The sequence below is a fragment of the Ranitomeya imitator genome, chromosome 4, assembly GCF_032444005.1.
Source record: "Ranitomeya imitator isolate aRanImi1 chromosome 4, aRanImi1.pri, whole genome shotgun sequence".
NCBI lineage: Eukaryota > Metazoa > Chordata > Amphibia > Anura > Dendrobatidae > Ranitomeya > Ranitomeya imitator.
This window is the reverse complement of record NC_091285.1, coordinates 194,117,663-194,406,020: the sequence shown is the minus strand read 5'-3', so window position 1 is coordinate 194,406,020 and position 288,358 is coordinate 194,117,663. Positions and strand designations below refer to the sequence as shown.

General features: G+C 44.8%; 1 long non-coding RNA gene across 1 annotated transcript; it reads right to left on the bottom strand.

Annotated features, from left to right (window-relative positions):
• Nucleotides 1-101,307: 101,307 nt before the first annotated feature.
• Nucleotides 101,308-237,560, bottom strand: LOC138674025 (uncharacterized). The gene is made up of 3 exons (XR_011320435.1): nucleotides 237,172-237,560; nucleotides 228,444-228,491; nucleotides 101,308-101,403 (listed from the first exon to the last, which is right to left on the bottom strand). It is a non-coding gene; the product is annotated as an uncharacterized lncRNA (long non-coding RNA).
• Nucleotides 237,561-288,358: the final 50,798 nt, after the last annotated feature.

The following is a 288,358-nucleotide window of genomic DNA, read 5'->3' as shown; positions in this document are numbered from 1 at the left end:
GGGGCCATCTTACAGTGTGGGGATTACAGTGAAGGGGCCATCATACAGTGCTGGAGCCATCAAACAGTTTGGAGGCTACTAAGGGGTCAGTATACTGTGTGGGGGTGCATTACAGTGAGGAGGCATCATGGTATGTATAAGAGAGCATCATACTGTGTACAGGGGAGCTGTACAGGGGGGGAGACTCAGGACTTTATTAAATGTAAAGTGAGCACTTATTGTTATAGGGGAACTCAGGTTACTGTGACTATTTAAAGGGGCACACTAAGGGCATTATTACTTTCTAGGGGGCAAAATGTGGGCACTGTTTTCTAGGGCATGTGAAGAGCAGAACAAAAATGATCACCTCAATGAACAAAAATAAAAAAAAAGAATTTGTGATAAATATTGACCTGTCCATTCAAGGACATTTTAGCTATAGTATGAAATCCTGTTTTTCTTGTCTGTGGAATTGCATTTGTACTGTTTGTTGTGAAACTGCCGCCCACGAAACTGTTTTCTTTTCTTTTCTTTCTTTCCTGTTTTGTCTCTTTGTTTAAACATGCAAAACTTGTATAACCACTAAAACCTACTGAAACAACTATATAAAGAAGGGATAGCACCTTGGAGGCAGGCGTGCTTCAGAGACTTCCCAGTGATACACTATACAAGACGTGTCTTGTGTATTATTTCTGGTGATTCCCCACTTCCAAAGGCTGCTCCGACTGAGTGTGACCCCGACATTTCCTGGCGCCTGAACAGGGACCCGAGGTCTGTGTATTCCTTCAAGAACACCGGCAGAATACGAACGAAAAGAGAATCTGGGATAATGGACGGCAGATGAACAAAAACCTGGCCAGGTAAGAGACACTGTTAGATCTCTTATATCTGCCCTGCACTGTCCGTAAGATTTTCTGTGTCGTGTTCTTTAGCGGGTAGTTCTAGTAGAGGAGGATACCTATAGCTCGGGTTCTTGAACTATTTAGGAATTGATCACCTCACGGAGTACGGCATTGAATGAGAGTGAATGTGAATAGAAGGTGTGTGGAAGTTGGGAATAGCCCTATAAGCCGCCCAGGGGGTTGAAACAGAAGAAGTGACTGTCCCACTGGGCAACGTGGTTGCGTCCTTTCGGGGAGACCTCCGCGCCTATGTTCAATCTCTGATCCTGTCTTTGACAAAAACCTGGTGACGGATAAGTGTATGATAGTATGAGCCCAGGACAGATAAATTAGCCTGGGACAAGATACGTTGTATGTTCTTTTTCTTTTTCTGTCTGGTTGCATTTGTGTTGTTTGCTATAGGTGTAGGAATCAGGATTTTCTTACATCAACACAGTTTAAACATCCTAGCTCCTTAGGAAGAAGGTAACGAGGTATTCTCATACCCAAACGCCACCTAGGGCAAGAAAAAGACATCCTAGCTCCTTAGGAAGAAGGTAACGAGGTATTCTCATACCCAAACGCCACCTAGGGCAAGAAAGCTCAGGATAAGAAAATGGGGAATAAGCAAACAAAGTCGGAACCAGAAGAATTAGATATCTATACTATCATAAAGGAGAGAAGTGGTGAAGATGCCACTAAGGGGCTGAAAAAGATTTTTAGTAAGTTTGGAGTTACTAGGGCAGAAGCTTTTAGTAGAAAACTATGGGAAGGAATTCAGGAAAGGAAAAAAGGCATAATCAGAGACAAGAAATGGATAGATCAGATCCAAGCATTGATTGATGTCTCTAGGGTAGCAGAAAATGAGGGATGGACATATAATCAACAGAGTAAAAAGTGGTGTATTAGACCCACAGGCTGTGGAGAAAAACAAAATGTGGAATCTAAAAATACCCCACCCCCATACCTTAACCCACATGCCCCATCTTTTCTCCAAACACCACCTCAAAGTTTAGCCGGACCAGGAGGATGGGTATGTCCGCACTGTGGACAACAAAATCCAGACTGGAGAAATGATTGCCTAGCCTGTGGTACACCTAGACATGGCGCTGTACTTGCCCCTGTTAGGGTAGTACCAAGACCCTTTAGGGAACCTGGTGCTGACGGAGTAATGGGAACTAGATATCACCAAACTCGACAATATTTCCCTTGGTCCCCCGCTGAAGGCATGTCTCTCTTGCATAACGCACCAGATCCCACCCAGTGTCCAGTTAGATTTGCACAATATATACAGCAAATTATGCAGACTCACGCTGGAGTTTGGGCAGATGGAGAAGAATTATGTAGAATGAAAATGACTCCTGGACTCTTCCAGGAGCTATTAGCAAATCTACAGGTACATAGGCCCCAAGCAGGAGATGGTGCCTTACAAACGATAGAATCAGGTACCCAATTTGTAGATCACTTAATGGTTTTCATGAGGGAGAGACAGAGGCAGAGAGGAACAACGGGAGTGGTGGCTCAGAAATCTGGACAATCAGTAGACGAATATTATCTAAGTGTAGAAAATAATTTCAGAGATGAAGGCATGGATCTAACCGCTCCAGGAATGATGAGGTTAGTTACAAAAACCTTTATAGATGGATTGTCTCCAAAAGTGAAGGAAAAGCTTAAGGCCGCAACCCCTGATTGGAGAACCTTGGAAGACCCACACCTGGCTAGACAGAAAGCTGTAGGGATAGAAATGGACTTAAGAGAAAATTCTAAGCCAGTAAGAATTGCACAGGCTAATACTGGCTCTGCTAATCAAAAGTTTGCTTGTCATTACTGTAAGAAGCCAGGACATTTCCAAAGGGAATGTAGGAAGAGAAAAGCAGATATAGATTCAGGAACCTTTGTACCCAAAAATAGGATAAATAACCCAGTGCCTGATCAAACAGACAGCTCAGAATGACTGAAAGTTATGCAGGTCTCTCTTCCTTCTAGAAGACCAATAATACAAGTTGAAGTTGAGGGTAAAAATGTACCTTTTCTGATAGATACGGGAGCAACATCCTCCATTTTAAATCAGGACTTTTTACCATATCCTGACAATATATCCTCAAAGGTTACATATGCAGAAGGGTATGATGGTAAAATTCAGGCGTTGCCCTTTACAAAACCTTTAAATGTGAGCTTTGGCCCTAAAACTTTTGTATCCAAATTTTTATTTGCTAAAGGTGCACCTACCTGCTTGTTGGGTACTGATGTCTTAAGTAAAATGCATGCAAACATCCATTTTAGAGAAGATGGCACAGTTATGCTGACCATCCCTGAAGATGTAGAAACTCTGGAACCATATGTTAGAATACAGGCAATGGAGGATTTTCCCGAAATTTACACTCAACAAGCAAAAATTGACTTGTCTCGGGTTCCTGACAGCCTATGGGCAAAAGGAGACACTGATGTAGGATTTTTATCAGTAGCTCCTATACTGTTAGAAACTGCCCCGGGAACCATATTACCTCAGCTTAGGCAATACCCCATCAGCGCCCAGCAAGAACAGGCGATTTCTCAACAAATTCAGGATTATGTGTTACAAGGTGTTTTGGTAGAAATCAGGTCACCCGCCAATACACCCTTATATCCTGTTAAAAAGAAAGTGTCCTCCAAAGAAACTATGGTGAAATATCGCATGGTGCACGACTTACGGGAAATCAATAAGGTTTTGGCACCGGTCACCCCTGTGGTACCGAATCCTCATACCTTACTGTCTCAAATTCCCAGCACTGCTGCATATTTTACGGTAATTGACTTATCAAACGCATTTTTTTCTGTGCCACTACATAAGAACTGTTGGCATTTGTTTGCTTTTACATTCAAGGGTAAACAATTAGCATGGACAAGATTGCCACAAGGTATGGTACACTCACCAACTTTGTACTCTGAAGCAATGCAGACCGTGCTAAAAAATTTCATCCCAGAACCAGGAGTAGTCATTCTACAGTATGTAGATGACTTACTTATTTGTTGCCCTGATGAGCAGACGGCAGTTACCTCAACTGTTAATTTCTTAATTTTCCTAGCGCAAGAAGGCTGTAAAGTAAATAGACAGAAACTCCAGGCTTGTCAACAAACAGTCGTGTTTTTAGGTCACTGCATATCACAGGGCATCAGACACCTCACACCTCAACGTACGGAAGCCATACGTAACATGCTTGAACCCAGGAATCACAAACAGCTGCGTGCTTTCCTAGGTATTGTTTCACACTGTAGACAGTGGATCATACATGCAAGTCAACTCATGCAGCCTTTATATGACTGTATTGCCAACACACCATATTCACTCAGTGAAGAGGCTAAACAGTCATTTTCCTCTTTGAAAACAGCACTGGTATCAGCTCCGGCTTTGGGACTCCCAGACTACACTAAACCTTTTCAATTGATGGCAGCTGAGATATCCTCACATGCTACAGGGGTGCTCACACAAAAACATGGAAACAAACAGAGACCTGTGGCATACATATCAGCTCATCTGGACCCTGTAGCTAGAGCCGCACCTTCTTGTGTAAGAGTAGTAGCCGCAATTTCACTGTTATTAGATAAAGCTTCTGAGATTGTTCTTGATCACCCACTCCTAGTTCAGACCACTCATGATGTACATGGCATTCTTAACCAGGTCCAACCTAAACATATTTCAATGGCCAGACACCTCCGTCTCCAATGTTCCCTACTACTGCCGCCCAACATTTCCATTGCCAGGATTCAGACTCTTAATCTCGCGTCTTTGCTCCCTTTAGAGTCTGAGGGGGGTACCATACCTGAGGAAACTGCACTCTCCAACTCCTTTGACCCATCAAAGTCAATGCATGATTGTGTACAATTAATGGAACAAGAGACTCAGGGCTTATGTAATGTACGTGACAAGCCACTCTGTAATGCTACATTTGAACTTTTCATAGATGGCAGTAGATATGCAGATATGAATGGACAATTTCATACAGGTTATGCGGTAGTAACTCAGCATGAAGTGCTGAAAGCAGAACCTCTCCCTGCTAATCAGTCTGCACAAGAAGCAGAACTTAGGGCATTAGTTGAAGCTCTAAAAATAGCCAAAGATCAGACAGCAAACATATACACTGATTCTAGATATGCACATGGCATTATTTTCGATTTTGGCGTAATATGGAGAGCCAGAGGTTATATGACTGCTTCAGGCCAACCTGTTAAACATGCCTCCCTCATTAGACAGATTCTGGAGGCAGCACAAGAAACTAAAGAAATAGCGGTGATAAAGGTAGCTGCACATGTGAGACTCGACACCGAGGAAGCCAGGGGTAACGATAAAGCCGATAAGGCAGCAAAACAGGCAGCACGTAAACCCTTACATCATGCCCACACACTAGATAGCTCTGAAGATGATGAGGAAAGATTGAAGGAAGCTCAGAAACAGGTAGACGACGAAGAACGAGGGCAGTGGCAGAAAAAAGGGGCAGAAGATCAGCAAGGATTATGGAAAAAAGGAACTTTGTTGTGTTTACCCAGAGCCTGGTACCCCGCAGTGGCAAGTGACCTCCACCTACCCACGCATGTGTCGGCAAATGGTATGACGCTCAAGGTAAAAGAAAGGTGGTTGGCTCCAGGCTTTGGTAATTTTGCTCGGAACATGTGTGCTGCATGCGCTATATGCCTGGCACACAATCCAGGTCAGGCCATTAAAACCCCAACCAAGCATCATGTAAGACCACTGTATCCCTTTCAAAGACTCCAGATCGACTACATCCAACTTCCTAGGTACAATGGATACGAATATGTGCTTGTGTGTGTGGACATGTTCTCAGGGTGGCCAGAGGCTTATCCAGTTCGTAAAGCCTCAGCAAAAACTACTACCATTAAAATAGCACATGAACTGATACCCCGTTACGGCATGCCTGAGGTGATCGAGTCAGATAGAGGTACCCATTTTACTGGGGAAATATTCCAGAATGTTATGAAAATGTTGGGAGTAGAAAACCAGTTTCACACTCCATATCATCCACAGAGTTCAGGTAAAGTGGAAAGATTAAATGGGACAATAAAATTAAAAATCCAGAAGGCCATGGCAGAAACAGGAAAGCCTTGGACCGAGTGTCTACCACTTGCCCTGTATTCCATCCGAAACACCCCAAGGGGGAAGGCTAAGCTGTCACCACATGAGATTCTTTTTGGTAGAGCAGCAAATTTGGGTTGTTATTTTCCACAACAACTGATGTTGAATACTGAGACTTTAACTGCTTATGTACAAGAATTACAAAAACGTTTAACTAAAGTGCATTCGCAAGTTTTTGCTTCCCTTCCAGATCCAGAAAATCTCGAAGGAGGCTACAAGTTGGAACCTGGTGATCAAGTCTACGTGAAAAGACACACCAGAAAGACTCTGGAACCGAGATTTGACGGACCTTTCCAAGTCCTGTTAACAACTCCAACAGCAGTCAAGCTTGAAGGAAAGGCATCATGGATACATGCAAGCCATTGCAAAAAAGCAGTATAAGACTCATGATATTGATGTTAATAATGTTAACCTCAACGGAGGCATGGGAAAGACTGAATTCTCTAGCCCCTTTGAACAATAGATTCGTACAACATCATAGAAAATTAGTGCATGACTTGTTAAATAATACGCAACCCCTGGCAGATTGTTGGATCTGTACCCATTCACCAGTATCAGCCACAAGTATACCTTTTCTAGCAGTTCCCGTGTCAGCTGAAAAAATATTCGCTTGGCCTAATTGTTCAGACAACCTGGCCAACAACCAACCTGGCAATACTAGACTATGGAATACTACAATCGCCATACCAATTGTGGGATGGGTAGAATTTCCTTGGTGGCAGGGCAATCTTACAGGAAAAATAGACAACTTACAATATTTAGCATTCAAGGGAGGAAAATGGGTACCTAGGAATAAGACTGGATTAACTGATTTAGGACAGGTCCCCACTGAAAATCTACAGCTCAGTATCAGTACAACCACCCCTTCCTCTGATGCTTTCAAACCTACAGTATTGGAAAGATACATACATAATAGAAAATGGGAACATTCTGAGTTGTTCCCCCAAGGTGATGCAAACAGTTGTACAAGTAAGCCGGGGAACCTGGTTTGTAATGAATCCAATGAGTATGTCAACGGAATGCATGTATGTGGGAATCCCGCAGCCGGGTACTGTAGCCCCTTGGGACAAAAACCCTCTTGGTGTATGCTTCAGAATGTATCTAGTTTTGTGGATTTGGCTCACAGATTGGTATTGCAGCACTCAGCTTTGTGGGATCTGCCTGAGGGTACATTTTGGATATGCGGAGAAGGAGCATATATCGTAAATGGCTTCCCGTAGGTATAAAGGGTACTTGTACATTAGGACGCCTAACCCCGGCTACTTTCATAATTTCAAATAAACAAGTGAATATGCAAGCCGTGCCCAAGCACACACTGTATAAAAGAGCTGCAGATAACTTACCACGTCCCTCGGGGAGGCCGCATATAGTACAAATGGGAATTCCCAACAAAATTGCTAGTACCATTTTTATTTATCCTATGTTAACACAGATGTGGGATAAATTAGTTAGAGCCACGGATTATCTAGATGATCAGATTTGGGATATATTGGACATATTAAATACTAGTATAGCTGTACAGAATCAGCTTATAATAGTCACTAACCAACATACCCTGGTATTGGATTACCTAACTGCCTCACAAGGGGGTATGTGTCAAATCATCGGACCCACCTGCTGTCATTATATAGACCCGAATAGTACTATGAGTATGAGATTTAAATTAAAAGACGTACAACGACTCAGGGATCAGTATGACAAAGACAATGACCAAAATAAGGATAGCTGGTGGTCAGATACCTTTTCTTTTCTTAACCCGGCCAATTGGTTCAGAGGGATCGGTGGGTGGGTTACCGGGATTATGCAAAGCCTAATACATACAGTTATGGTTATTGTAATTATATATGTATTATTCAAGGTTGTACTCAAGGGTATCTCGGTATGCACAAATAAATTTTGTGTAATGGATGCGAGAATATAAAGTTTTTTTTTGTAATATCACAAAAAGAATGACTAAAATGATCGACAAGGTTTTGAATGGAATATGTCAAAGGGGGGATTGTGAAGAGCAGAACAAAAATGATTACCTCAATGAACAAAAATAAAAAAAAAGAATTTGTGATAAATATTGACCTGTCCATTCAAGGACATTTTAGCTATAGTATGAAATCCTGTTTTTCTTGTCTGTGGAATTGCCTTTGTACTGTTTGTTGTGAAACTGCCGCCCACGAAACTGTTTTCTTTTCTTTTCTTTCTTTCCTGTTTTGTCTCTTTGTTTAAACATGCAAAACTTGTATAACCACTAAAACCTACTGAAACAACTATATAAAGAAGGGATAGCACCTTGGAGGCAGGCGTGCTTCAGAGACTTCCCAGTGATACACTATACAAGACGTGTCTTGTGTATTATTTCTGGTGATTCCCCACTTCCAAAGGCTGCTCCGACTGACTGTGACCCCGACAGGCACTTGCACCCGGCATCACTACTGTATATTATATAGGAGTGCTTTCAAATTGAGAGGGCACAGAGAATCACATAGCAGGTGCAGTATTAGGGACAAATACGGCAGCAGCGGCTCAGTATTGGGGTATCAGGTGCAGTAATAGGGACACATACGGCAGCAGCGGCTCAGTATTGGGGTATCAGGGGCAGTAATAGGGACACATATGGCAGCAGCGGCTCAGTGTTGGGGTATCAGGGGCAGTAATAGGGACAAATACAGCAGCAGCGGCTCAGTATTGGGGTATCAGGTGCAGTAATAGGGACACATACAGCAGCGGCTCAGTATTAGGGTATCGGCAGGATGAGGAGTTTGTGCAGGTTGGGAATAGATGGTGATGGAGCTGGAATGTGAGAAGTGAAATGTGTATTTGTTCTATTCTCTGCAGCCAAGTCCTGGCTGGAAGAAGTTGTCATGTCGGTCTGGGCCAGATGGAAAAGACGGGAAAAGTGAACGATTCCATCAGAATGGACGTAAACGGTAAGTCATTATCTGTAACTGTGCTGTGATCTCTTATATGTTCTGTAGGGCTGGTATCTACAACTGACCATATGGCGGTAATATCTATATTGGTCTTTATATAGAGATTATCTTCAGTAACAGCACGGTCATCTGCTGAGGTTCTCCTCCACTATTAGTGCGCATCACCGAGCTGTAATCAAGGTTACCTGGTTAGTGGCCCTCTCAGAAGTTTTGCCCCCCCTGAACCAAAACCCTAGCTACGTCTCTGCTCAGAAGGGAATGAGCACTATATTGTAGTTCAGATTTTACTTTAATTATGGGAGGGTGCCATGTCACATTGAAAGAGCTCCTGAGGTCCCAGAACAGCAGAACCCCCTATAAGTTACCCCATTTTACAAACTACACCTCTCAATGAATTCATCTTGGGGTGCATTGGTCATATTAACACCACATGTGTGTCAAATAAATTTATGCATTTGGGCAGTGAAAACAAAATAGTTACATTTTTGCCTCAAATATTTTGTTTTATCCCCAGATTTTACATTTTTATATGGTGAAATTAGTAAATTTGGCATCATTTCTTCTGAATGTGGCAATACCCCATATGTGACTGTGCAATACTGCTTAGCCACACAGAGAGACTCGGAATGGAAAAGGTGCTATTTGACTTTTGGAGAACAAATTATCGTATAATAGTTTGCGGACTCCATATAAAGATCCCCTAAGTGTAAGAAGAGCAGACTACCCTCCTCAAGTGACCCTATTTTGGAAATTATACCCCTTTGGGAATTCATCTACAGGTATAGTGATGATTTTGACTTCATGTGTGTTTTCCAGAAACAAGCCGCAGAGAATGTTGCTTATTGAAAATTACGAATCAGCCACTGTACTGCCCTTACTTTTGAAGAGCGGGTCCCTGTAAATTAAACGGGCCCTCATCACTATAGAGATGCCAAACACATGGGCGCAAAATTTTCTGAATTTCTATTGGAGACTGAGAAACTATAGCGCTTTTTCAGAGCTTTTGTGCTACCACTAGCATGGAAACCCTTTATACTCCCATGGACGGATGTTGTACCTGAGTGGCCACTTGCTTTTCTTCTGGAATAAGTTGAAGCTTTTATTGGGAACATTTTACATAACCGTTTGGATCACATTTATCCTGTGCTCTACGCTGAGCACTTACATTGGGCTTTCCATCTAAATCTCCAAATGACGTGATTCAGATGAAATCCCCGAGGTATTAATTCGCTATAATAAGGCAGCAGCTTTACTATGGAGTCCTTCTGGCGGAAGCATATGTTACTCAAAAAAACAAAAAATATTTATTAATTACCGTATATACTCGAGTATAAGCCGAGATTTTCAGCCCATTTTTTTGGGCTGAAAGTCCCCCTCTTGGCTTATACTCAAGTCATATACCCGGGTGTCAGCAGGGGAGGGAGAGCGGGGGCCGTGTAATCATACTTACCTGCTGCGGCGCGGTCCCTGCAGTCCCTGGCTTCTCCGGCGCTGCAGATTCTTCCTGTACTGAGCGGTCACATGGCACCGCTCATTACAGAAATGAATAGGCGGCTCCACCCCCATAGGGGAGGAGCCGCATATTCATTGCTGTAAATGATCGGTGCCATGTGACCGCTCAATTACAGGAAGAAGCTGCAGCGAGGGAGAAGCCAGGGACTGCAGGGACCGCGCCGCAGCAGGTAAGGGGAGCGCAGCGCTATAATTACCTGCTCCTCGCTCCGGTACGGCTCCGTCTGCAGCGTCCTCTAGCAGTGACGCTCAGGTTAGAGGGCGCGGTGACGTAGTCAGTGCGCGCCCTCTGCTGAGCGTCAGTGCTGGAGACGGAGCCGCACGAGGAGCAGGTAATTATTGAAAGCGCCGGCGTCCTGAGAAGAGAGGTGAGTATGTGATTTTTTTTTTTTTTTATGGCAGCACCAGCAGCATTCTAAGGAGCACCTATGGGGCCATAATGAAAGGTGCAGAGCATATATGGGGCAGCATTCTAAGGAGCACCTATGGGGCCATAATCAAAGGTGCAGAGCATATATGGGGCACAGCATTATAAGGAGCACCTATGGGGCCATAAAGGTGCAGAGCATATATGGGGCACAGCATTCTAAGGAGCACCTATGGGGCCATAATCAAAGGTGCAGAGCATATATAGCACAGCATTCTAAGGAGCACCTATGGGGCCATAAAGGTGCAGAGCATATATGGCACAGCATTATAAGGAGCATCTATGGGGCCATAAAGGTGCAGAGCATATATGGCACAGCATTCTAAGGAGCACCTATGAGGCCATAATCAAAGGTGCAGAGCATATATGGCACAGCATTATAAGGGGCACCTATGGGGCCATAATCAAAGGTGCAGAGCATATATGGCACAGCATTCTAAGGAGCACCTATGGGGCCATAATCAAAGGTGCAGAGCATATATGGCACAGCATTATAAGGAACACCTATGGGGCCATAAAGGTGCAGAGCATATATGGCACAGCATTCTAAGGAGCACCTATGAGGCCATAATCAAAGGTGCAGAGCATATATGGCACAGCATTATAAGGGGCACCTATGGGGCCATAATCAAAGGTGCAGAGCATATATGGCACAGCATTATAAGGGGCACCTATGGGGCCATAATCAAAGGTGCAGAGCATAGATGGCACAGCATTATAAGGAGCACCTATGGGGCCATAATCAAAGGTGCAGAGCATATATGGCACAACATTCTAAGGAGCACCTATGGGGCCATAATCAAAGGTGCAGAGCATATATGGGGCACAGCATTCTAAGGAGCATTTATGGGGCCATAATCAAAGGTGCAGAGCATATATGGCACAACATTATAAGGAGCATCTATGGGGCCATAATCAAAGGTGCACAGCATTATATATGGCACAGCATTATAAGGAGCATCTATGGGGCCATAATGAACGGTGCAGAGCATTCTATATAGCACAGTTGTATATGGAGCATCTATGGGGCAATAATGAACGGTATGGAGCATCTATTTTTATTTTTGAAATTCACCGGTAGCTGCTGCATTTTCTACCCTAGGCTTATACTCGAGTCAATAAGTTTTCCCAGTTTTTTGTGGCAAAATTAGGGGGGTCGGCTTATACTTGGGTCGGCTTATACTCGAGTATATACGGTATATCTAAAAAACCACCAACCTGTGGCTGCACCAAACACCAACGCAAAAACTGTGAACAAACTAGTGAGGGGAACTAGGAATACCCTGAACTGATATCTATATTGTGGTCTGCCTATCAGTGGGGGTTGGCGCCCTATGGGATAGCGTTATGGCGCCCCCGCTCCACGTCGGCTTTCCCTGGGGTCCCTATCAAACCCTAGACAGCCGTTGGGCCCCTCTACCCACACAATAGTGAACTAAAGGTCCCCTCTGGACTAAACATAGACCACTCCTCATCTAAGGAATCCTATACCCCACACAGTGTTTAAAAACAAATAGAGAACATGAGGACACAGGCGTGTGGCAGAAATAACCCAAATATTTAGCAAGATATTCTAGCTTATAATTCCTTCTGGCCTCTGTTCAGCACTGTCCTTCTTTACAGAGATGCACAAAACTGTGGTTGACCGTAGTTTTATGCACCATTAAAGAGACGGACATCGCTGAATCATAGGCTAGATGACATCCATAGTGTGTCCATATGCCTGATTAGACAAATTTATGCGTTAGGTCTCTGCGATTACAGAGATACCAGATTTATATAGTTTTATTTTTATATTTGGCTGGTATCACACACTAAAAATACTTTTTTTTGCAAAAGCACAGTTTTTACAATTCCATATTTTGAGAGCCATAATTTTTCTATATTTCTGTCACAGATTCATGTGAGGGCTTGTTTTTTGCGGGATGAGTTAAACGCTTTATTTTTACCATTTTTGGTCACAACATTTTTTGATCGCTTTCTATTCCAATTTTTGAGGGGCAGAATGAACAAAAAACAGCAATTCAGGAATTGTTTTTTGGGGAGTTTATTTATGTTCACCAAGTGTTAAAAGTGATGACATCTTTATTCATTGGATCAGTATGATTACAATGATACCACATTTATATATTTTTTTTAATACTTTTTTTAATATTTTTTAATGTTTTGCCACTTTTATACATTTTTTTTCCATTAATGAAGCTGTGTTTTTTTTTAATTATTTAACTTTTTCATCACATTTTACTCCACTTTTTGTTTGGCGGTATTATGAAAAAGCATATTTTTTGCCTTGTTTATAATTTTTTTATATCGTTCACTGAAGGGGTTAAATAGTGTACCAGAAGGCTGGTATCACACTATCTTCAGAGGCCTCCTCGCTCCCACAGAGAAAAACCAGGCCTGTAAGGGAGTGGAGGAACCCTCCCAGAACAAGAAGCCAAAACACTCAGGTCACTTGACTTGCATAACCCAGGATTTGGCATCTTCAAAAGGTTATATGTAACTTTGGGTTTTGTTGTGGGGCCAGTTGTTGGTCCTGCCCTGCTCTGAAACTAGGTCATCTACCTAGCAGTTAACGCTCGGTCCATTTACAGTTGAACTATCTACTATTACGTTAGCAAGTACCCTTTTCCCCACCCCCCTTTCTTCATTATTCCCCCCCTTATCACCCCTCCCCCCCTTTTTTTTTTTTTTTTATTCTCTCTCTTTTCCTTTTCTCATCTCTCTATTTCTCCCTCCCTCTCTTTCCTCTTCCCCATATTGTAAGGTCAACCTTATATGACTCAAGGGTTGGGGTCCTCGGGGTTGCAACATGCTGCCCAACCTCGGCGAATTTTGGTGTCCTTCTTAATATGGGACCCCAGATCGCCGCATCTTGTGGGCTCAATGCCCTTTGGAAAACTTATGTTATGTTCTATGTCGACGTCTCCCCCCTGTTTGTCTCTTTCCTTTCGTTTCCACATAGAGATTATTGCTGTGATGGTGAATTTGTGGGTCAAGGTTGGGTGGAGGGCGATGGTTCGCCTCTTATTAGCAGTGTCCACTTAACTAAACATGTGTAGAGTGCTCTCCCATAATGTGCGGGGCTTCAACTCACCTCTAAAACGTAAAAAGGCCTTCCTCGATTATCAGAAGCACAACCCAGACGTAATCTGCCTTCAGGAAACCCATTTCTCCAATTCTTCCCACCCCAAATTCCTGGATGCACATTATACGAAATTCTTCCTTTCAACCTGGGACCGCAAAACGAGGGGCGTGGCTATACTAATTAATAACAACCTTCCATTCCAACCCACTAACACGTATTCAGACCCTGAGGGCAGGTTCATTATCCTGATGGGAACCTTGCAGGGTCTGAATATATGCATTGTTAATAGCTACCTGCCAACTGCCACTCAGACTCGAGTCATACGTCTAATCCTATCAAAATTAGCTTCACTCTCATATCACCATCTTATATGGTGTGGTGACTTCAATCTCACTCTGAGCCCGTCACTTGACAGCAGCTCACTGAATCGAGCAGACATATCAAAAACAGATAGGAAAAAAATCCTACAAATGCTGAAAGTAAATTGTTTGGCAGATATCTGGCGAGAGCTAAACGGCCCTCAGAGAGGATATACATATTTTTCCCCCGCACAAAAGTCCTATTCCAGAATTGACTTACATCTCACCTCTTCCAAAACACTCCCCTCGGTTCTATACTCCCGACATATAGTATCATCTTGGTCAGACCATGATGCCGTCCTTTCTGCATTTAACCTTAACATTACCACTTCTAGGCTGTTCAGGTGGAGACTGAACGAGTCCCTACTAACAGACCCAACGGTCTTATCTACAGTAAAGGACGAGCTGAACCTATATTTCCAAACTAACAATACCACTGACGTGTCCCCGGGAACTGTGTGGATGGCACACAAAAAATTTATAACAGGGACCCTGATCAAAATTGCCTCTAACAAGAAAAAGCAAAGGTCTGAGCTACAATTGCAATTAGAAAATAAACTCTCAAAATTAGAACAGGCAAACCAAAACCTCCCTTCACTTTATCTAATCAAGAAAATTCGGGATATTAAATTACAACTCAATACCATTTTAACAAATAGATCAGAAAAGGCCCTGACATGGACTAAATCTACTTTTCACAAATATGCTAACAAACCAAGCAGCATGTTGGCCCGTAAACTTAGGAGTAGAGAGCTCCTGAATAATATTGCCTCTATTAAAGATCCTACAGGTCGTATTACTGCCCACCCAGATGTAATATATGAAATGTTTCAGCAATATTATCAAAACCTATACTCCCTCCCGCAGCCCCCTTCCCCGATCCGCATTCAGAACTTCCTCAAAGATCTGACACTACCTAAAGTCCCAGACACAGACACAGCTTATCTCCAAGCACCAATCAACTCTGACGAAATAAAAGCAACGATAAAAAATTTGAAAAAAAACAAGGCTCCTGGGCCTGATGGACTCACAGCACAGTACTACAAAAAATTTGACAGCTTACTCATACCTCACATACAGAGCTTCTGTAATGCTCTACTAAACGGAACTCAAATGCCACCTGAATTTTATATTGCCCACGTAACTGTAATTCCAAAACCGAAGAAAGATCACCTTTACCCCAAGAACTATAGGCCTATTTCATTGCTAAACATAGATTTAAAAATTTTTACATCCATAATCACGGCCAGAATCAATAAAATACTACCCATCCTGGTTCATCGAGATCAGGTAGGGTTCATCCCCAAGAGACAGGGCCCTGACAATATTAGGAGGAACCTTAACTTAATACATTCAGCTAATCACTCCAAGCAATCCTTACTCTTGTTAGCACTCGATATAGAGAAGGCCTTTGACTCGGTATCATGGTCATACTTATTCGAAGTCCTCACTAAGTTTGGCTTCCCAAGAGGTATTACCTCTTGCCTTAAACTGCTATATGATCGCCCCACGGCCTATCTGAAATTACCTTCAAACCAGCCTACCCCTATTAACATACAACGTGGTACCAGGCAGGGATGTCCGCTTTCTCCGGCCTTATTCGCATTAGCCATGGAACCCCTAGCGGAAGCTATCAGAGCCAACCCCAACATTAATGGACCTATAATTAGAGACGATCAATACAAGGCTAGCCTTTTTGCAGATGATCTACTATTATCCATAGTCAACCCCGCTATTACACTCCCAAATCTCTTTGTCGCTCTCCATGAGTTTGAACTGGTTTCTGGTCTCAAAATTAACGTTGACAAGTCTGAAGCCCTATTTATTAACACCCCCAGAGACATACAAAACAACATAACAACACAATTTAAGTTTACCAGAAATGAGCAGTACTTAACCTATCTCGGCATCAATCTAACGCCCCATAGGTCGACTTTATTTAAATGGAACTATGCCCCCTTAATTAAAAATCTCAAATCGGATCTTACCAGATGGTCATCTATGTCCTTATCCTGGTTAGGTAGGCTACACGCCATTAAGATGGTTTCCTTACCACGATTTCTGTATGTTTTCCGATCTTTGCCCATCCCTGTCCCTGCCAAAACGTTACTAGATATTCATAGCACGATCTCAAAATTTTTATGGCAGGGAAAAAGACCTAGGATAAGACTTAAAACCATGTTTATTAGTAGAAGACGAGGAGGTATGTCTCTGCCCAACTTCACTTTATACCATAGAGCGGCCCAACTAGCCCAGCTAATAAGTGCTAATGCGGACAACCATAGCGCACCCAGATGGGTGAATGTCGAATCTCACTTCCTGACCCCATTCACTCTACCAGGCCTCATGTGGTCGTTGCAAAGACTTCCAAAAGGGATCCATGTATCAGCTCCATTCACAGCACATTCCCTGATGTTATGGAGGAAGGAAAGATTTAAACACTCCCTACAATCCAAAACTTCCTTAATGACGCATATTTTTCATAATCCAGCTTTTCCACCAGGGTTGGAGCCCCGCCCTTTCCATTGGTGGGTGTCTAGAGGTTTAAATACCCTTAAACATCTTACTTCGCCATTTAATATTCTACTCACCAAACAAGAGTTCATCCAAAAGTACTCTCCACCTAGCTCTGAAATATTGCGTATCATTCAAATTTTTCGCTTTGCTGAACAGATCCTGGGACATGGTGTCACCCACCGCCCATCGGGTTACGAGCAAATATGTTTAAATGACCCACTGGGCAGGGGAGCCATCTCTTTGATTTACTCAAACCTAAACGCAATATCAGAGGATGTAAAACTCACATATATGATACATTGGGAAAGAGACCTTAATAAGATAATGTCCCCATTGGAGTGGCAAAAGTGCTGCTGCACCCTCTCTAAGGGAAGTCTTCAAACCTCTTTAGTTGAAACATCCATCAAGCTCCTACATAGGACATATTTAGTTCCGAGCAAATTACATGCCATCTACCCAAATCTATCAGATCGGTGTTTCAGGGGGTGTGGAGCTCTGGGAGATCTAAAGCATACGTGGTGGGATTGTCCGGTCGTTTCCACACTCTGGTCAAAGATCAAATCTATTGTAGAGGAGCTTTATGGTGGAACGATTCAGTTAGACGCAACGGTGTTCCTGCTGGGAGCTAGATACCCGGGCTTCTCCAACAAACTCCATATTCTAGTCAATCAGCTGTTCCTCGCCGCTAAGCTACACATTGCAACAAAATGGAAAACAACTACCCTATCTCTTTCCTCAGTAATTGACAAGATGAACACTATCATGTTATGTGAACGAATACAAGCTACAAGAGAGGACTCATGGGAGCCTTACTATCAAATATGGAGACCGTGGATTGAAAGGAACTCTAGCAGTAATCTTGACCAAGTCCTAACACTATCTCTATGAGGCCAATCTGGTGTTAAATTGCCTTCCTTTGATTGGGTCCTTATACCCGACCATTGATAGTACTCTGACGCAGTAATGGATCTCTTACCCCCTTCCCCCCCCCCCCCTTGTCTTTTTCAACCACCTGTCTTTGTCTCCGTGTTTAACTGTATTGTTTAATTACCATCAAGGTTAATTTAGAATTTGATAATATTCATATATACTCCCCTGCGAGGGATTTTGTTGTGAAACTTTCTTGGTTTTTTGTTGAAAAATAAAAACTTGTTGAAACTAAATAGTGTACCAGGTTTTATAGGTTGGTTCATTCCAGACGCAATGATACCAAATATCTGTACTTTATTTCTTTATTTTTACTTAAAAATATGTACCGTATTTATTTAATATTTTTTCTTTTTTTGCGTTAATTATGAGATTTGTTTTCAAAATATTTTTACAATTTAATGTTTTAAAATTTAAAAAAAAACTTTTTTACCTTGTCCCAGTATGTTACATCAACTTTTCCTGCTCTCATCACTGATTTAATATTAAATTAGTATCAGTATATCGTAGACAGGAGGCGTGTCAGCTCCTGCTCTGAGCAAGAACTTACAGGCTACCATACCTGGGTGACCTCGCAGCCATCTTTCGGCACAGGGCCACCATACAGATAATCGGTACATCGTTAAGACAATCGCTTTGTACCAATCAGAACAGAGAAGGAGCTCTCTCCCTCTGCAACCCAATCGACATTGCTGTCACTAATGATAGCGGAATCCAAGAAGTTAATCGCCCGCGAAAAGCATTATCACCGATCGTGGGCATTATTGAAGTGTTTTAGCTCTCATAGACCACTGACATATGCTTTGTATCATGACGACACTCAAAGTGAGCCAGCACGATCGCTATACATGTACAATGGTTTGCGGGAACGCACCTCAATCAGTGCCTTCACAGCGGATGTCGTGAAGGGGTTAAGATAGATCCAAGCAGTCCTTGAACTTTTTTAGTGAATCGACTATTAAAATTTCATGTTGCAGAGAGTTCCATGGCTTCAGTGATTGTCCAGTAAAGAATCACTATCTGTGATAATGATTACATCTGATATAATCTATAGGGATGAGTGGAACCGTGGATGTCTGGGTTAGCAGGACTTTTTTTAAAGCCTGGTTCAGGACCCAGACTTGAGCCAAACTTGACCTTGAAACCATGATTGGTTCATTTTAATGAAGGTTAGATCATCAACATTCTGGGTAGCCAGACGTGTCCTTTTTTCAGTCAGTATTGAACCAGCAGCACTGAAATCTCTTTCTGATAGCACACTAGAAGCAGGGCAAGCGAGCTCCTGTAATGCATATTCTGCCAATTCAGGCCTGGTGTCTATTTTAGATGCCCAGTAATCAAAGGGGATTGACCTGTGAGGGAGAACATCGATAAGGGAGGAAAAGTAGTTTGTAACCATACTGGACAAATGCTGTCTCCCGTCACTTTGAATCGATGCAGCACTACCGGTCGTGTCTGAGGTCATTGCGAAATCACTCCACAACCTGGTCATAAAACCCCTCTGTCCAACGCCACTTTGGATTTGTGCACCTCTAACACCTCTGCCATGTTGCCCCCTACGGCTCGTGCGAGAACCATCACCGCCGCTGTGTGCTGGGAATGCCTGAACCAAACGGTCTACAAGAGTTGCTTGTTTGGTAGCCAATATTTGCTCAAAGTTCTCATGTGGCATGATATTTTGTAATTTTACTTTATATCGTGGATTCAGGAGGCAGGCCAACCAGTAATCGTCATCAGTCATCATTTTGATAATGCGGGGGTCCCTTTTTAGGATACGCAAGGCATACTCAGCCATGTGGGCCAATGCTCCAGGTGTCAATTCACTGCTTGTGCTGGGTTGAGGAGCACTTTCTTGAAAATCAACATCACTTGTGTCCCGCAAAGACCCTGTACCTGACCTTGCAATGCCACCAGTTTCTATTGCCCCCTGTGAAGCATTATCCTCCCATAAATATTCATCCCCATCATCCTCCTCCTCCTCTTCATCCGCCACCTTGTCCAGGAGAGTTCCTTGAGCAGACAATGGCTGACTGTCATCAAGGCTTCCCTCCTCCTCGGCTGCAGACACCAGCTCCTTAATGTGTGTCAAAGTTTGCATCAGCAGACGCATTAGTGGGATGCTCATGCTTATGATGGCGTCTGCACTTACCAGCTGTGTGCATTCCTCAAAACACTGAAGGACTTGACAGAGGTCTTGGAGCTTCGACCACTGCACACCAGACAACTCCATGTCTGCCATCCAACTGCCTGCCCGTGTATGTGTATCCTCCCACAAATCAATTACAGCACGCCTCTGTTCGCACAGCCTCTGAACCATGTGCAGTGTGGAGTTCCACCTTGTTGCAACGTCGATTATTAGGCGGTGCTGGGGAAGATTCAGCGATCGCTGATGGTTCTGCATATGGCTGGAGTGTACGGGCGACTGGTGGATGTGTGAGCAAAGTCTTCGCACCTTCAGGAGCAGGGCTGGTAACTCCGGAAAATTTTTGAGGAAGCACTGCACCACCAGGTTCAAAGTGTGAGCCAGGCAAGGTATGTGTTTAAGTTCTGAAAGGGCTATGGCAGCCATAAAATTCCTTCCGTTATCACTGACTACCTTGCCTGCCTCAAGATGTACACTGCCCAGCCATGACGGAGTTTGTTACTGCAAGTACTCGGCCAGTACTTCTGCGGTGTGTCTGTTGTTGCCTAAACACTTCATTTCTAACACAGCCTGCTGACGCTTACCACTAGCTGTTCGATAATGGGACACCTCGTGTGCAACACTGGCAGCTGCGGATGGAGTGGTCGTGCGACTGCGCTCTGTGGACGAGCTTTCGCTTCTGGAGGAGGAGGGGTGGCGAACGCCTACAGCCAACTGTTTCCTAGACCGTGGGCTAGGCAGAACTGTTCCACTATGGCTGTCCCCTGTGGACCCTGCATCCACCACATTAACCCAGTGTGCTGTGATGGACACGTAACGTCCCTGGCCATGCCTACTGGTCCATGCATCTGTTGTGAGGTGCACCTTTCTACTGACTGATTGCCTCAGTGCATGGACAATGCGGTCTTTGACATGCCGGTGGAGGGCTGGGATGGCTTTTCTCACAAAAAAGTGTTGACTGGGTAGGTCATAGAGTGGTACTGTGTAGGTCATCAAGGCTTTGAAAGCTTTGCTTTCAACCAACCGGTAGGGCATCATCTCTAACAAGATTAGTCTAGCAATGTGGGCGTTGAAACCCTGTGTACACGGATGAGAGGATGAGTACTTTCTTTTCCTAATGAGAGTCTCTTGTAGGGTGAGCTGGACTGGAGAGGTGCATATGGTGGAACTAGCGGTGGTGGTTGTGGTGGACATGGCGGATTGAGAGGGGGTTGGTGATGGTATTCTCTATGTTGGCCTACATACAGTGTTTCCTACCAATAACCTTGTGATTCCCTGACTGCTTTGGCCTTGCGACGATACCTCCACATTTGCTGCTGGTGGTGTCCTAACCGGTGGGCTTACAGTGTGGCAAGCAATGTAGCGTTGCTGACTACCTTCATTCTGAGCAGGTGCACCAACGGTACGGGACGTTTGGTAGTTAGTCCAGGCTTGCAAGTGCATGCTCGTTAAATGTCTAAGCATGCACGTTATATTTAAATTTTGAAGATTCTTCCCTCTGCTAAAGGTCTTTAAGCATTTCTTACAGATAACTTTTGACTGATTATTCTGATCTTGGTTAAAAATTGCCACACTACACTCTTCCTACTATGGAATACCTTTTCAGGCATTGCACGCTGTGCTACTTTCACCGGATGGCCACGCTGTCCTAAAACTGTTTTTGTTTTTGACAAACGTTTTTGGCCTGATACGGGCCTGCCAGATGACAGCTGTTGCAATGTATATGGCTGCTGAGGAACATCCTCTTCCGCTTCTGAGCTACTGGCAGCGGCACCCTCTTCCTCCAATGGCTGTTAATCTGGGTCAACAACTGGGTCATCTATCACCTCCTCTTCAATGTCATGTGCACCTTCCTCTGTGTCATCGTGTATGGTGCTATAGCGTTCGGGACGGGGCACCATAGTCTCATCAGGGTCAGATTCTGGCTCAGTACACTGCAAGGGCAATGCCTCCAGGTGCTATTGTGCTTTTGCCACTACGACCAGATGCACCACCACCACCATCAGTACCAGCTCGCAAGCACCACCCACGGCCTCTTCCACCTGACTTCCTCACTTTTTGGAAAATCTAACCAAAATAACAACCGTGATATGGTACTGTAAAACAAGGTAGAAGGTGTATATAAACGTGTTGAGATTTTAAATCTCCCTTTTTTTTTGGGAGACTGAACAAAAAATCAGGCCCTGTGCAAAAAACAACACAATGTAAGTGGCTGAAAGTGGCTGGCTGATATACGACAAACTAACAGGACAGAAGTATATCCACTTTGTGAGAATTTGAATCTCCCTCTTTTTTTGGTGAGACTGAACCACAGCTTAGGCCCAGTGTACAGGTCCTTCTCAAAAAATTAGCATATAGTGTTAAATTTCATTATTTACCATAATGTAATGATTACAAGTAAACTTTCATATATTATAGATTCATTATCCACCAACTGAAATTTGTCAGGTCTTTTATTGTTTTAATACTGATGATTTTGGCATACAACTCCTGATAACCCAAAAAACCTGTCTCAATAAATTAGCATATTTCACCCATCCAATCAAATAAAAGTGTTTTTTAATAACAAACAAAAAAACCAACAAATAATAATGTTCAGTTATGCACTCAATACTTGGTCGGGAATCCTTTGGCAGAAATGACTGCTTCAATGCGGCGTGGCATGGAGGCAATCAGCATGTGACACTGCTGAGATGTTATGGAGGCCCAGGATGCTTCAATAGCGGCCTTAAGCTCATCCAGAGTGTTGGGTCTTGCGTCTCTCAACTTTCTCTTCACAATATCCCACAGATTCTCTATGGGGTTCAGGTCAGGAGAGTTGGCAGGCCAATTGAGCACAGTAATACCATGGTCAGTAAACCATTTACCAGTGGTTTTGGCACTGTGAGCAGGTGCCAGGTCGTGCTGAAAAATGAAATCTTCATCTCCATAAAGCATTTCAGCCGATGGAAGCATGAAGTGCTCCAAAATCTCCTGATAGCTAGCTGCATTGACCCTGCCCTTGATGAAACACAGTGGACCAACACCAGCAGCTGACATGGCACCCCACACCATCACAGACTGTGGGTACTTGACACTGGACTTCAGGCATTTTGGCATTTCCTTCTCCCCAGTCTTCCTCCAGACTCTGGCACCTTGATTTCCGAATGACATGCAAAATTTGCTTTCATCAGAAAAAAGTACTTGGGACCACTTAGCAACAGTCCAGTGCTGCTTCTCTGTAGCCCAGGTCAGGCGCCTCTGCTGCTGTTTATGGTTCAAAAGTGGCTTTACCTGTGCACGGTGGCTCTGGATGTTTCCACACCAGACTCAGTCCACTGCTTCCTCAGGTTCCCCAAGGTCTGGAATCGGTCCTTCTCCACAATCTTCCTCAGGGTCCGGTCTCCTCTTCTCGTTGTACAGCGTTTTCTGCCACATTGTTTCCTTCCAACAGACTTACCATTGAGGTGCCTTGATACAGCACTCTGGGAACAGCCTATTTGTTGAGAAATTTCTTTCTGGGTCTTACCCTCTTGCTTGAGGGTGTCAATGATGGCCTTCTTGACATCTGTCAGGTTGCTAGTCTTACCCATGATGGGGGTTTTGAGTAATGAACCAGGCAGGGAGTTTATAAAAGCCTCAGGTATCTTTTGCATGTGTTTAGAGTTAATTAGTTGATTCAGAAGATTAGGGTAATAGGTCGTTTAGAGAACCTTTTCTTGATATGCTAATTTATTGAGACAGGTTTTTTGGGTTATCAGGAGTTGTATGCCAAAATCATCAGTATTAAAACAATAAAAGACCTGACAAATTTCAGTTGGTGGATAATGAATCTATAATATATGAAAGTTTAATTGTAATCATTACATTATGGTAAATAATGAAATTTAACACTATATGCTAATTTTTGAGAAGGACCTGTATATGGCAACGTAATCTAAGTGGCAGAAAGTGGCTGGCTGATATACAACAAATTAACAGGACAGAAGTATATCCACTTTAGGAGAATTTGAATCTCCCCTTTTTGGGGGGGAGACTGAACCACAACTTAAGTAAATAAGGCAGCACACTGCAGCACTAGAACATGCAAACTTGAAATACGAAATTTGAACTGCATTACTACACTAGAAATATGAAAAATGAGAGCGTTTAGCGCATAAAAATGGCCAATTTTATGTGTACCTGGTAGCCCCTTTACGGCATCTCTCTTATACCAGGTCCTACACTTGCCTTACCTCGCTGAGAATAAACGTCTCCATCTGAATGGGTACATGTGAAACCTCTTCCTAGACTAAAATTCTCTCTCTCTGTGGAGGGGTATTGGACCTGCTGTAATAAAACATCTGTGGCTAGGAGGTGGAGTGCACGATCAGAAGGCTAAAGTGCAGTAATGCAGTTCAAATTTCGTATTTCAAGTTTGCATGTTCTAGCGCTGCAGTGTGCTGCCTTATTTACTTAACTATATACGAGTTGGCGACTCTAGGTTCAGCACCTGTTCACACTTAGTCTATGTTTGGATGTGCCGGTCAGGTTTTTTAAATGAACCACAACTTAGGCCCAGTGTATATAACAACACAATGTAAGTGGCAGAAAGTGGCTGGCTGATATACCACAAACTAACAGGACTGAAATATATCCACTTTGTGATAATTTGAATCTCACTTATTTTTTGGGGGGAGACTAAACCAAAACTCAGGCCCTGTGCATAAAACACAATGTAAGTGGCAGAAAGTGGCTGGCTGATATACCACAAACTAACAGGACTGAAATATATCCACTTTGTGATAATTTGAATCTCACCTTTTTGGGGGGGAGACTAAACCAAACCTCAGGCCCTGTGCATAAAACAACACAATGTAAGAGGCAGAAAGTGGCTGGCTGATATACCACAAACTAACAGGACTGAAATATATCCACTTTGTGATACTTTGAATCTCACTTTTTTTTGGGGGGGAGACTAAACCAAACCTCAGGCCCTGTGCATAAAACAACACAATGTAAGTGGCAGAAAGTGGCTGGAAGATATATGAAAAAATACAAGGACTGTAGTACAATTTCAATCTCCCTACAATGATCTCAGGACAAGTATGGCAGCAATAAAAAGGACTGCTGCACACAAAAGTGTGGACAAATAAACAAGATAACTGTGCAGAAAGGAGCAACAGGATTTTTGCTTTTAAAAAAGCAGTTGGTTTGCACAGCGGCGTGCAAACAGCAATGCAGCTATCAGGGAGCCTTACAGGGCAGCCTAATAAGCTACAGAGCTGGGGCACAAAAATATAGCCTCCTCTGTCCCTGCAAACAAATGGTGGTGTTGGACAGTGAAAATCGCTACAGCACAAGCAGTTTCGGGGCTTAATCTTCCCTTTCTAACTATGTCCCTTCTTCTGATGAAGCTGCGGCAACCTCTCCCTATGCTACGATAGGCAGAAGTAAGATGGCGGTCGGCATGCACACCCCTTTATAGCCCCTGTGACGCCGCAGAAAGCAAGCTAATCACTGTCATGCCCTTCTCTAAGATGGTGTGAACCGAGACCTATGTCATCACGCTGCCCACACTCTGCGTCCTCCTTCATTAGCGGAAAAATGGCGCTGAAAGCGTCATACGAAACGTGACTTTGGCGTGAAGATCGCCGACCTCATGGCCGATCCCACACTAGGATCGGGTCGGGTTTCATGAAACCCAACTTTGCCGAAAGTCGGCGATTTTTGAATTTGTCCGATCCGTTTTGCTCAACCCTATTTTTAACTATTCACATAAACAGTAGAAAGAATTACAATAAATTTAGAATAACCAAAAAAGTCTTTCACTATTTAGTGTTAATATTCTTTTCACAAAGGGTGGTGCATCCAGTCATGGGAGTCACCACGTAAGTTTTTTCTGAAGCTCTGGCCCTAACTGGGGTCATTGGGTTTTCCCCCAAGTTTCTTTCTGATGTAGTCTATCAAAGCCGGTTGAGCCTCCCACACACCAACAGGCCCCCTCCCAACTTGTAATCCTCATCTCAGCTGACTCCTGTACCATACACCATGTTACAAATTATTATGAAAATGATTTTTTTCTCGGATTTTCCTAAATGGTCGGTGCAAATGACAGTCAGTCTAATAAAAGTCATCACCCGTTAGAGTATACATCGAATTTTGTTGAAGAAACCTCCCAATGATAACAGTATTATCTACAACATGAATAAAAACTCAAAATCCACTGTTCTAAATTATTAGGCACAGTACAATTTCTAAACATTTGATATGTTTTAAAGAACTAAAAATGCTCATTTGTGGAATTTGCAGCATTAGGGGGTCACATTCACTGAACAACAAAGCTATTTAACTCCAAAACATCCTAACAGGCCAAGTTACATGTTAACATAGGACCCCTTCTTTGATATCATCTTCACAATTCTTGCATCCATTGAACTTGTGAGTTTTTGGAGAGTATTGTATTTCTTTGCATGAAGTAAAAATTGCCTCCCAGAGCTGCAGTTATGACCCACTCTCATAGATCTTTTGCTTAATGATACTCCAAAGGTTTTCTATAGGGTTGAGGTCAGGGGAAGATGGTGGTCACACCTTTTATGCCCATAGCAGCCAATGACTCAGAGGTATTCTTTGCAGCATGAGATGGTGCATTGTCATGCATGAAGATGATTTTGCTCCTGAAGGCACGTTTCTGCATTTTATACCATGGAAGAAAGTTGTCAGTCAGAAACTCTATATACTTTTCATAGGTCATTTTCACACCTTCATGAACCTTAAAGGGCCCTACCAGCTGTTTCCCCATGATTCCGACCCAAAACATGACTCCTCGACCTCCTTGCTGATGTCGCAGCCTAGGTTGGGACATGGTGGCCATCCACCAACCATCCACTACTCCATCCATCTGGACCATCCAGGGTTGCTCGACAATCATCAGTAAACAAGACTGTTTGAAAATTAGTATGTCTGGGCCCACTGCAACCATTTCTGCTTGTGAACACTCTTTAGGGATGGCCGAATAGTAGGTTTATGAACCAAAGCAAGCCTTTGAAGGATCCTACACCTTGAGGTTCAAGGGACTCCAGAGGCACCAGCAGCTTCAAATATCTGTTTGCTGCTTTGCAATGGTTTTTTAGCAGCTGCTCTCTTAATCCGATGAACTTGCCTGGCAGAAACCTTCCTCATTATGCCTTTATCAGCACGAGCACATCTGTGCTCAGATTCAGCCACAATTTTTTTAACAGGACGATGATCACGCTTAAGTTTTTGGGAAATATCTAATGTTTTCATCCCTTGACCAAGGCATTGCACTATTTGATGCTTTTCAGCAGCAGAGAGATCCTTTTTATTTCCCATATTGCTTGAAACCTGTGGCCTGCTTAATGATGTGGAGCATCATTTTTAAGTAGTTTTCCTTTAATTAGAATCACCTGGAAAACTAATTATCACATGTGTTTAAGATTGATTTCAGTGATCCATTGAGCCCTGAGGCACAATACCATCCATGAGTTTATTTGAAAAACAAAACAATTAAATCTTTATGACGCTTAAATCCAATTTGCATAATAATTTGGAACACGGTGTAGATGATAGCTGGAAGTGATGGCCCTGTTCACTCGCTCTGTTTCTTTGTAATTGCCAGTGGGCTTTGCCTGTTACAGCCTCCTCATGGATCGTCTCTACGTGACCGTTGGTGGAAGTCTGATATGCTCGGGGCAGAGACTACTAGGCCTCGAGTCTTGACAGGTGACATCATGCCTCAGTGGCTTGACCAGCGCAGGGTGCAGATCCTGGCCCTGACTAGCATAGGTCTCCTGCGGGGAATCCGGATGTTATAAACTTAGTGCTAAGTGCAGTGGAGATCAGTATCATGGGTCAGAAAAGAGGCCGAGAGACAACAGGTTAAGAGTTCAATAATATTTATGATGGTATGCAGGTAAACAGCTATGACACAGCAAGTTAGTAGCAGACAGAGCTGGATAAGCAGTAAGCACGTGTACAGACCGTGGAAGTCCAAGTATGTGAGATCCAGAGACCTGGAGACCAGGCCAGCCTCCTAGCAGGGAACAGTCCAGCAGCAGAGATGAGTGCAGAGCAGATCCAGGGAAACAAGTCTTATGATGAAGAGATGTAGATCCGGAGACAGATGGGGTATCCCAAGGTAATGAAGAAACCAGCAAGATAGCAGTTCTTCCAGCTTGATCACAAGTCCAGGAACAAGATACTCAAGCAATGAGTAATATACAGAGCTCCCTTATATACACCACAGACAGGAACAAGGAAAGTCTGACAGGAAGCAAGATGGCCCCCGTGAGGCCAGTGACTCCATCTTAGGTAAGGGCAAAAGTAACCGAACTGAGGGCAACAGCAGACAGGAACAGATGTACAGTCCAAATCCTTACATTACTCCCTTCTTAAAAGACGTCCTCTGGACGATCTTAAGTCTGGCTTATTGGGGTATCTGCTGTGAAACAGTCTGATCAGATGGGGAGCATGGATGTTCTCCAGAGGTTCCCAGGAATTTTCTTCAACAGAGTATCCCTGCCATTTCACCAGATACTGAAGACGTCCCCTATGAATCCGTGAATCCAAGATTTTCTCCACGACGAATTCTTCTTGCCCATCAATGAGGACTGGATCAGGAGGAGCAGAGGTGCGTCCGGGAAAAGAATTAGGCACTGCTGGTTTAAGCAGGGAAACATGGAAAACAGGATGAATTTTTAAAGAGTTAGGCAACTTGAGTCGACAGGCTACAGGACTCACAATACCGCTGATCTTATATGGGCCAACATATTTTTGCCCCAGCTTGGAAGTTGGAATTCTGAGTTTTAAGTTTTTTGTTGAGAGCCAGACCATGTCTCCTACCTTGTACGTTGGTGCTGGCTTACGGAATCTGTCTGCTGCCTTCTTGAATCTTTCCTGTGCTGAAACTAAGGTGTTTCTTAAAACGTCCAAATTTTGCTGTAAAGATGCAATGCGGTCAGCAACCGCAGGCACAGACATGTCTATGGGGAGTCGAGGGAGAATACTGGGATGATATCCCTTGTTAGCAAAGAACGGAGATAATTTGGTGGAAGCATTCTGAGAGTTGTTATACGTGAACTCAGCCAACGGCAGTAGACTCACCCAATCGTCTTGTAGATGACACACGTAGCAACGCAGATACTGCTCCAAGGTTTGATTGGTTCGCTCTGTTTGGCCGTTAGACTGTGGATGAAAAGCAGATGATAATTTAACTTTGATGTCCAGAGCAGCACAGAAGCTTTGCCAGAACCGTGAGGTGAATTGAACTCCACGATCAGATATGACTTCATCCGGAGCTCCGTGTAAACGAAAAACATTTTGCACAACAAGATCCGCTGTTTGCTTAGCTGTTGGGACACCAGCACAGGGAATAAAATGAGCAGCTTTAGTCAACCGGTCAACTACTACAAGAATCGTGGTTTTTCCCTGTGACAAAGGCAACTCCACAATAAAATCCATTGAAATTGACCCCCAGGGACGAGATGGAACAGGCAGAGGTTGCAACAGTCCTGTAGGTGAAGAACGAGGGACTTTTGACCTGGCACATACCTCACACGATGACACGTACCGAAGAACATCTTTCCGAAAAGTCGGCCACCAGAAAAAACGAGACAGAAATTCCTGAGTCTTCTGAACTCCCCTATGACCGGCAAACTTGGAGTCATGCATTAATTTCAACACACTCAGTTTTACTGTTTCTGGGATATACAGACGCTGTCCTTGAAACCAAAGTCCATTCTTGAAAGTCAGATTTACCCGAGTGGGTGGTTGACTCAAAAGTGAATCCGCAGCATATGCCTCCTTAATCTCAGTTAGAAGATCCTGATTATGCAAGACGCTTACAAAGTTTTTCTCAGATAGAATGGTCTTTGAAGATGAAGCCGAAGTTGCTTCATCTGAATGAATCCTGGATAGTGCATCAGCCTTCTTATTACGAGAGCCCGGCCTATAGGAAATGACAAAATCAAATTGATTAAGAAAAAGATTCCATCGAGCCTGTCTAGGTTTCAGACATCTTGCCGACCTCATAAATTCGAGATTCCGATGATCTGTGAGTATAACAATCTGTTGGGATGCTCCTTGTAACAGATGTCTCCATTCCTTAAATGCGGTTATGATGGCTAACAGTTCCTTGTTGCCAACGTCGTAATTCCTTTCTGCGGGTGACAATTTTTGCGAGAGAAAGGCACATAGATGCAAGAGATCTTTCTCACCTGTTCTTTGTGAGAGTATGGCCCCTACAGCACAGTCCGAGGCATCCACTTCCACTATGAAGGCTTTGTCTGGATCAGGGTGGATAAGAATGGGAGCTGTCGTAAATTTAGATTTCAATGTAGAAAATGCTGTTTGAGCTTGGGGAGACCAGACAAATGGCGTCTTCTTCTGGGTTAACTGAGTGATGGGTGCAACGATCGCTGAAAAATTTTTAATAAAGCGTCTGTAAAAATTGGCTAATCCGATGAATCGCTGTACTTCCTTTACTGACTTGGGAGTCGGCCAGTCCTGAATGGCTTGTGTCTTGCTTGCGTCCATGCTGAGACCCTGGGGAGAAATAACATATCCCAAGAATTGAATTTCTGTTTTGTGAAACTCACATTTCTCCAGTTTGATGTATAAATGATTCTGCCGTAGACGATCCAAAACTAATTTCACGTGTCGCTGATGGTCCTCGATGTTGCTGGAAAAAAATCAAGATGTCATCCAAATAAATCACAACAAAAATATCGAGTATATCCCGGAAAACATCATTCGCCAAGTGCTGGAATGTAGCTGGTGCGTTACGGAGACCGAAAGACATAACGAGGTACTCGAAATGTCCATAACGTGACCGAAAAGCCGTTTTCCACTCATCGCCAGGACGAATCCGTACTAAATTGTACGCTCCACGAAGATCCAATTTTGTGAAGATTTTGGCGTGTCGCACTCTCTCAAGTAATTCGGGAATTAGCGGGAGTGGATAAGAGTTCCTGATTGTGACTTTGTTGAGCTCCCGGTAGTCAATGCATGGTCGGAGTGAGCCATCTTTTTTTTTGACAAAGAAGATTGGAGCACCTGCTGGGGAGGAAGATGGTCGTATAAACCCCTTAGCTAGGTTTTCATCTATGTACTCCTTGAGAGCTTTTAATTCTGGCCCAGACAATGGATAAATACTCCCGAAAGGAATCGCGGCACCAGGCAATAATTCCACGGGACAGTCATATGGCCGATGTGGCGGTAATTTATCCGCATTTTTTTTTGTCACACACATCACTGAAGTCCCGATACTCTACCGGCAATGTCGAGTCGACCGTGACTGCTGTCTTCACTGGAGCCAGCTCTCCGGACAACGCTGATTCATTTGGAAACTGTAATTCCTTCGTTGTCCAATTGATAGTCGGATTTCGCAGCCGCAACCAGGGCAAACCTAAAATAATAGGAAAATTAGGAGAAGAAATCAACAAAAAGGACATATTTTCAGAATGATCCGCGCCCATACGGATCTTTAATGGGACTGTTTCGAGTTTCACAGGCCCAGATATTAGTGGAGACCCGTCCACGGTCTCCATAAACACCGGAGAGTCTCTTTTTCGTGAGCGTATGCCATGTTTTTCAGCAAAGGAGATATCCATGAGATTGCTGCAAGCTCCAGAGTCTATCATGGCGGAGCAGGTGATCCAGCAGGAACACACCCAAATTTTGATGGAAACGCAGCAGAGCGAATCCCTCCTCGCCGTGGTAGAACTTACGGAAAGTAAGGCTATGTCCACAGGTGATGATGTTAATGATGAATCATCAGGAAAATCAAAGTTATCAGCGGATATTTCCTGTCTGTGCGGAAGAGAACACACTGAAGATACATCCGAAAAGTCAAGTCCAGTTACTGCAGCTGCGGACTTGCGATTTTTTCCAGGGCACTCTGAAATATAGTGACCCGATTTACCGCAGTAAAAACATAGATTCTCCTTGAAACGATATTCCTTACGTGCATCGATGGGTTTCCTCCGTACTGCGTCAACCTGCATAGGTTCCAGCTCTGTCTGAGATAAAGTCTTAGTCAGCGCCTCCTTGGTGGGGGATGGAAAAGGCATAAAGTTATTACGATTAGCATCAGCCCATTTTTCTTGACGACGTTCGGTGAGACGAATATCAATCCGAATACAATGATGTATAAAGTCAGCCAAATTAGTAGGTGATTCACCTCGAGCTAGTTCATCTTTGATGGAAGCAGATAAACCTCTCCTGAACACTGCATATTTCGCTGAATCGCACCAAGTAGTATCCAGCACCCATTTCCGAAACTCCATTGCGTATTCCACAACAGGACGCTTCCCCTGACGTAGTGTCAGTAATGCAGTTTCAGCTGTGATACTCCGATTAGGGTCATCAAACATTTGACACATTGCTGCAGTAAAGTCTTTCAGGGAATTCAAGCACACATCATTAGTCTCAATCAGAGGATTAGCCCAGGCTAACGCTTTGTTTGTTAGCAACATGATTATAGTCAACACTTTATCCCGATCAGTTGCAAACTGGGCCGCACGTGCAGAGAAATACAGCTGACATTGATTCAAAAACCCCCGAAATTTCTCTCTTTCACCACCAAACCTGAATGGTGGGAGTTTAGGAAAAGCCAGACCAGGAGCCGGGATTGGAGCAGATACCATGTTTGCAGCTGTAATCTCCACATTTGAAAGTTGAGATGCTAAGGCCTGAATAGACGTATCGGCCACATTCGCATTATGATTAGTTTGCGATTCTAATGTCCCCAGTTTTGTTTTTATAGCCTGCAGCTCCCCATGAAGTCCAGAGACAAAAGAGCAAAGTTTTTTCATTCGCACCTCCATAGAATCTGACCCAGAGATCTCCATTTTTTTGGGCTTGAGTATTCTGTTATAAACTTAGTGCTAAGTGCAGTGGAGATCAGTATCATGGGTCAGAAAAGAGGCCGAGAGACAACAGGTTAAGAGTTCAATAATATTTATGATGGTATGCAGGTAAACAGCTATGACACAGCAAGTTAGTAGCAGACAGAGCTGGATAAGCAGTAAGCACGTGTACAGACCGTGGAAGTCCAAGTATGTGAGATCCAGAGACCTGGAGACCAGGCCAGCCTCCTAGCAGGGAACAGTCCAGCAGCAGAGATGAGTGCAGAGCAGATCCAGGGAAACAAGTCTTATGATGAAGAGATGTAGATCCGGAGACAGATGGGGTATCCCAAGGTAATGAAGAAACCAGCAAGATAGCAGTTCTTCCAGCTTGATCACAAGTCCAGGAACAAGATACTCAAGCAATGAGTAATATACAGAGCTCCCTTATATACACCACAGACAGGAACAAGGAAAGTCTGACAGGAAGCAAGATGGCCCCCGTGAGGCCAGTGACTCCATCTTAGGTAAGGGCAAAAGTAACCGAACTGAGGGCAACAGCAGACAGGAACAGATGTACAGTCCAAATCCTTACACCGGACTTTGCCAGGCGGATACTGGTACCTGGGTGTCACAGACTCCCTGCCGAGGCCACGTCTGCTCTGCTCTCTTTCCTGGCACAAAATCTCCTCGGGGTTTGGAAAGCAAAGTTTGAACATTGCAAATTGTTCAAAATTTTCTCCAAATTTCCATTTTTTTTTTAACCATTCAATTTTTATTGAGAAAACAGAGTACAATTAAAATGCAACATGGGAAGGAAAAAGGGTGAGGAAGGGGGAGGGGAAGAGGCAGACATAAATGTAAATATCCACGATCAAGAATGAAACAAAAAAAAATTACAATACATGGGCGCATACATAGCTATGATATCAAACAATTGAGTCAGCTGGCAGAAGAAGGGGGATGGTGGTCAGGCGAGGAAATAAAGGGTGAGGAGACCCAAGGGTCCCACCACGTAAGGACCTTATTCTTTTTTGCAAGACAGTCCGCAGTAATCGACTCATAACTAAAGTGCAGATTAATTTTGGATATCAATTCAGGTCTGGAGGGAATATTAGAAGATTTCCAATGCTTTGCAATACATTGTCGGGCCGCCACAAGAATATTAGAAATAATGGGTTGAAGGGAAGATGGGAAGTCCAAGAGAGATATACCCAATATTGCCAAAGGGCCAGTTAGGTTGATAGGAAGATGGGTCACCTCTGAAAGAATCCCTTCAACCTGACGCCAAAATATTTGCACACTAGGGCAACTCCACCATACATGAGCCAGCGAACCAGAAACACCACAATTTTTCCAGCATAATGGGGAAGAGGAGGGATAAAATTTAGTTAATTTAACAGGAGTGAAGTACCATAGGAGCTGAATTTTTTTGCTTTGTTCGAGGTGACCAAGACACGAAGAGAATTTGGAAGGATGCAGCATAGCCATGCTCCAATCCTCCGGGGAAGCCTCGAATGCAAGGGCACAACTCCTAGGTGGACATAAATGGGAGTCTCTCAGAGAAATCATGGGAGAGGAGGGATTTATAAATGATGGAAATGCCATGATCAATCCACGTGTTTGGTCTGAAAAATCTGTGGATTGGGGTCTCCATACCCAGGGGGGACACAGCCACACCGAAGGAGTTACAATGTTTAAGGAGGCTACGAATTTGGAAATACTGAAAAAAAGCCCTAGGAGGCAAGTTATAGCGAGCAGTGAGGTCCGCAAATGATCTCAGGCCCGACTCATTATAGAGATCATTCACTCGGTGTATTCCGCAGTCCCCCCAGGCAGAGAGAGACAAACCATCTATTGCGTATTCTAATGCTTGAATAGAGACGTAGTCAAATATAAAAGGGAGGTAAGTAGGGCAGAGACCTGTCCAGACCTTAGTGGCGGAGCAAATTGTTTTAAGAGGGGAGCTCCGACTGGGCGGCTGGAGCAAACAGATCTCCAGCAAAAGTTTGAGGGAACCCCTAGGGGCAAAGCACGACTCAATATGGAACCACTGGAGGGAGGAGTTCCCCTCCCACCAAATCTTAAGGGGGTCTAGGAGAGCAGCTTTGTGGTAAAGGTGGATATTAGGGGCACCAAGACCTCCCCTGGCATATGGGAGAGACATTAGAGAGCGTTTTATTCTATGTGGCTTGTTATTCCAAATAAAACGGTCAATAATTGCTTGAAAAGCAGAGAGGTACTTAGAGGGGATAGCGAAGGGGAGGCATCTAAAAAGATATATAAGTTTAGGGAGAATTAACATCTTAGACGTTTGTATCCTAGCCATCCAGGATAGATGAGAGCAGGCAAGCTGGTCAATTTCTTTTTTAATTTCGTGGAGGGTTGAATCACAGTTAAGGCGAACAATGTTTTTAATATGGGTAATTTGAATACCTAGATAAGTGAATCCGAGCGGAGACCATATAAAAGGGTAAATATTTTGGATTTGAAGTTGGAGAGAGGAAGAGATAAATAGGGGAAAAATTGTGGACTTGGACAGATTTAGCTTATAATTGGAGGCTTCAGCAAATTGGGTAAGAATGGAAGACACTGCAGATAGTGACTGTAGAGGAGCAGAGCAAGACAACACCACATCGTCGGCGTAGAGGCCAATTTTGTGTTCCTGACTTCCCACCACTACCCCCCTAATGTCAGGGCATTGCCTCACCGCAGCCGCCAGGGGCTCCATGACTAAAGCAAAGATGATGGGGGAGAGGGGGCAACCCTGCCGGGTCCCATTTGAAATAGAAAATATACGGGATTTAAAGCCGGCTGAGCGAACTGAGGCACAAGGATTGGAATACAAAGCCATAATAGCTGAAAAAATCTGGCCAGTAAGACCAAATTTGTGCAATGTAGATGCTATATAGCCCCAGTGCACCCGATCGAACGCCTTTTCCGCGTCGAGAGATAGGAACACACTGGGGAGGCTCCGCCTCTCCACCACATCCAGCAGGTCGATCAAGCGTCTCGTACCATCTCTAGTTTGCCTACCCGGGACAAACCCAACCTGGTCCGAATGAACCAAGGATGGGAGCACCGACAATAACCTATTGGCCCAGACCTTAGCATATATTTTTACATCGCAATTTAAAAGGGCGATGGGACGAAAATTGCCAGGAGAGGTCATAGGTTTCCCAGGTTTAGGAAGTGTCGAAATACAAGCCTCCAGACCCTCTCTCTCAATAGTACCCATAGAGCGCCAGTAGTTAAATAAACGAATGAGAAAAGGAGAGAGGATAGTGAGAAAATGAGAGTAGTATGAGAAGGAAAAGCCATCTGGACCCGGGGCAGAGCGTTTTTTGGCCTCTTTGATTATTTGGGAGATTTCAATTGCTTCTATAGGGCCGTTAAGGAGCGACAACTGCTCCGGATTAACAGTGGGGAGATTCGCTTTATTCAAAAAAGCGTTAATTGAGTCCTGAGAAGGTTGAGGAGTATTTACGTCAGAATCTAGGTTATATAATGAGGAGTAGTATGAGGCAAATTCTTCAGCAATATGGATTGGGTTGTAAATCCGAGAACCATCTGACTTAAGAAGATAAGCAATTTTGGTTTGGGCTTCTTTTTTTTTAACGCGTTTAGCTAGTAAGGCGCCTGCCCTGTCACCCATGGAGGAGAATTTGGCTTTCGATTTCCTGAGCGAATTTTCTGCTCTATGGAGGAGGAGCTGGCGAAGGCGCAGGCGTGCATCAGAAAGATTGGAAAATAATTGAGGGGAGGGGCAGGCTTTGTGGCAAGACTCCAGCCGGGCCACTTCAGCCAAGGCAGATTGAAGATTTAAGTTATACTTGCGTTTAGCTGTCGCAGCCATCTTAATGAAAAGGCCACGAGCCACTGCCTTGTGAGCGAACCAGAGGGAGTCCTCACGCACATCCGCCGAGTCATTAAACGCAAAGAATTCCTGCAAAGAGTTTTCAATTAGTGTAAAGGTCGCTTGCTCAGAGAGAAGGTGGTCATTAAGGCGCCAGTGTGAAGGGGGTCTGATTGCAAGAGGGTCTTCTAGGGAGACTGACACAGGAGCATGATCAGACCAAGTGATATTACCTATATTTGCAGACATGCAGTGGGGGAGAGCGACATCATCTACTAAAATATAATCAATTCTACTGTAAGAACCGTGACGAGGGGACCAAAATGTGTAGTCTCTCTCATTACAATGGAGATATCTCCAGATATCATGTAAATTGTAGGAGCTAATCAGCTGGGCCGCATCACCCCTGGCCACGGCCGACGATGAACAGTCCAGATTCTTGGATACTGGAATGTTGAAGTCTCCGGCAACTAATTTATGACCATGCTGATAATTACCTAAGATTTGAAATAAATTATTTAGAAATTTAACCTGACCAAAATTTGGGCCATACACAGAGGCAATGGTGTAAGGGGTATTGTTGATTAAACATAAAATTATAATGTATCTGCCCGCAGGGTCGGCTGTAGAACTAATTAGCTGGAAAGAGTTAGCCTTGCTAAAAAAAATTGCCACCCCAGCCTTTTTGGTCTTCCCATTCGCAAAAAATTGGTGGGGGTATAGATTCGAATACATTCTTATATTGTCCCGTTCTAGTAAATGAGTCTCCTGTAAGCATATAATATCGTGTTTGGATTTAGCGAGCTGACGCCAGACAATCGATCTCTTACCAGGGGAGTTGAGGCCGTTAACATTAATAGAATATAAAGAAACACTCATTGTAATATGTTACACAATTTGCTGAAGGAGATATGCAAACCCATTACCCACAAAAAAAGCATAAACATGTCGTGGGATACCTCGCAAACTCCATCTGCGACGAGGGGGGGGGAAGAGGGAAAGGAGGGGGGAGAGGGAGGGAAGGGGGAGAAGGGAAAAACAAACATACAAAATCCAAACATTTAAACAAGGGAACATCCAGGGAAATCCTGAGTCCGAGGTGAAAATAGAAAACAGTTCACCAATGGGGCAATATGCTGAGCGGAGTCCTGCCAGGAACCAGCCTCAGCAAAAAACTCAGCAAGCAAAAAGAAGAGAAAAAAAAAAAAAAAGAGAACTAGAACTGAGTGGGAAAAAGGAAAAAATAAATTCTTCCAGCCAGGAAATGGTTAAAATAGACACTTCAGGCGACCTTCCAGTCAGGGGTAATACGGCGTCTCCGGGGACCAGATCCTCCAGGTTTGGTGGAAGCAGAGGCAGGAGTGGGCGCAGGAGGGTCAAAACCCCATTGGGACAGGGTCTTGGCTGCTTGCGACGGGGATAGGCACGTGGTAAATGAACCGTCTTTATGAATGCAAAGTTTGGTGGGGAAACCCCAGCGGTATAATATACCCTTTTCCCTCAGGATTGAGGTGTATGGTGCAAAAGCCCTGCGGAGGGCTAGAGTTCCTGGAGACAGATCAGGGAAAACTGCAATGGTAGCAAATCGTTCAGGTAGCGACGGCTTCGATCTTAGTGCTTGCAGAAATTCCTCCTTCATAACAAAAAAAATGGATGCGAGCTAGTACATCTCTGGGTACCGCAGGGTCAAGGCCTGAGGGTTTAGGGATCCGATGAATACGGTCGATCACAACGTCATCTTTGGAATAAAGTGGGAGAACAGATATGACAAAGTCTTGTAGAAAGGCTCTGAGATCATCAGCCCCAATTGATTCAGCAATGCCTCTTAGTTTCACATTATTTCTCCTGGATCTGTCTTCCAAATCCAGGGTTTTAGCATGAGTTTTGGTAACAAGCAGCTGCAGGTTATCATGAGCTTCCCACAAATCATTGTGAGAAGCTATCAGTTCGGACATTTTATTTTCAAGATGATCCGTGCGGCCTCCCAGCTCCTCCACCTCCCCCCTGAGCTCTGCCATCATGGAACGCATATCCTCCTGCAGGGAGGTACGGAGGTCACCAAGCATGTCTCTGAGCAGCGTTGCTGTAACTGGAGCCTCTGAGAGATCAGCCGCTGCTGTGCTTGAGGCAGAAGACTGAGAGCCTCGGCGTGCAGCTCTGGAGGATCTAGGAGAAAGCGGCGCCATCTTGGGCCTCTGAGGCTGCTGAGGGGTGGCTGCAAAGAAGTCCACAATGCGCCTGGAAGGGTCCCCTGCGCCGGCTTTAGATTTCCCCATACACTCACCGAACGGTAAGGAGCAGGAGTGGGGAGTTCTGGAGGAGAAAGCACCGTCTGTGCACTGCTGTGTGCCGCTTTATGAGTCCTGGGAATGGAGCTCCCACACTATGCAACCTGCACCATCAGAAGTCAGGCCACGCCCCCCAAATTTCCATTTTTTTTCACAAATAAATGCACATCATATCAAAGAAATGTTACCACTATCATAAAGTATATATGTCACAAGAAAACATTCTCAGAATTACCAGGATCCGTTGAAGCGTTCCAGAGTTATGACCTCATAAAGTGACAGTGGTCAGAATTGTAAAAATTGGCCTGGTCAGGAAGGTGAAAACAGGCTTCAGGGTTAAGATGTGTACTCTATTCCACCTCATCCATGAATTTGAGATGTGGGATCATGCAGGTGGTTCTCTGTTTGAGAATATGTACACCTCGCTTGAGGCTCTGATGGCACAGCGAGCAAAACAACCTGCCGCTTGTCTTCACTACATTGGGTGAAGAAATCCCAAGCCAGGGAGCTCTTTTTGAGCTGGCTAATAGGAGTTCATTCCTTCAGTGCGGGGGGCAGTAGCAGACGACATACTGCCTATGGACCAGCCGCTGTGCTTTTTCACCCTGCTCCCTCTTTTGCTGTGCTGATCGGGAAACATAACCACCTTCTCTTCCTCCGAACTGCATACGTCAATATGAGGTCCTTCAATCCAATGTGGGGTTGAGAACCTCATTATCCCTCGCATCATCTTCTACCCAGTCCTGACCCCTGCCTTCTTGATGGTCATCACACTGCAGAAAACCATAACAGTTGACAACTGTGTTTCCTCATCCACAGAAAGTTGCTGCAGTGTAGGTTCACATTGCGTTAACGGGCTAACGCTAGCGGACTCCGTTACATTGTGAAATTGTCGCAATTAACGCCATGCAACAGATCCGTTAGCGCACCCATTTACGGCAATGTGCTAACGGATCTCTAGCGCATCGCTAGCGCATGCCATTTTCGACACGCACTAGTGATGTCCCGTTAGTTTCGGACGGACCGCGGACGCTGCTTGCAGCATCCAAGGTCCGTTCCTCGCTAGCGCAGATCGGGTATCTGCGCTAGCGGGATCGGCAAATGCGATCCCTTTTGGGACATTGCGTTAGCGCAGTCCATAGCACTATACGCTAAACGGACTGCCCTAACACAATGTGAACCTAGCCTAAGGCTAACTGTGTGCACTGGCTTTCTCATGCACTTATCCACCGACAGAACATAACATAGTAACATAGTAACATAGTTAGTAAGGCCGAAAAAAGACATTTGTCCATCCAGTTCAGCCTATATTCCATCATAATAAATCCCCAGATCTACGTCCTTCTACAGAACCTAATTGTATGATACAATATTGTTCTGCTCCAGGAAGACATCCAGGCTTCTCTTGAACCCCTCGACTGAGTTCACCATCACCACCTCCTCAGGCAAGCAATTCCAGATTCTCACTGCCCTAACAGTAAAGAATCCTCTTCTATATTGGTGGAAAAACCTTCTCTCCTCCAGACGCAAAGAATGCCCCCTTGTGCCCGTCACCTTCCTTGGTATAAACAGATCCTCAGCGAAATATTTGTATTGTCCCCTTATATACTTATACATGGTTATTAGATCGCCCCTCAGTCATCTTTTTTCTAGACTAAATAATCCTAATTTCGCTAATCTATCTGGGTATTGTAGTTCTCCCATCCCCTTTATTAATTTTGTTGCCCTCCTTTGTACTTTCTCTAGTTCCATTATATCCTTCCTGAGCACCGGTGCCCAAAACTGGACACAGTACTCCATGTGCGGTCTAACTAGGGATTTGTACAGAGGCAGTATAATGCTCTCATCATGTGTATCCAGACCTCTTTTAATGCACCCCATGATCCTGTTTGCCTTGGCAGCTGCTGCCTGGCACTGGCTGCTCCAGGTAAGTTTATCATTAACTAGGATCCCCAAGTCCTTCTCCCTGTCAGATTTACCCAGTGGTTTCCCGTTCAGTGTGTAATGGTGATATTGATTCCTTCTTCCCATGTGTATAACCTTACATTTATCATTGTTAAACCTCATCTGCCACCTTTCAGCCCAAGTTTCCAACTTATCCAGATCCATCTGTAGCAGAATACTACCTTCTCTTGTATTAACTGCTTTACATAGTTTTGTATCATCTGCAAATATCGATATTTTACTGTGTAAACCTTCTACCAGATCATTAATGAATATGTTGAAGAGAGCAGGTCCCAATACTGACCCCTGCGGTACCCCACTGGTCACAGCGACCCAGTTAGAGACTATACCATTTATAACCACCCTCTGCTTTCTATCACTAAGCCAGTTACTAACCCATTTACACACATTTTCCCCAGAACGAGTGGTTAGGCATCAGTGCACTCAGTCTCTTCAATTTCTGGGGCAAGGCCAGGTGGATGGGAAATGAAACCACAACCAGCAGACTAATCAAACAGAAGAAGAGTTTGCTGCATGACTTGAGGCACAGACTGCTTGGATGATTTGCAAGGGAGTGAGGTGGAGGAACAGTGACTAAGATCCTCAAGTGAACACTTTCTGTAGGGGAGTAGGTGGAAGAAAACATGAAGGAACTGGAGGGTTCTCAGCCATCCAATCTAACACAACCTCCATATGTTGTGGGCTCACCATTCGTTCTGTGGTATTGGGGCCTACTAAATAATGCCAAAAGTCATGTTGCCTGCATGCACCTGAGGAAATTGTTGCACTTGGAGTCATAACATGCTGTCCCCATGTTTTCCCCCTTAAAAAACATTCATTGAAGGCAAGAGGCTGGTATTGGGCACTTTATTCAAGGCTATAATGCTACAGAGCAACATGCTTTTATGGCACAAAGTACAAGTTTTTATTCCAAAGAGTACAAACTTTTCATGCAACAGAGCAATAGGATTTTTTTGCCACACAGAACAAGGATTATATGGCACAGAGCAATAGGATTTTTGCTTCAGAGTACAAAGTTTATATGGCAGAAAGCAATAGAATTTTTGCCTTAGAGTGCAAGGTTTATATGGCACAGATCAATAGGCTATTTTGCCACAGAGTACAAGTTTTATATGGCACAGAGCAATAAGATTGTTTGCCAGAGAGAACAAGGTTTAAATGACACAGCGCAATAGGATTCTTTGCCACCGAGAACAAAGTCTTTATGCAAAAGAGCCATATCATTATTTGACGGAGAACAAGGTTTATATGGCACAGAGCAACATGATTTTTGCCACAGAACATCAGACTTTTATGGCACACAGCAACAGGATGTTAGGGCAATCTATACAATGCTGGCAGAGCACACAGGAACAGGCTTTTATGGCACAGAGCAATAAGCTGTTAGCGCAGTCTACGCAACGCTGGTATGTCACACAGGAAGATGCTTTTAGGCAACAGAGCATGAGGCTGATATGGCACAGAGAAGTAAGAACCAAACTGACAGCGCATGAGTAACAGAATGGCAAGTCACACGGTAGGCCAGCCAATCACAGCCACGTCAGTACTTGGCTTGGCTGTAAAGGCAGCCGAAAAGCTTCTTGATTTGCTGCGTAGAAGCCTTTCAACAAGCTTTGTTCCATGGTGAACCGGAACATTATGATGGACTTCCAGGATAAAGTCCATGTTAAGGGTCCATGCATAGACTCTAGAAGTCCGATGCAGACCTGGAACTTTACCATTCAGTTTTGCTCATCACTAATTGGTATTTTTCAAAAGGTTGAAGAGAGAACAAGAGTATCTGCCATTTTGGACCTAATTCTTACTAACAGGGTGGAAATGGTTGAGGAAGTAAAGTTGGCTGGGAATTTAGGAGGCAGCGATCATGCTTTCCTCAAATTTTGGATTGCAAGTGGAGGAAGACCTGGGAGAACTCAGACCTTAAGGTTGGACTTCAGAAAAACAGATTTTAATGGACACAGAAAGAGGGTAGGAAATGTCCAATGGCTGGATGTTCTAAAGAACAGAAATGTCCAAGAATGATAGGCGTTTTTGTAAATTAAATTCCCACTGCACAATCAGAAACAATACTGAAAGGAAGAATTATAAGAATTTGAAAAGGCCAGGATGGTGTCTCGACTGTGTCTCGTCCTGATTTTACCCCTGGATTTTCTGGGTTCAGAAGGTCACAACGCTTTATTGATCAAAGGTCCTCCTTGGAGTCCATTTTATCATTGCCTTGAATGGGTGTGGATTTACTGGCTTTTGGTAGTAAAGGGGTTAAGACCCTTTCTCTTCTAGCTGTGAACTTTTAGCTTTAGAACTGAGCTGCAGCACCTTGTGACCACTTCCTTCCACTATATAAACCCACTTGTATCGCTATTAGTGTTGAGCGATACCGAACGATACTTGAAAGTATCGGTATCGGATAGTATCGGCCGATACCCGAAAAATATCGGATATCGCCGATACTGATATCCGATACCAATACAAGTCAATGGGACATCAAATATCGGAAGGTATTCTCATGGTTCCCAGGGTCTGAAGGAGAGGAAACTCTCCTTCAGGCCCTGGGATCCATAGGGATGTGTAAAATAAAGAATTAAAATAAAAAATATTGATATGCTCACCTCTCCGGCGGCCCCTGGACATCACGCTGCTAACCGGGAGGCTTCATTGTTTAAAATGCGCGCCTTTAGGACCTGCGAATGACGTCCCGGCTTCTGATTGGTCGCGTGCCGCCCATGTGACCGGCACGCGACCAATCAGAAGCCGTGACGTCATTCGCAGGTCCTCAATTCCTAGAATTAGGAGTTTTTATGAATGAGAATGACGTCGCGGCTTCTGATTGGTCGCGTGCCGGTCACATGGGCGGCACGCGACCAATCAGAAGCCGCGACGTCATTCTCATTCACTAAACTCCTAATTCTAGGAATTGAGGACCTGCGAATGACGTCACGGCTTCTGATTGGTCGCGTGCCGGTCACATGGGCGGCACGCGACCAATCAGAAGCCGGGACGTCATTCGCAGGTCCTAAAGGCGCGCATTTTAAACAAAGAAGCCTCCCGGTTAGCAGCGTGATGTCCAGGGGCCGCCGGAGAGGTGAGCATATCGATATTTTTTATTTTAATTCTTTATTTTACACATCCCTATTGATCCGATACCGATACCCGATATCACAAAAGTATCGGATCTCGGTATCGGAATTCCGATACCGCAAGTATCGGCCGATACCCGATACTTGCGGTATCGGAATGCTCAACACTAATCGCTATTCCTTGCCGGTTATAGATCTTGTATACTGACCACTTTGAAGGAGCCAGTCTCTGGATAAGATGAGGTGCTTTTTCCTATTGCAGCATCAAAGTTTCCCATTGGAGAAGCTAAGGAGTGCTATTTGTTGTTTCTTTTCCCAGCTGTTTGTCATACGTTGCTTGTGCTATCGCATTGTAGTAGTGGGACTAGTGTCTCACATTATTCAGAGTGAGTTCAGGGCCAGTGAGGGCCTAGGCATGTGATCATGCATGGGGGGAAGGACCCATCTAGGCACAATATGGAGTGCAGGGATCTGACTCAGGTGTATGTTAGGATGTGACTCCTGTCCTCTCTTTCTTTCACCAGGGCCTTGCTAGTACTGTTGTGAATTCTGTGGCCAAGCTCCCTCCTGTGGTCAAGAGTGGTACTTCGGCTGGTTCTGTCTATGAGCTTCCTTTGGTGGAAGAGAGTGGTACTGCGGCTTCTGAGTTTCCTTCCTCAGGTGATGAGGTTAAGTCGTTAGGTGCTGCTCTATTTAACTCCACCTGGTGCTTTGATCCTGGCCTCCAGTCAATGTTCTAGTATTGGTCCTGCTTCCTCCTGGATCGTTCCTGTGGCCTGTCTATCCTGCATAAGCTAAGTTTTGCTTGTGTTATTTTTGCTTGCTATTTTTTCTGTCCAGCTTGCTTTATTGATTTTTCTTGCTTGCTGGAAGCTCTGAGACGCAGAGGGAGCACCTCCGTACCGTTAGTCGGTGCGGAGGGTCTTTTTGCCCCTCTGCGTGGTTGTTTGTAGGTTTTTGTGTTGACCGCAAAGCTATCTTTCCTATCCTCGGTCTATTCAGTAAGTCGGGCCTCACTTTGCTAAATCTATTTCATCTCTGTGTTTGTATTTTCATCTTACTCACAGTCATTATATGTGGGGGGCTGCCTTTTCCTTTGGGGAATTTCTCTGAGGCAAGGTAGGCTTATTTTTCTATCTTCAGGGCTAGTTAGTTTCTCAGGCTGTGCCGAGTTGCATAGGGAGCGTTAGGCGCAATCCACGGCTACCTCTAGTGTGGTGTGTTAGGATTAGGGATTGCGGTCAGCAGAGTTCCCACGTCTCAGAGCTCGTCCTTTGTTTTTGGTTATTGTCAGGTCACTTTGTGTGCTCTGAACTTCAATGTCCATTGTGGTTCTGAATTACCTGTTCATTACAGTACTGGAGGCCCAAAGTACTAATGCTTCTCAATAGAGGGAAAAGAGAAGTTCTGAGACCATTTTTTTTTCTTTGCACTGTGTTCTGTCTTTCTTTTCCCCTTTACATCAGGGTGGTTCAGAACACAGGTGTGGACATGGACATTCAAGGTCTGTTCTCTTTGATGGATAATCTCGCTATAAATGTACAGAATATTCAAGATTTAGTGGTTCAGAATCCTATGTTAGAACCTAAAATTCCTATTCCTGAGTTATTTTCTGGAGATAGAGCAAAGTTTTTGAATTTTAAAAATAATTGTAAACTATTTCTGGCTTTGAAACCCCGCTCCTCTGGTGACCCAGTACAACAAGTTAAGATCATTATTTCTTTATTACGTGGCGACCCTCAAGACTGGGCATTTTCCCTTGCACCAGGAGATCCTGCATTATGTAATATTGATGCGTTTTTTCTGGCGCTCGGATTGCTGTACGACGAACCTAATTCAGTGGATCAGGCAGAGAAAAATTTGCTGGCTCTGTGTCAGGGTCAGGATGAGATAGAGATTTATTGTCAGAAGTTTAGAAAGTGGTCCGTGCTCACTCAATGGAATGAATGTGCGCTGGCAGCTATTTTCAGAAAGGGTCTCTCTGAAGCCCTTAAGGATGTCATGGTGGGATTTCCTATGCCTGCTGATCTGAATGAGTCTATGTCTTTGGCCATTCAGATCGGTCGACGCTTGCGCGAGCGTAAATCTGTGCACCATTTGGCGGTATTATCTGAGCATGAACCTGAGCCTATGCAGTGCAATAGGACTTTGACCAGAGCTGAAAGGCAAGAACACAGACGTCAGAATGGGCTGTGTTTCTACTGTGGTTATTCCACTCATGCTATCTCCGATTGTCCTAAGCGCACTAAGCGGTTCGCTAGGTCTGCCACCATTGGTACGGTACAGTCGAAATTTATTTTGTCCGTTACTTTGATCTGCTCTTTGTCTTCCTATTCTGTCATGGCATTTGTGGATTCAGGCGCTGCCCTGAATTTGATGGACTTGGAGTTTGCTAGGCGCTGTGGGTTTGTCTTGGAGCCCTTGCAGTGTCCTATTCCATTGAGAGGAATTGATGCTACGCCTTTGGCCAAGAATAAGCCTCAGTATTGGACCCAGCTGACCATGTGCATGGCTCCTGCGCACCAGGAGGATATTCGCTTTCTGGTGTTGCATAATCTGCATGATGTGGTCGTGTTGGGGTTGCCATGGCTACAAGTCCATAACCCAGTATTAGATTGGAAATCAATGTCTGTGTCCAGCTGGGGTTGTCAGGGGGTACATGGTGATGTTCCATCTCTGTCTATCTCATCATCCACCCCTTCTGAGGTCCCAGAGTTCTTGTCTGATTACCGGGATGTATTCGATGAGCCCAAGTCCAATGCCCTACCTCCGCATAGGGATTGTGATTGTGCTATCGATTTGATTCCTGGTAGTAAGTTTCCTAAGGGTCGACTGTTTAATTTATCTGTACCTGAGCACGCCGCTATGCGGAGTTACGTAAAGGAGTCCTTTGAGAAGGGTCATATTCGCCCGTCATCGTCGCCATTGGGAGCAGGGTTCTTTTTTGTGGCCAAGAAGGATGGTTCGCTGAGACCTTGTATTGATTACCGCCTTCTAAATAAAATTACGGTCAAATTTCAGTACCCCTTGCCGCTGCTGTCTGATTTGTTTGCTCGGATTAAGGGGGCTAGTTGGTTCACCAAGATAGATCTTCGTGGTGCGTATAATCTTGTGCGTATTAAACGGGGCGATGAATGGAAAACAGCATTTAATACGCCCGAAGTCCATTTTGAGTACCTGGTTTTGCCATTCGGACTTTCTAATGCTCCATCAGTGTTTCAGTCCTTTATGCATGACATCTTCCGAGAGTACCTGGATAAATTCCTGATTGTATACTTGGATGATATTTTGGTCTTCTCGGATGATTGGGAGTCTCATGTGAAGCAGGTCAGAATGGTGTTCCAGGTCCTGCGTGTAATTCTTTGTTTGTGAAGGGGTGAAAGTGTCTCTTTGGTGTTCAGAAGATTTCATTTTTGGGGTTCATTTTTTCTCCTTCTACTATCGAGATGGACCCTGGTAAAGTTCAGGCCATTTATGATTGGACTCAGCCAACATCTCTGAAGAGTCTGCAGAAGTTCCTGGGCTTTGCTAATTTTTATCGTCACTTCATCGCTAATTTTTCTAGCATTGCTAAACCGTTGACTGATTTAACCAAGAAGGGTGCTGATGTGGTCAATTGGTCTTCTGCTGCTGTGGAAGCTTTTCAGGAGTTGAAGCGTCGTTTTTCTTCTGCCCCTGTGTTGTGCCAACCAGATGTTTCGCTTCCGTTCCAGGTCGAGGTTGATGCTTCCGATATTGGAGCAGGGGCTGTTTTGTCGCAGAGAAGTTCTGAATGCTCGGTGATGAAACCATGCGCCTTCTTTTCCAGGAAATTTTCGCCTGCTGAGCGAAATTATGATGTTGGCAATCGAGAGTTGCTAGCCATGAAGTGGGCATTCGAGGAGTGGCGTCATTGGCTTGAAGGAGCTAAGCATCGCGTGGTGGTCTTGACTGATCACAAAAACTTGACTTATCTCGAGTCTGCCAAACGGTTGAATCCTAGACAGGCTCGTTGGTCGCTGTTTTTCTCCCGTTTTGACTTTGTGGTTTCGTACCTTCCGGGCTCTAAGAATGTGAAGGCTGATGCCCTGTCAAGGAGTTTTGTGCCTGACTCTCTGGGTGTTCCTGAGCCAGCGGGTATTCTCAAAGAGGGGGTAATTTTGTCTGCCATCTCCCCTGATTTGCGGCGCGTGCTGCAGAAGTTTCAGGCTGATAGACCTGACCGTTGTCCAGCGGAGAAACTGTTTGTCCCTGATAGATGGACTAGTAGAGTTATCTCTGAGGTTCATTGTTCGGTGTTAGCGGGTCATCCGGGAATCTTTGGTACCAGAGATTTGGTGGCTAGATCCTTTTGGTGGCCTTCTTTGTCACGGGATGTGCGTTCTTTTGTGCAGTCCTGTGGGACTTGTGTCCGGGCTAAGCCCTGCTGTTCTCGTGCCAGTGGGTTGCTTTTGCCCTTGCCGGTCCCGAACAGGTCTTGGACACATATCTCTATGGATTTTATTTCGGATCTCCCCGTCTCTCAAAGAATGTCGGTCATTTGGGTGGTTTGTGATCGCTTCTCTAAGATGGTCCATTTGGTGCCCTTGTCTAAATTGCCTTCCTCCTCTGATTTGGTGCCGTTGTTTTTCCAGCATGTGGTTCGTTTGCATGGCATTCCAGAGAATATCGTTTCTGACAGAGGTTCCCAGTTTGTTTCGAGGTTTTGGCGAGCCTTTTGTGCTAGGATGGGCATTGATTTGTCTTTTTCCTCGGCTTTCCATCCTCAGACAAATGGCCAGACTGAACGAACCAATCAGACCTTGGAAACATATCTGAGATGTTTTGTTTCTGCTGATCAGGATGATTGGGTGTCCTTTTTGCTTTTGTCTGAGTTCGCCCTTAATAATCGGGCCAGCTCGGCTACTTTGGTTTCGCCATTTTTCTGCAATTCTGGGTTCCACCCTCGTTTCTCTTCAGGGCAGGTTGAGTCTTCGGACTGTCCTGGTGTGGATACTGTGGTGGATAGGTTGCAGCAGATTTGGACTCATGTAGTGGACAATCTGACTTTGTCCCAGGAGAAGGCTCAACGTTTCGCTAACCGCAGGCGCTTTGTGGGTCCCCGACTTCGTGTTGGGGATTTGGTTTGGTTGTCATCTCGTTATATTCCTATGAAGGTTTCCTCTCCTAAATTTAAGCCTCGTTTCATTGGTCCATATAGGATTTCTGAGGTTCTTAATCCTGTGTCTTTTCATTTGACTCTTCCAGCTTCTTTTTCCATCCATAACGTCTTCCATAGGTCATTGTTGCGGAGATACGTGGCACCTGTGGTTCCATCTATTGATCCTCCTGCTCCGGTTTTGGTTGAAGGGGAATTGGAGTATATAGTGGAGAAGATTTTGGATTCTTGTGTTTCGAGACGGAAACTCCAGTATCTGGTTAAGTGGAAAGGTTATGGTCAGGAAGATAATTCCTGGGTCTTTGCCTCTGATGTCCATGCTGCCGATCTTGTTCGTGCCTTTCATGTGGCTCATCCTGGTCGGCCTGGGGGCTCTGGTGAGGGTTCGGTGACCCCTCCTCAAGGGGGGGTACTGTTGTGAATTCTGTGGCCAAGCTCCCTCCTGTGGTCGAGAGTGGTACTTCGGCTGGTTCTGTCTATGAGCTTCCTTTGGTGGATGAGAGTGGTACTGCGGCTTCTGAGTTTCCTTCCTCAGGTGATGAGGTTAAGTCGTTAGGTGCTGCTCTATTTAACTCCACCTGGTGCTTTGATCCTGGCCTCCAGTCAATGTTCTAGTATTGGTCTTGCTTCCTCCTGGATCGTTCCTGTGGCCTGTCTATCCTGCATAAGCTAAGTTTTGCTTGTGTTATTTTTGCTTGCTATTTTTTCTGTCCAGCTTGCTTTATTGGTTTTTCTTGCTTGCTGGAAGCTCTGAGACGCTGTTATGCTGTGCTATCAGGCAACACAGTGTGCAGTAATCAGCGCACATACAGTGATATGGCAATAACCCAAAAACAATAGAACAAGCTCTGAGACGTGGAATCTCTGCAGACTGCAATACCTGAACCTATCCTCACACAACTAAAAGCAGCAGTGGATTGCGCCTAACACTACCTATGCAACTCGGCACTGCCTGAGGAGCTGACTAGCCTGAAGATAGAAATACAAGCCTGACTTGCCTCAGAGAAATACCCCAAAGGAATAGGCAGCCCCCCACATATAATGACTGTTAGCAAGATGAAAAGACAAAACGTAGGAATGAAATAGATTCAGCAAAGTGAGGCCCGATATTCTAGACAGAGCGAGGATAGCAAAGAGAACTATGCAGTCTACAAAAAACCCTAAAGCAGAACCACGCAAAGGGGGGCAAAAAGACCCACCGTGCCGAACTAACGGCACGGCGGTGCACCCTTTGCGTCTCAGAGCTTCCAGCAAAAGAGAATAGCACAGCTGGACAGAAAAAACGGAAACAAAAACAAAGTAACACTTATCTAGCAGAGCAGCAGGCCACAGGAAAGATGCAGTAGCTCAGATCCAACACTGGAACATTGACAAGGAGCAAGGAAGACAGACTCAGGTGGAGTTAAATAGCAAGGCAGCCAACGAGCTCACCAAAACACCTGAGGGAGGAAGCCCAGAGGCTGCAATACCACTTGTGACCACAGGAGTGAATTCAGCCACAGAATTCACAACAGACGCAGAGGGAGCACCTCCGTACCGTTAGTCGGTGCGGAGGGTCTTTTTGCCCCTCTGCATGGTTGTTTGTAGGTTTTTGTGTTGACTGCAAAGCTATCTTTCCTATCCTCGGTCAATTCAGTAAGTCGGGCCTCACTTTGCTAAATCTATTTCATCTCTGTGTTTGTATTTTCATCTTACTCACAGTCATTATATGTGGGGGGCTGCCTTTTCCTTTGGGGAATTTCTCTGAGGCAAGGTAGGCTTATTTTTCTATCTTCAGGGCTAGTTAGTTTCTCAGGCTGTGCCGAGTTGCATAGGGAGCGTTAGGCGCAATCCACGGCTACCTCTAGTGTGGTGTGTTAGGATTAGGGATTGCGGTCAGCAGAGTTCCCACGTCTCAGAGCTCGTTTGGTAATTGTCAGGTTACTTTGTGTGCTCTGAACTTCAATGTCCATTGTGGTTCTGAATTACCTGTTCATTACATAGTACATTTCCAGGGTGTTCCCTTCATATTGCGCCGCACGTTGGGCATCCTTTAACTGTCCTTGCTTAACAGGAAAAAGAAATGTATATTAAATGGAAAGGGCATATCTATAAAAGAATATATTGCTGTCTGCAGGGAATGCAAGGCAAGCGTTAGAAGCTCTAAAGCTATTAATGAAGTGAAGCTTGCAAAGGAGACCAAAAGCAATAAAAAAGGATTTTGGGGGTATGTCCAAAGCAAAAGAAAATGTCAAAGATGCTATAGGATTATTACAGGATGAAAATGAGGAAGTGGTAAAAAATGCTATTGAGAAGGCCGAACTTTTAAATTCCTATTTTGCATCTTTGTTCTCTAAGAAAGCAAATATAACATCAACTGATCTTCAGTGTGCTATCAAACGAATAAAAGAATCCATGCTATATATAAATAGAGAGATGGTGAGGGAAGATTTAGCTAATTTATATGAAGTTAAATCTCCTGATCCAGATGAATTACATCCTAGGGTACGAAAAAAGATAGCAGAGGAAATTGCAGAGCCACTAGCCAGAATAATTGAAAATTCTTAGAGACAAGAGAAGTCTCAGAAGATTAGAAAGGAAAAATATTGTCATGCTCTTCAAAAAAGGAAAGAAGATGAAGCCAGGAAATTACAGGCCAGTGCACCTTATTTCTATACCAGGAAAAATCTTTGAATGAGCTATGAAACAGCATGTATGTAAGTAGCAAACAAGTAATGCCAGAGTAATCTAATTTCCTTCTATGATGAAATCACTGACTGGGTGAATTAGGGAAATGCGGTAGATATAGCATATTTCGACTTCGGTAAAGCATTTGATAAAGTATCTCCTACTATCCCTATTAAAAAAATGCACAATTTTCCTCCCCTTGATAAAGCAAGAACGCGAAACGCGCGTCGGGGCTTCCCTTGAGAGTAAGGACAGCGGACTTTATGGGTATGTGATGATTACTATTTCTCTATGCATTTGCACTTTTTGATGGTGGCTAGCAACAGGCTAATTATTTATATTGGCTACCACGGAGACTGTGGATTTCTAGCTCACTCCCATAACCTGTTTTACTTTTTTCCTTATTCTCTGATTTTTTGTGCACTCTACTCGGGTATTATCCTTCCTCATATTACTTTTTTGTTTATTGTTATTGTTACCTTTTTAAGATGTTTATATTCTCAATAAAATTTGTTACTTTTTTATGTATTTTTCTTGAGTGGTGTGTTCTGATACTTCTGTATCTTTTGGGTTAGTGCTAGTTTTCCACACCCTATATATGCCTTCTGTGGGATTTCCTGCCCTAGTGGAGGGACCCTTTGAGCAGTATTAATATGTTTTTGGAAATTTTTGTTTATTAAAAAAATGACCATGTATACGACTGACAAGGCTACGTTTAGGTGGATTCATAACTGGCTCAGTGATTGCACTCAAAGAGGGGGTAATAAATGGTTGCACATCCAATTAGAAGAGTGTTTCAAGAAAGGTACCACAAGGCTCTGTTTTGGCCCCAGTGTTGTTCAACATTTTTATAAGTTATCTAGATAAGGGAACATAAGGTAAACTAGTCACATTTGTAAACAATAAAAAGCTAGGAGGGATAGCTAAGGGTACCGTCTCACAGTGGCACTTTGGTCGCTACGACGGCACGATCCGTGACGTTCCAGCGATATCCTTACGATCTCGCTGTGTCTGACACGCTACTGCGATCAGGGACCCCGCTGAGAATCGTACGTCGTAGCAGATCGTTTGAAACTTTCTTTCGTCGTCAAGTGTCCCGCTGTGGCGGCATGATCGCATCGTGTAACAAAGGTGTGCACGATATTGTATACGATGTGCGCATAGTAACCAACAGCTTCTACATCGCAAACACGTCATGAAATTATCGCTCCAGCATCGTGCATTGCGAAGTGTGACCGCAGTCTACGACGCTGGAGTGATGCTGGAGCGTCACGGATCGTGCCGTCGTAGCGACCAAAGTGCCACTGTGAGACGGTACCTTTACTCTAGTGAAGACAGAAAGGATTCAGAAGGATTTAGATAAGCTTGAATAATGGGCAGCAACTAAAGGTACAGTCACATTTAGCGACGCTGCAGCGATCTAGACAACGATGCCGATCGCTGCAGCGTCACTGTGTGGTCGCTGGAGAGCTGTCACACAGACGGCTCTCCAGCGACCAACGATCCCGAAGTCCCCGGGTATCCAGGGTAAATATCGGGTTACTAAGCGCAGGGCCGCGCTTAGTAACCCGATGTTTACCCAGGTTACCATTGTAAATGTAAAGAAAAACAAACACTACATACTTACATTCCTGTGTCTGTCGCGTCCCTCGCCTTCAGCTTCCCGCACTGACTGAGCGCCGGCCGTAAAGCACAGCGGTGACGACACCGCTGTGCTCTGCTTTACGGCGGCCGGCACTCACAGTCAGTGCGGGAAGCTGAAGGCGAGGGACGTGACCAGACACCGGAATGTAAGTATGTAGTGTGTTATGATCTAGTGGTTAATTAGCAACATGGAATGAGCTCTGAAGGAAGTGGTATCTGTACTGACCGCAGTCCCTAAGCTCAACACAACACTAGAAGTAGCCGTGGAATGCTCCTAACTCTCCCTAGGCATCTCGTCACAGCCTAAGAGCTAACTACCCCTAAAAATAGAAGCAGGAAAACTATCTTGCCTCAGAGAAAATCCCCAAAGGATAGATTAGCCCCCCACAAATAATGACTGTGAGTGGAGAGGGAAAAGACATACACAGAATGAAACCAGGATGAGCACAGGAGGCCAGTCTAGCTAGATAAATAGGACAGGATGGAATAATGTGCGGTCAGTATAAAACACTACAAAAATCCACGCAGAGATTACAAAAATCTTCACACCTGACTAAAGGTGTGGAGGGTAAATCTGCTTCCCAGAGCTTCCAGCAACACAGAGATAATTCATACAGATAAGCTGGACAAACATAGAAAGCACAGAACGGATAAGTCCACAATCTGTGGACAGAAAAGAGCAAGCAAGAACTTAGCTTTGCTGAACTGGTCAGGATAACAGGGAAATCCAAAGAGATGTGAATCCAACCAGGAACCATTTACAAGTGGCACTGGCTGAAGGAAAGAGCCAGGCATAAATAGCCAAGCAGAAAAGACAATCAGTAGAAGCAGCTGCTGACAGCTAAATCCAAGGAGCAGCCATACCACTTGAAACCACAAGAGGGAGCCCAAGAGCAGAACTCACAAAAGTGCCACTTACAACCACAGGAGGGAGCCCAAGAGCGGAATTCACAACAGTACCCCCCCCCCCTTGAGGAGGGGTCACCGAACCCTCACCAGAGCCCCCAGGCCGATCAGGACGAGCCAAGTGAAAAGCACGAACCAAATCGGTGGCATGGACATCGGAGGCAACAACCCAAGAATTATCCTCCTGGCCATAACCCTTCCACTTGACAAGATACTGAAGCCTCCGCCTCGAAAAACGAGAATCCAAAATCTTCTCAACCTCATATTCCAACTCTCCCTCAACCAACACCTGGGCAGGAGGGTCAACCGAGGGAACAACGGGCACCACATATCTCCGCAACAAAGATCTATGGAAAACATTATGAATGGCAAAAGAGGCTGGAAGAGCCAAACGAAAAGACACCGGATTAATAATTTCAGAAATTTTATAAGGACCAATAAACCGAGGCTTAAACTTAGGGTAAGAAACCTTCATAGGAACATGACGAAAAGACAACCAAACCAAATCCCCCACACGAAGCTGGGGGCCAACACACCGACGGCGGTTAGCAAAACGTTGAGCCCTTTCCTGAGACAACGTCAAATTGTCCACCACATGAGTCCAAATCTGCTGCAGCCTGTCCACCACAGAATCAACACCAGGACAATCAGAAGGCTCAACCTGCCCAGAAGAAAAACGAGGATGAATTCCAAAATTACAAAAAAAAGGCGAAACCAAAGTAGCCGAACTAGCCCGATTATTAAGGGCAAACTCGGCCAACGGCAAGAAAGACACCCAATCATCCTGATCAGCAGACACAAAGCATCTCAAATAGGTCTCCAAGGTCTGATTAGTTCGCTCAGTTTGGCCATTAGTCTGAGGATGAAACGCCGAAGAAAAAGACAAATCAATGCCCATCCTAGCACAAAAGGCCCGCCAAAACCTTGAGACAAACTGAGAACCTCTGTCAAACACAATATTCTCCGGAATGCCATGCAAACGAACCACATGCTGAAAAAACAATGGAACCAGATCTGAGGAGGAAGGCAATTTAGGCAAAGGTACCAGATGGACCATTTTAGAGAACCGGTCACAAACAACCCAGATTACAGACATCTTCTGGGAAACAGGAAGATCCGAAATAAAATCCATGGAAATATGCGTCCAGGACCTCTCAGGGACCGGCAAAGGCAAAAGCAACCCACTAGCGCGGGAACAGCAAGGATTGGCTCGGGCGCAAGTCCCACAGGACTTCACAAAAGCACGGACATCGCGCGACAAGGAAGGCCACCAAAAGGACCTAGCAACCAAATCTCTGGTACCAAAAATCCCAGGATGACCAGCCAACACTGAACAATGAACCTCAGAAATCACCTTACTTGTCCATCCATCAGGAACAAACAGCTTCCCCACAGGACAGCGATCAGGCCTATCAGCCTGAAATTCTTGAAGCACCCGCCGCAAAACAGGGGAGATGGCAGAAAGAATCACCCCTTCCTTAAGAATGCCAACCGGCTCAAGGACTCCAGGAGAATCAGGCGAAAAACTCCTAGAGAGGGCATCAGCCTTAACATTCTTAGATCCCGGAAGATACGAGACCACAAAATCAAAACGGGAGAAAAACAGGGACCATCGAGCCTGTCTAGGATTCAGCCGCTTGGCCGACTCGAGGTAAATCAGATTCTTATGATCAGTCAGGACCACAACGCTGTGCTTAGCTCCCTCAAGCCAATGTCGCCACTCCTCAAACGCCCACTTCATAGCCAACAATTCCTGATTGCCGACATCATAATTGCGTTCCGCAGGCGAAAACTTTCTGGAAAAAAAAGCACACGGTTTCATCAAAGAACCGTCAGATTCCCTCTGAGACAAAACGGCCCCTGCCCCAATCTCAGAAGCGTCGACCTCCACCTGAAAAGGAAGAGAAACATCCGGCTGACGCAACACAAGGGCAGAAGTAAATCAGCGTTTAAGCTCCTGAAAGGCCTCAACAGCCGCAGAGGACCAATTCGTCACATCAGCGCCTTTCTTCGTCAAATCAGTAATGGGCTTAACCACACTGGAAAAGTTGGCAATGAAACGGCGATAGAAATTAGCAAAGCCCAAAAATTTTTGAAGGCCCTTCACAGATGTGGGTTGAATCCAGTCATGAATAGCTTGGACCTTAACAGGATCCATTTCTATAGACGAGGGAGAAAAAAATAAAACCCAAAAAAGAGACCTTCTGAACTCCGAATAGGCACTTAGACCCCTTCACAAACAAAGCATTATCACGAAGGCTCTGGAACACCATCCTGACCTGCTTCACATGAGACTCCCAATCATCGGAAAAAATCAAAATATCATCCAAATATGCAACCATGAATTTATCAAGATAATTGCGGAAAATATCATGCATGAAAGACTGGAACACAGATGGAGCATTAGAGAGCCCAAATGGCATCACAAGGTATTCAAAATGGCCTTTGGGCATATTAAATGCAGTTTTCCATTCGTCACCCTGTTTAATACGAACAAGATTATATGCCCCTCGGAGGTCAATCTTAGTAAACCAACTAGCCCCCTTAATCTGAGCAAACAAATCAGTAAGCAAAGGCAAGGGGTATTGGAATTTGACCGTGATCTTATTAAGAAGACGATAATCTATACAGGGTCTCAAGGAGCCATCCTTCTTAGCAACAAAAAAGAAACCCGCTCCCAATGGTGACGAAGATGGACGAATATGCCCTTTCTCCAAAGATTCCTTAACATAACTCCGCATGGCGGCATGCTCTGGCACAGACAGATTGAAAAGTCGGCCTTTAGGGAACTTACAACCTGGAATCAAGTTAATAGCACAATCACAGTCCCTATGTGGAGGAAGGGAACTGGACTTGGGCTCATCAAATACATCCTGGAAATCCGACAAAAACTCAGGGACCTCAGAAGAGGGGGAAGAGGAAATTGACATCAAAGGAACATCACTATGTACCCCTTGACAACCCCAACTAGTCACAGACATAGTTTTCCAATCCAGCACCGGATTATGTTCCTGTAACCATGGAAAACCCAGTACAACAACATCATGCAGGTTATGCAACACCAGAAAACGGCAATTTTCCTGATGTGCAGGAGCCATGTACATGGTCATCTGCATCCAGTACTGAGGTTTATCCTTGGCCAATGGAGTAGCATCAATATGCCCCTCAAAGGAATAGGGCTCTGTAAAGGCTGCAAGGAAAAACCACAGCGCCTGGCGAATTCTAAGTCCATTAGGTTCAGGGCAGCGCCTGAATCCACAAATGCCATGACAGAAAAGGACGACAATGAGCAAATCAGGGTCACAGATAAAAGAAATTTAGGCTGTACAGTACTAATGGTAACAGACCTAGCAACCCTCCTAGTACGTTTAGGGCAATCAGAAATAACATGAGCAGAATCACCACAGTAAAAACACAGCCTATTCTGACGTCTGAATTCCTGCCATCCTGTTTTAGTCAAAATCCTATCACATTGCATAGATTCAGGACTCTGCTCAGAGGACACTGCCATATGGTGCACAGCTTTGCGCTCGCGCAAACGCCGATCAATCTGAATGGCTAGAGACATAGACTCGCTCAAACCAGTAGGCGTAGGGAAGCCCACCATAACATCTTTAAGGGCTTCAGAAAGACCTTTTCTGAAAATAGCAGCCAGAGCATCCTCATTCCATTTAGTGAGCACAGACCATTTCCTAAATTTCTGGCAGTATAATTCTGCCGCTTCCTGACCTTGACACAAGGCCAACAGGGTTTTTTCTGCATTATCCACAGAATTAGGTTCGTCATACAATAATCCGAGCGCTTGAAAAAATGCGTCTACATTCAGCAATGCCGGATCCCCTGATTCAAGGGAGAATGCCCAGTCCTGAGGGTCACCACGCAGCAAGGATATGATGATTTTTACATGCTGAATGGGATCGCCAGAAGAACGGGGTTTCAAAGCAAAAAACAATTTGCAGTTATTTTTAAAGTTCAAAAACTTGGATCTGTCTCCAAAAAACAAATCAGGAGTAGGAATTTTAGGCTCCAAAGCCGGAGTCTGGACAACATAATCTTGGATAGTCTGTACTCTTGCAGCAAGTTGATCCACACGAGAAAAGAAACCCTGAACATCCATGCCAGAGCACAAATCCTGCACCACCCAAAGGTCGAGAGGAAAAAAAAAAGACAAAAAGAGAGCACAGAAAAAAAAATGGCTCAGAATTTTTTCCTTCTTTTTGAGATGCATTTAATTCATTTATGGCCACTTGTACTGTTATGATCTGGTGGTTAAGGAGCAACATGGAACAAGCTCTGAAGGAAGTGGTATCTGTACTGACCGCAGTCCCTAAGCTCAACACAACACTAGAAGTAGCCGTGGAATGCTCCTAACTCTCCCTAGGCATCTCGTCACAGCCTAAGAGCTAACTACCCCTAAAGATAGAAGCAGGAAAACTATCTTGCCTCAGAGAAAATCCCCAAAGGATAGATTAGCCCCCCACAAATAATGACTGTGAGTGGAGAGGGAAAAGACATACACAGAATGAAACCAGGATGAGCACAGGAGGCCAGTCTAGCTAGATAAATAGGACAGGATGGAATAATGTGCGGTCAGTATAAAACACTACAAAAATCCACGCAGAGATTACAAAAATCTCCACACCTGACTAAAGGTGTGGAGGGTAAATCTGCTTCCCAGAGCTTCCAGCAACACAGAGATAATTCATACAGATAAGCTGGACAAACATAGAAAGCACAGAACGGATAAGTCCACAATCTGTGGACAGAAAAGAGCAAGCAAGAACTTAGCTTTGCTGAACTGGTCAGGATAACAGGGAAATCCAAACAGATGTGAATCCAACCAGGAACCATTTACAAGTGGCACTGGCAGAATGAAAGAGCCAGGCATAAATAGCCGAGCAGAAAAGACAATCAGTAGAAGCAGCTGCTGACAGGTAAATCCAAGGAGCAGCCATACCACTTGAAACCACAAGAGGGAGCCCAAGAGCAGAACTCACAAAAGTGCCACTTACAACCACCGGAGGGAGCCCAAGAGCGGAATTCACAACAGTAGTGTTTGTTTATTTTTACATTTACAATGGTAACCAGGGTAAACATCAGGTTACTAAGTGCGGCCCTGTGCTTAGTATCCCGATGTTTACCCTGGTTACCAGTGAAGACATCGCTGGATCGGCGTCACACATGCCGATTCAGCGATGTCAGCGGGTGATCCAGCGACGAAATAAAGTCCTGGACTTTCCCCAGCAACCAACGATCTCCCAGCAGGGGCCTGATCGTTGGTCGCTGTCACACATAACGATTTCGTTAACGATATCGTTGCTACGTCGCAAAAAGCAACGATATCGTTAACGATATCGTTATGTGTGACGGTACCTTAATAGAATGGTATTTAACAGGGAGAAATGCAAGATTCCATATCTGGACAAGAAAAATGAAAATTACATTACCAAAAGTAATCGCACATGTGAAAAAAACTTTGGAATACTAATAGATCACAGCCTGCACTTGAGTCAACAGTACGATGCAGCAGCAAAAAAGACAAACACAGTTCTGGGATGTGAGAAGCAGAAAGTCTAGATCACTTGAAGTAATTTTCCCTCTCTACTCCTCCTTGGCCAGATCTCATCTGGAATTTTGTGTAACATTCTGGGCACCACATTTTGAAAAAGACATTGAAAAGCTGGAAAAAGTTCAGAAAAAGCAACTAGGATAGTGAGCGGACTTCAAAGTATGTCCTACGAGGAGCAATTAAAGGATCTAGGAATGTTTATCTTGCAAAGAAGAAAGTTAAGAGGAAACTTAATAGCAGTCTTCAAGTATCTTAACCCCTTCATGACCCAGCCTATTTTGACCTTAAAGACCTTGCCGTTTTTTGCAATTCTGACCAGTGTCCTTTTATGAGGTAATAACTCAGGAATGCTTCAACGGATCCTAGCGGTTCTGAGACTGTTTTTTCGTGACATATTGGGCTTCATGTTAGTGGTAAATTTAGGTCAATAAATTCTGCGTTTATTTGTGATAAAAACGGAAATTTGACGAAAATTTTGAAAATTTCGCAATTTTCACATTTTGAATTTTTATTCTGTTAAACCAGAGAGATATGTGACACAAAATAGTTAATAAATAACATTTCCCACATGTTTACTTTATATCAGCACAATTTTGGAAACAAATTTTTTTTTTGTTAGGAAGTTATAAGGGTTAAAATTTGACCAGCGATTTGTCATTTTTACAACGAAATTTACAAAACCATTTTTTTTAGGGACCACCTCACATTTGAAGTCAGTTTGAGGGGTCTATATGGCTGAAAATACCCAAAAGTGACACCATTCTAAAAACTGCACCCCTCAAGGAACTCAAAACCACATTCAAAAAGTTTATTAACCCTTCAGGTGCTTCACAGCAGCAGAAGCAACATGGAAGGAAAAAATGAACATTTAACTTTTTAGTCACAAAAATTATCTTTTAGCAACAATTTTTTTATTTTCCCAATGGTAAAAGGAGAAACTGAACCACGAAAGTTGTTGTACAATTTGTCCTGAGTACGCTGATACCTCATATGTGGGGGTAAACCACTGTTTGGGCGCACGGCAGGGCTTGGAAGGGAAGGAGCGCCATTTGACTTTTTGAATCAAAAATTGGCTCCACTCTTTAGCGGACACCATGTCACATTTGGAGAGCCTCCGTGTGCCTAAAAATTGGAGCTCCCCCACAAGTGACCCCATTTTGGAAACTAGACGCCCCAAGGAACTTATCTAGATGCATAGTGAGCACTTTGAACCCCCAGGTGCTTCACAAATTGATCCGTAAAAATGAAAAAGTACTTTTTTTTCACAAAAAAAATTTTTTAGCCTCAATTTTTTCATTTTCACATGGGCAACAGGATAAAATGGATCCTAAAATGTGTTGGGCAATTTCTCCTGAGTACGCCGATACCTCATATGTGGGGGTAAACCACTGTTTGGGCACATGGTAAGGCTCGGAAGGGAAGGAGCGCCATTTGACTTTTTGAATGAAAAATTATTTCCATAGTTAGCGGACACCATGTCGCGTTTGGAGAGCTCCTGTGTGCCTAAACATTGGCGCTCCCCCACAAGTGACCCCATTTTGGAAACTAGACCCCCCAAGGAACTTATTTAGATGCCTAGTGGGCACTTTAAACCCTCAGGCGCTTCACAAATTGATCTGTAAAAATGAAAAAGTACTTTTTTTTCACAAAAAAATTGTTTTCGCCTCCATTTTTTCATTTTCACATGGGCAGTAGGATAAAATGGATCATAAAATTTGTTGGGCAATTTCTCTCGAGTACGCCGATACCTCATATGTGGGGGTAAACCACTGTTTGGGCACACGGCAGGGCTCGGAAGGGAAGGCGCGCCATTTGACTTTTTGAATGGAAAATTAGCTCCAATTGTTAGCGGACACCATGTCGCGTTTGGAAAGCCCCTGTGTGCCTATGCATTGGAGCTCCCCCACAAGTGACCCCATTTTGGAAACTAGACCCCCCAAGGAACTTATCTAGATGCATATTGAGCACTTTAAACCCCCAGGTGCTTCACAGAAGTTTATAACGCAGAGCCATGAAAATAAAAAATAATTTTTCTTTCCTCAAAAATGATTTTTTAGCCTGGAATTTCCTATTTTGCCAAGGATAATAGGAGAAATTGGACCCCAAATATTGTTGTCCAGTTTGTCCTGAGTACGCTGATACCCCATATGTTGGGGTAAACCACTGTTTGGGCGCACGGCAGGGCTCGGAAGGGATGGCACGCCATTTGGCTTTTTAAATGGAAAATTAGCTCCAATCATTAGCGGACACCATGTCACATTTGGAGAGCCCCTGTGTGCCTAAACATTGGAGATCCCCCAGAAATGACCCCATTTTGGAAACTAGACCCCCAAAGGAACTAATCTAGATGTGTGGTGAGGACTTTGAACCCCCAAGTGCTTCACAGAAGTTTATAACGCAGAGCCATGAAAATAAAAAAAAAAAATTATTTTCTCAAAAATGATATTTTAGCCTGCAATTTTTTATTTTACAAAGGGTAACAGGAGAAATTTGACCCCAAAAGTTGTTGTCCAGTTTCTCCTGAGTACGCTGATACCCCATATGTGGGGGTAAATCACTGTTTGGGCACATGCCGGGGCTCGGAAGTGAAGTAGTGACATTTTGAAATGCAGACTTTGATGGAATGCTCTGTGGGCGTCACGTTGCGTTTGCAGAGCCCCTGATATGGCTTAACAGTAGAAACCCCCCACAAGTGACCCCATTTTGGAAACTAGACCCCGAAAGGAACTTATCTAGATGTGTGGTGAGCACTTTGAACCCCCAAGTGCTTCATAGAAGTTTATAATGCAGAGCCGTGAAAATAATAAATACGTTTTCTTTCCTCAAAAATAATTATTTAGCCCAGAATTTTTTATTTTCCCAAGGGTAACAGGAGAAATTGGATCCCAAAAGTTGTTGTCCAGTTTCTCCTGAGTACGCTGATACCCCATATGTGGGGGTAAACCACTGTTTGGGCACATGCCGAGGCTCGGAAGTGAAGTAGTGACGTTTTGAAATGCAGACTTTGATGGAATGCTCTGTGGGCGTCACGTTGCGTTTGCAGAGCCACTGATGTGGCTTAACAGTAGAAACCCCCCACAAGTGACCCCATTTTGGAAACTAGACCCCGAAAGGAACTTATCTAGATGTGTGGTGAGCACTTTGAACCCCCAAGTGCTTCACAGAAGTTTATAATGCAGAGCCGTGAAAATAATAAATACGTTTTCTTTCCTCAAAAATAATTATTTAGCCCAGAATTTTTTTAATTTTCCCAAGGGTAACAGGAGAAATTTGACCCCAATATTTGTTGTCCAGTTTCTCCTGAGTACGGTGATACCCCATATGTGGGGGTAAACTACTGTTTTGGCACATGCCGGGGCTCGGAATTGAAGTAGTGACGTTTTGAAATGCAGACTTTGATGGAATGCTCTGCGGGCGTCACGTTGCGTTTGCAGAGCCCCTGTGTGCCTAAACAGTAGAAATCCCCCACAAGTGACCCCATTTTGGAAACTAGACCCCGAAAGGAACTTATCTAGATGTGTGGTGAGCACTTTGAACCCCCAAGTGCTTCATAGAAGTTTATAATGCAGAGCCGTGAAAATAATAAATACGTTTTCTTTCCTCAAAAATAATTATTTAGCCCAGAATTTTTTATTTTCCCAAGGGTTACAGGAGAAATTGGACCCCAAAAGTTGTTGTCCAGTTTCTCCTGAGAACGCTGATACCCCATGTGTGGGGGTAAACCACTGTTTGGGCACACGTCGGGGCTCAGAAGGGAAGTAGTGACTTTTGAAATGCAGACTTTGATGGAATGGTCTGCGGGCGTCACATTGCGTTTGCAGAGCCCCTGGTGTGCCTAAACAGTAGAAACCCCCCACAAGTGACCCCATTGTAGAAACTAGACCCCCCAAGGAACTTATCTAGATATGTGGTGAGCACTTTGAACCCCCAAGTGCTTCCCAGACGTTTACAACGCAGAGCCGTGAAAATAAAAAATCATTTTTCTTTCCTCAAAAATGATGTTTTAGCAAGCATTTCTTTATTTTCACAAGGGTAACAGGAGAAATTGGACCCCAGTAATTGTTGCGCAGTTTGTCCTGAGTATGCTGGTACCCCATATGTGGGGGTAAACCACTGTTTGGGTGCACGTCGGGGCTCGGAAGTGAGGGAGCACCATTTGACTTTTTGAATACAAGATTGGCTGGAATCAATGGTGGCGCCATGTTGCGTTTGGAGACCCCCTGATGTGCCTAAACAGTGGAAACCCCTCAATTCTAACTCCAACACACCCCTAACCCTTATCCCAACTGTAGCCGTAACCCTAATCACAACCCTAACCCCAACACACCCGTAACCCCAACACACCCCTAACCCTAACCACAACCCTAATTCCAACCCAACCCTAGCCCTAAGGCTATGTGCCAACGTTGTGGATTCGTATGAGATTTTTCAGCACCATTTTTGAAAAATCCGCGGGTAAAAGGCACTGCGTTTTACCTGCGGATTTACCGCGGATTTCCAGTGTTTTTTGTCCGGATTTCACCTGCGGATTCCTATTGAGGAACAGGTGTAAAACGCTGCGGAATCCGCACAAAGAATTGACATGCTGCGGAAAATACAACGCAGCGTTCCCGCGCGGTATTTTCCGCACCATGGGCACAGCGGATTTGGCTTTCCATATGTTTACATGGTACTGTAAACCTGATGGAACTCTGCTGCGGATCCGCAGCGGCCAATCCGCACCGTGTGCACATAGCCTAATTCTAAAGGTATGTGCACACGCTGCGGAAAACGCTGCGGATCCGCAGCAGTTTCCCATGAGTTTACAGTTCAATGCAAACCTATGGAAAACAAAAATCGCTGTACACATGCTGCAGAAAAACTGCACGGAAACGCAGCGGTTTACATTCCGCAGCATGTCACTTCTTTCTGCGGATTCCGCAGCGGTTTTACAACTGCTCAAATAGAAAATCGCTGTTGTAAAACCGCATTGAAATGCGCAGAAAAAACATGGTAAATCCGCCATAAATCCGCAGCGGTTTAGCACTGCGGATTTATCAAATCCGCAGCGGAAAAATCCGCAGAGGACCAGAATACGTGTGCACATACCGAAACCCTAACCCTACCCCTAACCCTAACCCTACCCCTAACCCTAACCCTACCCCTAACCCTAACCCTAACCCTAACCCTACCCCTAACCCTAACCCTAACCCTACCCCTAACCCTACCACTAACCCTACCCCTAACCCTAACCCTAACCCTACCCCTAACCCTACCCCTAACCCTACCCCTAACCCTAAGCCTAACCCTACCCCTAACCCTAAAATTTTTTATTTTTTTTATTGTCCCTACCTATGGGGGTGACAAAGGGGGGGGGGTCATTTACTTTTTTTTTTATTTTGATCACTGAGATATAATCTATCTCAGTGATCAAAATTCACTCTGGAACGAATCTGCCGGCCGGCAGATTCGGCGGGCGCACTGCACATGCGCCCGCCATTTTGGAAGATGGCGGCGCCCAGGAAAGAAGACGGACAGTCCCCGGGAGGCCAGGTAAGTATAAGGGGGGGGAGATCAGGGCACGGGGGGGGCGTCGGAGCATGGGGGGGTGGATCGGAACACGGGGGGGTGGATTGGAGCACGGAGTGGGGGATCGCTGTGCGGGCGGGTGGATCGGAGCACGGGGGCGGAATCGCTGTGCGGGGGGGGATCGCTGTGCGGGGGGGTTTGATTGGAGCACGGGGGGTGTGATTGGAGCACGGGGGGAGCGGGCAGGAGGACGGGGGAGCGGAGCACAGGACCGAGGGGAGCAGACCACAGATCGGGGGGCTGGGGGGGCGATCGGAGGAGTGGGGTGGGTGCACATTAGTGTGTCCAGCCATGGCCGATGATATTGCAGCATCGGCCATGGCTGGATTGTAATATTTCACCATTTTTTTAGGTGAAATATTACAAATCGCTCTGATTGGCAGTTTCACTTTCAACAGCCAATCAGAGCGATCGTAGCCACGAGGGGGTGAAGCCACCCCCCCTGGGCTAAACTACCACTCCCCCTGTCCCTGCAGATCGGGTGAAATGGGAGTTAACCCTTTCACCCGATCTGCAGGGACGCGATCTTTCCATGACGCATATGCTGCGTCATGGGTCGGAATGGCACCGACTTTCATGACGCAGCGTATGCGTCAAAGGTCGGGAAGGGGTTAAGGGATGTCAAAGTGTAGAGGGATCATCTTTATTCTCATTTCCACATGGAAACACGAGAAACAATGAAATAAAACTGAAAGAGAGAAGATACAGATTAGATATTATACAAAAAAAAACCATTTTGACAGTGAGGGTGATCAATGAGTGGAACAGGCTGCCACGAGAGGTGGTGAGTTCTCCTTCAATGGAAGTCTTCAAACAAAGGCTAGACAGGCATCTGTTTGAGATGGTTTAGTGAATCCTGGATTGAGCAGGGGGTTGAATACAATAACCCTGGAGGTCGCTTCCAACTATAAAATTCTATGTTTCCTTGATTCTAGGATTCAATTTTTTAGTGGAAAAGTTAACATTTGTAGTGGAATCAGTCACCAGAGCTTGTTATCTTCCTTATATGGGAGAGTGAGAGAGGTGAATGCATTAGAGGTCTTGTTACTTTACTCTTTAACTCATTCCTTTGCTGGTATGACGCCATTGACCTCATCTGCCTATTTCACAAAATATCTTGTCTCGACCCTGTGTGAGCAAAACTTTATATGTGTTAAAAACTTACATAAGGTTCAGGGAAGTGTACAAACTAAAGACATAGACAATGGGGCACAATCTGAAATAAGTTGGGTAGGTAAAGGAAACAAAATGCCACAAAATATTATTTTTCTGAAAGAATAGAAGATATTTGGAATGAACTTCCAGCAGAAATGATTAGATAATCCTCAGTAAATTAATGTAATCATGACCGGGATAAACATACAAACATCCTAATATAAAAATAAATAGCAGATAATATAAGGGCAGACTAGATAAATCATGTAACCTTTTATGATGCCAATTTTCTGTTTACCAATTCCAATTACCCTAAAGGTGCAATGAAAACTCATTTTGTACCTCAGATAAGGTTAATTGTTAGGACTCCGCAATAAGAAACTGGTTGGACAAGAATGACCCTATCAAAAGTGAAAGGAGAAATATCTGCTAAGATTCTTTACTTCTCATATTCATATTTACATTTTGTGACTAATCCAAAACACAAAAAGAAGTTGTCATAGAAAACATTAAAATCCATACACATCTCCAGGGAGGGGACATTCACCCTTCTACTGTCTCACACAGAATCTCTCAAGGAGACATAGCTTGCAATCTAAGAGCCTCCTTGAAGTAGAACCACAAGGTTTACATAAGAATGTAAGGAAACTACATATGGCTGGAAAGTGACAAAACTAATTAAAACTCCTTTTGCCCAGACTCCATGGTGTGGACAGGTAATTAAGGCTGCTTTCACACATCAGTTTTTTGCCATCAGTTACAATCTGGCGAATTTTGAAAAAAACGGATCCGGCAAAAGTTGCAGCCGGATCCGTTTTTTTCTCATAGACTTGTATTAGTGCAGCGCCCCAGAGTCCTGGTCACTGCAGTAATGTCGTTCTTCCACCAGGGGGAGCGATGTTATGTCTGATGACACCAAAGGAGTTCACCCTGCCAGGTATCACAGCCACACACACACTTCACACGCTGGCCACCAGGGGGAGCAAAAGGTTCTATCTATTAGGCCACTCCTCACACTTGGGTAAAACTGGTGGGTTGGTTAGGAAGTGAGACAGTAGGAGTTGGAGCCAGGAGGAGAAGAGGAGAGGAGCAGACTGGGAAACGGAAAGAAGGACAGGGAGCTGCGCCTGCAACCCATGCGGCAGCCTCCTAAGAAAGGACAAGAAAGGAAGTGTGCTGTAGTGAGTGAGCACAGAAGTCGTAGCAACAGGAGTAAAACACCAGTGGGAGACCAGCTAGAAGCAGGCTGCCTCCCACTGAGCGCAGATCCGGTGGCCGGAACACCGAGGGAGTAATAGACTCAACGCTTTACTTCAGAGACCGACAGGGCAGTCGATTCCAAGTTGGCTGTCCAACCTAAGAACCTAAGCAGACAAGGTGGCAACGTGGAGGAGGGGCGACGCTAGGGTCCCTAAAAAAAATAGCCTCAGGCCACCACCGTCATACGGGTTTGTCCTATCCATCTGGGGGACAGAGAGAGAGGAGTAACAAGAGTGAGGACCTTATGGTAGCTAATGCAAGTAAGGACCTACTACGTTACTGTGCGCAAGGGGAAGGCTACTGATTTCCACCTGGATAAGGGGACTCTGGAATTGCCATCAGACCGGCCGCACTCTGCCTACCCTGTCATCCAAATAAGCGAGAAAACAGCCGCACTCTCTCGGGTTATAGCTTGCAAAGTGGTGTATTTATTCACATGTGTTTGACATTCAAATATATGTACACATACAGCAGGATAAGAAAAAAGTGACGTTTCGACCCAATTCCGGGTCTTTCTCAAACTGAGTAGCTGATACTGTTTGAAAATTTGAAATTAGAGGTAGTATAGGTCTGCAACTCTTACATCCACAACTCCTGAGAAACCAGCAGTCTTTTTTAGGGCTAATTCGTGGGTCCCGATATTGCAGCGCTAGATAGCCAGGGCACAACATATCCACATCAGTGAAAAAAAAAGGCCACATATTTGCCAGTGTGGTATTTCCGTTACAGCCGTCATATATCTGCGTGGTCCAAGTTTGGTCATTGTTGGCCGGGGTACCTCTTATTTGGCTGTCTGATACTGTAATTCTATACAGCACTATTTAGCATATAAAAAAACAGCCACATATTTGCCAGTGTGGTATTTCCGTTATAGCTGTCATATATCTGCATGATCCAAGTTTGGTCATTGTAGGCCGGTGTACCTCTTATTTTGCTGTCTGATACTCAAATTCTATACATCACTATTTTACGTATAAAAAAAAAAAGGCCACATATTTGCCAGTGTGGTATTTCCGTGACAGCCCTCATATATCTGCGTGCTCCAAGTTTGCTCATTGTATGCCGGTGTACCCCTTTTCTTGCTGTCTGATACTTTAATTCTATACAGCACTATTTAGCTTCCAAAATAAAAAAAGGCTACATATATGCCAGTGTGGTCTTTCCGTGACAGCCCTCATATATCTGCGTGCTCCAAGTTTGCTCATTGTATGCCGGTGTACCCCTGTTCTTGCTGTCTGATACTCTAATTCTATACAGCACTATTTAGCTTCCAAAATTAAAAAAGGCCACATATTTGCCAGTGTGGTATTTCCGTTATAGCTGTCATATATCTGCATGCTCCAAGTTTGCTCATTATAGGCCTGTGTAATCCTTTTTTGCTGTCTGATACTCTAATGCTATACAGAACTATTTTGCATATAAAAAAAAGGCCACATATTTGCTAGTGTGGTATTTCCGTGACAGCCCTCATATATCTGCGTGCTCCAAGTTTGCTCATTGTAGGCCAGTGTACCTCTTTCTTTTACTGTCTGAAACTGTAATTCTATACAGCACTATTTAGCATAAATTTACTTCACAAAAAAGCTGAGGCTTGACTGGCATTTGGGTTGGAAAAATCGTAGATTTGCAGCCATACTGATCAGATATTATTTTGCTACTAATAACTATATTTGTGCTGAGGATTTGAAATAGTGCAGTAGTCCATTTAAAATGGGTAAGGCAAGGGGCAAGAGATGTGGAAGTGGACGTGATGATGCTGGTGCATGCAGAGGACGAGGCCGTGGCCAAGGTGAAAGTGGGCAACAACAAAGACCCACATCTTCTCGCTCGACCTTCCTGTCCCGGTTTCTAGGGGACCACAGCACACCACTATCGAAGCCAGACCAGTGTGAAACGATTGTTGGTTGGATAGTGGATAATGCTTCCAGTCACTTAGCCACCACCAACACCATGTCTTCCACACGGTCAAGTCTGAGTAGCCGTGAGTGTGGCCCAGATATTCCTCACACTGATCCTCCTTCCTCCCACCATGCCAAGTGCCCTGAGACAACTGATCCCACACTTGGACACCCTGAAGAGCTGTTCTGTTTTCTATTTCAAGATTGCAGACTCTCTGCCAGTCAACTTATAGTGGGGACAGATGATATCACATATAGAGCTGCCCAAAGCTTTGACCAGCCCCGGTCAAACTAAGGCAATGGTGGGAAAGTGTCACAAGAGGTGGACGATGATGAGACACAATTGCCAGAAAGTCAGGAGGAGGAGCACGGTGCGGATGTGGAAGACGAGATGTTGGATGACATAGTGAGTGACCCAACCTGGCAGGAGGACATGCATAGCGAAGACAGCAGCACACAGGGGGAAGGAGGCATATCTCCCCAATAGGCAGGAAGAAGCAGTGTGGTGGCCACAGACAGAAGGGGTGCATCCGTTCCCCGTTACACCAACATGAGTGAAGTTGCCATTCCACCTGTGAGATCTTTCCGAGTCTGGTTATTTTTTAAAGACTCTGCCAATAACCCCAAACAGGCCATTTGCAGCACCTGCCATGCGCGCATCAGCAGGGGTAGCAAAACAACCAGCCTGACCACCACCAGCATGATCAGGCACATGGCAGCAAAGCAAACCCAAGGCTCCAGGACCACTGCCTGCAGGTCACACCACTGCTTCTTCCACTGTTTTGCGGAGAAGCCAATCCCCAGTACACCGTGCATGTGAATATGCCTCTACCCCTGCACCTGTTGTGGCCCACAGTCAAGCAACAGAATCATCAAGCCCGTCCACGTCCTTGTCCCAGCACAGCCTTCAATTGTCTGTAACCCAGTCTTTGGAACGCAAGCGGAAATACCCCGCTAACGCCCACAGGCCACAGTCCTAAATTCTAATATTTGTCTTCTGCTTGCGCTAGAAATGCTGCCTTTTAGGTTTGTTGAGACTGAAGCTTTCCACAACCTGATGGCGGCGGCCATCCCAAGGCACTCCGTCCCCAGTCTCCACTATTTCTCCCAGTGTGCCATACCGGCATTACAGCAGCAAGTGTCCCACAACATTACCCATGCCCTCAACAATGCTGTTACAGGAAAAATTCACCTAACCACAGACACGTGGACAAGTGCTTGTGGGCAGGGATGGTACATCTCACTGATGATATACTGGGTTAACATAGTGGAAGTCGGGACCCAGTCAGACCTTGGGATGGAACACATCCTCCCCACGCCGAGGATTGCTGGCCCTACGTCAATCAGGGTTACCCCCACAGTCTGCAGCTCCTGCACCTCCTCCTCCTCTTCATCCTCCATCTCTGAAATCAACACATCAGTCCAAAGCTGGAAGCACTGCAGCACTGCCTCAGCCAAGTGACAACAGGCTGTGCTGAAGCTAATCTGCATAGGTGACAAACCCCACAATGCAGAAGAGTTGTGGACAGCGCTGAAAGAGCAGTCAGATGTTTGAATGACACCGCTGAACCTACAGCCAGGCATGGTCGTGTGTGACAATGGCCGTAACCTGGTGGCTCTGAGGCAAGGTGAGCTCACACACGTACCTTGCTTGGCCCATGTGCTTAACCTCATGGTTCAACGTTTTCTGAAAAGCTACCCGGAGCTGCCGGATCTGCTTGTGAAAGTACGCCATCTGTCTGCCAATTTTAGAAAGTCAGCTACAGCTTCAGCCACCCTTGTCGTGCTTCAGCAGAGCTTGCAGCTTCCAGCTCTCCGGCTGGTGTGTGATGTCCCCACGTGCTGGAACTTTATGGTGCTTATGTTGGAAAGGCTTTGTGAGCAGGAGAGGGCAGTCGTTGACTACCAACATCAACAAGACCGTCGATATTCAGTTCAGACTCCACACATAAGACCTCAGGAGTGGACATGGATGTCCGACATATGTACCACCCTCCAAAACTTTGAGGACTGCTGTTATGAAAGGCAATTCAGAATCACAATGGACATGGAGGTCAGAGCACATACAGTGATCTGACAATAACCCAAAATAATAGAACGAGCTCTGAGACGTAGGAACTCTGCAGACCGCAATCCCTACTCCTATCAAACCACACTAAAGGTAGCCGTGGAGCACTCCTGACCAGAACCTAGGCGCCTCGTCACAGCCTGAGAAACTAGCTAGTCCTGAAGATAGAAAAATAAGCCTACCTTGCCTCAGAGAAATTCCCCAAAGGAAAAGGCAGCCCCCCACATATAATGACTGTGAGTAAGATGAAAACACAAACATAGAGATGAAACAGATTTAGCAAAGTGAGGCCCGACTAGCTGAACAGAACGAGGATAGGGAAGATAACTTTGCGGTCAGCACAAAAACCTATAAATAACCACGCAGAGGGGACAAAAAGACCCTCCGCACCGACTAACTGTACGGAGGTGGTCCCTCTGCGTCTCAGAGCTTCCAGCAGGCGAGAAAAACCAATAAAGCAAGCTGGACTGAAAAATAGCAACAAAATAACATAAGCAAAACTTAGCTTTGCAGAGCAGCAGGCCACAGGAATGATCCAGGGAAAAAGCAAGTCCTACACTGGAACATTGACAGGAAGCATAGATCAAAGCATCAGGTGGAGTTAAGTAGAGAAGAAGCTAACGGGCTCACCAGATCACCTGAGGGAGGAAACTCAGAAGCTGCAGTACCACTTTCCTCCACAAACGGAAGATCCCAGAGAGAATCAGCCGAAGTACCACTTGTGACCACAGGAGTGAACTCTGCCACAGAATTCACAACAGTACCCCCCCCTTGAGGAGGGGTCACCGAACCCTCACCAGAGCCCCCAGGCCGACCAGGATGAGCCACATGAAAGGCACGAACAAGATCGGGAGCATGGACATCAGAGGCAAAAACCCAGGAATTATCTTCCTGAGCATAACCCTTCCATTTAACCAGATACTGGAGTTTCCGTCTTGAAACACTAGAATCCAAAATCTTCTCCACAATATACTCCAATTCCCCCTCCACCAAAACCGGGGCAGGAGGCTCAACAGATGGAACCATAGGTGCCACGTATCTCCGCAACAATGACCTATGGAATACGTTATGTATGGAAAAAGAATCTGGAAGGGTCAGACGAAAAGATACAGGATTAAGAACCTCAGAAATCCTATACGGACCAATAAAACGAGGTTTAAACTTAGGAGAGGAAACCTTCATAGGAATATGACGAGAAGATAACCAAACCAGATCCCCAACACGAAGTCGGGGACCCACACGGCGTCTGCGATTAGCGAAAAGTTGAGCCTTCTCCTGGGACAAGGTCAAATTGTCCACTACCTGAGTCCAAATCTGCTGCAACCTGTCCACCACAGTATCCACACCAGGACAGTCCGAAGACTCAACCTGTCCAGAAGAGAAACGAGGATGGAACCCAGAATTGCAGAAAAACGGTGAAACCAAGGTAGCCGAGCTGGCCCGATTATTAAGGGCGAACTCAGCCAAAGGCAAAAAGGACACCCAGTCATCCTGATCAGCAGAAACAAAGCACCTCAGATATGTTTCCAAGGTCTGATTGGTTCGCTCGGTCTGGCCATTAGTCTGAGGATGGAAAGCCGAGGAAAAAGACAAGTCAATTCCCATCCTACCACAAAAGGCTCGCCAAAACCTCGAAACAAACTGGGAACCTCTGTCAGAAACAATATTCTCTGGAATGCCATGCAAACGAACCACATGCTGGAAGAACAAAGGCACCAAATCAGAGGAGGAAGGCAATTTAGACAAGGGTACCAGATGGACCATCTTAGAAAAGCGATCACAGACCACCCAAATGACTGACATCTTTTGAGAAACGGGAAGGTCAGAAATAAAATCCATAGAGATATGTGTCCAAGGCCTCTTCGGGACCGGCAAGGGCAAAAGCAACCCACTGGCACGAGAACAGCAGGGCTTAGCCCGAGCACCAATCCCACAGGACTGCACAAAAGAACGCACATCCCGCGACAGAGAGGGCCACCAAAAGGATCTAGCCACTAACTCTCTGGTACCAAAGATTCCAGGATGACCAGCCAACACCGAACAATGAAGTTCAGAGATAACTCTATTCGTCCACCTATCAGGGACAAACAGTTTCTCCGCTGGGCAACGATCAGGTTTATTAGCCTGAAATTTTTTCAGCACCCGCCGCAAATCAGGGGAGATGGCAGACACAATTACTCCCTCCTTGAGGATACCCGCCGGCTCAGACAAACCCGGAGAGTCGGGTACAAAACTCCTAGACAGAGCATCCGCCTTCACATTTTTAGAGCCCGGAAGGTACGAAATCACAAAGTCAAAACGGGCAAAAAACAACGACCAATGAGCTTGTCTAGGATTCAAGCGCTTGGCAGACTCGAGATAAGTCAAGTTCTTATGATCAGTCAATACCACCACGCGATGCTTAGCTCCTTCAAGCCAATGACGCCACTCCTCGAATGCCCACTTCATGGCCAGCAACTCTCGGTTGCCCACATCATAATTTCGCTCAGCAGGCGAAAACTTCCTGGAAAAGAAAGCGCATGGTTTCATCACTGAGCAACCAGAACCTCTCTGTGACAAAACAGCCCCTGCTCCAATCTCAGAAGCATCAACCTCGACCTGGAACGGAAGAGAAACATCTGGTTGACACAACACAGGGGCAGAAGAAAAACGACGCTTCAACTCTTGAAAAGCTTCCACAGCAGCAGAAGACCAATTGACCACATCAGCACCCTTCTTGGTCAAATCGGTCAATGGTTTAGCAATACTAGAAAAATTGCAGATGAAGCGACGATAAAAATTAGCAAAGCCCAGGAACTTTTGCAGACTTTTCAGAGATGTCGGCTGAGTCCAATCATGGATGGCTTGGACCTTAACAGGATCCATCTCGATAGTAGAAGGGGAAAAGATGAACCCCAAAAATGAAACCTTCTGCACACCAAAGAGACACTTTGATCCCTTCACAAACAAAGAATTAGCACGCAGGACCTGAAAAACCGTTCTGACCTGCTTCACATGAGACTCCCAATCATCCGAGAAGATCAAAATGTCATCCAAGTACACAATCAGGAATTTATCCAGGTACTCTCGGAAGATGTCATGCATAAAGGACTGAAACACTGATGGAGCATTGGCAAGTCCGAACGGCATCACGAGATACTCAAAATGACCCTCGGGCGTATTAAATGCAGTTTTCCATTCATCGCCTTGCTTAATTCGCACCAGATTATACGCACCACAAGATCTATCTTTGTGAACCAACTAGCCCCCTTAATCCGAGCAAACAGATCAGATAACAATGGCAAGGGGTACTGAAATTTAACCGTGATCTTATTAAGAAGGCGGTAATCTATACAAGGTCTCAGCGAACCATCCTTCTTGGCTACAAAAAAGAACCCTGCTCCTAATGGCGACGATGACGGGCGAATATGCCCCTTCTCCAGGGATTCCTTCACATAACTGCGCATAGCGGTGTGCTCAGGCACGGACAAATTAAACAATCGACCTTTTGGGAATTTACTACCAGGAATCAAATTGATAGCACAATCACAATCCCTATGCGGAGGTAGGGTATTGGACTTGGGCTCATCAAATACATCCCGGTAATCAGACAAGAACTCTGGGACCTCAGAAGGGGTGGATGACGAAATTGACAGGAATGGAACATCACCATGTACCCCCTGACAACCCCAGCTGGACACCGACATGGATTTCCAATCTAATACTGGATTATGGGCTTGTTGCCATGGCAACCCCAACACGACTACATCATGCAGATTATGCAACACCAGAAAGCGAATAACCTCCTGATGTGCAGGAGCCATGCACATGGTCAGCTGGGTCCAGTATTGAGGCTTATTCTTGGCCAAAGGCGTAGCATCAATTCCTCTCAATGGAATAGGACACTGCAAGGGCTCCAAGAAAAACCCACAACGCTTAGCATATTCCAAGTCCATCAAATTCAGGGCAGCGCCTGAATCCACAAATGCCATGACAGAATACGATGACAAAGAGCAGATCAAGGTAACGGACAGAAGAAATTTTGACTGTACAGTACCAATGGTGGCAGACCTAGCGAACCGCTTAGTGCGCTTAGGACAATCAGAGATAGCATGAGTGGAATCACCACAGTAGAAACACAGACCATTCAGACGTCTATGTTCTTGCCGTTCAACTCTGGTCAAGGTCCTATCACACTGCATAGGCTCAGGTTTAAGCTCAGGTAATACCGCCAAATGGTGCACAGATTTATGCTCACGCAAGCGTCGACCGATCTGAATGGCCAAAGACATAGACTCATTCAAACCAGCAGGCATAGGAAATCCCACCATGACATCCTTAAGGGCTTCAGAGAGACCCTTTCTGAATATTGCTGCCAGCGCAGATTCATTCCATTGAGTGAGCACTGACCACTTTCTAAATTTCTGACAATATACCTCTATCTCATCCTGAGCCTGACAAAGAGCCAGCAATTTTTTTTCTGCCTGATCCACTGAATTAGGCTCATCGTACAGCAACCCAAGCGCCAGGAAAAACGCATCGATATTACTCAATGCAGGATCTCCTGGCGCAAGAGAAAACACCCAGTCCTGAGGGTCGCCGCGCAAAAAAGAAATGACGATCCTAACCTGTTGAATTGGGTCACCAGAAGAGCGAGGTTTCAAAGCCAGAAATAGTTTACAATTATTTTTGAAACTCAGAAATTTAGTTCTATCTCCAAAAAACAAATCTGGAATAGGAATTCTCGGTTCTAGCAAAGAATTCTGAACCACAAAATCTTGTATATTTTGAACTCTTGCCAAGAGCTGATCCACACATGAAGACAGACCTTTAATGTCCATTGCTACACCTGTGTCCTGAACCACCCAAATGTCTAGGGGAAAAAAAAGACAAAACACAGTGCAAAGAAAAAAAAATGGTCTCAGAACTTCTTTTTTCCCTCTATTGAGAATCATTAGCACTTTTGGCTTCCTGTACTGTTATGAAAGGCAATTCAGAATCACAATGGACATGAAGGTCAGAGCACATACAGTGATCTGACAATAACCCAAAATAATAGAACGAGCTCTGAGACGTGGGAACTCTGCAGACCGCAATCCCTACTCCTATCAAACCACACTAAAGGTAGCCGTGGAGCGCTCCTGACCAGAACCTAGGCGCCTCGTCACAGCCTGAGAAACTAGCTAGTCCTGAAGATAGAAAAATAAGCCTACCTTGCCTCAGAGAAATTCCCCAAAGGAAAAGGCAGCCCCCCACATATAATGACTGTGAGTAAGATGAAAACACAAACATAGAGATGAAACAGATTTAGCAAAGTGAGGCCCGACTAGCTGAACAGAACGAGGATAGGGAAGATAACTTTGCGGTCAGCACAAAAACCTATAAATAACCACGCAGAGGGGACAAAAAGACCCTCCGCACCGACTAACTGTACGGAGGTGGTCCCTCTGCGTCTCAGAGCTTCCAGCAGGCGAGAAAAACCAATAAAGCAAGCTGGACTGAAAAATAGCAACAAAATAACATAAGCAAAACTTAGCTTTGCAGAGCAGCAGGCCACAGGAATGATCCAGGGAAAAAGCAAGTCCTACACTGGAACATTGACAGGAAGCATAGATCAAAGCATCAGGTGGAGTTAAGTAGAGAAGAAGCTAACGAGCTCACCAGATCACCTGAGGGAGGAAACTCAGAAGCTGCAGTACCACTTTCCTCCACAAACGGAAGATCCCAGAGAGAATCAGCCGAAGTACCACTTGTGACCACAGGAGTGAACTCTGCCACAGAATTCACAACAGACTGTACCAAGATGGTGAGCAGCGATGACGCCATAATTAGTGTCACCATCCCGCTTCTCAGAATTCTGAAAACCTCTCTGCTTACAATTAAAGAGGATGCATTGCAGGCAGAATACGAGGACATGGAGCAAGGAAACATACAGGGGGATTACACTCAGCTGTTGTGAATTCTGTTATCGAACTTCCTCCTGTGGTCGTGAATGGTACTTCGGCGAGTTCTGTCCATGGACTCCCTCTGGTGGCTGTGAGTGGAGCTGCTGCTTCTGAGGTTCCTTCCACAGGTGACGAAGTTTATTCTTTGGCTGGCTGCTCTATTTAACTCCACTCAGTTCGTTACTCCATGCCAGCTGTCAATGTTCTTGTACTGGTTCAGTTCGCTCTTGGATCTTTCTGGTGACCTGTCTACTCCAGCAGAAGCTAAGTCCCTGCTAGTTAATTATTTGTTCTTTGTTTTCTTGTCCAGTTTGCTATCATGATTTTGCCTTGCTAGCTGGAAGCTCTGGGATGCAGAGTGGCACCTCCGCACCGTGAGTCGGTGCGGAGGTCTTTTTGCACACTCTGCGTGGTCTTTTTGTAGTTTTTTGTGCTGACCGCAAAGATACCTTTCCTATCCTCAGTCTGTTTAGTAAGTCTGGCCTCCCTTTGCTGAAACCTGTTTCATTTCTGTGTTTGTAACTTCATCTTAACTCACAGTCAATATATGTGGGGGGCTGCCTTTTCCTTTGGGGAATTTCTCTGAGGCAAGGTAGTTCCCACTTCCCAGAGCTTGTCCTGTGTGAGTTTAACCATCAGGTCGTTCCGGGTGCTCCTAACCACCAGGTCCATAACAGTACAGCTGGCCCAAAGTATTAATGCATCTCAATAGAGGGATAAGAGAAGTTCTGAGACCATTTTTTTTTCTCTGCAGTGTGTTTTGTCTTTCTTTTCCCCTTAACCTCTGGGTGGTTCAGGACACAGGTGTAGATATGGACATTCAAGGTCTGTCCTCTTGTGTGGATCATCTCACTGCAAGGCTACAAAACATTCAAGATTTTGTGGTTCAGAATCCGATGTTAGAGCCTAGAATTCCAATTCCTGATTTGTTTTCTGGGGATAGATCTAATAATCCTATAAAGAGGGCACCAGAGATAAATGCTCCGCCATCATAAATACAATAGAAACCCAAAAGAAAAATGGACATCTGAGCTAAAATAACATGTTTTATTGAAGAACTATATAAAATACATAAACAATGCAGAATAAGAACCAAGATAAGACGATGCAATGACATAAACAAAAAGGCGACACTAGTGCCACACACAGACGGGATATTAAATCAAAGGAGCAAATAAGATGTATACCATGCCACAGAGATACATATATGTATATCAGTAAAGTATATCATAATATAAAGTGATGCATAGTGCATATAAGCGATATATATACAGATATAGTATAGTTAATTAACCGGGCAAATGGTACCCAAAAGTCAGTGAACTAGTAATAAAAAATGCTCACAAATACAATGTAGGTACAGGGAGATACTAGGTGAGATATGCCTTATATTGCAGCCAATGTGGTAAAAAAAGTATCAATAAAGTGCAAAGTGCAAGCTTAATATGGTAAGAAATACAGTACCACTATTATTGCTAATGCGGGAACACCAAGAATCACTAAGGGAAATATCAAATAATCAGTATACAGGTTATGAGCCTAATAGTGGCCTGCATGGGGCTGACAAAGGGCATGTACCGAGAGTACCAACCTGTGGCTGTGTGTGGAAGGAGAGGCCACGGGGGCTTTCCTTCCACACACAGCCACAGGTTGGTACTCTCGGTACATGCCCTTTGTCAGCCCCATGCAGGCCACTATTAGGCTCATAACCTGTATACTGATTATTTGATATTTCCCTTAGTGATTCTTGGTGTTCCCGCATTAGCAATAATAGTGGTACTGTATTTCTTACCATATTAAGCTTGCACTTTGCACTTTATTGATACTTTTTTTACCACATTGGCTGCAATATAAGGCATATCTCACCTAGTATCTCCCTGTACCTACATTGTATTTGTGAGCATTTTTTATTACTAGTTCACTGACTTTTGGGTACAATTTGCCCGGTTAATTAACTATACTATATCTGTATATATATCGCTCAGGGGCGGACATACCGCCGGTTCAGCCTGTGCAGCTGCACAGGGGCCCCGAAGGAGAGGGGGCCCGATCAGCTGCTGAAATGTCTTGTTCTGTCATAGAGGCAGCGGCAGCATCTCCAGTAAGTGGAGAGGAAGGGGGACGGTACCTGAGTCATTTGCGTTAGAAAGGGCCCTGCAATCTGCAGCAGACGCTGTAGGGGGCGCTTCCTCTCCTCTTAATGCTGCTGCTGGCTCTATGATGCAGGTCAGGAGAATCGCAGCATTGCATTCAGTTCCACTTGCAGGCGGTGGCCCGTGGCCCTGCAAGGGATGCTATGGAAGTTTGCAATCAAACTATTTAGTATAGTTTGATTACAAAATTCCATAGCGTTCCTTGTGCACACACGCTGAGCTGGTCCGTGAAGCTCCTCCTCTGGGCCCTCTCTGCTTGTTGTCACATGCCTGCTGCTCCAGCATCCATCCTGTGCAGTGCTGTCTCCTGCAGCTGCTACAGACCTCAAGGCCTCATCTCTTGGAGCACAAGGTGAGGGATGGCTGGGAGTTATCACTGCTGCTGGTTAGTATCTGCAGAGCAGCAGTGTGCCCATGACAGCAGTGACTTAGTGACTGTGTGCTCGGTGCTTCCTGGTCGGTGCTGTGAGTGGCTGAGAAACCTGATCCTGCACCGATCAGATAGCAGGGAGCTGCAGCACAGGCACTAATTCACTGCTTGTATTTGTAATCACTGACCCCAGATGCCTCCTGCCATTACTGATGCAATATCTCCAGGCTCAGAGTGGCCCCTGACCCCAGCCTTCCTCCTGTTCTGTATTTTGTATTGCTGCACTTAATATATACAGTATATATTCTGTATAATATGCGCACACAAACAGTATAGTACACAGATGTGTATTTTATGAATATATTCCACTTGTGCAAAATCATAAAGAAATCCTCAATATATATAAAACCAATTTTTTATTAATTAAAAGCAAGGCAACGGACCCCACCAATAGTGACAAATAACAACAAAAACCCAAACCAAAAAGACAAAAAAGTGCTACTAAAACACCGTAAAACTGATGGGGAATAACTATACCACCCTAGTTGAGGCACCTATATCCGCCCCTACCTGGCTGGGGAGGTAGACACCCTAGGGGGGAACATTGTGGCGCCCCCGCTCCACGATGACTGTCCCTAGGGGCCCTAATATGCCCTGCAGCAGCTAATGAGAGTCTCTACCCAGAAGCTACAGGGTCCTCTAGCACTATACATAGACCAACTGTGCTAGGGAAGACCTAGATCCCCAAAAGAACAAAGTTTTACATAGACACATATGGCGGTAACTGGTGAATGTACTGGATGATAATAGCTCCCCAGTGGACTATTAGAAGTATCTCACATTCATATGGATACACTACTACCGGACATACTTCATTATTTACACAGGCAGGAGCACCAGTGCTGTGTTCCCCTGTTGCATCACCAGTCTAGATGATAAGCTCCAACAGCATAAATAGTTTCCTATGTATCGATATATATGGAAGCCATCAGTACTCATCTGTCAGTAAGTCCACTGTGCCTTTGAGGCGTTCACTTTAGATGGCGGTGTGGTGGAGCACAGTGGACTTACCGACAGATGAGTACTGATGGCTTCGATATATATCAGTACTCATCCTTAATTGCATAATTTCCTCTTTACTAATGTATAACACCGTCCCTTATTACGTAGCATCCTTTTTAGTTATGTATGTTGCTGTCCTTTATTATGTAGTGTCCCCTGTTGTTAATTTTTTTTCTGTTGGAGAAGGCTATCATGCTCCATCAGCAATCATTTCAGCTTATATCTAACAAAAGAGGACGGTATGAAATAAAGACCAGGGCACTGTAAATAACAGTACTGTATATAACGGAGAAGGCACTGTGTAATAAGAGATGGTGTTGCACATAACAAGAGAGGGCACTGTGTAATAAGGGACTGGTGCTCTTTATAACAAGAGAAGGCACTGTAATAAGGGACTGTGCGTTATATAACAAGAGAGGGCACTGTGTAATAAGGGGCGGCAATATACATGAGAGGATACTATGTAATATATGTATACTGTATATCTGTACATTGGTAGCCATAAAAGGAGGGGGGCCCAAACACATTTCTTGCACAGGGGCCCCAAATCTTCTGTGTCCGCCCCTGATATCGCTTATATGCACTATGCATCACTTTATATTATGATATACTTTACTGATATACATATACAGTTAGGTCCATATATATTTGGACAGAGACAACATTTTTCTAATTTTGGTTATAGACATTACCACAATGGATTTTAACCCCTTAGCGACCGCCGATACGCCTTTTAACGGCGGCCGCTAAGGGTACTTAAACCACAGCGCCGTTACTTAACAGCGCTGTGGAAAAAGTCAATAGCGCCCCCCAGAGGCCGATTTTCTCCGGGGTCTCGGCTGCCGGGGGTAGCCGAGACCCCAGAGAACATGATTCGGGGGGTTTTTAACCCACCCCGCATTTGCAATCGCCGGTAATTAACCGTTTACCGGCGATCGCAAAAAAAAAAAAAAAACGCGATCTCTTTTTAATTTCTCTGTCCTCCGATGTGATCGAACATCGGAGGACAGAGAAAAGGGGTCCCAGGTGGCCCCCCAATACTCACTTAGCTCCCCCGATGCTCCTCGTGTCTCCCGGTGGGCGCCGCCATCTTCAAAATGGCGGGCGCATGCGCAGTGCGCCCGCCGGCCGGCACCGGGAGAATCTTTGGGGCTTCGGCTGCCGGGGGTAGCCGAGACCCCAAAGAGCATGATCGGGGTCGGTATTACCGACCCCTGTTTTGCGATCGCCGGTAATTAACTGTTTACTGGCGACCGCAAAAAAAAAAAAAAGTAAAGTGTAATTCTCTGTCCTCTGATGTGATCGCACATCAGAGGACAGAGAAATAGGGGGATTCGGGGACCCTAGCATACTCACCTAGGTCCCTGGATCCTCTTGCTGCTCCTCCTGGCCGCCGGCAGAAGAAAATGGCAGGCTCATGCCCAGTGCGCCTGCCATCTGTCTCCATCTGCCGGCCGGCAGGAGAACAGCAGTTGGGGCTAAAATTAGGGTTAGGGGTAGGGTTAGGGTTAGGGGTAGGGTTAGGGGTAGGGGTAGGGGTAGGGTTAGGGTTAGGGTTAGGGGTAGGGTTAGGGGTAGGGTTAGGGTTAGGGTTAGGGGTAGGGTTAGGGTTAGGGGTAGGGTTAGGGTTAGGGGTAGGGTTAGGGGTAGGGTTAGGGGTAGGGTTAGGGGTAGGGTTAGGGCTAGGGTTAGGGCTAGGGTTGGGGCTAAATTTAGGGTTAGGGTTGGGGCTAAATTTAGGGTTAGGCTTCTTTCACACTTACGTCGGTACGGGGCCGTCGCAATGCGTCGGCCCGACATACCGACGCACGTTGTGAAAATTGTGCACAATGTGGGCAGCAGCTGTAGTTTTTCAAAGCATCCGCTGCCCAATCTATGTCCTGGGGAGGAGGGGGTGGAGTTACGGCCACGCATGCGCGGTCAGAAATGGCGGATGCGACGTACAAAAAAACGTTTCATTGAACGTTTTTTTGTGCCGACGCTCCGCCAAAACACAACTGATCCAGTGCACGACGGACGCGACGTGTGGCCATCCGTCACGATCCGTCGGCAATACAAGTCTATGGGCAAAAAACGCATCCTGCGGGCACATTTGCAGGATCCGTTTCTTGTCCAAAACGACGGATTGCGACGGAATGCCAAACGACGCAAGTGTGAAAGTAGCCTTAGGGCTAGGGTTAGGGTTGGGGCTAAAGTTAGGGTTAGAGCTGGGATTAGGGTTAGGGTTTGGATTAGGGTTGGTATTAGGGTTAGGGTTGGCATTAGGGTTACGCTTGGGATTAGGGTTAGGTTTGGGATTAGGGTTAAGGTTAGGGTTGTGATTAGGGGTGTATTGGGATTAGGGTTAGGTTTGAGGTTAGGGTTGAGATTAGGATTAGGGGTGTGTTGGATTTAGGGTTTTGATTAGGGTTATGGTTAGGGTTGACATTAGGGTTGTTTTGGGGTAAGGGTTGTGATTATGGTTAGGGTTAGTGATTAGGATTATGGATCAGGTTGGGATTAGGGTTAAGGGTGTGTTGGGGTTAGGGTTGGAGCTAGAATTGGGGGGTTTCCACTGTTTAGTTACATCAGGGGGTCTCCAAACACAACAGCCAATTTTGCGCTCAAAAAGTCAAATGGTGCTCCCTCCCTTCTGAGCTCTGCCGTGCGCCCAAACAGTGGGTTACCCCCACATATGGGGCATCAGCGTACTCGGGATAAATTGGACAACTTCTGGGGTCCAATTTCTCCTGTTACCCTTGTGAAAATAAAAACTTGGGGGCTACAATATCTTTTTTGTGGAAAAAAAATATATTTTTTTATTTTCACGACTCTGCATTCTAAACTTCTGTGAAGCACTTGGGCATTCAAAGTTCTCACCACACATCTAGATAAGTTCCTTGGGGGGTCTAGTTTCCAAAATGGGGTCAGTTGTGGAGGGTTTCTACTGGTTAGGTACATCAGGGGCTCTGCAAACGCAACATAATACCCGCAGACCATCCTATCAAAGTCTGCATTCCAAAACGGCGCTCCTTCCTTCCGAGCTCTGCCGTGCGCCCAAACAGTGGTTTACCCCCACATATGGGGTACCAGCATACTCAGGACAAATTGGACAACAACTTTTGGGGTCCAATTTCTCTTGTTACCCTTGTGAAAATAAAAACTTGGGGGCTAAAAAATCTTTTTTGTTGAAAAAAAAAATATTTTTTATTTTCACGGCTCTGCATTATAAACTTCTGTGAAGCACTTGGGCATTCAAGGTTCTCACCACACATCTAGATAAGTTCCATGGGGGGTCTAGTTTCCAAAATGGGGTCACTTGTGGGGGATTTCTACTGTTTAGGCACATCAGGGGCTCTCCAAACGCGACATGGCGTCCGATCTCAATTCCAGCCAATTCTACATTGAAAAAGTAAAACGGCACTCTTTCTCTTCCAAGCTCTACGGTGCGCCCAAACAGTGGTTTACCCCCACATATTGGGTATCGACGTACTCATGAGAAATTGCACAACAACTTTAGTGGTCTAATTTCTCCTGTTACCCTTGTGAAAATAAAAGTTTGTGGGCAAAAAGATCATTTTTGTAGAAAAAATGCAATTTTTTTTTTCACGGCTCTACGTTATAAACTTCTGTGAAGCACATGGGGGTTCAAAGTGCTCGCCACACATCTAGATAAGTTCCTTAAGGGGTCTAGTTTCCAAAATGGTGTCACTTGTGGGGGGTTTCCACTGTTTAGGCACATCAGGGGCTCTCCAAACGCGACATGGCGTCCAATCTCAATTCCAGCCAATTATACATTGAAAAAGTAAAACGGTGCTCCTTCACTTCCAAGCTCTGCGGTGTGCCCAAACAGTGGTTTACCCTCACATATGGGGTATCGACGTATTCAGGAGAAATCGCACAACAACTTTTGTGGACTAATTTCTCCTGTTACCCTTGCGAAAATAAGAATTTGTGGGCGAAAAGATCATTTTTGTGTAAACAAAAGCGATTTTTTATTTTCACGGCTCTACGTTATAAACTTCTGTGAAGCACTTGGGGGTTCAAAGTTCTCACCACACATCTAGATAAGTTCCTTAAGGGGTCTAGTTTCCAAAATGGTGTCACTTGTGGGGAGTTTCCACTGTTTAGGCACATCAGGGGTTCTCTAAACGTGACATGGCGTCCGATCTCAATTCCAGCCAATTCTGCATTGAAAAAGTCAATCGGCACTCCTTCACTTCCAAGCTCTGCGGTGCGCCCAAACAGTGGTTTACCCCCACATATGGGGTATTGGCGTATTCAGGAGAAATTGCATAACAAAATTTATGGTTACATTTCTGTTTTTACACTTGTGAAAATAAAAAAAATGGTTCTGAATTAAGATGTTTGCAAAAAAAAGTTAAATGTTCATTTTTTCCTTCCACATTGTTTCAGTTCCTGTGAAGCACGTAAAGGGTTAATAAACTTCTTGAATGTGGTTTTGAGAACCTTGCGGGGTGCAGCTTTTAGAATGGTGTCACACTTCATTATTTTCTATCATATAGACCCCTCAAAATGACTTCAAATGTGATGTGGTCCCTAAAAAAAATGGTGTTGTAAAAATGAGAAATTGCTGGTCAACTTTTAACCCTTATAACTCCCTAACAAAAAAAAATTTTGTTTCCAAAATTGTGCTGATGTAAAGTAGACATGTGGGAAATGTTATTTATTAACTATTTTTCATGACATATCTCTCTGATTTAAGGGCATACAAATACAAAGTTTGAAAATTGCAAAATTTTAAAAATTTCGCCATATTTCCGTTTTTTTCATAAATAATCGCAAGTAATATCGAAGAAATGTTACCACTAACATGAAGTACAATATGTCACAAAAAAACAATCTCAGAATCAGCGGGATCCGTTGAAGCATTCCAGAGTTAAGGTACCTTCACACATAACGATATCGTTAACGATATCGTTGCTATTTGTGACGTAGCAACGATATCGTTAATGAAATCGTTATGTGTGACAGCGACCAACGATCAGGCCCCTGCTGGGAGATCGTTGGTCGCTGAATAAAGTCCAGAACTTTATTTCGTCGCTGGACTCCTGCTGACATCACTGGATCGGCGTGTGTGACACCGATCCAGCGATGTCTTCACTGGTAACCAGGGTAAACATCGGGTAACTAAGCGCAGGGCCGCGCTTAGTAACCCGATGTTTACCCTGGTTACCATGCTAAAAGTAAAAAAAAACAAACACTACATACTTACCTACCGCTGTCTGTCCTCCAGCGCTGTGCTCTGCTGTCCTCCTGTACTGTCTCTGAGCCGGAAAGCAGAGCGGTGACGTCACCGCTCTGCTTTCCGGCTCCCAGACAGTACAGGAGGAGAGCAGAGAAGCAGAGCGCAGCGCTGGAGGACAGACGGCTGTAGGTAAGTATGTAGTGTTTGTTTTTTTTTACTTTTAGCATGGTAACCAGGGTAAACATCGGGTTACTAAGCGCGGCCCTGCGCTTAGTTACCCGATGTTTACCCTGGTCACCGGCATCGTTGGTCGCTGGAGAGCGGTCTGTGTGACAGCTCTCCAGCGACCAAACAGCGACGCTGCAGCGATCCGGATCGTTGTCAGTATCGCTGCAGCGTCGCTTAATGTGAAGGGGCCTTTATAACCTCATAACGTGACAGTGGTCAGAATTGCAAAAATTGGCCTGGTCATTAAGTACCAAATTGGCTCTGTCACTAAGGGGTTAAACAAAACAATTCAGATGGAGTTGAAGTTAAGACTTTCAGCTTTCATGTGAGGGTATCCACATTAAAATTGGATGAAGGTTTTAGGAGTTTCAGCTCCTTAACATGTGCCACCCTGTTTTTAAAGGGACCAAAAGTAATTGGACAATTGACTCAAAGGCTATTTCATGGAGAGGTGTGGGTGATCCCTTTGTTACGTCATTCGCAATTAAGCAGATAAAAGGCCTGGAGTTGATTTGAGGTGTGGTGCTTGCATTTGGAAGGTTTTGCTGTTTAGTAAACATGCGGTCAAAGGAGCTCTCCATGCATGTGAAACAAGCCATCTTAAGCTGCAAAAACAGAAAAAAAAACATCCGAGAAATTGCTACAATATTAGGAGTGGCAAAATCTACAGTTTGGTACATCCTGAGAAAGAAAAAAAGCACTGGTGAACTCATCAATGCAAAAAGACCTGGGTGCCCACGGAAGACAACAGTGGTGGATGATCGCAGAATAATCTCCATGGTGAAGAGAAACCCCTTCACAACAGCCAACCAAGTGAACAACACTCTCCGGGAGGTAGGCGTATCAATATCCAAAAGTAAATAGAGAGGGTTCACTGCACAGTGCAAGCCACTCATAAGCATCAAGAATAAAAAGGCTAGACTGGACTTTGCTAAAAAAAACATCTAAAAAAGCCAACACAGTTCTAGAAGAACATTCTTTGGACAGATGAAACCAAGATCAACCTCTACCAGAATGATGGAAAGAGAAAAGTATGGTGAAGGCGTGGTACAGCTCATGATCCAAAGAATACCACATCATCTGTAAAACACGGCGGAGGCAGTGTGATGGCTTGGGCATGCATGGCTGCCAGTGGCACTGGGTCACTAGTGTTTATTGATGATGTGACACAGGACAGAAGCAGCCAAATGAATTCAGAGGTATTCAGAGACATACTGTGTGCTCAGATCCAGCCAAATGCAGCCAAACTGATTGGTCGTCGTTTCATACTACAGATGGACAATGACCCAAACATAAAGCCAAATCAACCCCGGGGTTTATTAAAGCAAAGAAGTGGAATATTCTTGAATGGCCAAGTCAGTCACCTGATCTCAACCCAATTGAGCATGCATTTCACTTGTTAAAGGGACACTGTCACCTGGATTTGGAGGGAACAATCTTAAGCCATGGAGGCGGGGTTTTGGGGTTTTTGATTCACCCTTTCCTTACCCGCTGGCTGCATGCTGGCTGCAATATTGGATTGAAGTTCATTCTCTGTCCTCCGTAGTACATGCCTGCACAAAGCAATCTTGCCTTGCGCAGGCGTGTACTATGGAGGACAGAGAATGAACTTCAATCCAATATTGCAGCCAGCATGCAGCCAGCGGGTAAGGAAAGGGTGAATCAAACACCCGAAAACCCCGCCTCCATGGCTGAAGATTGTTCCCTCCAAATCCAGGTGACAGTGTCCCTTTAAAGACTAAACTTCAGACAGAAAGGCCCACAAACAAACAACAACTGATAACCACCACAGTGAAGGCCTGGCAGAGCATCAAAAAGGAGGAAACACAGCGTCTGGTGATGTCCATGAGCTCAAGACTTCAGGCAGTCATTGCCAACAAAGGGTTTTCAACCAAGTACTAAAAATGAACATTTTATTTTAAATTATTTAATCTGACCAATTACTTTTGGTCCCTTTAAAAACAGGGTGGCACATGTTAAGGAGATGAAACTCCTAAACCCTTCATCCAATATTAATGTGGATACCCTCAAATGAAAGCTGAAAGTCTGAACTTCAACTGCATCTGAATTGTTTTTTTTTTTAATTCATTGTGGTAATATCTATAACCAAAATTAGAAAAATGTTGTCTCTGTCCAAATATATATGGACCTAACTGTATGTATCTCTGTGGCATGGTATACATCTTATTTGCTCCTTTGATTTAATATCTCGTCTGTGTGTGGCACTAGTGTCGCCTTTTTGTTTATGTCATTGCATCATCTTATCTTGGTTCTTATTCTGCATTGTTTATGTATTTTATATAGTTCTTCAATAAAACATGTTATTTTAGCTCAGATGTCCATTTTTCTTTTGGGTTTCTGGGGATAGATCTAAGTTCCTGAATTTCAAAAATAATTGTAAACTGTTTCTAGCTTTGAAACCCCGCTCCTCTGGTGACCCCGTTCAACAAGTAAAAATCATTATTTCTTTGTTGCGTGGTGACCCTCAAGACTGGGCATTTTCCCTTGCGCCAGGAGATCCTGCATTGCGTGATGTAGATGCGTTTTTTCTGGCGCTTGGATTGCTTTATGATGAACCTAATTCAGTGGATCAGGCAGAGAAAATCTTGCTGGCTTTGTGTCAGGGTCAGGATGAAGTGGAGATGAACTGTCAGAAGTTTAGAAAGTGGTCTGTGCTTACTCAGTGGAATGAGTGTGCCCTGGCGGCAATTTTCAGAAAGGGTCTTTCTGAAGCCCTTAGAGATGTCATGGTGGGGTTTCCCATGCCTGCTGGTCTGAATGAGTCTATGTCCTTGGCCATTCAGATCGATCGGCGCTTGCGTGAGCACAAAGCTGTGCACCATTTGGCGGTATTCTCTGAGCATAGGCCTGAGCCTATGCAGTGTGATAGGACTTTGACCAGAGCTGAAAGGCAAGAACACAGACGTCGGAATGGGCTGTGTTTCTACTGTGGTGATTCCACTCATGCTATCTCCGATTATCCTAAGCGCACTAAGCGGTTCGCTAGGTCTGCCACCATTGGTACGGTACAGTCTAAATTTCTTTTGTCCGTTACTCTGATTTGCTCTCTGTCGTCCTATTCTGTTATGGCATTTGTGGATTCAGGCGCTGCCCTGAATTTGATGGACTTGGAGTTTGCCAGGCGCTGTGGTTTTTTCTTGGAGCCCTTGCAGTATCCTATTCCATAGAGAGGAATTGATGCTACGCCTTTGGCCAAGAATAAGCCTCAGTACTGGACTCAATTGACCAAGTGCATGGCTCCTGCACATCAGGAGGATATTCGCTTTTTGGTGTTGCATAATCTGCATGATGTGGTCGTTTTGGGGTTGCCATGGCTACAGGTCCATAATCCAGTATTGGATTGGAAATCTATGTCTGTGTCCGGCTGGGGTTGTCAGGGGGTACATGGTGATGTTCCATTGCTGTCAATTTCGCCTTCCACTCCTTCTGAAGTCCCTGAGTTTTTGTCAGATTACCGGGATGTATTTGAAGAGCCCAAATCCGGTGCCCTACCTCCTCATAGGGATTGCGATTGTGCTATTAATTTGATTCCTGGTAGTAAGTTTCCTAAGGGCCGACTGTTTAATTTATCTGTGCCAGAGCACGCCGCTATGCGGAGTTATATAAAGGAATCCTTGGAGAAAGGTCATATTCGCCCGTCGTCATCACCGTTGGGAGCAGGCTTTTTTGTGGCCAAGAAGGATGGCTCTTTGAGACCTTGTATTGATTACCGCCTTCTTAATAAAATCACAGTCAAATTTCAGTACCCTTTGCCGCTGCTGTCTGATTTGTTTGCTCAGATTAAGGGGGCTAGTTGGTTCACCAAGATAGATCTTCGAGGGGCGTATAATCTTGTGCGAATTAAACAGGGCGATGAATGGAAAACAGCATTTAATACGCCCGAGGGCCATTTTGAGTACCTGGTTATGCCATTCGGGCTTTCTAATGCTCCATCTGTGTTTCAGTCCTTTATGCATGACATCTTCCGAGAGTACCTGGATAGATTCATGATTGTATATTTGGATGATATTTTGGTCTTTTCGGATGATTGGGAGTCTCATGTGAAGCAGGTCAGAATGGTGTTCCAGGTCCTTCGTGCGAATTCCTTGTTTCTGAAGGGGTCGAAATGTCTCTTTGGAGTTCAGAAGGTTTCATTTTTGGGTTTCATTTTTTCCCCTTCTACTATCGAGATGGACCCTGTTAAAGTTCAGGCCATTTATGATTGGACTCAGTCGACATCTGTGAAGAGCCTGCAGAAGTTCCTGGGCTTTGCTAATTTTTACCGTCACTTCATCGCTAATTTTTCTAGTGTTGCTAAACTGTTGACTGATTTGACCAAGAAAGGTGCTGATGTGGTCAATTGGTCCTCTGCGGCTGTAGAGGCTTTTCAGGCGTTGAAGCGTCGTTTTTCTTCTGCCCCTGTGTTGTGCCAGCCAGATGTTTCACTCCCGTTTCAGGTCGAGGTTGATGCTTCTGAGATTGGAGCAGGGGCTGTTTTGTCGCAAAGAAGTTCTGATGGCTCGGTGATGAAACCATGTGCCTTCTTTTCTAGAAAATTTTCGCCTGCTGAGCGCAATTATGATGTTGGCAATCGAGAGTTGTTGGCCATGAAGTGGGCGTTCGAGGAGTGGCGACATTGGCTTGAAGCAGCCAAGCATCGCGTGGTGGTCTTGATGGATCACAAGAATTTGACTTATCTCGAGTCTGCCAAATGGTTGAATCCTAGACAGGCTCGATGGTCGCTGTTTTTCTCCTGTTTTGATTTTGTGGTTTTGTACCTTCCGGGCTCTAAGAATGTGAAGGCTGATGCCCTGTCAAGGAGTTTTGTGCCTGACTCTCTGGGTGTTCCTGAGCCAGCGGGTATTCTCAAAGAGGGGGTAATTTTGTCTGCCATCTCCCCTGATTTGCGGCGCGTGCTGCAGAAGTTTCAGGCTGATAGGCCTGACCGTTGTTCAGCGGAGAAACTGTTTGTCCCTGATAGATGGACTAGTAGAGTTATCTCTGAGGTTCATTGTTCGGTGTTAGCGGGTCATCCGGGAATCTTTGGTACCAGAGATTTGGTGGCTAGATCCTTTTGGTGGCCTTCTTTGTCACGGGATGTGCGTTCTTTTGTGCAGTCCTGTGGGACTTGTGTCCGGGCTAAGCCCTGCTGTTCTCGTGCCAGTGGGTTGCTTTTGCCCTTGCCGGTCCCGAAGAGGCCCTGGACGCATATTTCCATGGATTTTATTTCAGATCTCCCTGTCTCTCAAAGGATGTCGGTCATTTGGGTGGTTTGTGATCGCTTCTCTAAGATGGTCCATTTGGTACCCTTGTCTAAATTGCCTTCCTCCTCTGATTTGGTGCCATTGTTTTTCCAGCATGTGGTTCGTTTGCATGGCATTCCAGAGAACATCGCCTCGGACAGAGGTTCCCAGTTTGTTTCGAGGTTTTGGCGGTCCTTTTGTGCTAAGATGGGCATTGATTTGTCTTTTTCTTCGGCTTTCCATCCTCAGACAAATGGCCAAACCGAACGAACTAATCAGACTTTGGAAACATATCTGAGATGCTTTGTTTCTGCTGATCAGGATGATTGGGTGTCCTTCTTGCCTTTGGCTGAGTTCACCTTTAATAATCGAGCCAGCTCGGCTACTTTGGTTTCGCCTTTTTTCTGTAATTCTGGTTTCCATCCTCATTTCTCTTCAGGGCAGGTTGAGCCTTCGGACTATTCTGGTGTGGATACTGTGGTGGACAGGTTGCAGCAGATTTGGACTCATGTGGTGGACAATTTGACATTGTCCCAGGAGAAGGCTCAACGTTTCGCTAACCGCCGGCGCAGTGTTGGTCCCCGACTTCGTGTTGGGGATTTGGTTTGGTTGTCGTCTCGTCATGTTCCTATGAAGGTTTCCTCTCCTAAGTTTAAGCCTCGTTTCATTGGTCCGTATAAGATTTCTGAAGTTCTCAATCCTGTGTCATTTCGTTTGGCCCTTCCAGCTTCTTTTGCCATCCATAATGTGTTCCATAGGTCGTTATTGCGGAGATACGTGGCGCCTATGGTTCCCTCCGTTGATCCTCCTGCCCCGGTGTTGGTCGAGGGGGAGTTGGAGTATGTGGTGGAGAAGATTTTGGATTCTTGTGTTTCGAGACGGAAACTCCAGTATCTGGTTAAGTGGAAAGGTTATGGTCAGGAAGATAATTCCTGGGTCTTTGCCTCTGATGTCCATGCTGCCGATCTTGTTCGTGCCTTTCATGTGGCTCATCCTGGTCGGCCTGGGGGCTCTGGTGAGGGTTCGGTGACCCCTCCTCAAAGGGGGGGGTACTGTTGTGAATTCTGTTATCGAACTTCCTCCTGTGGTCATGAATGGTACTTCGGCGAGTTCTGTCCATGGACTCCCTCTGGTGGCTGTGAGTGGAGCTGCTGCTTCTGAGGTTCCTTCCACAGGTGACGGAGTTTATTCTTTGGCTGGCTGCTCTATTTAACTCCACTCAGTTCGTTACTCCATGCCAGCTGTCAATGTTCTTGTACTGGTTCAGTTCGCTCTTGGATCTTTCTGGTGACCTGTCTACTCCAGCAGAAGCTAAGTCCCTGCTAGTTAATTATTTGTTCTTTGTTTTCTTGTCCAGCTTGCTATCATGATTTTGCCTTGCTAGCTGGAAGCTCTGGGATGCATAGTGGCACCTCCGCACCGTGAGTCGGTGCGGAGGTCTTTTTGCACACTCTGCGTGGTCTTTTTGTAGTTTTTTGTGCTGACCGCAAAGATACCTTTCCTATCCTTAGTCTGTTTAGTAAGTCTGGCCTCCCTTTGCTGAAACCTGTTTCATTTCTGTGTTTGTGACTTCATCTTAACTCACAGTCAATATATATGGGGGGCTGCCTTTTCCTTTGGGGAATTTCTCTGAGGCAAGGTAGGCTTTATTTTCTATTTCTATGGCTAGTTAGCTCTTAGGCTGTGAAGAGGCGTCTAGGCCGAGTTAGGTACGCTCCACGGCTATTTCTAGTTGTGTGATAGGATTAGGGGTTGCAGTCAGCAAAGTTCCCACTTCCTAGAGCTTGTCCTGTGTGAGTTTAACCATCAGGTCGTTCCGGGTGCTCCTAACCACCAGGTCCATAACACTCAGCCCAGCCTCATGTCTTCTCATCGCGGATTGGTAGTCAATGAGGAGGAGGAGGAAGTAAAGGAGCTTCTTTCATGCGCTATAGATGGTACAACAAACACAGCTGTCATACCGTCTGTTCAGTGGGGATGGCCTGAGGACAGGGAGGAGGAGGATGGGGATGAGGAGGAGGAGGACAGCATGGTCAGTCATCCTGTTGGTGAGGACACGGAAGTCTTGCCTGTTAGCAGTCTGGCATGCATGGGTGACTTTATGTTGCGCTGCGTTTCGCGTGACACTCGCATTATAAAAATTTTGGGTGACACTCATTACTGGTTGGTGACACTTCTAGACCCTCGCTACAAGGAGAACTTTTAATCTCATCTACCAGAGGCAGAGAGGTGTACTAAAATGTTGCAGTACCAGAGGTCCCTTGTAGCGAAATTACTTAGAAAATCCCATGTGAGAACGCTGGCAGCAGGCGTCAGAGTTTGTTGTACAACCAAGGAGTCCAAGAGAGAGAGACAGAAGTACAATCCAGCTCAGGCAGGGGAACAATGTCAAATTCTGGGACAGTTTTCTCAGACCCTCCCATCATGACGCCACAGAGGGAAGGGGTGCTGTCACAAGAAGTGAAATGTTTGTGAAGATGTTGAGGGAGTAGCTTGCAGATCGTACAAACTTCCTCCGTGATTACTCTGTGCCTTTTAATGATTGGGTAGCCAAGTTGGACACGTGGCATGAACTTGCTCTCTAAGCTTCGGAGATCCTGGCCTGCCCTGCTGCTAGCGTTCTGTCAGAGCGGGTTTTTAGTGCTGCTGGTGGAATTATCACAGATAACCGCATCCGCTGACTCTTATAAAAATGAACAAGGGCTGGATTGGGAAAGACTTCTGTACACCACCAAGTGAAACCAGCAAAACATAACCTCAAATTCATTCTCTCTTTTGGGGAGGTGTATTCTCATGCACCTCTTCACAACCACGCATGGGTATACTCTTCCACATTTGGTCTGTTTGTTGTTATCCTCCTCCTTATCCTCATCCTCATCATCCACAACCACTAGATGACCGGGGTGAACGTGCTCTGTACTGTTATAGGCCAGTGAATTTATGGGGACCAGGGCTGTGATGGCACTAGTTTATTTAGTAGAAAAAGGACCTCACATTGGTGAATTGGGCATTATATTGCATTGGGCCTACTTCTTAACTCTGTCTCCTGCAATGTGTCCTTTAACTGCCACTAGATCACCAGGGTGAACGTGATCTGTACGGTGCATTTTAGGCAAGGGGCTGTGATGCCACTCTTTATTTTTTTTTAAAAGGACCCCTCATTTGGGAATTGGGCATGACATTACATTGGGACTACTTCTTAAGTCTGTCTCTTGCAGTTTGTCCTTCAACTGCCACTAAATCATCAGGTTGCACGTGCTCTGTACGGTGCATTTTGGGCAAGGGGGCTGTGATGGCACTAGTCTATTTTTAAAAAAGGTACCCCCATTTAGGGAATTGGGCATGACATTACATTGGGCCTACTTCTTAACTCTGTCCCCTGCAGTGTGTCCTTCACTGGCCACTAGATCACCAGGGTGAAATGCTTTGTGCGGTGCATTTTGGGCAAGGGGGCTGTGATGGCACTAGTCTATTTTTAAAAAGGTACCCCTATTGTTTGGCAGTTCATGTACTGCATTACAAGTCTCAGAGACACACACCACTACATTGGACTTACTTCTTAACTCTGTCTCCTGCAATGCCACTAGATCACCAGGGTGAACGTGCTTTATACTGATATAGGCTGGTGAATTTTGAGCAAGGGGCCCGTAATGGCACTAGTCTATTTTTAAAAAAGGTACCCCACATTGGTGAAACCACATCCCTGTTGGCAAATACTTGATAACATTTCTGTACCTTAAAGAGCTCCCGTAAAAAGCTCCTGTTTGTTTTGCCTGCTTGTTCACATTGGACACAATACACATCATATAAATTTGATAAAATAATGCTGTTAGTTTGGCTCAGTAGTTCATTAAAAATAAAGCTTTGTCCACTATATTAGTTTCTCTCCTTGAGAGCCATAACTTTGGCTGCCTCAAACGTACAAATGGCGAATATACAAATGGCGATTTGTAACCAAGATTAAAATACTGTATACCCAATGCATTCAGACAATCACATAGCTGCATTTCTTGTAAAACATTTACAGATGACAATGCTCATAGTGACACAATCTTGATAAATGTTTGTTTATTCACTTCACAAACAGTTCTAAGCCTCTATATGTTTGCGGTTTGTCATTGTAAAACAATAAGGTTTACTGAAACTATGCTGGTAGTGGTTTGATCTAAATCCTTGTGGCTTTTATTTTCTAGGGGTTTATGGCCCCTAGTCTGATGACTCCATGATATCTCAGTTTCGTCCAACCTTGAAAAGTGGCCACTTGAAGGTCTGGGTGAAACTAGAGTTACTACATAGTGTAAATCACTATATAAGACCAAAGAAACATGACTAAGGCCTCTTTCACACGTTCAGATAATTTTGGTACCGGAGAAATTGGTACCGGAGTTATCCATGTCCGTGTGCTCACGTAGCACATCAGTGTGGCACACGTGTGGCAGCCGTGTGCTGAGTGAGGATTCATCACTGTAATGAGCAGTACCATGTGACCGCTCACACAGGACCTGCTGCCGGCACTGAGAGCATACATCGCAGGAGCTGGGTGAGTATTTCTCGGCAAGCGGGCGGGCGCACAGGGGATGGGAGGCGGGAGGTGACCCACAAACTTTATTTTTAACACAAAAAAAACCTTGATTTTTCATTCCTTCTCTCCAGTGAACGCTGGTGGGGAGAAGGAATGAATGCCGGCTTCAGCACCACACGCAGGGGGGACAGCGCTTACTGTAGCGCTGTCTCTCCTGCGGGTGGTACGTGCACACGGAGGAGAGTGCACACTGTTCTCCGTGTGCACGTGTACGGGACGTATTGTGGTACGTGCTGCCGGAGAAAAGCGGACATGTCTCCGTGTTTTGCACACGGACACATGGTCTGTGAAAACACGGAGACATGTGCATAGACCCATTCATTTGAATGGGTCTACGTGTGTCAGTGTCTCCGGTACGTGAGAAAACTGTCAGTGCACGTACCGGAGACACTGACGTGTGAAAGAGGCCTAAGTCAGATGCTAAAACTGGGGTACCTGTACATGTACAGTGTGCTGATAACTGCATAATTGGGGACGCCCATGTAGTGTAGGTAATCTCCCAGTTTTCTGTCTTGATGTTACTTCTCTGATATTCCAGATTGATAATTTTAAAAGCCTCTTGGTGATGATCTAAGTATACTGTATGTAGTTAATCTTCATATATACGTAATCACTATATTTATTTAATCCTTATACTGTATGTACTTATTAACCTATGTATGTTAACATATACAAAGTGTACGCACTCACATTATTCAATCATACTATTCCTTGAATTTTGTAGTTTGCAATAAAATTGCCTTGTATTGCAAGTATTAGCCTTTTTTAAAGCCATATCTGAAACTTAGTGTTAAAGGGAACCTGTCACCCCCAAAATCGCGGGTGCAGTAAGCCCAACGGCATCAGGGGCTTATCTACAGCATTCTGGAATGCTGTAGATAAGCCCCCGATGTATCCTAAAAGATGAGAAAAAGACGTTAGATTATACTCACCCAGAGGCGTCCCCACTGTTGGTCCGGGTCCGGCGCCTCCCATCTTCTTAAGATGACGTCCTCTTCTGGTCTTCACGCTGCGGCTCCAGCGCAGGCGTACTTTGTCTGCCCTGTTGAGGGCAGAGCAAAGTACTGCAGTGCGCAGGCGCCGGGAAAGGTAAGAGAGGCCCGGTGCCTGCGCACTGCAGTACTTTGCTCTGCCCTTAACAGGGTAGACAAAGTACGCCTGCGCTGGAGCCGCAGCGTGAAGACCAGAAGAGGACGTCATCGTATGAAGATGGGAGGTGCCCGACCCGGACCAACAGTGGGAACGCCCCTGGGTGAGTATAATCTAACGTCTTTTTCTCATCTTTTAGGATACATCGGGGGCTTATCTACAGCATTCCAGAATGCTGTGGATAAGCCCCTGATGCTAGTGGGCTTACCTCACCCGCGATTTTGGGGGTGACAGGTTCCCTTTAAAAACATGTCAAATAAAATTGCCAAATTCTCCTGTAAATAATTGTGCAAAGAGGGAACCATCATATTGTTAAAAAATACGAGTGGATTTTAATGGACCCATCTAGTATGTGGGTTCCAAGGCATAATTGGGTGCATATGACTGACTATGCAGCAGGGCTGGCCTTCCTGCCAATGTATAAAACAAAGGAGAATGGGACTACAGAATGCATATTGTGAAGTGGATTTTCATGGGCCCATCCAGGCTTATTGGGGTGCATATGAATTGGTAGCAGGGCAGGCCTTGAATTCAATGCAACACTTTTTCAGGAGTCCCCCCTGGACTTCTTATGACAGGGGTATTGTGGTGCATCTTAATTCTTGGCAGCCCATCCACTCACAGCATAGGCTACAACAGCTTAGGAGACCCACTGTTTCATAATTGCTCTTTAAGAAGATTAATGTCGCCTGATGCACCTGTAAGGCTGCGTGTCCACGTTCAGGATGGCCGGCGGTATCGTCGGAGTGGCTTTGCCGCTCTGCGATAAGCCCCGCCCCCTTCTGGGACGCGATGATGCTGGATGTGTTCACAGCACACATCCGGCATCATCGCACCCCACCATAGGGCCCTGTGCTATATCTTGCGGCGACGCAGCGTCGCCGCAAGATATACGGACATGCTGCGATCTGAAAAGACGCGCAGCATGTCCGGAGTCGCAGGGCCGCCGCGTGCGTGTTACCACGCATAGTGGAGACGGGATTTCATTAAATCCCCTCCACTATGCTGTAACATCTGGACGCTGCGTGTCTGACGCTGCGGCTCTATGCAGCGTCAGACACGCAGCGTTTCCTGATCGTGGAAACAGACCCTAAAAATAGGCTCTGTGACTTTAAGAGTCCCTCCTTCATAAATGAAACAAGATGGGTCTGCTTATGTGTCACACACCACATGGCCATCTAGGGTTGATAAATGTTACAATGACATTTCCCAGTGAATGCATTTGTAGTGGTTGAAAGCAATGTTAGTGTATGTGCACACATCTGGATTTTTTCCTGACAAAATCCAGAGATTTCTGCCAGAAATCCGAGTGCTTATTTTGCACGTTTTTGATGCGTTTTTTGCGCGGATTTTTTGCGAATTTTAGCGTTTTTTTTCCGGACACTCCAATTTGATGGGAAATCCGCAAAAAATCCGCAAAAATAATGAACATGCTCGTTTTTTTTTGCGGAATGCGTTTTTTTTGCGGAAAAAAAACGCAAACATATGCACAAAAAATGCGGAATGCATTCTAAATGATAGGATGCATAATGTTTGCGTTTTTTTAGCGATTTTATAGCGTTTTTATCGGGAAATTCCGCAAAAAAAAACGCTAAAAATCCGGACGTGTGCACATACCCTTACAGTTGAAAAACACTTCAAAAACTCTGCATCTGAACTAAGCCTAAGTGGGGGAGGAAATTTTCGGTCTGGGGTTAAATATTTGGCCTTACAGGCAAGTCACTAACCTGCAAAGCATGTACCTTGACATATTTCCCAGCAAAATCCGTTTTGGTTTCGTTTTAATGTGTTTTTTGTGGCACCGGGAAAAATGGCAGTGTTTCCATCATTTTCAGACGTTTTTAGACCTTAAAAGGACACCCAGGGGGGATCGAGGTAAAAATACTCGGGTCTCCCATAGACTTACATTTGGCTCGTTGTTCTGGCCGAGTACCCGAGTATTCCAATCTGATTGACCCGAGCAACGACCACCCGAGCATTTTAGTGCTCGCTCATCACTAGTTATGAGTTATCAAGGGGGAGGTATGTGGCTGTAACTTAGGTGCTGATAAAAGAATAAGGTAAATTATGATCTGGGTTCCACGCAGAGAGATACATGTCCAGTGAAAGTGAATCATGCACACACTGATATTTCCAATCAAAGTACTCTCCTTTGCTAAGCTGAGCCATCTCTGTGTCCAGCGTACTTTCTCTGTTAATCCATTTTATTTTACGCAACTGTATATGCTCTATTGTTCGTCCCTTTGCTAAATCTTTTGCAAATTTTTATAAAAACTGCCTATCATTCTGGATTAAATATAAAATTTAATAGTTCTGTTCCATGAAAGCCATATGCTACCAGAAACCAGGCCTCCGATTGGCCTGTGAAAAATGATTGGTGGTGGCAGTGAGTAGTTCTTCGGTTATTGTAGAGTTAGCAGTGACAGTTCCAGGGTATATATATATATTCCATGCACTGGAATCGAAGGTGAAAATAGGTGTACATACACTTACTGTTAGTTCTCCAATAACCGACCTATTAGAGGTAACAGCCACAGCCTCATCCGTTAGTCATCTGTCAATTGTGTAATTATCATAATGATAGGGGGCAGCACAGGGCTGTTTGAGATAAGACAACAGTGTGGGGGGTTTAGTGCAACCCCTCCTGACTGTGATCTTTGACAGAAGTCTAAATCTCAATAACAAAATTAAACCTTTGGGTTGACTTAGCCATGGGTTGCCCCTAGTGGTGGTGGATCAAAAGTTGTCTAAGGGTACCGTCACACAGTGCAATTTTGATCGCTACGACGGCACGATTTGTGACGTTCGAGCGATATAGTTACGAGATCGCAGTGTCTGACATGCTCCTGCGATCAGGGACCCCGCTGAGAATCGTACGTCGTAGCAGATCGTTTGAAACTTTCTTTCGTCGTCTAGTGTCCCGCTGTGGCGGCATGATCGCATGGTGTAACATATATCGTATACGATGTGCGCATAGTAACCAACGGCTTCTACATCGCACATACGTCATGAAATTATCGCTCCAGCGTCGTACATTGCAAAGTGTGACAGCAGTCTACGACGCTGGAGCGATATTGTTACGACGCTGGAGCGTCACGGATCGTGCCGTCGTAACGATCAAAATGCCACTGTGTGACGGTACCCTTACATACCTCAACCGTAAGATTAAGATACTAAGTTACATAGTAACTGTAAAGACATTTGTCCATCCAGTTCAGCCTATATTCCGTCAGAATAAGTTCCTTTCCTACGTGAGTGAGATGGCCATTGGATAACTTTATTTCTTAAATTAACAGATTAACACAGTATTTGTTTACACAATTGTCTAACATTGCTTTCAACTTTTTAAAGCTCAGATACTGTTAATGTACATTGTGAGCCTATCATAATGTATTTAGCATGATTTAATTGTAGAAGACAGTTCAAACATATATCAGGGCTGTGGAGTCAGTAAGTCTAGATTTCCAACTCAAATTTTTATTGTAAAGTGCTAATATCACTGTATTACTATTCTATTTTTTTATATGTAGGGGTCTTAGATTGATAGAACATAAAATATATTTAATGTATATTAACATTTCTAATCTTGTCTAAATTACTTCAAAAGTTAATAAATTAATTAATCAATATTAGCAAGAGATACCTTATTTTCTTTTTAGAGCTGGAGTTCATACATTTCTTACGACTCCATCCAAAACTAGCTCCGACTCTGTCTCCATAACTCTGGCGCCACAGCCCTATAATAAATGATATTTTTAAAAATCATGGATGTTTTCATATTAAAAATAATTGAGACAATTATGGTTTAAACATTGCACACTAGGTGAATAAACACAAAGGATCTTGGAGTCTATTAAGGGGAACCTGTCACATCATTTTGCTCATCTAAACTGACATCAATGCAGTACAGGTTATGCAATGTGCATCTCTAACAGGTTTCTATAACATTAAATTCCCCAGTATACTAGGAAAAAAAATACTTTTAATCTTTAGTTAACAGCTATGTAAATTCCTGGCTTCCAGTCATGTGGGTGGTGCTGGATATCGCATAAGGCATACTTCTCCGGCCAGTAGTCACGCCCCCAGCAGTTTGAATGATGGACTAAACTGCTCCCACATCATGACTCTTTCTGAGGAAATCTCAAGACTTTGGCTGATGGCCAGCTCAACTGGCCAGCCTATGCACATACTGTGGAAGCCATTCATACTCAGAGGCTTTCTGCATGAGATGAGCATTTGCTGCTCAAATGTTTCCACAAGCTCATGGCGTGGAGGAAGCTTCTGAGCACATGTGGCTTCCAAAACATATACAGCTGGAAACCACCCAGCTTCAATGTGCATGCCCAAGTGCTTGGCTCTCACTAGGAAAACCAGGAATTTATATTGGAGAGAGCTATGAAGTGTGTCGAGTTTAGTCCATTATTCAAACTGCAGTGGACGTGGCTACTGGCCAGAGAAGTATGACTGATTTGATGTCCAGCACCACCAACATGACTGGAAGCCAGGGATTTACATAGAAGGTGACTAAAGATTAAAAGTGTTTTCCTAGGTTGTTTAGCTTTTTAGACACATGTTAGGGATGCACGTTACATGAACGACATTCAAGGCAGTTTAGTAGGGCAAAATGAAGTGATGAGTTCTGTTTAAGTCGACTATAGACTTTAGCTAGTTGTCTGAGAAGAGATAGATACATCTCCCTACACAAGAGTGCTTGGCTCGCCGATGGCTTATGTCCCTAAGAAGAAAATGATTGGTCATTAGAAATACAATGTGCTGATCTTTCCGTCTGGAGAGAGTCGAGAGGTCTTCCCACGCATTAGACTGACAAACAATCCTCCCGATATTGGAGGTTAGGACAACTTTAGTCTAATGTGTATTGGGAGGCCTTTAGACTGATGTGAGACGGAATCTGGATTATTATCAGACAGACATGTACCCAGCCTAAATCACAGTAGATGGACAATAGTGAATGCTGATTTATTTTCTCCACTGATACCTATTCTAAGACCACTATAAGAGGTGCTTATGTGAGATGTAGGTGTGACAAAGGTCCAGACAAAACTGTCTGGATGATTTCTTTAGGATGAAACAAGATTGATTATTAGATTGCACTATTCTTGTATATTTTTTCAGTTTGGAACATATTTTGACTTGCATCAAATAAAAACTCATATTGCAAATATACAAATTAGGTAGTGGTCTATGTAGAGGTAATTTAGACTTCTACATGGATCATCTAATGGTCCTGGACTGTTCAGGGACCAAGCATAGCTCATAGAGCCTTGTGATATGGTAATGGAATTACCATACAACAGCCATTTAGCATCCACTTTAAAGTCTATGCTCCTAAATGCAGAATTTCAGTACTGTTATGTTTGATTGTGATTATTAGTGCTTAATTTCTGAAGTTGCTGAAAAAAGTAATTAGGGGCGTATTTCAAGCAAAATATTACCATTATTAGTTAGATTTTGAAGTGCTAATTTGTATGCAGGTTGCAAAGAACAGAATGAAACTGTGTAATTTTCTTGTGTTACAACGACATGCCCGGCAGCATAAGCATATTATAATTAGCAGAGGTATGACACCTAGTCATGTCACATTTGCTTTTCTCTCACCTCTGAAAAGAAGCCTCCGAGGACCTCTAGTGAAAGGAGATGTAAAATTATTCTGTATTGTAAAACTAGTATTTGAATCTTAAGTCGCTGGATTTCAAAAAGGTGTTTAGCACTATGATCTGCGCACACGTCGTTTGGGACAGAATTCAAGTTTTTCCATATTTGGATTTCAATAATCACCCTGTCTCCAGTCAATGAAAAATACATTCTCGGAAGCCCGAAAGCGAACAATCTGTTATGGGGGCCCCAATCTGAAGTGCTAATTATCAGGTCTTACCCACACCTTTTCTTACACAATTCAGGCTGCAGCTGGAGTGATAATGTTTGCTGAGGTAGACTACAACAACTATTCAAGCCCTGCCCCCATCTTTTCACTCAGTATACAGATGTTTTCCCTTGTTTCCTTTGTAACCGAGAATGAATTTCTTGGGGTTCTTACTAAACTGGAACACTAAATTATCCTGAAACATTGACAACAAAGGTGGCATTTGATATTCATTGACCCAACAAGATGGAATGGGTTGAAAGCGAATCTGTCAGCAGGATTTTGCAACCCAAACTATATAAACTCGAATGTAGCCAAGTCCAGCAATACCTTTACATGGCCAGTCCGTTCTTCCATTACTGAGAAAATTGCATTTTAATTTATATGCAAATGAAGCTGTAGATCTGAAGCCTATGTCACTCCAGCTCTATTCTCTGCCCAGCTCTCCCTCCTCCTACTTGGCTGACTGCTCTCTTGCCTGAAGTCACATAGCATAGAGGCTGATACTCAAGCAGGAGGAGGCGGCACTGGGCAAGATTAGAGATGGAGTGACAGAGGCTTCAGATAGCCAACCATATCAATACAAACACTGATTTATCAGTAATGGAGAAATAGACTGCCCATGTGTAGATACTGCTTAACTTGTCTTTGAAAGAGCTACATATGCATATAAATAGTTTAGGGGATGGTAAAATCCTGCTGACATATTCCCTTTAAGAGATGTATTCTAAGATGGGATCAAATTTATACACCAGTATATTGACTACAAACCACCCTAATAATTTGCTACTAGAAGCCTTTGAACAGAGGAAATTTACATTCTTAGAGCTTCTCACCAAAAGGACTCACTGGCAGTATACACACTCAAATAAAGTCATTCACAGTGCAACCAAATGTAACATCAACCCAGGTATAGCAACCAGACCAAAAATGTAATGGCATAGAATGACAAAGGAAACCAACCTGCAAAGTGTGGGAAGGGAGCCCCAACGCGCGTTTTGGTCACAATAAGAAGCTCATCGCGAAACGCGTGTTTGGGCTCCCTTCCCACTTGTTGCAGGTTGGTTTCCTTTGTCTTTCTATGCCATTACATTTTTGATCTGATTGCTATACCTGGGTTGCTGTTACATTTAATTGCACTGGGAACGACTTTATTTGAGTGTGCATACTATGAATCTGTATAATTAGATTGTATTTCCGATTCATTTCACTTATGACTTATATCTTATAGGGTTGTTCACCCTTACAATTGCACTAGGCACTTTATATAACATTAGTTGAAATCTACCCCTCCTGCAGCACTGTCTCAGCTGTTTTATCATAGTATTGTATGCAATAGAGCCATTACCCTTCTATTCCTTTGGACCTTGGCCAGGCGCACATATAGTCTTTTTACTTTACCAATCTGCTTTTATGTGAGTCCTGGGTATCACAACCCTTTCTGTATTGCATTTTACTACTACAGTAATTTACTATTGTCTGTATTGCATTGTCTTTACTCATATGATTTTTTAACTTTATGTGAAGTATGAAATATATTTTTGTAATAAAGTCTTTTATAAGTATTGCTCTGGTGTCCATTCTGTTTTGGTTATCTATTTGCATATTTATGGACAAGCTTCCCTTTGTTTAATAGGCCCCTTTGGGTTAGTGCTTAATATAAGCAGGAATAACCTTTGGGCCTTCTCAAACTCAAGGGTTTGGGTGTGACTGCGCCCCTATAGCTTATTTTTTATTGCATCCCCTATAGCTTATTTTATTATTATGCTTTGCTTATGTAGCACCATCATATTCCACAGTGCATCATAGACATCATCATTAGAGTTGAGCGACTTTTACTTTTTTCGGATAAAGTCGGGTTTCGCGAAACCCGACTTAGTCAAAAGTCGGGTCGGGTGAAATCGGCCGATTATTGAGAAAAGTCAGGGGCCGACTGAAACACGAAACCCAATGCAAGTCAATGGGGAATCAAAGTCGGCAGTGAGTGGAGGACAGGAAAACACCTACAGTGCCCATTTTAATGCCAAAAACATCAATTCTTATTACTTAAGCTTGTCAATCTTAATTTACTTTATAATAATAGTTAGGCATTGAAAACAGGGGGTCATTTGGCTAAAGTTGTGAGTTGTGGGGGGGTAGGGCTGGCTCAAGATTTTGGTGGGCCCAGGAAACGCGGAATACGTCACAGCGGTGGAGCAGGGAGAGGTAAGTATTTCAACTTTGCAAGTGCTGTGATACCGAGCAAGCAGGGGGGAGCCACTCGTTGGCACTTGGCACTGGCACAGGGCCCCTCATAGTACGGCGGTGTGTTTGACGGCGGGTGGCACCTCCCAATGGCAGAGACATTTTTGCGTACTATGAGGGGCTCTGTGCCAGTGACGTCGCCAATGAGTATGCCCCCCCACCTGATGAAGGAACCTGCATTTCATCTGCACCTTCCTCTTTGTCCCCGTGTAAGGTGGTATAGTATGCGGGAAGGGGAGCCTGACTTTCAGCAGGTTCAGATTCTGGCTGTGTAGAGTGCAAGGGGAATGTAGTGGTCTGGGTCAATGTACCAGCAGACTCATCTAGCAGTGGTTGGGCAATGAACAGGATGAGGAGGAAACACAGTTAGTAGGCCCAAATAATAAAGTAGGCTAAATGCAGTTCAAAATTGCTAACAGGACTAAACGGGTGGCATTGCTTTGTTCAGTGGAGGACAACTGTAATGAGTGGCAGACAGAGTTAGTAGGCCCAAATAATAAAGTAGGCTAAATGCAGTTCAAAATTGGTAACAGGACTGTTATGAAAGGCAATTCAGTACCACAATGGACATAGCGGTCAGAGCACATACAGTGATCTGACAATAACCCAAAATCATAGAACGAGCTCTGAGACGTGGGAACTCTGCAGACCGCAATCCCTAATCCTCTCCAAACACTAGAGGCAGCCGTGGATTGCGCCTAACTCTGCCTATGCAACTCGGCACAGCCTGAGAAACTAACTAGCCTGAAGATAGAAAATAAGCCTACCTTGCCTCAGAGAAATACCCCAAAGGAAAAGGCAGCCCCCCACATATAATGACTGTGAGTTAAGATGAAAAGATAAACGTAGAGATGAAATAGATTCAGCAAAGTGAGGCCCGACTTTCTTAACAGAGCGAGGATAGAAAAGGTAACTTTGCGGTCTACACAAAACCCTAAAGAAAACCACGCAAAGGGGGCAAAAAGACCCTCCGTACCGAACTAACGGCACGGAGGTACACCCTTTGCATCCCAGAGCTTCCAGCAACAAATTAGACAAGCTGGACAGAAAAAATAGCAAACAAATAGCAAAGAAGAACTTAGCTATGCAGAGCAGCAGGCCACAGGAATGATCCAGGGAAAAGCAAGTCCAACACTGGAACATTGACAGGAAGCCAGGATCAAAGCATTAGGTGGAGTTAAGTAGAGAAGCACCTAACGACCTCACCAGATCACCTGAGGGAGGAAACTCAGAAGCCGCAGTACCACTTCCCTCCACCAACAGAAGCTCACAGAGAGAATCAGCCGAAGTACCACTTGTGACCACAGGAGGGAGCTCTGCCACAGAATTCACAACACAGGACTAAACAGGCAGCATTGCTTTGTTCAGTGGAGGACAACTGTAATGAGTGGCAAACACAGTTAGTAGGCTCAAATAATAAAGTAGGCTAAATGCAGTTCAAAATTGGTAACAGGACTAAACAGGCGGCATTGCTTTGTTCAGTGGATGACAACTGTAATGAGTGGCAGACACAGTTAGTAGGCCCAAATAATAAAGTAGGCTAAATGCAGTTCAAAATTGGTAACAGGACTAAACAGGTGGCATAGCTAGGTACAGGGGTGGACTCCTCTGCTGAGTAGCAGACAGTGGTAGTAGGCGCAAAGTATTAACTGGTCTAAATGGAGACCAGGGCCCCATTATATTTTATTTTAACTATCATCTATCATTTCCACAGATTTGTATTGGCAGTGCCATTGAAGGATTTAACAGCACAGACTACACAGTGGTGGAGCAGGGAAAGGTAAGTATTGCAAGTGGAAGAGCACTGTTCGAGCTGGGGGGAACACTCTCTCGTGGGCAGCGGTACTGGCACAGGGCCCCTCATATTACGACGGTGTGTCTGACATTGGTTGTGCACCACCACCGTTAGAGACACTTCATTGTACTATGAGGGACCCTGTGCCAGTGCCGTCACCCAAGAGTGGGCCCACCTACCTGTCCGGGCAAACGGCACTCGCACGGGTGCTTGCGCCAGGTGGTGGCCACGGCCCTGTGGGGGAAAATCTGTCCATTTAGGGAGGTATAAAAATGGAACATTCTGAAGAGGAGGCGAAAGAGCTAGAGGCTGAGTCAGCAAGGAAAGCCAAAACTTTTTCCTGCTGCTCTGGCTTTAAAAGCTGTTTTCCTACTCCCAGATGAAGGAGCCTTCAAGGCCTTGTGAAGCCAGATGATGATGCTGGCTCAACACCTCCAGCCTTAGGTGCTATTGTGCTTTTGCCACTACCACCAGATGCACCTCCACCACCACCATCAGTACCAGCTGGCAACCACCGCCCACGGGCTCTTCCACCAGACTTCCTCATTTTTTTGAAAATCTAACCAAAATAACAACCATTATATGGTACTGTAAAACAAGGTAGAAGGTGTTTATAAACTTGTTGAGAATTTAAATCTCCCTTTTTTGGGGTGAGACTGAACCAAATCTCAGGCCCAGTGTATATAACAACACAATGTAAGTGGCAGAAAGTGGCTGGCTGATATACGACAAACTAACAGGACTGAAGTATATCCACTTTGTGAGAACTTGAATTTCACTTTTTTTGGGGGGGGAGACTGGACCAAACCTCAGGCCCAGTGTATATAACAACACAATGTAAGTGGCAGAAAGTGGCTGGCTGACATACGACAAACTAACAGGACTGAAGTATATCTACTTTGTGAGAATTTGAATCTCACTTTTTTGGGGGGAGACTGAACCAAACTCAGGCCCAGTGTATAAAACAACACAATGTAAGTGGCAGAAAGTGGCTGAAAGATATATGAAAAAATCCAAGGACTGTAGTATAATTTCAATCTCCCTACAATGATCTCAGGAAAAGTATGGCAGCAATAAAAAGGACTGCTGCACAGAAAAGTGTGGACAAATAAACAATATAACTGTGCAGAAAGGAGCAACAGGATTTTTGCTTTTAAAAAAGCAGTTGGTTTGCATAGCAGCGTGCAAACAGCAATGCAGCTATCAGGGAGCCTTATAAGGCAGCCTAATAAGCTACAGAGATGATGCACCAAAATATTGCCTCCACTGTCCCTGCAAAACAAATGGTGGTGTTGGACAGTGGAAATCGCTACAGCACAAGCAGTTTCGGGGTTAATCTTCCCTCCCTAGCTATATCCCTTCTTCTGATGCAGCTGCAGCAACCTCTCCCTATGCTAAGATCGGCAGAAGTAAGATGGCGGCCGGCGTGCACGCCCCTTTATAGCCCCTGTGATGCCACAGAAAGCAAGCCAATCACTGCCATGCCCTTCTCTAAGATGGTGGGGACCGAGACCTATGTCATCACGCTGCCCACACTCTGCCTCCTCCTTTATTGACTGAAAAATGGCGCTGAAAGCGTCATATGAAACGCGACTTTTGCGCGCAGATCGGCGACCTCATGGCCGATCCCACACTAGGATCAGGTCGGGTTTCATGAAACCCGACTTTGCCGAAAGTCGGCGATTTTTGAATTTGTCCGATCTGTTTCGCTCAACCCTAATCATCATCACTATCCCCATTGGGGCTCACAATCTAAATTCCCTATAAATGTCTTTGTTTTGTGTGAAGAAACTGAAGCACCCTGAGGAACCTACACTAATACGGGAAGAACATACAAACTCCTTGCAGATGTTGTCCTTAGTGAGATTTGAACCATTCGCCCCAGAACTGGAATACAACAATTCTAACCACTGAACCATTGTGCTGCCCACATCCCTGACGAATGTATCAGTAACCCATTGGTGTATCTAGAGGGGAGCCATCTGCCCTGGTGCTGAGCCAGGAGGCACCAACAAGCCAGATAGATAAATGGATTAATAGAAATACCGGACCAGGGATGCAAATTCTAACACTGGCCCCAGATAAAAGAAAGTCTAGTTACTGTTCTGTAGAAAATCAAATTTTATTATAGTTTATTATTATTATTATTATTATTATTATTATTTATATAGCACCATTAATGCCATGGTGCTGTACATGAGAAAGCGGTTACGTACAGAGTTCTAGATATCATTTACAGTAAACAAATTTACAGTAACAGACTGGTACAGAGGGGAGAGGACCCTGTCCTTGCGGACTTACATTCTAGTTTCTTACATATACAACAAAGAATTAACTTATAAGACACATTTTTTATATTTCCCCTCTACATTAGCTAGACAACTATTTTCTTACTTGTTTTCAATATAATGCTGAACTATTAATAAGATAATTGGTTGTCATTCAACTCTTCAAGAATAGCTTTGCAACATTTTTTGACTTTCATGAGCTTCCATCTGTTCAAGTCCTAGGTAAGCATTACTTTCTTGTTAGTCACTGATAAGGAGAGAAACCAAAGTCGTTAAGGATGTGTTGATGATGTTTAAATAACAAACAAATCTCAGCCAAACTGTCAGATGTAACAATAACTGATTGCCACCAAGAAAAAAGCCTGTTCTGCTCCATTGTCAAAATGTTACATTAACTGGATTACTGTCCTTGACAAGTGAGATCAGTTAAGTGCTTTAAAGGACAACTTTTTGCTAGAGTGGATATGGGTTAGTGGTGGCTGACCGCTAACTTGTTGCTGATGAGTAAAGACCCTGTGCCTGAGGCAACACAGGTGTTACATAGGCCACCAGCTAATGCTTTGGAGGTAATATATACTAGCAATCTTCTTTTCTACCTGCAAAGGAAAAACAAACAAAACCAGTCTACATGGTGTCTAAAACACAGCATTCCGGAAGTCAAACCTTCCTCTTCCATAGTCTCAGTCTGGGTAGGCACCCATCCATTAAATGATGTGCCAAAGACAAATGAAGGTGGGAAAAAGTTTAACAAATGAGTATGATTAGCCTTTGCTAATTGCTGGTAATTGTAGAGCTCCAAAACTAGAGATTTGCATCACAGACAATCGATTGGATAACAGTACAAGAAAGCACATTACTAGTTGCTAACTGATTACATTAGCATTATATATAATGTTACTAATCCTTAAAACTTACAGTATTGTTAAATATTCAGCACTTAAGATTTGAAGAGGTAACTTCTGCATTTGTGATGCTTACAATGAAGTAATGTACAGAGAGAGAGAAAGAGGTAGGAAATGGTTATGTCCCAGCTCTACAGGATTTGATTATATGCACCTGCCGAGCTTTGTACTAGAACCAGGGCCTGTATTTACTAGGGGTGTTAGTCTGCTGGGTGGAGCAGTCGAGTGTGCTGCTGGTGAGTAACCAGCCAAAATGTGAGCTGTAGCTAAGAGAGATATATGCCAGGGTTTCATTCTGAATGGAGACTGCATGGGTCAGCTAGGAAAGCTGAGTAGTCTGTGTGTTTGAGCTGCAGAGAACTGTGTGGAAGCTGCAGCCTGTTCAGTTGAATACTTCTGCTTGGAGCTGAAAGCTGCTGGAGCTTAGGCTGAAGAGGCTACTGAGACTGGTGGGATTGTGCCTCTTCTGTGTATGAAATTTAGTCTGCGAGAAAGGACTGTAATCTGTTTGGGTGAGTAAGCTGACATATGTGCCTGTTAAATTAACTGTTTATTAGCTGGGCTACGTTAGTGCCCAGAAGAGGCTTTTTGGTTTTGAATCCCTTGGCATTTTGTGAAAGCAGTGAACACTACCTAACGCCTACCTGAGAGATGAATCCCCACAATAAATATATAATATATATATATATATATATATATATATATATACTATATGTAGGCAACCTTGGTATAACAATCTCACAAAAAAACTTCGACAAGCATCTAGGGTTGCGGAGCGGCGTTGGAAGAAAACATGCCTGCCAGATGACTTCACTGCTTTCAAACAAGCTACATTTGATTTCAAATTAGCCCTAACCTCCATTAAACAGACCTATTTCACTAACCTTGTATCTTCACTATCCTACAACCCAAAACAACTATTCAGCACATTTACCTCCCTCCTCCGCCCACCACTGCCACCTCCAACTCCCCTCATCTCCTCCAAGGACTTTGCCACCTACTTCAAAAACAAGATCGACCAAACAAGGCAAACCTATACTGTTCCATCACCCCAACCACTCCATATACCAGACCTCTGCCCTTCCCTAATAACCTCCCTCTCCAACATCACTGAAGGAGAGCTTACTCACCTCTTTTCCAAATCGCACCTCACCACCTGTGCACTTGACCCCATCCCCTCCCACCTGCTCCCCAACCTCACTAACATGTTCATTCCAGCCCTAACCTATCTTTTCAACCTATCGCTATCTTCTGGAACCTTCCCCTCGGCCTTCAAACATGCCACCATCACAACCATCCTCAAAAAACTAACCTTGACCCAACTGCTATGCCCAGCTACCGCCCCATATCACTGCTCCCGTTTGCTTCAAAACTCCTTGAGCAGCATGTCCATGCTCAAATTTCCTCCCACCTCTCATCTAACTTTCTCCTTGACAACCTCCAATCTGGCTTCCGCCCCCACCACTCCACTGAAACTGCCCTGACAAAAATTACTAATGACTTGTGCAGCGCCCCAGAGATCTGGTCGTTGCAGTATGACACTCTGCCGCTAAGGGGAGTGATGGTACGTCTGATGGCACTGAAGGAATTCTACTGACCAGGTATCACCATCACACATTACACTTCACACTCCGGCCACTAGGGGGAGAAAAAGTCTTTATTTATTGGGCCACTCCTCACACTGGTAAAACTAGGGGTTGGATAGAAAGTTAGTCAGAAGCTGACTGGGTTGGATTCAGGCAACATCCCGTGGCAGGGGGTGTTGCAGGGAGAAGATTCAGGGGGGTGCCTGTCAGGCGTGGGAACCTGGCAGGTACCTAGCGAACAGAACAGAACGTTACGGAACCGCGCCTGCACTACCTTGCGGCGGTATCCTAAGAAAGAGACATGAAGCGAAGGATATTGTGGAACAGTGAGAAACGAGATCAAGCACAAAGGAGAGCCAGTAGGAGTCGTGCCCCGAGAACGGCAACATCCTACTGAGGCGCGTAGCCGGTGGCCGGAACACCGAGGAAGTAACTGACTCTATGCCTTACTTCAAACTCCACAGGACAGTTAATTATAGGTTGGCTGTCTACCTTAAATTTCCTACAAAGACATGGGGGGCAACGCGTGGAGAGGGGCATCTCTAGGGTCCCGGAAAAGCTCCGAGCCTTCCCATCATACGGGTGCGTCCTAGCCATAACATACCTGGGGGACGAGAAACTAGTAACATCTGGAACGAAATAGAAAGAAAGAGAAAGAACTAGAAAGAACGAACGAACTAGAACAGAAGTTGTGAGGACTATACCGAATGCTCAGCAGAGTAGCACTACAACACACAGGCGCTATTGGTAGGCAACGATTTCCACCTGTAAAGGGAACTCTGGATGTGCCATCGGACCGGCCGGTCTCAGACAGCCCTGTTAACTGTGCTCTGGATTGCGGATCCTGAAGTCTTCAGTAAAGAGGTAAAGAGACTGCAACCTTGTGTCCTCGTTATTGTCTGCACCTCACACCATCGCTTTCTACATCACTGGGAAGCCCTGGGGACATACTTCACCTGCGGAAAGGTATCTAGCTGCCATTCCATCACCCCAGCGGACCCCAAGCAGCGTCGGTCATCCTGACCGAACACCACAGGTGGCGTCACGAAACCTTGACAGACTCCTATCACCTTTTATTGGACGCCCCTTAGCAGGGTCACGGCCCGAGTCCAGCCACCGTGACAACCCCAGAACTGAGACAGAAAGGACCGGTACCGAGTAACCTGTGGCCCTGTGGCTGGGGGCGTTCCACTTACTCACAGCCAAAGCTAACAGACAGTTCTCCATCCTCCTCCTTCTTGACCTGTCCTCTGCTTTCGACACAGTCGTTCACTGCCTACTGCTACAGATTCTTTCTTCCCTTGGCATCAAAGACCTTGCCCTGTCCTGGATTGCCTCATACCTTTCCGACCGCACATTTAGCGTTTCCCACTCCCACACCACCTACTCATTCCGGCCTCTCTCTGTTGGAGTCCCTCAAGGCTCTGTCCTAGGGCCCTACATATTTCCATCTATACTCTTGGCCTAGGACAACTCATAAAGTCCCACGGCTTCCAGTACCACCTGTATGCGGACGACACTCAGATCTACCTCTCTGGCCCAGATGTCACCTCTCTGCTGTCCAGAATCCCGAAGTGTCTGTCAGCCATATCCTCCTTCTTCACCGCTCGCTTTCTAAAACTCAATGTAGACAAAACTGAACTCATCATCTTTCCCCATCTCACGTATCCCCCCTACCTGACCTATTTATTATGGTAAACGGCACCACGCTCTCTCCCGCACCTGAAATCCGCTGCCTCGGGGTAACTCTCGACTATGCTCTGTCCTTCAAACCGCACGTCCAAACTCTTGCCACCTCCTGTCGCCTCCAACTCAAAAATATTGCCAGAATCCGTTCCTTCCTCAGCCCACAATCTACCAAAACTCTTGTGCATGCCCTCATCATCTCCTGCCTCGACTACTGCAACACCCTCTTCTGTGGCCTCCCCGATAACTCTCTTGCACCACTCCAGTCTGTCCTCAACTCTGCTGCCCGGCTAATCCACCTTTCTCCTCGCTACTCCCCTGCTTCTCCCCTCTGCAAATCCCTCCACTGGCTCCCAATTCCCCAACGGATCCAGTTCAAACTACTAACACTGATCTACAAAGCCATCCACAACCTGTCCCCTCCCTATATCTCTAAACTAATCTCCCAATATCTGCCCACTTGGTTACTGGGATATGTATATAAGTGGATGAATCCTGATTCCATGCAGCATCCACATATCATGGCCTCCTGATGATCCATTGAGGTGAAACGCGTAGAGGCGTATAAACCATCATCTCTTGATAAGTATCATGTTTTTTACTCTGTGCTGTCATGCCTTGCATATGCTTGTAACTTTCAGCTGATAATCAGAGCTGAAAAATGATGTTTGTTACATTGCCTTAAATGATCATTTCTAGACATGGTTATAACCCAGCTAACCTATCAGGTTAATAATATACAGTGGGGCAAAAAAGTATTTAGTCAGTCAGCAATAGTGCAAGTTCCACCACTTAAAAAGATGAGAGGCGTCTGTAATTTACATCATAGGTAGACCTCAACTATGGGAGACAAACTGAGAAAAAAAAATCCAGAAAATCACATTGTCTGTTTTTTAACATTTTATTTGCATATTATGGTGGAAAATAAGTATTTGGTCAGAAACAAAATTTCATCTCAATACTTTGTAATATATCCTTTGTTGGCAATGACAGATGCCAAACGTTTTCTGTAAGTCTTCACAAGGTTGCCACACACTGTTGTTGGTATGTTGGCCCATTCCTCCATGCAGATCTCCTCTAGAGCAGTGATGTTTTTGGCTTTTTGCTTGGCAACACGGACTTTCAACTCCCTCCAAAGGTTTTCTATAGGGTTGAGATCTGGAGACTGGCTAGGCCACACCAGGACCTTGAAATGCTTCTTACGAAGCCACTCCTTCATTGCCCTGGTGGTGTGCTTTGGATCATTGTCATGTTGAAAGACCCAGCCACGTTTCATCTTCAATGCCCTTGCTGATGGAAGGAGGTTTGCACTCAAAATCTCACGATACATGGCCCCATTCATTCTTTCATATACCCGGATCAGTCGTCCTGGCCCCTTTGCAGAGAAACAGCCCCAAAGCATGATGTTTCCACCACCATGCTTTACAGTAGGTATGGTGTTTAATGGATGCAACTCAGTATTCTTTTCCTCCAAACACGACAAGTTGTGTTTCTACCAAACAGTTCCAGTTTGGTTTCATCAGACCATAGGACATTCTCCCAAAACTCCTCTGGATCATCCAAATGCTCTCTAGCAAACTTCAGACGGGCCCGGACATGTACTGGCTTAAGCAGTGGGACACGTCTGGCACTGCAGGATCTGAGTCCATGGTGGCGTAGTGTGTTACTTATGGTAGGCCTTGTTACATTGGTCCCAGCTCTCTGCAGTTCATTCACTAGGTCCCCCTGCGTGGTTCTGGGATTTTTGCTCACCGTTCTTGTGATCATTCTGACCCCACGGGGTGGGATTTTGCGTGGAGCCCCAGATCGAGGGAGATTATCAGTGGTCTTGTATGTCTTCCATTTTCTAATTATTGCTCCCACTGTTGATTTCTTCACTCCAAGCTGGTTGGCTATTGCAGATTCAGTCTTCCCAGCCTGGTGCAGGGCTACAATTTTGTTTCTGGTGTCCTTTGACAGCTCTTTGGTCTTCACCATAGTGGAGTTTGGAGTCAGACTGTTTGAGGGTTTGCACAGGTGTCTTTTTATACTGATAACAAGTTTAAACAGATGCCATTACTACAGGTAATGAGTGGAGGAAAGAGGAGACTCTTAAAGAAGAAGTTACAGGTCTGTGAGAGCCAGAAATCTTGATTGTTTGTTTCTGACCAAATACTTATTTTCCACCATAATATGCAAATAAATTGTTAAAAAAAACAGACAATTTGATTTTCTGGATTTTTTTTTCTCAGTTTGTCTCCCATAGTTGAGGTCTACCTATGATGTAAATTACAGACGCCTCTCATCTTTTTAAGTGGTGGAACTTGCACTATTGCTGACTGACTAAATACTTTTTTGCCCCACTGTATATCAATAGGGTTTTTCCAGGGTCAGCCGCTGCTGAGTGGGGGCGCCATATCCGCTGACAAGTAGGGTGCCAACCCCTGCAGTTAGGCAGGTGGATATCAGTAAGGGACAGTGAGAGTTTAAATATTTGTTTTCACATGCACTTTTTTGTTTTTGCACCATTGTCTTTGTCCATGTACTGCACCCTGCTTCAATTAAGTTCAAAAATAGCTAAGGCGTAGAGAGGAACTTGCCTTGTCTATATCCTCTGGATAAATATGGGAATAGCTATGGAGGATACCCACTAAATTAAAACATAACCTTTAACCCCTTCATGACCAGGGGATTTTTCGTTTTTCCGTGTTCGTTTTTTTGCGCTCCCCTCCTTCCCAGAGCCATAACTTTTTTATTTTTCCGTCAATTTGGCCATGTGAGGGCTTATTTTTTGCGGGACGAGTTGTACTTTTGAACGACATCATTGGTTTTAGCATGTCGTGTACTAGAAAACGGGAAAGAAATTCCAAGTGCGGTGAAATTGCAAAAAAAGTGCAATCCCACACTGGTTTTTTGTTTGGCTTTTTTGCTAGGTTCACTAAATGCTAAAACTGACCTGCCATTATGATTCTCCAGGTCAGTACGAGTTCATAGACACCTAACATGACTAGGTTATTTTTTTTCTAAGTGGTGAAAAAAAATTCCGAACTTTGCTAAAAAAAAAAAAAAAGTGCGCCATTTTCCGATACTTGTAGCGTCTCCATTTTTCATGATCTGGGGTCGGTTGAGGGCTTATTTTTTGCGTGCCGAGATGACGTTTTTAATGATAGCATTTCGGTGCAGATACGTTCTTTTGATCGCCCGTTATTGCATTTTAATGCAATGTCGCGGCGACCAAAAAAACGTAATTCTGGCGTTTCGAATTTTTTTCCCGCTACGCTGTTTAGCGATCAGGTTAATACTTTTTTTTAATTGATAGATCGGGCGATTCGGAGCGCGGCGATACAAAATATGCGTAGATTTTTTTTTTTTTTATTGATTTATTTTGATTGGGGCGAAAGGGGGGTGATTTAAACTTTTATGTTTTTTTTATTTTTTTCACATTTTTTTTAACTTTTTTTTTAAACTTTTGCCATGCTTCAATAGCCTCCATGGGAGGCTAGAAGCAGGCACAACGCGATCGGCTCTGCTACATAGCAGCGATCTGCTGATCGCTGCTATGTAGCAGAAATGGAGGTGTGCTGTGAGCGCCGACCACAGGGTGGCGCTCACAGCCAACGGTCATCAGTAACCATAGAGGTCTCTAGGACCTCTATGGTTACAATATACAAGCATCGCCGACCCCCGATCATGTGACGGGGTCGGCGATGACGTCATTTCCGGCCGCCCGGCCGGAAGCGGTAGTTAGATGCCGCTGTCTGCGTTTGACAGCGGCATTTAACTAGTTAATAGGTGCGGGCAGATCGCGATTCTGCCCGCGCCTATTACGGGCACATGTCAGCTGTTCAAAACAGCTGACATGTCCCGGCTTTGATGCGGGCTCACCGCGGAGCCCTGCATCAAAGCAGGGGAGCCGGCATCGGACGGTATAGTACGTCCGATGCCGGTAAGGGGTTAATAAATATAAATAAAAACTCGGATCCTAACACAACACATATATAAACAAAACACACGTGCTCAGGTGAACCAGTGCATATAATGATGGATGGTGATAACACAGCTGAGATCAGTCGGTGAAGACATTAAGGAAAGCCATATAGCAGCAATATTATTGTGCAGTTTACCAGATTCATACACTGCTCTGATAAATGCGCTAGAGACAAGGTCTGAAGCCGACATTACACTAGAGTTTGTAAAGACCAGACTTATAGATGAATATCAGAGAAGGAAAGCGCAAACAAATGATCCCACGAAAAGGCATAGTGAAAATGCTCTTAAAGGGACAGACAAGAAGCCCCATAGTACAGAGACAAGAGAATGATAGAGATGTAAGAAAAAGGGACATTTAAAGAAAGACTGTACTATATGGAAAGCAGAACAACAGCAATAACACCAAAAGGAGAATAAACAGAAAATAAGATACACAATTTCTAATTTCAGATCACTGGAATGGTACATTTAAAGTAACTGATAAATAGTAATTGCCAGGCTGGTTTATTGACTCAGGAGCAACAAGTCACCTGACTAGTGATAAAAACTTCTTTACTGAACTTGATGAAAATAAGAATGAAGCAATTTATCTTGCAGATGGGAGTAAAATAACCGCAGAAGGTATTGGACAAGGAATGCTAATCTGAACTGATAGATCTGGGCATAATTCAAAATTACTAGTAAGGGATGTGTTATATGTTCCTGGACTAGAAAGAGGATTACTGTAAAAATCAAAGTTGATAATTGTACAATCCTAGTATGAGATAAGGTAATAATTAATGTCAAAGCAGGCAAACTATTATATCATCTAGACACATTAAAGGAACAGATGAAGTTATGTATGCATATACTTATTCGCTCCTCACCCAACCGCCTCCAAGACTTCTCCCGAGTATTTATTATTATTATTATTATTATTATTATTATTTATATAGCACCATTATTTCCATGGTGCTGTACATGTGAAAAGGGGTTACATACAGGGTTATGGTATCCCCCATCCTCTGGAATTCTGTGCCACAACACGTCCGGTTATCCACCACATTCGGATCCTACAAAAGAAACCTGAAAACCCATCTCTTCAAGGAAGCTTACAGCCTGTAAAGACCACACGGCCAGCTCAACACCATCGGAGCTACTGCAACCCTCGACCTACTGTTTCCTTCCCCATAATCCTGTAGAATGTCAGGCCCGCAAGGGCAGGGTCCTCTTTCCTCTGTGCCAGTCTGTCATTGTTAGTTTTGTTTACTGTAAGTGATAGTTGTATTTTGATGTAACCCCTTTTCATGTACAGCACTATTGAATTATTGGTGATTTATAAATAAATAATAATAATAATGTACACATGATTGTATTCACATGTGGCATAGACGTCTTGGACACAGAGATCCTGAGAATATAATGGCGTTACAAAAGAAGAATTTGACAACATACCTATTGATATCTGATTGGCCAATTACCATAAAATGTGAATGTTGTATAAAATCTAAAGCTACAAGAGTATCTATACATAAAGAGAGACAAAAAGTACAAGACCACTTGACTTGGTGCACACTAATGTATGTGGGCCCATTAAAGAGACCACATCAGGAGGTAATAGATATATGGTGACCTTCATAGATGACTACTCAAGATACACAGTCACATACTTGATAAAGAACAAAAGAAAAGTTTTTGAAAAATTAGAAGACTATGTGACAAAGTCAAATTTCAGTGGAAGCAATCATCATCAGAAGTGATAATGTAGGTGTTAGGTGTTGAGTTCCCGCCGCTGCACAGGGGGAATCTCAAACCATGACCACTGCGGTATCCCATTCTCCTCCAGCCGCAGTGGAACCTGCTCAGCAGAGGCATCGATCCCAGCATCTGGCTCAAGCTGACACTGTGCACTTGGGTACTGCTAGCTTTCCAGGCTCTGCCTTTGTAGCCAACACTGTTCAGCGGCGACCAGGCATTTCAGGGACTAAGTCCTGCTTTTCCCACACTGAGCATGCCCACGGGGTAACCTCCCATTGGAGGTCAGGGATCACATGCTCAGGTCCTGTTGTGGCTCCTATTGGACCATCAGGAAGGTCCTGGAGCGCTACTGCTATAAAAGGTTCGCATGGCTGCTTGGCCATGCGCTAGTGTAAACCTTGACAATGTGTGTGTGTGTGTGTAGATGAACGACTGTCAATAGATGAAAGCTCCTTAATTATTCCCATTCCTCGTGTTGTTGACTGCTCGCGAATGGTGGAAGCTATCTAGCGCCCGACAGTGCTATCTGCACACTAAGCACACATTGCAGTGCCCGTCTCTATGTCACCATGAGCCATCAGTGCGCTCTCCTGACAACCGTCAGTATAGGGTGGGAATTCCCGCTTAGTCTGTGCATCTGACTCGGGGCATCCTCAGGCCTGGGCTCAAAAGCCACCGAGGGTCAGAGCCAGTCCAATCACCAGATTAGTGGGGGTGATTCTTAGGGATCTTGCAGCTGTACCTTGTGACTGCTTGTGACTGCTAACAGGGTGCAGCATATTGTGCGACTCTGTGAAGCAACAGATCTCGCTACCATTTCACATGGGGTGAAGTCTAACCCACGTGTGAGCTAAGTGTCCATCTCGGCACGGTGGACCCGGGCTGCGAGCGCACCTCGTATCAATCTATTTATTATTTGGTGCGTTCCGCTAGCCCTAACAGTAGGTGAATTTACAGGACACCAAATAGAAACTTCTTAAGACAGAATGGAATAGAGCATCAAAACATTGTTCCATACACACCTGAACAGAATGGGGTAGCAGAAAGGAAAAACAGAATGCTGACTGAAATGATAAGATGTATGCTAACAGACTCCAAAGTACCAGAAAAATACTGGGGTAAAGCAGCAATGACAGCTACTTCTCTGCAAAACAGACTTTTTTCAAGAAAACTGAAAAAAAGCCATATGAACTGTGGCAAGGTAAGAAACCAAGTGTGAATCATTTAAGATTTTTTGGTTGCAAAGTTTTTGTGTTCATTCCAGATGAAAAAAAACTCCAAACTTCAAAACAGAGCCATTGAAGGAATATTTGTCAGATATAGTGACAATTGTAAAGAATACAGAATCCAAGATCCCAAGACAGACAGAATCACAGTGAGTAACAGTTTAACATTCATTGAAGATCTAAATGATTACATAATGACATCACTGGAAACAAAAAAATGAGAGAAATGACAGTGATATAACTGCAGGAACATCAGATGAGAAAGAAGTGGAAATCGATGAAAATCACAAAACTGAAAGTCAAGAGCTACAGCTCCATACAGACACAGAACCAAGACGCTCAATAAGAGAAAACAAGGGAAGACCACCTCAATGTCTTTCATACAAGGCAAGTACAAATAATATTTATGAACCTACATCTTGAGAGGACATATCTCAACTTTCAGAAGAAGAGGCCAACAAATGGATAAAGGCTGTAGAAACAGAAATAAAATCCATGCATGATTCAAAGACATGGTCACTGACAGAACTGCCAAACGAAAAAAGGCTACAGGATGTAAATGGGTTTTTAAAGTAAAATACCAAGCAAACGGCACAGCTGATCAATACCTAGCAAGACTCGTAGCTAAAGGCTATTCGCAGAAATATGCAGAAGACTATGATTATCATTTGCTCCAGTTGTCAAACACACCACAATCCGAACTTTGTTTGCAGTTGCAGTAGCGAAACAAATGCAGCTGAAACATCTGGATGTAAAGGACACATTTCTGAATGGAGACTGAAGACATTTACATGGAACAACCCCCAAGACTTAAAGATAAAAGGAAACTAAACATGCTTTGTAAGCTACAGAAAAGTATATATGGTTTAAAGCAGGGAATGATAAAATCACAGTACTCATAAATGAACATTTTCAAAGAAGCAAAGCATATCCTTGTCTTTATACAAAGAGACTGACAGACAGATGGATCTGTGTGCTGATATATGTGGATGATATTTTAGTTTGCTTTGAAAAAGAAAGGGATGAAGTGGAGATAGTGAAAACTTTGGATCAATACTTCAAGATCAAAGATCTGGGAAATGTGAAACAGTACCTAGGAATACAGATAGAAAGAGAAGAAGACGGGAGTTTCCTTCTTAATCAAAATCACATGATTCAAGACATAATCCAAACATTTGGATTGAAAGATGCAAAACCAGTAAAGTCTAAAATGGAAACCAACATTCTAAAGGAAATAAATAGTGAACAGAAGGGCTATACATATTCATTCACTTAAGTAGCAGGCACACGTGATTGCTTAGCCACTATAGGAAGCCAATGGTGGCAACTACTGTGACCGCTATTAAAGAGAAATGAATCTTCACTGCAAGCGCAGTGAGTATTCATTTCTGTTTAGCAGCGCGGTCACAGGCTTTAGCCGCAGCCGCCGGCTCCTGCCTTCTATGACCCGCTGCTCAGCTGCTGCCGCTCCCACTCCATCTTCTGGGATCCTCACTCGAGTATAAGCAAAGGGGGGCTTTTCAGCACAAAAAATGTCTTGAAAAACTTGGCTTATACTCAAGTATATACTGTAATTCCAAAAAGATAAAAACATCAGTAATGATCCTAACAGAAGGAAATGTTGCTGCCCATTAACTCTTTCAAATCCTTGGACGTACACAGTACACTCTGGTTCGGAATGACTTCCCGACCTAGGACATCCAGGGGATTATGCACGCACAGAACGCATCGATCACCGCCGGGTGTTCAGCTAATATTATAGCAGTTTAATTCCCCCAAATTGATATTGATTGTATTTCTTAGGAGGCAGGCAGAGGGAGTGAGCTTGCCCTATCCTCCGATTGTTGCCCAAGCAACATCATTGCAGCTGCCTGATTGTTGCCATGGTGACCTGATGTTATCATGATGACATCTGGATCGCGAGGCTCTAGAAAGCTTGTTACATCATGTTGAGAGCAGTTTAACAAGTTTGTGTGACGGCAGACTGACAGTTATACATAGTTACATAGTTAAGGTTGAAGGAAGACTATAAGTCCATCTAGTTCAACCCATAGCCTAACCTAACATGCCCTAACATGTTGATCCAGAGAAAGGCAAAAAAAAAACATGTGGCAAAGAGTAAGCTCCACATTGGGGAAAAATAATTACTTCCCGACTCCACATACGGCAATCAGACTAGTTCCCTGGATCAACGCCCTATCAAGGAATCTAGTGTATATACCCTGTAACATTATACTTTTCCAGAAAGGTATCCAGTCCCCTCTTAAATTTAAGTAATGAATCACTCATTACAACATCATACGGCAGAGAGTTCCATAGTCTCACTGCTCTTACAGTAAAGAATCCGCATCTGTTATTATGCTTAAACCTTTTTTCATCCAAATGCAGAGGATGCCCCCTTGTCCCTGTTTCAGGTCTATGATTAAAAAGATTATCAGAAAGGTCTTTGTACTGTCCCCTCATATATTTATACATTAAAATAAGATCACCCCTAAGTCTTCGTTTTTCCAAACTAAATAGCCCCAAGTGTAATAACCTATCTTGGTATTGGAGACCTCCCAGTCCTCTAATAACCTTGGTCACTCTTCTCTGCACCCGCTCTAGTTCAGCTATGTCTTTCTTATACCCCGGAGACCAGAACTGTGCACAGTATTCTAAGTGTGGTCGAACTAGTGACTTGTATAGAGATAAAATTATGTTCTCCTCATGAGCATCTATGCCTCTTTTAATGCATCCCATTATTTTATTTGCCTTTGTAGCAGCTGCCTGACACTGGCCAATGAATATGAGTTTGTCATCCACCCATACACCCAGGTCTTTTTCATTGACGGTTTTGCCCAGAGTTTTAGAGTTAAGCACATAATTATACATCTTGTTACTTCTACCCAAGTGCATGACCTTACATTTATCCCCATTAAAGCACATTTGCCATTTATCAGCCCAAGCTTCTAAATCATCCTGTAATATAAAATTGTCCTCCTCTGTATTGATTACCCTGCAGAGCTTAGTGTCATCTGCAAATATTGAAATTCTACTCTGAATGCCCCCTACAAGGTCATTAATAAATATGTTAAAAAGAAGAGGGCCCACTACTGACCCCTGTGGTACCCCACTGCTAACCGCAACCCAGTCCGAGTGTGCTCCATTAATAACCACCCTTTGTTTCCTATCAATGCTGGTGCACTGCTGGTTCCATTTTCTCCTGTTACTCTTGTGAAAATAAAAAAATTGGGCTAAAAACATTTTTGTGGGAAAAATTAGAATTTTTATTTTCATGGCTCTGCATTGTAAACTGCTGTGAATCAACTGGGGTTACTTGTGGGGAGTTTCCCCTGTTTATGCACATTAGAGACTCTCCAAATGTGAAATGACAACTGCAGACACAACTATCAAAGTCTACTTTTCAAAACATCACTCCTTCCTCTCTGAACCCTGCCATGCGCCAAAACAGTTGTTTTCCTCACATATGGTGGGAAAATATTTTCTTCTGTTGCCCTCATGAAAATAAAAAATGTGGGGCTAAATAAACATTTTTGTCGGAAAAGTTAGATGTTTTATTTTCACGGCTCTACATGAATCATCTCTGGGTTCAAGGTGCTCACCACACATAGATCCATCCCTTGAGTGGTCTAATTTCAAAAATGGGGTGTCCATTGTTTAGGCACATCCCGGGCTCTCCAAACGATACATAGCGTCCGCTAAGTATTCCAGCAATTTTACTTTAAAAAAATCAAATGGCACTCCTTCCCTTCCAAGTCCAGGCAGTGAACCAAAACAGTAGATTTCCTACACAGATTGGGTATTGCATACAAAATCGAAATAGCACAACAAATTGAATAGTGCATTTCTCCTCTTACCCTTGTGAAAATAAAAAGTTTGGGGCTGAACTAACATTTTTGTGGGAAAAATGTTATTTTTTATTTTCATCGCTCTACCTTATGAATTACTGTGAAGCACCTGGGAATTCAAGGTGCTCACCACACATTTAGATACATTCCTTGAAGGGGTCTAATTTCCAAAATGAGGTCACTTGTGGGGTGTTTCCACTGTTTAGGCACATAAGGGGCTCTCCAAACACAACATGGCATTCACTAATGAATGATCCCAGCAAATTTTGTGTTCAAAAAGTCAAATGATGCTCCTGCCCTGCTCTCCATCCAAACTGCAGTTTTTCTCCACATATTGGTTTTCAGCGTACACACGAGAAATTGCACAACAAAATTTGCAGTCCATTTCCCCCCGTAAACCTTGTGAAAATAAAAAAAATGAGGTGTAATGTAAAATTTTTGTGAAAAAAGTTAAATGTTCATTTTTTCCTTCCACATTCCATTAATTCCTGTGAAGCACCTGAAGGGTTAATACCACATGACAAATTACAGTACGTTGTGCTTGATATATATGTTGTGACAGGGTCACTGGCACCTCCGTACAGTGGGTACAGAAAGTATTCAGACCCCTTTAAATTTTTCACTCTTTGTTTCATTGCAGCCATTTGGTAAATTTAAATAAGTTCATTTTTTCTAATTAATGTACACTCTGCACCCCATCTTGACTGAAAAAAAACAGAAATGTAGATTTTTTTTCGAATTTAATGAAAAAGAAAAACTGAAATATCACATGGTCATAAGTATTCAAACCCTTTTCTCTGTATTGAGTAGAAGCACCCTTTTGAGCTAGTACAGCCATGGGTCTTGGATTTGGGGATCCTCTGCCATTCTTCCTTGCAGATCCTCTCCAGTTCCATCAGGTTGGATGGTAAACGTTGGTGGACAGCCATTTTCAGGTCTCTCCAGAGATTCTCAATTGGGTTTAGGTCAGCGCTCTGGCTGGGCCAGTCAAGAATGGTCACAGGGTTGTTCTGAAGTCACTCCTTTGTTATTTTAGCAGTGTGCTTAGGGTCATTGTCTTTTTGGAAGGTGAACCTTTGGCCAAGTCTGAGGTCCAGAGCAGTCTGGAAAATGTTTTCATCCAGGATATCTCTGTACTTGGCCGAATTCATGCTTCCTTCAATGACAACCAGTCGTCCTATCTCTGCAACTGAAAAACACCCCCATAGCATGACGCTGCCACCACCATGTTTCACTGTTTGGATTGTATTGGGCAGGTGATGAGCAGTGCCTGGTTTTCTCCACACATACCCCTTAGAATTATCACCAAAAAGATCTATCTTTGTCTCATCAGACCAGAGAATCTTATTTCTCATAGTTTGGGAGGCCTTCATGTGTTTTTTAGCAAACTCTATGCGGGCTTTCATATGTCTTGCACTGAGGAGAGGCTCTCTGCCATAAAGGCCTGGCCTGTGGAGGGCTGCAGTGACAGTTGACTTTGTGGAACTTTCTCCCATCTCCTTACTGCATCTCTGGAGTTCAGCCACAGTGATCTTGGGGTTCTTCTTTACAACTCTCACCAAGGCTCTTCTCCCCTGATTGCTCAGTTTGGCTGGACAGCCAGGTCTAGGAAGACTTCTGGTGGTCTCAAACTTCTTCCATTGAAGGAATATGGAGGCCACTGTGCTTTGCCTTGCCACAATAATGTCTCTGACCTCCTTGGCCAGTTCCTTTGACCTCATGATTCTCATTAGGTCTGACATGCATTAGGTCTGACCCATCACGTGACAAAGAAGGCCACCAAAAGAACCTACCAACCAAATCTCTGGTACCAAAAATACCAGGATGACCAGCCAACACAGAACAGTGAACCTCAGAAATCACTCTACTAGTCCATCTGTCAGGAACAAACAGTTTCCCCACTGGACAGCGGTCAGGTCTGTCAGCCTGAAATTCCTGAAGAACCCGTCGTAAATCGGGGGAAATGGCAGAAAGGACCACCCCTTCTTTCAGAATGCCGACCGGTTCAAGGACCTCAGGAGAATCAGGCAAAAAACTCCTAGAGAGGGCATCAGCCTTAATATTCTTAGAACCCGGAAGATACGAAACTACAAAATCAAAACGGGAAAAAAACAAGGACCATCGAGCCTGTCTAGGATTCAGCCGTTTGGCAGACTTGAGGTAAATCAGATTCTTATGATCGGTCAAGACCACAATACGGTGCTTAGCTCCCTCAAGCCAATGTCGCCACTCCTCAAACGCCCACTTCATAGCCAACAACTCCCGATTGCCGACATCATAATTGCGTTCAGCAGGCGAAAACTTACGAGAAAAGAAGGCACACGGTTTCATCAAGGAACCAACAGAATCCCTCTGAGACAAAACGGCCCCTGCCCCATCTCAGAAGCGTCAATCTCAACCTGAAACGGAAGAGAAACATCCGGTTGGTGCAACACCGGAGCAGAAGTAAATCGGTGTTTAAGCTCCTGAAAGGCAGAGACAGCCGCAGAGGACCAATTTGCCACATCAGCGCCTTTCTTCGTCAAATCGGTCAAGGGTTTAAATACGCTAGAGATTTTAGCAATGAAACGGCGATAAAAATTAGCAAAACCCAAAACTTTCTGAAGGCTCTTCACGGATGTGGGTTGAATCCAATCATGAATGGCCTGAACCTTAGCCGGATCCATCTCCATAGATGAGGGAGAAAAAATGAAGCCCAAAAAAGAAACCTTCTGCACCCCAAAGAGACACTTAGACCCCTTCACAAACAAAGCATTGTCACGAAGGATCTGAAAAACCATCCTGACCTGTTGCACATGAGACTCCCAATAATCGGAAAAAATCAAAATATCATCCAAATATACAATCAAGAATTTATCAAGATAAGTCCGGAAGATATCATGCATGAAGGAATGAAAAACAGATGGAGCATTAGTGAGCCCGAATGGCATCACAAGATATTCAAAATGACCTTTGGGCGTAATAAACGCTGTTTTCCATTCATCACCCTGCTTAATACGAACAAGATTATATGCCCCCCGAAGGTCAATCTTAGTAAACCAACTAGCCCCCTTAATCCTAGCAAACAAATCAGAAAGCAAAGGTAAAGGGTATTGAAACTTGACCGTGATCTTATTCAAGAGGCGATAATCAATACAGGGTCTCAAGGAGCCATCCTTCTTTGCAACAAAAAAAAAATCCCACTCTCAACGGTGAAGAAGATGGCCGAATATGCCCTTTCGCCAAAGACTCCTTAATATAATTCCGCATGGCAGTATGTTCAGGCACAGACAGGATGAAAAGTCGGCCTTTAGGAAACTTACAGCCTGGAATCAAGTCAATAGCACAATCACAGTCCCTGTGCGGTGGAAGGGAACTGGACTTGGGCTCATAGAATACATCCTGAAAATCAGACAAAAACTTAGGAATTTCAGAAGAGGAAGAAGAGGAGATTGACGTCAAAGGAACATCATTATGAATCCCCTGACAACCCCAACTAGTCACAGACATAGACTTCCAGTCCAACACAGGATTATGTACCTGCAACCACGGAAAACCCAGCACGATAACATCATGCAAATTATGCAACACCAGAAATCGACAATCTTCCTGATGGGCTGGCGCCATGCGCATGGTCACCTGTGTCCAAAACTGGGGCTTATTTTTTGCCAAAGGTGTAGCATCAATGCCCCTTAAAGGAATAGGGTTCTGCAAAGGCTGAAAGGAAAAACCACAACGCCTGGAAAATTCAAAGTCCATTAAGTTCAAGGCGGCGCCTGAATCCACAAACGCCATTACAGAAAATGATGACAATGAGCAGATCAAGGACACAGATAACAGAAATTTAGGTTGTACAGTACTGATGGTAAATGAACTGGCGATCCTCTTTGTCCACTTAGGGCAGACAGAAATGACATGAGAAGCATCGCCACAATAATAACACAACCTATTCTGACGTCTGAAACCTTGTCGTTCCATTCTAGACAGAATCCTATCACACTGCATTGGCTCAGGAATTTGCTCTGAGGACAACGCCACAGCGCGCAAAGTTCTGCGCTCCCGCAAGCGCCGGTCAATCTGAATGGCCAGAGACATAGAATCACTCAGACCGAAAGGCGTTGGAAACCCCACCATAACATCTTTAACGGATTCAGAAAGACCCTTTCTGAAAATTGCCGCCTGTTAGGGCTAGCGGAACGCACCGAGTAGAAATAGACATTTATTATAAATGGTGCGTTCGCAGCCCGGGGTCCACCATGCAGGGAGAACCTGCTGCTAGTGAATGGTGGCACTGTTTGGCGGTATAGACTAGCTCTGTTACCTCACAGAGCAGCCGCGAGAGGAAAGGACTGCGCCCTGTTAGCCTCACAGGAGCACAAGCTTACTGCCAAGCTGATAGCAGTCTGTGGTTATACAACATGCAATCTCCTCACCGGAGGTGCCGGTATTCTAGGGGCTTATTTCAGCCGGGTCCCTGAACACACTTATGCATAACCACACTGGCGCAAAGCACATATGACTTGATACTAGCGCATGGCCGTGCGGCCATGCGAGCCTTAAATAGTTGCAGCATGTTTAGGACCTTACAAAGAAGGACCAATGGAGCGCTGCAGCACCTGAGCATGTGACCCTGGATCTCCACTGAGAGATCTCACCCTGGGCATGCTCAGAGTGCAAAGCAGGATTTAGTCCTAGCAGCTACAAGGACCTTAGCTGCAGTATCTGATCATGTGACCCTCGATCTCCACTGAGAGATCTTACTCAGGGCATGCTCAGAATGTGAAAAGCAGGACTTAGCCCCAGAAGCGTCCGCTCGCTGCTGCCCAGCACTGACTTCAATGGGAGAAGCAGGAAATGCAGCAGTAACTCTTAGCACAGAGTCAGACTGAGCGAGACGCTGGTATCGACGTCTCCGCTGAGCAGGCTCCACTGCGGCAGGAGAAGAATGGGAGACCGCAGCGGAGATGGCCCGAGATTCCCCCTGTGCAGAGGCAGGAACTCGACCCCTAACATTACCCCCCCCCTCCTAGGGCCCCCCCCCCTCCTTGGGCCTCGCTACGTTCGAAGGCAGCAATGAGCTGCGGAGCCCGAATGTGCTCAGCAGGCTCACCGGACCTATCCTCAGGGCCGTAACCCTTCCAGTCCACCAAATAAAATTTTTTGCCACGTACCACCTTGCACTCCAAAATAGCGTTTACCTCATAATCGTCCGTAGACGAACCCGATGTCCCAGCAGATGACTCGGAAAACCGGGACATATACACGGGTTTCAGGAGGGACACATGAAAGGTGTCGGTGATACCCAGGCGTGGCGGAAGGGCCAAATGATAGACCACAGGATTAACCTGTTCGAGGACCTTGAATGGACCCATGTAGCGAGGAGCAAACTTAGTGGACTCAACTCGCAGCCTGATGTTACGGGCGGAGAGCCACACCAAGTCACCAGGAGCAAAGGTCGGAGCGGGGCGCCGATGTGCATCGGCGGAGGACCTCATTCTCTCATTGGAGGCCCGAATGGCATCCTGAGTGCGGTCCCAAATATCCCGTGCCTCCACAGCCCAGTCTGCCACCCTGAAGCCGGCGGAAGACACGGGCATAGGCACAGGTACCCGCGGATTCTGACCATAGTTGAGGAGGAATGGCATTTGTCCAGTGGAGTCAGCAACGGCATTGTTCAGTGCAAACTCTGCCCACGATAGCAAGGATGCCCAGTCATCCTGCCTGGCTGAAACAAAATGTCGCAGGTATGTGACCAAGGTCTGGTTGGCCCTCTCTACCAACCCATTCGTCTCGGGATGATATGCGGAAGAGAGATTCAACTCAATGCTGAGAAGATGACAAAGCTCTCTCCAGAACCGAGACGCAAACTGGGGACCCCGGTCACTGACAATTTTGTCTGGCATACCATGTAGGCGGAAGATGTGTTTTATGAACAACGCTGCCAAGGCCCGTGCAGAAGGTAACCGTGGTAGCGGCACCAAATGCACCATTTTTGAGAAATGATCGGTGATGACCCAAATGATGGTACAGCCGCGAGACTTGGGTAAACCCACAACAAAGTCCATCCCGACCATCTCCCAGGGCCTATCTGCCACCGGAAAGGGATAGAGTAACCCAGCTGGCCTTTGACGAGGAGATTTATTTTTGGCGCAGGAGACACACGCTTGAATATAATCTCTGACATCCCGGACCATATGTGGCCACTCCAGCTCAGAGACCAGAGTCCGGAATTGAACGGCGAACTGGCTGACCATGGACGGACCCTGGGTTGTAGCCAACAATTGGAGCGCGGTATCGTGGGTGACACGAGGTCCCAAAAAGACCTGTTTCAGAGCGTCCAAGAAGAGAGGAGCACTCTGTACCACACGATCATTGCGCTCCCATAGCGGCGTTGCCCACTCCAACGCCGTGCCCGATAAAAGGGATAAAATAAATCCCACTTTCGCCCATTCCGTAGGAAAACGTGCAGCCAGAAGCTCAAGATGTATGGAGCACTGACTCACGAATCCCCGACATTGTTTACTGTCACCAGCAAACTTGTCTGGAAGCGGGAGACGGGATAAAGTCGGAGCAGGGGTGGCAGAGGACAAACTGGCTGCAGCTACACTTGCAGCCTGAACAGCGACTGCGGAAACATCCACAGCTGAGGTTGTGCGCTCGAGAGCCGCCAACCTACCCTCCAGCTGCTAGATGTACTGCTGTAAACGCTGACCGTCCGCCATTTACTAGCCAGACCCTGGCGCTAGTATACTGTTAGGGCTAGCGGAACGCACCGAGTAGAAATAGATATTTATTATAAATGGTGCGTTCGCAGCCCGGGGTCCACCGTGCAGGGAGAACCTGCTGCTAGTGAATGGTGGCACTGTTTGGCGGTATAGACTAGCTCTGTTACCTAACAGAGCTGCCGCGAGAGGAAAGGACTGCGCCCTGTTAGCCTCACAGGAGCACAAGCTTACTGCCAAGCTGATAGCAGTCTGTGGTTATACAACATGCAATCTCCTCACCGGAGAAGCCGGTATTCTAGGGGCTTATTTCAGCCGGGTCCCTGAACACTCTCATACAATCTCCTCACCAGAGGTGCCGGTATTCTAGGGGCTTATTTCAGCCAGGTCCCTGAACACACTTATGCATAACCACACTGGCGCAAAGCACATATGACTTGATACTAGCGCATGGCCGTGCGGCCATGCGAGCCTTAAATAGTTGCAGCATGTTTAGGACCTTACAAAGAAGGACCAATGGAGTGCTGCAGCACCTGAGCATGTGACCCTGGATCTCCACTGAGAGATCTCGCCCTGGGCATGCTCAGAGTGCAAAGCAGGATTTAGTCCTAGCAGCTACAAGGACCTTAGCTGCAGTATCTGATCATGTGACCCTCGATCTCCACTGAGAGATCTTACTCAGGGCATGCTCAGAATGTGAAAAGCAGGACTTAGCCCCAGAAGCGTCCGCTCGCTGCTGCCCAGCACTGACTTCAATGGGAGAAGCAGGAAACGCAGCAGTAACTCTTAGCACAGAGTCAGACTGAGCGAGATGCTGGGATCGACGTCTCCGCTGAGCAGGCTCCACTGCGGCAGGAGAAGAATGGGAGACCACAGCGGAGATGGCCCGAGATTCCCCCTGTGCAGAGGCAGGAACTCGACCCCTAACAGCCGCCAAAGCATCATCATTCCATTTAGTCAACACAGACCATTTTCTAAATTTCTGACAATACAATTCTGCCGCCTCTTGACCCTGAGACAGGGCCAACAAGGTCTTCTCCGCTTGATCCAGAGAATTAGGTTCATCATATAATAATCCAAAAGCCTGAAAAAAGGAGTCTACATTAAGCAATGCCGGATTCCCAGATTCCAGGGAAAATGCCCAATCCTGTGGATCGCCACGCAGCAGGGAGATGATGATTTTAACCTGCTGAATGGAATCACCAGAGGATCGAGGTCTCAGAGCAAAAAACAAATCAGGAGTGGGAATCTTCGGCTCTAAAACAGGAGTCTGAACAATATAATCAGAAATACCCTGTACCCTAGCAGCAAGCTGGTCCACATGAGAAGCTAATTCCTGAATATCCATGCTAGCACAAGACTCCTCAGCCACCCAGAGATAAAGAGGGAAGAGAAGAGAAAGCAGAGTGCAGAGAAAAAAAAATGGCTCAACACCTTTCTTCCCTTCTTCTGAGATGCATTCAACTCATTATAGGCCAGTTGTACTGTTATGATCCGGTGACCTTGGAGCCGCATGGAACTTTCTCTGAGTTGGTGGAACCTGTACTGACCGCAAATCCTGAACTTAACACTGCAACTAGAAGTAGCCGTGGGGTGTGCCTAACAAATCCTAGACACCTCGACACAGCCGGAGGACTAAATACCACTATAGATGGAAATAGGAAATCTACCTTGCCTCAGAGCAGAACCCCAAAGGATAGGCAGCCCCCCACAAATATTGACTGTGAGTAGTAGAGGAAAAGACACACGCAGGCAGGAAACAGGATTTAGCAAAAGAGGCCACTCTAGCTAAAATAGGAAAGGATAGGACAGAATACTAAGCGGTCAGTATTAAAACCCTTCCAAAAATATCCACAGCAGAAAATACAAAAAATTCCACCATCTAACTAAAGATGTGGAGCGTATATCTGCAACTCCAGAGAATCCAACAAGACTGAGAAAACACTGACACAATCTAGGCTGGACAAGAGAAAACAAATGAATAGCACAGAATTATTAAGCACACAGCATGTGTGCCACAGTAACAAAAACCAGACACTTATCTTTGCTGAATTGGCAGCAAGGCAGGAGGACACAGACAAAGATCCAAAACCTCCCAGAACCATGGACAACTGGCAAGGACTAATGAATCCTGCACACCTAAATATCCCAGTCAGAACTGCAATCAGCAGATACACCTGGCCAGGACTGCAACTCAGGGACAACTGCATTCCCACCTACAACCACTGGAGTGAACCCAAAAGCAGAATTCACGATAGATATATATGTCGCAAAGGTTGCTATCCTGCGTGATGTAAAAGCCATACGTTTTCCTTCAACATGATATGTGCTGAGAGCAATCCAGTCGCTATATGGGTCTGACTTTCATGGAGGGTAGGTCAGAGATGGGCGGGATACCTACCCACCATATCTCCACCTCCAGGGTGTGGCTGGAGGGAGTTAAATGTCCAGCTATTTTTTTTTCTCTGTGTTGTTTTGGATGAAGCAATCCTCCAGACTGAAGCTCCTGCGAGAGCTGCCATATGTGTTGTCCCAGAAGGCAGGAGCCATACTGGGAATTACTTTATATGGGTTTTTTATTTTTATTTGAGCCAGAAAGACTATTTTCAGTCACTAGTTTGGGCTTTGTGGTTTATGAAGCAATAAACCACCCATAGACTTTAACTAAGTGTGTTCCTGTGTCTTCCTCAGGGAGAAGCTAAGTGAGCCAACCTTCCAAAGTATATAAATGTTTAAAATCACTGTAATATGCAAGCACATACTCCCTTTTCAACACTTCATTTTAGCTATGTCTTACAACTTCACAGACAATGGTGCTGGTGCAGTGGCATGTAGTGGCAGAGGAAGTTGTCCTGTTGATGGGTGACAGTTTGTCAAGAAGGGAATACCCCTTAACTCCTTAACTATGCCCGATATGCCTTTTAACGGCGGCAGTTAAGGGTACTTATTTCTCAGTGCCACTTTTTAACGGCAATGAGAAATAAGGTTATAGCACCCTCCGGCGTCAAAAATTCACCTGGGTCTTGGCTTCTCAGCTACTGGGGTAGCTGAGACCCCAGAGAATATGATTCAGGTCGTTTTTTACCATCCCCAGTGTTGAGATCACTGATAGTTATGGAATAACAGCAATTGCAAAAAAAAGACAGATTTCCCATTTAATATCTCTCTCCTGTGACATGATCTAGCACGTCAGAGGATAGAGAAATGGGGTCTCCCAAGCCCCCTGGTACCTCCAGTGTCCCTGGATCCTCCTGCATCCCCCGGGTCCTGTCCTTCGGCCGTCGGTGTCTTCTTCCAGGAAGAAAATGGCTGGTGCATGCACAGTGCCCAGCCGAGATCTGACGGCAAAAATAAGAAATTTTTCCTATTGCTTCTTTTTGATCACTGTGATAGACCCTATCACAGTTATCAAAATAAAAAATAGAAAATCAAACGACCCTTTATCACCCCTTTAATTAGGTAAAAATAATAAAAATATGTAAAAAATATATTTATTTACATTTTTCCATTAGGGTTAGGGTTGGGCTAGGGATAGGGTTGAGGTTGGGCTAGGGTTCTGGTTGGGGCTATGGTTAGGGTTGGGCTAGGGTTGGGTCTAGGGTTAGGGTTGGGCTTGAATTAGGGTTGGGGCTAAAGATAGGGTTGGGCTAGGGTTAGGGTTGGGCTAGGTTTAGTGTTGGGCCAGGGTTAGGGTTGGTGCTAGGGTTAAGACTGGAACGAGGGCAATGGTTAGGGTTGTGGTTGGGATTACGGTTAGGGTTTTGATTAGGGTTAGGGATGTGTTAGGGTTAGGGCTCTGGTTAGGGCTATGGTTATGGTTGGGATTAGGGTTTGGTGTGATGGGGTTAGTTTTGGTGTAAGAAAAAACAAGAAAAGAGAACTGATTGATACGGATATCCCCCCCGCCATCACCAATCTGTGACAGAGCTTACACAGGCACAGCTGTCTGGCACCCCCTTACCCTCAGGTCAGTCAGGGAACTGCACCTAGGATAAGTAGTCGCCGGACAGGCTGCCCTGTCACGTACTGGTTATCGGCACTCTGCAGTGAGGGCGGAATATATATCACCAGTCCCTGGCTGGGAATATATATATAAACCTCAAGTCCATCACTGCCAGGATCCCACAATAACACCAGGATGGTATGCTGCCACCAGTTCCTCATTAGATATAAGCCCAGTCTTTTAACTAGCTAATATCGGGTCAGAAACCAACCCCAGGTAGCGTATAAGTACTAGGCGGAATCACGGACATGGGAAATCGAGTTTCAAGATAAGACAGCATCCCAAAATTAATTGATATTTTATTTGCCGAAAGGGGCACTAGATACTACAAATATATACAGAGTTTTATACAGATATTACAGCCAGAATACAGATAAAACTAGGGTACAGGTTAGAATAGCAGTTAGCTGTATGTGTCACATTATTATTATTATTCATTTTTATAGCACCATTTATTCCATGGCCCTTTACACGTGGAAGGGGCAATTATAGACAAGTACAATAAACATGAGCAAAACAAGGCACACATAAGTACAGAGGGAGATAGGATCCTGCCCGCGAGGGCACACAGTCTACAGGGGATGGGTGAGGATACAATAGGAGAGGGTAGAGCTGGTTGTGCGGCGTTTCAGCAGACTGAGGATCACTGCAGACTGTAGCCTTGTCTGAAGAGGTGGTCTTCAGGTTCTTTTTGAAGGTTTCTGTTGTAGTCGAGAGTTTGATGTATTGGGGTAGAGAGTTGCAGAGTATGGGGGAAGCACGGAAAAAGTCTGACATGAGGTTGTGGGAAGAAGAGATAAGAGGGGAGTAGAGAAGGAGATCTTGTGAGGATCGAAGGTTGCATGTGGGTAAGTACCGGGAGACCATGTCACAGATGTATGGAGAAGACAGGTTGTGGACGGCTTTGTGTATCATAGTTAGGGTTTTGAACTGGAGCCTCTGGACAATAGGAAGTCAGTGAAGGGTTTGGCAGAGAGGGGAGGCTGGGGAACAAAGGGGAGACAAGTGGATTAATCGGGCAGCAGAGTCTAGGATGGATTGGAGAGGTGACAGAGTGCTAGAGGGTTGAATTCAACTTCGGTTGAATTGCCTCAAGAGGAGAAAGAAAAGTACTAATCTGCCCTTCAATTGACCTCCAGAGATTATAGGATGCCAAAATCTCCTGTGTAAACGGAGCATTCACTTCTAAGGGTCTATGGAATAGTCGGTGTACATGCACGACCACCGCTTTATGAGTAGTGCCATGCTATTCAAACTGGGGCCTTTAAGTCCCCTGTTCCCATGGTCAATGGGGGTCCTTGGGGATTGGAGCACTAAAGAGTAGTTGACTGGTGACAATTGTTTATGGGATAACATATCAAAATGGAGAACTTTTTGCATTTCAAAGTTTTAATTGATGGGGATCTGGGTGTTAAGACCCTCACTGTCCACTGTGGTCCTCAATTTCTAATAGGCTCCTTGTAAAGGTAATCGGGCCATGTATGGACTTCTGTAAGGAGAGCCTACCAGAAATGATGCTTAGTAGAGGGCTTTTAGCCCTTCAGTTTAGTAATTGCAAAGCGCATAAGCACCCTGACACCCACAGATCAAAATGTCATACATGTCCCTATGTAAGTGTGGGGTCAGTTTAATTGTCTTACAGATTTTGATGTGATTTCTAAGCAATTTTAAAAAGCCACTTTGTCACTTTACCTGGAAGCTGGGGGAAAACTGATACGGCTATTACTGCACCGAATCGGAGATTACAAAGGAAAAAATAGGTATAAAGTCAAGATAGTCCATTTTCTCCTGATACCCTTGTGAAAATAAAAAAAAATTGGTTCCAAAGTAAATTTTTTGTGAAAAAAGTAAAATGTTAATTTTTTCCTTCCACATTGCTTTAGTTCTCGTGAAGCACCTGAAGGGTTAATAAACTTCTTGAATGGGGTTTTGTGCACCTTGAGGAGTGTAGATTTTAGAATGATTTCACTTTTGGGTATTATCTGTTATATTGACCCCACAACGCACTTCATATGTGAAGTGGTCCCTAAAAAAATGGTTTTGTTAATTTTGTTGAGAAATGAGAAACTTTTAACCCTTATAACGTCCTAACAAAAAAAAATTTTGCTGATTTAAAGTTTACATGTGGCAAATGTTATTTATTAACTATTTTGTGTGAATCTTCTCTCTGATTTAAGTTTACAAAAATTAAAAGTTTGAAAATTACCAAATCTTAATTTTTTTTCCAAAATATCTGCTTTTTTATAAACAAGCGCAAGTTATATCAAAGAAATGTTACTACTAACATGAAGTACAATATGTTACGAAAAAACACTCTCAGAATCAGTGGGATACGTTGAAGCGTTCAAGAGCAATAACTTCATAAAGTGACAGTGGTCAGAATTGTAAAAATAGGCTTGGTCATTAATTACCAAATTGGCTCTGTCACTAAGGGATTAAAGGTCAGATGGCAAACACACTAGAACAATTAAAACTAACAATTTCTATGGTACTTGTTAAATATCATATTAGGTAACCCTCCCACATATGCAAGTTTCCCTAGATCAGACCTAGTGGACTGAAAAATCCTGTTTTATTAGAGTATACAAACTGATGATGCATGAGGTTTATATCTGGTTCATCAGGATTGGCATGAATAGACATTTATGGTCGTTTTATAGAAGTTGGCATCTATGATGAAGCTAAAGGCAGTAATTATTCAATATACAAACTATGTGTTGCAGGAGCTTTCGTTTTTCTTTTTTTTAAAAAGTATTTATTAAGTTCAAGTGTAAGTTACAAAGGTAGCAATAACTTTACAGTAGCTTCTTTGTTGTTTAGGTCATTTATAGAGGTTAATGAAAGGCTGCTGTATTTGTAGAGGTTTAAAGGGGTTTTCTCAAGTTTAAAAGTTGTCCTCTATTCAGCAGACAGGGAATAACATCCTGACTAGTGATGAGCAAATTTGTTCGGAAAACGATCGCCAAACATAAACTCAGCACAAATGTGGCACATTCGGATTTGTGATCGGAAACCCAAGCGAAATTTTATAAAATACGTAAAAATCGGTAACATTCGGTAAAAGTGCAGGAAAATATTTGCTTTGTCACAAAAAAATTTCAACACTTTAGCAACGATAATGGTGGTGTATCATGATTGTTTGGCACATGTTTGATTAAGGTAGGGGGTTTGCAGAGCTCAGAGGCCTGGTGTTCTTGGAAGCACAGCACATCAGTCATTTTCTTTTCCTAACTTTATGTGTGCACATTGCGGCTAACCAATCAGGACGCTGGAAACACCCACAATGCTCTGACACTACAGCTTGTGTCATTGGCTGCTGAAATCACATGTCCCTCTCCATATAAATAGCGGCCATCTTGTTTTAGCTCCATTTTGACACTAACAGCTCAGACCGGCGGTTCCTGACGCTGCCACTGTTAACAGCAAGATTTTAGCTGGTTAGTTAGGCAGTTGTATATCAGTCAGATAGTTTAGCTAGACAGTGTCCAGTGTGGCTGTGAAACTTACCTTCCATATTTTCTTTTTGGCCCATTTCTAAGGTCGACAGACAAAGCCAGCAGGGCACATGTCCTACAACTGTGGTGTGCACTGGTTCTATAGTGCTCCATGCACGAGTATAGCATTCTAAATGATATTATTTCAGCAGCTAAATGTGAGAAAGCCTGCTGTATCCCACATTTTAGCTAGCTAGATAGGTGGTTGTACACTGCTCAAAAAATGAAGGGAGCACTAAAATCTCACATCGTAGATAATACTAAATGAAATATTCCAGTTGTAAATCTTTATTCATTACATAGTGGAATGTGTTGAGAACAATATAACCTAAAAATTATCAACGTAAATCAGAACTAATATCCCACAGAGGTCTGAAGTTGGAATGATGCTCAAAATCAAAGTGGAAAATGAAGTTACAGGCTGATCCAACTTCAGTGGAAAGGCCCCAAGACAAGGAAATGATGCTCAGTAGTGTGTGTGGCCTCCACGTGCCTGTATGATCTCCCTACAATGCCTGGGTATGCTCCTGATGAAGCCGCAGATGGTCTCCTGAGGGATCTTCTCCCAGACCTGGACTGAAGCATCCGCCAACTCCTGGACAGTTTGTGGTGCAATGTGACGTTGGTGGGTGGTGCAAGATATGATGTTCCAGATGTGTTCAATCGTATTCAGGTTTGGGGAACAGGCGGGCTAGTCCATAGCTTTAATGCCTTCATCTTGCAGGAACTGCTGACACACTCCAGCCACATGAGGTTTGGTATTGTCTTGCATTAAGAACCCAGGGCCAACCCCACCAGCATATGGTCTCACAAGGGGTCTGAGGATCTCATGTCGATACCTAATGGCAGTCAGGCTACCTCTGGTGAGCACATGGAGGGCTGTGTGGCCCTCCAAAGAAATGCCACCCCACACCATTACTGACCCACTGCCAAACCAGTCATGCTGAAGGATGTTGCAGGCAGATCTCTCTCCATGGCATCTCCAGACTCTGTCACGTCTGTCATATGTGCTCAGTGTGAACCTGCTTTCATCTGTGAAGAGCACAGGGCGCCAGTGGGGAATTTGCCAATCCTGGTGTTCTGTGGGAAATGCCAAGCGTCCTGCATGGTGTTGGGCTCTGAGCACAGCCCCCATCTGTGGACGTCGGGCACTCAGATCATCCTCATGGAGTCGGTTTCTAAGCATTTGTGCAGACACATGCACATTTGTGGCCTGCTGGAGGTCATTTTGCAGGGCTTTGGCAGTGCTCCTTCTGTTCCTCCTTGCTCAAAGGCTGAGATAGCGGTCCTGCTGCTGGATTGTTGCCCTCCTACAGCCTCCTCCACATCTCCTGGTGTACTGGCCTGTGTTCTGGTAGCGCCTCCAGCCTCTGAACATTACGCTGACAGACATAGCAAACCTTCTTGCAACAGTTCGCATTTATGTGCCATCCTGTATGAGCTGCAGTACCTGAGCCTCTGGTGTGGGTTATAGAGTCCATCTCATGCTATCATGAGAGTAAAAGCACAACCAACATTCAAAAGTGACCAAAACATCAGCCAGAAAGCATTGATACTGAGATGTAGTCTGTGGTCCTCACCTGCAGAACCACTCCTTTGAGTGAGTCTTGATAATTGCCAATAATTTCCATCTTTTGTCTATTCCATTTGCACAACAGCATGTGAAATTGATTGTCAAACAGTGTTGCTTCCTAAGTGGACAGTTTGATTTTGCAGAAGTTTGATTTACTTGGAGTTATATTCTATTGTTTAAGTGTTCCCTTTATTTTTTTGAGCAGTGTATATCAGTCAGATTGTGTAGCAAGCTACTGTCCAGTGTGGCTGTTAAATTTACCTTCCAGCATTTTCTTTATTTTTTGGACATTACTGAGGTCCACAGTCAACGCCAGCAGGGCACGTGTTGTGCACTGCTTCTATTGTGATCCAGGCACGAGTATAGCATTCTAATTCACATGTAGCTAGTGAAAAAATATTAAACAGCCTGCGGTATCCCACCTTGTCATTTAGTGCTGTGGTGATATAAAACTGTCTGCAGACCTAAGGCACATTAAAAAAAAGTTATAATTATTCTGTTGCTAAATGTGAAACAGCCTGCTGTATGCCACGTTGTCATTATGTGGCAATGATATGAACCTGTCTGAAGACATAAGGCACATTAAAAAAAAATATGACCCGCCGTATCACACTTTGTCATTTGGTTGGGTTGAAATTAAGCTGTAGATGCCTAATCCATTAGCCACAAAAATGTTACTGCTATTAACGTCATACAGTAAGGGACCTGACTTTAAAATAGTTTGTAGCATCTAGTGTGTTATAAAGGCCTGATCCATAGGCCACAAAAATCTTCTGTTCCTAGTGTTATACAGTAGTAGACCTGACTTTAAAATATTTTGTAGCATCTAGTGTGCTATAGAGGTCTGATCTTTTGGCCACAAAAAAATCTGTTGTTAACGTCATACAGAAAGGGACCTGACTTTAAAATAGTTTGTAGCGTCTAGTGTGTCAAAGAGGCCTGATCCATATGCCACAAAAAATTCTTGTGTTATTACAGGCATATACTAAGGAACCTGACTGTAAAATAGTTTGTAGCGTCTAGTGTGTCATAGAGGCCTGATCCATAGGCCACAAAAAATTCTTGTGATATTAACGTCATACACTAATGGACCTGACTGTAAAATAGTTTATAACATCTAGTTTGTTATAGACGCCTGACCCATAGGCCACAAAAACATTATTCTGTTCCTAGTGTAATATAGTAACGGACCTGACTGTAAAACAGTTTATAGCACCTAGTATGTTATAGAGGCCTGACCCATAGGCCACAAAAAAATTATTCTGTTCCTAGTGTTATGTTATATACCATCCACCATCTACACTTCGGGAAGCCCTGGGGATATACTTCACCTCTGGGAAGGTATACCATCTAGCTGCCATAACATCACCCCAGTGGACCCCTAAGCAGCATCGGTCGCCCTGACCAAATACCACAGGTGGCGTCATGAACATTATCCCTTTAAAGACCTTTCCCCCTTTTACAACGGACGTCCCTAGGGCCACGGACCGGGTCAACCACCGTGACATCCCTCCTTGAGAACCTAAGGGCCCGGCTCCGAGTACCCCGCCGCCCTTGTGGGCGCTCCATAAGCATGACTTCTAAATCATCAGTTTAAGTTAATGTCATTATCAATTGTGTCACTTAGGACTCATTCACGGATTAATTTTTCACGTTTTTATGCTGTCTTTGTTTTTTATGTGTCAGATTTTTTTGCAGATCTATAGTTCACACAAAAAAAAAAACAGACACATGTATGAATTTGATCCAGTCTGTTGCCCAAACCCACCCTTTCAAATGAATGGGTCGGCAGAAAAAAAAACAGATAAAACACACATGGCACCCATGTTGCATCCGTGTGTTGTGTGATTTTAAACTACTGACTGCTATCAGAGTCCTCCATAAAGCATTTTACTCTCATACAATAAAATCAGATGATACATAGATGGTAAATCTTGACCCACTGACCAAAAATGGACACACACACACACACACAAAAGAAAAACTGACCATAACCCCTCATCCTTCCTGTAAATTGAACATCTTAACCTGGAAAAATTATAAATGTTATTACGATACTGTCATAAATGGTGTATGACAGGTATTTGAATAGTACTTTAGTAGCTACTCTTATCTCTCAGGTTTCTTCACAGCCTTTTGGGCCTACGGTAAAACATTCAGCTCTTCAGTAGGCAGGAGGAGTCTAACTCCATCTATTCTAGTCCTGCTCTCTGTTCTCATTCCAAAAGTGAGAAAATATAATTATCTGAAATATGCACTTAATGATGTGTTAATTGGTCTCCAGCCGTGAGAAGATGAAATGCTTGCTTGAAAAGTTACTTACTTCGTAAGAGAAATTTGTGAACATTTAGTGAGATTTGCTAAGAAACAACCATAATAATAAGGGTAATAAATTGATGACAGCCTCAATGACACTAAAATAACGTCTTTCTCCAGGACCAGACCAGTCGTGCATAATAAGTACCAGCTCGTATAAGAGTGAAATGTGCAGATGCAGACACAACAGCAAGTAGTTGATATTAGTGGGTCAATGAAAATCCTAACTAATAGGCATATAGATGAGCAGTTTTTAAGGGCAGATTTAGGCCCTCCATTTATTCCTCAGCATGTGTTCCATCACCTTCTGCACCTTGTAATAATGTCAGATTAATGAACAATGTTGTGTTTAATTTATTATAAAAGCAATTATAATAGTGAGAAGAAGAAGCGACTGAATATATATGGGTGAAAGTTAATTCTACTGGAATATTACAAAAATCTTCATTTGCCAAAACATGGATTCCTTGCTGATTGCTTCAGCATGGATTCAGCAAAATGGTAGCTACTGGTCACCATTTTGCTAAACCTTAAAAGGCCACTGAAAAATTTAAAACTAAAAAAATGCTCATACTCACCTTACTGCTCATGTCTCCGGCCCCTCCACTCCTCACCGTCACCCATTCAGTCATCATCACATCTTCAGACTAAAGCAAGAACTGAATCCCTGGGCCTTGTCACACTAGGTCACATCTTCGGGCTTTGATGAGGCCTGGGATGCTTCTACATATTTATGCCTAAGGTCATGCCTTGACTGCATGTAAAGGCAGGTGAGTGGTAAGGTGAGCATAAATATTCTTTACTTTCATGTTTATTGTACTATGCAGTCTCTCCAGAGCCCAGAGCATAATAAGAGATATTCAAATGTAGGATAATAACTTCTCTACTCATCAAATTTCCAGGAAAAATGCACACAAATAGGTGAATTCAAATTTTGACTGATTAGCGCACGTCTATTGAGAAGGCTTCATCTGTACATATTTTTTCTGGTTAGCCTGCAGGTCACTACATAGTTGAGTCCTTTAAACCTCAAAAACAGCTAAAAATGGTGCAGTGATGGAAACACGCATGGCTCAGTTAATATGAAACAGTAAAGTTTACAGTCTCAGGACAGGTGTAAATGAGAGTGTATTCACCCAAGGAAAATCGGGTCCATTTTGCAAATCACACTCTGATCAGAGTGTTATCTGATGCTTTCAGAAGAGGAGAAGATGGAGAAAAAAAATTCTGCATCATCTCCATTGTGTCAATATGTGGAAGGTTGGAATGCACTGAGATGTCATCCGACTGTAGTAACGTGTTTTTCATGCACTCATTGACTTGTATGGCCAAGTGCAATCCGAATATTGGATCAAACTCGATGCAGTTGTGACACCCCATGGTGTGGAAAGCCACTAATAGGAAATTTTTGAAAAAATGTGCAGCAGGCTGCACTATTAGCAAAAAAGGACAATGTATTTTACGGTATGAGGCAATGACGCACCCTGAGCTGAATACAACCGGCTGTGGCTGCTGTTGTGAATGCCGCTCTTGGGCTCCCTCCGGTGGTTGTACGTGGCACTTTTGTGAGTTCTGCTCTTGGGCTCCCTCTTGTGGTTTCAAGTGGTATGGCTGCTCCTTGGATTTAGCTGTCAGCAGCTGCTTCTACTGATTGTCTTTTCTGCTCGGCTATTTATACCTGGCTCTTTCCTTCAGCCAGTGCCACTTGTAAATGGTTCCTGGTTGGATTCACATCTCTTTGGATTTCCCTGTTATCCTGACCAGTTCAGCAAAGCTAAGTTCTTGCTTGCTCTTTTCTGTCCACAGATTGTGGACTTATCCGTTCTGTGCTTTCTATGTTTGTCCAGCTTATCAGTATAAATTATCTCTGTGTTGCTGGAAGCTCTGGGAAGCAGATTTACCCTCCACACCTTTAGTCAAGTGTGGAGATTTTTGTAATCTCTGCGTGGATTTTTGGAAACGGGAACACATGGGCTACCTGCACAGTGAACAAGTCTGTAGGAACATGTTCACACACCACCAAGAAACCTGAAGACACAAAAGAGAATAGTAAAACCAAAAACAATCAGTTTGAAAAAAATTTGCAGTAATCCGCAAGTGCTAGTAAAAGATGTAAAAAACAGGGTATTTGGTTGATACGTTTTCTGCAAAAAATGTATACTAAGCTGCTCTACCAAACTTCACGGTATACCCATATCAGAGCAGTCCTAATTAATGTATGCAATCCCTATGTGATGTATTTAAAAACCTGATCATCTGTATATTACCTGTGTGAACAGGGTTCAGAGAGGAAAAATCCATGTGAGCATACAGAGTAGAACTCTTGCGGATTACTACAAATTTTTTTCAAACTGAGTGTTTTTGGTTTTACTATTCTCTTTTGTGTCTTCTGCCTGAATTTTTGTAGTGTTTTATACTGACCGCACAGTATTCCATCCTGTCCTATCTATCTAGCTAGACTGGCCTCCTATGCTCATCCTGGTTTCATTCTGTGTATGTCTTTTCCCTCTCCACTCACAGTCATTATTTGTGGGGGGCTAATCTATCCTTTGGGGATTTTCTCTGAGGCAAGATAGTTTTCCTGCTTCTATCTTTAGGGGTAGTTAGCTCTTAGGCTGTGACGAGGTGCCTAGGGAGAGTTAGGAGCATCCCACGGCTACTTCTAGTGTTGTGTTGAGCTTAGGGTCTGCGGTCAGTACAGATACCACTTCCTTCAGTGCTCGTTCCATGTTGCTCCTAAACCGCCAGATCATAACAGTACAAGTGGCCTTAAATGAATTAAATGCATCTCAAAAAGAAGGAAAAAATTCTGAGCCATTTTTTTTTCTGTGCTCTCTTTTTGTCTTTTTTTTTCCTCTTGACCTTTGGGTGGTGCAGGATTTGTGCTCTGGCATGGATGTTCAGGGTTTGTTTTCTCGTGTGGATCAACTTGCTGCAAGAGTACAGAGTATCCAAGATTATGTTGTCCAGACTCCGGCTTTGGAGCCTAAAATTCCTACTCCTGATTTGTTTTTTGGAGACAGATCCAAGTTTTTGAACTTTAAAAATAACTGCAAATTGTTTTTTGCTTTGAAACCCCAATCTTCTGGCGATCCCATTCAGCAAGTAAAAATCATCATATCCTTGCAGCGCGGTGACCCTCAGGACTGGGCATTCTCCCTTGAATCAGGTGATCCTGCATTGCTGAATGTAGACGCATTTTTTCAAGCGCTTTGATTATTGTATGATGAACCTAACTCTGTGGATCATGCAGAAAAAAACCCTGTTGGCCTTGTGTCAAGGTCAGGAAGCGGCAGAATTATACTGCATGGTCTGTGCTTACTAAATGGAATGAGGATGCTCTGGCTGCTATTTTCAGAAAGGGTCTTTCTGAAGCCCTTAAAGATGTTATGGTGGGCTTCCCTACGCCTACTGGTTTGAGCGAGTCTATGTCTCTAGCCATTCAGATTGATCGGCGTTTGCGTGAGCGCAAAGCTGTGCACCATATGGCAGTGTCCTCTGAGCAGAGTCCTGGATCTATGCAATGTGATAGGATTTTGACTAAAACAGGACGGCAGGAATTCAGACGTCAGAATAGGCTGTGTTTTTACTGTGGTGATTCTGCTCATGTTATTTCTGATTGCCCTAAACGAACTAGGAGGGTCGCTAGGTCTGTTACCATCAGTACTCTACAGCATAAATTTCTTTTATCTGTGACCCTGATTTGCTCATTGTCGTCCTTTTCTGTCATGGCATTTGTGGATTCAGGCGCTGCCCTGAACCTAATGGACTTAGAATTCGCCAGGCGCTGTGGTTTTTCCTTGCAGCCTTTACAGAGCCCTATTCCTTTGAGGGGCATTGATGCTACTCCATTGGCCAAGGATAAACCTCAGTACTGGACGCAGATGACCATGTACATGGCTCCTGCACATCAGGAAAATTGTCGTTTTCTGGTGTTGCATAACCTGCATGATGTTGTTGTACTGGGTTTTCCATGGTTACAGGAACATAATCCGGTGCTGGATTGGAAAACTATGTCTGTGACTAGTTGGGGTTGTCAAGGGGTACATAGTGACGTGATGCCATTTGGGCTCTCTAATGCTCCATCTGTGTTCCAGTCCTTCATGCCTGATATTTTCCGCAATTATCTTGATAAATTCATGGTTGTATATTAGGATGATATTTTGATTTTTTCCGATGATTGGGAGTCTCATGTGAAGCAGGTCAGGATGGGGTTCCAGATCCTTCGTGATAATGCTTTGTTTGTGAAGGGGTCTAAGTGCCTATTCGGAGTTCAGAAGGTCTTTTTTGGGGGTTTTATTTTTTCTCCCTCGTCTATAGAAATGGATCCTGTTAAGGTCCAAGCTATTCATGACTGGATTCAACCCACATCTGTGAAGGACCTTCAAAAATTTTTGGGCTTTGTTAATTTCTATCGCCGTTTCATTGCCAACTTTTCCAGTGTGGTTAAGCCCCTTACTGATTTGACGAAGAAAGGCGCTGATGTGACGAATTGGTCCTCTGCGGCTGTTGAGGCCTTTCAGGAGCTTAAACACCGATTTACTTCTGCCCCTGTGTTGCGTCAGCCGGATGTTTCTCTTCCTTTTCAGGTGGAGGTCGACGCTTCTGAGATTGGGACAGGGGCCGTTTTGTCTCAGAGGGATTCTGATGGTTCTTTGATGAAACCGTGTGCTTTTTTTTCCAGAAAGTTTTCGCCTGCGGAACGCAATTATGATGTCGGCAATCGGGAGTTGTTGGCTATGAAGAGGGCGTTTGAGGAGTGGCGACATTGGCTTGAGGGAGCTAAGCACCGCGTTGTGGTCCTGACTGATCATAAGAATCTAATTTACCTCGAGTCGGCCAAGCGGCTGAATTCTAGACAGGCTCGATGGTCCCTGTTTTTCTCCCGTTTTGATTTTGTGGTCTCGTATCTTCCGGGATCTAAGAATGCTAAGGCTGATGCCCTCTCTAGGAGTTTTTCGCCTGATTCTCCTGGAGTCCTTGAGCCGGTTGGCGTTCCTAAGGAAGGGGTGATTCTTTCTGCCATCTCCCCTGATTTGCGGCGGGTGCTTCAGGAATTTCAGGCTGATAGGCCTGACCGCTGTCCTGTGGGGAAGCTGTTTGTTCCTGATGGATGGACAAGTAAGGTGATTTCTGAGGTTCATTGTTCAGTGTTGGCTGGTTATCCTGGGATTTTTGGTACCAGAGATTTGGTTGCTAGGTCTTTTTGGTGGCCTTCCTTGTCGCGCGATGTCCGTGCTTTTGTGCAGTCCTGTGGGACTTGCGCCCGAGCCAAGCCTTGCTGTTCCCACGCTAGTGGGTTGCTTTTGCCTTTGCCGGTCCCTGAGAGGCCCTGGACGCATATTTCCATGGATTTTATTTTGGATCTTCCTGTTTCCCAGAAGATGTCTGTTATCTGGGTTGTTTGTGACCGGTTCTCTAAAATGGTCCATCTGGTACCTTTGCCTAAGTTGCCTTCCTCCTCAGATCTGGTTCCATTGTTTTTTCAGCATGTGGTTCGTTTGCATGGCATTCCGGAGAATATTGTGTCTGACAGAGGTTCTCAGTTTGTCTCTAGGTTTTGGCGGGCCTTTTGTGCTAGGATGGGCATTGATTTGTCTTTTCCTTCGGCGTTTCATCCTCAGACTAATGGCCAAACTGAGTGAACTAATCAGACCTTGGAGACCTATTTGAGATGCTTTGTGTCTGCTGATCAGGATTCTTGGATTGTTGCCTCCGATGTCCATGCCGCCGATTTGGTTCGTGCTTTTCACTTGGCTCGTCTTGATCGGCCTGGGGGCTCTGGTGAGGGTTCGGTGACCCCTCCTCAAGGGGGGGTACTGTTGTGAATTCCGCTCTTGGGCTCCCTCCGGTGGTTGTAAGTGGCACTTTTGTGAGTTCTGCTCTTGGGCTCCCTCTTGTGGTTTCAAGTGGTATGGCTGCTCCTTGGATTTAGCTGTCAGCAGCTGCTTCTACTGATTGTCTTTTCTGCTCGGCTATTTATACCTGGCTCTTTCCTTCAGCCAGTGCCACTTGTAAATGGTTCCTGGTTGGATTCACATCTCTTTGGATTTCCCTGTTATCCTGACCAGTTCAGCAAAGCTAAGTTCTTGCTTGCTCATTTCTGTCCACAGATTGTGGACTTATCCGTTCTGTGCTTTCTATGTTTGTCCAGCATATGGGGCCATCCAGTTGACACCTCCTTAGGCAGACCACATCATGGGTAAGCAGTACTGGCGGCAGCAGCATCGGTTTTAGGTGTACTTTACCTGGTGATGTTTAGCTAGTGGGGTGATTAGGTACCCTATGGAGTTTTTAGATGGGATCTTTGCAGTCAGAGGCTGATGGTCGTTGTAGTACCTTCTACTCCACTATACTCCCGCCCCACCAGTGAAGCACTTGCCTCACGGCTTGCATTAGTTGTTGCACCCTATACACATTTGGTGTATGTGTCCCCCCAGGGATGTGTCTTCTTTCATGACCTACCTTGTTCTCATCATTAGTTTTTGTTGTTACTTTATTATTTTATGTAGTATTTTTTCAATAAATTTTGTATTTTTATGATAATATGTGTATATTGTGCTATTTATGGGGCAGTATGCTCTCAGTTGTATCTTAGGTACCCTATGTATTGGGGAGTATTGCCCCTCTCTGTTTATGCCCCGGTTGAAGTGCAATGGGCACTTCATTTAGAAGGGATAGTTCCATTTATAATGACATCCGCTGGATTGGTTTTTGTTATAAATCTATGTTATCCTATGTAGTGTTTTTCCACAATTTAGCTGGATACGGGTGGAAAGCCACTAATAGGAAATTTTTGAAAAAATGTGCAGCAGGCTGCACTATTAGCAAAAAAGGACAATGGATAGAACAGTATGAGGCTGTGTGAACCCCCCTGAGCTGAATACAACCGGCTATGGCTGCACACAGACTACAGAGTGAGCTGCACACACACACACACACACACAGAGACCTTGCAGAAGGCTGTTAAAACAGCGCTGCAAGACAAAAGCAAGGTGAACACACAGCGGTTGCTAAATTAGCCTGGGAAAAGCGCAATGAAGCAATTCGCTATCTCAACTAGCCCTCAGTCAGAACACAGCGTCCTGTCCCTAACTGAATTCACAGCAGAGTGAGCGCAAAATGGCGGCAGCGTTTTTTATAGTGCATCCTGACATCATTTCAGCAGCCAATCACAGCCTTGCCAGTAGTTACATGCCCACCATGCTGAACAGGATGTGCCCACACTTGCAATCATTCCTCATTGGCTGAATTTGTGCAGTTTGAATTCTTGGAACTTCCGATTCCGGTATCCGATATGTGGTAAATATCGGAACTCGGTATCGGAATTCCGATACCGCAAATATCGGCCGATACCCGATACTTGCGGTATCGGAATGCTCAACATTAGTGCTGGCACTAGCATACATATGTAACACCCCAGGTTTCTGGTTGTTACAGTGGCATTGCTTTCCTTACGGGGAGAGTGATGTCATGCTTGGAAACGAGGAATGATCCCTTTTGGCAAGTAATCACAAACATGCAACATGCTCTTACTCCAGGCCAGAAGGGGGAGCTATGATCCAGTTTGTGGGTGTCTCCTCTATATATATTCTGGCTGGAGGGAAAGTAGTGAGTTGGTGCCAGACAGAGTCTTGAGCAGTCTGTCAGAGGAACAGAGCAGAGAGAGAGAAAGAGAGGCGCCGCGCAGCCATGTGAGGTGCTGTAGCTCCAAGAAAGAAAGAAAAAAAAGAAAAGCAGAATAAGTTTTAGAGAGCGTGAAGGAGGAAAATAAGCAAAGGAAAGTTAGGAGCTAGAGGAGAGCTGCGACTGGGCTCCCTCCAAGCTGAAGCACAGATACCGGTAGCCGGAAGACCGAGGTTGTTCAGTACTTTATGTCTCACAGCAGAAACCGGCAGACAGCTGGATTTCAAGTCACCTGTCCACCATAAACACCTGAAGACACAATAATGCATAGAGCCCGGGTCGTGATAGAGATCCTGTAAAAAGGCTCAAGTTACCTGTCATGAGGCTTAGTGTCCTACCTAAAAGGGGACAGAGAGAAAATGTGAGGAGCTTGTAAGAGGCCTAAGGCAGCAAGGGACTACAACACAGCGCTAGAAGGAAGACTTCCAACCCCACAAGGGGGGATTCCCAATTCACTTCCAAGCCGGCCGGACCGGCTGGACTGCGGCTGCCTGAACACTACAGTAAAAAGGTAAAGAGACTGCATCTCTCTGTCCTCCGTTTCTTGCTACACTATCTACCATCTTTATCTATACACCGGGTACCCTGTGGACCCAGCTTCACCTGTGGGAAGCCATAACATCCCGGCTGCCATAACATCACCCCAGTGGACCCCTTTAAGCAGCGTCGGTCACCCTTGACCGAATACCACAGGTGGCATCATGAACATTTTATTCTTTTTACAAACTTTATTCAAACCCCTTTAAAGACTTTCCCTTCAACATGGGCACCCAGGGCCACGGTCCGGGTCGCTGCCACCATGACACATCCCCTTAAGTATCGGACCCAGTACCGAGTACCCTACGGCCCTGGCCGGCGTTCCACATACTTCTAATTGGCTTAGTTAACACTGTTAACACCCAGCTCATGATTTAGGGTATGTGTCCACTTTCAGGATGGCCGGCGGTATCGCCGGAGCGGCTTAGCCGCTCTACGCTAAGCCCCGCCTACTTTCTGGGACGCGATGATGCCGGATGTGTTCACAGCACACATCCGGCATCATCGCTCCCCACCATAGGGCCCTGTGCTATATCTTGCGGCGACGCAGCGTCGCCGCAAATATACGGACATGCTGCGATCTGAAAAGACGTGCAGCATGTCCGGAGTCTCAGGGCCGCCGCGTGCGTGTTACCACGCATAGTGGAGACGGGATTTCATTAAATCCCCTCCACTATGCTGTAACATCTGGACGCTGCGTGTTTGACGCTGCGTCCCTATGCAGCGTCAAACACGCAGCGTTTACTGCACGTGGACACATACCCTTAGAGGTCGTACTAGCTTCTAAGTTTCATTTCTCTCATTTTTCCATGTTTTTTCTATGTTCGTTACACAAAGACATTCCTGGACCCTCTTATCTGATCATGTTCTCCATCTTGGAAGGAAAGAAATACATGTAGAAAGAAACTAAAATAAATTCAGGATAGATAAGTACCTCAATATACCCTCAACCTACTGTCTCCTTCCCCATAATCCTGTAGAATGTAAGCCCGCAAGGGCAGGGTCCTCGCCCCTCTGTATCAGTCTGTCATTGTTAGTTTGTTTACTATATGTGATATCTGTAACTTGTATGTAACCCCTTCTCATGTACAGCACCATGGAATCAATGGTGCTATATAAATAAATAATAATAATAAGTATAAATCCTGCTCTCACAATTCCCTTCTCTTGTGGCAGTGAGTGGCTGTTCCAGCTGAAGTGCCCGTCTACAGACTTCCCCAGATACATTCTTCTCCCCTAATAGAAAAAGCTTCACTGGATTCTCTGGATCAGTCTGCCTGTCACACCATCGGATGGACACACACACACAAGCCACAACAAGCAAGGAAACTACAGTTAGGGCCAGAAATATTTGGACAGTGACACAATTTTCGCGAGTTGGGCTCTGCATGCCACCACATTGGATTTGAAATGAAACCTCTACAACAGAATTCAAGTGCAGATTGTAACGTTTAATTTGAAGGGTTGAACAAAAATATCTGATAGAAAATGTAGGAATTGTACACATTTCTTTACAAACACTCCACATTTTAGGAGGTCAAAAGTAATTGGACAAATAAACATAACCCAAACAAAATATTTTTATTTTCAATATTTTGTTGCAAATCCTTTGGAGGCAATCACTGCCTTAAGTCTGGAACCCATTGACATCACCAAACGCTGGGTTTCCTCCTTCTTAATGCTTTGCCAGGCCTTTACAGCCGCAGCCTTCAGGTCTTGCTTGTTTGTGGGTCTTTCCGTCTTAAGTCTGGATTTGAGCAAGTGAAATGCATGCTCAATTGGGTTTAGATCTGGAGATTGACTTGGCCATTGCAGAATGTTCCACTTTTTGGCACTCATGAACTCCTGGGTAGCTTTAGCTGTATGCTTGGGGTCATTGTCCATCTGTACTATGAAGCGCCGTCCAATCAACTTTGCAGCATTTGGCTGAATCTGGGCTGAAAGTATATCCCGGTACACTTCAGAATTCATCCGGCTACTCTTGTCTGCTCTTATGTCATCAATAAACACAAGTGACCCAGTGCCATTGAAAGCCATGCATGCCCATGCCATCACGTTGCCTCCACCATGTTTTACAGAGGATGTGGTGTGCCTTGGATCATGTGCCGTTCCCTTTCTTCTCCAAACTTTTTTCTTCCCATCATTCTGGTACAGGTTGATCTTTGTCTCATCTGTCCATAGAATACTTTTCCAGAACTGAGCTGGCTTCTTGAGGTGTTTTTCTGCAAATTTAACTCTGGCCTGTCTATTTTTGGTATTGATGAATGGTTTGCATCTAGATGTGAACCCTTTGTATTTACTGTCATGGAGTCTTCTCTTTACTGTTGACTTAGAGACAGATACACCTACTTCACTGAGAGTGTTCTGGACTTCAGTTGATGTTGTGAACGGGTTCTTCTTCACCAAATTAAGTATGCGGCGATCTTCCACCACTGTTGTCATCCGTGGACGCCCAGGCCTTTTTGAGTTCCCAAGCTCACCAGTCAATTCCTTTTTTCTCAGAATGTACCCAACTGTTGATTTTGCTACTCCAAGCATGTCTGCTATCTCTCTGATGGATTTTTTCTTTTTTTTCAGCCTCAGGATGTTCTGCTTCACCTCAATTGACAGTTCCTTTGACCGCATGTTGTCTGCTCACAGCAACAGCTTCCAAATGCAAAACCACACACCTGGAATCCACCCCTGACCTTTTAACTACTTCATTGATTACAGGTTAACGAGGGAGACGCCTTCAGAGTTAATTGCAGCCCTTAGAGTCCATTGTCCAATTACTTTTGGTCCCTTGAAAAAGAGGACGCTATGCATTACAGAGCTATGATTCCTAAACCCTTTCTCCGATTTGGATGTGGAAACTATCATATTGCAGCTGGGAGTGTGCACTTTCAGCCCATATTATATATATAATTGTATTTCTGAACATGTTTTTGTAAACAGCTAAAATAACAAAACTTGTGTCACTGTCCAAATATTTCTGGCCCTAACTGTATGAGTGCCACATTCATGCGCTGGTCAAAGTTGGCATCCAACTGTTGGCCATAGTAGATATAATTTATCTAGTCCACATCTTTATTCGCTGTAACGTTGGGGAATAGCAATTCCAATCCATCTACGACTCGATCTCTGGCTTTGAACTTGTCTGGTACTCCTCTTGGGACTCCAATAGCATCAATATACACGTGAGGGTCGAAAATTGTAGGAATATTGGTGTCTCTGGTTTTCCGTTGCATATTCGTGGAGCTTGTCTGCATTTGGAGTCACAATCTGGAGTGGTATCAGGAATTTAGCAATAACACATGTACCCTCCCATCCCACTGGCAGTCCTAGATAAAAGTCAGTCATCATTTCCACACATCTACAAGTCAGCCCTAGCTGCCATCCAATTCAGGAGGGCATGGCCTTGTACCAAGTTAGTGGTGGTGGTGGGACTGCAGTACGGGGAACCTAAGTGCTTTAGGTTAATGGTACCTATTAAACTCGGAAAACATGTGGAATTTTCGGGATGCATGCTAACTCCATTGGTATTTACATTTTAAGTATTTATGAGAAAGGGCTCCAGGAATGAGTCTAGTAAGGAGGTTTCTACCCTTACTGTCTGTCTTTTCTCAGGCTACGAGAGAGTTGTAGGCCCAGTCTTCCCCAGTGTTCCACTCCACCATACTCCAGGACTCAAAATCAGACCCATAGTCAGTGCTGGCAGTGGTGAAAGATATATGTACCTTTGGGTGAGTATCGTATATACTCGAGTATAAGCCGAGATTTTCAGCCCAAATTTTTGGGCTGAAAGTGCCCCTCTCGGCTTATACTCGAGTCACGGTGGGCGGCAGGGTCGGCAGGTGAGGGGGAGAGGGCGCTGAGGCATACTCACCTAGTCCCGGCGGTCCTGACGCTCCCCCTGCCTGTCACACTGTCTCCGGGTGCCGCAGCTCTTCCCCTGTTCAGCGGTCATGTGGGACCGCTCATTAGAGAAATTAATATGGACTCCACTCCCATAGGGGTGGAGCCGCATATTCATTTCTCTAATGAGCGGTAACGGTGACCGCTGATAGAGGAAGAGGCTGCGGCACCCGGAGACCAGCTGTCCGGGGGAAGGAGCGGGACGCCGGGAGCAGGTAAGTATGTCATATTTACCTGTCCACATTCCACACGCCGGGTGCCGCTCCATCTTCCCGGCGTCTCTCCGCACTGACTTTGCAGGTCAGAGGGCGCAATGACGCATATAGTGTGCGCGCCGCCCTCTGCCTGATCAGTCAGTGCGGAGAGACGCCGAGACTGGACGCTGAGGAGCTGCAAGCAAGAGAGGTGAGTATGGCATTTTTTTTTATTGCAGCAGCAGCAGCAATGGCACAGCTTTATATGGTACATCTATGGGGCAATAATGAACGGTGCAGAGCACTATATGGCACAGCTATGGGGCAATAATGAACGGTGCAGAGTACTATATGGCACAGCTATGGGGCAATAATGAATGGTGCAGAGCACTATATGGCACAGCTATGGGGCAATAATGAATGGTGCAGAGCTCTATATGGCACAGCTATAGGGCAATAATGAACGGTGCAGTGCACTATATGGCACAGCTTTCTATAGTACATCTATGGGGCGATAATGAACGGTGCAGAGCACTATATGGCACAGCTATGGGGCAATAATGAACGGTGCAGAGCACTATATGGCACAGCTTTCTATGGTACATCTATGGGGCAATAATGAACGGTGCAGAGCACTATATGGCACAGCTATGGGGCAATAATGAACGGTGCAGAGTACTATATGGCACAGCTATGGGGCAATAATGAACGGTGCAGAGCACTATATGGCACAGCTATGGGGCAATAATGAACGGTGCAGAGCACTATATGGCACAGCTATGGGGCAATAATGAACGGTGCAGAGCACTATATGGCACAGCTATGGGGCAATAATGAACGGTGCAGAGCTCTATATGGCACAGCTATGGGGCAATAATGAACGGTGCAGAGCACTATATGGCACAGCTTTCTATGGTACATCTATGGGGCAATAATGAACGGTGCAGAGCACTATATGGCACAGCTATGGGGCAATAATGAACGGTGCAGAGCACTATATGGTACAGCTATGGAGCAATAATGAACGGTGCAGAGCTCTATATGGCACAGCTATGGGGCAATAATGAACGGTGCAGAGCACTATATGGCACAGCTATGGGGCAATAATGAACAGTGCAGAGCACTATATGGCACAGCTTTCTATGGTACATCTATGGGGCAATAATGAACGGTGCAGAGCACTATATGGCACAGCTTTCTATGGTACATCTATGGAGCAATAATGAACGGTGCAGAGCTCTATATGGCACAGCTATGGGGCAATAATGAACGGTGCAGAGCACTATATGGCACAGCTTTCTATGGTACATCTATGGGGCAATAATGAATGGTGCAGAGCACTATATGGCACAGCTATGGGGCAATAATGAATGGTGCAGAGCCCTATATGGCACAGCTTTCTATGGTAGATCTATGGGGCAATAATGAACGGTGCAGAGCACTATATGGCACAGCTATGGGGCCATAATGAACGGTAAGGAGCATCTATTTTTATTTTGGAAATTCACTGGCAGCTGCTGCATTTTCCACCCTAGGCTTATACTCGAGTCAATAAGTTTTCCCAGTATTTTGTGGCAAAATTAGGGGGGTCGGCTTATACTCGGGTCAACTTATGCTCGAGTATATAGGGTATATAGCTGTCCCCACGCTACCTCTCAACCCTAGGGCAGGAGACCATGTTACACAAGTCAAATTTATAACTAACTACAGTGTCTGAGGTATTAAACTAGAAAGTGGTAACTGTCTCCCTCTTCTTCAAAGTAAAAAGGATAAAGCACAGGGTGTGCATCCACATCATTTGGTGACTTTTTGGGTCAGGTGTCTTTCTGTAGTGAGAGGCATGGATCCAGTTAGGCTTTCTCTCGAGCTTTACGGCTGTCTCAGTTGGCAGCAGAATTTGGAATGGTCCATTAAATCGAGGCTCCAGTGCTCTCATGATGTGTCTTTTACTACCACCCAGTCTCTGGGCTGCCGTGGGTGGCTCCCTTCCATAGAATCTGGAGGAAAATAGTAAACGCGAGAGCACATGTTAGACAAGAGTTTTGAAAGTGCAATAATATAAAAAGACAGACTATCATGTTGCAGCTGAAGCTGCTGTGTAAAATACAACCCTGGCCTAGGGACTGACCCAACTAACACCTCATATGGGCTAGGACCTGTCTTTTTGTTGGGAGTATACCTGATTGAGAAGAGTTCAAGGATAAATAATTCTGTCCATAGTCTGCCCGTTTCAGCCATGGCTTTCTGGATTTTCAGTTTCAGGGTCCCATTTAATCTCTCTACTCTACCACTACTTTGTGGATGGTACACAGCATGAAGGCCGCTGCACTCCCAGGTCAGACATTATTTCCTGCATTACTTCTTCCGGTAAGCTGGGTAACTCTGTCAGTCTTTGTGGTGTCGGGCACCCCGTATCTGCAGACGACTTTTAAGATTAATTTCTTCACTGTACCCTTGGTGGTGGCTTTATACACACGGGATACGCCTCTGTCCAGAAGAGGTCAACACACACAAGTACATCCTTTGCATGGCCTTTAACTTTCAATATGGCAATTTTCTTGGGTAAAAGCAGGGCCTCCATCAGGCATTGGACGAATTTATCATTCTTGATAGGCTTAACTGCTGTTGTGAGGAAAGATAAAGATCTCCATAAAGATCCAAAATTGTGAAAGCATAGCGGCTGTCTATGTAAATGGTGGCAGTTTGGTCTTTATCATGTCTGCAGGCTTCTTCTAAGGCACATAGTTCAGCTTCCTGGACGGACATATGTGGGGGGAGCGGTTCTGCTTTTATTGCCTCATGAAGAAAAACAATATCATATTCGGTGTAGAACCGGTCATCTATACCATACCGCGATCCATCCACAAACAGTTCATGGTCTGGGTTATCTAGTGAGACATCGGTAACATGGCTGAAACCCCCAATGGGACATTAGTTGTACACAGTCATATTGCTGTTGTGGCTCAACTAGCAGGCCACCCAGGTTACCACTACCACCCCCTCCCCCACTCCAGGGGCAACAAAATGGCTGCAATCAGTAGTGCAACGGTGAGTGCTGTTATTAGACATGAGGAGGGCACATTGAACCCTGAGATGTCAAAGCAGTACTGTGAAAGAATGGCCGTAACATCATGAGAGACAAACATTGTGGTAGAAAGTTAGGACAATTGCAGCTGCACATTAAAAGATATCAACCACTGAGAACTCTCAAATCCTAATATTTTTTTATCTAATGGTGAACATGGTACGATAAATGTATACCATTCCTTTTACAGCTGTACAGCATTCATGACCTTGCGCTCTGGTGTAGCAGACCTGCAGCTTCTCTTTGCAGACTTTTCATAATCATAGCATTTGAATTTTTTTTTGCCCTTGCCTGGTATACATAAGAGGGGCTCTAGATTTTTGCCTTCTTATTCAGGGCATTTGTTGCCTCCATACCCTTGACTACTCAGAGTATCAAAGCTGGGAACATGGTCCGATACTCCGGTTGAGACACTATTAGTGACTCTCTAATCACAGGATTTAAACCTTAAACAAAGGAATGGAACATTAAACAGGTGTCGACCTCGGACGTGCTCTCGTAAGTTCTACCATCTTTGCTAGAGTTGGGTATAATATTTTTCTACTAACTCTGTGTCATCCTGTAGGATATCATGAAGGATGGCTGACTGGGAGGCTAACCTGTCCTGAGACCACACTGGGTGAGTTTTTCTCATATACTGCTTCCCATATCTAGAGAAGTATCAGCTGCATGTGGGGCTCCTATTGCCACTGCCACAAGGGAGTTGAACATGTCTCCTTCCTCTGTTGACACCATGTCCTCTAAATCTCACAAACAGAAGAAAGCCTTTTTTCTTTTTTTTCTTTTTTCCTAACCTCTGTAACAATTGACATGGGAAACATTCCAGGGTTTGGTATTCTACTCATCATGGCTAGCATTTCATTAGGATCCAAGGAATGCCTCACATCCTCCTGGGGCTCTACAATAATGGGTAATCTAGACTGGAGTATAAGATCTGGGTGAGGGCTGCTGGCGAGCAGCAGAGATTGACGTGGGTTGCCCACCTGACTGAGTAATTGTCCTAGTGAGTCTTGGATGGCAGCAAAAGACTGAGATTTAACTGCTGAATCCATTTGGGTTGTGTCAGGGGAGCAACTCGAGGGCAGGACAGGTCCTGAGGGGGCGTTGGTGCCATCCAGTGCAGGCATGATGATCATTGGGGGCATGGCCAAAACTTATGGGGGCGTAGCACTTGGGGCACTAGCCAGGGGTGCCACACTATGCAATTGTATTATAGGGCGATAACAAAGGATACCATCCTGTCTTAGGAGTAGTAGGTTTAATGGTTCCTATGTGCCAACAATGGGCACCACATACACGACAGGGCTCCACCCAAACTAAATTCTGGTTCCTACATAGACAACATGTCCATCTTTCAGGGACAATATAAAGGGGTGGAGACAATGTGGGAGAGGAAGGGCGATGAGCGCCATCTTTGTTTCCCCGCTAAGGACAACATCTGCAAAGAGTTTGTATGTTCTCTCCGTGTTTGCGTGGGTTTCCTCCGGGTTCTCCAGTTTCCTCCCACATTCCAAAGACATACTGATAGGGAATTTAGATTGTGAGCCCCAACGGGGACAGCGACGATAATGTGTGCAACCTGTAAAGCGCTGCGGAATATGTTAGCGCTATATAAAAATAAAGATTATTATTATTATTATTTCATACTTTCACATGCAAAAACTTATCACCATGTTTTTCTTCCATCACCTCTAGTTACACAGAGGTTTTTCCACCATATCTCAGACTGTTGTAACAAGGCAGAATCATTTACACATCCTCTTTGTTCATTCAATACACTTCCTGAAACCCTCATTATGCCTTCTACCCAGTGGACAACCAGACATTGAACAAAACCTATGCATTTTCTGTACAAATTTATTTTCTTTCTGTTTCACCAATTTTTAACAGCACCTCAACCATACTCCATCTGTTCCTTACCGAATAGATTTACCCATCTTCTGTTTCTCTCCTTGGAAACAGGAATACAGGACTAGAAAGACAAACCAGCAGGGATGCCTACCACACACGCTATGGTTTCCTTCAGTCACTCCATGCCTGACTTATATATACTGTATATATAATCAGTATATATAATCAGACAAAAAACATCAGCCCCTACGTCTAGAAGCTGAAACCATATGAGTTTCTTCAGCAATGCAAGAGGTTACTGCTGACAATCACCAACGTCGGCTCCACCTGTTACAGTCAACTAATCGTTACAATCCAACCTCACGTACAGATGACCAGTGAAATGTCAAATCCACACTCCGCATACGACATACAACACAGGAACTCAACACAGTACACAAGGTCTCCTCAGGGTTCTTTTGTCTAACAATAATGGACCCACTTATTATGAACAGATCAAGTGACCTGCAGACCAACTTATCCAAAAAGATTGAGGCTAAGACAAAGAGACAAGTTCAGGTAGCACAAGAATAAAACTTCTTACCTTGCTGCAGCTGTACCAAGTTGTCTGTTTGTCTAAGCACCAGCAAAACGTTTGGATCAATCGGTCCTTTGAACTAGTTGGTCCCTGTTCGAGCGCCAGGTTTTGTCATCGCCACATAATGTGGGACGTTCTGAGACATTGTGTCTGTTCCAAATTAAATTGTAAATTTCAAATAAGTGCACGGAAGAGCCACCCTAATAAATTAAGAATCAAAACAGATCTCTCTTTATTACATCATCTAGTCAGTCTTTATATAGGTTAATAGTATTCATGCATTGTAACAATATAATTAGATCATCTTTAGTGTTGAGCATTCCGATACTGCAAATATCGGGTATCGGTTATCGAGTATAACCGGAATCGGAAGTTCCTATAGTGCAATTATGCACTATAATGGAGTGTGGGCGGTGCGTGGGTGGAGACTGCGTCTGTGTGTGTGGGCGGGGTCTGTGCGTGACCGTGGGGAGGTCTGTACAGGCCTCTCGGGGGTCTGTACGGCCTGCCGGGGGTCTGTACGGGCCTCTTGGGGGTCTGTGCAGCCGGTCAGGGGTCTGTGCGGCTTGCCGGGGGTCTGTACGGGCCTCTTGGGGGTCTATGCGGGCTGCCGGGGGGTCTGTGCGGCCTGCTGTGGGTCTGTACGGGCCTCTCAGGGGTCTGTACGGCCTGTCGGGGGTCTGTGCGGGTGTGCAGGCATCGTCCGATGGGACTACAAGCAGTGATTGACACATTAGCCAATGATGGGACAGTAGTAGTCCCATCATCCGGCTAATGTGTTGAATGTAAAAAAAAAATACTACATACAACATACATACAACATACACACATACAGTACAGACCAAACGTTTGGATACACCTTCTCATTTAAAGATTTTTCTGTATTTTCATGACTATGAAAATTGTAAATTCACACTGAAGGCAAACTTTTGGTCTGTACTGTACATACATACTACATACATACTACATACATACCACATACTGTACATACTACATACATACAACATACATACTACATACATACTACATGCATACTACTTACATACTACTTACATACTAGATACATACTACATACAACATACATACATACATACTACATAAATACTACATACATACATACTGCATACATACTACATACATACTACATGCATACATACATACATACTACATGCATACTACATACATACATACATACTACATACATACTGCATACTACATACATACTACATACATACTACATACATACAACATACAATACATTCATACATTACATACAATACATACATAGACATACAGTACATACAATATAACATAGATTACATACTCACCATTACTTGTCACTTTCTTCCCCGAAGCCAGTGTCAACTGTAAAAAATATTAAAATAAAAAACAACCAATATACTCCCTGATCCACAGAAATCCACGAGTGTCCCACGATGATCTCCCGTGGAGAACGGCAGCATCAGCTGATGCAACCGCTCTCTAGGGGCTCCAGGAATACAATGACGGGAGGAAGGTATCCTTCCGCACTGTATTCCTCCGCCGCTGTAAAAAAAATAGTCCCTAGTCTCACTTTTGGCATTGCTGTGTGAGAAATTTTCCCATGCAGCAATTGCCATAAAGTGAGACTCTGAGAGGTTACTATAGTTCAGTGATGCACTGCAAGAGCCATTGTCTCCTGTCAGTGTGTCACTGAAGATCCTATAGAGCAGTGACATCACCCGATGTCACTGTTCTATAGGGAAGATCGTCGTGGGACACTCGTTATTAATTGGACTACGGTGGACAGGTAGTATACGGTTTGTTATTTTACGTTTTTTGCAGGCGCTGAAGTACGGTAAGTATGGTTAAATGAAGAATATTAAAATAATTTTTTCCTAATGTGTGTGTTTTATTAACCCTTTACTAGCATTGGATTAATAATGGATAGGCATCTGATTGACGCCTCTCCGTTATTAACCCGGCTTAATGTCACCTTACAATAGAAAGGTGACATTAACCCCTTATTACCCCATATCCCACCGCTACATGGGAGTGGGAAGAGAGGGGCTAAGTGCCGGAATTGGCGCATCTTACAGATGCGCCATTTCTGGTGCGGCTGTGGACTGGTATTTGTAGCCGGGGGGGGGGGCAATATCCATGGCCCCTCTCTAGGCTATGAATATCAGCCCGCAGCTGTCTGCATAGCCTTTCTGGCTATAAAATATAGGGGACCCCACGTCATTTTATTGTGGGGTCCCCCTATTTTAATAGCCAGTAAAGGCTACGCAGACAGCTGCGGGCTGATATTCATAGCAGGCTACAAATATTTGCCCCCAGCCGTCGGCTTTCCCCCTCTGGCGCAGAAAATTGCGCGGGAGCCCACGGCATTTTTTTAAATTAAATGCTCATTAAGGCCTCTGTCATATTTGTGTCGGTACGGGTCCGTCGCTATGCATCGGGCCGACGTACCGACGCACGTTGTGAAATTTGTGCATGACATGGATAGCGGATGGTTTTTCAAGCATCCGCTGCCCATTCTGAAGTCCGGGGAGGAGGGGGCGGAGTTTCGGCCACGCATGCACGGTAGAAAATGGCGGACGCGACTGACAAAAAAACGTTCACTTGAACGTTTTTCGTGCCGACGGTCCGCCAAAACACGATGGATCCGTTGCACGGCGGATGCAACGTGTGGCCATCCATCGCGATCCGTCGCTAATACAAGACTATAGGTAAAAAATACATCCTGCGAGCACATTTGCAGGATCCGTTTTTTTCCGCCAGATCCGTTTTTTTCTCATAGGGTTGTATTAGCACCGGATTGCGCCTGATGGCCACACGTTTCATCCGTTTTTTGCGGGATCCATCAAAAAAGCTGTTTCCGCTGGACGGAAAACACATACAGAGGAACAGAAAAAACGCACAGCAACGGATCTGGCAAAAATGGATGAAACTGAGATGTGAAATGATGAATTCGGCCTCCGAATCTGTTTTTTCATGCATGTTTCCATTCAAATCATGCACATTTTCCGTTTATTTATTTATTTATTTCCAAAAACTGCATCAAAACCGCACAAAAACTGCACCAAAAACTACATCAAAACTGCATCAAAAACTGCATCATAACTGCACCAAAAACTGCATCAAAACTGCATCAAAACCTGCATGAAAAATTGCACCAAAAACTGCATCAAACCTGCACCAAAAACCGCATCAAAAACTGCACAAGTAATGTTGAGTATGTAATCTATGTTATATGTACTGTTTGTCTGTATGTATGTATTGTATGTAATGTATGTATTATGTATGTAGTATGTATGTAGTATGTATGTGGATCGCCCCCAGGCGCAGGGCAATGGGGTACTCAGTACCGGGTCCTTCGGTCCCTACTGCGGGATGTCACAGTGGCCCGACCCGGTCTGTGGCCCTGCTAAGGGGCGCCCAATTAAAGGTGATGAAAGTTTGTCAAGTGTTCGTGACGCCACCTGTGGTATTCGGTCAGAGTGACCGACGCTGCTTAGGGGTCCACTGGGGTGATGTTATGGCAGCTAGATGGAATACGTTCCCACAGGTGAAGTGTTTCCCCAGGGCTTCCCAGTAGTGTAGATGGTGATGATGTGAGGCGCAGTTAAAAAGGAGGACACAAAGGGTGCAGTCTCTTTACCTTTACTGAAGGCTTTTGCATCCGCAGTCCAGAGTACAGGATTACAGGGTAGGCAGGGTTCAACCGGTCCGATGAAACTTCCAGAGTCCCCCTTGTCCAGGTGGAAGTCAGTAGCTTACCTACTAGCGCTCGGGCGTTGTAGTACCCCCCTGCTGAGCAACTGGGTGAGGTCCTCACAACTGTTGTAGATGTACATAAAGTAAAGGAAGGCTGACAGCACTCACTCACATAGGGCGCACGTTCCACGTCCAGGGAACCCTTCCCGGATATTGTAACAGCTCCAAGGTAAAGGGACAGCGCTCCAGTCAGGTGTTTAAGGTCCAAAAATCTTTATTCCAGCCATGATAAAAAAGTTAACAGCAACGTTTCGACCGTACAATCGGTCTTTTTCAAGCATACACCAAATTGTTTGGGGCCGTCTTAAATAGTGTGGACACCACGCAGGGAGCCAATCACTATTACATACCCGCCCCCTTCACCATATAATATATACAAATAATAAAAACAATCCCAAAAGGGACATCAGACATATGTGCAAGTGCGCATCACATAAAACCAAAACATCGCCATACAGATACATGCATTTAATAGCGCATAATAAATAAAAAATATGCCGTTCAGCTTCTGGTTTCCTTGCAGATATACACTGTATACTTGTCTCCATAGTAATGAATCACTAATAGGGGTGATTTCTCTGATAAAGAGGTGAATACAAATTTGGTCAGTGATAATCTTGGACAAGGTTTTTCCTTAAAAGAACTAGGTTTATACAATAAGAGTACGTTCCAACCTCCCAACAAGAACCATTTTGTGGAATCATACATAGGTTTGATACAGAGTGAGGTTGAAAAATTAAAACATAAATACAAACCTCCTCTGCATCAAAATATAACATTGCCAGAGAGAAAGGCCCTATGTAACTTGATGAATAATACTGCTCTTACCATCAAAAGAGCGGATAAAGGTGGGGCAGTAGTAGTTCCAAATACAAAGCTGAAATTCTGCGACAACTCGATGATAGCCTGGTATATGAGAAATTATCATGCAATCCTACCTTGAGGTTCCAGAGGGAGTTGCAGCTTGTGGTCAGTGACTCCCTAACCATGGGACTCATTGACTACAAGCTGTCTGACTTTCTAATGGTCGAGGCACCGGTAGTGCCAGTGCTATATATATTACCTAAAATTCATAAGAACTTGTGTAACCCCCCTGGTAGACCTATAGTCTCAGGGAGGGGGTCTCTGTTTAGCAAAACCGCCATCTTCTTGGATTGAGTGCTACGTCCCTTTTCTATGTCAGCTAGGTCATATATCAAAGATACTAATGACTTCCTTGATAAGATTGAAGAACTAACAGTGTCTGATGATGCCATTTTGGCATCATTTGATGTCACGTCATTATATACGTCAATTGAGCATGAAAAGGGCTTGGAAGCTGTACGATGTGCGCTATCGGGCTCTGACGTGGCCCCGGATTGTGCACAGCTTGTCCTCACACTGTTGGGGCTCATCCTCAGAAGGAATTATTTCCTTTTCGGGGATGAGTATTACCTTCAGTTGAGAGGTACCGCCATGTGGTCCAATGTGGCCCCCACGTATGCCAACATCTATATGGCGGTATTTGAGGACGAGTTTGTGTACAAGTCCATCTTCTGGCGCCACGTCAGAGCCTGGTGGCGCTACATCGATGATATTTTTTTGATATGGGAGGGCAGCCAGAGTGATCTAAATTCCTTCCATAATTATCTGAATGGGGTATACTCAGAATTGCAGTTTACTCTGATGAGTTCGACTGCTCAAATACAATTCTTAGATACTTTAGTCTACAAAGAAGGGAACAAGCTGAGGACCGATTTATTCGTCAAAGAAACGGATAGGAATAGTTTGCTGCTTTATGACAGCAATCATCCAAGGGGTATGATTGATTCACTTCCATGGAGTCAACTATTGAGAGTACGCAGGATAGTATCTGACGAGCACATGGTGAATCTGAAATTAAATGAAATGTGCTCAAAGTTTGTACAAAGAGGATACCCTGCTAAAAATGTCAATGAGTTCAAGATTAAAGCTCTCAATACCTCACGAGAAAGTGTTAGGAAAAAGTCCTCTAGTAAACGAGTCTGCGACAGGATACCGTTTGTTTCCACCTATAGTCCAGTTAGTAATAAGATCAGCGGGGTGATTAAGAAACATTGGACCCTTTTGCAACAAGGTTTACCTCAAATATCTAGCTTTAAATCTGTCCCGATGATGTCCTATAGGAGGGGTAAAAATCTAGGAGAGAAACTAGTAAAATCCGACTTTGGAACATCAAAAATATCAAGTCAACGCACTTTGAGCGCACCGAGATTTGGGAATTTCCCATGCCTAAGTTGCGCCTGTTGTAACAATTTGCTTAAGGGGGATTCGTTTTGTCATCCGCACACTGGGAAGAAATTCCAGATTAAAGGGAGATACACTTGTGCGTCTAGTTATGTTATCTATATGATTACTTGCCCCTGCGGACTAGTATACATCGGGGAGACAACCACTGAAGCGAGGACCCGCATAGGGAAACACAAAAGTACTATCAGAACGGGCCTCACTGAACTACCAGTTCCGAAACATTTTCTGGACAATAAGCATCTAGTGAATCAGTTGAGATTCAGAGTTATTGATAGTGTTCCAGTTCTGAGAAGGGGTGGCGATAGGTTAGGGATACTTAAAGCTAAAGAGATGAGATGGATCTACACATTGGGGACATTACAAACGAGGGGTTTGAATTTAGAATTCAACCAACATATATGTACCCCTAGATAATTTAATTCCCTGATTAGTGAGAGTTATATGTCCTGTTGCCCCTTCTGGACAGCATTTGTGTTGTTTTTATTACCATTTTCCGATGCATTTATTTGTATTTTTATTCTTCTGTTTTTTCAGATGAACACTGGATGAGACAGTCGGCGCACTATGCAGTGAGATATAGAGTGAGAATGGAGTGCCTGTCTAGCACATTATAAAATAATATACAGGTTAAATTGTACATTTCTGGCTTTAAATTCCGACTGTCCCATTTTCTGTACCATCTGTTGTGTTATATAGTATGCATTTATTTCTATGGAAACTTGCTATATTCTTTGAATACATATAGGGTATTGATAGGGTTAACAAGCGCTATGCTGTTTGTATCTGATTGATTGCGATACCTTATACTTGCACTACTATAGCATATAATCTTCTGTACTTTTCCGCTATAAATTGTGTACTGAAATGAGAGTTAATTAAGAATGAGGGTGCTCTTCATTACAGTGTACCGACGTCTCCTAGGCTACCTACGCTGAAGGCAGTCACATGGGGCCAGTGGGAGGTGCTGCAGAGTCGCCTCGCGTCTAGCTTCGGCTCCATCCAGATCAGGTGATGGGGCTTGGCTATGACGTGGAGCGCTGACTCTTGCACTCCATGACGGATGCCCGCGTCTGCTGTTCGATGTAGGGACCCTATGGGAGCTTGTGGATGATAAGCGTAAGTAAATCTCTCCTGATAGAATCAACTTGATTGGAGATATTGTGCCGCATATATTATACCGATGGATGTGATTGGCCAAATGTGGAACATGGCGCCAGTGAACATGAGTGGTCAGAAGTACACAGGAAGTGCCCCCTATTGGTGATTCATTGCTATGGAGACAAGTATACAGTGTATATCTGCAAGGAAACCAGAAGCTGAACGGCATATTTTTTATTTATTATGCGCTATTAAATGCATGTATCTGTATAGCGATGTTTTGGTTTTATGTGATGCGCACTTGCACATATGTCTGATGTCCCTTTTGGGATTGTTTTTATTATTTGTATATATTATATGGTGAAGGGGGCGGGTATGTAATAGTGATTGGCTCCCTGTGTGGTGTCCACACAATTTAAGACGGCCCCAAACACTTTGGTGTATGCTTGAAAAAGACCGATTGTACGGTCGAAACGTTGCTGTTAACTTTTTTATCATGGCTGGAATAAAGATTTTTGGACCTTAAACACCTGACTGGAGCGCTGTCCCTTTACCTTGGAACTGTTGTAGATGTTTCTCTTCTCTCTGTCCCCCAGATGGATAGGACAAACCCGTATGACGGTGGTGGCCTGAGGCTATTTTATAGGGACCCTAGTGTCGCCCCTCCTCCACGTTGCCACCTTGTCTGCTTAGGTTCTTAGGTCGGACAGCCAACTTGGAATTGACTGCCCTGCCGGTCTCTGAAGTAAAGCATAGAGTCTATTACTCCCTCGGTGCTCCGGCCACCGGTCCGCGCTCCAGAAAGAGGCAGCCTCTCACAGGACAGAACTCCTTCTGGTTTTCTATACTCCTTTGCCGTGACTTCTTGTCTCACTTCCTACGAACATACTTCGCTTCGTGTCCTTTCTAGGGATACTGCCGCAATGTAGTGCAGGCGCAGCTCCGTGTCTTTCTATCTTGCTGAGCCTTCAATGTCCTTCCCTTTTCCTCTGTCTGCTCGACAGGTATCTCCTGGGCCGAGCCCAGTCAGCTCCTCTCCACTCCTTCTTGCTTCCTCTCTCTCCCTCCTGCTCCCTCCTGCTCCCAGCTTCTCCCAGCTTCTGACTCACTTCCTATCCAACCCACCAGTTTTACCTATTTGTGAGGAGTGGCCTAGTAGATAGAACCCTTAGCGCCCCCTGGTGGACTGGAGTGTGAAGTGTGCTGTGGGTCTTGTGATACCTGGCAGGGTGGACTCCTTCAGTGCCATCAGACGTAACATCACTCCCCCTGGTGGAAGAGCAACATCACTGCAGCCACCAGGACTCTGGGGCGCTGCACTTGTAGTATGTATGTATGTATGTATGTATGTATGTATGTATGTATGTATGTAGTATGTATGTAGTATGTTGTATGTATGTAGTATGTATATAGTAGGGTGGCGCAGTGGTTAGCACTGCAGCCTTGCAGCGCTGGAGTCCTGGGTTCAAACCCCACCAACGACAACATCTGCAAAGAGTTTGTATGTTCTCTCCGTGTTTGCGTGGGTTTCCTCCCACATTCCAAAGACATACTGATAGGGAATTTAGATTGTGAGCCCCATCGGGGACAGCGATGATAATGTGTGTAAAGCGCTGCAGAATATGTTAGCGCTATATAAAAATAAAGATTATTATGATTATAGTATGTAGTATGTATGTAGTAGGTATGTTGTATGTACAGTCATGGCCAAAAGTATTGACACCCCTGCAATTCTGTCAGATAATACTCAGTTTCTTCCTGAAAATGATTGCAATCACAAATTCTTTGGTATTATTATCCGGTGACCGCTCCATGCAAGCGGCGGGTTCCGATGCCGTGTATGGGAGAAGGACCTGCCATGACATCATGGTCATGTGACCGCGCCTGTGCGAGAAGGACCTGCCATGACGTCACGGTTATGTGACCGTGACGTCATCACAGGTCATTCTCGTGCAGGCGCGCAGGGCCTGTGATGACATTGCGGTCACATGACCGTGACATCATGGCAGGTCCTTCTCGCACAGGGCCTGTGATGACGTCGCGGGCATGTGACCGCGATGTCATCACAGGTCCTGCGTGCCTGCGCGAGAAGGACCTGCCATGACGTCACGGTCATGTGACCGAACTACAAGGGGCCCTCGGAAGGTGAATATATGTTTATTTTTTAACCTGTGACATACGTGGCTGGGCAATACACTACGTGGGCTGGGCAATATACTACGTGGCTGGGCAATATACTACGTGACTGGGCAATATACTACGTGGCTGGGCAATATACTACATGGCTGGGCAATACACTACGTGGCTGGGCAATATACTACGTGGCTGGGCAATATACTACGTGGCTGTGCAATATACTACGTGGGCTGTGCAATATACTACGCGGCTGTGCAATATACTACATGGCTGGGCAATATACTACGTGACTGGGCAATATACTACGTGGCTGGGCAATATACTACGTGGGCTGTGCAATATACTACGTTGCTGGGCAATATACTACGTGACTGGGCAATATACTACGTGGCTGGGCAATATACTACGTGGCTGGGCAATATACTACGTGGGCTGTGCAATATACTACGTGGACATGCATATTCTAGAATATCCGATGCGTTAGAATCATGCCACCATCTAGTATGTCTATAAATGCTTTAAACAATTTATATCTGCGCTAGAGAACACTCCTCACTTATTATGTGGGCCGATAAATAATGCCGACACTAAACATGATTAGAAGCCAAAAATGAAACAGCCAAATAAAAGGTGGGATTATCCTAATAAAACAAATGCCCCTGCAGAAAAAATTGTAAGAAGGGCACCCAAATAGTATACGGTAGAGTCTTAGAGATATCAAGCATCAAGCATATATGATTGAGCGACAGCTTCAGGTATAGATGAGAGAGATTTACCTGATATGCTTGATTATGTTGCGTGGTGTCATCCTCTTGTGTGCTGTTTGCCTGTATAGAGTGTCCGTGTGAGTCCTTCAGGTATTGGCACTATTGCCTCTGCCCCGGCCGGTGGCAGGATGCCTCTGACGTTTTTACCGGCGTGTAATGGATACACGTTGCGCTGTACAGCCACATGGTACACTGTGAATACAGGACCTTGCGTGACGTCACGGTCACGTGATTGCTCATGTGACTGGCTAAGGGGAGTGCGGTGGACCAATTCCTACACGTTTCAGAATAAACGTATTCCTTCTTCAGGGATGGTCCGTATGGGAAAAGTCTGTACCTATATGCGCAACGGAAATCACATGTCCTCCTTAGGTATTAAATGCAAACAGCTCAATTTCGCTGTTGAGCCCTTTGGGATCAAAGTATCCAGCTCAAAGATCATCTTACTTTCCTCCCTTGACATTTGTTTAATAAAATCGCCCTTTCTCCAACTCCTATGAACCAGCTTTAGTCCTGTAATGGTGACACCCTTTATTGATCCTCCATGAACCGTCAAGAAATGTTTTGATAGCGGGTGGCCTTGAAATTTTTTGTTTATATTGCGTTCATTCATTCTGACATACAGGGGGCGTTTCGTTCTGCCTATATATAATTTGTCACATGGACATTTGATCGAAAAGATAAATGGTTTGCATTTGCGGCACTGGTAAAAACCGGAACATCTATGTTGGAAACAATGCGGAGTAGCAACATGGGGATTTGGGACCATGGGAGCTATTTTACAGCCCAGGCTATTTGCCTTTCAGTAAATAAATAATGGACATTCAGGCAATTTATCCCCAATAGTTTTATCCTCCTTTAAAATGTCCCAATGTTTGTTCACTATCTTTCTGAGAAGATGTGTATTTGCGTTAAATTGTGTAATAATAGGGACTACTTCAGATAATTTTTGATTATCGTTTTTCTCTTTGTTCTGGAATAGCTGTGTTCTAGGTATCTTTTCAACTATTTTTTGGGCCATAGTAAGCTCTTAGAATATCCCTTATACAAATTTGCTGGTAAGGACTTCTGCTTCATAGTTAAAATCTTGTGGTTTTGAGCAGTTTCTATGTGCCCAAATAAATTGGCTTCGAGGGACGTTCAGTAGCCAGCTAGGGAGATGACAACTTTCAAGGGAGATGTAGTTATTTGCATCTGTAGGTTTATGATAAGTTTTAGTGTGAATCTTTCCTTTTTCAATAAAAATATTCTGATCTAAAAAATGTATGGATTCAGAACTGGTGGTACCTGAAAAATGTAAAAAAAATACAAATTTTTATTTAAATTAGTAATAAAATCTGCCAATAGTACAGGACCACCAGACCAAATAAAAACAATATCATCTATAAAACGTTGCCAGAGTACCAGGTTCGCATACATAGATGCCCCATGGTAGATGGTGTGGTGCTCTCATCTCCCCACGTATAGGTTAGCATAGCTAGGTGCGAATCTGGTACCCATGGCAGTGCCCTACTGCTGGGAGTAGTGGTGCACCTCGTATCGAAAATAATTATGGGTCAATATAAACCTCATACATTCTAAAATAAAAGAAACTTGTTCTCCAGATAGTGTTTCCTGTTGTATGTATGTATGTAGTATGTATGTGGTATGTAGTATGTATGTAGTATGTATGTAGCATGTTGTATGTATGTTGTATGTAGGTATGTAGTATGTATGTAGTATGTTGTATGTATGTTGTATGTATTGTGGTGTGACTGGTGGTCGCATGGTTAATGGGAGGTATGTGTCACAGGGATGGATGCTCCCTGCGATGCAACCCGGAGTATTTTGTCTTTAGTGCACCTGAGCACTAAAGATATCATTTAGTGCACCTGGGTCCGGGTTGCGGGTAGCTATGAGAGATGGGAGGGTCTGGCCACCCACCTACCTCACTCTGAGTGGGGGTGCTCACTGTATCCTTTTCCCTGCAGGAGTTTGAGGACCTGCAGGTGATGTCATAATCACGTCACAGTGCATGTGTATTTTACCTCACCTGTGGGTGTGGTTTCAGGCTACCTAATGGAGATGTGTTGGCACGTGAGTGTTTTGGAGTCTGCCAGTGTGGACAGACTTCCATGTGTCCAGGCTGAACACTACAGAGTGGTCTGTGTATTAAGAGAGAGCCTGAGTGCTGGACATTGCACAGCCTGTGTGCCTTCAGGCCTGAGAGAACAGAGCTCTTCTATGGACATTAACGCTGTGTCGGCCTGATGTATTGACTGTTTACCTTTTTGTTGCTGCCTTCGTGGTTTATGGAGCAAATAAACCCACATGGACATTGAAGAGAATGTGCCTCCTGTTTCCTCCTATGCATCTGAGTGAGTACAATCCTTACAATTGGTGCTCAAATGCAGGTAAACGGTCCAAGAGGCACATGTTCAGTGCTGGCTGAGCCAGAGGAGTTGACGGTCTGACAACCGTGTGGTATGCTGATCAGGATCAGTGAGAAACTGTGTTTGGACGGTCTGACAACCATGAGTAATACTGACCGGGGTCAGTGAGAACTACTGTTGTGGGATACCTCTGAGTAGAAGAGGGATCCAGGAACCTGTGTGGCCGACACCAACAGGTAACGGACAGGAGTCAGTGTTATTCTGATCGGGATCAGTGAGAAAACGTGTTTAGGCTGTAAAGCCGAGTGTGTAACAGACAGGAGTCTGTGTTATTCTGATCGGGGTCAGTGAGAAACTATGTTTGGGCTGTAAAGCCGAGTGTATAACAGACAGGAGTCTGTGCTGTGCTGATCGGGATCATTGAAAGACTGTGTTTTTTTTTTCCTGAGAGTCAGCTTGCTGTGGATCGGCGGGTCCACGAATGTGACAAGCAACTTGCTGTGGATCAGCGGGTCCATGAAGTTGACAAGCGGCTTGCTGTGGATCGGCGGGTCCACGAAGTCTACAGTAGAGCCTTGTGGAGTGTAGCCTCAGTTGCAGCAAGAGGTTCTGCAGCAGGAGCTACAGTTGCAGCAGCAGCCGCTGGTGATCGGCAGCCGGAGGTGCCAGTGGTTTGTGACTGCAACAGGAGCTGTGGCAGTACCAGCAGGGGCTGGTGAGGTATTGTAAGAGGACAGTGTGAACCAGGTCCCACAAACTCTTAAAGAGCAACGGCCCACAAAAGACCTAAGTGTACTGTGGTACTGTTGGGACTTAAGAGTACCGTGGGGAAGTCCACGGGGTGTACCCCAGAGTGGGGTGGTGTCCCTAAAGGGGGTGGAGTCCTAAAAACAGAGCGGTGACCCAAATAATTATGGTTGGCCAAAAAGGGGTCGGGCATCCCAAAAAAGGGCGGCATTCCAAAAGGGGGTAGTTGCCCAGAAGGGGGTGGATCCCTAAAGGGGGTGGTGGTCCTAAAGGAGAAAATAGCCCACAAGGGGGTGGTGGCCCAAAAAGGGGCAGAGTCCCAAAAGAGGATAGTGGCCCAAAAAGCGGTGGAGCTTTCAAAAGGGGCGGCACTGGTTACCTCAGTAGACATGTCTGGGGAACAGCAGTGTTTGTGTTTTGCGTATTCCGAGTGCGGCACAGACTTCCCATTTGATGACAGCCCGCAGGTGTGTACTGTTATGTTACAACGTGAAGGAGTATCTGGACTGCTGGACTCAAAGAGTCAGGTGACTCTGACGGGAACACCTCTCGTTCTCTGTCTAACCGAGAAAAAGGTCAACATTCGCTGCATCCATGGGGTCACTGTGGACTATACTGTGGACAAAGTGATCATTGATATGTCCAAAAGTGTAGAGTGCCAAGATGGCGGTATAACAAACTTGTTCTACCCCTTTGAGAGGGGCCGGGACTTTGTGATCTTTGAAGACGTATGGGAAGTTGACGAAGTGTGGGTTGCTCAGAGGAGAGACAGAACGGTCGTATTGAAGCCCCACTACAGCAGCAGGCTGTGGGGATTCCTGTTAATGGGATGCATAAAGAGGAGGAGGTAGCGCCACCTAAGGTCAATAGTCCGGAGTTACGGGTGACCGGAAGAAAGTGTGGGTCTGATACCTGTTTAAGTGGGGAATTGCTGTTCCAGGATGACAGGATGAGAGGGGGTGACTCCTATTCGGACTGTGACTCGAACGCAAGGGAAAAAGAGTGCAGTTAGGGGGAGCTGAGTAAAAATGACACATCTTTATCTCGTTGCGGGGGGCACAGAAAGGCGGGACAGGCTACACCCTCTCAGAGAGAGGATGAGGTCACTTTATCTCTGACAAACCCTAGCACTGAGGTAGTTGGTGATGGGCTGGGGTTAGAACAGACCTGTAGTAGACCCACATCTGCAGTGCCCGGAAAGGGTGAAGAGGCTCAGTATGATGAAGGCTCCAGAATACCTGATGCTGAAGAGATGGAGAACTCTGAAGTTATCAAGAGTCAAGAGGTACCTAACAGAAAACAGACAGAGAGCCCTGCAGAAACCATAGATGTGGGTGCAGAAACAGGTGGAATCCTGAAAAGGCAGAGTGTGGGTGGGCAAGAGACCCCATCTGAAAGTCTAATTAAAGAACTGGTGGTGCAACATGTGCTAGCCAAAACAGAGCAGGACCATAACATAGAGCTGCTTAAAGAAACAGTCGAGCGAGAAAGGGTCTTGAGGCAAGCAATTGAGCACAGAGTGGGTGACCTGGAGAAGGAAGTCTCTGAGATCAGAGGTCACCTATCAGCGTATCAAAACATGAACAAGGCCATATTGAAAGATATGGAGGTGTTCAGAGAGGCCCAAGAGAAGCATCAGCAGGAGCTTCTCCAGAGAGAGGATGAGTGTCGCCGCCTGGTAGAGGAGCTCAAGATAAAGGAGGCTAATCCCCAGCTCCAGAAATCCACGGATGACCGGGAAATCGAACTGTTGCGCTCTCCCGATCTGATCGCAATGAAGGAGAGTGAGCTGAAGAGGCTGACCAAAGAAGGGGCCTCGAAGGAGGAAGAAATTCAGCAGGGGAAGTGCCACGCAGATGGCCGTACAAAGGACGTCGAGGTCTTGGAAAACTGCGCTGACGCTAAGGATGAGGAGGTCCAACAATATGGCCAAGAAGGTGAAACTTCGTTTTTCAAGTGACGTACCCGAAGACATGCAAGAAGCGTGCGCCAGTGAAGAGGTGCATGAGGCTTTTAAAAAGGCGGTCGAAGCATGTAGGGTGCACTGGGCACCTGAGACTCATCAACTGGTCATACTGTCGACTAGGGAAGTCACAGTGAAGCGGGTGGCTGTCCTGAGAGAGATGCATCTACAATGCCTCCGCACAAAACAAATGATCACGTTGAAGAATGAGGAAGCCGCTCGACGTCTGGAGATAGCGAGAGAAGCTCAAAATCGGCTCGGCTTGGTGGAACACATCATTCTGGTACCCAGAAGTTTGGTAGGAAAAGTCATCGGAAGGTTTGAGTATCAGCTCCTGAGACATAGTCCATCACTGTCACCACATCCTTGTCTGTGAACAATGTGCTATCAGACTTTGTCGCCTCATGTTTCAGCGTCAATAATCTATTAGGCCTTCCCCGCCTCCATCGGTCAGTACGAAGGCATATTCCGAGATCAGATCCCCTTGTATCCATATGTCCTGTCTGGTCTGACTCTTTGTCATTTCGTCCGCTACAGGGTCTCCCGCTTAGGTCACTCAGCTCTGAGCTAACTGAGGCATCACTGCTTCTAACTGTTCCATCAGGCCACCTTCTGTTATGTCTCTGCTGGCCACTTCTTCCATGGTCTTTATTGCCTGGAGAGCAATCCATCCATTTTTCTCTATGTCCTCTGTTAGCTTCAGCTTGAGGACTTCCAGTCTTATGCGAACCTCTTCGCCTCTCTATACTGCAAGTTGAAGGTTGTGGCAATCTGTTTGCCATTTCCTGCAGTTCTATACTGATCTGCTCCCTCTCACGTCTTAGCTGCTCAACTTCTTTTAGGTAACCCACGCGATACTCCAGGAGCATCCGTATATTCTCAAGACTCTCCATGGATCCGTCAACAAGGAATGGAACCATCCCATATTCACCCACGACCTGGGCCTTGTCATCACCCAGAACCCTCAGTCTCTTCACACCGAATCTATTTACAATCTCCTGCATCACTTGGAGGACTCTGAGACTGACTGGTTCAAGGTTCTCTGCTCTGATGAGACCAAGATCGAGATCTTTGGTGCCAACCACACACGTGACGTTTGGAGACTGGATGGCACTGCATACGACCCCAAGAATACCATCCCTACAGTCAAGCATGGTGGTGGCAGCATCATGCTGTGGGGCTGTTTCTCAGCCAAGGGGCCTGGCCATCTGGTCCGCATCCATGGGAAGATGGATAGCACGGCCTACCTGGAGATTTTGGCCAAGAACCTCCGCTCCTCCATCAAGGATCTTAAGATGGGTCGTCATTTCATCTTCCAACAAGACAACGACCCAAAGCACACAGCCAAGAAAACAAAGGCCTGGTTCAAGAGGCAAAAAATCAAGGTGTTGCAGTGGCCTAGTCAGTCTCCTGACCAAGATTAAAGTCCACATGAGACACCCAAAGAACCTATATAACTTGGAGAAGATCTGCATGGAGGAGTGGGCCAAGATAACTCCAGAGACCTGTGCCGGCCTGATCAGGTCTTATAAAAGACAATTATTAGCGGTAATTGCAAACAAAGGTTATTCCACAAAATATTAAACCTAGGGGTTGAATAATAATTGACCCACACTTTTATGTTTAAAATTTATAAAAATTTAACTGAGCAACAAAACTTTTTGGTTTGTAAGATTTATGCATCTGTTAATAAATCCTGCTCTTGTTTGAAGTTTGAAGGCTCTAACTTATTTGCATCTTATTAAACCTGCTAAATCTGCAGGGGGTTGAATACTACTTGTAGGCATTGTATCTTTTTAGTCACGAAAATGATCTTTCAGCAACAAGTCAACATTTTTTTTATTTTCACAAAGGTAAACGAAGAAAATGGACCACAAAAGTTGTTTTCCAAATTGTCCTGAGTACGCTGATACCCCATATGTGGGGGGAACCATTGTTTGGGCGCATGGCAGGGCTCGGAAGGGAAGGAGCGCCGTTTGACTTTTTGAACATAAAATTGGCAGGAATGGAGATGAGACGCCATGTCACGTTTGGCGAGCCCCTGATGTGCCTAAACAGTCGAAACCCCCACAAGTGACCATATTTTGGAAACTAGACCCCCTAAGGAACTTATCTAGATGTGTGGTGAGCACTTTGAACCCCCGAGTGCTTCACAGAAGTATATAACGCCCGGGCATAAAAATAAAAAATCCAATTTTTTCCACAAACATGATCGTTTAGTCCCCAATTTTTTATTTTCCCAAGGGTAACAGGAGAAATTGGACCACAAAAGTTGTTGTCCAATTTGTCCTGAGTACGCTAATACCCCATATGTGGGGGGGACCACTGTTTGGGCGCATGGCAGGGCCCAGAAGGGAAGGAGTGCCATTTGACTTTGTCAAACCAAAATTGTCTGGAATTGACATCGGATGCCATGTCGCGTTTGGCGAGCCCCTGATGTGCCTAAACAGTGAAAATCCCCCACAAGTGACCCCATTTTGGAAACTAAACCCCCTAAGAAACTTATCTAGGTGTGTGGTGAGTATTTTGAACCCCCCAAGTGTTTTACTAAAGTTAATAATGCCCGGGCGTGAAAACCAAAAATCCTATTTTTTAAACACAAAAATGGTCTTTTAGTCCCCAATTTTTAATTTTCCCAAGGGTAACAGAAGAAGTTGGCCTCCAAAAGTTGTTGTCCACGCTGATACCCCAAATGTGGAATAAAACTACTGTTGTGTGCACAGCAGAGCTCGGAAGGGAAGTAGTGACATTTTGGAATGCAGACTTTGATGGAATGGTCTGCAGGCGTCGTGTTCCATTTGCAGAGCCCCTGATGTGCCTAAACAGTAGAAACCCCCCACAAGTGACCCCATTTTGGAAACTAGACCCCTAAGGAACTTATCTAGGTGTGTGGTGAGAATTTTGAACCCCCAAGTGTTTCACTAAAGTTTATAATGCCCAGGCGTGAAAATGAAATTCCTATTTTTTTAACCACAAAAATTATCTTTTACTCCCTAATTTTTAATTTTCTCAAGAGTAGCAGGAGAAAGTCGACGCCAAATGTTGTTGGACAATTTGTCCTGAGTACGCTGGTACCCCATATGTGGGAAAAAATACTGTTTGGGCACACTGTTGTGAATTCCGCTCTTGGGCTCCCTCCGGTGGTTTTAAGTGGTATGGCTGCTCCTTGGATTTAGCAGTCTGCAGCTGCTTCCACTGATTGTCTTTCTGCTCGGCTATTTATGCCTGGCTCTCTCTTCAGCCAGTGCCACTTGTCAATGGTTCCTGGTTGGATTTACATCTCTTTGGATTTCCCTGTTATCCTGACCAGTTCAGCAAAGCTAAGTCCTTGCTTGCTCTTTTCTGTCCACAGGTTGTGGACTTATCCGTTCTGTGCTTTCTGTGTTTGTCCAGCTTGTCAGTATGAATTAATTCTGTGTAGCTGGAAGCTCTGGGAAGCAGATTTACCCTCCACACCTTTAGTCAGGTGTGGAGATTTTTGCAAACTCTGTGTGGATTTTTTGTAGTGTTTTATACTGACCGCACAGTATTCCATCCTGTCCTATCTATCTAGCTAGACTGGCCTCCTGTGCTCATCCTGGTTTCATTCTGTGTATGTCTTTTCCCTCTCCACTCAGTCATTACTTGTGGGGGGCTATATATCCTTTGGGGGATTTTCTCTGAGGCAAGATAGTTTTCCTGTTTCTATCTTTAGGGGTAGTTAGTTCTCAGGCTGTGTCGAGGTGCCTAGGGAGTGTCAGGAGCATCCCACGGCTACTTCTAGTGTTGTGTTGAGCTTAGGGACTGCAGTCAGTACAGGTACCACTTCCTTCAGAGCTCGTCCCATGTTGCTCCTAAACCACCAGATCATAACAGTACAAGTGGCCAAAAATGAATTAAATGCATCTCAAAAGAAGGAAAAAATTCTAAGCCATTTTTTTTTCTGTGCTCTGTTTTGTCTTTTTTTTTCCTCTTGATCTCTGGGTGGTTCAGGATTTATGCTCTGGCATGGATGCTCAGGGTTTGTTTTCTCATGTGGATCAACTTGCTGCAAGAGTACAGAGTATCCAAGATTATGTTGTCCAGACTCCGGCTTTGGAGCCTAAAATTCCTACTCCTGATTTGTTTTTGGGGACAGATCCAAGTTTTTGAACTTTAAAAATAACTGCAAATTGTTTTTTGCTTTGAAACCCCGTTCTTCTGGTGATCCCATTCAGCAAGTTAAAATCATCATATCCTTGCTGCGTGGTGACCTTCAGGACTGGGCATTCTCCCTTGAATCAGGGGATCCGGCATTGCTGAATGTAGACGCATTTTTTCAAGCGCTCGGATTATTGTATGACGAACCTAATTCTGTGGATCATGCAGAAAAAACTCTGTTGGCCCTGTGTCAAGGTCAGGAAGCGGCAGAATTATACTGCCAGAAATTTAGGAAATGGTCTGTGCTCACTAAATGGAATGAGGATGCTCTGGCTGCTATTTTCAGAAAAGGTCTTTCTGAAGCCCTTAAAGATGTTATGGTGGGCTTCCCTACGCCTACTGGTTTGAGCGAATCTATGTCTCTAGCCATTCAGACTGATCGGCGTCTGCGCGAGCGCAAAGCTATGCACCATATGGCAGTGTCCTCTGAGCAGAGTCCTGAACCTATGCAATGTGATAGGATTTTGACTAGAACAGAACGGCAGGAATTCAGATGTCAGAATGGGCTGTGTTTTTGCTGTGGTGATTCTGCTCATGTTGTTTCTGTTTGCCCTAAGCATACTAGGAGGGTCGCTAGGTCTGTTACCATTAGTACTGTACAGCCTAAATTTCTTTTATCTGTGACCCTGATTTGCTCATTGTCGTCCTTTTCTGTCATGGCATTTGTGGATTCAGGCGCTGCCCTGAACTTAATGGACTTAGAATTCGCCAGGCGCTGTGGTTTTTCCTTGCAGCCTTTGCAGAGCCCTATTCCTTTGAGGGGCATTGATGCTACACCATTGGCCAAGGATAAACCTCAGTACTGGACGCAGATGACCATGTACATGGCTCCTGCACATCAGGAAAATTGCCATTTTCTGGTGTTGTATAACCTGCATGATGTTGTTGTACTGGGTTTTCCATGGTTACAGGAACATAATCCGGTGCTGGATTGGAAAACTATGTCTGTGACTAGTTGGGGTTGTCAAGGGGTACATAGTGACGTTCCTTTGATGTCAATTTCCTCTTCCCCCTCTTCTGAGGTCCCTGAGTTTTTGTCGGATTTCCAGGATGTATTTGATGAGCCCAAGTCCAGTTCCCTTCCTCCACATAGGGACTGTGATTGTGCTATTAACTTGATTCCTGGTTGTAAGTTCCCTAAGGGCCGACTTTTCAATCTGTCTGTGCCAGAGCATGCCGCCATGAGGAGCTATGTTAAAGAATTAGTTTGCTCCACCATGAGATTAATAAAATCCTCAGAGAAAAAGACTTTGAAAAAGTCTATTTCTGTGAGGCCGGTGGTGTCAAACTTCATACCTGATTCTGCCACAAAATCAGGAATCAGTGGCTTGTAGTTTTCGGGGGGCAAGGTCCATACGGGGTCCGAAGAGGGGTGCACTGGTTCATCTTCAGGAGTGGATGATGCCTCATCTTTTGTCTGCATGGCGATTCCGCAGGACCCGAGGAGGAAGATGAGGAGGAGGAGCAAAAGGAATCCGTAAGTAAAGAAATGTGGGATCCTCTTCCTCGCTATCAGTGTCTGAGTGTTGTGAGTTCTGTTTTTGGGCTCTCTCTGGTGGTTACTGATGGTACTGGGTGACTTGTGTTCTCTGCGGTCTCTGGTGTCCACCTGTTCCATCAGGTTATGGGAGTTTCCTATTTAACCTGGCCTTTTTGTCATTTCCTCGCCGGCTATCAATGTAATCAGCGTGTCTTTTTACCTCTGCTCCCTGCGTCTGTTATCTTCAGGACAAGCTAAGTTTTGATTTTCCTGTTCCACGTTTTGCTTTATTTTTGTCTTAGTCCAGCTTGCTGATATGTGATTCCTTGCTGCTGGTTGCTCTAGTGGGCTGAAATTACTCCTCATGTTCCATGAGTTGGCACATGAGTTCAAGTAATTTCAGGATAGTTTTTTGAAGGGTTTTTCGCTGACCGCGCAGTTCACTTTTGTATCCTCTGCTATCTAGCTTTAGCGGGCCTCATTTTTGCTGATTCTATTTTCATAACTACGTATGTGCTTTCCTCTCATTTCACCGTTATTACATGTGGGGGGCTGCTATTTCTGTGGGGTGTTTCTCTGGAGGCAAGTGAGGTCTGTGTTTCTTCTGATAGGGGAAGTTAATCCTTCGGCTGGCGCGAGACGTCTAGGAATCATCGTAGGCACGTTCCCCGGCTACTGCCAGTTGTGTGTTTAGGTTCAGGATCGCGGTCAGCTCAGGTTCCATCACCCTAGAGCTTGTTTTGTTTTTGTGCTTGTCCTTTTGTGATCCCCTGCCATTGGGATCATGATACTGAGGCAAGCAAAGAATATGCCTCCTCCACTGAATAGCGCTGTTGGAACAAACATGACGGGCAGGACATTTTTTGTGTGAATATGGTGCTTTGTGTCTACTTTATTTATAACTGTATGTGTATGTGTGGGGATAGTGATTGGTGGAAACTTGTCTGAAAAGAAAAAGCTAAAATAAAAAAAGCTAATAGGGAGAAAAAAAATGCCTGTGAAAAGAAAAGTCTAAAACAACAGGCCCTAGCTCTGATAAGTGAACTGCATCACTTATCAAAGATTGGCGGCTGCTGGATGTGCGCATGGTTGTGTGGCGCAAGGGGGGTGGAAAAAAATGGAAAACAGCAGGCCCTAGCTCTGATAAGTGAACTGCGTCACTTATCAAAAGGTACCGTCACACTAAATGATATCGCTAGCGATCCGTGACGTTGCAGCGTCCTGGCTAGCGATATCGTTCAGTTTGACAGGCAGCAGCGATCAGAATCCTGCTGTGATGTCGTTGGTCGCTGCAGAAAGTCCAGCACTTTATTTCGTCGCTGGACTTCCTGCTGACATCGCTGAATCGGCGAGTGTGACGCCGATTCAGCGATGTCTTCGCTGGTAACCAGGGTAAACATCGGGTTACTAAGCGCAGGGCCGCGCTTAGTAACCCGATGTTTACCCTGGTTACCAGCGTAAAAGTAAAAAAAAAAAAAAACACTACATACTTACATTCCGGTGTCTGTCCCTCGGCGCTCTGCTTCTCTGCCCTGTGTAAGCACAGCATCCGGAAAGCAGAGCGGTGACGTCACCGCTGTGCTTTCCGGCCACTGAGAACCACTGCTGTGACCTGTCATTGGTGGGATCGATGATCACATTGATCCCGAGGCGTAGCTAGGGTTTCAACTTAGGGGGGGGCGAAACATCTGAGTGGGCCCCTAACCAGCTAACCCTGATTACAGTTACAGTTGCGCACTCTAATTATGACTATAGTGGAACCTCAGAATATGACCGCACTGTTATTGAAAATAAATCTATATACAAAAACGAACATCGACTTTACCGCCATATTGTGACCATATGCAACTTTGATGGTCACAATACTCTGAGTGCCCCTATAACAATGATGCTTAAGTGCCCACTTAACATTTAATAATGTCCCCCAAGTTCCCCCATGTACTGCTCCATTATACACAGTACGGTGAGCTCAAAGCTTCAATATACAGTCTAAGGCCCCCACAGCTCCCCTATACACAGTATGGTGATTCTATAACTCCCTGATACACCGTATGATGTTCCCCTATAGATAGTATGAGCCCAATGCTCCCCTATACACAGTATAATGCTGACAGAACTCCACTATAGAAAGTATAATGTCCCCCAGAGCTCCCCTATACACAGTGTAATGGGCCAACAGCTCCCATATGCACAATATGCCTTCACAGTTCCCTATACACAGTATGATGGGCCTGCAGCTTCCATATACACAGTATGATGGGCCTGCAGCTCCTGTCAAACAGTATGATGTTCCCCACAGTTCCCTATACATATTATGATGGGCCCGCAGCTCCCAAATACACAGTATGATGGGCCCGCAGCTCCCTTATACACAGTATGATGGGCCCACAGCTCCCTTATACACAGTATGATGGGCCCACAGCTCCCTTATACACAGTATGATGGGCCCACATCTCCCTTATACACAGTATAATGGACTCACAGCTCCCTTATACACAGTATGATGTGTGCACAGCTCCCTTATACACAGTATGATGGACTCACAGCTCCCTTATACACAGTATGATGTACTCAGAGCTCCCTTATACACAGTATGATGTACTCACAGCTCCCTTTTACAGTGTGATGGACCCGCAGCTTCCTTATACACAGTATGATGGGTCCGCAGCTCCCTTATACACATTATGATGGGCCCACAGCTCCCTTATACACAGTATGATGGGCCTGCAGCTCCCTTATACACAGTATGATGGGCCCGCAACTCCCTTATACACAGTATGATGTGGGCACAGCTCCCTTATACACAGGATGATGGACTCACAGCTCCCTTATACACAGGATGATGGACTCACAGCTCCCTTATACACAGTATGATGGGCCCACAGCTCCCTTATACACAGTATGATGGGCCCACAGCTCCCTTATACACAGTATGATGGGCCCGCAGCTCCCTTATACACAGTATGATGAGCGCACAGCTCCCTTATACACAGTATGATGGGCCCACAGCTTCCATATACACAGTATGATGGACTCACAGCTTCCTTATACACAGTGTGATGGACTCGCAGCTTCCTTATACACAGTATGATGGGCCCACAGCTCCCATATACACAGTATGATGGATTCACAGCTCGCCGTCATGATTTGGATGCCCCGGTCATTTACTCATCCTCCGGCGTATTCACTAGTTTGTGGCACTGCTGCAGTGCCGCTGCTCAAACTTATGAGCGCAGCTTCTGACAGGCCAGAAGTGAGAAGCTATGTCACAAGCGCTCAATGTAAGACTATGAGGATATGTGCACTTGTTGCGGATTCGTGTGCAGAATTACTGTGGATTTCCTGTGTTTTTTGTGCAGATTTCACATGCATTTTTACACCTGCGGATTCCTATACAGGAGCAGGTGTAAAACGCTGCAGAATCCGCAAAATGAATTGACATGCTGCAGAAAATACAACGCAGCATTTCCACGCGGTATTTTATGCACCATGGGCACAGCGGATTTGGTTTTCCATAGGATTACATGGTACTGTACACCTGATGGAAAACTGCTCTGAATCCACAGTGGCTAATCCGCAACGTGTGCACATAGCCTGAGAGTGAGAAAGAGGCCAGAACGAGGCTCCCATAGACTCAAATTGATTAGTGACCTCTGCACTGCTCCATAAAACACTGGAGCCGAGGACAGGTCACAAACTGCAGGCGACGGAGCCGATCAGAGACAAAAACAGATGAAAACGCCAGAAGGTGAGTATCAGACTGGGGGCAGGGGACGTGGATTTTCAGCACCGCTCCAGCAGTGAAATAAAAAATAATGCTGGAGTGGTGCTGTAAATGTGATGCAGCTCTTGACTACTGTATGCGGGCTCCTATACTAATACTCATAAAAGACCCAGGTGGTACGTATCAAAAGCCCCCCAACCCCCCATCTCCAGCCTCCCCAGACAGCAAATATTACATGTGATGGAGCACATATAATATCATAACAAAACATTATAATATTCAGCCCCCAGTGACCTGTCCCCCCTCCCCCACTTCAGCCCCAATACCCCCATCATCTCACATCCACCCCCTCAATGCCCTGTCCCACCTCACCCACCTTCTGCCCTCACAACACCCCCATGGTCTCACATTCACCCCCCAGTACCCTGTCTCCCCTCCCCCACAATACCCCCATGGTTTCACATTCACCCCCCAGTGCCCTGTCTCCCTTCCCCCACAATACCCCCATAGTCTCAAATTCACCCCCAGTACCCTGTCCCCCTCACTCACTTTCAGCCCCCACAATACCCCAACGGTCTCACAGTGACATACCTGAATTTAATAAAGCTAATAAGTTCCATCCCCACTTACTGATAAAGTTTGCACTGCAGGCAAGACGAGGAAGTAAGTGAAATGCAGGTGGGCACTAGGACCCAGCGTGCCTGAGCCAATCCTAGGTGCACAGAGTGGAGAAAAACTGCAGCTGGGGAAAAGCTTCAGGATCAGGTCAGACAGAGGAAACCATTCACTGCAGGGGGGAGACTGCAGCCAGCGACTGTGCTAGCAGCGGGCAGACATCAGAAGGGAGCAGACATTATACTGCTCTGCTCCTATACGGTGTTCTGCTGCCTTGTCACAGAAGTGGTCCTGCCCTGGCTCCCAGTGGGCCCCTTCATGTGACAGGGCCCGGGGCGCTGGCCCCCTCTGCCCACCCAGTAGCTACGCTACTGCATTGATCCCACCAATTAGAGGTGGCCCTAATGATGCCAGTGTTGCTAGGCACCGGCCTATGATTGGAGCTCACAGCTCTGATCCTAGACAGGTTACTGGCAGGTCACCAGCAGGTCACCGGCAGGGCACAGCAGCGGTGTGATTGGCACGATCGACGATCCCATCGATCGTGCCAATCAGCAGCTGCAGGCCATACCTGGCCTTTCCTAGGCACTGGCCTAGGATCGGTGCTCTTACAGCACCGATCCTAGGCCGGTACCGGCAGGGCACAGCACGGTATCACCGCTGCTGTGCCCTGCGATTGGCGCGATCGATGTGATCATTGATCACGCCAATCCGAGGGGTTTTGGCCGATGCCTGGCATTGCCAGGCACCGGCCTAGGATCGAGTGCATCGGTACTCGATCCTAGCCTGTGACCTCACTGTTTCAGCCAATCTGATTGGCTGAAACAATGAGAAAGGCTGCGATTGGCTGTTCAGAATTGAACAGCCAATCACAGCGATCGGGAGGCCAGATGGGGGAGGACACAGCCCGGGATGCCGACACCATCCTCCTCCAAGTAAGATTGTGTTGGAATTTTAATGCGATCACAGCAACTTTATTATTATTATTATTATTATTCATTATTATAGCGCCATTTATTCCATGGCGCTTTACATGTGAGGAGGGGTATACATAATAAAAACAGGTATAATAATCTTGAACAATACAAGTCACAACTGGTACAGGAGGAGAGAGGACCCTGCCCGCAAGGGCTCACAATCTACAAGGGATGGGTGAGGATACTGCAGGTGAGGGTAGAGCTGGCCGTGCAGTGGTTTGGTCGATCGGTGGTTACTGCAGGTTGTAGGCTTGCTGGAAGAGGTAGGTCTTCAGGTTCTTTTTGAAGGTTTCGATGGTAGGTGAGAGTCTGATATGTTGTGGTAGAGAGTTCAGGAGTAGGGGAGATGCGCACGGGAAATCTTGTATGCGATTGTGGGAAGAGGAGATAAGAGGGGAGTAGAGAAGGAGATCTTGTGAGGATCGGAGGTTGCATGCAGAAAAGTACTGAGAGACGAGGTCACAGATGTATGGAGGAGACAGGTTGTGGATGGCTTTGTATGTCATGGTTAGGCTTTTGTACTGGAGTCTCTGGGTAATGGGGAGCCAGTGAAGAGATTGACAGAAGGGAGAGGCCGGGGAATAGCGGGGGAGACAGGTGGATTAGTCGGGCAGCTGAGCTTAGAATAGATTGGAGGGGTGCGAGAGTGTTCGAGGGGAGGCCACAGAGCAGGAGGTTACAGTAGTCAAGGTGGGAGATGATGAGGGCATGGACTAGGGTTTTTGCAGATTCTTGGTTTAGGAATGTGCGTATCCATGAAATATTTTTGATTTGAAGGCGTCAGGAAGTGGAAAGAGCATGGATATGCAGTTTGAAGGAGAGATCAGTGTCAAGGATTACCCCGAGACAGCGAGCTTGTGGGACTGGGCAGAGTGGGCAGCTGTTTACTGTAATGGATACGTTCCTTGGGGGGGTCTCGTGAGATGGGGGAAAGACAATGAATTCTGTTTTGTCCATGTTAAGTTTTAGAAATCTAGCGGAGAAGAAGGATGAAATAGCGGATAGACATTGAGGGATTCTGGTTAGTAGAGTGGTGATATCTGGTCCAGAGATGTAGATCTGTTTGTCATCAGCATAGAGATGATACTGAAAACCGTAAGATTCTATGAGCTGTCCCAGGACAAAAGTGTAAATGGAGAAGAGCAGGGGCCCTAGAACTGATCCTTGCGGGACTCTGACAGATAGGGGGTGATGTGACGAGGTGGTGTGTGAATGGGAGACGCTGAATGTTCGGTCAGTTAGGTATGAGGAGATCCAGGATAGGGCCAAGTCTGTGATGCCAAGGGATAAGAGGGTCTGAAGTAATAGGGAATGGTCCACTGTGTCAAAGGCAGAGGATAGGTCCAGTAGGAGGAGGATAGAGTAGTGTCGCTTGCTCTTGGCGGTTAATAGGTCATTGGTGACCTTAGTTAGGGCAGTTTCAGTGGAGTGGTGTGACCGGAAGCCTGATTGTAAGCGGTCAAAAAGGGAGCAGGAAGATAGACGGGAGGACAGTTCAAGATGGACGTGTTGTTCCAGTAGTTTTGAGGCAAAGGGGAGAAGTGATAAAGGGCGATAGCTAGATACAGAGGATGGGTCAAGAGAGGGCTTTTTGAGGATAGGTGTGATTGAGGCATGTTTAAAGCTTGAGGGGAAAACACCAGTTGTTAGTGATAGGTTGAAGAGATGGGTTAGAGTTGGGATGAAGACTGTGGCGAGGTTTGGGATGAAGTGGGATGGGATTGGGTCAAGTGCACAGGTGGTGAGATGCGATCCTGAGAGTAGAGTGGAGAGTCGATCTTCTGTAATAGTGGAGAAGTTGGTTTTTGGGGTGGAAGGCTGGGTAGTTGGGAGGAAGGGCTCTGGGGGTTATCGACTAAAACTGTCTCTGATGTTCTCAATCTTCTGCTTGAAAAACGAGGCAGAGTCTTCAGCTGAGATGAGTGGGGAGGGAGGAGGTGCTGGGGGGCAGAGGAGATCGTTGAAGGTGTTGAATAACTGTTTAGGGTTGTGAGACAGGGAGGATATGAGAGATGAGAAGTAGGTTTGTTAAGTCACAGTGTCGCATTAAAGGGCATGACGTACTATTTTGTCCATGGGAAGTAAGGCACGCGTCACATGGATGGAATAGTATGTCCAATGGTAGAAAGGGGTTACAAATAATAAACCAGTATTGACACTCCCAAAGTCCAATGTCACCTCTCTGACAACAGGACAGGACAAGTTGTACTGTGCAGTGTATATATACAGGACAGGAGGAGTGGTACTGTGCAGTGTATATACTGTATACAGGACAGGAGAAGTGGTACTGTGCAGTGTATATATACAGGACAGCAGACATGGTACTGTGCAGTGTATATATACAGGACAGCAGAGGCGGTACTGTGCAGTGTATATATACAGGACAGGGGTGGTACTGTACGGTGTATATATACAGGAGAAGTGATACTGTGCAACACATATATACAGTATATATAGGACAGGAGAAGTGGTACTGTGCAGTGTATATACAGTATACAGGAAAGGAGAAATGATGCTGTGCAATGTGTATATATATATATATATATGTATATATACAGGCCAGGAGAAGTGGTACTGTGCAGTGTATATACAGTATACAGGACAGAAGAAATGGTAGGGCAGCACGGTGGCTCAGTGGATAGCATTGCAGCGCTGGAGTCCTGGGTTCTAATCCCACCTTGGACAACATCTGCAAGGAGTTTGTATGTTCTTCTCGTGTTTGCGTTGGTTTCCTCTGGGTGCTCCAGTTTCCTCCCACATTCCAAAGATATACTGATGGGGAATTTAGATTATGAACCCCATCGGGGACAGTGATGATAATGTGTGCAATACTGTAAAGCGCAGCGGAATATGTTAGCGCTATATAAAAATAAAGATTATTATTATTATATTGTGCAGTGTAAATATATATATATATATATATTTACAGTGGTACTGTAAAGTGTATATATACAGGACAGGAGAAGTAGTACTGTGCAACGTATATATATATATATATATATATATATACACATATATATATATATATATCTATAATATAACGCTGGGAGCGTCACTCTGTCCGAAGCCTCTATAGACTGCGCAAGCGCCGGCGCAGTCTGGGCCTCACAGAGCGACGCTCCCGGGAGATCGCGGTATGCGTAAGCACTGAACGCATACCGCGATCTCCACCGGAGAGTCAGGGACCGCCAGGAGGGAGGGTAAGTATACTCACCTTTCCCGGTTCCAGCGCTGCTTGCGGCTCCGTCTCCCGGCTCCTCTGCTCCCGGCTCCGGAGGGCGCGGACTGCGCAGGCACCGATTCCTGGTGCCGGAATCGGCGCCTGCGCAGTCCACGCTTTCCGGCGCCATTTTCTTGAAGACACACTCCGGCTCCACTGCAGGTGTGTCTTCAAGAAAATGGCGCCGGAAAGCGCGGACTGCGCAGGCGCCGATTCCTGCTGCCGGAATCGGCGCCTGCGCAGTCCCCACTTTCCGGCGCCATTTTCTTGAAGACATACCTGCAGTGGAGCCGGACGATAGGTGAGTATGGTATTTTTTTTTTTTTATATGGCAGCAGCATTCGGGGGCATACACACTGGAGCGGGGGGCATATAATACAATGGTGGCGCAGGATGGGAGCAGCACATGACAGAACGGGCGCAGGATGGCAGCAGCACATGACAGAACGGGCGCAGGATGGCCGCAGCACATGACAGAACGGGCGCAGGATGGCCGCAGCACATGACAGAACGGGCGCAGGATGGCCGCAGCACATGACAGAACGGGCGCAGGATGGCAGCAGCACATGACAGAACGGGCGCAGGATGGCAGCAGCACATGACAGAACGGGCGCAGGATGGCAGCAGCACATGACAGAACGGGCGCAGGATGGCAGCAGCACATGACAGAACGGGCGCAGGATGGCCGCAGCACATGACAGAACGGGCGCAGGATGGCAGCAGCACATGACAGAACGGGCGCAGGATGGGAGCAGCACATGACAGAACGGGCGCAGGATGGCAGCAGCACATGACAGAACGGGTGCAGGATGGCAGCAGCACATGACAGAACGGGCGCAGGATGGCAGCAGCACATGTCAGAACGGGCGCAGGATGGCAGCAGCACATGACAGAACGGGCGCAGGATGGCAGCAGCACATGTCAGAACGGGCGCAGGATGGCAGCAGCACATGACAGAACGGGCGCAGGATGGCAGCAGCACATGACAGAACGGGCGCAGGATGGCAGCAGCACATGACAGAACGGGCGCAGGATGGCAGCAGCACATGACAGAACGGGCGCAGGATGGCAGCAGCACATGACAGAACGGGCGCAGGATGGCAGCAGCACATGTCAGAACGGGCGCAGGATGGCAGCAGCACATGACAGAACGGGCGCAGGATGGCAGCAGCACATGACAGAACGGGCGCAGGATGGCCGCAACACATGACAGAACGGGCGCAGGATGGCCGCAGCACATGACAGAACGGGCGCAGGATGGCCGCAGCACATGACAGAACGGGCGCAGGATGGCAGCAGCACATGACAGAACGGGCGAAGGATGGCAGCAGCACATGACAGAACGGGCGCAGGATGGCAGCAGCACATGACAGAACGGGCGCAGGATGGCAGCAGCACATGACAGAACGGGCGCAGGATGGGAGCAGCACATGACAGGACGGGCGCAGGATGGGAGCAGCACATGACAGAACGGGCGCAGGATGGCAGCAGCACATGACAGAACGGGCGCAGGATGGCAGCAGCACATGACAGAACGGGCGCAGGATGGCAGCAGCACATGACAGAACGGGCGCAGGATGGCAGCAGCACATGACAGAACGGGCGCAGGATGGCAGCAGCACATGACAGAACGGGCGCAGGATGGCAGCAGCACATGACAGAACGGGCGCAGGATGGCAGCAGCACATGACAGAACGGGCGCAGGATGGCAGCAGCAAATGACAGAACGGGGACGCAGGATGGGAGCAGCACATGACAGAACGGGCGCAGGATGGCAGCAGCACATGACAGAACGGGCGCAGGATGGCAGCAGCACATGACAGAACGGGCGCAGGATGGCAGCAGCACATGACAGAACGGGCGCAGGATGGCAGCAGCACATGTCAGAACGGGCGCAGGATGGCCGCAGCACATGACAGAACGGGCGCAGGATGGCAGCAGCACATGACAGAACGGGCGCAGGATGGCCGCAACACATGACAGAACGGGCGCAGGATGGCAGCAGCACATGACAGAACGGGCGCAGGATGGCCGCAGCACATGACAGAACGGGCACAGGATGGCAGCAGCACATGACAGAACGGGCGAAGGATGGCAGCAGCACATGACAGAACGGGCGAAGGATGGCAGCAGCACATGACAGAACGGGCGCAGGATGGCAGCAGCACATGACAGAACGGGCGCAGGATGGCAGCAGCACATGACAGAACGGGCGCAGGATGGCAGCAGCACATGACAGAACGGGCGCAGGATGGCAGCAGCACATGACAGAACGGGCGCAGGATGGCAGCAGCAAATGACAGAACGGGGACGCAGGATGGGAGCAGCACATGACAGAACGGGCGCAGGATGGCAGCAGCACATGACAGAACGGGCGCAGGATGGCAGCAGCACATGACAGAACGGGCGCAGGATGGCAGCAGCACATGACAGAACGGGCGCAGGATGGCAGCAGCACATGTCAGAACGGGCGCAGGATGGCCGCAGCACATGACAGAACGGGCGCAGGATGGCAGCAGCACATGACAGAACGGGCGCAGGATGGCCGCAACACATGACAGAACGGGCGCAGGATGGCAGCAGCACATGACAGAACGGGCGCAGGATGGCCGCAGCACATGACAGAACGGGCACAGGATGGCAGCAGCACATGACAGAACGGGCGAAGGATGGCAGCAGCACATGACAGAACGGGCGAAGGATGGCAGCAGCACATGACAGAACGGGCGCAGGATGGCAGCAGCACATGACAGAACGGGCGCAGGATGGCAGCAGCACATGACAGAACGGGCGCAGGATGGGAGCAGCACATGACAGAACGGGCGCAGGATGGGAGCAGCACATGACAGAACGGGCGCAGGATGGCAGCAGCACATGACAGAACGGGCGCAGGATGGCAGCAGCACATGACAGAACGGGCGCAGGATGGCAGCAGCACATGACAGAACGGGCGCAGGATGGCAGCAGCACATGACAGAACGAGCGCAGGATGGCAGCAGCACATGACAGAACGGGCGCAGGATGGCAGCAGCACATGACAGAACGGGCGCAGGATGGCAGCAGCACATGACAGAACGGGCGCAGGATGGCAGCAGCACATGACAGAACGGGCGCAGGATGGCAGCAGCACATGACAGAACGGGCGCAGGATGGCAGCAGCACATGACAGAACGAGCGCAGGATGGCAGCAGCACATGACAGAACGGGCGCAGGATGGCAGCAGCACATGACAGAACGGGCGCAGGATGGCAGCAGCACATGACAGAACGGGCGCAGGATGGCAGCAGCACATGACAGAACGGGCGCAGGATGGCAGCAGCACATGACAGAACGGGGACGCAGGATGGGAGCAGCAAATGACAGAATGGAGGCGCAGGATGGGAGCAGCAAATGACAGAACGGGGACGCAGGATGGGAGCAGCACATGACAGAACGGGCGCAGGATGGCAGCAGCACATGACAGAATGGGCGCAGGATGGCAGCAGCACATGACAGAACGGGCGCAGGATGGCAGCAGCACATGACAGAACGGGCGCAGGATGGCAGCAGCACATGTCAGAACGGGCGCAGGATGGCCGCAGCACATGACAGAACGGGCGCAGGATGGCAGCAGCACATGACAGAACGGGCGCAGGATGGCCGCAACACATGACAGAACGGGCGCAGAATGGCAGCAGCACATGACAGAACGGGCGCAGGATGGCCGCAGCACATGACAGAACGGGCACAGGATGGCAGCAGCACATGACAGAACGGGCGAAGGATGGCAGCAGCACATGACAGAACGGGCGAAGGATGGCAGCAGCACATGACAGAACGGGCGCAGGATGGCAGCAGCACATGACAGAACGGGCGCAGGATGGCAGCAGCACATGACAGAACGGGCGCAGGATGGGAGCAGCACATGACAGAACGGGCGCAGGATGGGAGCAGCACATGACAGAACGGGCGCAGGATGGCAGCAGCACATGACAGAACGGGCGCAGGATGGCAGCAGCACATGACAGAACGGGCGCAGGATGGCAGCAGCACATGACAGAACGGGCGCAGGATGGCAGCAGCACATGACAGAACGAGCGCAGGATGGCAGCAGCACATGACAGAACGGGCGCAGGATGGCAGCAGCACATGACAGAACGGGCACAGGATGGCAGCAGCACATGACAGAACGGGCGAAGGATGGCAGCAGCACATGACAGAACGGGCGAAGGATGGGAGCAGCACATGACAGAACGGGGGCGCAGGATGGAGCAGCACATACCAGGATGGAGACCATATACCAATATAAATGCTCGCCACCCGGGCGTAGAACGGGTTCAATAGCTAGTATATATATAACAGGTGAAGTTGTGCTATGTGGTGTATATACAGGACAGAGAAGTGGTGCTATAAAGTGTATATATACAGGACAGGAAAAGTGGTACTGTGCAACGTGTGTATATGTATATACAGTGCCTTGCGAAAGTATTCGGCTCCCTGGAACTTTTCAACCTTTTCCCACATATCATGCTTGAAACATAAAGATACCAAATGTAAATCATTCAGAGATCCACAATGAACTTCTGGAGTGAGTTTGCTGCACTGAAAGTAAAGGGGCCGAATAATATTGCACGCCCCACTTTTCAGTTTTTGATTTTCCACAAAAATTTAAAATAACCAATAAATTTCATTCAACTTCACAATTGTGTTCCACTTGTTGTTGATTCTTCACCAAAAATTTACATTTGGTATCTTTATGTTTGAAGCATGATATGTGGGAAAAGGTTGAGAAGTTCCAGGGAGCCGAATACTTTCGCAAGGCACTGTAGTTAAGGAATAACACCAACGGATTACAAGAATGTAGAAAACCAGGTATACACACTATATACTATGAGACTATCCCTACAAGTAGATGGAGAGGTAATGCAAATTGTACAAAAAGCATATAGCAGTTATGATAACATGTAAATATCCAAGATTGGGCGTCCCCAAAATTGGTAAAAAAACATATGCATACGATAAGACCCAAGAATATGGGGTACCCCTAGGTATAAGGCATTGCCTCAGCAAACAATCTCACAGTCTATAACCTTGTATGTTCACATATGAGCTCAAGGCCACAAGGAACAACAAGATAAAATGCCTGCCGTGTGATGTGTTGTAGAGAAAATATGAGCAATAGGGTGAAAAAATTCAGGCAGCTGAAGCCAGAGATGCAGGCAAAGAAATCAATATAAATCACCATATGAGGCGGTCAAGCAGTCAGTCTGGCCAGTGCATTAAGGAAGCCCATAATAGGGAGAGATAGTGCCCTGATGAAGCTGCGCTGGCAGCAATATACGTGGGGCCTCCCACACCTCCTCGGTCCCAGGACTATCTCTCCCTACTATGGGCTTCCCTAACGCAAAAGTTCTTCTGTTCCTAGTGTCAAACAGTAAGGGACATGACTTTAAAATAGTTTGCAGCATCTAGTGTGTTATAGAGGCCTTATGCAGGGGCCACAAAAAATTCTTGTGTTCTGAACGTCATTCAGTAGGAAACATCTGACATTTCAGATTGTTTGTATCATATCTTCTTTGTCATACAGGCCTCATCCAGACTCAAACATATTAAGCATGCCATATTTCACCTTGGAATTTACTGTCGCTGAAATTCAGCTGTTTGCAGAGGTGGTACAGAGTTTAAAATCTATGTTTTTGTGGCTATTACTGTGTTCCTACCATACTATCTGAGCTGAGATGACTGGGAAAAAGCGAGGCCTTTCTTTTGCATATGAACAGCAGACCACCTTGTTGATGATGTCCAGAAAGAGCATGTGCTTGAGTGGATAGCAAGCGCAGCTTCAAGTTGCCTCTCCTCCTTTTCCTCCACCTCAACATCACACCCAGTGCAGTCCAAAGATGTGGCACCCAAATTCCCCTTGCTTCACCCCGCATCCCAACTCTCCATCCGTACAACTGACTGTACGGAACCACAGATGGGTGAGTCTGAAGAGCTGCTCACACATTCTATGAAATGGTTATCAGAAGTGTTCTCAAAAGCTTCAGAGTTAAGAGGAGGAAATCTGCACCGATGCTCAAAATTTGTATTTTAGCTTTAATCCAGGTCAGGCCAAAGTAGGGTCTGAACAGCATCCTGACCGTCGTCATCAGACGTTAACCCCTAGGGGGAGGTGATCCTGATAAGACTCAGATATCTGAGGCTCACACAGACTGTACTGTGCTGTCAGAGCAGGAAGAGGAGGAGTGTGACTCTAAGGGTGAGGAATGTGATAACACAGAGGATGATGATGGTGAGGTGTTAGATTCCAGTTGGCATGAACATAGAGGTACACAGCTGAGCAGGTCATCTGAGGAGGAAGACAAGGAGGTTATGTTGTGCCATACGTCACAGACACGTAGTGATGCAGCCATGACGAGCAATACATCTTCAGCCACAACTGTGTGTTAGTATTTGAACCTGTGACTCTTTGTTTGCTAGTCTGTTCCTTTGCTTGAGGAGCTATTCGGAACTTGCTTGACTTCTGCCTTAAACCATATAAACTTTATCTGGGATAGAGATCTTCACCTGCACTGCTGATTTGTCCCTGCCCTGATTGAGCTTGATTGGACCTGCTATATATACCTCGCCCTGTGCAGCTTCCTGTTGCTGAGTATTTTGTGTGCTCAGTCTAACTGAGTGAAGCAATCTCTGAGCTCCTGGTTGGAAGGTGTCTTGCTGGCATCTCCCTGCTTCTTATTGATATTCTGCTGCTACTACCCTGAACTCCTGCTGCTCATACGGACTTTGTGCATGTGTGTGATCCAGGCTGGCACTTGCTCGGGCTGGTCCCTGCATCTGCGGATATATTTAACTGCCACTGCCATATATTACATCTCCAGAGGTCTTTCCACGGTCCGGTCACTTGAATACATCTGCTTCGGCCACTGACCTTCAGTCCTGTATCGCCAGTAACGTGACACTGTGGCTGTGACCAGCAGCATTCGCGGGTTTGAAGCTCGCAGGGGTGGCAAGGGTTGCCAAGCCTGGGGCTTTTTTAACACTGCAAGTGTAAGCCAACTCACGTAATCTGCCAACTTTGCAAAAAAAACTAAGTAGAGGTAAAAAGTGCAATAATTTCATTACTACATGTATGAACCTTCACATGCGCAATCAACAATGGTTTTTCTGGGAATCCCACTGCGCAAAAATGCGGACCAGCGAACCTTAACAACCATCAGCCACCCCATCAATCACATCTGCTGCTTCTTCCTCTTCTGTTACCATGCTCTTAAGAGAGCTTTTCCTCAAGACAGCAGTGAAGCACACAGTTCGCATCGCAGCTCTAGACTTCCAATCCCCGGCACGTCAAATTCGTCAATGCCAAAACATTAGCAGCAGCAGTGGTGTTAGTGGAAGAATCAATTTCTGTGAGTCCTTTGAAACAGTTTTTAGACCAGCTTGTGCACCAGCACAACAGAGTTCAAGTCTTACACGTGGTGAACGAAGGGAGAGGATGGTGCAGGAGTATCTAGAACTGAATATGAATACCATCAGGGAGGGTTTGGTCACATTTTGGTCTTCCAATATGGATGAGTGGCCTTAGCTTGCCTCACACGCCTTAGAGGTTTTATCGTGCCCGGCAGCCAGCGTTTTCTCAGAACGCTTCTTCAGCGCTGATGGTGGTGTCCTGACGCATAAGCGCAGCCAGCTGTGCCCTGAAAGTTTAGACCACTTAACTTTAATCAAGATGAAAAAGTTATGTATCATCAAGGACTTTTGCACCCCAATCGCAGACTGTACAGACTAGATGATATTGCATTTTTTAGTGTGATGCATTAATGTCATGGAACTGCACTCTGTGATATCTTTAGTGTGGCTCCTGTGCCTGCTGTGGCTGCTGATGATAATGGTAACACAAATTTGTGGAAATGTGAGCAGTCATGACTGGTCTGCATCTGCTGGGTTAGCTGTAGTGGAAGACGTATCGGTCCCAAACATAATATTTCTATTCTCATGACAGTTATTCCACTTCGGTGGTGTCAAGCCCTCATTTTAAAAATGTGAAAACTCCAGGGTGGGTGTCCATCTGCTGGATTGGGCATAGTGGAAGACCTGTCAGTCCCTATTGTACTGTTCCTACTGTGGTGAAATTGATGCCACTTTGGTGGTGTCTGCCAACAATTTTTGAAAATGTGAACACTCCTGGTTGGGTGTCCATCTGCTGGATTGGGCGTAGTGGAAGACCTGTCGATCCCTATTATACTATTTCTACTTTCGTGAAATTTATGCCACTTCTGTGGTGTAATGCCCTCATTTGTTTAAATGTGAACACTAGTGATGAGCGAGCACTAAAATGCTCAGGTGCTCATTGCTCGGGTTGAGCAGATTGGAATACTCGGGTACTCGGACAGAACAATGAGCCCAATATAAGTCTATGGGAGACCCGAGTATTTTTATCGCGATCCCCCTCGGGGGTCCTTTTAAGGTCTAAAAACATCTGAAAATGATGGAAACACTGTTCAAATGACACAGGGACATCATGGGAATCGCCCCTGAAAGTTTTCCTGACTCCTAGTTCACAGCTGTAAACATTTTTTTCTGAGATTCATGCCATTTTTTCCCAGTGCACCAAAAAACACACTAAAACAAAACCAAAACTGATTTTGCTGAGAAATATGTTAAGCTACATCCTTTGCAGGTTAATGACTTGCCTGTAAGGCCAAATTATTAACCCCAGACCAAAATGTTCCTCCCCCACTTGGGCTTAGTTCAGACGCAGCATTTTTGAAGCGTTTTTCAACTTTAACCCCTTTCTGCCATTGGACGTACTATTCTGTCCATGTGGGGTGGGCCCTAATTCCCAAGGACGGAATAGTACGTGCAGCGCGATCGGCCACGCTCACGGGGGGAGCGCGACTGATCGCGGCCGGGTGTCAACTGCCTATCGCAGCTGACATCCGGCACTATGTGTCAGGAGCGGTCACGGAACGCCCCCGGCACACTAACCCCCGGCACATCGTGGTATAGGGAAGCATCGCGCAGGGAGGGGGCTCCCTGCGGGCTTCCCTGAGACCCCCGCAGCAACGCGATGTGATCGCGTTGCTGCGAGGGTCTCTTACCTCCTCCATGCAGGCCCATATCCAAGATGGCCGCGGCATCCGGGTCCTGCAGGGAGGTGGCTTCATTGTGCCTGCTCAGAGCAGGCGCCGGGAAGCATAAGAAAAGTGCACGTCAGATCAGCGATCTTACACCATAACATGATGCCCCCCCTTGGGCAATGTTATAGTGTAAAAAAAAATATATTCCAATGTGTAAAAAAAAATTTAAAAAAATTCCCCCCCGCCAAAAAAAATTGTTCCTATAAATACATTTCTTTATCCAAATAAAAAAAACAATAAAAGTACACATATTTAGTATCGCTGCGTCCGTAACGACCCCACATATAAAACTATATCACTAGTTAAACCCCTCAGTGAACACCGTAAAAAAAAAAAAAAACGAGGCAAAAAACAACGCTTTATTCTCATACCGCCAAACAAAAAGTGGAATAACACGCGATCAAAAAGACGGATATAAATAACCATGGTACTTCTAAAAACGTCATCTTGTCCTGGAAAAAACGAGCTGCCATACAGCATCATCAGCAAAAAAATAAAAAAGTTATAGTCCTCAGAATAAAGCGATGCAAAAATAATTATTTTTTCTATAAAATAGTTTTTATCGTACAAAAGCGCCAAAACATAAAAAAATGATATAAATGAGGTATCGCTGTAATTGTACTGACCCGAAGAATAAAACTGCTTTATCAATTTTACCAAACGCGGAACGGTATAAACGCCTCCCCCAAAAGAAATTCATGAATAGCTGGTTTTTGGTCATTCTGCCTCACAAAAATCGGAAAAAAGCGATCAAAAATGTCACGTGCCCGAAAATGGTACCAATAAAAACGTCAACTCGTCCCACAAAAAATAAGACCTCACATGGCTCTGTGGACTCAAATATGGAAAAATTATTGCTCTCAAAATGTGGTAACGCAAAAAATATTTTTTGCAATAAAAAGCGTCTTTCAGTGTGACGGCTGCCAATCATAAAAATCCGCTAAAAAACAGCTATAAAAGTAAATCAAACCCCCCTTCATCACCCCCTTAGTTAGGGAAAAATTAAAAAAAATGTATTTATTTTCATTTTCCCATTAGGGTTAGTGTTAGGGCTAGGGTTAGGGCTAGAGTTAGGGTTAGGGCTAGGGTTAGGGCTAGGGTTATGGTTAGGGCTAGGGTTAGGGTTAGGGCTAGGGTTAGGGATGGGGCTAGGGTTAAGGCTACAGTTAGGGTTGGGGCTAAAGTTAGGGTTAGGGTTTGGATTACATTTACACATGGGAATAGGGTTGGGATTAGTGTTAGGGGTGTGTCTGGGTTAGAGGTGTGGTTAGGGTTACCGTTGGGATTAGGGTTAGGGGTGTGTTTGGATTAGGGTTTCAGTTATAATTGGGGGGTTTCCACTGTTTAGGCACATCAGGGGCTCTCCAAACGCGACATGGTGTCCGATCTCAATTCCAGCCAATTATGCGTTGAAAAAGTAACAGTGCTCCTTCCCTTCCGAGCTTTCCCGTGTGCCCAAACAGGGGTTTACCCCAACATATGGGGTATCAGCGTACTCAGGACAAATTGGACAACAACTTTTGGGGTCCAATTTCTCCTGTTACCGTTGGGAAAATACAAAACTGCGGGCTAAAAAATAATTTCTTGGGGAAATTTTTTTTTATTATTTTCATGGCTCTGCGTTATAAACTGTAGTGAAACACTTGGGGGTTCAAACTTCTCACAACACATCTAGATAAGTTCCTTGGGGGGTCTAGTTTCAATATGGGGTCACTTGTGGGGGGGTTTCTGCTGTTTAGGTACATTAGGGGCTCTGCAAATGCAATGTGGCGCCTGCAGACCAATCCATCTAAGTCTGCATTCCAAATGATGCTCCTTCTCTTCTGAGCTCTGCCATGCGCTCAAACGGTGGTTCCCCCCCACATATCGGGTATCAGCGTACTCAGGACAAATTGGACAACAATATTTAGGGTCCAATTTCTCCTGTTATCATTGGAAAAATACAAAACTGCGGGCTAAAAAATAATTTTTGTGGAAAAAAATATATTTTTTATTTGCACGGCTCTGCGTTATAATCTGTAGTGAAACACTTGGGGATTCAAAGCTCTCACAACACATCTAGATGAGTTCCTTAGGGGGTCTACTTTCCAAAATGGTGTCACTTGTGGGGGGTTTCTACTGTTTAGGTACATTAGGGGCTCTGCAAATGCAATGTGACGCCTGCAGACCATTCCATCTAAGTCTGCATTCCAAATGGCGCTCCTTCCCTTCCGAGCTCTTGCATGAGCTCAAACGGTGATTCCCCCCCACATATGGGGTATAAGCGTACTCAGGACAAATTGGACAACAACTTTTGGGGTCCAATTTCTCCTGTTACCCTTGGGAAAATACAAAACTGGGGGCTATAAAATAATTTTTGTGGGAAAAAATTTTTGTTTTATTTTTACGGCTCTGCATTATAAACTTCTGTGAAGCACTTGGTGGGTCAAAGTGCTCACCACACCTCTAGATAAGTTCCTTAGGGGGTCTACTTTCCAAAATGGTGTCACTTGTGGGGGGTTTCAATGTTTAGGCACATCAGTGGCTCTCCAAATGCAACATGGCATCCCATCTCAATTCCTGTCAATTTTGCATTGAAAAGTCAAACGGCGCTCCTTCCCTTCCGAGCTCTCCCATGCGCCCAAACAGTGGTTTACCCCCACATATGGGGTATCAGCGTACTCAGAACAAATTGTACAACAACTTTTGGGGTCCAATTTCTTCTCTTACCCTAGGGAAAATAAAAAAATTGGTGGCAAAAATATAATTTTTGTGAAAAAATATGATTTTTTATTTTTACGGTTCTGCATTATAAACTTCTATGAAGCACTTGGTGGGTCAAGGTGCTCACCACACCTCTAGATAACTTCCTTAGGGGACTACTTTCCAAAATGGTGTCCCTTGTGGGGGGTTTCAATGTTTAGGCACATCAGTGGCTCTCCAAATGCAACATGGCATCCCATCTCAATTCCTGTCAATTTTGCATTGAAAAGTCAAACGGCGCTCCTTCCCTTCCGAGCTCTCCCATGCGCCCAAACAGTGGTTTACCCCCACATATGGGGTATCGGCATACTCAGGACAAATTGTACAACAACTTTTGGGTCCATTTTCTCCTGTTACCCTAGGGAAAATAAAATAAATTGGAGCTGAAGTAAATTTTTGTGAAAAAAAAGTTAAATGTTCATTTTTATTTAAACATTCCAAAAATTCCTGTGAAACACCTGAAGGGTTAATAAACTTCTTGAATGTGGTTTTGAGCACCATGAGGGGTGCAGTTTTTAGAATGGTGTCACACTTGGGTATTTTCTATCATATAGACCCCTAAAAATGACTTCAAATGAGATGTGGTCCCTAAAAAAAAATGGTGTTGTAAAAATGAGAAATTGCTGGTCAACTTTTAACCCTTATAACTCCCTAACAAAAAAAAAATTTGGTTCCAAAATTGTGCTGATGTAAAGTAGACATGTGGGAAATGTTACTTATTAAGTATTTTGTGTGACATATCTCTGATTTAATTGCATAAAAATTCAAATTTGGAAAATTGCAAAATTTTCAAAATTTTCACCAAATTTCCATTTTTTCACAAATAAACGCAAGTAATATCAAATAAATTTTACCACTATCATGAAGTACAATATGTCACGAGAAAACAATGTCAGAATCACTGGGATTTATTGAAGCGTTCCAGAGTTATAACCTCATAAAGGGACAGTGGTCAGAATTGTAAAAAATTGGCCTGGTCATTAACGTGCAAACCACCCTTGGGGGTAAAGGGGTTAACATTGCTTTCAACCGCTACAAATGCATTCACTGGGAAATGTCATTGTAACATTTAACAACCCTAGCTGGCCATGTATTATGTGACACAAAAGCAGACCGATCTTGTTTCATTTATGAAGGAGGGACTTTTAAAGTCACAGAGCCTATTTTTACTGATGCATCAGGCGGCATTAATCGTCTTAGGCTACGTTCACATTAGCGTTGCGCGCCGGTGCGTCAGCGACGCAACGCACGACGCACAAAAAACGCGCGCAAAACGCGCGCAAAAACGCTGCGTTTTGCGACGCGTGCGTCGTTTTTTGACGAAAATCGGACGCACAAAAAATGCAACTTGTTGCATTTTCTTGTGTCCGACACTAGCATCGGAAACGACGCACGTGTCGAAAAACGCCACCCAAAAAACGCACGCGTCCCCTATGTTAAACATAGGGGCGCGTCGCCGCTGCGTCGCCGACGCAACAGCGACGCACATTAGCGGAACGCTAATGTGAACGTAGCCTTAAAGGGCCATTATTAAACAGTGGGTCTCTTAAACTGTTGTAGCTTATGCTGTGAGTGGATGGGCTGCCAAGAATTACGACGCACCACAATACCCCTTTCATAAGATGTCCAAGGGGGACTCCTGAAAAAGTGTTGCATTGAATTCAAGGCCTGCCCTGCTACCAATTCATATGCACCCCAATAAGCCTTTGAACCCACATACTGGATGGGCCCATGAAAATCCACTTCACAATATGCATTTTGTGCTCCGTACTACTTTGTTTTGCACATTGGCAGCAAGGCCAGCCCTGCTGCATAGTCATGTGCACCCCATTACGCCTTTGAACCCACATACTGGATGGGCCAGGAAAATCCACTTCACAATATGCATTTTGTGCTCCGTACTCCTTTGTTTTACACATTGGCTGCAAGGGCAGCCCTGCTGCACAGTCATATGTACCCCGTTAAGCCGTTGAACTCACATACTGGATGGGCTCATGAAAATCCACTTAACAATATGGATTTTGTACTCCCGTACTCCTTTTGTTTACACAGTGACAGCAATGTCTGCCCTGCTGCATAGTCATATGCACCCCATTATGCCTTGGAACCCATATACTGGATGGGCCCATGAAAATCCACTTCACAATATGCATTTTGTACTCCGTACTCCTTTGTTTTACACGTTGGCAGCAAGGCCAACCTTGCTTCATAGTCAGTCATATGCACCCCATTACGCCTTTGAACCCACATACTGGATGGGCCAAAGAAAATCCACTTCACAATATGCATTTTTTGCTCCATACTCCTTTGTTTTACACATTGGCGGCAAGGCCAGCCTTGCTGCATAGTCATATGCACCCCATTACGCCTTTGAACCCACATACTGGATTGGCCCATGAAAATCCACTTCACAATATGCATTTTGTACTCCCATACTCCTTTGTTTTACACATTAGCAGCAAGGCCAGCCCTGCAGCATAGTCAGTCATATGCACCCCATTACGCTTGGAACCCACATACTGGATGGGCCCATGAAAATCCATTTCACAATATGCATTTTGTGCTCCATACTTCTTTGTTTTACACATTGGCAGCAAGGCCAGGTCTGCTGCATAGTCAGTCACATGCACCCCAATAAGCCTTTGAACCCACATACTGGATGGGCCCATGAAAATCCACTTAACAATATGCATTTTGTACTCCCGTACGCCCTGCTGCATAGTAATATGCACCCCATTATGCCTTGGGACCCACATACTGGATGGGCCCATGAAAATCCAATTGTATTTTTAATGGTATGATGGTTCCCTCTTTGCAGAATTACTTACAGGAGAATTTTGCAATTTTATTTGCCATGTTTTTAACACTAAGGTTCAGATATGGCTTTAAAGAAGGCTACTACTTTCAATACAATGCAATTTTATTGCAAAGTACAAAATTGAAAGGAATAGTATGATTGAATAGTATGAGTGCATACACTTTTGTGTATGTTAACATACAAAGGTGAAGTACATATAAGGATTAAATACATATAATGATTAAGTATATATATAAATATTAACTACATACAGTATATCATCACCCAGATTCTTTTAAACATCCTCCGTCTGGAATATCAGAGAAGCAGAGAAGCAAGACCAAAACAGAGAACCCCTGGGAGATTACCTACACTGCATGGGCATCCCCAAATATGCAGGAATGAGCACACTGTACATGTACAGGTACCCCAGTTTTTGCATCTGTCTTAGTCATGTTTCTCTGGTCTTATATAGTCATTTACACTATGTAGTAACTCTAGTTTCACCCAGCCCTTCAAGTGGCCAGCTTTCAAGGTTGTATGAAACTGAGATATCATGTAGTCATCAGACGGGGGTCCATAAACCCCTAGAATATAAAAGCTACAAGGATTTAGATCAAACCACCACGGGCAGAGTTTCAGTAAACAGTAAACCTTAATGTTTTACAATGACAAACAACAAACATAAAGAGGCTTAGAACTGTTTGTGAAGTGAATAAACAACATTTCTCAAGATTGTGTCACTATGAGCATTGTCTGTCACATCTGTAAATGTTTCACAAGAAATGCACCTATGTAATTGTCTGAATGCATTCGGTATACGGTATTTTAATCTAGATTTCAAATCGCCATTTGTATATTCGCCTTTTGTACATTTGATGCAGCCCAAGTTATGGCTCTCAAGGAGAGAAACTAATATAGTGAACAAAGAAATATTTGTAATGAACTACTGAGCCAAAACTAACAGCATTGCTTTAACAAATTTATATGAAGTGTATTGTGTCCAATGTGAGCAACCAGGCAACATAAAAAGGAGCTTTTCAAGTGAGCTCCCTTAAGGTACACAAATGTTGTGAAATCTTTGCCAACAAGGATGTGGTTTCACCAATAGAGGGAACCTTTTTTAAAAATATACTTTTGCCATCACAGCCCCCCTTGCCCAAAATTCTGTGGCCTATAACAGTACAGAACACGCTCACCCAGGTCATGTAGTCGGAGATAGGGAAGAGACATTGCAGGAAACAGAATTAAGAAGTAGCCACAGTAGAAGGGGTGTGGGTCTCTGTGACTTGTAATGGAGTGCATGAGCTGACAAACAATTGGCCAATGGGGGGTCCTTTTTTTAATAAAGAAAATAATGCTATCACAGACCCCTTGCCCAAAATTCACTGGCCTATAACAGTACAGAGCATGTTCACCCTGGTCATCTAGTGGCAGGTAAAGAAGAGAAATTGCAGGAGACAGAGTTATGAAGTAGGCCTAATGTAGGGGTGTGGATCTCTGAGACTTGTAATGGAGTGCCTGGCCTGACAAGCATTTGCTCATGGGGGTAAATTTTAAAAAAATATTTCATATGGATCATAGGCACCCTTTCCAAAAAATTGACTGTCTGTAGCAGCACGGAACATGTGAACCCTGGTGATCTAGTGGTGGAGAATGAGCAGACATTGCTGAAGGCCTCATTACAACCTAGGCCCAATGTAAAGGATTGTGTCACCTACACTTGTAATGCCCATACACTAAGTTTGTAGGTTGACAAACATTTCCCCAAGGGGGATAACTTTATTAAAAACATACTATGGGCATCATAGACACCCTTGCCAAAAATTTGACTGTCTGTAGCAGCGCGGAACACATGAACCCTGGTGATCTAGTGGTGGAAAATGATGAGAGGTGGAGAAAGACTTCATTAAAACCTAGGTCCAATGTCAATGAGCGCGTCTCCTTGACTTGTAATGCCCATACACTAAGCGCATGGGCTGTCAAACATTTTGGGGGGGTTATTTTTATTTTTTTTTACTATTTACGGGCATCATAAACACCTGGCAAAACTGTAAAGGGGTTTCCTACACAGTTGCTGCTGGGAAGGCGCATTTTTTTGTTTAAAAAATTGGCGGACGAATCGTTGGATGAAGTGATCAGGAAAAGGGGCATGGTGATGACAGGAATGGGAACTTACATGATTAATAACAGCGGTGGCTATGGGAGGTATGAGATCCAGGATACAGCCTACAATGATTATTCGTTTATCCAGCACCAATTACCAGAATGTGTTTCATGCCCATCAGAAGATCGGTGTAACAGATGCGCATGGTTGACCCAGCCTAAAAAATGCCTGTCCAAAATATGTTGCCAAAGACGCATTTGTCTGTCTAAAGGGCAAAGTGCAACATGTTCGTGCCAGATATACCACACACTCTCTACATAGGAAAGCGCTCAATGTACATATGATCCAGTATTACTTACTATAGAAGCTGGGGGGAATATCTCCAGGACCGCCAAATGTGTAAAAATGTGCACATATAAATATTGTGTTTTTACATATGATCTTGACTTTTATACTTTTATACTTACTGGGGTATCCAACTGATATACCCATATATATTTTGTGACCTGCCTATTGTAATTTAAAAATTTTTTATGTGCACGTAAGAAAATACATATACATAGTATTTTTATTCGTATATTTTATTGATTTTTTTTGCTGTTGCTATACATAAATAAAAGTAATTTATTCAAATATTCCCTGTCATCATTTTCCTTCTTGGTCTCATCCAGATTCGGTGAATGTTCCCCTTGCTTTTTTAGTGGTTTCACTAATTTATTTGACACAGGTGGTGGCTGGGTTTATTATCGATACTTATCTATGGGTATACTATCTATATAGTAGTTACTAGATTGTGGCCCGATTCTAACGCATCGGGTATTCTAGAATATACATGTCCCCGTAGTATATGGACAATGATGATTCCAGAATTCGCGGCAGACTGTGCCCGTCGCTGATTGGTCGAGGCAACCTTTATGACATCATCGTCGCCATGGCAACCATTATGACATCTACGTCGATACTGTGCCCGTCGCTGAATCAGAGACGCTGGATGTCTACGTCCTTTATGACATCATCGTCGCTGTGCCCATCGCTGATTGGTCGAGGCCTGGCGGCCTCGACCAATCAGAGACCCGGGATTTCCAGGACAGACAGACAGACAGACAGAAAGACAGACAGACAGACAGACAGAAAGACAGACAGACGGAAAAACCCTTAGACAATTTTATATATAGATATCTTCTTTATCTTTATCTACCCCAACACATCAGACTTGCGCCTACCATAGAAACCTTCAAAAAGAACCTGAAGACTCATCTCTTCCGACAAGCCTACAGCCTGCAGTGATCCTCAACCTACTGAACAGCCGCACAGCCAGCTCTTCCCTCTCCTAGTGTATCCTCACCCACCCCCTGCAGACTGTGAGCCCTCGCGGGCAGGGTCCTCCTCCTTATGTACTCGGGTGCCTTGTTATCTGCTCATGTATAATGTAATTGTCTATATTTGCCCCGTATTCACATGTAAAGCACCATGGAATAAATGGCGCTATAAAAATGTATAATAATAATAATAATAATAATAATATATACCTGGTTTTTACTCCTGTGTTCCGTTAAATGAATTAGAGAAAGCAGATCAGTGTTGGAGGAAAACGAAACAAACTGATGGATGCTTGTGAAAAAATAAGTTTAAAGAGGAGTGCACCGTTCGTAACTATAAACACACCCAAGCACAAGCTTCTTCATCTTCACCCATACATATTACCAATAATATCCAAATGTCACAGTCGAAAATTATTATAGTGTAACAAACACTGTTAAAGGAATGCCACTAAACGTAGATAACCACTACCCTGGGAAACACCAGATTTCCTCTTTACAAGATATGGACGATGATGGTATTGATGACGACTTTGATATTTACAATATCCACACCAAGAAGATGAAGATCACAGCTTCAAAACATATGTAAAAAAGGCCGGGAATGTCTGGAAAATCATTTTCTCTTGGGCAAACTTTCCCTCTTACTAAAGTGGTACCGAATGATGCATACACAGCTCTAATGTCTATTTAGCGTTAGATGGTTGAAAGATGATGTATTCTGTTTTGTCCATGTCCACTTTTTTAAAGTGAGCAGAAAAGAAGGATGAAATAGTGTGAAGACGTGTGATTTTGGTCACAAGGAGGTGATGGCAGGTACAGAAAGGTAGATCTGCGTGTCATCGGTTTACTGATGATATAGCAAACCATGCCATTACATCAGCTGTCCCAGGCCAAAGATGTAAATGGAGAAGAGTAGGGGTCCTAGAACTGAGCCTTGGGGAACACCGAAAGACCTGGGTCGAAGTGAGGAAGTGGTGTTGGAAAGGGAGACACTGAATGTCCCTGTAACAGCCTGGCTGATTTTTAAAGACTGTGCCGATAAACCCAAAAAGGCCATTTGCAGCACTGGCCATGCCCGCAGCAGCGGGGGTAGCAAAAATCTGATCCTAACCACCACAAACATGATCAGGCACATGGCAGCAAAGCACCTGACTTTGTTGGTTGAACACAAGGCTCCATGATCAGTGTCTGTGGGTGATACCACTGCTTCTTCTGATGTTGTGTGTGCAAGCCAATCCACTGTCCATGGTGCATTTTAAGATACCGCATGCCCTGCATCTGCAGTTGCACACAAACTGAAATAGCACCATCAACAGGCACATCCACATCCTTGTCCCAGCGCAGCGTTCAAATGTCCAAGAGAAAGAAATAGACCAAAAATCGGGGATCACCGGAGGCACGGATCAAGTAAAAAGAGCAAATTTTATTCAAAAGTGTATAAACGGACACAGAAAACCACATAGAGCACACATTAAAAACTCATTGACTCATTTTTTCATGCGTTTGCACCATGGATATTGCCTTCATTATAACATGGTGCATCTAGGCAATGTGGATCTCCTTACAAGTTATTTTGATACATGCTGAATGCGCTAGCTATATGACTATATGTGTACTTACCATTTAGCTCTCTTTAATCAATATCTTTAATATTTCTCTGTATGATAAAATAAGGTGCTGTTCACATAGACATCACACTCGGTAATAGTAAGGATTTTCTTTATATTTGTCATTTGTTGACACTGGGGAGTTGGCTCATACATGGGGATGGCTGTTGTGAATTCTGCTTTTGGGTTCCCACCAGTGGTTGTAGGTGGTAATCCAGTTGTCCCTGGGTTGCAGTCCTGGTCAGGTGTATCTGCTGATTGCAATTCTGACTGGGGTATTTAGGTGTGCAGGATTCATTAGTCCTTGCCAGTTGTCCATGGTTCTGGGAGGTTTTGGATCTTTGTCTGGTTCCTCCTGCCTTGCTGCCAATTCAGCAAAGATAAGTGTCTGGTTTTTGTTTCTGTGGCACACATGCTGTGTGCTTAATAATTCTGTGCTATTCATTTGTTTTCTCTTGTCCAGCTTAGATTGTGTCAGTGTTTTCTCAGTCTTGTTGGATTCTCAGGAGTTGCAGAAATACGCTCCACATCTTTAGTTAGATGGTGGAATTTTTTGTATTATCTGCTGTGGATATTTTTTGGAAGGGTTTTAATACTGACCGCTTAGTATTCTGTCCTATCCTTTCCTATTAAGCTAGAGTGGCCTCTTTTGCTAAATCCTGTTTCCTGCCTGCGTGTGTCTTTCCTCTACTACTCACAGTCAATATTTGTGGGGGGCTGCCTATCCTTTGGGGTTCTGCTCTGAGGCAAGGTAGAATTCCTACTTCCATCTATAGGGGTATTTAGTCCTCCGGCTGTGTCGAGGTGTCTAGGATTTGCTAGGCACACCCCACGGCTACTTCTAGTTGCGGTGTTAAGTTCAGGATTTGCGGTCAGTACAGTTTCCACCAACTCCAGAGAAAGTTTCATGCGACTCCAAGGTCACCGGATCATAACAGATGGCTCTATTTTGGGCCTAAGTGTACCATGTATAGGTCACATGGATAACCAATATTTTAAATGTTTTTAATGTGTGCTCTATGTGGTTTTCTGTGTCCGTTTATACACTTTTGAATAAAATTTGCTCTTTTTACTTGATCCGTGCCTCCGGTGATCCCCGATTTTTGGTCTATTTATTTCTCTTCTTCTTTTTTGAAATGGTTCATTTCATATAGACCTGGTTGGATCCCTTGGTATCTGTGGTGCCCCCTCTCTCACTTATTAAGTCTGAACTGCAAGTTACCTGTCTGCCACACACACCCGAGACACAGTAACATATAGAGCCCGGGGCGTGATAGAGTCCCTGTCAAAAGGCTCGAATTACCTGTCATGCAGGTATTGTTCTATCCTATAAGGGGGACAGGGAGAAGAACTGTGAGGACTTTATCCGAAGCCATAGGCAGTAAGGAACTACAACACCAACATGCTAGAGGAAGGCTTTTAACTCCACCTGGTAAAGAGGACTCTGGATTCGCTTCCAAGCTGGACTGGACTGTGGCGGCCTGAAGTCTTCAGTAAACAGGTAAAGAGACTGCAAACCTGTGTCCTCGTTCTTTACTGCACCATTCACCATCTTCCATCTACACACTGGGAGCTCTGGGGATACACTTCACCTGTGGGAAGTATACCATCAAGCTGCCATAACATCATCCCAGAGGAACCCTTAAAGCAGCATTGGTCCCCACTGACCAAATACCACAGGTGGCGTCACGAACATAAACTCTATTCACCAAATCCCTTTAAAGACTTTCCCCTTTTACATGGGCGCCCAGGGCCACGGACCGGGTCACCACGGCCCTGGCGGGTGACTCACTTGCGCCGGAAATGTTGCATTTTAGGCCTGTGGGAGACGTAAGCTTTCCGCAACCTGATGGCAGTCACCATCACAAGGTACTCGTTACCCAGCAGCCACAATTTTTCCCTGTCTGCCGTCACGACATTACATCAAGCAAGCACGTGTCCCACAATATTACCCGTGCCCTCTGCAACGCTGTTGTTGGGAAAGTTCACCTAACCACTGACACATGGACCCAGTCTGACCTTGGGATGGTGCACATCCTCCCAACCCGAATATTGCAGGCCCGAAGTCATTCTGGGTTGCCCCCACAGTCTACAGCTCTTGCACCTCCTCCTCCTTCAGCTTCCATCTCCGAAAGTAACATATCAGTCACAAGCTGAAAGCACTGCAGCACTGCCTCAGCCAAGTGGCAACAGGCTGTCCTGAAGCTAATATGCTGTGAGAAGCCGCACAATGATGAAGAGTTGTGCACAGCTCAGAAAGAGCAGGCAGATCAGTGGCTGACACCGCGCAATCTACAGCCAGGAATGGTCGTGTGTGACAATGGCTGGAACCTGGTGGCTGTTCTGTGTCGAGGCAAGCTCACACACGTGCCATGCCTATCCCATGTACTTAACCTCATTGTTGAACATTTTCAGAAAAGTGACACGGAGGTGCCAGATCTGCTAGGAAAAGTATGAGGCTCTGCGTACACATTTTAGAAAGTCAGCTAGAGCCTCATCCGCTCTTACTGTGCTTCTGCAGCACTTGCAGCTTCTGGCTCACCGACTGATGTTTCATGTCCTCCCCATGCATTGGAATTCAACACTGCATATTTTGGAAAGGATTTGTGAGCAGAAGAAGGCATTTGTAGACTACCAGCATCAACAAGGCCGTCGGTATTCAGTTCTGACTTCACACATAAGATCTCAGGAGTGGAAATGGATGTCAGAAATATGTACCATCCTCCAAAACTTTGAGGAATTCACCAAGATAGTGATCGGCAATGATGCCATAATTAACATCTCCATCATTCTTCTCTGTGTTCTAATATTAATATTTATAGTTATTTATAAGCGTCAACATATTTATAGTTTCAAACACAACAGTCCTAAGTAACAGCGATAACAATAATACAACAATTAAACAGAAATCAAACTACCCTGCTTGTGACAGCTTACAATCTACACTAAGTAACAACGATAACAATAATTAAACTAAGAAAAAAAAAACTGCACGTGACAACTTATAATCTACAATGAGGTGGGGAGAAAAAAACTGCAGTGGAATGTATTTATAATTATGTATTTACAATGATATTAGTGAGGTTTGTCAAAAATTGTGGAGGCCTGAGGACAAGGAGGAGGAGGAGACCATGGTCAGTTGTCCTCTTGGTGAGGAAATGGAAGTATCGACTGTTAGCAGCCTTGCACGCATGGCTGAGTTTATGTTACGCTGCCTTGCATTCTCAAAATTTTAGGTGACAGGCAATACTGATTGTTGACAATTCTAGACCCACCCTACAGGGAGAACTTTATTTAAATAAATAAATAAATCTTTATTTTTATATAGCGCTAACATATTCCGCAGTGCTTTACAGTTTATATCTCTTATTCCAGAGGCAGACAGACAGACAGGTGTACTACAGTGTTGGAGGACCATAGGGCACTTCTTGCTGAATTATTAGAAAAACTCCCATCTGAAAATGCTGACAGAAGAGGTCACAGTTCGTTGGCCAAGCAAGGAGTACAGCTGAGAGAGACACCACTCCAATCCAGCAGAGGCAGTGTAACACTGACAAAGTTCGGGGAGAGTTTTCTCAGACCCTCCTATCGCCCTGGCCCTGAGGCGTGGGGGACTCCCACAAGGAGTGCTTTGTTTGGGATCATGCTGAGGAAGTACCTTGCTGACCATACCAACCTCCTCTGTCATTCCTCTGTGCCTTTTAATTATTGTTTTGCAAAGCTGAACACGGAGCATGAAGTGCCTCTCTCTACTTTGAACGTGCGCTGTACTCACGGTCATGGAGTGCACGGTGCCTCGTTCTCTTGCTGTCACTGTGAACATGGCTCCTCACTTTCTGGCAGTACCGCTTTTATTGGCAGGAGCAAACGCTTTTGTAATACAGAGAAAGAGTACAACACCGCCCAAGCATTCACACTCTGCTCCTCATACTTTCTATGTGCGCAGTGACTGCCTCTAGGCAGAAGATGAAGATGGTGGTAGTAGTAGTTGGAGCATTTAACACAGTGATGAAGCAGCCATAACAACTTGAAAGAGAAGTATTTTTAACGAGATACCACACTGTTCGATATGTTGCCTGTATTTTTTTATTTTTTAAACTAAAATAGTGTACCGAACTAGGGTAACAGATAGCAAATAAAGCTGAATGTAGGCCTGAGTTTCCACAATTTGTAGATCACAAATACATCAGATGTCTGACAGCGATAACACACTGCCAAATAGGTGGCCTGTATTTTTTTAAATGCAAAATAGTGCTGTATATAAATAGAGTAAGTGACAGCAAAAGCAGTGGAAAACCGGCCTACAATGCCCAAACTTGGAGCACGCAGATATATGAGGCCTGTCACAGAAAAAATACACTGCCAAATATGTGGCCTGTATTTTTTGTAATGCAAAATAGTGCTGTATATAAGTAGAGTAACAGACAGCAAAAATAGTGGAAAACCGGCCTACAATGCCCAAACTTAGAGCACACAGATATATGAGGCCTGTCATGGAAATACCACACTGCCAAATATGTGGCCTGTATTTTTTGTAATGCAAAATAGTGCTGTATATAAGTAGAGTAAGAGACAGCAAAAACAGTGGAAAACCGGCCTACAATGCCCAAACTTGGAGCACGAAGATATATGAGGCCTGTCATGGAAATACCACACTGCCAAATATGTGGCCTGTATTTTTTGTAATGCAAAATAGTGCTGTATATAAGTAGAGTAACAGACAGGAAAAACAGAGGAAAACCGGCCTACAATGCCCAAACTTGGAGCACGCAGATATAGGAGGCCTGTCTTGGATATACCACACTGCCAAATATGTGGCCTGTATTTTTTGCAATGCAAAATATTGCTGTATATAAGGAAAGTAACAGACAGTAAAAAAAGTGGGAAACCAGCCTACAATGCCCAAATTTGGAGCACGCAGATTTAGAAGGCCTGTCACGGAAATACCACGCTGCCAAATATGTGGCCTGTATTTTTTGTAATGCAAAATAGTGCTGTATATAAGTAGAGTAAGAGACAGCAAAAACATTGGAAAACCGGCCTACAATGCCCAAACTTGGAGCACGAATATATATGAGGCCTGTCACAGAAAAAACATACTGCCAAATATGTGGCCTGTGTTTTCTGTAATGCAAAATAGTGCTGTATATAATTAGAGTAGGAGACACCAAAAACAGTGGAAAACCGGCCAATAATGCCCAAACTTGGAGTACGCAGATATGAGGCCTGTTACGGAAATACCACACTGCCAAATTTGTGGCCTATATTTTTTGCAATGCAAAATATTGCTGTATATAAGTGGAGTAACAGACAGTAAAAAAATTGGTAAACTGGCCTACAATGCCCAAACTTGGAGCACGCAGATATAGGAGGCCTGTCTTACATATACCACACTGTCAAATATGTGGCCTGTATTTTTTGTAATGCAAAATAGTGCTGTATATAAGTAGAGTAAGAGACAGCAAAAACAGTGAAAAACCGGCCTATAATGCCCATACTTGGAGCACGAAGATATATGAGGCCTGTCACTGAAATACCACACTGCCAAATATGTGGCCTGTATTTTTTGCAATGCAAAATATTGCTCTATATAAGTGGAGTAACTGACAGTAAAAAAAGTGGGAAATCGGTCTACAATGCCCAAACTTGGAGCACGCAGATATAGGAGGCCTGTCTGGGAAATACCACACTGCCAGATATGTAGCCTGTATTTTTTGTAATGCAAAATAGTGCTGTATATAAGTAGAGTAAGAGACAGCAAAAACAGTGGAAAACCAGCCTACAATGCCCAAACTTGGAGCACGCAGATATATGAGGCCTGTCACAGAAAAAACACACTGCCAAATATGTGGCCTGTATTTTTTGTAATGCAAAATAGTGCTGTATATACTGTAAGTAGAGTAAGAGACAGCAAAAACAGTGGAAAACCGGCCTACAATGCCCAAACTTGGAGCACGCAGATATATGAGGCCTGTCACGGAAATACCACACTGCCAAATATGTGGCCTGTATTTTTTGCAATGCAAAATAGTGCTGTATACAAGTAGATTCACATACAGCAAAAAAAGTGGTAAACCGGCCTACAATACTCATACTTTGAGCACGCAGATAAATTAGGCCTGTCATGTAAATGCCACCCTGCCAAATATGTGGCCTGTATTTTTTGTAATGCAAAATAGTGCTGTATATACTGTAAGTCGAGTAAGAGACAGCAAAAACAGTGGAAAAACGGCCTACAATGCCCAAACTTGGAGCACGCAGATATATGAGGCCTGTCACGGAAATACCACACTGCCAAATATGTGACCTGTATTTTTTGTAATGCAAAATAGTGCTGTATATAAGTAGAGTAAGAGACAGCAAAAATAGTGGAAAACCGGCCTATAATGCCCAAACTTGAAGCACGCAGATATGGGGCCAGTTACGGAAATACCACACTGCCAAATATGTGGCCTGTATTTTTTGCAATGCAAAATATTGCTGTATATAAGTGGAGTAACAGACAGTAAATAAAGTGGGAAATCGGTCTACAATGCCCAAACTTGGAGCACGCAGATATAGGAGGCCTGTCTTGGATATACCACACTGCCAAATATGTGGCTTGTATTTTTTGCAATGCAAAGTATTGCTGTATATAAGTAGAGTAACAGACAGTAAAAAAAGTGGGAAACCGGCCTACAATGCCCAAACTTGGAGCACGCAGATTTAGGAGGCCTGTCACAGAAATACCACGCTGCCAAATATGTGGCCTGTATTTTTTGTAATGCAAAATAGTGCTGTATATAAGTAGAGTAAGAGATAGCAAAAACAGTGGAAAACTGGCCTACAATGCCCAAACTTGGAGCACGAAGATATATGAGGCCTGTCACAGAAAAATCATACTGCCAAATATGTGGCCTGTGTTTTCTGTAATGCAAAATAGTGCTGTATATAAGTAGAGTAAGGCCATGTTCACACGTTCCTGATTTCCCTGCTGTTTTTTTCTGCACTAAAAACCGCAGCTCTTGGCAGAAAACGCAGGTGCGTTTTTTAGTGCTTTTTGGTGCATTTTTTGATGCGCTTTTTGATGCGTTTTTTGATGCGGTTTTTAGTGCAGTTTTTTTATGCAGTTTTCTCTGCAGAGTCTAGGAAGTTTTTTTAGGGTTAAAATGGCTGAAAATACCCTACCTAACCCTACCCCTAACCCTAACCATACCCCTAACCCTACCCCTAACCCTACCCCTAACCCTACCCCTAGCCCTACCCCTGCCCCTAACCCTACCCCTAACCCTACCCCTAACCCTAGTTCTAACTGTAGTGGGGGGGGGGGGAAATTAATTCTTTATTTTATTATTGTTACTACCTATGGGGGTGATAAAGGGGGGGGGGGGGTCATTTACTTTTTTTTATTTTTATGACTGTGAGGTTATCACAGTGATCAAAATTTGCCTGGAACGAATCTGCCAGCCGGCAGATTCGGCGGGCGCACTGCGCATGCGCCCGCCATTTTGGAAGATGGCGGCACCCAGGGAGAAGACGGCCGGACGGACACCGGGAGGCCCGGTAAGTATAAGGGGTGAGATTAGGGCACGGGGGGGCGTCGGAGCACGGGGGGTGGCATCGGAGCATGGGGGGGTGGGATTGGAGCACGGGGGGCAGCCACACTGCAGCGGTTCTGCACCACAAACCGCAGAAAACCCGCAGATATTATTTTCGTCTGTGGGTTTTACTGCGGGTTTGACCTCACAATGGAGGTCAATGGGTGCAGAACCGCTGCAGTTCCGCAAAAAGAAGTGACATGGTACTTCTTTTTTACCGCAGCTATTCAGCGCGGCTTTTTTTGGGATTTTCCGCAATGTGGGCACAGCAGTTCCTGTTTTCCATAGGGTACATTGTAATGTACCCTGCATGGAAAACAGCTGCGGACCCGCTGCGGGAAAATCGCGGCGGTTCCGCATTAAAAAAAGGATGGTGTGAACATGGCCTAAGAGAAACCAAAAACAGTGGAAAACCAGCCTATAATGCCCAAACTTGGAGCACGCAGATATATGAGGCCTGTCACGGAAATACCACACTGCCAAATATGTGGCCTGTATTTTTTGCAATGCAAAATAGTGCTGTATATAAGTAGATTCACATACAGCAACAAAAAGTGGTAAATCGGCCTACAATACTCATACTTTGAGCACGCAGATAAATGAGGCCTGTCACGTAAATACCACCCTGCCAAATATGTGGCCTGTATTTTTTGTAATGCAAAATAGTGCTGTATATAAGTAGAGTAAGAGACAGCAAAAACAGTGGAAAACCAGATAACAATGCCAAAACTTGGAGCACGCAGATATATGAGGCCTGTCACAGAAAAAACACACTGCCAAATATGTGGCCTGTATTTTTTGGTGCCGACGGTCCGCCACAACACGACGCAACCGCTGCACGACGGTTGCGATGTGTGGCAATGCGTCGCTAATAATAGCCTATGGAGAAAAAACACATCCTGCAAACAACTTTGCAGGATGCGTTTTTTCTGCAAAACAACGCATTGCGACGTACGTCGTACGACGCTAGTGTGAAAGTAGCCTAAGAGACAGCAAAAACAGTGGAAAACCAGCCTACAATTCCCAAACTTGGAGCACGCAGATATATGAGGCCTGTCACAGAAAAAACACACTGCCAAATATGTGGCCTGTATTTTTTGTAATGCAAAATAGTGCTGTAAATAAGTAGATTCACATACAGCAAAAAAAGTAGTAAACCGGCCTACAATGCTCATACTTTGAGCACGCAGATACATGAGGCCTGTCACGTAAATACAACACTGCCAAATATGTGGCCTGTATTTTTTGTAATGTAAAATAGTGCTGTATAAAAGTAGAGTAACAGACAGTAAAAAAAAAGTGGGAAACCGGCCGACAATGTCCAAACTTGGAGGATGCAGATATATGAGGCCTGTCACGGAAATACCACACTGACAAACATGTGGCCTGTATTTTTTGTATTGCAAGATATTGCTGTATATAGGTAGAGTAACAGACAGTAAAAAAAAGTGAGAAACCAGCCCACAATGCCCAAACTTGAAGCACACAGATATATGAGGCCTGTCACGGTAATATCACACTGCCTAATATGTGGCCTGTATTTTGGGGGGGGGGGTCTGCAAAATAGTGCTGTATATAAGTAGAGTCACAGACAGCACAAACAATGGAAAACCAGCCTAAAATGCCCAAACTTGCAGCACGACAATATATGAGGCCTTTTTTGTTTTTGGGTGAATTTAAAACAAAAAAAGAGTGGCACAAGGCTACCACACAGAACTATGCTACTGTGGAAATACGATTTAAAAAAAAAAAAAAAAAACCACCAGGACTCAGCCTGACATAACAGACTGTATTAATATTTTTGGGGGCCTTTTGGGTAAATTTATAAAAAAAAAAATAGTTGAACAAGGGTAGTACACACAACTATGCTACGTATGCCTGACAAACTATGATTTTTCTACAGATGCACCAGGACAGGTCTGACATAACAGACTGTATATTTTTTTGGGGGGGGTGAATTTTGGGAAAAAAGAAAAAAAAATGAAAACTGCAACTAGGTATATAGTAAATAAGCAGCAGCAGTTAAGGAGCTTTGGGAGGGATGCAGTGGGAGCTATGTACGCAAATACAGTGCCTGCAGGCCTTCCACTTATGTGTATATGCTGTGCCCTGCCTACCTAGCGCTGCAATCTCGGTACTCATGGATTAGGCCTAAAAAGGACTATTAGTTTCTCAGGAGTTGTGGAATTAACAGTTGCAGACCTACACTAACTATTGAAAGCACGATTCTGACCCTATCTCGGCAGCAGCTTTCTCTACACTAGCTACGTCCGGAGCAGAATGCGGCAAGCAGGGTGGCGTCAGGTCTCTTATACTCGTGATGATGCTGTGTGGCCAAGCCAATGACTGCACGACCACAACAAAGATGGCTGCGGCGTTTCATGGCCTGGCAGACAATCCCTGCAGTGTAATTGGGTCTCTAAAGTCCACCAAAAATGCTGGATGGAGAACTCACTTCCTGCCGAGTAATCCCGGAAATGTTCGATGCTCGCCGAGTAGACCGAGCATAGTGATACTCGGGCGAGTAACGAGTAGTGGCGAGCACGTTCGCTCATCACTAGTGAACACTCCTGGTTGGGTGTCCATCTGCTAGATTGGGTGTAGTAAAAGACCTGTCGGTCCCTATTATACTATTTCTACTGTGGTGAAATTGATGCCACTTTGGTGGTGTCTGCCAATAACTTTTGGAAATGTGAACACTCCTGGTTGGGTTTCCTTCATGCATGTTGCCTGTGGCAGTAGGCCTCCGAGACTGTCAGGCCGCCACTTCCTTGGACTCAACTAACCGTTCTGCTATCCTTTACATTTTCTGACTGTGGTAGTCTACGAAACTGATATTTGTGCCACATGAGTGTGTCTCAGCATGAAAGTAAGTAGAGGTGTTGCATGTGGTATCCCCAGACATGCAGTAGACGGAGATGCCCCTCCCTGAGAGCTCCCAAACCCTCATTACATAGCCAAATCTCTTAGACCATGTAAAATTAGCTCCATGCCCCCCCCGAACTAATGCTGCGTTCACCTCTCTGGTGTATGGGCCAGCCGCCTGTTGCCTGTCCATTCCTAGAGCCCTTTGCACCACCGTGCATCTGGGGCCAGCTTGTTACTGTCTGTCATCCAGGTGAAAGGCCGACATCGCTGCGTTGTGGTCGGAGCAAGCTGGGTGCCACTCAACATCACTATTGCACCAAGGAGCCGCCCGGTAAGGCCCCCATCCTCTCAACTCCTCTGCTTGCCGGCGCCGAGTGGGTCCTGCTCTGGTCAGGACACCCGTCGCCCGTGCTCCTGACACCACATGTGCCACTCTGGAAGAAAGAGAAGCCGACTCTTCCCCCTGCTGCAGCCCCCCCAGACGGATGGATTCCTCCCGGCTCTGGCATGCCGGGGGTTACATCCATCCGGACTAAGGCATGCCAGAGGCATAGTTCTCTGCAGCTGCCATCCGTCCTGAGGAGTGCCTGCTATGTGTGATAGCAGTGCTGCTGAGCTGCTAAAGTAATGCTTCAACAGCTTCCATAATTCAGGTACGTGCTCAGCTTCCTAACGCTGGTAAGGGGTACCTAAAATGGCTACCCCAAATAAAATGGCTGACCCTTTTATATTGTTGCCCCATAACCCCACCTTTGACCTCTCCTCCCCTAAGACCTGATCCCAGTGTCACCTCTGAACAATCTGTTAACCCCTAATCTTCATCTTCCAAACGTTCCTCCAGCTCACTATATTCCCACCTCAACCCCGTCATGTTGGCCTACATTCAAAGCCAGGAGCCCAATATGGCCTCTCTGGAGAAGGGGACAAAAAATTTTCAAGAATTAGATATACCAAAATGGTCATCAAAAAGTGGTTAAAATTTTGCACTATAGTCGTAGAAGTGGATGTCTCTCAAAAATAAATGAAGAGACAAGAAGAAAATTGGTTTTGGAGGCTGCCAAGAGACCATCAGCAACATTCTGGCACATGGGAGATTGTTGTCACATTGACAGAAGTTATACACTGCTCAAAAAAATAAAGAGAACACTAAAATCCCACATCCTAGATATCACTGAATGAAATATTCCAGTTGTAAATCTTTATTCATTACATAGTGGAATGTGTTGAGAACAATAAAACCTAAAAATGATCAACATAAATCACAACTAATATCTCACAGAGTTCTGGAGTTGGAATGATGCTCAAAATAAAAATGGAAAATTAAGTTACAGGCTGATCCAACTTCAGTGGAAATGCCTCAAGACAAGGAAATGATGCTCAGTAGTGTTTGTGACCTCCACGTGCCTGCATGATCTCCCTACAACGCCAGGGCATGCTCTTGATGAGGTGGTGGATGGTCTTCTGAGGGATCTCCTCCCAGACCTGAACTAAAGCATCCGCCAACTCCTGGACAGTCTGTGGTGCAACATGACATTGGTGGATGGTGCAAGACATGATGTCCCAGATGTGTTCAATCGGATTCAGGTCTGGGGAATGGGCGGGCCAGTCCATAGCTTCAATGTCTTTATCTTGCAGGAACTGCTGACACACTACAGCCACATGAGGTCTGGCATTGTCCTGCATTAGGAGGAACCCAAGGGCAAACCGCACCAGCAATATGGTCTCACAAGGGGTCTGAGGATCTAATCTCGGTACCTAATGGCAGTCAGGCTACCTCTGGCGAGCACATGGAGGGTTGTGCAGCCCTCCAAAGAAATGCCACCCCACACCATTACTGACCCACTGCGAAACCGGTCATGCTGAAGGATGTTGCAGGCAGCAGATCGCTCTCCACGGCTTCTCCAGACTCTGTCACGTTTGTCACATGTGCTCAGTGTGAACCTGCTTTCATCTGTGAAAAGCACAGGATGCCAGTGGTGAATTTGCCAATCCTGGTGTTCTGTGGCAAATGACAAGCGTCATGCATGGTGTTGGGCTGTGAGCACAACCCCCATCTGTGAACATCGGGCACTCAGACCATCCTCATGGAGTCGGTTTCTAATCATTTGTGCAGACACATGCACATTTGTGGCCTGCTGGAGGTCATTTTGCAGGGCTCTGGCAGTGTTCCTCCTGTTCCTCCTTGCACAAAGGTTGAGGTAGCAGTCCTGCTTCAGGATTGTTGCCCTCCTATGGCCCCCTCCACATCTCCTGGTGTACTGGCCTGTCTCCTGGTAGCACCTCCAGCCTCTGGACACTACGCGGACAGACACAGCAAACCTTCTTGCCACAGCTCGCATTGATGTGCCATCCTGGATGAGCTGCACTACCTGAGCCACTTGTGTGGGTTGTAGAGTCTGTCTCATGCTACCACGAGTGTGAAAGCACAACCAATATTTAAAAGTGACCAAACCATCAGCCAGAAAGCATTGGTACTGAGATGTAGTCTGTGGTCCCCACCTGCAGAACCACTCCTTTATTGAGTGTGTCTTGACAATTGGCAATAATTTCCATCTGTTGTCTATTCCATTTGCACAACAGCATGTGAAATTGATTGTCAAACAGTGTTGCCTCCTAAGTGGACAGTTTGATTTCACAGAAGTTTGATTTACTTGGAGTTATATTCTGTTGTTTAAGGGTTCCCTTTATTTTTTGAGCAGTGTATATACAGTATATACACTACCGTTCCTAAGTTTAGGGTCACTTAGAAATCTCCTTTTTTTTAAAGGAAAGCACAGGATTTTCCAATGAAGCTAACATTAAATGATTCAGAAATATATTCTATACATTGCTAATGTGGTAAGTGACTATTCTAGCTGCTAACGTCTGGTTTGTAATGCAATATCTTCATAGGTGTATAGACGGATTTCCAACAACCATCACTCCAGTATTCTTATGGTACTTTGTGTTTGCTAACTGTATAAGAATGCTAATGGATGGATAGAATACGCTTGAAAACCCTTGTGCAAGTATGATAGCACAGCTGAAAACAGTTTGGCTGATGTGATTAGAGAACCTATAAACCTGACCTTCCCTTGAGCTAGTTGAGAATCTGGAGAATTACATTTGTTGGTTCCATTAAACTCTCAAAATGGCCTGAAAAAAAGAACTTTCATGTGAAACTCGACAGTCTATTCTTGTTCTTAGAAATTAAGGCTATTCCATGCGAGAACTTGCCAAGAAACTGAAGATTTCCTACAATGGTGTGTACTACTCCCTTCAGAGGAGAGCACAAACAGGCTCTAACCAGAGTAAAAAGAGAAGTGGGAGGCCCCACTGCACAACTGAGCAGCAAGACGAGTACATCAGAGTCTGTATTTTGAGAAATCAACGCCTCACAGGTCCTCAACTGGCAGCTTCATTAAATAGTACTTGCAAAACGCCAGTGTCAACGTCTACAGTGAAGAGGCGACTGCGGGATGCTGGCCTTCAGGGTAGAGTGGCAAAGAAAAAGCCATATCTGAGACTGGCTAATAAAAGGAAAAGATTAATATGGGCAAAAGAACACAGACATTGGACAGAGGAAGATTGGAAAAAAGTGTTATGGACAGACGAATCCAAGTTTGAGGTGTTTGGATCACACAGAAGAACATTTGTGAGACGCAGAACAACTGAAAAGATGCTGGAAGAGTGCCTGACGCCATCTGTCAAGCATGGTGGATATAATGTGATGGTCTGGGGTTGCTTTGGTGCTGGTAAAGTGGGAGACTTGTACAAGGTAAAAGGGATTTTGAATAAGGAAGGCTATCACTCCATTTTGCAACACCATGCCATACTCTGTGGACAGCGCTTGATTGGAGCCAATTTCATCCTACAACAGGACAATGACCCAAAGCACACCTCAAAATTATGCAAGAACTATTTAGGGAAGAAGCAGGCACCTGCTATTCTATCTGCAATGGAGTGGCCAGCGCAGTCACCAGATCTCAAACCCATTGAGATGTTGTGGGAGCAGCTTGACCGTATGGTATGCAAAAAGTGCCCATCAAGCCAAACCAACTTGTGGGAAGGGCTTCTGGAAGCATGGAGTGAAATTTCTCCAGATTACCTCAGCAAATGAACTGCTAGAATGCTAAAGGTCTGCAATGCTGTAATTGCTGCAAAGGGAGCATTCTTTGAAGAAAGCAAAGTTTGAAGGAGAACATTATTATTTCAAATAAAAATCTTTTTTTCGAACCTTGTCAATGTCTGGACTAGATTTTCAATTTATTTGGCAACTTATTTGATTAATAAAAGTAGGAGTTTTCATGGAAAACACAAAATTGTCTGGGGGACTCTAAACTTTGGAATCGTAGTGTACATATACTGTATACCTTAGTTATAAGGCTAGCTTCAGCCTTAAAAAGTCTTAGGTGGTGATTAGTGTTGAGCGATACCGTCCGATACTTGAAAGTATCGGTATCGGATAGTATCGGCCGATACCCGAAAAATATCGGATATCGCCGATACCAATATCCGATACCAATACAAGTCAATGGGACATCAAGTATCGGAAGGTATCCTGATGGTTCCCAGGGTCTGAAGGAGAGAAAACTCTCCTTCAGGCCCTGGGATCCATAGTGAGGTGTAAAATAAAGAATTAAAATAAAAAATATTGATATGCTCACCTCTCCGGCGGCCCCTGGACATCACGCTGGTAACCGGTCGGCTTCTTTGTTTAAAATGAGCGCGTTTAGGACCTGCGAATGACGTCGCGGCTTCTGATTGGTCGCGTGCCGCTCATGTGACCGCCACGCGACCAATCAGAAGCCGCGACGTCATTCTCATTCACTAAATTCCTAATTCTAGGAATTTAGGACCTGCGAATGACGTCGCGGCTTCTGATTGGTCGCGTGGCGGTCACATGAGCGGCACGCGACCAATCAGAAGCCGCGACGTCATTCGCAGGCCCTAAACGCGCTCATTTTAAACAAAGAAGCCGGCCGGTTACCAGCGTGATGTTCAGGGGCCGCCGGAGAGGTGAGCATATCAATATTTTTTATTTTAACTCTTTATTTTACACATCCCTATTGATCCGATACCGATACCACAAAAGTATCGGATCTCGGTATCGGAATTCCGATACCGCAAGTATCGGCCGATACCCGATACTTGCGGTATCGGAATGCTCAACACTAGTGGTGATGTAGATGCAGAGTTGCACATAGGGCTCTTGCCGAAGGGTTAGGAACCGAGAGCCACAACAGGTAACTGTTACATTCTCTCACTATCCAGATTCACTATAAAAATGGCTGCTACATTTCCTGTGTCTGCATTTATACTAGCCATGATAGTCTCTGCTGATTGGCTGTGCTGTACCATATGTTGCTATAGCAAGGCATTTTGGGGACACAAACAAAACTGTGCCCAAGGTCATGTGAGCTTTCTTTGACTAATGTAATTGAACTCCGTGGAAAAAATGGCAGCACCTGTTTTAGGCAATTTGTGAAAAGAAGCGCAAATTGTTTAAAATTGCTGGGTTCAGATAATTACTAACATTTCTACACAAATTCCATTTTCAATGGACCAATTTGCTCACCTATAATGTGTGGGCATTCTTTGAGTCATTAGTCTGGAAGCTATGTTGTAGTATAGGGAATTTTGCTATAATTTGTGCTGTAGTTTTTGAGTATGTAGGTGCTATTATACCATTTTAGGCTACGTTCACATTTGCGTTGTTGGGCGCAGCGTCGTCGACGCAACCCACAACGCATATACACAACGCTGCGTTTTTTGACGCATGCGTTGACATAAAATAGTAATGTTCATGAATTTTGGCGCAGGGAAAACGCTACAAGTAGCATCGTCCGCGCCCTATCTGGTGCGTCAAATTGACGCATGAGTCGTAAAACGCAATACAACGCATACTGGCGCATGTCCATGCGCCCCCCCATGTTAAAGATAGGGGTGCATGACACATGCGTCGGTATGCGTCGACGACGCTGCGCCCAACAACGCAAATGTGAACGTAGCCTTAATGATGCCCTATTATGCTAAACATCAATCCAGTGAAAGTTGGATGCATTCTTTTGTTTCTCATCATTAAATGTAGATTACAAAAGCATATACTGCTTAAATCCACAATTACCATATAATAGCTTGTTTTGTACTTGGTTCCACAAGACATTTGATTTGTGTCTCTTCAAAATGCATTTTAATGTGAGATGACAAAATCATGTCACCTTCTTTTTCTTATCTAAGTTACATAAAAAGAGGATTATGCAGATGAGCCTTTTTCACAGTCAGGCTTTAATTAACAAGGTGTTACCTTTTACAATATTTTGTAACACGACAGATGCCTGCAGATGTACAACAAGACAGGAACTGGGCTTAGAATAAGGAAGTGCAGCTCAGGTGTGCTAATTAACCCTCTGCTCCATATAAATGAGGCCAATCTGTTTGGAGAGAAATTAATTAGTACCGTCATTACACTCGAAGAACGAAGCAACTAAGGAGACAATCGCTGTTTAGACTCCAATAAAGGAAACAAAAAAATGTTTTAATACAAATAGTACAAAGAGCAAAACACAGCACATAATAAATGATAATGAGACTACTCAGCAGTGCAATGCTAAAAAGGGCATTGCACAAATGTAGCACTGATATAAAATACACACTTCTCCCAGGTGGACCACACCCTTCCTATATAAAAGGGAATGTATTTCTGAAGTACATGATTATCCATTAAAAGAGCCAATTTTATATTAGTACATAAATACATAACTACATATTCTGTCTATATTTCTATATATGGTCTCATTTTACCATCTATATTATGGCTACAACTCTCTGACAACATGTGGTTCTACTAAATCAAAGGTCAATTTACACAGAGTGATCTATTTCAAATCTTTATTTTTGTTAATGTTGATGATTATGGCTTACAGCCAATGAAAACCTAAAAGTCATTATCTCAGTAAATTTGAATACTTTATAACACCAGCTTGAAAAATGATTTTAACATCCGAAATGTTGGCCTACTGAAATGCATGTTCAGTAAATGCACTCAATACTTGGTCGGGGCTCCTTTTACATCAACTAATGCATCAATGCGACGTGGCATGGAGGCAATCAATCTGTGATCTTTTTGAAAGACATTCTAAAGAACTCAGTAGAACGTTCAAAAATAGAGAGTACAGTAAAAACATAAATCCGCATAGGCTACTAAAGAGCTAAAAATAACCCCAGGGATGAACTGCTTAATAACAACAAAACGGAAGAAAAAGAAACCAAGAACCAAATCCGACTAATTACAAATTATAACAATCAGTGGCCACAATTTGTTGACATCATCATCAAACATTGGCAAGTGCTCCTAGTGGACCCGGTATTGCAAAAATGTTTACCTCACACTCCTCTAATTACGGCACGACGATCTAAAAAGCTTAGGGATCTACTCATTCGAAGTCACTATGAACCTCCCAAAATACTTTAAAAAAAGTGGCTAGAGAGAGACCAAGCGATTTTATCCCTGTGGACATTGTAAAGCCTGCTCAAATATGAGCAAAAGAAAGATGCTCTGCAATTCTTATGGAAACCGTACCTACCAGATCAGACACTACATAACCTGTGCCACTGAGGGCATAATTTACTATGCTTGAATGCCCTTGCAGAAACATTTATATGGGTCTAACAACACGAGAATTGAAAATTCGCACCAGAGAGCATATTCGAGACATTGAGAAAAGTTCGACAGCTGAAGATTCCTCGCTCTTGAAAACTTTGCCAAGACACTTTCATCAGTTCCATCAAACCAACTTCAGCCTTTTAAAAGTACAAGGTATTGCTATGGCTTCCCTGGACCCTAGAGGGGGTAACTTGAGTAGATCTCTTTCCAAAATGGAAAGCAAATGTGTTTTAAGGCTAAAAAGTATTACCCTACACAGACATAATAGACATTTTGATTTCAGCGCATTTTTGAAATATATTATGAGATTTATATGGTTCCATACAGGTGTTTTAGAGGGAGGAGGTTTAGGTGTTTTTAATCTATTATTTTATCAAACATTTTAGTCTTCTTTCTTTACACTATTTCTCTATTTATAGATACCATAATAATCTCTTGTCTTTTATGCCGGGCAGAGTGATGTCACTTTTCAATGTACCCTATATCATCTGGATACAGCTGGATGCCGCTTGTGCTGCTACTTAGATGACTTTATCCTTCCATCAAGGTGTTCCTTGACCCAATGTGTGTATAAAGACAGAGAAACTGCCAAAGCAAAAAATCTTCTGCACACACCTCTGTCATAGAAGTCAAAAGATTTCTTCCTGCAATCGATCTGTTATCCTGGAAAGAAAGAGAAGATGTTTAGTATGGTTATTACCAATCCCTACCTAACTGTTATTGAATTTTTAACACACAGTCCTGTTGCATATTATTGTACTTCAATATGTATTAGACGACTACATTTTGACTGTGTCAACGCATTTCTGGGTAGAGATCTCAGTGTATATACGGGAATGATCTTGAGACCCATATTTTTCAGCACAAGCCCACACTTATGTATTCCTTCACAAATCCATTCCGCAGACTTTAGCTATGTTTAATTTATTTCTTACCCCTTATGTTTGGGGTGCAGTATACCCCCTAGTCTCACTTTTAAATCATCACTATCCATTAATATTATTTAGCCACCTAGACACAGATATAATTCCAACTAGTTATTTAGTTGTTCTTTACCTCAGCACCCTATTATATATTCCATGCACTTCTTTACATAATTCACAATTCTTTCCCTTCATCATCACCTCTTTAATATATCTGAACATTATTTGGTTATATGCATTTTTAATTCACTCACCTCTCCCCCTCATTCATCGGTTGAACCCCTCCTCCAGATTTGGCTTGCCATCGGCTATTGGAGTTTGCTGGCACGCAATTGTTGCCATGACCGCACTGCCGGCTTGCTGATTAACTGCCGGGGATGCCAGGTCACATGATGGAGTGGGCTCATGATGATGCGCACCACGCCATATCATCTCTAATCTATATTATGCGTCAACATGCATATGGTCACATGTCTCACACTCAGGGCCGCCATCAAGGCATTACTGCCCTGACTGGCGTATGAGGCCCAGTGGGCAGAGGGGGCCCGCATCGGGCCTCGTCTCATCTGCTCACCGGGCCATTACATGTGCTGCGGCAATGTAATGCTATTGACGTGCGGGCACGCACCCGCACGTCAATAGTTAACAGCCGCCAGTAGAGTTGAGCGACTTTTACTTTTTTCGGATCAAGTCGGGTTTCGCGAATCCCGACTTTGTCAACAGTCAGGTCGGGTGAAATCGGCCGATTATTGCGACAAATCGGGGGCTGACTGAAACACGAAACCCAATGCAAGTCAATGGGGAATCAAAGTCGGCAGTGAGTGGAGGACAGGAAAACACCTACAGTGCCCATTTTAATGCCAAAAACATCAATTCTTATTACTTAAGCTTGTCAATCTTAATTTACTTTATAATAATAGTTAGGCATTGAAAGTGTGATGTCTGAGTAAGATGAGAAGAGAGTGGACCCTCTGGGTCACGGTACTGACGCACCGAGGGGCGAGCGAACCCGAGATGAAAACCCCTATACAGGGATAGTTGGGAGCAAGCCCGAGGGGGACAAGTACCGCAACAGCCGGTGCCAAGAGGGACGGTTCTTAGGAGAGACAGGAGAGGGAGGAAGGGAGAAGACAAACTGAACAGTGGGAAAATGGAAGTGGGAAAAACAAAGAACGGACTACGGGAGGCAGGACTAAACAATGGAGGGAGACAAGAGGTTAACATGAGATAAAGCCTGCGAGAGCAGACCAGACAGGAACGGAAAAGAATCCGAACCAAAACAGGACCAGAACAGTGTACAAACAGCACACAATAATCAGGCGCCTCCATTATGGAGGAGACGCCTGATATAGCCAGAGAAAGTACCCTGATTGGAGGACCCAGAAGCGCGGAAGGGGTTAAGAGGAGGAAGGAGCGCGTGCACGCGTCCTAAGGCGCATGTGTGGAGCAGGCACACGACGGAGGAAGGAGGAAGCGCGGTCACCACGCCGGAATCCCCGAGCAGCAGCAGGAGGAACCGGGGAACCGGTGCGATGCTGAGAGCGGCCGCAGCGTCAGAGAAGGCCGGTATGACAGAAAGCTGGGGGTCATTTGGCTAAAGTTGTGGGGGGGTAGGGCTGGCTAAAGATTTTCATGGGCCCAGGAAACGCGGAATACGTCACGGTGGTGGAGCAGGGAGAGGTAAGTGTTTCAACTTTGCAAGTGCTGTGATCCTGAGCAAGCGGGGGGGCCAACTCATTGGCACTGGCACAGGGCCCCTCATAGTAGGGCGGTGTGTTTGACGGCGGGTGGCGCCTCCCACTGGCAGAGACACTTTTGCGTACTATGAGGGGCCCGTGACGTCGCCATCGAGTATGCCCCCCACCTGATGAAGGAACCTGCACTTTATTCTGCACCTTCCTCTTTGTCCCCATGTAAGGTGGTATAGTATGCGGGAAGGGGAACCTGACTTTCAGCAGGGTCAGATTCTGGCTGTGTAGAGTGCAAGATGAAAGTAGTGGTCTGGGTCAATGTACCAGCAGACTCATCTAGCAGTGGCTAGGCAATGGACAGGATGAGGAGGAAACACAGATATAGGCCCAAATAATAAAGTAGGCTAAATGCAGTTCAAAATTGGTAACAGGATGAAACAGGCGGCATTGCTTTGTTCAGTGGAGGAAAACTAATGAGTGGCAGACATATTTAGTAGGCCCAAGTAATAAAGTAGGCTAAATGCAGTTCAAAATTGGTAACAGGACTAAGCAGGCGGCATTGCTTTGTTCAGTGGAGGAAAACTGTAATGAGTGGCAGACACAGTTAGTAGGCCCAAATAATAAAATAGGCTAAATGCAGTTCAAAATTGGTAACAGGACTAAACTGGCGGCATTGCATTGTTCAGTGGAGGAAAACTGTAATGAGTGGCAGACACAGTTAGTAGGCCCAAATAATAAAGTAGGCTAAATGCAGTTCAAAATTGGTAACAGGACTAAACAGGTGGCATTGCTTTGTTCAGTGGAGGAAAACTATAATGAGTGGCAGACACAGTTAGTAGGCCCAAATAATAAAGTAGGCTAAATGCAGTTCAAAATTGATAACAGGACTAAACAGGCGGCATTGCTTTGTTCAGTGGAGGAAAACTGTAATGAGTGGCAGGCACAGTTAGTAGGCACAAATAATAAAGTAGGCTAAATGCAGTTCAAAATTGATAACAGGACTAAACAGGCGGCATTGCTTTGTTCAGTGGAGGAAAACTGTAATGAGTGGCAGGCACAGTTAGTAGGCACAAATAATAAAGTAGGCTAAATGTCTGCCAAAAAATTGTTCATAAATAAACAAGTGGCATAGATAGATACAGGGGTGGGCTCCTATGCTGAGTGGCAGAAAGTGGTAGTAGGCGCAAAGTATTAACTGGTCTAAATGGAGGCCAGGGCCCCTGTATATTTTAACTATCATCTATCATTTCAACAAATTTGTATTGGCAGTGCCATTGAAGGATTTAACAGCACAGACTACACAGTGGTGGAGCAGGGAGAGGTAAGTATTGCAAGTGGTAGAGCACTGTTCGAACAGGGGGGGAACACTCTCTCGTGGGCGGCGTTACTGGCACAGGGCCCCTCATATTACGACGGTGTGTCTGATGTTGGTTGTGCACCACCACCGTCAGAGACACTTCATTGTACTATTAGGGACCCTGTGCCAGTGCCGTCGCCCAAGAGTGGGCCCACCCACCCGTCCAGGCAAACGGCACTCGCACGGGTGCTTGCACCAAGTGGTGACACCGGCCCTGTGGGGGGAGTCAGCCCATTTAGGGAGGAATAAAAATAGCCTATGGTGGACATTCAGCAGCTGCAAATGGAGGAATTGGAGAAGTCAGTAAGAGGAGGCCAAAATCAAGACATTTTTCAGGCAAGCTACGTGTCAGCAGGGGAAGGTGGGGCAAAATAATTTGAAATTCATGATTGGTTCATTTTAATGAAGGTTTTATGAAGAGTTCGCACCCTTAGGTGCTATTGTGCTTTTGCCACTACCACCAGATGCACCACCACCATCAGTACCAGGTGGCAACCACCGTCCACGGGCTCTTCCACCAGACTTCCTCATTTTTTGGAAAATCTAACCAAAATAACAACCGTTATATGGTACTGTAAAGCAAGGCAGAAGGTTTATATAAACTTCTAGAAACCACCGGAGACTAGACGGAGGTGGACATGACTTGGGGATGGGTGGACTGAGAACTCCTGCAGCCTTTCTTTGTATTGCAGTGTAGATTTTAAACAAGAGTGTTGTTGCTTTAAAGGGAAGGTGCCATCAAAAAAAAATTTTTTTCAGAAATTGTAAAAATGTAAAGAATTAATGATTACATTTTCTTAAAAAATATTATCATTTGTTTATAATTTAGTAAAATATGAAAAATAATTTGAAAAGTTTTGGAATTTCCACTTTTCAACACTAGGGGGAGCAGCTGCTGAAATTTCAGAAAAACCTAGTGTAGAAATAGCTCACATTACAGCACTGCAGTAATTATGGGCGGAGTCTGCTGACATGTGATGTCTCCTCTCCTCTCCTTCTGGGTGTTTGCTAAGGGATTAGAGAGGATGAGATTCAGGAACCCAGTGAGCAGCCATTTTGTTTGTGACTGCAGAGTATGGCTGCCGTCACACTATCAGTATTTGGTCACTATTTTACCTCAGTATTTGTAAGCCAAAACCAGGAGTGGAACAAATAGAGGAAAAGTATAATAGAAACATATGCACCACTTCTGTATTTATCACCCACTCCTGGTTTTGGCTACAAATACTGAGGTAAAATACTGACCAAATACTGCTAGTGGACGGCAGCCTTAGGCTACTTTCACACTAGCCTTTTTGGCAGTATGTCGCAATGCGTCATTCAGGAGAAAAAACGCATCCTGCAAAGTTGTCTGCAGGATGCGTTTTTTCCCCATAGACTAACATTACCGACGCATTGCGACGTATTGCCACACGTCACAACTGTCGTGCGACGGTTGCGTCATGTTTTGGTGGACCGCCGCCACAAAAAAAGTTACATGTAACGTTTGTGCGTCGAGTCCACCATTTTCGACCGCGTATGCACGGCCGAAACTCCGCCCCCTCATGCCCAGACCTAACAATGGGGCAGCGGAAGCGTCGTAAGACTGCTTCTGCTGCCCACGTCGGACATTTCTTTCACAGCATACGTCGGTACGACGCACTGCGAAAGGCTCGTACCGACGCTAGTGTGAAAGCAGCCTTATACTGACAAGTAGACAGTCACCGAGGATGGCAGGCAGCAAGGATTCTGGGAGATATGTGGTGGAGGGAGCAGGGTGACAGCAGCACAGAGTATTTCAGGAGAGCAGTGTGCTGGTCTATGGGGGCCCCTTGTTTGGTGCGCGGAGCAGCCAGGGATTGTACATAGAGCGCTGTCTTTTATACACATGGATGGACCGTCTGCTCCACAGAAATCCAGGAAACATTTCTGCGGATTGATGGCCTGGTCTGATCCAGACTTTGCATGCAGACCCCATTCCCCTCCTCAGATCTTGTCTTCTCCATCCTGTCCTGGCGATGTGTGAAAGGGAGGCGACAGGCGAAGTAAGGGGTGACGCTGGGAAGGAAATGTAGCCATATAGTAACGATAAAAATGAGACCCCTCTCTTCAGCTGCCTCACCAGCCCTGACTGCACCTAACTGGAGGTCATGCTGCCCCCTCTATTACCCCAGACCCGCGTGCAGGTGCTCAGCCAGAACCACCATAGAATGAGTCCGCTTTCTGAAGATAATACTGCCATAGTGTTCTCACATAATACCGCCATATAGATCACACACAATACTATCAAATAGATCACACAATACTGTCATACAGTTCTCACATAATACCACATATAGATCACACATAATACCGCCAGTGTTCTCACATACCGCCATATAGATCACACATAATACTGCCATAGTGTTCTCACATAATACCGCCATATAGATCACACACAATACTATCAAATAGATCACACAATACTGTCATACAGTTCTCACATAATACCACCATATAGATCACACATAATACCGCCAGTGTTCTCACATACCGCCATATAGATCACACATAATACTGCCATAGTGTTCTCACATAATACCGCCATATAGATCACACACAATACTATCAAATAGATCACACAATACTGTCATACAGTTCTCACATAATACCACCATATAGATCACACATAATACCGCCAGTGTTCTCACATACCGCCATATAGATCACACATAATACCGCCAGTGTTCTCACATACCGCCATATAGATCACACATAATACTGCCATAGTGTTCTCACATAATACCGCCATATAGATCACACACAATACTATCAAATAGATCACACAATACTGTCATACAGTTCTCACATAATACCACCATATAGATCACACATAATACCGCCAGTGTTCTCACATACCGCCATATAGATCACACATAATACCGCCAGTGTTCTCACATACCGCCATATAGATCACACATAATACTGCCAGTGTTCTCACATAATACCGCCATATAGATCACACATACCGCCAGTGTTCTCACATACCACCATATAGATCACACATAATACTGCCAGTGTTCTCACATACCACCATATAGATCACACATAATACTGCCATAGTGTTCTCACATAATACCGCCATATAGATCACACATAATGCTGCCAGTGTTCTCACATAATACCGCCATATAGATCACACACAATACCATATAATTCTCACAATACTGATCAAGCATAATACCACCATACAGATCACATAATACCGTCATATAGATCTCACATAATGCCATAATACAGCATGACGCCCGCAGCTCCTGTTATCGTACACATTGAGTTGCGTGTGCAATGGGGAAAGATATGCAGGGGGGAGAGGAGTGCATAGAAGTGGATTAGATACACGGTTCACCAGACAGTATCACACAGGAGAGGATTAGATACACGGCTCAGCAGTCAGTATTTCACAGAATTAGGCTATGTGCACACGTCAGGATTTTTTCCTGACATAATCCTGAGAATTCTGCCAGAAATCCGCGTGCTTTTTTTGCGCGGATTTCTTGCGGAATTTGCGTGTTTTTTGCGCGGATTTTTGCTCTTTTTTTTTTATTTTCCGGAATGTCCTTTTTGATAGGAAATCCGCAAAAAGATAGAGCATGTCCGGATTTTTTGCGGTATGCGTTTTTTTTGCGGAAAAAAACGCTAACATCTGCACAAAAAATGCGGAATGCATTCTAAATGATAGGATGCATAATGTTAGCGTTTTTTTAGTGGATTTATAGCGTTTTTATGGCGAAATTCCGCAAAAAAAAAACGCTAAAAATCCGGACGTGTGCACATAGCCTTAGATACACAGGTCAGCACAGGATAGGATTAGATACACGGTTCACCAGACAGTATCACACAGGAGAGGATTAGATACACGGCTCAGCAGACAGTATCACACAGGAGAGGATTAGATACACGGCTCAGCAGTCAGTATTCCACAGGAGGATTAGATACACGGCTCAGCACAGGATAGGATTAGATACACGGCTCAGCAGACAGTATCACACAGGATAGGATTAGATACACGGCTCACCAGACAGTATCACACAGGAGAGGATCAGATACACGGCTCAGCAGACACTATCACACAGGAGAGGATTAGATACACGGCTCAGCACACAGTATAGGATTAGATACACGGCTCAGCAGACAGTATCACACAGGAGAGGATTAGATACACGGCTCAGCAGACAGTATAGGATTAGATACACGGCTCAGCAGACAGTATCACACAGGAGAGGATTAGATACACGGCTCAGCAGACAGTATAGGATTAGATACACGGCTCAGCAGACAGTATCACACAGGAGAGGATTAGATACACGGCTCAGCAGACAGTATCACACAGGAGAGGATTAGATACATGGCTCAGCACACAGTATTACACAGGAGAGGATTAGATACACGGCTCAGCAGACAGTATCACACAGGAGAGGATTAGATACACGGCTCAGCACACAGTATAGGATTAGATACACGGCTCAGCAGACCGTATCACACAGGAGAGGATTAGATACACGGCTCAGCAGACAGTATAGGATTAGATACATGGCTCAGCAGACAGTATCACACAGGAGAGGATTAGATACACGGCTCAGCACACAGTATAGGATTAGATACACGGCTCAGCAGACCGTATCACACAGGAGAGGATTAGATACACGGCTCAGCAGACAGTATAGGATTAGATACACGGCTCAGCAGACAGTATCACACAGGAGAGGATTAGATACACGGCTCAGCAGACAGTATCACACAGGAGAGGATTAGATACACGGCTCAGCACACAGTATAGGATTAGATACACGGCTCAGCAGACCGTATCACACAGGAGAGGATTAGATACACGGCTCAGCAGACAGTATAGGATTAGATACACGGCTCAGCAGACAGTATCACACAGGAGAGGATTAGATACACGGCTCAGCAGACAGTATAGGATTAGATACACGGCTCAGCAGACAGTATCACACAGGAGAGGATTAGATACACGGCTCAGCACACAGTATTACACAGGAGAGGATTAGATACACGGCTCGGCAGACAGTATCACACAGGAGAGGATTAGATACACGGCTCAGCAGTCACTATCACACAGGAGAGGATTAGATACACGGCTCAGCAGACAGTATCACACAGGAGAGGATTAGATACACGGCTCAGCAGTCACTATCACACAGGAGAGGATTAGATACACGGCTCAGCAGACAGTACCACACAGGAAAGGATTAGATACACAGGTCAGCACAGGAGAGGATTAGATACATGGCTCAGCACAGTATAGTGATAGATGCAGGGTCTGATGTCCTGTGAGGAGCTACAGTGAGGTCGGAGCAGCACAGAGATTCTCCCCCATCCCCCTCTGTTACCTCTCTGCAGCTCCAGATAAGAGGACATCAGACCACAGCACTTCACCCTCTCTAGCGATTCTAGAGATTACAGGCAGCAGAGGACAGGGAATGGCTGCTGAGTGTGAGAGGAGACAGATGGAGCTGCCCCTCCAACAGCACGGCTCTACAGTGGAGCTCACAGTCAGGTACACTCCACTGTGGGCTAAAGCAAGATGGCGCCGATCTCCTGCCTCTGCTGTGATGTGGAGACCGCCCAGGGGGCGTGGCCACATCAGAGCAGAGAAGCTTATAATGGTAGCTATGGGGTCGGACGCCGACTGCTGAGTCCTATGCCCAGGGCAGCCGTATGTGAAGACTGTAAGTGTCGTGCAGCTACACTTACAGTCCTGCAAATGAAAATGGCGGCGCCCAGTGGCAGAAAAAAAAATGAATAAAAAAAAAACAATAAATACTATGCACTTGAAAATAACTTATGAAAATAAGGAATTAAAGAGGTTTGTTTTTTTTTTTTACAATATTAAAACGCGGCACCTTCCCTTTAAGAGGAAGGAGTTTAGATGATTGTGCCTGGTGCATTACTGTGAGGAGGGTGGGGCTTATATAGGGGAGGCAACTCTGGCTCTCCCTCTTTCTCTCACTCGATGGACAGGAGGAAACATGTCTGCAGTTTCAGGGAGTATAATACTGGGGTTATCACCTCACATTATAGCTGATGGGAGCACATTCACCTCACACATCATATATTAGTGTAGTATCAGCTCCTACATCATATATGGGATCAATTTTACCTCAGAAATTCATGTAGCTGCCATGTTCCCTAATGTGTACTTCCCTGCAGACATGGCTGATATACTACTCCACATTCATCATGTATTAGTGTAGTCTCAGCTCTCACATCTTATTTGGGAGCAATATTACCTCAGAGATTCATGTAGCCGCCATGTTCCCTCATGGGTCTGTTACAAGTTGCCTCACACACTGCAGAGACAGCTCCTGTGTGACCTGCTTACAGACATGGCTGTTGTGTCACATTTTTGCTGTATTATGCAGAGTCTTCATGAGTTTTGGGTATCTGTGTGATGGGTCAGAGCATTGGCACATACAGTGTCTGCTATTGGGAGCGTGGAGCTGGGCAGTTACAGGGACTAGTCACTGGTGAGAGGGAGCAGTAAAGGGATGGTATATATATATACCTTATATATATATGAGGGTAGGAGGCTGCACTTCATGTCTGTGCATTGTATGCTGCTGTCTGCTGATTCCCCCCTTCCCATTTATGGAGTCTGGTGACCTGTATGTGACCTCATCTCTGCTGCAGTACAGTCTGATGATGCTGGGTGATAACCAGGTTACTATCACTATCTATATGTGATATATGAGAAAAGGCTCCATCTCTGCGCAGCATGCTTATCATGTATACAGACTTTGAGTACATGTTAGATCCTGGGTCTCCAGGTTATTTTCCTTGCTGCACATATAATCTGTACATGACTTCCAAATCCGTGCTTTATTTCTGGAGATAAGGCAGCCTTTAGTCTCATTATGTTGCATGCTGTCCTGCCTGATATATCCACCCCTTTTTCTGTATATACTTATGGCTGCAGGCAGCTTATCACAAGCCTGAGTGGATTACCTGGAGCCTTACTATATATATTTTATCAGGTGTCAATAATTATTCGGGGAGTAATTCAGCACATGGTGTGGTTGTGAGTGGGCACTAATAACTCAGCACATGGCGGGCAGTGAGTGGGCACTAATAACTCAGCACATGGCGGGCAGTGAGTGGGCACTCCTAGTGTGATGCTGCACCTTGCTCTGGAGAACACATCATGGGCCCAGTTTTCAGCCCTGTCTCTTGTCTATTGTATGTAGGTAGTGTGACTGACTGGGGACACAGACCTTGCAGTTTTCTGCACATACACTTATGGCTGCAGGCAGCTTATACTAGACCTACATATTATATTTTCTTATGATGTATGTGCAGCTGGTGGTTAGAGAGCCTGTCTGTAACTGCTGTAGAGGAGCAGGCGGCTTCTTTATTGTTACAGCATATAACAGCATTGCCCATCATCGAATGTATCTGACCTTATGATGGGACATTTTCCAGTATCAACCTGTAATATGCCTTGGTTGTAAACTTACATGGTGTTTTCATCTTCACTTATCTCACATCTTGTGCAGTTGGGGGGGTGTCCTTGAAGTTGGTTATAAATTGGTCTGGGGGATCCATTGGGATATGGATTCCTCTTTTTGGAATTTAATTTGGTTTTTGATCTGGTGAATGGTAGAGGGGATTTTCAGCAAGGGTTTGTTGAATCCTCAGGAAGTTCAAGTGAACATTGGAACCCTGTGGTTGTGGTGCTCCCGAGCCAGTGTGGTAACGGCTGGGAGTAATTGTTGGTACATTTTATGTTCACTTTTTGTTTGGTAATCACCAGATCTTATGAGCTTCAAGGACTCCTCCCAACATGTTAATGTTCTTTATGCTTTGATGTTTTATTGTATGCTGTTTTAATTCTTATATTGTCCCCTTCATATATTTGCAGCAATGGTGTATATCCACTGAGTGCTTAATTTTATATTACCTAAGATGGTGGATAGCACAGACTAAGTGGATTACCTGGAGCCGGGCAGTTGGGGGGTTCCTTGAAGTTGGTTACAAATTGGTCTGGGGGATCCATTGGGATATGGATTCTTCCTTTTGGTATTAAATATGGTTCTGGATTTGGTGAAATGTGGAGGGGAGTTTCGGCAAAGGTTTGTCGGATCCTCAGGAAGTTCAAGTGAACATTGAAACCCTGTGGTTATGGTGCTCCCGAGCTAGTGGGGTAACGGCTGGGAGTAATTGTTGGTACATTTTATGTTCACTTTATGCTTGGTAATCTCCAGATCTTATGAGCTTCAAGGACTCCTCCCAGCTAGCTAAGGTTATTTATGCTTTGTTAGGTTATTGTATGTTTGTATTAATAAAGGTGTGTATTTAAAAAAAAAAAAAAAAAAAAAAAAGCACTTATTTGTTTCTTTTTTAGTGGATCCTTGAAGCTAATTATAATTTGGTCAGTAGGGGTAACCATCTCAGGTATGGACCCTCTGTTTAGGGGGGGTGTTCATGATAGTATCACCCCTTGTGTGGAGGAGTAAACATCTCGGGTGTGGCCCCTGGATGGAGGGGTGTAAATCATAGTATGACCCCCTGGAATGGAGGGATAACCATCTTTGGTATGGCCCCCTGGTGTGGAGGAGTGACCATCACGGTATATCTTCTGGTCTCCAGAAGCATTTATATCTTACAAGACCCTGTTAGGGTAAAGTCCCTGTGGTCATGGCAATTATATTCTACATGCATACAAATTGGGTGTTGGACGAGGTCCTGAATAGTACCTGGACAGGTTATATGCCTGGGGTGTTGGACGAGGTCCTGAATAGTACCTGGACAGGTTATATGCCTGGGGTGTTGGATGAGGTCCTGAATAGTACCTGGACAGGTCATATGCCTGGGGTGTTGGACTATGTTCTGAATAGCACCTGGACAGGTTATATGCCTGGGGTATTGGACTGACGTCCTGAATAGCACCTGGACAGGTCATATGCCTGGGATGTTGGACTGACGTCCTGAATAGCACCTGGACAGGTCATATGCCTGGGGTGTTGGACTACGTCTTGAATAGCACCCGGACAGGTTATATGCCTGGGGTATTGGACTGACGTCCTGAATAGCACCTGGACAGGTCATATGCCAGGGGTGTTGGACTGACGTCCTGAATAGCACCTGGACAGGTTATATGCCTGGGGTGTTGGACTGACGTCCTGAATAGCACCTGGACAGGTCATATGCCTGGGGTATTGGACTGACGTCCTGAATAGCACCTGGACAGGTCATATGCCTGGGGTGTTGGACTGACGTCCTGAATAGCACCTGGACAGGTCATATGCCTGGGGTGTTGGACTGACGTCCTGAATAGCACCTGGACAGGTCATATGCCTGGGGTGTTGGACTGACGTCCTGAATAGCACCTGGACAGGTCATATGCCTGGGGTATTGGACTGACGTCCTGAATAGCACCTGGACAGGTCATATGCCTGGGGTGTTGGACTGACGTCCTGAATAGCACCTGGACAGGTCATATGCCTGGGGTGTTGGACGAGGTCCTGAATAGTACCTGTGACTTGAGAATGCTGAGGCACAGATTTTGACTGTTTATATTGACCAACTCCTATTTCTTTCAAGGTTGTTGTCTGGACAATGCAGTAATCTGGGGCATTAAACTGAAGAGCAATGTACCTACTATGGGTGCCCTGGAGTCAGTGGAAGTGACTAAGAGAAAAGTAATAAAGTGCATCCCGATGCCCTTGAGCCAGTGGGAGCGGCTAGGGGTGAAGACATCAAGTGCATTAACACGAAGGGCAATGTGCCTATTCCCAATGCCTTTGTCCCAGTTGGAGAAGGTTAATGGTATATGTTATCAAGTGCCTGTAAAGCAATTAACAATGGCGTGGCAAGGTTATTAATAATGTCTTTGTAGACTTTTCTGCTATAGGCTTATTTCATTTACTATGTCCAAATATTGCAGAAATTATTTAAATTATTTAATGATCGGTTATAATGTCGATATTATATTGTGTATGGCTTTTAATTACTCCTTGTTTATAGTATCTTTCTCTTTATATACACTCATCACTTTTTGGGTAGTAATAGTAAGTGGGTTTAAGAATTGGTTACTGCACAGCCCAGCTACTGTATGTAATGGTGGTTTCTTGAACTGAAATCGGTGAATTAGTGAGTTATTAGAGTTGGCTACAATACATGCAGTATAATAGTTTTTGAGGCATCACAGATGTCATTATACAGGTAGTCAGACTGTGGCTACCCCTTTGTTATGGTTTAGTTTCTGCATTCCCTATTATAGGATCCACATTGCAGGATGTTTAGCGGCTGGTATTTTGCTGTAGTTACCATATTATCGATCATAATTTGGTAGTGTTGCATTGTTAAAATTAATCTGTTGTAGTCCTGGAATTTTGTTCCTTATATGCACAGTCTTTCCATAGCATGCAGATCTGCTTGATGACTTTATTAGACATGGGTGATGGGGGACGAGTCCATTCAAGGTGTCAAATGGCCTCGCTGGTGGCGGTTTAGGAGTCAGGTGGAAGTTGCAGACAAGTTAATGTGGACTCATTTTAACTAATAGAGGATGTAAAACCTCATGGTGGTGAGCAGGCTCGGCTTTGGTGGCCAGCCTCAAGGACGTTGTAATGGTAACATCAATCAGGGGCGGGCACAGTGGTTAAGCACAGGAGTGAGGATAATAGGGTCATTGGTGCCCTGAAAGTTTACTGGCTCTGCTTGAATGGCAAGCCAGTGCGTGCCGCCCCTTTATGGCTGTCTGTCCTGGTGCTGTATGTCAGACAGCTGGGGATATCGCAGTACTTGTGAATCCCAATGTACTAGCACTCCACCTGACTCCTACTGTGATTATTTAATCCTGTGATTTGAATAAAAGCTGTGGCCATTTTGACAACCAAAATAACGTGTTTTGTGTATTTCTTTTAGTACCTAAGTTTACAGTAGTTATAGTGGTTTTAAGAAGGAGTGGGGTCCATCCCATATCCAAAAGTCATGAAACCACCGGAGACTAGACGGAGGAGGACATGACTTGGGGATGGGTGGACTGAGAACTCCTGCAGCCTTTGTTTGTATTGCAGTGTAGATTTTAAACAAGAGTGTTGTTGCTTTAAGAGGAAGGAGTTTAGATGTTTGTGCCTGGTGTATTACTGTGAGGAGGGTGGGGCTTATATAGGGGAGGCAACTCTGGCTCTCCCTCTTTCTCTCACTCGATGGACAGGAGGAAACATGTCTGCAGTTTCAGGGAGTATAATACTGGGGTTATCACCTCACATTATAGCTGATAGGAGCACATTCACCTCACACATCATATATTAGTGTAGTATCAGCTCCTACATCATATATGGGATCAATTTTACCTCAGAAATTCATGTAGCTGCCATGTTCCCTAATGTGTACTTCCCTGCAGACATGGCTGATATACTACTCCACATTCATCATGTATTAGTGTAGTCTCAGCTCTCACATCTTATTTGGGAGCAATATTACCTCAGAGATTCATGTAGCCGCCATGTTCCCTCATGGGTCTGTTACAAGTTGCCTCACACACTGCAGAGACAGCTCCTGTGTGACCTGCTTACAGACATGGCTGTTGTGTCACATTTTTGCTGTATTATGCAGAGTCTTCATGAGTTTTGGGTATCTGTGTGATGGGTCAGAGCATTGGCACATACAGTGTCTGCTATTGGGAGCGTGGAGCTGGGCAGTTACAGGGACTAGTCACTGGTGAGAGGGAGCAGTAACGGGGTGGCATATATATATGTATACCGTATATATATGATGGTAAGAGGCTGCACTTCTTGTCTGTGCATTGCATGCTGCTTTCTGCTGATTCCCCCCTTCCCATTTATGGAGTCTGGTGACCTGCATGTGACCTCATCTCTGCTGCAGTACAGTCTGATGATGCTGGGTGATAACCAGGTTACTATCACTATCTATATGTGATATATGAGAAAAGGCTCCATCTCTGTGCAGCATGCTTATCATGTATACAGACTTTGAGTACATGTTAGATCCTGGGTCTCCAGGTTATTTTCCTTGCTGCACATATAATCTGTACATGACTTCCAAATCCGTGCTTTATTTCTGGAGATAAGGCAGCCTTTAGTCTCATTATGTTGCATGCTGTCCTGCCTGATATATCCACCCCTTTTTCTGTATATACTTATGGCTGCAGGCAGCTTATCACAAGCCTGAGTGGATTACCTGGAGCCTTACTATATATATTTTATCAGGTGTCAATAATTATTCGGGGAGTAATTCAGCACATGGTGTGGTTGTGAGTGGGCACTAATAACTCAGCACATGGCGGGCAGTGAGTGGGCACTCCTAGTGTGATGCTGCACCTTGCTCTGGAGAACACATCATGGGCCCAGTTTTCAGCCCTGTCTCTCGTCTATTGTATGTAGGTAGTGTGACTGACTGGGGACACAGACCTTGCAGTTTTCTGCACATACACTTATGGCTGCAGGCAGCTTATACTAGGCCTACATATTATATTTTCTTATGATGTATGTGCAGCTGGTGGTTAGAGAGCCTGTCTGTAACTGCTGTAGAGGAGCAGGCGGCTTCTTTATTGTTACAGCATATAACAGCATTGCCCATCATCGAATGTATCTGACCTTATGATGGGACATTTTCCAGTATCAACCTGTAATATACCTTGGTTGTAAACTTACATGGTGTTTTCATCTTCACTTATCTCACATCTTGTGCAGTTGGGGGGGTGTCCTTGAAGTTGGTTATAAATTGGTCTGGGGGATCCATTGGGATATGGATTCCTCTTTTTGGAATTTAATTTGGTTTTTGATCTGGTGAATGGTAGAGGGGATTTTCAGCAAGGGTTTGTTGAATCCTCAGGAAGTTCAAGTGAACATTGGAACCCTGTGGTTGTGGTGCTCCCGAGCCAGTGTGGTAACGGCTGGGAGTAATTGTTGGTACATTTTATGTTCACTTTTTGTTTGGTAATCACCAGATCTTATGAGCTTCAAGGACTCCTCCCAACATGTTAATGTTCTTTATGCTTTGATGTTTTATTGTATGCTGTTTTAATTCTTATATTGTCCCCTTCATATATTTGCAGCAATGGTGTATATCCACTGAGTGCTTAATTTTATATTACCTAAGATGGTGGATAGCACAGACTAAGTGGATTACCTGGAGCCGGGCAGTTGGGGGGTTCCTTGAAGTTGGTTACAAATTGGTCTGGGGGATCCATTGGGATATGGATTCTTCCTTTTGGTATTAAATATGGTTCTGGATTTGGTGAAATGTGGAGGGGAGTTTCGGCAAAGGTTTGTCGGATCCTCAGGAAGTTCAAGTGAACATTGAAACCCTGTGGTTATGGTGCTCCCGAGCTAGTGGGGTAACGGCTGGGAGTAATTGTTGGTACATTTTATGTTCACTTTATGCTTGGTAATCTCCAGATCTTATGAGCTTCAAGGACTCCTCCCAGCTAGCTAAGGTTATTTATGCTTTGTTAGGTTATTGTATGTTTGTATTAATAAAGGTGTGTATTTAAAAAAAAAAAAAAAAGCACTTATTTGTTTCTTTTTTAGTGGGTCCTTGAAGCTAATTATAATTTGGTCAGTAGGGGTAACCATCTCAGGTATGGACCCTCTGTTTAGGGGGGGTGTTCATGATAGTATCACCCCTTGTGTGGAGGAGTAAACATCTCGGGTATGGCCCCTGGATGGAGGGGTGTAAATCATAGTATGACCCCCTGGAATGGAGGGATAACCATCTTTGGTATGGCCCCCTGGTGTGGAGGAGTGACCATCACGGTATATCTTCTGGTCTCCAGAAGCATTTATATCTTACAAGACCCTGTTAGGGTAAAGTCCCTGTGGTCATGGCAATCATATTCTACATGCATACAAATTGGGTGTTGGACGAGGTCCTGAATAGTACCTGGACAGGTTATATGCCTGGGGTGTTGGACGAGGTCCTGAATAGTACCTGGACAGGTTATATGCCTGGGGTGTTGGATGAGGTCCTGAATAGTACCTGGACAGGTCATATGCCTGGGGTGTTGGACTATGTTCTGAATAGCGCCTGGACAGGTTATATGCCTGGGGTATTGGACTGACGTCCTGAATAGCACCTGGACAGGTCATATGCCTGGGATGTTGGACTGACGTCCTGAATAGCACCTGGACAGGTCATATGCCTGGGGTGTTGGACTACGTCTTGAATAGCACCCGGACAGGTTATATGCCTGGGGTATTGGACTGACGTCCTGAATAGCACCTGGACAGGTCATATGCCTGGGGTGTTGGACTGACGTCCTGAATAGCACCTGGACAGGTCATATGCCTGGGGTGTTGGACGAGGTCCTGAATAGTACCTGTGACTTGAGAATGCTGAGGCACAGATTTTGACTGTTTATATTGACCAACTCCTATTTCTTTCAAGGTTGTTGTCTGGACAATGCAGTAATCTGGGGCATTAAACTGAAGAGCAATGTACCTACTATGGGTGCCCTGGAGTCAGTGGAAGTGACTAAGAGAAAAGTAATAAAGTGCATCCCGATGCCCTTGAGCCAGTGGGAGCGGCTAGGGGTGAAGACATCAAGTGCATTAACACGAAGGGCAATGTGCCTATTCCCAATGCCTTTGTCCCAGTTGGAGAAGGTTAATGGTATATGTTATCAAGTGCCTGTAAAGCAATTAACAATGGCGTGGCAAGGTTATTAATAATGTCTTTGTAGACTTTTCTGCTATAGGCTTATTTCATTTACTATGTCCAAATATTGCAGAAATTATTTAAATTATTTAATGATCGGTTATAATGTCGATATTATATTGTGTATGGCTTTTAATTACTCCTTGTTTATAGTATCTTTCTCTTTATATACACTCATCACTTTTTGGGTAGTAATAGTAAGTGGGTTTAAGAATTGGTTACTGCACAGCCCAGCTACTGTATGTAATGGTGGTTTCTTGAACTGAAATCGGTGAATTAGTGAGTTATTAGAGTTGGCTACAATACATGCAGTATAATAGTTTTTGAGGCATCACAGATGTCATTATACAGGTAGTCAGACTGTGGCTACCCCTTTGTTATGGTTTAGTTTCTGCATTCCCTATTATAGGATCCACATTGCAGGATGTTTAGCGGCTGGTATTTTGCTGTAGTTACCATATTATCGATCATAATTTGGTAGTGTTGCATTGTTAAAATTAATCTGTTGTAGTCCTGGAATTTTGTTCCTTATATGCACAGTCTTTCCATAGCATGCAGATCTGCTTGATGACTTTATTAGACATGGGTGATGGGGGACGAGTCCATTCAAGGTGTCAAATGGCCTCGCTGGTGGCGGTTTAGGAGTCAGGTGGAAGTTGCAGACAAGTTAATGTGGACTCATTTTAACTAATAGAGGATGTAAAACCTCATGGTGGTGAGCAGGCTCGGCTTTGGTGGCCAGCCTCAAGGACGTTGTAATGGTAACATCAATCAGGGGCGGGCACAGTGGTTAAGCACAGGAGTGAGGATAATAGGGTCATTGGTGCCCTGAAAGTTTACTGGCTCTGCTTGAATGGCAAGCCAGTGCGTGCCGCCCCTTTATGGCTGTCTGTCCTGGTGCTGTATGTCAGACAGCTGGGGATATCGCAGTACTTGTGAATCCCAATGTACTAGCACTCCACCTGACTCCTACTGTGATTATTTAATCCTGTGATTTGAATAAAAGCTGTGGCCATTTTGACAACCAAAATAACGTGTTTTGTGTATTTCTTTTAGTACCTAGGTTTACAGTAGTTATGGTGGTTTTAAGAAGGAGTGGGGTCCATCCCATATCCAAAAGTCATGAGAATTTAAATCTCCATTTTTTGGGGGGAGACTGAACCAAAACTCAGGCCCTGTGCATAAAACAACACAATGTAAGTGGCAGAAAGTGGCTGGCTGATATACGACAAACTAACAGGACTGAAGTATATCCACTTTGTGAGAATTTGAATCTCCCTTTTTTGGGGGGAGACTGAACCAAAACTCAGGCCCAGTGTATATAACAATGCAATCTAAGTGGCAGAAAGTGGCTGGCTGACATTCGACAAACTAACAGGACAGAAGTATATCCACTTTGTGAGAATTTGAATCCCACTTTTTTTGGGGGAGACTGAACCAATACTCAGGCCCAGTGTATATAACAACGCAATCTAAGTGGCAGAAAGTGGCTGGAAGATATATGAAAAAATACAAGGACTGTAGTACAATTTCAATCTCCCTACAATGATCTCAGGACAAGTATGGCAGCAATAAAAAGGACTGCTGCACACAAAAGTGTGGACAAATAAACAAGAGAACAGTGCAGAAAGGAGCAACAGGATTTTTGCTTTTAAAAAAGCAGTTGGTTTGCACAGCAGCGTTCAAACAGCAATGCAGCTATCAGGGAACCTTATAAGGCAGCCTAATAAGCTACAGAGCTGATGCACAAAAATCTAGCCTCCACTGTCCCTGCAAAAAAATGGTGGTGTTGGACAGTGGAAATCGCTACAGCACAAGCAGTTTGGGGGTTAACCTTCCCTCCCTAACTATATCCCTTCTTCTGTTCAAGCTGCAGCAACCTCTCCCTATGCTAAAATCGGCAGAAGTAAGATGGGGGCCGGCGTGCACGTCCCTTTATAGCCCCTGTGACGCCGCAGAAAGCAAGCCAATCACTGTCATGCCCTTCTCTAAGATGGTGGGGACTGAGACCTATGTCATCATGCTGCCCACACTCTGCGTTCTGCTTCATTGGCTGAAAAATGGCGCTGAAAGCGTTATATGAAACGCGACTTTTGCACGCAGATCGGCGACCTCATGGCCGATCACACACTAGGATCGGGTCGGGTTTCATGAAACCCAACTTTGCCAAAAGTCGGCGATTTTTGAATTTGTCCGATCCGTTTCGCTCAACCCTAGCCGCCAGCCAATCGGAGGTTGGCAGCTGACATCAGCTGCAGCGTGCACATTGCCGGCGTCTGACTTCATTGTCAGTCGCTGGTGAGTGCCCACTTCAGCTGCGTGGAGGGAGCTTTGCCGCTGGAGCGCGGCCAGGTAAGAAGAACTCTGGGGTTTTTTTAGAGCGGCGATCTGGGGAGCCCAGGGCAGAATGCTGGACACAGTGGGGCAGAATGCTGGACACAATGGGGGTAGAATGCTGGACACAGTGGGGGCAGAATGCTGGACACAGTGGGGGCAGAATGCTGGACACAGTGGGGGCAGAATGCTGGACACAGTGGGGGCAGAATGCTGGACACAGTGGGGGCAGAATGCTGGACACAGTGGGGGCAGAATGCTGGACACAGTGGGGGCAGAATGCTGGACACAGTGGGGGCAGAATGCTGGACACAGTGGGGGCAGAATGCTGGACACAGTGGGGGCAGAATGCTGGACACAGTGGGGGCAGAATGCTGGACACAGTGGGGGCAGAATGCTGGACACAGTGGGGGCAGAATGCTGGACACAGTGGGGGCAGAATGCTGGACACAGTGGGGGCAGAATGCTGGACACAGTGGGGGCAGAATGGAGATACGAGCATGATTGGAGACATGGGGCAGAATGAAAGACATGGGGGCATGTTTAAAGACAATGGGGGCAGGATTGGAGACAGATCGTGCAGGATCATGGGGCAGGTGGATACGATGGAGACAGATGGGGCAGAATGGATACCCATGAGGGCAGGATGCAAGGACATATGGCTGAAGCCAGGAATGAGATACATGGGGCCCGGATGGGGAATATTATTACCATTGGGGCTAATTAAAGGATATTATTACTGCAGTAATGTATTTATTTTATTTTTTGAAGATACTGTTTTTAATGGGGGGGCGGTCATGTTACTGTGCAAAGCGACACTATATCATGGCAGCCCTATCTTTTCAATCCATCACTGCCATGTTGATATCTGGTCTCTCCTGATGAACCCAGTTCTGTTTGGGGGAAACGCGTCGAGAGGTTTTTTGGAGATGTTGTCAGCGCGGTTATCGTTATTCTGGCCACTGCATCTGGATCGATCTTCAGCTGTGGACTATTTAATACAGTAGATGAGTATATCATTTTTGTCTTTACTATGTTGTACATTAGCTGTATTGTTCACACTGTCGAAAGTATCTAGGTGTCATGTATCTAGATGTATGTGGTAGCGCGACTCTATTTATCTATATGGTATACATGTATTATTTTCAATCAGTCCTGTGCATTTACTGTGTATCTGGTATTATAGCATTTGCTATGTATTGTGAATTATAGCACTGGTAGATTTTATTTTGTTTGTTCTATAGTATTTGCGCTTAATGTGTGTATAGTTCTATCCCTTGGTCTCACATCACATTTGAGGGGAGGGCCTGAATTATTGGGATCACATATCTCCACAAGTTATTTACAGCCATCTGGCCTTCTGTTTCTATACCTATCTCTTAGTGGGAGTGGATAGGAGACCAGGGATAGTCATCGCACGAGCGGGGGCGCCATTCTCGATATTTCTTAGGGTGCCAACCTCCGCACCTAGGTAGGATCAGCGCGTAGGCATTAATAATATTCTGTATAGCCTGTAGGGACATTTTCACCTACATCTATTCACCCTTACAGTTGCTTCTTTATATCACAAATTGCTGCGTCACATATCTATTAGGCTATTTGTATTCTACCAGTGTGTATTAAGGTTATCTGTAGGGCATTATAGTCCTTTTCTTTTGAGGACTGTATATATTGGATAGGGGTTTGTGTAGGTTTTTATACTTACTTTTTCTATTTTTGGTCATTTAATAAAGTATATATCTTTTTATGGGGTTTTTTTCTAGTTGTTAAACAAAGCGACACTATATCACCTTTTTTTCTTCATGTGGTGTAGTGTAGAAGTTGGGAAAAATTAAGTAATGTGTTCTGCAAGCGGAGCTCAAGATAACTGTGTTATTTCCTGCAGAGATGAGCCCTGGCTGGAAGAAGTGATGGCGGTCTGTGCTGGATGAAAGATGAAAAACAAAGATGAAGGATTTCACCTAGAGGTGTCACTGGTGAGTCAGAGTGTTACCTGTACACTGATGCTATACACTGTATACTATATAGAGAGGTCCTGTGTATAATGTCACCAGGGATCACTGTATTACCTGTACACAGACACTCCATGCTAAGTACAGATCTCCTGTGTATAATGGCACTTATGGTGATAGTATTGTGTTTTTTTAACCCCTTAGTGACGGAGCCAAATTTTTGAAATCTGACCAGTGTCACTTTATGTGGTAATAACTCTGGAATGCTTCAACAAAGCCCAGTGATTTTGAGATTGTTTTTTCGTGACACATTATACTTTATGATAATGGTAAATTTAGGTTGATATGCTTTATGTTTATTTATAAAAAATATCAGAAATTTGAAAAAAATGTTAAAAAATTAGCAATTTTCAAACTTTGAATGATTATCCCTTTAATCCCGATAGTCATACCACAGCAAAACATTAATAAATAACATTTCCCACATGTCTGCTTTACAACAGCACCATTTGCAAAATGTTATTTTATTTTGTTAGCATTTTAAGAGGATTAAAAATGTAGCAACAATTTAAATTTTTTTCAAGGAAATTTACAAAATGTATTTTTTTAGGGACTTATCCATGTTTGAAGTGAATTTGGGGGTCCTATATATAGGGAAATCCCCACAAGTGATACCATTTTAAAAACAGCACCCCCTGACATATTGAAAACTGCAGTCAGGTAGTTTATTAACCCTTCAGGTGCTTTACAGGAATTAATGCAAAGTGGCATGAGAAAAATGAAAATGTGTATTTTTATCACCTAAATGTCACTAACTTCTGAACAGGTTACTACAGCCGACAGACTCTAAGGCCGCTATTAGGTCATGAATTTCCATGACAAACATCAGGACCATGCAATCATGATCTGAGACCACCAATTGGGATAAAGAGGAAGCCCCCACAGTCTGTTAACCGTTTATAATTATGTAGTCACTATTGACAGCAGCATCTAAGGGGTTAAATAGATTTGAATGGTGCAAACACTGATCATGGCTGATGCAGCAAGTTGTCAGCTATAGTGGACAGCTGACAGCTACTGGATTGTCACCTGTATGGGGATATAAGTCTCTTATATCTCAGGTCAGTTAAAAGGCGTATTGGCGGTCACTAAGGGGTTAAATTACTGATCAGTCTTTTAGTATTCAGTCACTATGTGGTGGTAATATGTGGTCTGGACATGGTGTAGCGGTATTTGTTCCTTGTATGTGATATTATTGGTCATTTTCAAAATTGAAAAATAAATCAAAATATACCTAAATTGTATTGCATATTTTAACAAATATATTTAATAGGTTACAGCAGAGTGGGGCCCGGCCAAAAGTGTCTACCGTATTATGGTGGCGACTTAAAAAATCTTTTGGCCAAAACAAAAGGTGTCGGCTATATGTGTGATCTGGTGATGGGAACTGTTAATGTGTGATAGGTGAGAAGTGGAGTTTTTCCAAGAGAGAACGGTGGGACTGTGGACACATCGAGGAGTGGAGCGTGGAGGCGGGGCAGGGGTGGAGCCTGGGCGAAGTCTCAAGGGGGCCCCGAAAATTTTGCCAGAATGGGGCCCCGAAATTTCTAGTGGCAGGGCTGCTCACACTAGTTCATTGGTGAACTTCTCATTCAAGAGGTTCGGAGTCTCTCTTCTCTGACACGCCCCCTGAAGGAGTGTGGACAAAATGTATGTCAGGGTAGAGAGACAAATGACCTTTCCAGCTGTTCACATTACTAATATAGATTAGGTACTCTTATAGCTTCAATTGTTTGTACATTTGTCATCGCTACTTCTACTTTATAAAGTGATTATTTTCTTAGTAGCCACAGGAACTCCTTATCTTTTTACTAGATCAGCACATGCTGATTTTTATTTGCTGGCACACATCCTTGCACATGAATTAACCCCTATTTTGCAAGCACATTAACTCTTTCAGTGCCCTTACCAAAGGACAGCTCTGTCACACTATAGAAAATCTTCCTAAACACCAACATGCACTCTGCACTTTAAACATAAGTTTGCTGTACAAGACACTAGCTTTCCTGTCACTTATTTAAAGGGAACTTGTCACCCCCAAAATCTAAGCTAAGCCCACCGGCATCAGGGGCTTATCTACAGCATTCTGTAATGCTTTAGATAAGCCCCTGATGTAACCTAAAAGATGAGAAAAAGAGGTTAGATTATACTCACCTGGGCGGGCGGTCCGATCCGATGGGCGTCGCACTCCGGTCCGGGGCCTCCCATCTTCTTACAATGACGTTCTCTTCTTGTCTTCACGCTGAGGCTCCAGCGCAGGCGTATTTTGTCTGCCCTGTTGAGGGCAGAGCAAAGTACTGCAGTGCGCAGGCGACTGGCCTCTCTGACCTTTCCCGGCGCCTGCGCACTGCAGTACTTTACTCTGCCCTCAACAGAGCAGACAAAGTACGCCTGCGCCGGAGCCAAGACAAGAAGAGGACGTCATTGTAAGAAGATGGGAGGCGCTGGACCGGACCACGACACCCATCGGACCAGACTGAAGCGGGACAGCCCCTGGGTGAGTATAACCCCTTTACCCCCAAGGGTGGTTTGCACGTTAATGACCGTGCAAATTTTTACAATTCTGACCACTGTCCCTTTATGATGCTATAACTCCGAAACGCTTCAACGGATCCTAGCGAATCTGAGCTGTTTTCTCGTGACATATTGTGCTTCATGATTGTGGTAAAATTTCTTCGATATAAATTGCGTTTATTTGTGTAAAAAAGTAAATTTGGCGAAAATTTCGCAATTTTCAAATTTAGAATTTTTATTCTGTTAAACCAGAGAGTTATGTGACACAAAATAGTTATTAAATAACATTTCCCACATGTCTGCTTTACATCAGCACAATTTTGGAAAGAAATTTTTTTTTTTTTTTGCTAGGAAGTTATGAGGGTTAAAATTTGACCAGCGATTTTCTCATTTTTACAACAAAATTTACAAAACCATTTTTTTAGGGACCACCTCACATTTGAAGTCATTTTGAGGGGTCTATATGGCAGAAAATACCCAAAAGTGACACAATTCTGAAAACTGAACCCTTCAAGGTACTCAAAACCACATTCAAGAAGTTTATTAACCCTTCTGGTGTTTCACAGGAGCAGAAGGAACGTGGAAGAAAAAAATGAACATTTTACTTTTTAGTCACAAAAATGATCTTTCAGCAATAGTTTTTTTATTTTCCCAAGGGTAAAAAGAAAAAATGGTCCTCAAAAGTTGTTGTCCAATTTGTCCTGAGTACGCAAATACCCCCATATGTGGCGGGGAACCCCTGTTTGGGTGCACAGCAGGGCTCAGAAGGAAAGGAGCTCAGTTTGACATTTTCAAGCTAAAATTGGCTGTAATTGAGATTGGACGCATGTCGCGTTAGCGAACCCCTGATGTGCCTAAACAGTTAGTGGAAACCCCCACAAGTGACCCCATTTTGGAAACTAGACCCCATAAGGAACTTATCTAGGTGTATGGTGAGCACCTTGAACCCCCAAGTGCTTCACAGAAGTTTATAACGCCCGGGCGTGAAAATAAAAAATCCTATTTTTTCCACAAACATGATTGTTTAGTCCCCAATTTTTTATTTTCCCAAGGGTAACAGGAGAAATTGGACCCCAAAAGTTATTGTCCAATTTGTCCTGAGTAAGCTGATACCCCATATGTGGGTTGAACCACTGTTTGAGCGCACGGCAGGGCTCAGAAGGAAAGGAGCGCCATTTGACATTTTCAAGCTAAAATTGGCTGGAATTGAGATTGGACGCATGTCATGTTTGGCGAGCCCCTGATGTGCCTAAACAGTGGAAACCACACACAAGTGACCCAATTTTGGAAACTAGACCCCCTAAGGAACTTATCTAGGTGTGTGGTGAGAATTTTGAACTCCCAAGTGCTTCACTAAAGTTTACTACGCCCGGGCGTGAAAATAAAAAATCCTATTTTTTTCCCACAAACATCATCTTTTAGTCCCCAATTTTTTATTTTCCCAAGGGTAACAGGAGAAATTGGACTCCAAAAGTTGTTGTATGTGGTGAGAAAACTACTGTTTGGGCACACTTCGGGGTTCGGAAGGGAAGTAGTGACGTTTTGGAATGCAGACTTTGATGGAATGATCTGCGGGCATCATGTTCCATTTGGTGAGCCCCTGATGTGCCTAAACAGTAGAATTCTGCCACAAGTGGCCCCATTTTGGAATCTAGACCCCCTAAAGAACTTATCTAGGTGTGTGGTGAGAATTTTGAACCCCCAAGTACTTCACTAAAGTTTATAACGCCCAGGCGTGAAAATAAAAAATCCTATTTTTTTCACACAAACATCATCTTTTAGTCCCCAATTTTTTTATTTTCCCAAGGGTAACAGGAGAAATTGGACGCAAAAGTTGTTGTCCAATTTGTTCTGAGTACGCTGATACAACATATGTTGGAGAAAACTACTGTTTGGGCAGACTTCGGGGCTCGGAAGGGAAGTAGTGACATTTTGGAATGCAGACTCTGATGGAATGGTCTGCGGGCATCATGTTCCATTTGGTGAGCCCCTGATGTGCCTAAATAGTAGAAACAATTTTGGAAACTAGACCCCCTAAGGAACTTATCTAGGTGTGTGATGAGAATTGTGAACCCCCAAGTGCTTCACTAAAATTTATAACGTCCGGGCGTGAAAATAAAAAATCCTATTTTTTTCCCACAAACATGATCTTTTAGTCCCCAATTTTTTATTTTCCCAAGGGTAACAGGAGAAATTGGACCCCAAAAGTTGTTGTCCAACTTGTCCTGAGTATGCTGGTACCCCATATGTGGGAATAAACTGTGTGGGCATGTCGGGACTCGGAAGGGAAGCAGTGACATTTTGGAATGCAGACTTTGATGGAATGGTCTGCTGGTGTCATGTTCCGTTTGCAGAGCCCCTGATGTGCCTAAACAGTAAAAAAAATCCACAAATGACATCATTTTGGAACCTAGACCCCCAAGGAACTTACCTAGATATGCCCCCTCTTTGGAACTAATCTACTGGTTCCTGTAAAGTAAATTAGTAGTGCATGGAGGTGTGGTACAATTTGAAGCAATCCATCATACACAGGCCAGGTTTGTCAGGGCAGGTGTTGCATTGATAGATGGTGTCCTTGTGTATTCCTCTTTTGTAGCACACTCAGCACCTTTTTTGCAGCTTACCTTTACTTCCAGTTGGCGGAACCACCCCCAGAAAATGCTGACCGGTATGATACGAGCACCCTCAGTTTCGGAAGTACTGGGGCCCGCTCCTTTCCTTGTGCCAAATATCAGGGCCTTAACCACTACCTCCTGGAACTAAAAGTACGACGTATCGTGTGGCGTGCACATCGTGACAGCAGGAAAGCATTGAGCATTGCCATTTGTACGATGTACACGGACAGCTTTTTGTACCACACCTTGGCCTTTCTCAAAGCACTGTACGGTTGGAGGAGTTGATCGGAGAGATCAACGCCCCCATGTTTTTGTTGTACCCCAGTACACAGTCCGGTTTGCTGACCTGTGTAGAGGTACCTCGTACAGTGCTGAGGGCGCTGCCATCACCGTGTATGGTGGTCAAGAGAAGGACATCCCTTTTGTCCCTGTACTTGACCACCAGCAGGTGGTCGCTACATTGGGCTCTGCTCTTACCTTTTCTGAGCATCTGCCAAAGTAGCGTCTTTGGGAGGCCTCTCTGATTTTTGCGGACAGTACCGCAGGCTGTGGTACCTCACGCAGAGAGGAATTTGTAGAGTGGGATACTGGAATAAAAGCTATCAGTGTAGAGGTGATAACCTTTATCCAGCAGTGGGTGCACCAAATCCCACACAATTTTCCCACTCTCTCCCAGAACAGGGGGACACTCAGGGGGTTCAATCCTGGTGTCCTTCCCTTCGTAGACTCTAAAGCTGTAGGTGTACCCTGAGGTACTCTCGCACAGTTTGTAGAGTTTGATTCCATACCTGGCCCTCTTGTTGGGCAGGTATTGACGGATTGGGGCATTGATTGAGGCACATACACTTCAGCAAATTTCATCTCGTGCGGGACACTGTGCATTATCGGAATAATGCAGAAATTTATGGATGGCCTCAAAACGCGTCCGGGCCATTACCATTCGGAACACTGGAGTGTTGTATAAAATATCAACACTCCAATATTGCCGAATTTCTGGCTTCTTCAGGATCCCCATATGATGGACCAGGTCCCAAAACTGCATCATTTCAACAGCGTCTACAGGAGACCAGTTAGTAAATGATGAATGGTTTAGCGCCACAAATTGACAAGCATATAAATTAGTTTGCTCCACCATGAGATTAATAAAATCCTCAGAGAAAAAGATTTCGAAAAAGTCTATTTCTGTGAGGCCGGTGGTGTCAAACTTGATACCTGATTCTGCCACAAAATCAGGAATCAGTGGCTTGTAATTTTCGGGGGGGGCAAGGTCCATACGGGGTCCGAAGAGGGGTGCACTGGTTCATCTTCAGGAGTGGGCGCTGCTTCATCTTCATGAATGGTGGGCACTGCTTCTGTCCTGTGACATCCGCGTGGAGGTTCCACAGGACCTGAGGAGGAAGATGAGGAGGAGGAAGAGGATGAAGAATCTGAAGAGTAAAGGAATGTGGGATCCTCTCGCTATCGGTGTCAGAGACAATGAAAGAATATGCCTCCTCTAATGAGTACCGCTGTTGGAACAAACGGGACGAGCGGGACATTTTTTTTGTGAGTATGGTGCTTGGGTGTACTTTATTGGTAACTATGTGTTCGTGTGGGGGGGATAGTGTTTGGTGCAAACTATTCTGAAAAGAAAAAGCTAAAGGAAAAAAAAAGCAAATAGGGAGAAAAAAGTACCTGTGAAAGGAAAAGTCTAAAATAGCAGGCCCTTTGCTCTAAGTGAACCGCGTCAGGCCGGCTTCACACTTGCGAGTTTTACGGACGTAAGAGCGCATAAACTACGTCCGTAAAACTCGCAAAACAAACGGCACAATTATTCTCTATGCCCCTGCTCCTATCTGCCATATTAAATTGATCAGTATTATACGGCTTTCTACGGCCGTAGAAAATCGCAGCATGCTGCGTTTGTCACCGTATTGCGCAAATAAAACGTCAATGAAAGTCTATGGAAGCCCCAAAAATACGGATCACACACGGACCAGCAGTGTGACTTGCGAGAAATACGCAGCGGTGTTAGCGAGAAAAGCCGGTAATTCATTGCGGTGTACAGTAAAATCACACTGACAGCTTCCAGTAGAATAGGTAGAATAAATGTGTACACATAGAATAGGTATGTGTGTGTGTGTGTATATATATATATATATATATATATATATATATATATATATATATATATATATATATATATATATATATATATATATATATATAAATATTTCTTCCAGCGCTAGACAGCTTTAAAGCCGGTAATTGAATTACCGGCTTTTGCTTTCTCCTTCCTAAAACCCGACATGATATGAGACCTGGTTTACATACAGTAAACCATCTCATATCACCATTTTTTTGCATATTCCACACTACTAATGTCATAAGTGTGTCTATGCAAAATTTGGCTGTTCTAGCTAGTAAATTAAGGGGTTAAATGGCGGGAAAAAGATTGGCGTGGGCTCCCGCACAATTTTCTCCGCCAGAGTAGTAAAGCCAGTGACTGAGGGCAGATATTAATAGCCTGGAGAGGGTCCACGGTTATTGCCCCCCCCCCCCCTGGCTAAAAACATCTGCCCCCAGCCACCCCAGAAAAGGCACATCTGGAAGATGTAGCGGTGGGATATGGGGTAATGAAGGGTTAATGCCACCTTGCTATTGTAAGGTGACATTAAGCCAAATTAATAATGGAGAGGCGTCAATTATAACACCTATCCATTATTAATCCAATACTAGTAAAGGGTTAAAAAAATACACAAACACATTATTAAAAATTATTTTAATGAAATAAAAACAAAGCTGGCTCGAGTTCATATGAGGACAACCAGCAGAGGGCGCCTCTTATGATCTCGAGCCAGAGAGCTTTCTAGGAAAGTTCCCACGATCTAGGAACAGCCAGCAGAGGGCGCCTCACCGCAAATGCAGGTAAATATAGGTCAATGACCTACTTTACCTACATTCTCTGGGGTTTTGCAGACATGAGCTGCTGCATTAGCAAAGCTCGTGTCTGCAAAATATTTTAACCCCTTCAGATGGATTTACATCGTTGGACTTTACAGATCTGCGGAAGGTAAGGATATTGTTGGTTTATTATGTTTTTTTTGTTACAGAACGAGGGTCTTCAGTCATTGGATTGGGCGTTCAATAAAATATTACAACAACCTTTGTTTTTATTTCATTAAAATAATTTTTAATGTGTTTGTGTATTTTTTTTAACCCTTTACTAGTATTGGATTAATAATGGATAGATGTCATAATTGACGCCTCTCCATTATTAATTTGGCTTAATGTCACCTTACAATAGCAAGGTTGCATTAACCCTTCATTACCCCATATCCCACCGCTACACGGGAATGTGAAGAGAGTGGCCAAGTGCCAGAATAGGCGCATCTTCCAGATGTGCCTTTTCTGGGGTGGCTGGAGGCAGGTGTTTTTAGCCAGGGGGGGGGGCCAATAACCTTGGACCCTCTCCAGGCTATTAATATCTGCCCTCAGTCACTGGCTTTACTACTCTGGCGGAGAAAATTGTGCAGGAGCCCACGCCAATTTTTTCCGCCATTTAACCCCTTAATTTACTAGCTAGAATGGCCAAATTTTGCATAGACACACTACTAACATTAGTAGTGTGGAATATGCAAAAAAATGGGGATATGAGATGGTTTACTGTATGTAAACCAGGTCTCATATCATGTCGGGTTTTAGGAAGGAGAAAGCAAAAGCCGGTAATTGAATTACCGGCTTTAAAGCTGTCTAGCGCTGGAAGAAATATTAATATATATACATATATGTGTCTACTGACATATATATATATATATATATATATATATATATATATATATATATATATATATATATATATATATATATATATCTCAGTATATGTTTTTTTTTTTACACATGGATCCCTTGTATAGCCATATGTCGGTTTTGCTAGCCTGCGATAAAAACACGCAGTACGGATGACATGCGGATTACATACGGAGGATGCCATGCGCAAAAAACGCTGAAACACCCTGCCTACGGAGGAGCTACGGACCACTATTTTCGAGACTTTTCAGCGTATTACGGCCGTAATATACGGACCGTATTTTCATACGCTGAATGTGAAGCCGGCCTCACTTATCAAAGGTCGGCGGCTGCTGGGTGTGCGAACGGAGATGTGAAAAAAAGCGGCAGGCACGAGAGCTCTGATAAACGAACCACGTCACTTATCAGAGTTCGGCGGCTGCTGGGTGTGCGAACGGGGATGTGAAAAAAACGGCAGGCACGAGACCTCTGATAAGTGAACCGCGTAACTTATCAGAGTTCGGCGGCTGCTGGGTGTGTGAACGGGGATGCGAAAAAAAGGAAAATGGCAGGCACGAGAGCTCGGATAAGTGAACCGCGTCACTTATCAAAGTTCGGCGGCTGCTGGGTGTGCGCACAGGGATGTGAAAAAAACAAAAGGGAAGGCACGGATTAGACACGGCAGCTGGGTGAGCACACGGGGATGGGGGAAAGAAAAGGAAGGCATGGGCTAGGCACGGTGGCTGGGTGAGCGCACGGGGATGGGAAAGAAAAGGGAAGGCACAGGTTAGACGCGGCGGCTGGGTGAGCACACGGGGATGGGGGGAAAAAAGGGAAGGCACGGGGGAGACACAGCGGCTGGGTGAGCGCACGGGGATGGGGAAAAAAAAAGAAAAGGGAAGGCACGGGTTAGACACGGGGGCTGGGTGTGCACATGGGGATGGAAAAAGAAAAGGAAAGGCACGGGTTAGATGCGGCGGCTAGGTGAGCGCATGGGGATGGGGAAGAAAAAAAAAAAGAAAAGGGAAGGCTCGGGTTAGATGTGGCGGCTGGGTCAGCGCACGGGGATGGGGAAAAAAAAGAAAAGGGAAGGCATGTATTAGACGCGGCAGCTATGTGAGCGCACGGGGATGGGGAAAAAAAGAAAAGGGAAGGCACGGGTTAGACGCGGCGGCTGGGTGAGCGCACGGGGATGGGGAAAAAATAGAAAAGGGAGAGCACGGGTTAGACGCGGTGGCTGGGTGAGCGCACGGGGATGGGGAAAAAAAAAGAAAAGGGAGGGCACGGGTTAGATGCGGCGGCTGGGTGAGCGCACGGGGATGGGGGAAAAAAAAGAAAAGGAAAGGCACGGATTAGATGCAGCGGCTGGGTGAGCGCATGGGGATGGGGAAGAAAAAAAAAAAAGGGAAGGCTCGGGTTAGATGTGGCGGCTGGGTCAGCGCACGGGGATGGGGGGAAAAAAAGAAAAGGGAACGCACGTGTTAGACGCGGCGGTTGGGTGAGCGCACAGGGATGGGGAAAAAAAAGAAAAAAGAAAGCACGGGTTAGACGCGGCGGCTGGGTGAGCTCACGGGGATGGGGAAAAAAAAAAAAAAGGGAGGGCACGGGTTAGATGTGGCGGCTGGGTGAGCACACGGGGATGGGGAAAAAAAGAAAAGGGAAGGCACGGGTTAGACGCGGCGGCTGGGTGAGTGCACGGGGAAGGAAAAAAAAAGAAAAGGGAAGGCACGGGTTAGACGCGGGGGCTGCGTGAGCGCATAGGGATGGGGAAGAGAAAAAGAAAATGGAAGGCACGGGTTAGACGCGGCGGCTGGGTGAGGGGAATGGGATGCGGAAAAAAAGAAAAGGAAAGACATGGGTTACACGTGGCGGCTGGGTGAGCGCATGGAGATGGGAAAAAAAGCAAAACAAAAGGGAAGGCACGGGTTAGACGCGGCGGCTGGGTGCGCGCACAGGGGTGAGGAAAAGAAAAGTGAGCACAAGTGTTGATCAGTGAACTGTGTCACCAATTAACGCTCGGCGGCGCTAAGGGGGGTGAAAAAGAAAAGTGAGCACAAGTGCTGATCAACGCTCGGCGGCTGCTGCTAAATTTGGGCATGGAGGCGGCACAAAGTGGGGGTGGAGGAGGAAAGGGAAGAGGGATGGGGAGATGGGGGGGTGAAGAGAGATCGGGCCAGGATTGGGGATCAACATTTACGGTTGAAGTCTCTCTTCTTTCTTCTGTCTTCTTTCTTCTGTCTTCTTTCTTTTTTCTTCAGCAAGAATTGTGGTGTCACAGGCTACTGTGGCACCACAAGTCCCAGCACAGGAGGGGATCTCTCAGCGTGACCACTCTGCAGGAATCCTCAACTAGTGTGAGGATTCCTGCAGAGCAGTCAGGCAGGTCAGGGACACGTGAGACAGGTCACAGAGCGGTCATACCGCTGCTGTGACCTGTGATTGGTGGGATCGATGATCACATCGATCCCACCAATCAGTTGAGGCCCTGGAGACGCCGGTGTTGCTAGGCACCGTCCTATGATTGGAGCTTAGAGCTCCAATCCTAAGCAGGTGACCGGCAGGTCACCATCAGGGCACAGCGCAGTCACATCGATCGCGCCAATCAGTAGCTGCAGGCTCCGGAGTAGGATCGGTGCTATTACAGCACCGATCCAGGAAGTTACCAGCAAGGCACAGCGGCGGTGTTATCGATATGATCGTTGATCGCACCAATCCGGGGGGTTTTGGCCGATGCCCACGTTGCCAGGCACTGCCCTAGGATCGAGTACATCAGTACTCTATCCTAGCCTGGGACCTCACTCTTTCAGCCAATCTGATTGGCTGAAGCAATGAAAAAGGCTGCGATTGGCTGTTCAGAATTGAACAGCCAATTACAGCGATCGGGAGGCCAGGGAGGCGGAGACAGGCCCTGGGATGCCGACACCATCTTCCTCCAGGTAAGATGGCGTCAGAATTTTAATGCGGTCACCGCGACTTAAGTCGCAGTGTCGCATTAAAGGGCATGACGCACTATCCCGTCGGTGGTCATACGGGCCCATACCACCTCGAACGGGATAGTACGTCATATGTCAGAAAGGGGAAAATCTAACCTCTTTTTCTCATCTTTCAGGATACATCGGGGGCTTATCTACAGCATTCCAGAATGCTATAGAAAAGCCCCTGATGCTGGTGGACTTAGCTCACCTTCGATTTTGGGGGTGACAGGTTCCCTTTAAAGACAGTTGGAATCTTGTGATTTATACTCATAAGCACTAGGCACTTTCAATGCCTGCCTACAGTACAATACTACAGCTATGGGTCATTTATCCTGTATTGTGAGGTATATTTACTTTTTATATAAATATGGAAGTTTGTATATTGGAATTATTTTATGCTATATGTAAAGTATCTACTTTTGTCCGCTGAACTATTGGTCTTTGCGTCTCTCACACTAGAGGTATCCATTTTATTGGTTGTTAGAAACTTTTTTGTTATATTCTATATGATTCAATTAAATATGATATTATTATACAGTTCTTTTTTGTTGTCACTGTGTTCACCCTTTTTGGGGGATAATACCTCATTAGGTAACACTTTTTTTATTTAGATGTAAGTTTTATGACACTCTATTGCTTTAGGACTATATTATCATTGATTTAACATCTTTCAAGAAAGCCATTATTTTTATTCAGGACAATTATCATCATTTACATAGAAGTACTTCCGTTGCATGCATTGAAGTGTCTTCATCTGACCTAAACCTTATTGAGAACAAGTGGAATCTTCTTAAATGGGAGATTTACGGTGAAGAAAAACAGTGCACATCTCTGAACAATGTCTGGGAGGCTGTGGTTGGTGATGCCCCAAAAACTGGAGATCAATTTATTTAAGAAACTAACAGTCTCCACTGATGGCAGGCTTATGACTGTTTATTGAAAAGAAACGTTGCTATATTGGTCACTGATATATATTTTTACTGTTAATTCATTTGGTTATTATTCTCAATTTTACTGAAAAAAATTGAGATGGGAAATTTTACATTTTTTATTTAGCTGCATAATGATTCAGAACATTAATAGTTGAGAAAGGGATTCAACTTAACCTTTATTTAACAATCCTAATGGTAAAAATAATGTACACACAATGTAATACCTACCCATACCCTGTTGGTTAGTCAGAGAGTGGGTAAAAGACAAACATATACCCCATGTCTCTACATATAGAGGGAGGTGCAACAAGCACCATAAGAAAAGAAGTCCCTTGTCTCTACACATTTCATCATCCATACAACAAACGACTCATCAGGAGACATATAAATATTGACCTATAATTGCTTGAACGAGACTCAATACTAAAACCACTATAGCTACAGTTGGGGAAATAAGTATTTGATCCCTTGCTGATTTTGTACATTTGCCCACTGATAAAGACATGAATAATCTATAATTTTAAGGGTAGTTTAATTTTAACATTGAGAGATAGATTAAACTGGTCAACAAAAAAAAAAATTTCTGGCATGGACTTTAAGAACAGTTTTAGACTAATTTGAGTGTGCTGAATTCAAATCTGATCTTATAATTTCTCTATCACATCATGTTTCTGCGCTATAGGTATATAGCTCATTTTCATGAATTTGATGATAAATATAAGTAGTGTATGAAAAGTGCCGGTTTATACGGTTCACTAAGGTAAATTTAGTTTTCATTTAGTCTCCCAATAAATGTGAGAATATCTTTGTTTTCTTTGAACATGCATAATTCCCATTTGTTATGATAACACCCTTGTTTTCTGTGCTACTGGGACAGTAGAGCTACAGCAGAACATTGGGTGAAGACTGAATGGCCTCAGCAACAGAGGTTGGCATCTGGTGATAAGAATGTCATCCATGATCCTCTAGTGGATAGGAAGGACATTGTCTTTTCTCCCTTACACATAAAACTTGGATTGATGAAGCAGTTCGTCAAAGCTCTCAATGACAGTGGAGAATCCTTTAACTATATATGTTCAACTTTTCCTGGTCTTAGTGAAGAGAAGAAAAAGGCTGGAATATTTGATGGACCTCAAATAAGAACACTTATGAGAGACCCAAATTTTATCACATCAATGAATGAGACAGAAGAAAGAGCTTGGAATGCATTTTGTAATGTGATGCAGAATTTTCTAGGGAATAAGAAAGCAGACAACTATGAAGAGCTTGTGGAAGAGCTACTAATGAGTCTGGGAAATCTTGGATGTAGAATGAGTATCAAGATTCACTATTTACACAGCCATTTGGACTTTTTTCCAGAGAACCTTGGCGATGTGAGCGAGGAACAAGGGGAGCGTTTTCATCAGGACATTAAAACAATGGAAGAATGGTATCAAGGTCGGTGGGACTCGCATATGATGGCTGACTATTTCTGGAGCTTGATGAGAGATAACCCAGAAGCTGTACATCACAGATCAGCCAAGAAAAGAAAGTTCAAATAACTGCCATTTGTCATTCATGTGTGTGCCATATATATGTATTTGTATATTTTGTAGTTTAATTCTGTAAGTATATTTGACTTGCTGTACATAGACTTTGTAATCCTTGTTATTCCTTGATTAAAAATATACAAAATGCAGTACCGAAAATCATGTATTTTTATCATAAAACATTAGGAGTAATTTTCATCAAAAATTGAAAATATCTCGAAATCCTGATGTGATAGCCAAAAACGGAGTTCATAATCAGCAGCCAAAATTTACATAAAATATGTTTTAAAACCTTTTGCCAGAAAATTGCGTTGACCAGTGTTATCAAAAATAAAATCCAGAAAATCACATTGTATAAATGATATAAATGTATTTGCATTTTGCAGCGAGAAATAATTATTTGATCCCCTACCAACCATAAAGAGTTCTGGCTCCTACAGACCAGTTAGACGCTCCTATCTCGGTACTCGTTACCTGCATTAAAGACAGCTGTCTTAGGGTACCGTCACACTATAACATTTCGATCGCTACGACGGTACGATTCGTGACGTTCCAGCGATATCGTTACGATATCGCTGTGTCTGACACGCAGCAGCGATCAGGGATCCTGCTGAGAATCGTACGTCGTAGCAGATCGTATGGAACTTTCTTTCATCGCTGGATCTCCCGCTGTCATCGCTAGATCGGTGTGTGTGACACCAATCTAGCGATGTGATGCGTTCGCTTGTAACCAGGGTAAACATCGGGTAACTAAGCGCAGGACCGCGCTTAGTTACCCGATGTTTACCCTGGTTAGAAGCGTTAAACTAAAAAAAAAAAAAAACAGCACATACTTACATTCTGGTGTCCGTCAGGTCCCTTGCCGTCTCAGCTTCCCGCACTGTGACTGCCGGCCGTAAAGTGAAAGCAGAGCACAGCGGCTGTGCTTTCACTTTACGGCCGGCAGTCACTGAGTGCGGGAAGCAGACTGCAAGGGACCTGACGGACACCAGAATGTAAGTATGTGCTGTTTTTTTTTTTTTTTAGTTTAACGCTTGTAACCAGGGTAAACATCGGGTAACTAAGCGCGGTCCTGCGCTTAGTTACCCGATGTTTACCCTGGTTACCCAGGGACCTCGGCATCTTGGTCGCTGGAGAGCGGTCTGTGACAGCTCCCCAGCGACCACACTACGATTTACCTACGATCACGGCCAGGTCATATCGCTGGTCGTGATCGTAGGTAAATCGTATAGTGTGACGGTACCCTTAGATGGTCACCTTCATAAAAGACTATTGTCCACAGACTCAATTAATCAGTCAGACTCTAATCTCTACAACATGGGCAAGACCAATGAGCTTTATAAGGATGTCAGGGACAAGATCTTAGACCTGCACAAAGCTGGAATGAGCTACAAAACCATAAGTAAGACGATGGTTGAGAAGGAGACAACTGTTGGTGCAATAGTAAGAAAATGGAAGAAATATAAAATGACTGTCATTGTCAAATGACTGTCAAATCGACATCAATCTGGAGCACCATGCAAAATCTCACCTCTTGGGGTATCCTTGATCATGAGGAAGATGTGAGATCAGCCTAAAACTACATGGGGGAACTTGTTAATGATCTCAAGGCAGCTGGAACCATAGTCACCAAGAAAACTATTGGAAACACATTATGCCGTAAAGGTTTAAAATTCTGCAGTGCCCCCAAATTCCCCTTCTGAAGAAGGCACATGTGCAGGCCCGTCTGAAGTTTGCCAATGAACACCTGGATGATTCTGTGAGTGATTGGGAGAAGGTGCTGTGGTCAGATGAGGCAAAAATTTAGCTCTTTGGCATTAACTGAACTCACCATGTTTGGTGGAAGAGAAATGCTGCCTGTAACCCAAAGAACACCGTCCCCACTGTCAAGCATTGGAGATGGAAACATTATGTTTTGGGGGTGTTTCTCTGCTACGGGCATAGGACTACTTCACTGCATCAGGCCGAGAATGGATGAAGCCATGTACCATAAAATCCTGAGTGACAACCTCCTTCCCTCCGCCAGGACATTAAAAATGGTTCCTGGCTGGGTCTTCCAGCAAGACAATAACCTAAAACAAAGGAGTGGCTCAAAAATAAGCACATTAAGGTCATTGAGTGGCCTAGCCAGTCTTCAGACCTTAATCCCATAGAAAACTTACGGAGAGAGTTGAAGCTTCAAGTTGCCAAGCGACAGCCTCAAAATCTTAATGATTTAGAAATGATCTGCAAAGAGGAGTGGACCAAAATTCCTCCTGACATGTGCACAAACCTCATCATCAACTACAAAAAATGTCTGACTGCTGTGCTTGCCAACAAGGGGTTGCCACCAAGTATTAAGTCTTGTTTGCCAGAGGGATCAAATACTTATTTCTCACTGCAAAATGCAAATAAATTTATATAATTCATACAATGTGATTTTCTGGATTTTATTTTTGATATTTTATCTCTCAATGTCAAAATTAACCTACCCTTAAAATTATAGACTGTTCATGTTTTTGTCAGTGGGCAAACTTACAAAATCAGGAAGGTATCAAATATTTATTTTCCCCACTGTATGACCACATTTATTTAACATTTTAGCTACTACTATTGCAAGGATTACCCTAGTGAGCAATAGGAGAGTTGATTGATCTTATGACTGATTGATCTCATCATAATTGACAGTTGCTAAAATGTTGAATAAGTGTGGTCATAGCTATTGATTATGATCCACTAGGAGCATAATAATAAAAATTTCCCTCAACGGCGATCATGTGACAGGGGGCCCCTGATCATGTTCTCAAGGATCCCTTAGCAATGCCTGTGTCTAACGGACTTAGAGAAAGCATAGGAAAGTGGAATAAATGAAACCTAAAGAGGAGAAACATACCTAAACTTTTCAGCTGGGTGTAGACAGAATTACCTTTACCCAATGATTATTTTTAGCATTTCACTGGTCATCTGTACGTGAGGTTGGATTGTAGCAGTTAGCTGATTGAACCCAGTGGATCCGATGTTGGCAGTGTCGAGAGTAATCTCTTGTATTGATAAGGATACCAAAAAGGTTCTGGCTCCTAGCATGGAGTTGGCACGTATAAACCATTAAAACCTACTACTACTAAACCAGGATTGTATCCTTAGTTCTCGCCCCACAATCTATTTGCATAGTGTGGCCCCCCTAGCAAGTGCCATGCCCCCAAAGCCATGCCCCCAATGAATATCAAGTCTGCACTCGATGGACCAGTGAGTTCAGGTCCTGCCCTCCAGCTCCTCCCCTGAGACAGCCCAAATGTATGCAGCAGTTATATGTCAGTCTTTTGCTGCCATCCAAGACTCACTAGAACATTTACTCAGTCAATTGTAGCTCACCTCAACCCCTGCTGCTCGCCCGTACCGCCTGCCCAAATTGCTACCACCAGATCTCACACCTCAGTCTAGGGGACCTGACACTGTAGAGCGTCAGGAGGGTTTGTGGCCTCCCTGGGATCCTAGTGACCATGATGAGTAGAATGTCAGACCCTGAAATGTTTCCCATGCCATTTTTTAGAGAGATAGAGAAAAATTACAAAGGCTTTCTCCTGTTGTTGGTGGGATTTAGAGGACCTGGTGTCAGCAGAGGCAGGGGATTCCTTCTACCTCCTTGTGGTGGGGGGCCAAAGGGGATACTTCACTAGATTCGAGGAAGCACCCAGTGAGATTAGAATAAGTTAGCTTCCCAGTCAGCCATCCTCCATGATATCCAACAGCATGGATACACACAACTGTGGCAAAGATGGCAGGACTTAGGATACGATAGCATGTTCGAGGTCCACACCCGTTTAATGTCCTGTGTCTTTGTTGAAGGTTGAAAGCCCGTGATTAGAGAGCCACTAATAGTGTCCCACCGAGAGTATTGGATCATGTCCCCAGATATGATACTCCAAGTAGACAAGGGTGTGGAAGTAGCAACTGCAATGAATAACAAGGCAAAAAGCCTGTCCAGAGACGCTCTTATGTACAACCAACCCAGAATAGGATGAAGAAATTTCACATGTTATAATTATGATTAGCCTGGAAACAGAAACTGCAGCTCTCCTAGACTCCGAACAGACCATGATAACCCTGGTACTTCCCCCTTCTCCAGCGGGGGATTCAGGGTCTCACTAAGCCATGAATGCTGTGCAGCTCCTGCTGTAATTGTTCTAGCTTTCTCCCTCACAGTTTATGTCTCCAAGGATGTTACGGTCATTCTTTCACAAGTACTGCTTCACATCTCAAAATTTAATGTGCCGTTCATATGCCTGATAACATCAGCATTCACCATTGCACTACTGTGAATCCAGCCACCTTTTTGCCCTTGGAGGTGATAATGTGGGTAACCCGCTAGTTGAGCCACAAGAGGAACATGACTGTGTACAACTAATGTCCCACAGGGGGGTTTCAGTCATGCTACAGATGTCCCACTAGATAACTCAGACCATGAGCCCTTTGTAGATGGATTGCGGTATGGCATGGAAGGCCAGATCTACACTGGATATGCTGCTATTTCCCTCCATGAAACCATAAAAACAGAAGTGCTGCTGCCATACATGTCCACCCAGGAAGCCAAACTCCAAGCCCTAGAAGAAGCTTGCAGAAATGCTAAAGACCAAACTGCCACCATTTATATAGACTACCGCTATGCTTTCACGACTATGGACCTATATGGAGGGCTTGATCTCTCCGCGCAGAGGTAAGTAAGCCTATCAAGAATGATAAATTCATCCAACACCTGATAGAGACCCTACTTTCACCTGAGAAAGTTGCCATAGTGAAAGTCAAAGGCCATGCAAAGGACGACTCAACTACAGCTAAAGGAAACCAGCAGGCTTACCAAACTGCAAAATTTGCTGCTTAACAACAAAGAGACAACCCTGCCAGGGTGGCAGCTGCACAAGTGGCCTCCACCATGGACCCACCTGAGATCTACAACTTTCTCCAGAAACTACAACAACAGACTGGTGCTGTAGAATTCACCAGATGACAAGAGAAGGGAGCTGTGCAGTTACCAGAAGGACTGAGGCACATGGGGGACAAAGTTTGCCTTCCCCTAGTTCTGTATACAATGATGGCTCAAGCCATCCATGCCAATACCCACCAATCAAAGACTGCCATGACATACCTCATCCACCGCCATTCGTATGCTCCTGGGTTCAGTGTCAATGCAGCCAAACATGTTCAAGCCTGTCTGACTTGTGTGCTCAACAACGTGGGATGCATCACCAAGACACCTATGAGACACACACCAAGGCCCCTGTACCCGTTCCAGCACCTTCAGAAAGACTACATTCAATTTCCCAAGGATGTACTTGGGTATGTCAACCTCTTCTCAGGATGGACAGATGCGTACCCCGTTTGTATAATGCCATCGCCAATGGTACAGCGACGAGGCAAATCTCAGAAGTTGTCTGCAGATACAGGTTGCCCAAGACCATAGAGAATGACAGAGACACCCATCTTTATCGGAAAAGTGATGCAGAAAATAATGTCCGTCCTGGGAGTGGAACGGCCTTTCATACTGTGCACCATCCACATAGTAGCGGTAGAGTATAGTGATTGAATGGATCCTAAAACTGAAAATTCAGAAAACTATGGCTGAAATGGGCAGACCATTGACAGAAAGCTTGCTCCTTGAACTCTTCTCAGTCAGGTATACTCCCAACAAAAAGACAGGCCTCAGCCCATATAAGGTATAATTTGGGTCCCCTAGGCTTGGGTTGTATTTTCCACAACAGCTCTATATACAACACGATAGGCTGTCTTCTTATGTTATTGCATTGCACTTACAAAACGCTAGTCTATCTGTACTTTTGAGTTTAGTATTCTCTTCCAGATCGAGATTCTTTGAAAGGGAGCCAACCCTTGCATGATGGTCAAAAGACACATCAGAAGAGCCCTTGAGCTTCGATTTGATGGGCCTTCCAAGTTCTTCTGACAACTGAGATGTCCGTAAAGATGGAGGTAAAGCCCAGCTGGATCCATGCTTCACACTGCAAGGAGACAGCTGACCCAAGAAAGCTAGCGAATTATGTGGACACACACCTTGTGCCTTATCCTTTTTGCTTTGAAGAATGGGCAGACAGTTACCACTTTCTGGTTCAATACCTCAGACCCTATAGTCAGTTGCAAATTTGACCTGTGAAACATGGTCTTCTGCTCTAGGGTGGAGGGGCAGCGTGGGAATGTGAGGGGAGCCAGGATCGAAGTTGTGGCTGACATACTGTATATTGCTTAATCACGTCCTGGTCTCCCGCCACATACATACAATGTCCCCTTTGCGGCATACCTTCTTTAACGTCTTCAGTACCATCAGGGTCCCTTTTTATCTGCTGTGAGTTTATTCCTGTTGGTTTCACGCAAAGAGAGACAGAGTCCAGTTTCAACTTGTAACAAACAACTTTACTTGAATCCATTCGCAGTACATCCAGCTCAGTTACAGCAACTTCACAGGGAACATCACAGTACATATCCTTGTCTATTCTTATGCTTTCTCGCACTTCTTCTGGAATGCTCCCGGGTCATACTGACTCATCTGGTACGGCAGCATTCCTTCTGTCCAGCTTAACTACCTTCAGGAGTTCCCCTGTCTGTTTCGTAGCAGACATAAGGGCATCTACCCAAGTAGTCAGCTGCCACATCATGGTGCTGCCCTGCATTTCACTGCTGCTGTGTCCTTCAATTTCCAAGCCCTGGATGACCGGGCTCTTAGCTTGAAACATTACGGGGTCCACTACATTGCCCGGGATCCATGGCCCTATGGCACTGTCAGGGCTCCCTGGGCTTACTGACTCAAATCCCAGGAACTTGCTGGCTTACTGCAGTTTGCCTCTCCTAAGTTAACTGATACCTATCCTAATCTAAGTGTGCTGAAATGCCCCCCTCTAGTGGGCTAATTTAAATGCCCACAAATATCATATGTACATTGCCATTACACAGCATACAGTTATATACATATTGCAGAACAATACATAAAACAGCATTGGCTTGGAAAGAGGGGTGGTACAAGTCATTCCCGGTACACCCCTTACAGGGACACCTTTAGACTCACCCAAAAGTATAAATGTTTCACTGCCGCCAACACTGGCTATGATATAAGATAAGCTATGATATAAGACAACACTGGCTATGATATAAGACAGCACGGTAGCGCAGTGGTTAGCATTGCAGTGCTGGGGTCCTGGGTTCTAATCCCACTCAGGACAACATCTGCAAAGAGTTTGTATGTTCTCTCCGTGTTTGCGTGGGTTTCCTCTGGGTTCTCCGATTTCCTCCCACATTCAAAAGACATACTGATAGGGAATTGGGATTGTGAGCCCCATTGGGGACAGCGATGATAATGTGTGCAAAACTGTAAAGCGCTGAGGAATATGTTAGCGCTATATAAAAAAAAATAAGGAAAAATTAAAAAAAGAGCAAACTGATTATATCTAAAAGATATCATATCATTTTATTATATCATAGAAAAGGTAAAATGTCACAACAATATATAGAACACCAAAAACAATGCAGACTGTTATGAACCCCACCCACACCTATCCCCACCCCACATATACACTTCAATCCCTGGAAAAATAAATAAAGGTCCAAAGACCGTAACTCAGGGAAAAGACAGTGTGTCCAAACATGGATGTCAGGGAAGCAGCATTCATGAACCAGATGATCGGGAATAAAGTTACACCCGTCTATCTAACATCTGAGGTGCAATAGTGCATAGCAAGAAATGCAGCGCTTACCAACAGATGAGTGGAAACAAGGAGGGGAGTGGATGGAGACAGAATGTGTGTCAAAATATTGTACAGTAGGGTCCTGTCTTACTTGTAAGTCTGACAACTGTCTTCCCTTATACTTGACAATAGAGAACTCCTCTGTTACGGACTAGTAATGAGCGAGAGTACTCATTACTTGAGTTTTCCGAGCATACTCGGGTGTTCTCTGGGTATTTTGGGCATGCTTGTAGATTATGCTTGAGTCCTCGCAGCTGCATGATTTGAGGCTGCTAGACAACTAGAACACACGAACACATGCAGGGCCCCTGTGTAATTGTATTGAGGCCCATTCAGACAGGTAAGCATCTCTGCCTGTTTTTGGTGTGTTTTCTTGAATTTTTCCTTTTTTGGTGTTTTTCATGTTAGAGTAGGACTGGCAAACGTAAGGACCCTTGACGCGGGTTGCCGGCTTACATATTATGGCCAGAATATCAACCAATACCTTACATATATTTATGTTTTGTTTTGCATGTTGTATTTTTTGCAGGGTGCAGTTGGGCCCAAATGGTTCTGTACACTGTGGCCTCTGTTCACACAGGATGCATTGTAGCACTGGGCAGCCCGCCATAGGGCGTTATTAATAGGCTGGAGCCAGATGCTCTGCATTCCTTGTGTGAACACGCCACATACAGAGTATATATCTTAGTGCATTGGTGTACCACACGGCCAATCCCTGATTGAAGGCTGGCTGTTTCATTAGGTATTGCATCTGTGCCTTTGCCATTTTACTTGGGTCCGCTGCACCCTGTCTGTGCAATTGTATTGAGGCCCATTCAGACAGGCAAGCATTTCTGCCTGTTTTTGGTGTGTTCACATGCAGGGATTGCCTGTTTGTTAGGGAATCCCCACATGTATTCAGGCTGTCTAGCAGCTGCAAATCCTGCAGCTACGGTGACTCAAACTTAATCTGCGAGCACGCCCAAAATGCTTGGAGAACACTGGAGCATTCTCGGAAAACTCGAGTAACGAGCACACTCGCTCATCACTATTATGGACGCAGAACTATATATGTGATGGGTATAAATATCCTAATTGACACTGACCGATTAGGATACTTTTATCTTAAGGATATCAGGGACTGACCTATTCTAAATGAAACTGAAACCCTGCAACCTAATACTTCCTGGTGCCCTTAACCTATAAGCAACAAGACAAACCCCAGTGCCTTCTCCTGCTTAAAAATTCAGCTATTTTCTGTTTCAGAAAGAGAGAATACTACACAGTGTAATCTGCTCCGTCAGTTGAATACCCTTAGGCTAGATTCACATTGCGTTAGGGCAATCCATTAAGCGCGTAGCGCTAGCGGATTGCGCTAACGTAATGTTTATTTTGGGGCCGGGTTCACCGTCCCCGTTAGCGCAGATCCCCGATCTGCGCTAGTGAGGGATGGACCTCGGACGCTCCTCGGATGCTGCAAGCAGCGTCCGAGGTCCGTCACAAAAGAACGGCACATCGCTAGCGCGTGGCGAAAATGGCATGCGCTAGCGATGCGCTACAGGCAGAAATCACATTGCTGTCAATGGGTGCACTAATGGACCCATTGCACGGCATTAATTGCGACATTTTCGCCGTGCAACGCAGTCCGTTAGCGTTAACCCATTAACGCAATGTGAACCTAGCCTTATAAACCCTAAACATGTAAAGGCAAATGGAAATAGCCTCTATCCCGGGGATTACAGTTGTTTCCATAGTTTAACTAAAGCACTTAAGTTCCTCGGTTCCTCATACTGCTGTCCCATCACTACCACTAACTTAGTACAAGGCCATGACCTCCTGAATCAGACTATAGCTAGGGCTGATGTGTGGTGGATGTGTAGAAATGGTGACTTTTATCTAGTACTGCCAGTGGGATGGCAGAGTATATGTGTTATTATTAATTTCGTGATACCACTGATAACCTGCGATTTCTGAGGCTGGTGACTCGGATAAACTTATCCTCAGAAGCAGAGGTGACACTTGGTCTTCCTTTCCTGGGGTGGTCCTCATGTGAGCCAGGTTCTTTGTAGCGCTTGATTGTTTGGGATTTTCCGTTTTTCCGTGTTCGTTTTTCGCTCCCCTCCTTCCCAGAGCCATAAGTTTTTTATTTTTACATCAATATGGCCATGTGAGGGCTTATTTTTTGTGGGACGAGTTGTACTTTTGAACAACATCATTGGTTTTACCATGTCGTGTACTAGAAAACGGGAAAAAAAATCCAAGTGCAGTGAAATTGCAAAAAAAGCTCAATCCCACATTTGTTTTTGTTTGGCTTTTTAGCTCAGTTCACTAAATGCTAAAACTGACCTGATATTATGATTCTCCAGGTCATTACGAGTTCATTGACACTAAACATGTCTAGGTTTTCTTTTATCTAAATGGTGAAAAAAAAATCCAATCTTTGCTGAAAAAAAAAAATTGGCGCCATTTTCCAATACCCGTAGCGTCTCCATTTTTCGTGACATTGGGTCGGTTAGGGCTTATTTTTTACATGCCAAGCTGCCGTTTTTATTGATACAACATTTGTGCAAATACGTTCTTTTGATCGCCCGTTATTGCATTTTAATGCAATGTCGCAGCTACCAAAAAAACGTAATTTTGGCGTTTTGAATTTTTTTCTCGCTACGCTGCTTAGCGATCAGGTTAATGCTTTTTTTATTGATAGATCGGGCGATTCTGAACGTGGCGATACCAAATATGTGTAGGTTTGATTTTTTTTTTATTGTTTTATTTTGAATGGGGCGAAGCTGTGTATCCACCAGACTTCTTCAGTGTGAATGTACAATTTTCATAGTCATAAAAATACAGAAAAATCTTTAAATGAGAAGGTGTGTCCAAACTTTTGGTCTGTCCTGTATGTATGCTGATGCCAGCACATATTTAGAGATTAGTGATGGGCGAACCCCACAATGTTGGGAATTGGTGGGTTCACCCGAGTTTTCCTGTAAACTTCGAGTTTGGGGCCGGAGATGACGCAAACTTGCGTCCGAACCTCAGACTTGGACTTTACAGATATGGCATCGGGCGGGGGGGGGGGGGCTGTAAAGGAAAGAATAAAATTAATAATAAACATTGTAACTATACTTACCTGTCCAGCGACGCGTCCTCCTGTCCCGCTGTCTCCAGAAGACTGCCGAGTCAGTGGCGTAGGAAGGGGGGTGCGGGGGGGCGGGCCGCCCCGGGCGGCACAATGCGGGGGGCGGCCGGCGCTGCAGGAGGAGGAAGAAGAAAAAAAAAGACGCGGGCCCTTTAAGTCTTCGGGCGGCGCCATCCGCCGCCAAGACCAGGCTCCCTCCAACCCCGGCCCCCTGCTCTAATACTCACCTCTCCTGGTTCCTGCGGCAGCTGCAGCGTCTTCAGCGCCCTCTGACTCTGCGACATCTCAGGGCAGAGGGCGCGATGACGTCATCACTGTGTGCGCAGCTCAGCCTCTCTGTCCTGAGCGTTGCAGAGCCGGAGAGACGCTGACTGGCTGCACCGGACCTGCGCTAGGAACGGGAGAGGTGAGGATTTAACTCTTTATGTCTGACTCTGTCTGGGGGCAATGCTGGACACACTGGGGCAATACTGGAGACCATGGGGCAGATTGCTGGACACACCAGGGCAATACTGGAGACCATGGGGCAGATTGCTGGACACACCGGGGCAATACTGGAGACCATGGGGCAGATTGCTGACCACACCGGGGCAATACTGGAGACCATGGGGCAGATTGCTGGACACACTGGGGCAATACTGGAGACCATGGGGCAGAATGCTGGACACACTGGGGCAATACTGGAGACCATGGGGCAGAATGCTGGACACACTGGGGCAATACAGGAGACCATGGGGCAGATTGCTGGACACACTGGGGCAATACTGGAGACCCTGGGGCAGACTTCTGGACACACTGGGGCAGATTTCTGGACATACTGGGGCAATGCTGGAGACCCTGGGGCAGATTTCTGGACACTGGGGCAATGCTGGACACTGGGGCAGATTGCTGGACACGCTGGGGCAGATTGCTGTGCACACTGGGGCAGATTGCTGTGCACACTGGGGGCAATGCTGGACACACTGGGGGCAATGCTGGAGACCCTGGGGCAGATTTCTGGACACACTGGGGCAATGCTGGACACTGGGGCAGATTGCTGGACACACTGGGGCAATGCTGGACACTGTGGCAGATTGCTGTGCACACTGTGGAAGATTGCTGTGCACACTGTGGCAGATTGCTGTGTACACTGTGGCAGATTGTTGTGCACACTGTGGCAGATTGCTGTGCACACTGTGGCAATGCTGGAGGCCCTGGGGCAGATTTCTGGACACACTGGGGCAATGCTGGACACTGGGGCAGATTGCCGGACACACTGGGGCAATGCTGGACAACATGGGGGTAATATGCTGGACACACTGGGGCAGATTGCTAGACACACTGGGGGCAGGACTTGAGGCATGGGCAGAATGTAGATACGGGGCATGATTGGAGACACGGGGCAGGATTGGATCATGGGGCAGGATTGGATCATGGGGCAGGACGGATACGATGGAGGCTGGTGGGGCAGGATGGGGAGATCATATGGGGTAGAATGGATACTCATGAGGGCAGGATGCGAGAACATATGGCTGGAGCCAGGAATGAGATAAACGGGGCCAGGGTGGGGAATAGTATTACCATAGGGGCTAATTAAGGGATATTATTACTGCAGTGATGTATTTATTTTATTTTTTGAGTATATTGTTTTAAATGGGGGGGCGGTCCTGTTACTGTGCAGAGTGACACTATATCACCTTTTTTTCTTCATGTGGTGTAATGTAGAAGTTGTGAAAAATTAAGTAATGTGTTCTGCAAGAGGAGCTCGAGATAACTGTGTTATTTCCTGCAGAAACGAGTCCTGGCTGGAAGGAATGATGGCGGTCTGTGCTGGATGAAAGATGAAGGACTTCACCTAGAGACATCACTGGTGAGTCAGTGTTACCTATACACTGACACTATACACTGTATACTATATACAGAGGTCCTGTGTACAATGTCACCAGTGATCACTGTATTATCTATACATTATATACAGAGTTCCTGTGTATAATACCACCAGTGATCTCTGTATTACCTCTACACAGACACTGCATACTAAGTACAGATCTCCTGTGAATACTGGCACTTATGGTGATAGTATTGTGTTTTTTATTACTGATCAGTATTGTAGTATTCAGTCACTATGTGGTGGTAATATGTGGTCTGGAAATGGTGTTGTGGTATTTGTCTCTTGTATGTAGTATTATTCGGTCACTATGTGGTCTGGTCATGGTGTGGTGGTATTAAGTCACAGGTTTGGCATGTGGGGGTGACACCATTAGGCCCAGTTTAAATAGGAAAACCAATTTTGGTAACCTTTGTGTGTATTGAGCCGGGGGAGGGGGGGGGCGCAAACTCGGGAACAGCCCCGGGCGGCAAAAGCTCTAGCTACGCCTCTGTGCCGAGTGCAGTGAATGCCATCGGAAGGTAATGAGCAGCCCCGGAAGCAGATGCGGCTAGGAGACAGTGGGACGGGAGGATGCGTTGCTGAACAGGTAAGAATAATATTTATAATGTTTATTATTAATTTTATTCCTTCTTTTACAGCCGCCCTGGACCCACACTGGATCCGAACTGTAACACGAGTTTCCCATGGAAACCCGTGTTCGGAACCTTGTGACAGTGTACTTTGTGTTCGGTACAAAACTTTACAGTTCTGGTTTGCCCATCCCTATTAGAGATAAGCTGAGCAAATTATATTGTTACAATGTATGAATACTAATAACCTATATATGACTAACCGAATGAGGCAATAAAGAGTGTATCAGCGTAGCTCTTTCGTGCACGTATGTGAATTTTACAATTTCATTTGGAAAAGGCACAACGTCTTAGGATGTCCCACATTATTTGACAACTACACACATCTCCCCTCCAGTACTTTGCCAGTGACTGTCACAATACGTACGTAAAAGTTAACTGCTCAGTAACAAATTGTGGCTTTTGGTTATCTTTAGGGGGTAAGTATGCTAAATGAAAACTATTTCTTTATTTCAGTTCCTCTGATTTTTTTATTCTTATAGGTCCATTTTAAAATAGATTAAAATGGCTTGAAAGAAAAAAATATTAATGTATAACTTCAGGAGTGGTGCTGTGACAAAATTCACTTCATTTTTAAAAAACGGGATGACCGTCACAATCAATAAAAACATAATATGTGAGAATGGTGGAAAAAAAACATAACATGTTCCATCACACGAGAGGTATTTTCCCCTTAGAGCTTGGGTCTAAAAAAAAAGACAATACCTCCCTGAGGCACCATATGGTAGTAGTACATATAGTGCCTGCCATTTATATGAGCCTTAAATCTTGGTACGTCATCGCTGGAGCCAGTTAAACAGTGACCAGTGGGTGAAGACTGGAGGCCAACATTAACTAAAAAACTTCAGGGGGATTTAAATGTTTTATTTAATCAATTTTTAACCAGAACACATTTTTTAGGAACTCGGAAAGCACCTTTAAAGAAAGACATTTTTGACAAGTTCTCATATATAGGTTACATTAGTAAATCAGAAATTTGTCTTTTTAATACAATGTAGAAAAATACCAACATGTAAATACAACAGATACCAAAGTATTGCAAAACTAAAGAAGTGACATCAACTAAAAAGAAAAAATTATCTGAAAAACATAAAAGAGGTTCTTGTGAGCTGAAGTTTCGGAACTTACGACTAAAAAAGCTTCGAGTACTTAACATTTTTGAGCTGCTAGGTATGAGTGTTATTGATGATCATTTAGCTGGTGGAGATTGTTAACAATTAGAACTGGCTATTTCCTATTACCATACTGTAAATGTTATGCAGTTGGCTAAACTGTATCCTGTCTCTGTGTCAGCTCCTTCATGATTTACAACAGCAATGACATGATAATCGCAGCTTGTCATGAAACAACACAGTTCTCAATGAGTTTCTTGCAGACTTGATGGGCCTGTTTTTAGTGCCCAACACCTGTTTGAGATAATGATGTTCATAGGCACGTCCAGACAGAGTTGGGCAATAAAAATAACCTAGTCAGACTGGCAGTTATAATTTACGATTGCTAATTTTTTGTCCCCTTTATTCCATGAATATTTAGGCTCTGCATATCGTTTGTCTATATATTTACAAATTTTACCTATTTTTTTTTATTTATTATATATAAAAAGTGAAAAATAGTAACATTTGTTTCTTTGTGTAAGAGGAGGTGACAATATTCCTTAAAAAAAAACAGCTCAATACTTCATTGGGACGAGAGGACTGCCATCTACCATCCAAACAGGACCTTGCAGAACCAACCAGAAAAGGAAAAGTTGCAGGGTGGACGAGTTTGGATGTAACACTTAATCAGGTGCCATTGATGATGGGGTTCCTGAGTATAAAACATCTGTGCGCCTAGAGCGGAATTTTGGACAAGGAATGAAAGTGAACCAGACGTGCACAGGCCAATGCACAGTCAGAGACAGGACCAAAGCGGCACCAAACAGAGTCCATTGGTCAAGACCCAAGAACCCGATCTAGGCCAGTCAAAACCCGAATTTGCGACTACGACAGTCAAGGCCCGAGTCCCAGACCTGTGTCAGTCAAGACCCAGAGCCCAGATGATGCAAGCAAAGAACCAGAATCAATCCCTCATCCCTTTGGACCTGAGAGACACCAGCTGGTGATCAAGCAACTATGAGGATATTTCACCTGAGAAAGGACGCCTGCAGTGGTGAACAGACGACTCGAGTGACCTGGGCCATCGCTTTCAACACTGACGTATGGTACCAGGGCTAGCCTGGACTAGTACAGAGTGCAGGGTGAGGGACAATTGATGTGAAGGAGGCCCAACGTGTTTTGGTAGACTTTGTCAGGAAGACTAGTGGCCTAGTGGGAAGAACTGGCAACCACCCGCTAGGCCCATTGCTTCAGGAGGAGCCAACACAGTAGCTCCCAGGGGAATGGGTGTGTCACACCCCCCCCCCCCCACATTAGAGGGTCATAAGCATAATCCTTAAGAGACTTCTCTAACATTTAAAGTGAACTCTAAGACTTATTATATGTTCCGTATTGTATAATTTACTTGTGATTATTCTGATTCATACTGTTTAACTGTTTCCATACCTAAAGTAAGTTCCCACCATATCAGAGGAAATAAATAATTCATTGGCTGTTCCATCCTAGTGTCCATTTGCAAGTTATAAGGAAATGCACACTTCACAAGCAATGCAGTAGAACACGTACAAACAACAATATATCGCACAGCTTGATAAAGGAAAAGATAAAAAAAACAAAAAATGGCAGACCATTCGGTAAATGAGGAATACAAAAAAGGAGAAAAGACCGAACTACAAGGATCAATACAGTAATGGAAAAAAACCACAAAAAGATGTATAAAGTAGTTCAAAAAAGTATTTTTATTAGTAACAAATAGGGACAAAAAAAGAAGAAAAAGGATGGCAAAGTGGCGCTAACCACACACAATGTGTATCAGCCCACACGAACACCGCATATGTTGTACCAAAATATATAATACTCAAATGTACATAATGTTACAAAGAATGACTAAAACAATGGCATATATCAAATACTATATACAGTGGGGCAAAAAAGTATTTAGTCAGTCAGCAATAGTGCAAGTTCCACCACTTAAAAAGATGAAAGGCGTCTGTAATTTACATCATAGGTAGACCTCAACTATGGGAGACAAACTGAGAAAAAAAATCCAGAAAATCACATTGTCTGTTTTTTTATCATTTTATTTGCATATTATGGTGGAAAATAAGTATTTGGTCAGAAACAAAATTTCATCTCAATACTTTGTAATATATCCTTTGTTGGCAATGACAGAGGTCAAACGTTTTCTGTAAGTCTTCACAAGGTTGCCACACACTGTTTTTGGTATGTTGGCCCATTCCTCCATGCAGATCTCCTCTAGAGCAGTGATGTTTTTGGCTTTTCGCTTGGCAACACGGACTTTCAACTCCCTCCAAAGGTTTTCTATAGTGTTGAGATCTGGAGACTGGCTAGACCACTCCAGGACCTTGAAATGCTTCTTACGAAGCCACTCCTTCGTTGCTCTGGTGGTGTGCTTTGGATCATTGTCATGTTGAAAGACCCAGCCACGTTTCATCTTCAATGCCCTTGCTGATGGAAGGAGGTTTGCACTAAAAATCTCACGATACATGGCCCCATTCATTCTTTCATGTACCTGGATCAGTCGTCCTGGCCCCTTTGCAGAGAAACAGCCCTAAAGCATGATGTTTCCACCACCATGCTTTACAGTAGATATGGTGTTTGATGGATGCAACTCAGTATTCTTTTTCCTCCAAACACGACAAGTTGTGTTTCTACCAAACAGTTCCAGTTTGGTTTCATCAGACCATAGGACATTCTCCCAAAACTCCTCTGGATCATCCAAATGCTCTCTAGCAAACTTCAGACGGGCCCAGACATGTACTGGCTTAAGCAGTGGGACACGTCTGGCACTGCAGGATCTGAGTCCATGGTGGCGTAGTGTGTTACTTATGGTAGGCCTTGTCACATTGGTCCCAGCTCTCTGCAGTTCATTCACTAGGTCCCCCCGCGTGGTTCTGGGATTTTTGCTCACCGTTCTTGTGATCATTCTGACCCCACGGGGTGGGATTTTGCGTGGAGACCCAGATCGAGGGAGATTATCAGTGGTCTTGTATGTCTTTCATTTTCTAATTATTGCTCCCACTGTTGATTTCTTCACTCCAAGCTGGTTGGCTATTGCAGATTCAGTCTTCCCAGCCTGGTGCAGGGCTACAATTTTGTTTCTGGTGTCCTTTGACAGCTCTTTGGTCTTCACCATAGTGGAGTTTGGAGTCAGACTGTTTGAGGGTGTGCACAGGTGTCTTTTTATACTGATAACAAGTTTAAACAGGTGCCATTACTACAGGTAATGAGTGGAGGAAAGAGGAGACTCTTAAAGAAGAAGTTACAGGTCTGTGAGAGCCAGAAATCTTGATTGTTTGTTTCTGACCAAATACTTATTTTCCACCATAATATGCAAATAAAATGATAAAAAAACAGACAATGTGATTTTCTGGATTTTTTTTTCTCAGTTTGTCTCCCATAGTTGAGGTCTACCTATTATGTAAATTACAGACGCCTCTCATCTTTTTAAGTGGTGGAACTTGCACTATTGCTGACTGACTAAATACTTTTTTGCCCCACTGTATATATATAACCCATAGAATGTACTAGAGGGGCAAATACATGTACATAGAGGTACATCAGGAAACCAAAAAACCGCAATGATCAGTGCACATATGTCTAATTAGAATCAATAGTTAAATGTAAGACCGAATCAATTGCTTAATATAGGACCGAACCATATCGTGACCTGCAGCTGCATAGAAAATCAATCACAGCATGTGACTATAGATACCATGGTTTACCTGAATGGAGCAGTGAGTGCGAGCAGACGCGCCCCGACGCGCGTTTCGGATCAGAAATCCTTCGTCACCTGCTTCACATTTGTTCCATACAAAACTCTCAGGTTGATAACTGTGTATATATAGGTTAATTATATGCAATGTTATTGAATGAGTACAGTATATAACTATATATATATATATATATATATATATATATATATATATATATATATATATATATATATATATATATATATATATAGTTAATAAGGGCAGACATATCAGTGCTAGATTGCTAGCATTAGGCCAATTTCCACCTCCAAAGCAGTTGGAATTGTGCATTATTATTACACTGCAAAGAGCCCATATACTCTTGCACAAGGTCTCTCTTCTATCTGTGTCCGCCACTGATAATAACTTTAACTCCTTCCCGACAGGGTGCCTGCTGCGTTATACTTAAATCTAGCTATGATTATTTATGTTTAATCAGTTATATGCTGCAGTCATTCTCTCATAGTGTCAATTAAATGGTTCAATACTGGGGTTGGTGGGGGTTCACCATATTTGCCATTGCTTCCACCACCTTGCCCACAATGTAATTGTGGGGTGGAGTACAGCTTAAAGGGAATCTGTCACTCCAAAATTCGCCTATAAGCTAAGGCCACTGATATCAGGGGCTTATCTACAGCATTCTATAATGCTGTAGATAAGCCCCCGATATAACCTGAAAGGTAAGGAAAACGAGTTAGATTATACTCACCCAGGGGCTGTCCGGTCCGATGGGCGTCGCGGTGCGGGTCCAGAGCCTCTCATCTTCATAGGATGACGTCCTCTTCTTTGCTTCATGCCACGGCTCCTGCGCAGGCGTACTTTGTCTGCCCTGTTGAGGGCAGAGCAAAGTACTGCAGTGCGCAGGCATCGGGAAAGGTCAGAGAGGCCCGGCGCCTGCGCACTGCAGGTTACAGTTACATAGGGGGCTTATCTACAGCATTACAAAATGCTGGAGATAATCCCCTGATGTTGATGGCCTTAGCTTATAGGCGAATTTTGGGGTGACAGATTCCCTTCAAAGGGAAACTGTCATCCCCTTGGATGCACTTAAGCTATTAATATGGGCTTACAGGTACTAGAATACTTAAAATACTTAAAATAGTCATACCTGTGTGCCTTATATCTGTGGTCTTGTTCTTCACAAATCCTCTTTTAATCTTCCAGGGCCGGTGCCTGCACAGAATAAACAAGAAGCTAATGTCCATAGAATGGTGGAATATCACAATTGCAGGGTGCAGGCAAAGGACAACCAATAAACATCACAGGGCCCTGTGACGCTGATGGGAGGCGACAGGCATGCAAATGAAGACCGAAGGCTGAGTTTCCTTCCATGTACCGTACGCCCCTGAATTGCATGATTGAATGGATCGGAAGACATATATAAGGAATAAAGTAGTCTACTATGATATTACACAGTATAAACAAACTATGCAGCTGGTTTTTACATTTGAGAAAGACGCCAGTCCGGCATGGAAACGGAATAATAACCAGTTCTTAATAAGTATCTTCATTTTTGATTACCGCAGCTCAAACCTTGTATTGTCTTTACCTTCAACTTTATATTTTGGAAACAGCCTTTGAGAGGGGAAGAGGACGTGAACTCTAATGGTACCTATTGGATGTAGCAATCCTAAATATTTATAGCGACCCTTAAACATGCATTGCTACATGAGTTGCAGACACGTGTTTCAGGGTGTTTACCCTTAAGTGCGAAGCAGCAGTTCTGATTTCACTAGGTGAGATGCGTCTGCCTGGAGTTTCAAGGGGGAACTTTTCTCCTAAGTCAAGTGGCTAAGCTTGATAAAGGCTAGATACTAATTTTTGGGCCTGCAACATACAATAGGTGATGCTAGAGTTCAAGTTCTCTAAGATGCTATTTGCATATTTAAACTACCAAAAGAGCATTGCATGGCCTTTAAGTCTCCTTACGCCAGCTTGTCACTCTCCACAAGGAGAAATGTTCTCCCTTTGAACTTTTTATTTAACCAGTTCAAGACTGATGACTTACGTTTATGTCATCAGCCATGTCACAGCCTTTGATGCGTGATCACACACCGAGCCGGCATCTTTACTCGCACTTAAAGGGAACCTGTCAGCAGGATTGTGCATAGTGACTTACACACACTGTCAGGTCGGTGCCGTTATACTGATTAAAATGATACCTTGGTTGATGAAATCCGTCTTGTGGTTGTTTCTTAATATTTATTTTCAGTTTTGTGTTAACGAGATTCTCATACCCTAAGGCGGGGTGGATTATGTGGTGCTCTGATTATATATTCATATTGCAGACTGCTGATAGGCAACTGATCCCTCAGTGACCTGCAAACTAGTTTGTATAATAAATGCCATCATATACTGACCTAGTTTGCATAATGAATACCATTACATACTGAATTTAAAAAAAAAACCAGCAAATTGACTTTTTTTTCCTCCCTCAATTAAATCAGCAAAAGAGATTAAGTGTACAGCAACCGTGCGATTATGTTGCAGCGCAGGTGCCACGGCTGGCACCTGCCTGCAGAAGTGCTTTTTTATTTTTTATCTAACATCAAAAAGTCAAATGACACTCATTCCCTTCCAAGCCCTGCCGTGCACCGAAACAGTAGTTTTCTAACTCATATGGGGTATCGGCGTATTCAAAACAAATTGGACAAAAAATTTTAAGGGTGCAATTCCTCCTGTTACCCATATTAAAAATAAATTGGCAAAATTTGGTGCTAAAAAACAATTTTGGGGAGAGAATGTGATTTTTTTTATTTTTACAGCTCAACGTTATAGACTTCTGTGAAGCACCTAGGGGTTTAATGTGCTCACCATACATCTAGATAAGTTCCCTGAGGGGCCTAGTTTCCAAAATGGTGTCACTTTTGGGGGACTAGGGGCTCTCCAGTCATAACATGGTGTCCACTAGAGTTGAGCGACCTTGACCTTTTTAGAGTCGAGCCGGGTTTCGCGAAACCCGACTATCTCAAAAGTCGGGTCGAGTGAAATCGCCCGATTATGACGTAAAGTCGGGATCGACCGAAACACGAAACCCAATGCAAGTCAATGGGGCAGCATAGTCGGCAGTGAGTGGGGGCCAGGAAAACACCTAGAGTGCCCATTTTAATGTCAAAACCATCCATTCTTCTTAATGAAGCTTGTCAAGCGTAATTTACCTTATAATAATTGGAAGGCATTTGAAATTGGGGGTCATTTGGCTAAAGTTGTGGTGGGTAGGGCTGGTTCAAGTAATTAGTGGGCCCAGGAAATCTGGACCACGTCACGGCAGTGGAGCAGGGAGAGGTAAGTATTTCAACTTTGCAAGTGCTGTGAACCTGAGCAAGCAGGGGGGGCCCACTCGTTGGCATTGGCACTGGCACAGGGCCCCTCAAAGTACAGCGGTGTGTTTGCACGGCGGGGGCGCCTCCCACCGGCAGCAACACTTTTGCGTACCATGAGAGGCCCTGTGCCAGTGACGTCGCCAACTAGTATTCCTCCCCCCACCTGATGAAGGAACCTGCACTTTCATCTGCACCTTCCTGTTTGTCCCCGTGTAAGGTGGTATGGTATGCGGGAAGGGGGACCTGACTTTCAGCAGGGTCACAATCTTGCAGTGTAGCGTGCACGGGAAATTTTGCGTTATGGGTCAATGTACCAGCAGACTCATCTATCACTGGCTGGGCAATGGGCAGGATGAGGAGGAAACACAGATATAGGCCCAAAGAATAAAGTGGGCTAAATGCAGTTCAAAATTGGTAACACAGGACTAATCAGGGGGCATTGCAGTGGAGGACAACTGGAATGAGAGGCTGACACAGAGAGTAGGCCCAAATCAGTAAGTAGTCGAAATGCAGTTCAAAATTGGCAACAGTAGTAAACAGGCGGCACAGCTTTGTTCAGTGGAGGAGAACAGCAAGGAGTGGCAGACACCGATAGTAGGCCCCAACCCAACTAGTAGGCCAAATGCAGTCTAACATTAACAACTACTTAACGAGCGCCTGAAAACGGAATTTCAGGACAGGAAACCAGGAGAACAGCAAGGAGCGGCAGACACCGATAGTAGGCCCCAAACCAACTAGTACGCCAAATGCAGTTGTTCCGTTTAACCACAATTTAATGAGAGCCTGAAGATAGAAGTTCAGGAAAGGCAACCTGGAGAACACCTTGGAGTGGAACACACCATCTCTCTACACCCCATACCCAATTTGTAGGCCTAATGCAGCGTAGTTTCCAACAACTACTAAACGAGAGCATGATGATCGAAGCATTGGCGAGGAAACCTGGGGAACACCTTGGAGTGGAACACACCATCTCTCTACAGTGGAACACACCATCTCTCTACACCCCATACCCAATTTGTAGGCCTAATGCAGCGTAGTTTCCAACAACTACTAAACGAGAGCCGGAAGATCGAAGCAATGGAGAGGAAACCTGGGGAACACCTTGGAGTGTAACACACCATCTCTCTACACCCCATACCCAATTTGTAGGCCTAATGCAGCGTAGTTTCCAACAACTACTAAACGAGAGCCGGAAGATCGAAGCTCAGGAAAGGCAACCTGGAGAACACCTTGGAGTGGAACACACCATCTCTCTACACCCCATACCCAATTTGTAGGCCCAATGCAGCGTAGTTTCCAACAACTACTAAACGAGAGCCGGAAGATTGAAGCAATGGAGAGGAAACCTGGGGAACACCTTGGAGTGTAACACACCATCTCTCTACACCCCATACCCAATTTGTAGGCCTAATGCAGCGTAGTTTCCAACAACTACTAAACGAGAGCCGGAAGATCAAAGCAATGGAGAGGAAACCTGGGGAACACCTTGGAGTGTAACACACCATCTCTCTACACCCCATACCCAATTTGTAGGCCTAATGCAGCGTAGTTTCCAACAACTACTAAACGAGAGCCGGAAGATCGAAGCAATGGAGAGGAAACCTGGGGAACACCTTGGAGTGGAACACACCATCTCTCTACAGTGGAACACACCATCTCTCTACACCCCATACCCAATTTGTAGG